Genomic DNA, 223985 nt, shown 5'->3' with positions numbered 1-223985 from the left:
AGTCTGGAACAGATTGCTAACACTCAGGTTTTTGTAAATCACTTTTGGTTGAAATGAATCACCAATTGTTCACCTTATAATTGTGGTGATGGGGATTTTTTTCCCAGTAAATGCCATTGTGGAGGGACCATGCTGAGGAAAGACTCCATTGCCTTTCATATCCATTCTTCATATATCCCAGTCGTGACCTGGGTCTTCAGTCACAGTTCTAGAAACTTCCCTGTGGTCCAGACTTGGGAATTCTTTTAGGAGTCCATGGGCTAACTCCTCCCTGGTCTCACATGTTTCTTCCCACAGGAGGATAAGGAGGAAGCTACACAGAGGGTGCAGGTAAGTGTGGATCAGGGTTGGATCCCTGAGCCCCAGGGGACAGTGTAGAGGAAACTCTAGGGAGAGTCACCCTCATCGTTTCCTATAAGGGTCTCATCTCTGGTCTCTGACCATGTTCTTTTGTGCTTCCTCAGCAGAAACAGTCCCCAGGACTCTGGGATGTCTCTCCTCTCCTGGGACACACCAGAGGGGATCTGTGAGTGGGACATTCTGAGGATGCAGTGGAGTATTGAGAATGTTATCACTTAAGGTGATTCACCTGAATTTCTTCAATATTATTTTCCTTCACTGAGTAAGAGAGCTCTGCCTCGTATAGAACTGAACGTTGTAGAATTTCTCTCACCCCCATTTTGTAACTTCAGGATATCCTGGTTTATTTAATTTTATTTGTTTTCTAGCTGTCAGTGATTGATACAATTTTTTTAATGAAATCTATTCATTGTTAAATTTTGTATAATATTTGATTTCTCTCTCAGGTGTAGTCCTTATAGTTCTGTCACCACCATAGCACCCATGATCCATCACTACAGTCCCTTGTGCTCTTCATCCCCTGTTTGGAACCATCACTCTCCCTTTCCCCTGCCGTTTGCCTCAGATCTATGATCAGGTTGCAAGTTTTGTCTTTATTCTGACCCTGTTTGGTTTCATATATACCACATATAAGGGCAAACATCTGATATTTATTTTTGTCCTTTTGACTTATAAAGCTTAGTATCCCTTCCTACCTCATCCATATTTCCCAAATGGCATAAGTTTATGTTTTTGATCACTGAGTACATTCCACTGTATATATGTACCACACCTTCTTAATCCGTTCATGATCCCCTGATTTAAAACACAGTGACAAACCACTTCATGTCTGTGAGAATGCCCTAGATCAGAAAGACATGATATTAAAAAATGCTGGCAAGAACATGGAGAATAGGTAACAGTCCTAACATTGTTTTTGAGAATGTAGACTGACTTGTTGTTTTTTTTTAAAGTTTTTTTTTTTTTTTAATATACAAGAACTGGGGTATAGGTCAGAGGCATGGGAGGGTGAGAGGATTCACCAGAGACAGAGCAGGGAGCAAAACAGGCAGACAAAATGAAAGCACTACTGAGGGGAGCAGCGGGCAAGACAGAAGAGGTCTGCTGCACCATGTGGAATCTCCCTGGCCGGCTGGGAATTAAGCCCACTCTGCAGAGGATTTGGACAGCTTCACAGCACTGTGCTCAACCCACTGCACTACTGGGGAGGCCCCTGGCTTGGTTTTGATTGAAATGGTATCAAAATTTCTGCAAATAGCGAAAGCTCTCCTAACTAAAAAGGAAAATGGAGGCATCACACTGCCAGATTTCAAACTATACTACAGATCCATAATAATTAAAACAGTATGGTACTGGAACAAAAGCAGACACACAGACCAATGGTATTAAATAGAAGACTCATAAATAAGCCCACATACATATGGACAACTAATCTTTGACAAAGGAACAAAGTATATGCAATGGAACAAGGACAGTTTGTTCAATAAATGAGGCTGGGAAAATGGAACTGCTATATGCAAAAAATGAAGCTAGGCTAATACCTCACACCATGCACAAAAACCAACTCAAAATGGATAAAATAACTCAACATAAGACCTGAAACCATAAAATAGATAGATGAAAATTTAGGCAAAACACTACATGACATATATCTCAGTAACATCTTTAAAGACACATCCCCCTAAGCAAAGAAAGTGAAGGAAAAGATAAACAGCTGGGATTACATCAAGCTAAAACTTTTGTACTGCAAAGGAGACATTAACCAAAACAAAGAGACACCCTTCTGATCAGGAGAAAATTTTTGCACGCAATGAAACTGATAAGAGACTGATCACAACGATATACAAAGAGCTCACATGACTCAACAAAAGTATACAATCCAGGCAAAAAAATGGGCAAAAGAGCAAAAAAGACCACTCCAAAGAGGAAATACAAATGGCCAACAAGTATATGAAAAAATGTTCAACATCACTTAAATCAGGGAAATGTATATCAAAACCACAACGAGATGCCAACTTACACCAGAGAGAATGGCACATATTAAAAAGCACAGGAAACAGCAAATGTTGCCAAGGTTTTGGAGAAAAAGTAACTCTGCTTCTCTGCTTGTGGGTATGCAAACTTGTGCAACCATTATGGAAAACTGTGGAGATGCCTCAAACTACTAAAAATGGATCTACCTTATGATCCAGCAGTTCCATTCCTAGGAATGTACTCAAAAGATACAAAAGCATTAATTCAAAAGGATACCTGCCCCCCTATGTTTATTGCAGCACTATTTATGATAGCTAAGATGTGGAAACAAACCAAATGCTCAAAAATAGATGACTGGATTAAGAGGATGTGGTATATACACAATGGAATTCTATTCAGCAATCAAAAAAGATAATCTCGAAGGCTAAAAGATTATCAAAAAAGATAATCTCATAATCTAGAATGGATTATGTTCAGTGAAATAAGCCAGAGAGATGAAGAAAAATATCGAGTGGTTTCACTTATAGGAGGAATATAGGAGAATCAAATAAGGGATCAGGAAAAAAAAATACCAGCAATAATAAATAAAAAACCAAAATGAGGGCAACTATAAATCAGAGACATTGCAGGGTAGGGAGAGGTAGAAGGAGCAAAGCGGGAGAGATGAGCACAAGGGACCATGGTGATGGTTCATGGGTGAAGTGGTGCTGGGAATTTCATGGGGAATACACCTGAAAGGAGAAAGCATAAAAGCATACATTGTAAAAAATGAACAATGACATTACAGATATAGATATATAAAACAGTTCTGAGGTTTCTTAGAACATTAATAGTGTATCTGCCATAGGGCCCAGCAGTCCCCTCTCCTAGGTATGTACCCACAGAGCACACATACACTACTATGAAGGGTACCTTGCACAGCCATGATCACTGCAGCACTAGTTACAATATCCAAGCTATGGAAACAACCAAAATTCCCGAAAACAGATGAGAAATCAACAAGAAGTGGTATATAGATAATAGAATACTACTTATCAGAAAAACAAATACATGCCATCTAGGGCAATGTGGATGGATCATGCTTATTGAAATAAGTCCAAAGGAGAAAGACAAATATGTCACTTATATATGGTAGAAGAAGTCTAAGAAAGGGCTACATTAAGGCAAACTCAAAAACTAACCCTTGAATTCCCCAGGCTGCGCCTGTTACTGACCAGGGCTTCAGACCAGCCCAGGCTTCCTGGCCCGGCAGTGCTGGATGGTGGACTGACCCTCTCTAGTTTGGCAACAGACTCATTTGATGATGAAGCCTGACTCCAGCTGACTCAGTCCCCCTTTGTGTCTTGTTGCACCTGCACCTCCGCTGGGTCCCCAGCCTCCCCTTTATGCTAGAGCGAAGATGGATCTTGTACTCGATGCTGCAGATAATTATTTTTTATATTATTTCTATATCCAACCACTGGGCCAGAGCATGACATCTTCCAACAAATTGTCATTTTCCTGCTTATAAGAAATCTTGCTGCTTTTATCCTGTATTTATTTCCTCTTTGGAACAATGAGCTATTACTTTGTCTATAGTCATTTCCTAATGAATCACCCATAATATTTATAGAATCAAGTCTACTGAGAATCATGTTTACTGTTAGGTCATTGCCATGGATTAAGTATTCCCACCATTTTACTGCTTCTGTGGAGCTGGGAGGATACAGCCAATTACATGACACCATAAGAGAGTTTCAAACAGCTGGATTCAACTCACTGTTCCTTTATGGACTGTCCTCTTTCTCACCAACATGCTGATCTACTGGATTCACAGAGGCTTTCTTTATAGACTTATAGATAAGGGAATACATGAACCTCCTCTTTAGAAGATCCTTCTTCACCTGCAAGTCATGGCTTTCACCCTGTGGATGGCTTTCTTCAGAGTCTACTCTTTCATCTTTCCATTACACCAGCTGGTTTATTTAGGTTGTACATCTCGGTCAATGTCTGTACAATTTCTATTCATGACAGTGATTTCTGTCTCCTCCAATCTTAAGGCCATTTATCAATGACTCAGCTCATCATACAGACCTTCACCTCTTCTCTAACTACAACTGTGGACAGTATTTTACATTGTGGGGTAGAATTGGAGGCTCATTCAAAAACCCTTCCCCCTTTGAAGGGAAAGTGAGAGAAAAAAGCACAGCAGCCAGCAGGAAGTTGTTGGAAAAGTACGAAATTATTATTTTTTAAGATATATTTTTTTATTTATACAATAGCTGGGGTACAGGCCAGAGGTGTGGGAGGGCGAGAGGATTCACCAGAGACAGAGTGGGGAGCAGAACAGGCAGGCAGACCTCTGAGGGGAGTAGCAGGCGCGACAGGAGAGGTCTGCTGCGCCATCAGGCAATCTCCCTGGCCGGCCAGGAATCGAACCCATACTGCAGAGGCTGCAGACAGCTTCACAGAGCTGTGCTCAATCTTCTGTACCACCGGGGCACCCCCCCCCCAAATAAGAAATTATTCAGTGGAGAGTTTACAAAGACTGAACAGATTATTGCCCAGTGATTAATATTTTTAATGGGGGAAAATAATCTACACCCAGCCAGAAGACATAGCAATGGCAGCATTTGAAACTCCGCATTGAGGGCCCTGCTGAGGGATGGTCATGCCGAGAGACCAAGAGAAAGCAACCTCCTGCGTACCACACCAGGGGTGACCTAAGAGGTGACTGTGTCTTTCCAGCCAGTGAACCTGTAACTTACATAGTCTCATCAATAATTTTTAAAAAGGTGGAGAGAAAGTAAATGATCGAAGGGACCAGGTTATGTCCTTTTGCCTTAACCCACCACATTCATTAAGGAAAACTCATTGTGCTAATAGCACCAAGGCTCAGCACATGACAAGGAACAGGAATACAGTGACAGGTGGTGCCTGGTGTCAGGAGTGAGCTCCGTCTTCCCTGCTTGCCCAGGATGACCACTCGTAGTACTTTGTTCAAGGGGGAGCCGCAAAGTGACAGCAGGTCTGATAGAATCTAGTAGTGATTATGCAAATGACCTTTTCATATTTCATATGTACCCCTATTCTCTGGGGACCTTACCAAATGTTACATTTTACTGATGAATAAATAAACTGGAATTTAAAAAAAATGATATGATTTCTCACATGTGGGATTATTAATTTAACATTTTGATGTTCAATTTTAAAAACCATTATGTAGTAAGTGTAAAATTATGTGAATGTAAATACATGTAGAAAGGGAAATGTGATGCCCAACTAATATATTTGACTATTGTTTTTTAAATAAACCGAGGCACTGCAGTTTTGACATGTTTGGAGTTTATAAATCTGTAACTGTCTATGAAGGGCAACGATGGCCAAGTGTTTCCCTGTCACTGAAGATGAGCTTTGACATTGTCATCTGAGCTTTGACATTGTCATCTTCCCCTCACTTTTCCCTACCTCCACTGCCAAAATGTCTAATAAATATGTTCGTACATGTTCACATAAATGCATTGGGATAACATGGTTTGCAAACTATTAGCTATTTATGTGAAACCAATAAAAGTTGATTATGACTATTAACAACACACGCTCACACACACCCTTGAAGTCTGCATGGAGAGCAGGGGCTGGCAGAGGGGCAGTGGGAAGGGTAAAAATAAGTGGGGAGGGAGCACAGTGGACACTGCTGGAGGACCATGGAGCTCAGGTGTGGGTGTGCTGCAGTGACAACACCTGACGGGGTGATCCTACCCTCTAAAGTATAAGCAGTGATGTAGCCAACACTCCCTCAATAAGAGATCCTCTGGTTTCTCTTGCTGTAAAGGGCGTCCTCATGTGTCTGTTCCTATCAGCATAACGTGAGGAGACTGGCCCAGCCCTGCCCACCAGGCCCCTTCTCACTGACCTGTGTCTCTCCCTGGTGACTTTCCTGTTCTACCCCTGCCTGTACTTTGTGTTTTCCTGAGGAAAACGCCCACTTCCCTACTGAAAATAGACATCCAGAAATGAAACTTTTTTTATTGGATTGTTTTTTCAATGGGTTAATTGAAAAGATTCTTAAAATTTGACAGGATATAGGGAGGAGCCATGAGGACCAGCTCAAATTGCATACATTTGCTGGGCTGAGTCTGTGTAGGAGGGGGCGGGAGAGGCTGTAGGAGCAGAGGGGGATGGGACCTGTGTCCAGTCAGTGCTCAGTGCATCATGGGCTTTGACATGGTCACTCCTCAGGGGTCATCTCTCTGCTCCTTTGTCCTTGTCCTTCAGGAGCGCCTGTCCCAGCAGGGCCTGTGATCACAGGGACTAAGACCCCACCTGGGCCTGTCCTGTCTCTAGGATGTCAATGGAGGCTGCGTGTGGCTGGATCAGGGTTTGTGAAGGTCTTGTTGAGGAATTTTGCATCTGTGTTCATCAGGGATATTGGTCTGTAACTTTCTTTTTGTGCGCGATGTCCTTCTCTGCTTTTGGTATCAAGGGAATGTTGGCCTCAGGAGATGTGATGGCAGCATTCCCTCGTCCTCTATTTTTTTTGAGGACTTGAGGAGTCAGGTGTTAGTTCATCTTTAAAGATTTTGTAGAAGTCACTGAAAATGCCTGGTCCTGGGCTTTGTTTTTTGGCAAACTTTTGATTCGTGTTTCAATGTCTTTGCTTGTAGTTGCTTTGTTCTGAATCTTCCTGACTCGGTCTCAGAAGGTTGTACACTTCTAAGAATTTGTCAGTTTCTTCTAGGTTATTTGAGGTTATTCAATTTATTGACATATAGATAATTAGTAATGTCTTATGATCCTCTCTATTCCTAAAATGTCTGCTGTGACGTCTCCCCTTCGTTTCTTATTCTATTTATTAGATTTTTTTTTCCTTTTTTCCTCCGTGAAAGTATAACAAAAGATTTGTCTATTTTGTTTATTTTTTTTCAAGAACCAGTTTTTGGTTTCATTGATTTTTCAGTCTGCCTTTGATTTCTGTGTCATTTATTTCTGCTTTAATTTTATTTCCTTCTACTGTCTCTTGGTTTCATTTATTCTTTGTAGTTCTTTTAGGCCTAAGGTTAGATTCTTTCCTTGAGCTCTATCTTGACTCTAGGTGTGGTCTATATTGCTCTATATTCCCCTCTGTTGTGTGTGTTGTGTGTGCTGTGTCCACTGATAGGTTGTCATTTGTCTCAAGGTATTTTTAATTTTCTTGTTTGATTTCCTCCTTAACCCAATAGTCATTTGGTTGTGTGCTCAGTCATTATGAATTTATTGACACTTGTTCTGTGACCCAACAAGTGGTTTATTCTGGAGACTGTTCCCTGTACACTTGAGAAGACTGTGGAGTGGAGTGCCCTGTAGATATCTATTTAACCCTTGGGGTGTAATGCCTCACCTAGAGCAACAGTTTCCTTTCTGATTTTCTGTCAGGTGATGTGTCTTTGATGAAAGTGAGGTGTTTAATTCCTTTACCAGTGTTATGTTGCTGCCAATATCTGTTTTCAGATTTGTTAATAGTTACCTTATATATTTTGTTGCTCCTTTGTTTGGTACATGTGTATTGATGAGTGTTATGTCTTCTGATATAGGATTCCTTAATCAGATGATGGTCATCCCTGTCTCCTGTTACCTTTTGTAGCTGGAAGTTTATATTTTATGGCCTCTTGGGGGTGCCCCATTTTCTTGGTTTTTGTTTTCTTTTCCCATGAACATTTTTGATCCTGTCTCCTGGAGACAGCATAAAGTTGGGTTTTGTTTTTTGGTACAACCAGTCACTCTGTATCTTTTTCTTTTTAAGATTATTTATTTATTTATCCAAGCACTGAGAACAGTCAGAAGCATGGGAGGGTGAGAGAATTCACCAGAGCCCGAGTGGGGAACAGAATAGGCAGACTGACAAAATACACTGCTGAGGGGAGCAGCGGGTGCAGCAGGAGAGGTCTATCGCGCGATGTGGGACCCTTGCTGGCAGCCGGGGAACGAACTGGCGCTGCAGAGGCTGCAGGCAGCCTGCAGCCCAGTGCTCAAGTGCTGCGCCACCAGAGGAGGCCTCTGTGTCTTTTTCTTTGGTGAGTTCAATTCATTTACATAAAGGGTGATGACATGATGACTTACTACTGTGCTTTTGTCCGTAGTCAAATCCAACCAAGAAATGTGTGGTATCTGGAGAGGGTGGTGACAGCTCCAGGGTCCTGACCTTATAGGCCCCCTGGTCAGTTTGCAGGATGGTGTTGGACAGGAGGCCCAGACATTAGCCTGGTGACTGGGGTTCAGACCTGGGTACTGCCATAACCCCCCAGTCTCCATATCCTTGTTTCTGAAAGGGTATGAGGGAGGGGTGTCAGGACAGTATCAATTCCCAATTCACAGAGTGCTGGGGAGGGATCTCCAAGGTCATATGGAGAAAGTCACTGCTGAGGTCATGTAGTCGGCCTTTCATTAGCTCCCTGAGTCACTTCTGTTCCTGTGCCCACATCTGGCTTTCAAGGCCCAGCTCCCATGTCCCCTTCCTACTGAGGAAGTAACCTCCCTCGCTCTGCCCTTGGGCCCCTCTGAGGCAGCTACTTCAGCCTTCTCTCCTCACATATGCCAGGCTGCAGGGCCTCCTGGGTGGGGTCATGTGTTTCTCTGTGACCTTAACACCCTGTGGAGCATGTTCCTGGGCACCAGCATGCATTGGGCTGGGGGACCCCAAATGCCTGACTGCAGGTCTGTGTCAGCAGAGTCGCCTGGGATGTGTTTAGAGAGAAGTTCCCCCTGCCATCCCCAGAGGCAGAGTGTGGGCTCCTGGCTGCCCAGGGCTGGGGAGGGGAAAGTGGGGGGTGGTGCCCATGGTCCAGGCTCAGGAAACAAGGTTGTTATGGTGATGGAGATGTTCTCAAGGTAGAGTATGGGAGGGTTGCCCTGCTCTGTACTTACCAAAAGGACATGAGAGTTGAGCCTTCAACAAGTGACTTGATGGTCAAAAGTTATATCTCAATAAATTTGCTTTAAAAACATTAACAAATGGGTCTACAAGTTGGCCTGTGACTGTCCTCCACTGTATCCACATCCAGGGCTCGTGGGGCAGGAAACTGCCTCAGCCCACGAGGAGCTGAGCACAGATGGTTTCACTGCACAGATGCTCTCATGGCGCCTCCTCTCCGTGGTCCTGAGTCATGCGATGAGATGCTGACATCACACTGCTTCTGTGATGGAAGAGACTTTTTAGGGGCCTTGGGTGGGAGGCAACTTATTTTTCATGTAGGCAGAATGGAAATAATGAGTGTCCAGAAGGTCTTCTGTGTTGGTTTTTAATTTTCCACCCATTCTGGGATACACAGGAGGAGAGACAGTTCCCCCTGTGAGTGTGTCTGACTCGCTGGCTCTTCCTCGTGAGGAGAATGAAGCAGAAGGGGCGCGCCACGTAACAGAGTCAGGCTCACAGGGGCTGAGACTTCCCGCCCCGGCTCCCCTCCTGGTCCCTCTCTGGGGTGACTCCCTGCATATGGTGGACATTCAGCTAAGGGGTCGCCACAAGGAACTGAGGGTTTTCTCCAGGAGCCACACGTATGAGCTCTGAGGCAGGTCCTTTCACATTGATCATGGCCGTTCAGATCCGTCAACATCTCGTCCCCATCGCAGCCTCATGGGACCTGGAGCTGGAGCCTCTGAGTGAGGCCCCTCGTGCTGCCTCCCACTCAAAGATTGTGCCAGATGCCAGATCTTTGTGTTAGCTGCAAAGGATGAAGTGATTTGTTACAAACCATTAAAAAAATTAAGGCGATAAAGTGATCGGTGGCTGTTTTCTCACAAGAAACAGTGGAGACCAGAGCAGCTCACATGACAGTCAAGTCTTGATAGCAATGAGATGTCAGACGAGAATTCCACATCCCCTGAAGTGTCCTTCAAAATAAACGTGATTTTAGAAAATTATTTTACTGTTTTCAGATTCCATTTAATTTTGCTGTTCATTTATTTTTCACACTGTCTCCAGAGCAGTATCTTCAGAATCACAGCACAGAGGGGCTGTCAGCAGCCTGGAGCTGTGAGCAGGGCTGACTCTGACCCACCTGCAGGGAGTGGGGCCCTGGAGCCTCAGAATCAGCCCCCAGGACTGGTCCTCCAGGGTGGCACAGGCCTTGCTCTGCCCTCCTCTTGGCTCCCTGAATCTCCCTGACACCCCAGCATTCGGGACCTGAGGAGGGAAGTTCTCGATAAGGACAGGGACTATCCTTAACTATTTATCTCCCTCCTTAACAACTTATCTCTCTGCCTTGATGGCAGAGAGATACAAAACATGTAAGATACAAAACATGTAAGACCTTTAATGGAAAGGAACTTAAATACAATTAGTGTGCAACAAAGAAAAGGAAAGAATAAAGTTTCCAAATCAAGCACCAAAGTCACCATCCCCTCGTCAGTAAATGATCAGCCAAACAGGCTTGGCCCAATCAGAGCCTGAAAGCCTGTCACAGTCTAAAGACCCTCCTGACGGGGACCCATGGAAAAGGGTGGACGGGGCTGACAAGTCTGGAAGGAAAAGAGCAAAATCAAGATAGAAGCTGCCATTGTCACCTCCACATGGATTTCTCACCCACGTCTGTGTCACCCAGTCCAAGGCCAAGAAGCAAGTGCAGCTTCTTCACGTGTCTCTGCCCCATGTGCCTCCCCCAGGTCTCCTTCTGGCTCCATCCTGCTTCCTTCCTCCTCAGCCTCCTCTCCAGCTGCTTCTCCCTGCTCAGCTCCATCCTCCTTGGCTGGGGCAGGGAACCCTGATCCTCCCTTGGGTAGCCTGTTACAGTCCTCTCCATCACCAGCATGTGAGTGTGTGGGGGTGACACCAGCCCTGCATGGACAGGCAAGGCCCCAGATGTGGGTAATTCCCTGGGCAGTTACAGGCCAGCACTGCTGCATCCCCCAGGGGAGACAGACGCTCCAGTCCCCCAGTGAGAGCCCGTGTCACCCACACAGACCTTCCCCTCACAGTGTCCCCCGTGATGCCCCTTCCCTGCCCGGTCCTCTCTGGCTCCCCCTGCACCCCTTTCCACCTCTGTCTCCTAAAGTCCCCATTTCCATCCTCTGCAGAGGAAAAGAGCAGGGCCCTGGGGGTTCTCCTAGGCACCCCCCTAATCAAGGATGGAGAATGTGAGGTGAATCCCAGGAGGAGGGGCTTTCGTCCTTGGAAGCAGAAGCAGAAACAAATTACAGGGACCCTGGGATCTAAGTTTCCATCCCAAGATTCTGAGGGGACCTATATATTTGGGGATTTGCCCAGAACCTAGGAACGAGCTGTCATGTCCACTGGAGACTAAAATTAAGGACACTTAAACTGACCCTGGACTTGGGCGCCCCCTTGTGAGCAGATCCCTGTCCTGCCGCTGGGGGCCCAGGGAGCCTGGGGAGGGCCTGGCTGAGCAGGAGAAAGGGCGGCTCTGGGCTCCTGTGCTCAGCCCTGTGGCCACACGGGGGCGCTGCCGCGCTGCTCCGGATTCTGGTGAAGCCGCCAGGACGGGGCGGGGCTGAGGTGGGCAGAGTTGGGGGTCCTGGAGGGCGGCGTCCTGGGGTGAGATGCTCTGTGAGGAGTCAGAGCAGCAGGGCTCAGAGGAGAGGAGACTCCGGAGCCTGCCCTGTGTGGGATATTTACAGCTTTTCTCCAAGAAGCCCTCTTTCCAGTCCCTTGAATGCAATACCTGGGAAAACGGGAAACTTCATCATTTCCCCTTCTTCAACCTAGAACTTCGTTGAGGGCTATTTTTTAAAATGTTATTTTAAAATTTAATTCTAACAACATTTTAAAAAAATGTTGTTAGATTTACAGAAACATGGCAAAGGTAGTAGAGTTCCTTTAAACCCACATCATTTCCAAATTGTTAGCATCTCACATGACCACAGTGCATTTGAGCAGCTAAGGAAGCAATACTGATGCACTTTCACTAAACTCTGCATTGTATTTGGATGCCATTAATTGTCCTAATGCTCCATTCATGGTCCGGCATCCCTCCCAGGACACCACATGAAGTTCCAAGCACAGTTCCTCTGGCTGACAGTTTCTCAAACTTTCCTCTTCCGATGACACCTGTGAGCAGAGCTGCTCAGGCACACAGGCCTCCATTTGAGGCTGTTCTCCATCAGCACATCAAGTGTACAAATGTTCACTTTTATTTTTCTTTTCTTAAGTTATTGTTGTCTTTGGAAGGAAGTCACTATGGGCAGCTCACACTTAGAAGGGAGTTCTGCTATAAACATTTACTTCCATGCAGGGATTTTTTTTTTTTTTGGTTTGGTTTCTTTGTTGTTTTGCAAATACAAGTTTTCAGATTGGTCGGGTAAATAGCAGGGACAGTGCTCACTGGGCTGTATGGTTGTTCTCTGTTTGGCTTTAAAAGAAGTGTCAGATCCCCCCCTAGCGGCTAGGTCATCCTATCCTGCCAGTGGTGACGAGGGGTCCTGTTGCTGCAGTCAGCACTTGGGGTTGCACATTTTGGGGGACTTTCACCTATATAAGCATGTAGTGGTATCACTATTGTTTCTAGTCTATCTTTTCCTAATAACCTTTGATAATTGAACATCACAGTTATTTGGTATCTGTGTCTCTTCATTGGTGAAGTCTTTTGTCCATTGTTTGCATTGGATCATTTATTTCTTATTGTTGAGATCTAAGATTTCATTTATAATATCAATTCTAGATACAAGTCCTTTATCAGATACATGATCTGATTTGTAATCATTTCTTCCACTCTGTGTCTGACACTCTTGTACTTATACAATAGTATACACTAGTGATTAGATATAGGCATAGATATATTTTTCTGGAAAGAGAAATGGTAACTTGCTAACTGGTTTTGAGCAGGTGACCTGGCTCACTGGAGGGCTCCTGTGGGAAGGAGATTTATTCATTTAGCTATGTAAATTCTTCAGTATAAAATTTTCTTCTGTGCTCAGAAAATAATATTTTCAAAGTTAAATCCTACTAAAAACCCTTCAACTGCATCATGTCCTAGTCACATGCTAAGCCCAGAGCGGCACATCTGTCACATGACGAACCACATGATGAACCCGATCATCATCACCTCTCATGGCTCGTGGCTGCACATTGGGGTCACTCTTGGTGGTGTCTGTGCTGTGGGTTGTAGACAAATACACAATGACATGGACACCATAGTGTGTCCTACACAGTAGACTCACTGCCCTCAGTATCTTCTGTGCTCCAAGGAAACAGAAGCAAAGACAGACCAGTGGATACACATCAAACTGCAAGCTCCTGCCCAGCGAAGGAAACTGTCCTTACATGTAAAGACACCCTGTGGAGTGGGAGAAATAATTTGCATATCATACATCCAAGAGGTACGAATAATACATATAACTCAACAACAGAAAACAATCCAATCAAAAATGGGGAGAGGAGCTAAGTGGACACTTCTCCAAAGAAGATGCAGATGGCCACAGGCACATGGAAAATGCCCCCATCACACGTCATCAGGGGATGCAGATCAGAACCACAATGAGACACCACCTCCCACTGTGAGGGGCTCATATTAAAAAGACCAGAGACAACAAGTGTCGGCAAGGGTGTGGGGGGAAAGGAACCTTCATACACTATTGTGGGAACTGGTCCAGACCCTGCAGAAAACAATATGGAGTCTCCTCAAAATATTAAACATAGATTTGCCAGAGAGCCCAGCATTCACTCCTTGGGATTTATCCAAAGAATGCAAAAGGTCATTTCAAGGGCTATGTGCACTCTTGTGTTCATTGCAACAATATTGACAATCACCAAATTATGGAAACAATCTATGTGCTTAAAATAGATTATGGGCACTCTTGTGGCAAGTGCAGGAAATCTTCAATTTACAACATGAATGGAAATGGGTAAAAGTATTCTAAGTGAAATAAATCAGGAGAACCACAAACACCAGATGACATGACTCATATGTGTAATATACAGAAACCCAGCGAAGAAGCAGAGAAAACCTGACCAAGTCCTTGAGTCTGGCTGCAGAACTAGGCTACCAGAGGGGGTTGAGGTTGGGAAGCAAAAGGAGCAAAAAGGTCCAGAAGAACACAGTGGAGGACTCTGGGTGCATTGGAGGTGGGGGGTGAGGGAACCTGCATCTGAGGAGGTGAGTCTCTGACTTTGAGTCATGTGCAGTGTGTAAACGCGTGCTACCACAAAGAAGACAGTAATAAAAAATCTATTTTTTTAAAATAATAAATTTTATTTTTATATTCCCCATACAATTGCAACCCCCCCATTCTGACCCCAATCCCTCCACTCCCGCCCCCCACCCCCCAAAAAGTGTCTCTGGTTCATAGTTTTTTGTTGATTTTGATTTTCACTTTCTTATAGTTATTCGTTTTCCTGGTCCCTTATTTAAGTTTTCTAGATTCCTGCTATGAGTGAGACCATCCGGTATTTTTCTTTTTCTTTCTGGCTTATTTCGCTGAGCATGATCCCTTCCAGTGCCATCCATGTTGCTGCAAATTGCATATGTTTATCTTTTTTGAATGCTGAGTAATATTCCATGGTATATATGTACCACATCTTCTCCATCCAGTCATCTATTTTTGGGCATTTGGGCTGTTTCCAAAGCTTAGCTATTGTAAACAGTGCTGCTATAAACATAGGGGTGCAGGTGCTCTTTGGAATTGATGTTTCTGTGTCCTTTGGGTAAATACCTAGGAGTGGAATTGCTGGATCATATGGAAGCTCTATGTTTAGTAGGTCCAGAAATCTCCACACAGCTCTCCATAGTGGTTGGATGAGTTTGCACATGTGAAAAAATGTTCAACATCACTTGTAATCAGGGAAATGCAAATCAAAACTACCATGAGATACCATCTTACACCAGTGAGAATGGCACATATTAAAAAAAACCTAGCAACAACAAATGTTGGCGAGGGTGTAAAAAAACTATTTTAAACCAAGAAAAAAAAAATACCTTGTCCTCTTCATCAATCACTGACCTGAGGATTTTGCCTTCACCTCCACACTGTCATGCAGGATGAGGGGCTGGTTTCCCACAAGGGCAGAGGCAGGAGGTGCAGGGACTCCTGGGGCTGCTCAGACCCTGCTGAGTAGAGACACTGCAGAGAGGGCACCTCTGAGGGGACCAGAGACAGAGGGTCAGAGTAACCCCAGTGCTGACTGAGGGTCTGGTTCCCAAGGAGAGGGGAGTGTGTGTGTGCGTGTGTGTGTGTATGCTTGTGTGTGTATGTAAGAGGAGAGACAGGGAGGACAATTGCACATCAAGCTCCAGAATAAATGAATTCAGATCCCACAGTGAAGAATGTCAGGCAACACCCCAATAGTACAGTTCCATGGAGGAGTAGGTTTGGAGCAGGACTTGAGGCAGCAGAGGATCTGGAGACAGGAGGGGTTTGGGACTAGTCTCATGTTAGATTTAAAGAGCCTGGGTGGGAACTGCTGGGCTCAGGGTGGGCAGTCCCCCCCCAACAGCTCCCTCTCTCCTCCTCTAATGCTCACTCCAGCCTCATCTCCTTTGGAGTCAGGGAGCTCCAGCCTGGCAGCATCTCTGTTTCCCAGGAGGTCACTGCTTCCGTGGGCTGCAGCTACTTTCTCTCTAGACCAGAGCTGGAGGGAGTCCCACAGGGGGAGGGAGGAATGTGTGTCCTGCTGGCCTGGCCCAGGGGCAGGATTAGCCCAGGTCACCCCAGTTCCTGAGCTGAGCCTTTGTCCACAGTCCAGGAAGGGAGGGAGAGATGGGACAGGGTCAGCCTCAGCTCCTGGAGGAAGGAAAAATGCTAGAGTGGGTGAAATTATTGTTTTTCATTTCTGGGGTTCTCCCATCTCCCCAGGGTCACCCTCCCTGTGCAGCAGGGAGAGGATCTCAGATAATCCCAGGCTGGTTCCCCCACCTCCCTCCCTCCCTGCCTCACCCTGTGCTCAGGATGACTGTCCTGGTCCTCACTGGAAGAGGAGGCAGAAAAAGAGTGTTGTTACCACAGTAGCCACCAGGATTGGAGGTAAGTGTTTTCATTTTTACTGTAAATGTTCTATTTTTTTTTTTTGTCGTGATAATGATGTGAAATAGAAGATTGAGGGAAAGGGAGAAAATGTTGACCCAAGCAAACCATAAAAGCAGGACAAAAAGGCAAAAATGAAATAAACAAACAAACAAAAAGAAATTTGCCTCAGGTCCCCCTGCTGTGGCAGCTGCAGTGAGGACGGGTCTCCAAGCTGAGGAGGCTGAGGCCTCAGTGTGGTCACATCCACTGGAAACATCCAGAGAGAGGGTTGGGTCCTCTTAGTGACGGGCGCCCACTTCCTGCCCAGGCAGCCATATGTGATTAAGATGAATTTAAAAATTCCTCGTGATGTTGCTCTTGTGATGGAGGGAGACTAGGGGAGAGAGGAGGTGATGACAGAGGCTGGGCCTGAGACTGCTGCAGACATGACCAGGTTCTGACCTCTGTGTGTAAACAGAATAAATATAAATCTTCACATAATAGCGCATGAGATATCTGAAATCTTTGTGTTCTTAAGGAGGATAAATGCCACCCATAGATATTGGTTTCAGTATGTGTTTGATGGAGATGTCCTAACAGTCATGCCAGAAACAAGAGCCCTCCTGAGCTGCTATTTGTGTAACTGTCAATTTCTTAACTCAAATTGTAACAGGGTGGTCCCCAGGAAAGGGGGAGGTTCCAGGTTCCCTGCCCCACCCAAGGGAAGGTGTAGCTGAGCAGGGAGAGAAGAAGCTGCAGAGGAGACTGAGGAAGGAAGGAAGCAGGATGGAGCCAGAAGGAGACCCGGAGGAGGCGCATGGAGCCGAGAGACACATGAAGAAATTGCACTTGCCTTTTGGTCGTGGACTGGGTGACAGAGATGTGGGTGAGAGACCCGTGGGGAGGTGACAATGGCAGCTTTTATCTTGATTTTGATTTTGTTCTTTTCCTTCCGGGCTTGTCTGGTTGTTTGTGACCCTTTTCTGTGGGTCCCCACTGGAAGATGCTTTAGACTTGTGGCAGGCTTTGGGGCCTTGCTCTGGGCCAATCCCATTTGGATGGAGTTTTACCCACGAGGGGACGGATAATTTTGGGTGCTTGATTTAGAAACTAGATTCTTTGCCTTTCCTGTATTGTTTACTAATTGTATTAAAGTTCCTTCCCATTAAAGTCTCATATGTTTTGGTGTTGATGCGGCGGATGGCAGAACCTATTTAGAACATGCAGGTTTGTGGGGTCTGGGCTGCCCCTCTCCCTGCCCTATAACAAAATGACCTATATTTGGGGTGCCATCCGTCAGGCACTGGGGCTCAGAGTGAGCCGTCCCGGGACCCTGTGTGTCTGTAACTCAGAATTCAGCCGGAGACGGGCCCGGGCAGCACATAGCGAGGGGCCCTGACCTGGGAGCTGCTGGGCCTCCCACCTGAGGAGGTGACTGGTGATCTGAGCCCAGGGGAGCAGGAGGTGACAGAGAGGCGAGTCACCCTGAGGAGACAGGGTGAGGGTCCTGGGTGTTGGGCGTGGGGTGTCCGGGCTGGGCACAGACTGGAGCTGGAGCCGCTGCAGTGGGTGCTGAGGGGTGTGGGCCTGGACCTGGACTCCAGCCCATCTCCCCAGCACGCGGATGGGACCTGCACAGGGACTGAACACCAGAGCCTCAGTTTCCTCACCTGTGTGTGGTGAGATTAGGGACGCAGTGAGGGTGGGGAGATGATGCCTGTGAGTCTCAGCTCAGGGCCTGGCACATCGTGGGCGCTCAGCACATGTGCCCTCCTGGCTGCAGGGAAAGTGGGTGGAGGAGAAAGTGGAGGTGATGCCAGGTCCTGTGAGCCCCCCCTGCCTGGTGTGGGCAGCAGAGAAGGCAGGTGAGGGTCCATGTTGAGAAATGCCTGGGGCGCCATGGGGAACAGAGACTGGAGAGGGTGAGAGTATGCGGGGCACAGAGGAGGCTCCTGTGGCCTGACCAGGGCAGGTGTGGTCACCTCCTCCCTGAGCGTCTCCTCTGCCCTCCTTTTGTTCCCCTTCCTCACCTACCTTGCAGGACAGTCATGAACTCGGGGCCACAACTGGACCCTCCTGGCAGAGGGGACCTGCAGCTTCTGCCTGGAGACAGGGGCCCAGGGAGCACCTCCTGTGGCCACAGCTTCTGCCAGGCCTGTCACGGCCGAGTCACTCTCAGACCCACAGCGGGGCCACGTGCTGTCCATGCTGCCAGGAGCACCCAAGAGTGGACAGCAGGCCCAGTGGGTTTGTCCTCTGGGGGCAGATTGTCCTCTGGGGGCAGAATTGGCCAGTGTCATTTTCCAGTAGCTACATAAATTAAGATCCCTGCCACCAGGTGCGAACAGTGGGTATGAATGGCTTTGCTGAGGCCACTTTAGCAGCAAGGTTTGACACAAGCCACGGGGAGAGAGGCGCATGGAGTGCCAGGCCCCAAGCTCAACATGTAGCCTATGGACATCCCTGAGCTCTGGCAGTGCTGACCTGGGCTGTGCTGTGACAGGTGGGAATCTGGCCTGGTAGGCTGTGATTGAGGGATGCCTGGGTGCTCAGGTGAGCATCTGGCCCTGCTGAAGCCCGCTCCTACTGTAATCCCTGATGCTGTGGGAAGAGGGGACCTTACTGTTTGAAGCCTGAGGGCCCATCTGATGGACTCTGAGTGGCAGCAGCCTGCACTGCAGGGTAAGACTACCTGACCTCACGTATCTGACACACTGGCAGGAGTTTCACTTATGATTACAGTGCCAGGACTGTAAACAGACCAATCAAGTTCAAGCTCCCAATAGACCAATGAGATTCAAGCTCTCACAGGTGCCATTCAAGGTTTTTGAGACCATTCAGGGCCATAAATGGACCAATCCGATTGGAGCTTGACTGGTACCACTCAAACAGCTGGGATTATCAAAAGGACCAATTCAACTTAAATGGCTGGGACCCTGAAGAGGATACAAGCCAGTCTGTGTTAGTTGATTAGAGGCTGCAGATCTGATTCATCAGTACTCCTAGAAAGACCTGCTCAGACCTCCACAGACTTTGAGACCTCATATATTGATGCCTTTGAGACCTTTGCTGAGACCTGAACTGCCAGGGACCAGCCTCTGGCAAAATGTCGTGTTAGGGTTTCCTGAAAGGATGAGATGGCCTAGGCGACCTGTAAGGGGCCGAAAGGAAGGGGATAAAGGAGACACTGACACTGGATGGGGTGCAAGTATATTCTTCTGCCGAGAGACTCAGCAGGTCTTCATTTATTCATTTTCAGTAATCAGAAAAATTACATCATCATGTGCAAAGCAGAAACAATTAGTGTATCCTATTCCCATGGACTACTGGCTCCTACGGGTCTCAGCTAGAGGGTAGCCTTCAAGGTTAATAGATAAAAAAACCAAACCTAACACTAAAACTTATTATTTCAGCTAGACAATTACCTAAGACAGTGGATAGCCGCCAGTACACCCATATCAGTTAAAGCCTAAGCATCAAAAGACTCTTCTATTCACATCGTCTTCAGCCGGAGACCAGCTGCTTCTCAGCTATCAGAACTTTTTCCACCTAGAAACGCCTTAACACAGTTAACTTCATTTAAAAACTTTCCTAAGAAATTTCTTAAAAAAAAAAGGAAATTCTGAAAAAGCAAAAGAAGGATTTACTATAATTGTTATGCTGGATTGTTTGTCAGATATATACAATAAATTGTCTCCCACTGTCAAGTGGGCCAAATTGTTTAATAACTAATTTTCTAAACAGATAATTTTCCGTGCCGTTTATTTGCAGTATACTGACACATATAATTTATTGCCTAATGTACTTTCTGATAATTTTTTCTCTTTTTATGACCAAGAGCAAAAAATAAAGGGATGTTAAATCTTCAACCCCACGGTGTGAGGCGCTTTAGCTTCGCTGCTTGCCAGTGTCTTATCTGGCTGGGGCATCAAGGCCCCCCGCAGCACTGAACTTTGCACATGCCTACAGCCCCGCCTTTAACATCGCCTGCAGAGAGCATCATTGGCCTGTCCCTTGTGCTTCTAAAGGAGTTGGCTTATGCCCAACATCTCTAAGGCCATTTGCTGTTGGCACAGTGGCAGCTCTATGAGCTGTGACACTGGCATCTCTTGCACCATTGTCTGCTCACCAGCACTGCTGACCTGTAGCTGGCCACCTTTGAGAGCTGTCCACCACTTCTGATCCTCTGGCACCATCGCTTGGTGCTGTTATATCTGGCACTGTCCAGTCCAGTGTCTGTTGCTGTCCTCCTGGCCTTTGGACTTTGTTGTGGTTGCTGCTGTGTCACCTGAGCAGCCCCACCTGGGATCACCTCCAGCTGCCACTGTGATCACCTCCATCTTGTCCACTGTTTATCTATGAGCTCCATGCTCTCATTGAAGGGCCAGCACCACCAAACCTGAGTAGCATTTGTTTGGACAGCTGGACACTGTAGACACTATCTGAGGTAGGACAGATGGTCATTTATGGCCTTAGACACTCCTTCCTTTTTTGCAGTGTCTCTTTAACAGACCCTGTTGTTGCACCTTGAACCTGACAGCTGTCTTGCAATTGTGAATGCATGAGTGAGGACCAGAAACAGTGACTTGTCCCCCACCTTTGTGCTGTTTTAACATGACCAGAAATTGGAACTGGTGACTGTCCCGCTGCAGGGTGTGATGTCCTGCACCCACCTGACAGCTTCTTTCTCTGCTCAGTCCTGAGAAAGTGACACTAAATACAGAAGTGATGGTATGTAAGTCATGACTTCCAGAAAGTGTTAGGATTTGAGGTAAATAGACCTTCACAGTCATTCTCACTATACCCATGAGCGTGATCAATGAAAAGACCGTCAGGGCCAATGATGGCAGAACCTGGACACATCCGGGACTCTGACTCCCCATCCCTGCTTGTCCCCTGATGTCTGAGGGAGGGCAGAGGCTGAGAGTCCCCAGGGAGGAGCTGGATACTCACCTCCTCCTGCTGGGTGTGAGGGTCCCACTCTGCCAGGGACCCACTGCTGTAGTGACACTGTCATAGGAGGACACTGCAGCTGGGGTGGCTGGAGAGTCATTGAGAATAAAGGGCTGACTCTTCCTCTGCAGGAGGAGGGCATCTGGGCTGTGAGGGTCACCAGAGGACAGGTCTGGACTCTTACACCCCAGAAACCAAACTGATCCTGTATGAAAATCCCCAACAACAGAGGTGACCTTGAATTTCAAAAAGGACAGGTGACATTCACTAGAGCAGGAAGAACAGGCCATTATTTTTCTTTTTCAGGATCTTTCACAGGGAAAACAGCCCCATTCCTTGGCCTCTGTGGACCAGGGCACAGCTGAGCCCATGATGCTGGCAGGGACATGGCTTTCCCACGACCTCTCATGAGAACCTGCTCAGTTAATTAACTACCAGCTCAGGGCTCCTATCATGTTCGTCCCACATTGGATGAGTGTAGGGGCAGGTGTGTCATCCTCCCCTCATCACATCTGTGTGGTTCATGAGGATGGAAGGTCTGTGTCATCTGGTCTCACTGAATCTGCCCACTGATGAAAGTAAGATCCATGGCAGGTGCTCCAGGTCCTAATCCTCATCCATTTCCAAACACAGATCTCACCCAGATTCCGCACCATCTAGAGTGGTTCTGAAGCCTGAGGTTTCAGAAAATTTAGGATGATTGTCATAATGCAGATTCCTGGACCTCCCCAACCAGATGCAGAACCTCTGGACAGAGCTTGAGAATCTTCTCTCTGAGATGAGCTCCAGGTGTCTAGCAGTTACGCAAATAAGAAGCATCTAGTTAAAATGTAAACCCTGGGCCTCCCCGGTGGTTGAGCGCTGGGTTGCGAAGCTGCCTGCAACCTCTGCAGTGACAGTTCAATCCCTGGCCACTGGGTGAGGGTCCCACATGGCACGCAGACCTCTCCTGCTGCCCACTGCTCCCCTCAGCAGTGTACTTCGTTGGTCTGCCTGCTCTGCTCTCCCCTCTGGCTCTGGTGAATTATCTCACCATCTCACCCTCCCACACTTCTGACTGTGCCCAGTACTTGTATAATTAAATAAATAAATCTTTCAAAAAACAATTAAAAAAAATAAATAAAATGTAAACCCTGATCCTGTGCCGGGGACCAGCCTCCGGCAAAATGTCGTGTCAGGGTTTCTGAAAGGATGAGATGGCGTTGGCGAATACGAATGATCTGAAACTTAGGGACTGGGGGGAAGGGAATGAGAAGACACCCACACTTTGTGAGGTGTTAGCATCTTTTGCCGGAAAGGCTCAGCAGGTTCTTTATTTATACATTTTTTGCAAGCAGTAGGATTACATTATCATGTGCATAGAAACAAAGCAGAAACAATTAGTGCATTTCCTTTTCCCTGCTCTCAGCAAGAAGGCAACCTTCAAGGTTAATAAAAAACTAAGTCTTACACTGAAATTCATTGTTTCAGCTAAACAATAGCCCAACACAATTGATAGCCACCAGAACATTCCCATCAGCTAAAGCCTAAGCAAAGAAAGAACTTTTCTTATTCTCTTGGCCTTCACACCAGGGGCCAGCTGCTACTCAGCTATCAGAACTTCCTCTACCTAGAAACTCCTTAACTCAAATAGCTTTATTTTAAAAACTTTCCCAAGAAACTTCAAGAGAAGGCAAAAGAAGGACCCACTGTAATTATTGTATTGCAATGCTTGTCAGGCATGTTCAACAAACCATCTCCCATTGTCAAGTGGGCCAAACTGCCCAACAACTAATTTCTAAACAAACAATTTTTCGTGCTATTTACTTACAGTATGCTGATACATATAATTTATTGCCTAATATACTTTCTGATAAATTTTTCTCTCTCTATGACCAAGAACAAAAAGCAAAGGGATGCCAGATCTTCAGCCCCATGGTGTGAGGCCTTTTCTCTTTGCTGCTTGTCAGTATCCTATCTGGCTGGAGCAACAAGGCCTCCTGCAGCAATCCTGTGATTTGGGGACTGGTCCTGAAATCCATTTTCATGGCATGAAAGTTATATCATAAAGATTAAGTCTTACTCTAGTTCATTTAGCTTTCTTCTTTTTTTTAAAGAATTATTTATGCATAAAAGAGCTGGGGTGTAGGCCAGAGGTGTGGAGAGTGATAGGATTCATCAGAGACAGAGTGGGGAGCAGAACAGGCAGATCTACTGAAATACACTGCTGAGGGGAGCAGCAGGAGAGACAGAAGAAGTCTTCTGCACCATATGGGTCACCTCTCTGGCCGGGGATCAAACTTGTGCTGCAGTGGCCGAGGACTGCTTCATAGTGCTGAGGCTTAACCTTTTGTGCCACCAGGGAGACCCCATTTAACCTTCTTTATAAAGGGGTTCACTTTATAATGTGTCCTTCAAAATCCAGTGTGGAGACTCCAATCTTAGGTGCTAAGATTGGGAAGCCCTGAACAGTTGTTAAGTAGCCAAAAAGATGCTAAAGAAGACAAGGGGTCTCTTAAAATCACCTGTGGGTAATGCCCTGTTTGTTTTGAATAAGGGGGAGGAGCTGAGGAACCGTCCTTGGGGGATGGGTGGGGAACGTGGCTGTGGTGGAGGCCACAGCCAAAGAACTGTGGCCCTGAGAGAGGTTGCATGTGGAGCTTGTATACATGGATCCCCAACCCATGTGCATGTGCAATGGGCGGGCCTTAGTGCAGGGGTCTGCGTATCACTCTGGTGGCTATGAAGGCCAAGTGTTGGAGTGACAGCAGTGAGTACCCCTGGGGATTTGTGGTTACCCACAAAAGAGTATAGATTGTGTCACCAGTGTCAGAATGAGCGCATCCTGGGGATGGGTGTGGTGTGTGGCTTGAGGCTGAGACCACATTCAGAGAAGGTCAGGAAGCTGATGGCTCCTGGAGTATGAAGGCAGATGCTATGAGTGAAGAGTGGTTCCCCCTCACATAAGCAGCATCTTCTGTTGGGAGCCTGCTGACTGAAAGGGAGCCTGAGTATTTGGAGAGCACCTGTTCACTCTGCACACGGAGCTCCAGGACATTAGAAGTGCTGCAAAGAGAACTTCCCATGACTGACTCCGGTTCTCTGAGAACATGCTGGTGCGTATGGATGATCCCCACTAACCAGGAAAGCTTGTTCCAGCAGTAACTTATTCATCTGTATAAGCACAAACACAATTGTGTGCTGGTTTCTTGTTCCTTTGTATCTTTAATAAAAACTTGGGCTGGGAGAGTGAGAGGCAGAGCTGCTCTCGATGGCTCTCCCCAGCTCCCCCCACTGCAAATTCATTTGGACTCTAAGTCTTTGTTAATGGCAGAGAACTTCATCGGCTGTCCTGTCTGCAGCAGTGGCATCTGAACAGGGTCACAAACCCTGAACCTCTAGGAAGGTGCGTGTGGTAAGTGTGTTCTCTAGCTCCTCTATAGTCGTGGGTCGCAACTGACCAAGAGGGGATTATCTAAGGTTGGGTAAAAATGGGGCAGAATTTGGCTCATCATCATGAGATGACACAGGGCAAGCTAGAAATTAGGCAGTTTTAGGGACAGTGCAGGAGGGACCTCTGAAGAATTTAGGGAGGCTTCAGAGATAAGGACAACCAAGGGAAAGTAACCAATTCCACTAGGAAAAACAAACATCCCAGGACCAAGGACAACATTGTTAACGCTGGTCCTGGTTTCCTTCAGGTGGTAAAGGGAGGCGGAGATTGGAGAAATGGAGAGTGGTTTAATTTATGGACAACTTAGAAGGGCAGCTGTTTAACTTCAATGCAGGGATGCCCATCCAGAGGACTGGGCCATAAAGACAGAGATGCAACAAATGGGGAAAGAAAAAGCTGTTAGATAAGGAATGTAAAGATTCCCCACTCAGTAGCAAATTAAGTGAGACAGCAGAGAACTAACCAATCACAAAGAGACTGGTGGAGCTTTAGAATAATGAGGGAAAAAAGGTATATATTCCCTGAGACACGACTCCACTTTGGCTTCCTTGCCCCTCCCAGGCCTGGTTCCCTGGCCTGGGAGTCCCACTTTATTTCTGCTCTTTTTCTCCTCAATAAACTTTTTCTTCTTCTAAACAAAATCTGCCTCTTCTTGCTTGCTTGCCTGAGCGTCTGCGAAGTTCCTGCTGTGGCTTCGTGAGACACCAACCCGTGGTGGTCTAGTGGCTGGGGCTCAGCGCTGCCCTGCAGCCTGGAATCCGTTCCTGGCTGGGAGACTAGGCCTGACAATTCCGGTATCAATCATTATATAATCCTTTTAAAATGCCTATTAGAACAGAGTGGAGCCACTGTCTCCATCGACAGCTTAAATGAGCTGTTAGATTGGGTCCTTCAGACCCCTCCGTGGTTCCCAGGTGAAGGTGTTTTGGATGTAGAACTTGGCAAAGAATTGGTGAAACTTTGAAAAGGCATCATGAACAAGGTATGAAAATCCCTACTGTAGATTTTTCAACATGGGTGTTGGTATGAACAGCTCTGGAACCCTTCTAGGAAACTTTAAAAAAGGAAACTAAACATAAACATGAGGTACCTGATATTTCTCAGCCTTTCACACCTTCAGCACCACTAAATGAAAGGGAAACTTGCTCTGAAAGTAAAATCCCTAGAAATACATGGTCCCACAATCATCCTTTACAGAAGGAATACGTTGTTGGTTCAACTTCCTTAGCCAAAGCAATGAAGGAACAAAAGACAATTTTTGCAGATGGCCCGAAAATGGCTTCTGTATTGATGACTTTTCCAGTATTAAAAAAAAAAAGGGCGAGTTGACCACCAGGCATATCAACAGGTCGCTTTAGCAGCAGGTAGAGATGGACAGAACTTGCCTCAACCCAGAACACCGGATTGGTCTTTCGTGTGTATATTGCAGGAGCCCAGGCAGTTCCCTTGTTAGGCCCAGGCTAAAACTTTAATAATAAAACTCACATGTTCTTGCAAAACCAAAAAAAAAAAAAAGGGGGGGGGGATGTGGTGATCTTGGATCAACTGGGAGGCACTGTGTAAATATACAAACATAGACCCAAAGTCCTCTGAGGGCCAGATTTACTGAAAGATAATTTATCTACAGGCAGCCCCTAATATCAGGAAAAAATAACAAAAAATGGCTGTAGGCCCTCAACAACCATTGGAAAATCTCCTGACTGTTGTCACCCAAGTCTTTCACAGCAGGGATCAGGAGGAGGCACAGAAAAAGACCCAAAAGTCCCGTAGCAAGGTGGAGGCTCCGGTGGCCCCTCTCAGAACTTCAGGGGGGCTTCACGAGCGGGGCAAGAGCTGTCAGTGCGGCTGCTCGGGGCGTGTCCAGAGAGGGCCTGGCCAAGCGGTGGCTTCCGGAGAGCGGGCAGTTGCCTCTCAGACACGCCCGAGTGTCAGGGTCATCACTGGAGAAGACACTGGCCCAGGCTGCTCTGAACGCAGACGGCCCTTGAGGCTCTGATGGCCCCGCCCTCTCGGTTTCCTCCTGCGTGCCCAGGCCCGCCCTGCGGTGGAGACCGTGCAGCAGCCTTTCTGCCGGCTCCTGGGCCACGTCCTCCGCCCTCCAACCTTGTCCCTTGTCATTAACATCTAATGGGGTGACAGTTAAGGAGGTAGCCAAAAAAACTATTACTAGGTGTTTTACCCCTGTGGGGTGCCTCTGGGACTCCTTTTGTTTTCCGCACACCTTCCTAGAGATCCCCAAATGCCCAACCCTGCCTCTGGGACAAAATATCTTGGCCAAGGGGGGTGCTTCACTTTTGTTCACCAGCCAGAACAGCGGGCCGCTCCCTCATGCATCCTTATTTTGCCTGTAAGTGTAGAAATTGACCCATGGGTCTGGTCTGACGGGTCACAGCTGGGGAGAGCAGTTTCCAGCATTCCCGTTAAAATCAAGTTACGCTGCTGTCCCAGGTACCAGGAGATTCAAAGTTCTTCTCAGTCATGGACCTAAAAGATGTATTTTTTTTTTAATTCCCTTACATCCAGAATCATGGTTTCTTTTTGCCTTCTAGGAGCCTCCATAATTCACTCCAAACTTGCTTGGCCCCTTGCCATACTCCTGCCCTCCTTCTCTTCGGTCTGTGCATTCTGAACCTCTTGGTTAGTTTTGTCTCCCACAGGTTAAAAGCTACAAACCTTCAGCTTGCAGGTATCTCCAGTCCACTGACTATGCACGGGCCCCCTGGACAGACCCGCTCTGACCCGGCTGCCCTGCCCTACTCTGCACCTTCCAGGAGGAAGTAGCCAGATAGACTCAACGCCCCCTTCCCTAGGACTGCTCGGTGTCTTGCTCTCTCTGGGGGGACTGAGAAAATCTGAAACCAGGAGAACTTGGGGAACCATAAAGGCTGAAACACGGGCCTATGCAAAAAGAGTCCATCTAAAAGCTGGGTCTGGTACAACCTCCCCTACATGTGTGGGAGGCTTACAGCATCCGGGAAAAGGTCCCAAACTCGTATAAACATGACCTTCCCAACAGAAACTTTTTGATTTCTGCCTGTGTGCTTCATCCATATGTTTTGTTGTCAGGAAAAGTTCATGTTAGTTACAATGCATCCTATTCCAAGTATCATGTTACTTGTAGTGTCTCTTATCTGCAACAATGTATTAACTGGACATATTGGGTAATTATCACATTCTTAATACTCAAATGGCTGGTAGCCACTTGGGTTCCAGTTGAACTCCAGATCTGTTGCAACAGACTACCTTCTATCACATTCATATAAGAGTTGCTGCATCACTTAAAACACCACACCAAAAGATTCATACAAGCTTTACCGAAACTAGTTATGCTTACTCTACTTTAGAAACAAAAAAGAGGATCTGTTTGGAGCCTGCTGCCTTAAAGGGAGCTGGAGTTTTTGGAGAGCACCTGCTTGCTCTGCACACGGAGTTTCAGGACATCAGAAGTGCTGTAAATGGAACTTCCCATGACTGATTCCTTCTCTCCGGAACTGACTCCTGTTCTCTGAGGACGTGCTGGGGTGTGTGCATGTTCCCTGCTAACCAGGGAAACTTGTTTTCAGCAGTACCTTATTGATCTGTATAAGCACAAACACAATTGTGTGCTATTTTCTTGATCCTTTGTTCATATCTTCCATAAAGCTTGGGCTGGAGAGTGAGAGGCAGAGCTGCTCTCGATGGCTCTCCCCCGCCTCCCCTGCTGCAAAATCATTTAGACTCTGAGTCTGCTTTAATGGTAGAGAACTTCATCAGCTGTCCTGTCTGCAGCAATGTTCGGCAGCAGAATTGGTGGATCATCTGCTGACGACAATAATCTTGTCTTGTTGCCCCTTGGTTGGTGCCCTCCCTGGGCTTAGTTGCATTCCTATATTCAGTTGTATTGTTTACTTTTGTGGGTCATGGCTGCAGTGCTCATATTCACCAGAGGGAAACTATTGTGTAGATTGTACGGAGGAAACCCTGAGGGGGTAGATTGTAGGGTGAATGGGAGGGATCAGGTTTTTCCCGCCCTCCTGCCATTAGCATCCGTGATCCACACCTGTGGGCTTACACGCGTGCCTGATGGTGGCACCTGGAATGTGGTGCAGGCATGCATGAGTGCCTGAGCTGAGACTGAGCATATAAAGGCAGCATCACAGAGGACCATGCAGCAGAGGGCAGTAGAGACCAGCCGAGAGACCACAAGAGAATGCCAGAGAGCCCAGAAACAGTAAAGATTCACCAGAGGCTGGGACACCTACCAGCTTTCTGGCCCCCAGGCTCCCCTGCCAGCCCTGCACCTGCACACCTCACTGCAAATGATGTAGAAAGATCAGTAAAAGCCTGAGGAAGCCGCTGAGGGCTCTAGACTCCTCCTCTACCCATCTGTCTGGGTCATAGAGAAACTGCTCTGTGCCTTCCTGGTGCTACAGTATTCATTAGGCTCCTGACCCATGGGATTATGCAGTCACTTCTCAAAATGCCTGTGCTCCTCAGAGGTGGAGGGATCCCTATTCAAGAGGCCCAGCACCCATGAGTAATGGGGCTTCTCACTGTCAGAGCCCACAAGCATCTGTCAGATTGATGAGACACATGTGATTTCATGGTTTGGGGAAGATGAGACAAATGCAGAAACAGTTCAGATGTGAGCTAACCACTTCCAGGGCTCCTTTCAAACTTGACTGTATTTCTGATGACTTAGATAATGCAGGGACATCCTCAGTCTGCAGGTGCTGCCTCCAAACTAGCGAGGCCAGAGGGATTGTCCTCCATTGTCATGCTGGCTGTGCACGGTCAGTGGTTCCTGAGTGGGTTTGGTGCTTCCCAGTCCCTGGTCCAGTCTCATGTCAGTTTGAGAACTTAAGCAGGGATCCTAAGGCCTGGATGCACATTAGTTTCACACAATTAAATCATGGACTGTGACCTTCTCCCCCAAATCCTCTGTCAGGTGGGACTGCTGATGGCAGGGTAGAGAGGTTCAGCAAGTGTGGGAATATAAACTGGTGCAGCCACTATGGAGGCTGTGGGGAGTTTCCTCCAAACACTAAAAATGGATCTGCCATATGATCCAGCAATTCCACTCTTAGGAATTTACACTAATACCCAGGACACACTAATGTAAAAGGAAACCTGCACTCCTATGTTTGTTGCATCACTATTTATAATGGTCAAGATATGGAAACAATCCAAATACCCCAAGCAGAAGAATGGATAAAAAAGGTGTGGTATATATGCACAAGTGAATACTACTCAGCAATCAAAAATGACAAACTCATGTTATTTGAGGCAAAAGGGAAGACACTGGAAGGGATTATGCTAGGCACAATAAGTAGAAAGGACAAAGATAAATGTAGGATGGCTTCACTTACATGTGGCATGTAGAGAAACTGAACAAAACATCAAGAACAAGACAAAAGTTGCAAGCTGACTATAGACCAGAGTCATACAGCAGGGGAGGGTAAGGAGGGCTTCAAAACAGGGGAAGGAAGAGCACACGGCTATGGTGAGCATTCCCAGATGCTGGGGTGGTGGGAGAGCTATGGGGACTACACCTGAGGGAAGAAACTGCACAAAAATGAACAACCTTGTATGAAATACATTTTGAAAATCGATATGTGAAAGTACAAAACAATAGTTTGAGCAAGTCTTTGACAGAAAATAATTACAATTGAACAAAAGTATAAAAATAAATATTTGAAGTAACCAGAAAAATAAACCAACACAGCAGAAATATGGGAAGAAATTTCATCTTGAAGAGCTCCTGCAATGAGTAGAAACAGCAATGTGCAGCCTTCTCACCCCAGGGTGCTCTCCTCTCCCACAGACACTGCAGCCCAGTGTCTCAGGGGCAGAGCAGAGCAGCCAGACATTCCAGGGGAAATACAAACCTGAGAGAGCAGAAGGGTTGAAACCAAATCTGAATACAAACTGTGCACAGGTGTGGGGGCCTCAAGAAAACTGCTAGAAAAGCCACAATACCACAATACCAAGCCACAACACCAAGAGGTATTTTTGCCTTGAAAGAGACAGAGTGATCCTGGTGAAATCGGTGAGTTTCCACCTTTCACTGATGACTTGTCCATTCCCGCAAAGCTCAGGCTGTCAAAAGCAAAAATCCTACTGGATTGAGATATTGAGGGTGGGACTTTATGAAGAGACATTTGGAAATTTGGGGTAAAAGCCAGGAGCAAGGCAACCTCTGAGAGGGAGATCGACACGGTTGGAGTAGAAACTGCCCAAACCTCGGTTGACCTTTCAATCTCACAGATGCGGTTAAATCCTTCAAGCCCAGGATAAAGGCGTAGCATGTGGACCCTGGAGGAGAGAACACAGCAGCTGCGCACACTGCAGGCTTCCCTAGGGTCCAGGCAAGGGTCCATGGGGGGTGGGGTGGAGGGAAATGTACCCCAGGAAAGTAACATAGATTCCAGATGTGCTAAATCTTATCTTCCATGTATTCGGAATTAAAGCTGATTTCTCACGGGGCTCATTGGAGTCAAGCCGAGGCTTGTCCTGAGAGATAGTATGTGGGGGAGCCTGTCTCACCTCTGGGCTCCTTTAGAGAAGGTCTTTTCCTCCTGCACTGGGGTCTTCACAGCCAGAGGCAGCTTATGGTCCATTTGTCCTCCAGTCTGACCTCTGTAGAGAGAGCCTCTTCCAAAGCCCTGTGTGATGGCACAGAAGGCATGGCCCTGGGGAGGTCTCTTTGGACACTTGTGGCTGAAATGTCCTGGTTGCTTCAGGCTCTTTAAGCGGGTGAGGTCCCGAGCACCCTGGGCACACATGGGGTCTGGGGTGTTTAAGGTGGCGGTACTGCCAATGGCTGCCAACATACTGATTCTTTCTTCCTCTCCTTTTTTAGTCTGCCTGGTCTCCCTGTTACTATTGGCCTTGAAGTTTATACCCAAAAGTGTGAGAAAGAGGTTTGAGGCTCTTGATCCAGGGCAAGACTGGCTAATGAAGGGGCTGCTAGAATGGCTTCATTTTTTACAGTCCCTGGGGCCAGATTAGTATATATTTTTTATGGCCTCAGCAAGTCTAGCCTGAAATAATGCAGGATTTTTATCAGGCTCCTGAGTAACCTTGCTCCATTTGTTATTATTGAAGGGCTTAACAATTGTTTTTAAAGTAGCATTTATTATTATTATTATTATTATTATTTTAATCTTATATGTTTTTATATCATTTTTCATTTTTGCACAATGTATGCATTTTCATCTTGGTTATAGTCCCCTTACAATTCCCACCACCCCTTATTTTGATTGTACTCCCTCCTCACCTCCCCCGCTGTAGTGTGTCTCTGGTTTATAGTTGCTCGTTGATTTATGGAAACAACCCAAATGCCCAAAAATAGATGACTGGATCAAGAAGATGTGGTACATATACACAATGGAATATTACTCAGCAATCAGAAAGATAAACTCATGCAATTTGCAGCAACATGGATGGAGCTGGAAAGGGATCATGCTCAGCAAAATAAGCCAGAAAGAAAAAGAAAAATAACAGATGGTCTCACTCATAGCAGGAATTTAGAAAACCTAAATAAGGGACCAGGAAAAAGACTAATTATAATAAAGTAAAAATCAAAATTAACAATTGTTTTGTGTTCCCTGAAGGAGGCAGGTGATCACTTGGTCGCTGCTTTAAGGCCAGTTCTAGGGACCACCCACCAGAAAGTATGAAGTTTTAAGAACTCATAAATTCTAGAATCACTCATATTCGGATATTTTTATGCTGAAAATGTGTAACCATTTTTTTCAAAAATATTTATTTATACAAGAACTTGGGGTATAGGCCAGAGGCATGGGCAGGTGAAAGGAGAGCAGAACAGGCAGACAGACCGAAAACACTGCTGAGGGAAGCAGCGGGTGAGAAAAGAGAGGTCTGCCACGCCATATGGGTATCTCCCTGGCCAGTGGGGAATCGAACTCACACTGGTGAGGCTGCGGCCAGCTTCATAGTGCTGCGCTCAACATGCTGTGCCACTGGGGAGGCCCATGTAACCATTTTTTAAATGGTAATAAATGTTTCTTTACTGGTTTTAATACACTCAAATTGATCCAATTTGTTTTTCACAAGAAAAACTACTTTATCAGATGTCTTAGGTGTCCTTTCAAGACTTTCAAAGAAAATCTTTACTATTTTAGAATATTTGATATTATGGCAGTCTGCATAGGATTAAGAAATGTACAGATTTTTATAACATATTTAATTACCTGGAGTGACAAAGATTTTCCAGAGCAGATCTTATTTTTCTGACAAGGCTTAGCAATGCTGACCAGATTATTAAAAATTAGTAAAGACAGTCCAAGAATACTTTAGTTCTTCTTGCAAATCAGAAATTTAAGTTTGGTATCAATAAGCACACTAGAAATATTAAAGTTTAATTTAATTGCTATTATAGTGAGTTAGAGGACCACATAACATTTTTTTTAGGATGCCTTTAACTTTAAATATTTTCTTTTGCTTTTCTGTTTTATGGGACTTTATTTCAAAGATAATGAGTTTTAATTTGATAGTAAACCCTTTTTTAGCTTTTCAGCCTGAACCGCCATCTCTCAGTAAGTCGCCAAAATGACTAACACAAAGGGAAAGAGAACAGGGACCCACTATATGTTCTCTAGGCCTTTTAGAAAACATGGAGTTGTTCCTCTGGCCCCATACATGCGAATCTGTAAGAAAGATGATAATTGTAGACATCAAGGGGATGGGCACTGTTCAGAAAGGAATGCCCCACAGGTGTTACCATGGCAAAACCGGAAGAGTCTATAATGTTGCCCAGCATGCAGTTGGCATTGTTGTAAACAAGCAAGTAAAGGGCAAGATTCTTGCAAAGAGAATTAATGTTCGTACAGAGCACATTAAGCACTCTAAGAGCCGAGATAGCTTCTTGAAACGGGTGAAAGAAAATGATCAGAAGAAAAAGGAAGCCAAAGAGAAGGGTGCTTGCGCCACCTGGAGAAGCACACTTTGTGAGAACCTGTGGGAAGGAGCCTGAGCTGCTAGAACCTATTCCCTATGAATTCATGGCATGATAGGTGTGCAAAAAGAAATAAAAGAGATCTGGACTATAAAAATGTTTCTCCTAATTGAGCAGAGGTGTGGTGTCCCCTCTCTAAAAAAATATTTAAAGCAGACTTTTAATTATATCGTAATTCATTGGAAAAAAAATAAACCTTTTTTTAAAAACACACATTTTACTTTACCTCTGTTGAAATTTATAACACCCTAGTTTTTTTTTTTTCTAGAATGTAAAATATTGAAGCAATGATTGTACTATCATCCCTTTGCACTGAATGTCTTACACTTAAACACATGGTTTAAGTTTTGTCCTTTCAGTTACATGACATTAAAATTTCAGCTTCTTTAAAATAAGGAGCAAAATGTAAACCTGAAATTTTAGTAATTTTAAATAAAATAATTTTAGATATTTAACAAATTTTTATAACTCAATACAACTTTACGTAATGATAAGTGGATTTGTCTTTTGGAATATAATTTCATAAAGAGAAGTTTTGGTATTAACATCAAAAAGCAAATTTATCTTTGTCGACATAGAGCAGGTTAATCACTTTTTTTTTTTTGCTGAATACCATGAGCTTTTTTTTTTTTTAAGTAATCACATTTAAACACAGAATCAAGTACTAATTCTCAACATCATAACTTTAAGGCAAATATGTTTTTAATTAAACTACTAAATTTTGAATTGTTTTTTATTTGTGGAAGCATGGAGAACTTTTATTAATTTAACTTTAAGCAGTTTTTACTGACTTGAGGATTTTATTTAGGTCTAGGATACGGGACGGCCTCCAAGATGATGAGTGAGATCAGGAGTAGCAGAGCCCTGGGCCTGTGGTTAAGATGGACAGTCAGAGTATAAATAGAAAGTGGTGCAAGAGAGGACAACTTCCCGCCTCAAAAGACTCCAGGAGTTTCTACTCTACAGCACACAGCCTACCCTGAGACTTTGCTGCCTACAGTCACTGTAGTGTTGTTGTTTTTTTTAAAATTTTATTCATGCATACAAGAATTGTGGTGTAGGCCAGAGGTGTGGGGGGTGAGAGGATTCACCCATGGCAGAGTGGGGAGCAGAATAGGCAGATCTACTGAAACACACTGCTTAAGGGGAGCAGCAAGCGAGACAGGAGAAGTCTGCTGTGCCATGTGGGTCAGCTCCCTGACTGGGGATTGAACTCATGCTACAGTGGCTGATAGCTTGATAGTGCTGAGACTTTAACCCTTTTGCCACCAGGGAGGTCCCTACCCCAGTGGTCTTTAAAAAAATTATATATATATATATATATATATATATATATATATATATTACATCATTGTTCATTTTTGTACAATGTTTGCTTTCTTTTCTCAGGTGTGGTCCCAATAAAACTCCCACCAACAATTCACCTATGCACCATCACCATAGTCCCTTCTGCTCTTCACACCCTTGTTTTGATCCCTCGCCCTCCCCTCCCCTGCAGAATGTCTCTGACTTATAGTCGCCTGTTTGTTTGTTTTTTTTTTTTTCATTGTTATCATTTTTTCTCTGATCCCTTATTTGGTTACACTTTATTCTTCCTATAAGTGAAACCATGCGATGTTTTTCTTTTTCCTTCTGATTTATTTCACTGAGCGTAATTCCTTCTAATTTCATCCATGTTGCTGTGAATGGCATGAGTTTATCTTTTTTGGTTGCTGAATAGTATTCCATTGTGTATATATAACACATCTTCTTGATCCAGTCATCTATTTGGGCATTTGGGTTGTTTCCAAACCCAAGCCCCTATTATAAAAAGTGCTGCCATAAACATGGGGGTGAAGATATACTCACCAAATGAAGGAGAACCAACATATATAAGACAATTACTACCAGCTCTGAAAACAGACATTACAGAAAATGCATATATAGAGACTTCAACATCCCTCTCTCATCAATGGACATATTGAAGAGACAAAAAATGAGCAAGGACACTAGAGCCCTAAATAAAGACCTAGACCTTATGGGTTTAACAGATATCTATAGGATTCTGCACCCAAAAAAATATCCAAGCACACATTTTTCTCAAGTGTGCACAGATCATTCTTCAGAATCGATCACATACTGGCTACAAGACAAGCATCAACAGATACATTAAGATAAAAATCATTCCAACTATCTTCTCTGATCATAAAGGTATCAACCAGAAATAAACTATGAAAAGAGGAGCCTCTCCGGTGGTACAGCTGGTTGAGCACAGAGCTGTGAATCTGCCTCAGCCTCTGCAGCGAGGGTCAATTGCCGGCAGGCCAGGGAGATTCCCACATCGTGAGGCAGACCTCTCCTGTCTCTCCTGCTGCTCCCCTCAGCAGTACTTTCAGTCTGTCTGTCTGTTCTGCTCCCCGCTCTGTCTCTGGTGAATCCTCTCACCTTCCTGCGACTTTGGCCTGTACCCCATCTCTTGTAAAAATAAAATAAATCTTTTTTTTTTTTTTTTAAAGAAAGAAACCATGAAAAGAAAGCAAGGAACCTGCCCACTTCATGGAGATTGAAACCCACACTACGGGAAGAAGACCATTGGATTAAAGAGGAGATCAAAGAAGAAATTAAAAAATGCTTTGAGTTGAACGACAATGAGGACAAAACTTTCCAGAGTATACGGGACACCCTAATGGATTTTAACTGGCCCACAGGGCCCTGGTAATCTTAGGATCCTGGTAATTTTCTTTAATAAGAAAACATTTGTTTTAAGGTTGCATTTAAAATAAATTATTGTTTTATGGCTTTAAATTGAGACAAAAGATTTACATTAGTTTCCCAAAGTCCTTGTGTTTCACTTGGTCTCATGAGAACAGAGGCAGCTTCCCCAGCAGCTGCTGTGAGTCTCTCACTTTAGTCTCCAGCATTTTCCCTCCTGACTCAGTTGTGGCGTAAGATTTTAAATTTACACTCTCAACTTCGGCCAGGATTTCTTTGTTCTCTAGTTTATGAGCTGGCCAGGCAGGAGTTCAGAAGAAGATCTGAGGACACAGTCCACGGATGAGCAGGCAGTGGAGGCCTCCTTACACACCTGGATGAGAATGACAGGAAAAGCACCCTCTTTTTGGTCAACTCTGACCTGTAGCCAAAAAGTACCCCCTTTTGGGTCTCAGAATTGTGGGGGGAGGGTGACCTTCACTGACAAGTTGGAGGGGAAAGATCCTCTGGATTAGTCACCCTTTTTCATGCCCAGAGGTCTCGTCCTGTCCCGACTCCTTTCCACTGGTCTGAACACGCAGTTGGGCACCTGCCTGGAGGGCGGGTCTCAGGAGCTGGTGGACACGGAGGGGGAACCTTTCCCAGCTTCCAGGACAATATCTGTGGTGACTGAATAAAGGAGCAGGGAAACCAAGGAGGGGATCTAGGGGCCTGTCCAGGTGGGTCAGAAAATCTGTGAGGGCAGACTCGGCTGGCTAGGACCGGTATAGTTTCCAGGGTTATGTCCCAAGTGGTGTGTGGGAAAAGGTGGGTGGGACTCAGGACTTGGGACAGATTTAAGAGTCACAGATTATTGATGCAAAGCCATGACCGCGAGTCAGGGACATGGACAGAGACCATCCTGTCCAGCATGAAGAGCTGTGGGGTCCTGGACGGGGAGGCTCAGGAAAGCAGGGAGCATCTCCTCAAGGCTGAGAGAAAGAATCTTGAGACAAAGTAAACTCATTTGTTTTTCTAGAAAGTGCAGTAACAAACCACAGGAAATGACATGAAGCAACTGCTCACGCTCAGTCATTGTACAGGGGGTGTTTCGTTTCCATTTGAGGCCTAAAGACCCAGAGCCCCATTTACACCACATTGTCAGTGAGGATCATTTATGGATTTTAATATTGTCCTCTGCTTAGGCTCAAGGAGGCAAATTGCCTAAAAACGAGGTGGATACAATCTGAACACTTTTGATGCTCATTTCAGTGAAAGCCTAGGAAATAGTTTGACTGTCCCACACTTTACAAAGGTATGTCATTTGCATGCTGTTATATGAAATGCTTTTTATTTTTATGTCTTCAAATAACTAAGAAAAGTTGATGGTTGATTTGAAGTTTAAGGTTATAAGGTTTCTGGCTTGTTTGTTTTCTGTTAATAGCTTGTTATGTAATGTTAAAGTATTACACATATAAAGGAATTGCTGTGACTTGGGTGACTGCATACAGACTAATTATAAAATTAAATCATTATTTCCTGCTCTTTTTTAAAAAAAATTATTTATTTTTTTATAGAGGCATGTTTTATTTATTTATTTGTTTGTTTGTTTTTGTTTATACATGCACTGGGTACAGTCAGAAGCACGGGAGGGTGAGAGAATTCACCAGAGCCAGAGCGGGGAGCAGAGCAGGCAGAAGGACCGAAGTACACTGCTGAGGGGAGCAGCGGGCGGCAGGAGAGGTCTGCGTGCATTGCGGGACCCTCCTCCGGTGGCCGGGGAGCAGCCGGGGATCGAACCGGCGCCGCAGAGGTCCTGGGCAGCTTCGCAACCCAGCACTCAACCGCTGCGCCACCGGGGAGGCCCTAAAAGATTTATTTTTATTTATTTATATATACAAGAAATTGGGTGTCGGCCAGAGTTATGTGTGGGGGGAGGGGGTGATGAGATTCACCAGAGACAGAGTGGGGAGCAGAACAGGTGCATCTAGTAATATACACAGCTGAGGGGAGAAGTGGGTGAGACAGGAAAGGTTTGCTGCTTCATGTGAGTCAGCTCTCTGGCTGGGGTCCAATTTGTGCCGCAGTGGCTGGTGATACCTTCACAGTGCTGACACTTTAACCCCTGGCCAGCAGGGAGGCCCTATTTCCTTGTCTTTCATCTAATTTCAAACATTCATTTTTCTAGAAGAAATGACCATCTCTTGAGGTAATGAAATGATGCTTCAGGTATTGCTTGTAAATACAAGTTTGTCTAATAAAACTGATAATAAAATAATATAAATGATAATAAAAATTACCATAGATACATATGGTAATATATGGCTGTAAAGATATGAAAACAGCTAAACTGCTCTTGTGATTGACAAATAGTCTTGTGGATGAAAGGAAAAGGGAGAATTAGATAACTTATTTGTTGAAAGATCAAAATGAATAACATCATATATTGATATATCAATTTATATTGGGTGATAACATATATTTTGGAGTTTTACCTATAAACCCTAAAAAATGTATATATGGTTGAAAAATCAAAGTTATCCAAATAAATAGAATAAGAATAAATAACTATGAAGATGAATCTGGCCTGGGATCTGTTCCAAGGAGAGTGTGTTCACAGGAACGTGCTGAGAATGGAGGGGTCAGGGAGGCTTCAGATTGGACTGTGGTAGTTACTCAAAAGATGGGGGGACCAATAAATTATATTGTTAAGTGTGACACATTATTAAATTATTCGAATGTTCATTGTTTCCAAGAGAAGAACGGAATAATATACATAATGTTCTTGACAAGGGTCAAAATTCCTCTAATAGTATACTTAAGGTTTGTGCCTTTCTCCAAATATTTATCTCAAAGAAAACTCTTAACCCAATTTGAGCTCTAGTTGTTAATTGGAATGCTCAAATGTTGAGAAATGAAAGGTGCTGACATGTGCAACTAACTTTGAAATGCATCAGAGGGCCTCCCCGGTGGCGCAGCGGTTGAGCGCTGGGCTGCGAAGCTGCCCGTGGCCTCTGCAGCGCCGGTTCGATCCCCGGCTTCTCCCCAGCCAATGGAGGAGGGTCCCGCATGGCGCGCAGACCTCTCCTGCCGCCCGCTGCTCCCCTCAGCAGTGTACTTCGGTCCTTCTGCCTGCTCTGCTCCCCGCTCTGGCTCTGGTGAATTCTCTCACCCTCCCGCGCTTCTGACTGTACCCAGTGCTTGTATAAATAAATAAATAATTAATAAATAAATAAAGCTTGCCTCTTCAAAATAAATAAATAAATAAATAGGAATTTGTCTTTAAAAAAAAAAAAAGAAATGCATCAGAGTAATAAGATGGATGAATAGAGAGACAGATCCATGGATAAAGATAAGTGATAAAGCAAATGTGGCAAATGCTAATGCTGGGGTCTAGGCGGTGTGCTCTGCCCTGTTATTTCCGTTTTTCTTTGTGCTTGAAAATATTCATAAGAGATCACAGACTGAGCAGTGAATGTGTGTCTCATTATGATGTGTGGCAGGATGAAAAAGGATTACCTAGAGTCCATGTGCAGAACAATTAGAAGCCTAGAGGGGCCACACCATGAAGGAGCAGCCCAGCTCCAAGGGCAGACTCGTTTTAATTTAGAATCAAACAGAAAATAAAAAATATCAAAGAAGCAAGCAGACAAATGGGGAATGCACAAGTATGTAGGGGGACTAGTAACCAGCTGGCCCAGCCAAGGCTGGGAAATCAGGGAGTCAGTGGTTTGCTTTTCTAAGCACAACATCTATTGCTGTTTTCAGCACATGCTGAGACAGGACTCTCGGGACTTTTGCCCAGAGAGGTTCCTTATCTCAAACTCTCCCTGTTCATATTCTGAGAAGCACAAATTAGTCAAGGCAAAGAATAATCCAAGTTCCCACATGTCCTTTCCTTTTGTTTTATGAGAATCAGGAGAGGAGTCAGGAAGGGATTGATATGGTGATGGCTGTAGAAGGGTCAGCCTGGCCTCAGCTTGTCTGGGGTCTGCCTGAGCAAAGGACAGTGGGCCTTTAGCACTGAAAGAAAACATAATATACCCAGTCCAGTCAGACCCCATATTCTGATATTGAGACCTGAAATCCATTTGTTGGGTTTAGCCAGTGGGCTAGATGATTTAGATGGCTTACGGTGGCATTTTTTGCCTCTTGTTGGAGTTGAGCTATTTGTTGCTGAAGTTTGTTTCTGAGTATCTCGTCCCAGATGATCGTGGACGGCACCGTGAAGGCGCCATTGGACGTCTTCCCAAGAGGAAGTGGTGGTAAAAGGAACAGGAGTAACGCACACTGACTGGTACTGGGCATCACCACTAAGCCTGGTGCGAGTCCTGAGGGCTTGTTGATGTTCTCCAAGCCAGGACGCTGCAGTCTTGAGGGCATCCAGTCACTGTAAGATTTCCTGATCACTGGTGGTTTGAGTCAGGAGTTCCAAAGTAACATTTTGAAAACATTGATTCATTTGCTGTGCAGTGTGAATGGAGTGAGGTGGGCCACTATAGCAGTAGCAGCAGCAGCAGCCATAACAGTGGCAGCAATAACAGCAGCTATGAGGACACCTGAAAGATCATGTTCTAAAGCACTGGTAATTTGTTCAAGAGCAGATTCTCAATCCACTCACGGGTAAGATTAACTGGCAGCCAGACTTCAGCTCTTTGTTTTAGAAGGAACAGATGAGCAATGTTAAGGCTAGTGATGTTATGGTGAGTGAAGAGAGGGGTTAACCATATGGCATCCGCATGAAAGGTGGTGTTAACACCTTTAACCCTTTGCTGGTAGAAGCAGAATAAGTAGTCACCATCATGTTAGGTGTTCTGGAGGTCATAATAAAAATATAGGGTCTAGAAGTACAGATCATGACCTGAGCTGTAGTGTCATTACTGGTCCATACAAGACATCTAGCCTTAATAAGCGCCTCAACATCACTGAGGGAGGGTGGGAAGGTTAAGGTGATGGTCCAAAATGCTTTTTTAAGGGAGACATTTGAGAGTGATATCTGATTCTTAATAAAGGACCAGCTAAACCTGGATTCTAGTGTCCAGAATAGCCATAATAATTAAATGGAAGGGCCCAGTCCCAGGTTGTGTTAGTTTCCTGGACCAATATATTTCAAGATCCCCAGTTTCTAGGGACTGGTTAGCAAACAAAGAATTTACTGTAAGATTAGCTGATGTACAGATGACCCAATTTAGGTCCAGGTCTTCTCCAAGAGGTAGCCAGGAGGAGAACAGATGGGACATTAGGTTTAGGCAAGTTTTCCCCCAATATTGATGTGCCTCCTACTCCTGCTGTTTGAATGAAAATTTGATGTTTCAATAGTTTTCTATGATTTTCACCATCTGTATCTAGATAAATGTGATTCATGTACCACTGAGGTGAAAAGGAATGCATAATGACCAGAGCTGTGGGGAGCAAGGGTGAAAATGGGCAGATCTACTGTGAGGAAAAACCAATCATGAACAAGGAAATGCCATCCACCCTGAAAACCTTCTTGCATATAGCACCATGATTTCTTAGTGGACCCACAGGAGGAAGCCAATTCCCTCCAGTAAAGTAATTAATTCATGCAGAATAGGTGCCTTTACCTCCCTCAAACCTTCAACATGGGAGTAAACTAAACACTTCAACATGGGAGTAAACTAAACACACCTACGTGTTCAACAGGTGATATTTTTACAGGGCAGGGAAAGAGGTACCTTAGACCCCCCCGAATGTGCCTGATCAAAATGTGCCTGCCATCCGCCATATCAACACAAAACATGTAAGACCTTAACGAAATGGAACTTTAATACAATTAGGGAACAATATAGAATATATTGTTATAATATATAATATATAAAGAATATAGTTTCTAAATCAAGCACCCACGGCTACCCATCCCCCTCATGGGTAAAAGTCCAGTCAACAGGATTGGCCCAGAGCAAGGTCTGAAAGCCTGACACAAGTCTAAAGCACTTTCTAGTGGGACCCACAGAAAAGGATCAGAAACAACCAGACAAGTCTGGGAAGAAAAGATCAAAATCAAAATCAAGATAAAAGCTGCCATTGTTAACCTCCCTGCAGGTCTCTCACCCACATCTGTTTCAACCAGTCCATGACCAAAAGGCAAGTGCAGTTTCTTGATATGTCTCTCTGCTCCATGTGCCTCCTCCAGATCTCCTTCTGGCTCCCCATCCTAATTCCTACTTTCTCCAGTCTCTTCTCTAGCCTTTCTTCTCCCTACTCAGTTCTACCCTCCTTCGGGTGGGGCAGGGAACCCGGAACTTCCCTTTTCCTGGGGACCACCCTGTTACAATATTACTTACAATAGAGGGAATGGAACATAATAGTTCTGAGAGCAAGAGCAGCCTGCTACTGAGTCCTAGGGAAAGTTAGGGATAATTAGGCAGCCTCAAGGGCAGTGCAGGAGAGTTAAGGAAGGCTCCAGAGATAAGGGCAACACATTCCAAGGGGATAATCTCACACCAGGGCAACATTCCTGAACAAGGATGATAAAGAAAAAGATAAGGGCTGGGACACAGACACTCAGTTCTGGGCACAGAGACATTCAGGCAGTGAATGAGACCACAGAGAAGTAACCAATCACAAAGAGACAGGTGGAGCTTTAGGGTAATCAGGGAACGAAGGTCTATATTCCCTGAGGACCAACTCCACTTGGGCTTCCTTGCCCCTCCCTGGCCTGGTTCTGTAACAGGGTGGTCACCAGGAAAAGAGGAAGTTCTGGGTTCCCTGCCCCACCCAAAGGAGGGTGATGCTGAGCAGGGAGAAAAAGGAAGCTAGAGAAGAGACTGAGGAAGGAAGGAAGCAGTATGGAACCAGTAGGAGACCTGGAGGAGGCACATGGAGCAGAGAGACACATGAAGAACCTGCACTTGCCTTTTGGTCATGGACTGGTTGAAACAGATGTGGGCAAGAGACCTATGGAGAGGATAACAACAGCAGCTTTTAGCTTGATTTTGATTTTGCTCTTTTCTTCCCAGACTTGTGTGGTAGTTTCTGATCCTTTCCTGTGGATCCCCACTGGAAGATGCCTTTGACTTGTGTCTGGCTTTTGGGCCTTGCTCTGGGCCAATTCCATTTGAGTGGACTTTTACCCACGAGGGGATGGGTAACTGTGAGTGCTTGATTTAGAAACTGTATTTTTTTTTCTTTTCTGTATTGTTTCCTAATGGTATTAAAGTTCCTTTCCATTAAAGATCTTCTATGTTTTGTCTTGATGTGGCAGATGGCAGAACCTATTTAGAGGAGGCAGGTTTGGGGTGCCCATCTCCCTGCCCTGTAACAGAAGGATAAAATGGTGACCACACCACACAAGGGGATTAGCCCATCTGCCAGTTGGAAAAATAAAAGTCTGGTTGTCATCGTTGTCGTATGAGGGACTGCGGTCTGTGAAGAGCTGGGCACATACATCATCTGGAGGCCATGCGGGAGCTGCACAGAAGGGCTGATCTCCCAGCAGCTGGGTCCATCATCCCCCACCCTCAGCAGTGGAGGAGATGCCGAGACCCAGTAGAAGATGGATGATCCAAGTGTGACATTGGGATCATTTCTCACTAAGCACTACACAGGATCCGACACAGAACCCCACTCTAGCTTCAGATCCCCATCAGGATTATTTAAATGGTTCCCCTTATCTTCCCTTACTCCCTTTCTCTCTCTCTCTCTCCTCCCCATTCATCCCTCTCTTCCAGTGTAGCTGATTTATTTCTCTGTTACCCATGGGGTTTCAGACAGGCTGTAGACATTTCACAAACTTTCTGTCCTTTATTTGGCTGCAAAATTAATGGGCTCCTGTCAGCCTGGTAAAAGCCAATCTTAAAGTCTAGGGTGACACGTTGCTCAGTTGACAAGGCTTCCTGATCCCTCACATTCTGAGTGGGAATGTCAGGATTCTCCTGTCACTGATTCCTTGCTTTTCTCTATCATCCATGGACTCTGATGGTGCTCAGGATGACCGAACTATGGCTCCTAGACCCATGGACATCCAGGAGATCCAATGGTACAGACAAGGCATTCTGCTAGGCTGGCACCTGGCGAGAGTCACAGAGGTTGCACAACTGCAACATCACTCATGTTCAGAGAACAATAATAATGGGATTTATTTAACAAACAGGAAAAACAAAGAATCTCTGAGGCCATAAGGGCAGTTTGTCTCACCCCAAGCAGTGTCCAGTGTTTTGAACTCCTAAACAACATGCATCTAATATGGCATCCACCTGCCACTGAAGTTGTTCAAAACTATCCTGAAAAAAGGCATTGCTCCCAAATGGACATCTTCCTGCCACTGATGGCCTGGAGGCTGTGACATCCAGATAATAGGCCAGTATCCAACTCACTAAGGTAGCAGAAGTCACAACACGAGATGGTCAGTGGAGCTGCTGAGAGGGGCCAGCACAACACCAGACAATCAGCATTGAAACCACAGCTGCTGTAGCCAAATGGCCTGACAAACTGCCCACATCGCACACAGCTCAGTGAGATGCCCAGTTCTGGGTCTTCACCTTCCCTTCTAGGCTCTACAGCAAAGCTGGGAACAGGTGAAGAAGCTGTGATTGTTTTTCAGCCTTGGGCTTGTGCCAGAGACTTGGGAGACATGGGAGGAGACACGTGAAACAGATGTGGGTGAGAGACCTGTGGGGAGATTACAATGGCAGCATTTATATTGATTTTGATTTTGCTCTTTTCCTTCCAGACTTGTCTGGCTCTTTCTGTCCCTCTCCATGAGTCCCCATTGGAAGGCACCTTAGACTTTTGACATGTTTTTGGACATTAGTGTCCCTATTTTGGGCCAAACTGTTTGGCTGAGGTGACCCACAAGGGGATGGGTAACTTTGGGTGCTTGATTGGGAAACCATAGTCTCTATTCTTTCCCTTCATTCTCGCTCTTGCACAGTGATTGTATTAAAGTTTGTTTCCATTAAATGTCTTGTTTGTTTTGTTTCGATGCAGCTGATGGCAGAACCCATTTAGCGTGGCAGGTTTGGGGGTCCTGGGTTTCCTTACCCTGCCTGGTAACAGAACCTCCTTTTACTATGGATACCACACTGCTACAGTCCTGCCCCTAAGCATATATATATTTCTCAAAATATCCAAAATACACTTTCTATATGGTCAAGTATTCCATACCTTGGTATTTATCCAAAGGAGGTAAAAACACTAATTCCAAAGGATATGCGCCCCCTGTGCTCACTGCAGCCTGTGCATAATAACCAAGTTATGGAAACACCTCAGTGCCCAGCAACAGATGAGTGGGTTAAGAAGAGGTCCTAGACAGACACAGTGGAATACTGCTCAGCTGTGAAAAAGTTGAATTTGCAACAACATTGACAGATGTGGAGGGGATTATGCTAAATGAAATAAGTTAGAATGAGAAAGTCAAATGCTGAGTGATGTCACTCATTAGTGGAATATAAAGAAACCAAGCAGGGACAGATGAAACTAAACCAAAACATACTCTAGAAATATGAGGCTATGTGGGAGGGGAGGGAGTGGGTGTGATGTAGGAAACAAAGTGAGAAGAGGGCCCGGTGATGGTAGTGAAGACTGTGGGTGCCCTTAGGTGGGTGTGAAGTGGTAACAAACATCTGAGGAGGTGTGACCCTGTGCCTCTAACACATACAGTGTGTAAACTGATGTTTCCTCAATGGAAATAATACAATAATGGGGGCTGGGGAAAGAAACTGTCTTCAGCAAAAGAAAGATAAGTTGTCGCCTCCATCAATCACTGACCTCAGGACTTTGCCTTCACCTCCTCACTGTCATGCAGGTTGAGGGGCTGGTTTCCCACAAGGTCAGAGGCAGGAGGTGCAGGGACATACTGTTGAGTAGAGACACTGCAGAGAGGGTGGCTCTGAGGGGACCAGAGACAGAGGGACAGAGTATCCCCAGTGCTGAGTGAGGGTCTGGTACCCAAGGAGAGGGGTGTGTGTGTGTGTGTGTGTGTGTGAGAGAGAGAGAGAGAGAGAGAGAGAGACAGGAGAGAAGGGACACACAACACAAGAAAATGGGGGAGAATTATACATCAAGTCCCAGCATAAATAAATTCAAGCCTCACAGAGTAGGAGAATGTCAGCACAACACCTCAGTAACTACAGTTCCGTGAAGAAGCTGTCTCTGAGCAGGATGTGAAGAAGCACTGGGTCTCAAGAATAGAGGAAGTTTAGAAATATGTCATGGTTGGACGGAACTGAAGGAGCTGGGTAGGACCCCCTCAAGGTCCCCTGCTAGGATATGGTTGCACCTGACAGCTCCCTCCCCCAGTACCCAATGTTCACTTCAAGCTTTTCTCCTTTGGGGTCATTGTAGAAAACCAACAGGCCTCAGAGTCATGGAGTTCCAGCCTGGAAGCTCCTCTATTTCATTTCCTCTGTGGGCTGCAGCTTCTCTCTAGAGCAGAGCTGGAGGGAGTCCCACACGGGGAGGGAGGAGTGTGTGCCCTGCTGGCCTGGCCCAGGGTCAGGATTGGCCCAGGTCACCCCAGTTACTGAGCTGAGCCTTTGACCACAGTCCAGGAAGGGAGGGCGAGATGGAGCAGGGTCTACCTCAGTTGCTAGAAAATGTAATGTTAGAGTGGGTGAAATTATTGTTTCTTTCTCATTCTGGGGCTCTCCCATCTCCCCAGGGTAACCCTCCGTGTGCAGCAGGGAGAGGCTTTCAGATAAACTCAGGCTGGTTCCCCACCTCCCTCCCCACTATAGTGTCAAGATGAATCTCCTTGTATTCATGGCCACACTGGATGGGAGCACAGACAGATAAGCATTGATACTGTATTTGTTAGCAGGATTGGAGGTAAGATTTTTTTTTTTACTGTAAAGATACTTTCATTTTTATTTTTTAAAATTAATTAATTTACATATATTTTACATAATTTTTCCATTTTTAAAATGGAAAAATTTGCTTTTTTTCCCCCTCAGGTGTAATCCCCATAAAATTTCCTTCACTAATGCACCACAGTCCCCTGTGCTCCTCACTCCCTCCCTTCCTCCCTCTGATCCCTCCCCCACTCCCTCCCCTGCAGGATGTCTCTGGTTTATAATTGTCAGTATGTTTCTCTTTTTTTTGTGTGTGTGTCAGTATGTTTCTCTTTTTTGTGTGTGTGTTTCTCTTTTTTTTGTGTGACTCACACAAAAAAAAAATACAATACTCATTTGTATTGTTATTATTCCCCCCCCCCATGTCTTATTTGGTTCCCCTATATTCCTCCTATAAATGAAACCATCTGGTACTTTTCATTTTCCCTCTGACTTATTTCACTGAGCCTAATTCCTTCTAGCTCTACCACGTTGCTGCGAAGGGCATGAGTTTATCTTTTCTGATTGCTGAACAGTATTCCGTTATGTATCTATAACACATCTTCTTGATTTAGTCATCTATTTTTGGGCATTTGGATGGTTTCCATATCTTACACGTTGCAAATAGTGCTGCAATAAACATAGGTGTACAGGTGTTCTTTTGAATCAATGTTTTTGTGTCCTTTGGGTAGATCCCTAGGAGAGGAATTGCTGGGTCTTATGGTAGCTCCATTTTTAGCAGACGGAGGACCCTCCAGACAGCTTTCCACAGTGGTTGGACCAATCTGCACTCCCACCAGCAGTGTAGGAGAGTTCCTTTTTCACCTCATCCTCTCCAGCATTTGTTGTTAGTTTTTTTGATATGTGCCATTCTTCCTGGTGTAAGGTGGTATCTCATTGTAGCTCTAATTTGCATTTCCCTGATTATATGGGATGTTGTACCTTTTTTCATATGCCTGTTGGCCATTTGCACTTCTTCTTTGGAGAAGTGTCTTTTAAGTTCTTCTGCCCATTTCTTGACTGAATTGTTTACTTTGTTTTTGTTGAGTCCTGTGAGTTCTTTGTGGATCTTTGTGATCACTCCCTTATCAGTTGTATGGAGTGCAAAGATTTTTTTCCCAATCAGTGGGGTGTCTCTTTGTTTTGGTTAATGTCTCTTTTGCTGTACAGAAGCTTTTCAGTTTGATGTAATCCCAGGTGTTTATCTTTTCCTTCACTTTCTTTGCTTTGGATGATGAGGCTTTAAAGGTGTTACTGAGATGGATGCCTTGTTTTACCTATATTCTATATATTTTGTGGTTTCAGGTCTTATGTCCAGATCTTTTATCCATTTTGAACTGACTTTTGTGCACGGTGAGAGGTAGTGGTCTAGCTTCATTCTTTGGCATGTGATGGTCCAGTTTTCCCAGCACCATTTATTGAACAAACTGTCCTTGTTCCATTGCATATTCTTTGCTCCCTTGTCAAAGACTAGTTGTCCATTTATATGTGGCTTTATTTCTGGGCTTTCTATTTGTTCCATCCATGCCCCTGGTTGCTTCCAATTAGCCTTGATTTTGACCTGTCAGTCTGACTGGTGCAGCATGAACTTGTTGGTTTCCTTTTGATGAACCTGGACTTCCTGATGGGTCTGAGGGCAGCAGTGCTGCTGGGTGGGAGACGGCTGGGTGACCCCCAACCCATGAAAGTGCTTCACATCCTCACACCGCAGGCTCTTATGTCACTGGGGCTCCCTGACACTGAGGTCTGTCTGGGGATCATCCTCAAAGGTGAGGAGCCAAGGTCAGGATGAGACTGTGTCTCCACAGACAACACCGTGACTGAGGCACCCGGGGAATTGGGGTCTTTTGTTTGGAAGATCTCATCCAGGAATTTGCCTTCCGGTGAAGCATTCCCAGGGGGTGTCTGTGCACCCTCAACTGTAAAGAGACAAGGGGCTTCCTCAAGAAGATGCTGCCTGGCTGCTGAGGCGGGGGACCATCAGTGCCTCCAGCAACTCAGCTCAGCCCGGAGCCCCGGAAAGCACAAAGCTTTGAAAGCATGTGTTTTTATTTGGAAAATGTAGGAAAAGATTTGGATTACTTTCTGCTGTATCTTAAGAAACTGGAGGTAACATGTCAGGGAAAGGTGGTGGTGTCCATGCAGGCCCTTCCCTCACAGCCCGGCCCAAGGAGAGTCCCCGAGTGTCTCCTCAGGGGCCTCTGCTGCCTCCTCTAGTGAGCAGAGGACTCACGTCATGGGGGAGGGAGACCTGTCCTGCATGTCTTCCCTCCTGGGGATGATGTGCTTAGTGAGCCCCCAAGCACGTGTGCAGACAGCACGGGACCCAGCACAGGGCGTGCTTGAACCTGAGGGCTCCTAGGGCGTTTTTTTGGGAAGGAACTTGAAATAGAATTCAAAAGAAGAGCATAAAACAGTACTCAGCTGCCTCTGCTGAGAGCCCAAGTTCTAACACTCTGGTGACAGCTGAGACTCAGACAGGCTGGCTCACATGCATCTGGTGGCTTCCTTAGCCTGGCCGGGCCCTGGCCTAGTCCTTTCCCTGAGCTCAGGGTTTTCATCTGTTCTTGGGTCTGTGAGAAGGAAGTTCCTTCCTCAGCACAGCATCGTGCACCCAGGTTTTTGTTGGGGGTTCAGGGTGCTCATAGGCCCTTCCCAGAGACCCAGGCTCCTTATGTGAGGACGCCCTGCACGGCCAGGATCTGGGTGGGGAGGGAGGGCTGTGGCTGGAAATGGACAGTGATTAGGACCTGGAGTACCTGCCATGGCTCCTACTGGCGTCAGTGGGTAGATCTGGGGGACCCGCAGGTAACAGAGACCTTCTACCCTCATGACCCACATGATGTGATGCGGGGAGGCTAACACACCTGTCCCTTCACTGATGCCAACATTGGACTAATATGGTAGGACCCCTGATGCCCAATTCTCAGCAGGTTCTAATGAGCGTCTGTGGGGAAGCTGTGTCTCTGGCGGGAGACAAGGTCAGGTCTGCCTGAGTCCTCCAAAACCAAAGATTGGGGCTCTTTTCTCTTTAAAATTTCTTAAAAGAAAAAATATAATAGCCTGTTTTTCTGCACTAGTGATGGTCACCTGTCCGTTTCGAAATCCAAGCTCACCTCTAAATTTGGGATTTTTCTGGGGTGTGAGAGCCCAGAACTGACTCACAGGAAGGTGATCCGCAGGACCCAGATGCCCTCCTCCTGCAGAGAGAGAATTTTCCCTTTCACTCAAGGACTCTCCAGTCACCCCAGGGTGCATAACACAGTGTCGCCATGAGTGGTGTGTGCGAGGAGCAGCCTCTCCCCCAGCACAGGGGCCTGCTGTCCAGGTTCTAGGGTGCAGCATGTAACTCAGTAGAGAGACTCCCATAGTTCCCACCTGTGGGGACCCAGAGCTTCGAGTGAGGTGCATCCCTCCAGGACCTCTTCCCTCGCTAGAGATAAGACTGAGGTCAGTGAGTCACTCATGGAAACAGGAGTCCCAGGCCCTGCCCTTAGGTAGGGGCAGATCATGTTAGCTACCTGTGGCTTAGTTTCTCCTTTTGTTATAATTATTTTTTAAAGATTTATTTTTATTTATTTATGCATACAAGAACTGGGGAGTAGGCCAGAGGTGTGGGGGGTGAGAGGATTCACTAGAGACAGAGTGGGGAGCAGAACAGGCAGATTGACTGAAATATACTGCTGAGGGGAGCAGCAGGCGAGTCAGGAGAGGTCTGCTGTGCCATGAGGGTCAACTCCCTGGCCAGGGATTGAACTCGTGCTGCAGTGGCTGGTGACAGCTTGATAGTGCTGATACTTGAACCCCTGCACTACCAGGGGGGCCCATGCCATTATTATTCACGAGGAGTACTGAAACAATTTATCACCATCTTACAACGCACAGAGCTCCTTTACCTCTTCTTTACCTCTCATGGCCACTCTGGAGGCAAAGGGGAAAGTATGGCTTCTCCTCCCAGGAGAGAAGTGGGTTTCAGGAGGGGGGTCTGTGGGTCACTTGCTCCCTCGGATAGAAGAGCAGCTCTAATGGGGCCCTGGGGTGACCTTACCCCATGTCTGCAGTGTCCACATGGGGAGAGGGGTCTCTAGGCATCTCTGCCCTTAAAGTCCATCCTCACTGTGGTTGCAGAGGCCGTGTCTGCCTGATGTGGACACTGGCTGTGTAGACGACTGATTGGAGGCTGGCTTGGAATGTGGTTATGTGATCTTGCCCCAGGAATGGGACAGGAAGTCAAATCAACCCTCAGTGTATAACATCAGCCTTGCAGTGAGCAGGGAAGGGCACTGTCAAGCAGCCTGGCTTGGGTTGGCATTGATGCCAGTGAAAGGACAGCTGACCAGTAGGTTGGGGTGGAAAATCAGAGCAAGGCTGAACAAGTGGCCCCTGTATCCACCAGGAAGGTCTCTCTCTCTTTGTGATTTATGGGGTCACCGAGGCTTGTCCTTAGAGATAGTACCTGGGGGAGCCTGTCTCACCTCTGGCTCCTTTAGAGAAGGTCTTTTCCTCCTGCACTGGGGTCTTCACAGCCAGAGACGCTTATGGTCCATTTGTCCTGCAGTCTGGCCTATGGTTTGGTCGGCCCCTCCCTCTATAGAGAGTGGGACAGTCCCTCTTCCAGCGCCCTGTGTGATGGCACAGAGGGCATGGCCCTAGGCGGTCTCTTTGGACACTTGAGGCTGAAATGTCCTGGTTGCTTCAGGCCCTTTTAGAGAGACAGAAGATTTACATTAGTTTCCCAAAGTCCTTGTGTTTCACTTGGTCTCATGAGAACAGAGGCAGCTTCCCCAGCAGCTGCTGTAAGTCTCTTACTTTAGTCTCCAGCATTTTCCCTCCTGCCTCAGTCGTGGCGTAAGAATTGAAATTTATACTCCCAACTTCGGCCAGGATTTCTTTGTTCTCTAGTTTTTGAGCTGGCCAGGCAGGAGTTCAGAAGATGTGAGGACACAGTCCAGGGATGAGCAGGCAGTGGAGGTCTCATTACCCACCTGCAAGAGAATGACAGGAAAAGCACTCCTCTTTTTTGTCATCTCTTACCTGTAGCCTAAAGGCACCCCTTTTGTCTCGGAATTGTCAGGCGGGGAGGTGACCTGCACCCACCAGTTGGATGGGACAGAATCCGTGGCTTAGTCACCCTTACCCACGCCCAGCATCTCTCGTCCTGCCCCTACTCCTTTCCAGGGGTCTGAACACGCAGTCGGGCACCTGCCTGGAGGGCGGGTCTCAGGGGCTGGTGAGACTCCAGGACATGGAGGAGGAGCCTTTCCCAGCTTCCAGGACAATATCTGTGGTGACTGAATGGAGGAGCAGGGAAACCAAGAAGGGGATCCAGGGGCCAATCCAGGGGGGTCAGAAAATCTGTGAGGTCAGACTCTGAGGTGGACTGGTACAACGCAGCAGTTTCAACTGTTATGTTCTCAGTTTGTGTGGGGAAATGTCACCACAGACCAACATTTTTTGCAGAGCTGTGGTAACAGTAATTAATTAAAAATGAGATTTTCTGTCCAGTTCATTTCCTCAGTGTTCGTGGGGATATTCTTCCTCTCCCCACCCCGTGGAATGGTTCCTCTTTTCTCTTTGAGTCACAAAAAACCAGACACTCACTACACCACAGTGTCAGTGGGAATCATTCAGGTATTTTAATATTGTCCTCTGCTTAGGCTCAAGAAGGCAAATTGCCCAAAAACAAGCTGAATACAATCTGAGCACTCTTGATGGTCATTTCAGCTAAAACCTGGGAAATAATTTGACTGTCCCACCACTTTACAAAGGTATGGAATTTTCATGCTGTTATATGAAAGATTTTTATTTTTAGGTCTTCAAAAATTAAGAAAAGTTGATGGTTAATTTGATGTTTAAGGCTATAAGTTTCTGGCTTGTGTATTTTCTGTTGAATAACTTGTTATACAATGTTAAGATAGTACTCATATAAAGGAATTGATGTGATTTGGGTGACTGCATATAGGATAATATAAAGTAAAAGCATTATTTTCTTGTCTTTCTTTTTCATGAAAGATTTATTTTTATTTATTTATACATACAAGAACCAGGGAATAGGCCAGAAGTGTAGGGGTGACAAGAGTCACTAGATACAGAGTGGGGGAGCAGTACAGGCAGATCTACTGAAATACACTGCTGAGGGGAGCAGCATGCGAGACAGGAGAGGTCTGCTGTGCCATGTGGACCAGCTCCCTGGTTGGGGATCAAATTCATGCCATTGTGGCTGCTCATAGCTTGATAGTGCTGCGACTTAAAACCCTGTGCTACCAGGGGTGCTCTATTTCCTTGTCTTTCATCTAACTCCAGACATTTGTTTTTCTAGAAGAAACGATCATTTATTGCTCTAATGAAATTATACTTAAGACATTTTCTGTAAATACAAGTTTCTCTAATAAAACTGATAATTAGAATATTTACCATGGATATAAAAGGTAATATATGGCTGTGAAGGTATGAAAACAGCTAAGCTGCTGCTTATGATTGACTTATAGTTTTGCGGATGAAAGGAAAAGGGAGAGTTAGATAAACTTATTTGTTGAAAGGTTAAAGATGAATAACCTTTTATATATATTGATATATCACATTTATATGGGACAATAAGATGTATTTTGGAGTTTTGCACCTGTAGCCCCCCAAAAAATATGAAAAATAACTTTGAAAAATCAAAGTTATCTGAATAAATACAATAAAAAATAAATAACTATGAAAATGACTCAGGCCTGGGCTCTGTTCCAAGGAGCATGTGGCCACAGGAACGTGCTGAGAATGGAGGGGCCAGAGAGGCTTCAGATTGAACTGTGGCAGTTACTCAAAAGGAGGGAGGGCAGATAAATTGTACTGGTAAGTGAGACACATCATTCAATTATTTAAATGTTCTTTGTTTCCAAGAGAAGAAAAGCACAATATACATAGTGTTCTTGACAAAGTACAGTAGTGTACTTAAAGATTTGTGCATTTCTCCAGATAGTTTTATCTCAAAAAAAAAAAGGATGACTCATGACAAAGATCAGATGTTCTATGTTTGCCCTGACATATAGGGAAGTTTCTCGGGTACAAAGCTTATTTCTGGTAATAACCCTAATTTTGGGTAAGACCACCAATTTTCATACTAGGTAGTTCTAGAAGTGGTAACCGTTTCTTAAGATGAACCCCTGATGAACCTCAGATGGAAATAATTCACACACCAAGTGGCCTGTCTTGGGGACACCTTTCTTAACATCTTGGGGAGGCCTGACCTTCAGCGCATAATAAATGAGGGAAGAGCAGATGAGGGGGAGGATGGGGCCAGGACCAGGCTGTAGATTAGGCTACAGGCCTCCTCAGTATGGTTGGTTGCTGGGGCAGGACGTGGAGGGGGGGCTGAGGAAGAGGGGACAGGCTGGTTCTATGAGGCCAGAGTATGTGTGTCAGGGGCAGGAGTAACAGTTATGGGAAGAGATAAAATCTTTTCCTTATGCTTAATTTGTTTTTAACATATATATTTTTTGATACTATTGATAGTAGTGGTCGGGTCCTGTTAGGGCTCCTGCTTCTCTGCTTTCACAATAAACACACTCCTTCCTCCCAGCACAGGGTTCAGGTAGGGTATACACATGTCTTTGTCACCTTTACTCAGTGACCATCTCTCATGACAGTGCAAGCTCCACGTCTCCAGGGTTCTCTCTCTGCTCCCCATTGTATCTGCAGGAGAGGCAGCTTGGGGAGGCAGGAGCCAGCCAGGGAGAGGGATGCTGGGAAGTGAAGAAGAGGCAAAGGCAGAGAACACTTGAGAGATGTTCCCTGGTTCACTGAGAAAAGCATTTCTCAAAGTGTGGTTGTGGAGCCCTTGACGTCACCCAGAATCTTTCATGGGATCCATGAGGTAAAACTAGTTTCAAAACATCACTTAGACACCATTTGTCTTTTCACTATTTGGCATTTGCTGAGGTAAAAATTCATAAGAGTGGAGCTAGAGTCAAAATAAGGGGGGGGATGCAATTGTATGGGGAATATAACCAAAATGAAAATACACACATTGTGCGAAAATGAAAAAAGATGTAAGAATTATATAAAATAAAATACGTAAAATAGAAAAAAAAAAAAAAGAGTGGAGCTTATAGTACCACTGCAGAAGTAGTAATTCTTCACCAGCACTTACCTGCAGGAACAAAAATCAAAGCCAGTTTCACTTGAAAATGTCCTGAAAAAAAGCATTAGAAGTTATCCTCATTATTGCATCTTCCTCAACTCCACATTTGAAATTATCTGGTGTGCTGACCTGGAAGGACACACAGAGCACCTCTGTGGCATCCCAAGCCCTGTGTCTTGAGGAAAATATTTGTTACGAGATGAATTAGACTCTTTTTATTTGTGGGCAACACCAATCTTACCTGAGGGATGAATGACACAAACTAAGGTTATTTAAATTTGGTTAATTAGCAGACACTTTCCTCAAAATGAGTGTCTGTTTCTTGAAGAAAATCAACAATTGACAAATGACAGTAACTTTGCCTGATAAAATATAAGCTCTCAGGGAAAACCAGAATTATGAAAAACTGAGTGCATCACTACTTGACAATTTACAGCACAAATTTTTCTTTTGGGATTTGTGATTAAAAAAATAAAACTTTTTTGATCATTTGATTCCAGTGTAATTAACACTAAAAATCTATGTAACTTAGTGAAACAACATATCACCTTAAAAAATCATACATTAGCACAAGTCCCAACCAATATGCAAGAGAGGCCCATGGACATTTAACAGAATAGGAAATATTCCCTGATATTATTTCAGGTTTTACTTTGCAAATAACCTTTGAGAAACTACCGTGTGTACAGTTTTAATTTAGTATCAATATTCACAATTATTTAAAATACTACTAGTTTTCTTCATTCCTCCAGGCTGCTGCTTCTCCCAGCCCAAATCCACTCCTCCCTAAGGTGAGGAAGAGAATTTGGAGCCTCCCCTTTCTGTGGATGTCACACTGTCACAGCATCATGTCTCCCTCTCACAGGCTCTGTGGGGTGGTGCAGCCTTGATGACCCCACACTCACCCCATTCTCTCTCCCCATTTCCTGGGGGGTGTCCAGGGAAGACAATCAGCATCATCCTGCTCCAGTTACAAAGTCTCCAAGGACCCTCCTGGACTCCTTCTCCCCAGGCCCCTGGATGAGTGTGATGCCCCTCCCCCTCCTGCTGCTGCTCTGGGGGCCCCTGGCCCTGATGGAGACCCGGGCGGGTGAGTGCGTGTCCAGCTGGACACTGTTGCTCCAGGAGGGAGGAGCAAGGAGCCCCCGCAGGTGCAGGACCCCAGGAAAGGCTCATCTCCCCCAGACCTCTTGTACCCCCTGCAGGCCCCTTGTGTTCTGGCCCCTTCTGTCCCTCCCGCCTCCCCTGAGTGCTCTGGTCCCCTGAGTCTGGGCCCTTCTTGGCCCACCGCCCCTTTTCACTCTCACGGCCCCGCCCCTTTCTCCCCTCCAGGCCCATCTCCCTGGGCCCTGGGCCCGCACTGAGAGGAGGGTCAGCCTGGGTCTCCCCTCCCGCCCCCAGGCTCCCACTCCCTGAGGCTTTTCTACACTGTGATGGCCGGGCCGGCCTCGGGGAGCCCCGCTACATCGCCGTGGGCTACGTGGAGGACACACAGTTGGGGGGTTCAACAGCGACTCTCCGGGCCAGAGCGCGGAGCCGCGGGCGCCCTGGGCGGGGCAGGTGGGGCAGGAGGACCTGGACGAGGAGACTCAGAGCCAAAGGGACAACGCGCAGTGGTTCAAAGCGCTCCTGAGGGACCTGCGCGGCCGCTACAACCAGAGCGAGGACGGTGAGCTTCGCGGAGCAGGGCCAGGGTCAGGTCACCCCCATTCCCACCATAAGGCCGGGGTGTCCCGAGTCTCAGGGTCCACTGACCCCTCGAGGCTGGTGGATCTGCCAGGACCCTCCCCCGGGAAGAGCCGGCAGGACTTTCCTGCCTGCCCATTCGTTTTCAGTTTAGGTTTATTCAGGGTAGGGGGTGAGTGATTAGGGAGTGACCTCGGGGCTGACCGCTGGGCGGGGCTCAGGGTCTCACACTCTCAGAAAATGTGTGGCTGTGAAGTGGGGCCCCACGGAAACCTCCTCGGCGGGTATGAAAGGTTCGCCTAGGACGGCGCGGATTTCATCTCCCTGAGCGAGGACCTGCGCTCCTGGACCCCGCGGACTCGGGGGCTCAGATCACCCAGTGCGCGTGGGAGGCGGCGGGCAGGGCCGAGCGCGTCAGGCACAGTGTGCAGAGCAGGTGCTTCCCGAGGCTCTGCAGACTCCTGGAGACGGGGAAGGAGGTGCTGCAGCGCGCAGGTAAGAGGGGCCACGAGGCCTCGGATCTCCCCTCTCCTGGCGCCCCACAGGGAACATGGAATCATGGGCAGAACAGCAGCTGCTTTCTGGGCAGAGAGGGAGAGTCCCCCTGGGTTGCATGTTCTGTGCTAGAGAGACTCGCCCAGAAGACACCGCTTTTCTGGACGGTTAAGGAATCCAGTCTCTCCTGAGGGAGGGGAGGCTGCCACAGACCAGCTCAGCGGTGGCGGGAGATCGAGACAGTCTCAGGGTTGAGTGAGAACGAGCAAAAGGTGGTCGAAGGAATTAGGGCGGGGGACAAGAAAGAATGACACACAGACACACTCAAGGGAGAGTGAAAATCTGAGTGTAATTTGCTCTAATCATTACGCATATTTATACATTTTCAAAAGGCATTAGGTCACACAAAATCTATTTTCCCAGCATAACAATGTTTCTTGTTACCTAGGCATAGAATACAATTTTCTAGCTAATAGTTTACAAGTTGCTAAGCATATGTGGTTACATTTCCTGAAACTGATTTTTACATATATAGAAAAAGTCAGGTAAGAAAATTAATTATGGACAAGTTGCTAAGTTACTACTTATTCAGAAACAATGATTAACTGGTTAATGGTTAAACTGCTTTGTAGGTAATTCCATCAGGCTTGTTTGTAGGCAATGCTCTCAGCAGCCTTGTTTTCAAGCAAAGAAGGGGTTTTTTACTGCAGGCTTATTGCCTAGATTGGGCTTATAGGCTTGTAGGCCTTGTTTGATCTGAACGCCAAAGTTTATTATGATGAAGCCCCTCGGGGACTGCGTCTGTCTTAGGTCGTCAGGAGTCACAGACATGAGGCTGGCCAGTGCCTTCTTTAGTCTGCCCCCAATCTTACCCGTCATTGACTGTCCAGTCCAGCGCACAGGGGAAGAGGGTCTTACGTACTCTATTTGTGAGCATCCACAGTACAGCCACTCTTTATTTCATCCAATTACTGGCGAGCAATGGTGGCAACAGTGGCATTGCCAACCATGGAGGCAGGAGCTGCCACAGGAGGCCATCCTGAAATAACTCTTCCTGGATCCGTTTGACCCAGCAGCCATCCTGGGAACCAAGAGTTTCTCTTTCAAGGCCTTGTTTTTGGTCTGAGGACATTTCTGGATCTGACTCCTGCCTTTCTGTGTCATTCACCCTCCACCCAGGTCAGGAGCAAAAGTCTGTGTTCTCCTTAGAGACCTGAATCCTCCTACCCTGGGCTCCTACCAGATTATCCCAGATTCTTCAGACTAGGCTGGTTTCTGGGCTTTGTGCTTCCTCCCTCCAAACCAATTGTCATGTTCATTCTGAGGATGGTCAGTGAGGCTGCTTCAGTGTCCAGGAAGGAAAAACCTGAAGTGTGAACTTTTTGTCCGTTCTCCTCAGATCCCCCAAAGACACATGTGACTCGCCACCCCACCTCTGAGCATGAGGTCACCCTGAGGTGCTGGGCCCTGGGCTTCTACCCTTCGAACATTACCCTGACCTGGCAGCAAGATGGGGAGGACCTGACCCAGGACACAGAGCTGGTGGAGACCAGGCCTGGTGGGGATGGAAACTTCCAAAAGTGGGCGGCTGTAGTGGTGGCTTCTGGAGAGGAGCCAGAGATACATGTGCCGTGTGCAGCATGAGGGGCTGCTGGAGTCCCGAGTCCTGACTTGGGTTAAGGAGGGAACGTGAGCACAGAGCTTCTCAGGGGCATCAGGAGCCCTTCTGGAGACCTTCAGAGGGTCAGGTTGAGGCCTGGGGCTCAGGGTCTCCCCTTCCCGTCCCTTCCAGTGCCCCTTCCTCAGTCCACTGTCCCTACTGACTCCACCGACTCCACCATGGGCCACATTGTTGGCCTGGTTCTCCTTGGAGCTTTGCTCACTGGAGCTGCGGTGGCTGTAGCTGTGATGTGGAGGAAGAAGCGCTCAGGTAGGGAAGGGAGTGGGGGATCTTGTCCACTGGGGGATTTCATGTCCGGGGAGAACTTGCCCTTCCTGGTTAGTAGGGAGTATGATCCGCACACATGTGTTGCCCAGTCTGGAGCTGATTGCGAACACTCACTCTTTGTAAAGCACTTATGAAAATGCATCACCAATTGTTCACCTTATAACTGTGGTGATGGGGATCTGTTTCCCAGTAAATGTCATAAGGGAAGGATCCTGCTAAGGAAAGACTCCAATTCCCTTTCATATCCATTCTTCATATATCCCAGTCCTGACCTGGGTCTTCAGTCACAGTTCTAGAAAATTCCCTGTGACCCAGACTTGGGGATTCCTTTAGGACTCCATGGGCTGACTCCTCCCTTGTCTCACATGATGTTTCTTCCCACAGGGGGACACGCAGTCAACTACAGTCAGGCTACAGGTATGTGTGGATTTTAAGGGTTGGGTCCTGAGCCCCAGAGGACAGCTTAGAGGGAACTCTCACCCCCTGGGACACACCAGAGGATGGGGCCAGGTTGTGGGGAGCTGTGAGTGGGACAGTCTTAGGATGCACTGGACTACTGAAAATGTTATCACTTAATGTAATTCACCTGAATTTCTTCAATATTATTTTCCCTCAGAGAATGAGAGCTCTGCCTTATGTGGGACTGAATGTTATAGGATTTCTCCCCCCCCCCATTTTGTAACTTCAGAATCCTCTGCTTTATTTAATTTTATTTGTTTTCTAGCTGTCATGATTGATATAAAAGTTTTTATTCAATCTATTTATTTGTTCCCTTACATCACTGTTAATTTTTGTATAATATTTGATTTCTCTCTCAGGACTACAGTCCTTATGGTTCTCTTACCACCATAGCACCCATGATCCATCACTACAGTCCCTTGTGCTCTTCCCTCCCCTATTTGGAACCATCTCTCTCCTTTCCCCTGCTGTAGGCCTCAGATCTAGGATAAGGCTGCAAGTTTTGTCTTTAATCTGACCCTTTGTTTGATTTCTGTATATCCCACATATAAGGGAAACCATGATATTTATTTTTTCCTTCTGACTTATCAAGCTTAGTATCCCTTCCGATCCCAACCATATTTCCCAAATGGCATGAGTTTCTGTTTTTGATCACTGAGTAGTATTCCACCATATATATGGACCACACCTTCTTGATATATTCACGATCCCCTGATTTAAAACACAGTGATAACTAAAGCAGGACATTTCCCAAGCCTGCTGCTTGGGGGAGTCTGATGCTTAGTTTCTGTTGCCTTCCCAAATCTGCTGCTTTGGTTCTGCTGCTTGCTGGAGTGGAGAAGTTGCTGGTGTACTCACTGCTTGCCTGAGGTGGTAGCCATGACACCCTTGAACCTCCTTCCCAAACAATAAAGAACACTTATACCATGAAAGATGGGATAGCAAGTATCTCATACAAACTATATAAAACCTTGCCATTCTTGTTCCTGGGTGCTCAGCTCTTTGGGGAGCCATCCCACTGAGCCCACCGGTGTGACAATTAAATCTCTCTCTCTCTACCTCTCTGAGTGCCCTCTGATTTCTCTGGGAAACTGCCAGAACATTTTTGGTTCCCTGGTTCTAGTTCAGTGCGTCCCAAGGGACTGAAGGAGAGCATGGTCACCTCTCACACCCCCTCGTGGGACCAGGTAGAGTTGTCGGGTGGGTGGAATGCATAGCCAGATGCCAGATCTTTGTTTTAGGTGCAAAGTAGGAAGTGATTTTGTACAAACCATTAATAAATTAAGGCAATAAATTGATAAGTGGCTGTTTTCTCACAATAAACACGTGCGCCAGAGTAACTCCGTGACAGTCAAGGTCCTGATAGCAATGAGCTGTCAGACAAGGATTCCATGTCCCATGAAGTGTCTTTCAAAATAAACAGATTTTAAAAAATTATTTCTACGTTTTTAAGATTCCATTTAATTTTGCTGTTCATTTCTTTTTCTTCACACTATCCCAAGTGGTGTCTGCAGGGTCAAAGCACAGAGGAGTTGTCAGTGGCCTGGAGCTGTGAGTGGGGCTGACTCTGACCCGCCTGCAGGGATTGCGGTCCTGGAGCCCCAGAATCAGCCCCCAGGGCTACTCTTCCAGGGTGGCTCAGGCCTTTCTCTCCTCCTCTTGGCCCCCCTGAATCTCCTTGACACCCCAGCATTGGGGAACTGAGGGGGATGTCCTGGGTAAGGAGGGGTTAAGGACACCCCTTAACCATCTATCTCCCCCATACTCTGCCATCTGCTGCATCAAGACAAAACATGTAAGACCTTTAATGGAAAGGAACTTTAATACAATTAGTGTGCAACAAAGAAAAAGGAAAGAATAAAGTTTCCAAATCAAACATTCAAAGTCACCATCCCCTTGTGGGTAAATGTTCAACCAAACAGGGTTGGCCCAAACAGGGCTTGAATGCCTGCCACCTAAAGCACCTCCTGGCGGGGACCCATTGTAAAGGGGTGGATGGAGCTGACAAGTCTGGAAGGAAAAGAGCAAAATCAAGATAGAATCTAACATTGTAATCTCCCCACGGGTCTCTCCCCACATCTGTGTCACGCAGTCCAAGGTCAAGAAGGAAGTGCAAGTTCTTCACGTGTCTCTCTGCTCCGTGTGCCTCCTCCAGGTCTCCTTCTGGCTCCATCCTGCTTCCTTCCTTCTCCAGTCTCCTCTCCAGCTGCTTCTTCTCCCTGCTCAGCTCAACCCTGCTTAGGTAGGTCAGGGAGCTTGGATATTCCCCTGGGGCCCCCCTGTTACAGTCTCTCCCTCACCAGCATGTGCGTGTGTGTGTGGGTGACACCAGCCCTGCAAGGACGGGCAAGGCCCCGGATGTGCGCAGTTCCCTGGGCAGTTACAGGCCAGCACTGCTGCATCCCCCCAGGGGAGACAGACACTCCAGCCCCGCAGTGAGAGCCCCATGTCACTCACACAGTACTTCCCCTCACAGGGTCCCCTATGCTGCCCCTTCCCTGCCCGGTCCTCTCTGGCTCCCCTACACCCCTTTCCACCTTTGTCCCCTAAAATCCCCATTTCCATCCTCTGCTCTCTTTTCCAGGAGCCTCCCCATCTTCCTAGTAAGTGCCCTGGGGGCTCTCCTAGGCCCCGCCCCTCATCCAAGGATGGAGAATGTCAGGTGATTCCCAGGAGGAGGGGCTTTCATCCTTGGAAGCAGAAGCAGAAACAAATTACAGGGACCCTGGAATCTAAGTTTCCATCCCAAGAGACTGAGGCAGCCTGTCTATTTGGGGATTTGCCTAGAACCTAGGAACCAGTTGTTATGTCCCGGAGACAACTGGAGACTAAAAATAAGGATAAACTGACACAGACTTGGGCGCCCCCTTGTGTGCAGAGCCCTGTTCTGCTGCTGGGAGCCCAGGGAGCCTGGGGAGGGCCTGGCTGAGCAGGAGAAAGGGCAGCTCTGGTCTCCTGTGCTCAGCCACGTGGCCACACGGGGGCGCTGCCGCGCTGATCTGGAGTCTGGAAAAGACCTAATGCACACAAAGAATTCTAAAGAATTCTCAGAGTTGGGTCTCCTGGAGGGCGGCGTCTTGGGGGCTGAGATGCTCTGTGTGCAGCAAGAAAACCAGGGCTCAGAGGAGAGGAGACTCCAGAGCCCTGCCCTGTGTGTGAGGTTTCCATCTTTTCTCCTCAGAAGGCCTAGGAAAATTGGAAATTAGATTTTTCCTTCTACAACCTATAAAATTTGGAGGGCATTAAAAAAAAAATTACATTTAGGGCCTCCCTGGTGGTGCAAGGGGTTAAGATGCAGCCTATGAAGCTATCTGCAGCCACTGCAGCACAAGTTCGATCCCCAGCCAGGAAGCTACCAACATGGCGCAGCAGACCTCTCCTGACCTCCCAGCTGCTCCCCTCAGCAGTGTGTTTCAGTCAGTTTGCCTGTTCTGCTCCCCACTCTGTCTCTGGTGAATCCTGTCACCCCGACACCTCTGGTCTGTACCCCAGTTATTGTATGCATAAATAAATAAATCTTTTAAAAAATAACATTTAAAGAATACTGTGAGACTTACAGAAAAGTTGCAAAGGTAGCACAGTTCTTGTTTATACCACAGCATTTCTATTTTGTTAACATCCTACATGAGTAAAGTTTTTTTTTTTTACAACTAATGAAGCAACATTGACATAATTCCTAAACGCCATACTTTCATTAGTTTTTGCTAATGTCCATTTTATGCTCCATAATCCCATCCAGTGTGCCTGGATGACAGTTTCTCAGACTTTCGTCATTTTTGAAACATTGACTTTGGTGAGGAGTGATGTTTTGGGGAGGTCATGGGTTCATAGATGGAGGTTCTTGGGTCACCTCTGAGAAGAAAAGTTTCATCAAAAACAAAGTCCTCCTTCAGTGGTGTGCGTGTCCACACCCCACACTCTGCCCCCAACCCCCACACACAAAAGGAAGGAAGAAGATGCTTGTGCAGACCCCAACAGGTAGGAAGAGCTGCCCCTGGAGAGGGCGGGTGTGTTAGGAGAAGCCTGCAGGCCCCAGGTGGCAGCCTTGGGAGCAGAGCTGTGTCTTCCCAGGGCAGAAAGGGCACAGAGGTGGTGTTCTAGATGGGAGGGCTCATTCCTTTGCGCAATTGTCATCTGTCTTTACATGAATTACTTCTATGGTGTGACTAGGCTGATTTGTCAGGACCAGTAATTCTCTGCAGTGGCTCCATGTGCGTATCCCAGCTCTGGTCTGTACACGTCCTATTGCATCTGATACTTGCTATAGCAGTTGCCCCTAAGCATTTTTCATTTCTATAGTTGGTTTAGTAACTATGTTAATCACTTCTACCCCCACCCACAGTTTCTGGTCATGTGACCCCTCCACCCTAATTTTTCTACTCTTTTTTTAAAAATATTTATTTATTTATGCATATAAGAATTGGGGCACAGGCTAGAGGTATGGGGGGAGAGATGATTCACCAGAGACAGTGTGGGGTGCAGAACACACAGATTGACTGAAATGCATTGCTGAGGGGAGCAGCGGGGAGTCAGGAGAGGTCTGCTGTGCCATGTGGGTATCTCCCTGGCCAGGGATCGAACTTGTGCTACAGAGGTTAAGTATAGCTTCATAGGTGGAGTCTTAACCCCTGGAGCCACCAAGGAACCTAATTTTTTATTCTTAGCCTCCATCAAGGAGGACTGCTCAGGAACATAGTACCTCAATTTAGGTATTTTTTTGTTTTTGTTTTTTTTCAGTGGGACTGTGGGTTTGGGGACGCAGACCACAGGGGTACAGGTCATTGTCCATTCAACATGTCAGTGCTCATCATGTCCACCTGACTGATCACTGATGGTGTTAACCTTCAACACCAGGCTAAAGCAGTGTTTCCTAGATTTCTTCCTGCCAAACTACTTTTTGTTCCATTTATTTAAATGCTGTTGTCTTTGGAAGGAAGCACTATGTGCAGCTCACACTTACGGGTATTCTGCTATAAACATTTGCATGCATGCAGGGTTCTGTGCAAATATAAGTTAGTTGGTAACCAGCTGGGGCAGTGATCACTGGGCTGTATGTCAGGTTTTCTGGTTTTCAAAGAAACTGTCAAAGATCTTCCACAGTGACCGTGCCATTTTGCACTCTTGCTGGCAACGATGAGGCTCCCATTGTCCACATCCTGGGCAGCACCTGTGCAGGGTTTGCATTTTTCAGCCCCTACCAGGTGTGATGGCGTCACTGTTGTTCTTTTTGTCTTTCCCTAGTGCCCTGTGATGCTGAGCATCTGTTCATGTTCTTCCTTGTCGTCTGTGTCTCTTCTTGGTGACGTGTCTGTTAAAGTCTTTTGTCCATTTTTCAAACGAGGCACCACTCATTTACAACACTGTTTTTGTCCCTTTTAAAATTGTGTTATTTCTCTCTGCTTATTGAGTTTTAAGCGTTATTTTGTAAATTCTAGATACAATCCTTAATCAGATTCATGATATGCAAATGCTTCCCCCACTCTGTCCTGAACTCCTTTACTGACAGGAAAACAAACACTAGTGTCCATACAGAAGCATAGATATACTTTTTATTGGAAAAGTGAAATGATAAATCACTAACTGGTTTTGAGCAGATACTGGCTGCCTGGGGTGTTGGGGGTGGAGGCAATACACATACTTAACTTATGTGTATCCTTGAGTGTGATTTAAATGTTCTGATATGTGCATGAAATATGCTTTCAAAAGTCAATTACACTACACTGCTCAACTTATAACACTCTTCATATGTCACATCCAAATCATATAAGACCAGACCAGTATGTGTGTTACCAGTGATGGACCCACACGTCATAGACGCCAAAGTCATGGTTTCCTTTAGGTTCACTCTGGTGTTGTCTGTTCTGTGGGTGTTGGACAAATGTACAATGACCTATGTCCATCATTAGATTATCATGCAGAGTATTTTCACTGCCCATAATGTCTTCTGTGCTCCAAGGAAACAAAAGCAAAAAGAAACCAATGGATAACATCAAACTAAAAAGCTTCTACATTGTGAAGGAAAAATCATTAAAATGAAAAGACAATATCAATTTGGAGAAAATATTTGCACATCATATATCCAGCAAGGAGTTACTATCTACAAAAAACTCCACAACAATAAAACAAGCAAATCAAAACAGGGGGCAGAGGAGCTAAATAGGTACTTTTCTATAGAAGACACGCATGTGGCCAAAAGGTACATGGATAAAAGTTTATTGTCATGTGCTGTCAGGAAAATGCCAATTAAAACCACAGTGAGTTACCATCTTACACCTGTGAGAATGACCCATTGAAGGGTGTGGAGGAAAAGGAACTCTGGTACACGGTAGGTGGGAATGGAGACTGGTCCTGTTAGCAGGCAGGAGAGGTTCCCTGGACTCCCAAACCTGTACACTCTACATGGTTTCTGTCATCAGCTGCTTAAAGATAAAACGTACTCTAATGCATAAGACCTTCAATAGAAAAGAATTTTAATTTGTGTGCAATAGAGAATAAGTGTGCAATAGCGAAAGAGAAGAGAAAGAACATAGTTAAAATAGTTCCCACATGAATTAATTAAAGTTACCCGTCCCCTCATGGGTAAGGCCCAGCAAAGCAGGCTTGGCCCAAAGCAGGCCCACTGAGGCCCAAAAGCCTGCCACAAGGCTAAGGCACCTACTGGTAGAGACCCATGGGACAGGGACAGGAGGGGCCAGGCAAGTCTGGAAGGACAAGAGCAAAATCAAAATTCGCATCAAGATAACAGCTGCCATTGTCAGCCTCCCCATGGATCCCTCACCCACGTCTTTGTCTCTTTCAAGGGTCTCCATGTCCCCAACTCCCTGACACAAGTCCAAGCCTGAGGAGCAAGCCTGAATTCTTCTTCACATGTCTCTCTGCTCCATGCGCCTCCTCCAGTCTTCTTTCCCCATCTTACTCCATATCTTCCTCCTATTCGTTAGCTTCTCATCCCTGCTCAGCTCCATCTTTCCTGGGGCGGGGTGGGGGGGATTGGGGGTGGGCAGGACTCCTGGAACCTCCCTTTTCTATGGATATCACATGGGTACAGCCCTGCCCTGTGGAGAACAAATGAAGATTCCTTAAAATATTCAAAATAGACCTGTCCCATGGTACCTGTCCATTCCTTGGTATTTATCCAAAGGAAGTAAAACACTAATTCTGAGGAATATGTGCCTCTTATGGTCACTGCAGTGCTGTCTACCATAACCAAGCAATGGAGACAACTTAAGTGCCCAACGACACATGAGGGGATAAAGAACACAAGCTATACACACAATGGAATACTACTCAGCTGTGAAAAAGATGAAATACTGAATTTGCAGCAACATGGATAGATACAGATGGGATTATACGAAGTGAAATAAATTTGAAGGGGGAAGTTAAATATTAGATTTCATTCATATGTGGAATATAAAGAAACAAAGCAGGGATTGATGAAACTAAACCAAAACAAACTAGAAATATGACTGCAGAATTGAAGCTATGGGGTGGGGGTAAGAGCAGGAAACAAGGTAGGAAGAGGGCCCAATAGGCTATGGTGGAGGACTGTGGGGTCCTTATGTTGGGTGTTAAGTGGTAACAAACATCTGAAGAGGTGTGACCCTGTGCCTCTAACACATACAGTGTGTAAACCAGTGTTGCCTCAACTGAATAACACAATGAGGGCAAAAAGGAAAGTTCTTAAGCAAAAAAAAAAAGTAAATTATCTCCTCCATCAGCCACTGACCTCAGGACTTTGCCTTCGCCTCCTCACTGTCATGCAGGCTGAGGGGCTGGTTTCCCACAAGGTCAGAGGCAGGAGGTGCAGGGACAATATCTCTACAATCCAGTTGTTGAAATAAGTGTTAATTAAATTTCCTTGGGCATGTTATATTTTAACAATGTGTCTCAGACCCACACAGACTAACCCATGACAGCCATATGAAGATAATTTCAATACACATTTTCCTTTGAGTCACACAGTATTTCGAGGAGACAGATGCTGAAAACTAAGGACATCATAGGTATGCATTTCCAGTACGGTACCTAGTAGTCATATATAGGGAATTTTTGGTTTAAATAAAATAAAATAAAATAAATAATTCAGGGCCTTCCCAGTGATGCAGCAGGTTGAGTGCAGTGCTGTGAAGCTGTCTGCAGTCTCTAGAGTGTGGGTTCGATTCCCGGCCGTCTAGGGAGCTACCCACATGGTGCAGCAGACCTCTCCTATCTCAACCTCTGCTCCCCGCAGCAGTGTTTTCGGGCATCTGCCTGTTCTGCTCCCTGCTCTGTTTGGTGAATCTTCTCACCCTCCCACGCATCTGGCCTGTACCCCAGCTCTTGTATAAATAAAAACAAATCTTTTAAAAAATAAAAAAATTCAACTTCTCAGCTAAAAAACTCACATTTCAAGTGCTCAATAACCAATGAGCTAGAGGCATCACAGTGTTCCATGCACACATAGAATTATCCCTTGTCTCAGAGTATCTTGTGGGACAGCACAGCTCTTCATGCTCTGTGGCCATCAAGTCAAATGCATTAGACACATGAAAAATAAAAGGGCCAGTAGTATTCCTCTTAAAGAATATGTCAGATCTCTCTCTGAGCTGAGATGCCATATTAAGCTGGTATAAAACAAAACCCAAACAGGCACAAACTTCCCAGTCCCAAAGGGAAGCACCGTCCCTCCATCTCCTGTCTCAGGCAGTGGACACTCTCTGGCATCCCATTTCTGAGGGGTGAGTTGTAGAAGAGTTCAGGGCAAAGATCTAAAACAAGCTTTGGAAGTCAGGGAATCCAACCCAAAGAGAGGGATTTTAGGAAATGAAGAGGAGGCAAAGACATAGAAGAACACTTGGAAAACTCTCCTAGTTGACCAGAAAAGCATTTCTCAAAGTGTGGTCTGTGGAACCCTTGAAGTCCCCAGGAACTTTGCGGGGAATCCATGGGTCAAAACTATTTTCAAAATATTATTCAGACATCATTTGTTTCTTCATTATTTTGCCATTTGCACTTGTTAGAGGACCACAACCCAAAAGAGTGGGTTCTTTGCACTCTAGGGAAAGAATTCACCAGAGAGTGCTAATGGTAGTTGAACCGGGTAAGGATTTATTAGACTCATGTATGAGGGAGCCAGTTTGGGAAAGCAGAATATGACCCAGTTCTCCTAAGGGAGTTAGGAGGAGCTATTTAAAGGGTAAGTTTGGGCTCCCTTTGCAGCACGAATTTGATCAACAAACAAACTAGAAATATGACTGCAGAACTGAAGCTATGGGGTGGGGGTAAGAGCAGGAAACAAGGTAGGAAGAGGGCCCAATGGGCTATGGTGGAGGACCCCCTTTGCAGCACGAGTTTGATCCCGGCCGGCATAAGTTCGATCCCAGTGGCGGGCAAGATTCCCACATGGTGCAGCAGACCTCTCCTGTCTCACCCGCTGCTCCCCTCAGCAGTGTATTTCGTCAGTCTGCCTGTTCTGTTCCCTGCTCTGTCTCTGGTGAATCCTCTTACCCTCTCGCGCATCTGGCCTGTACCCTGGTTTCTGTATGCATGAATAAATAAACCTTTCAAAAAAAAAAAAGGTAAGTTCCAGAGGTAGAGAGGAGGGAGCTACTTCTGGGTTGGGCTCTGCCTGTGCCTGTGCACATGATGATGTTCCTGCTGTGTGTGGTTGCTCAGTTTCCTCCCTCCAGGAAATGAGGAGATAATCATTAGTTGTGTCCTTAGACTGTGTGGTGCAGGAGAAAAAAAATTACTGAGAGTCCATGTGCAGAGCAATGAGAAGCCTAGAAGGACCACACCATGAAGGTGCCAGGATGTAATTTTTATCTCCCAGGGTGCTTCACGTCAGTGTAGCGGGCCCAATTGCTTGGTCAGGACTGGCCAGTCCGTGATTTAGTCCACCTGTTCAAATAGGACTGGGACAACTCATCCTACTGCCCACAATTTCTTTTATCTTGGCTGTCGAACACTGAGGTGAGGCTAGTAAGAATGCAGATTATAGTAACGACTGAGTAGTAGTGAAACGGGTCCACACGGCACAAGCCACAGGACAAAACAGGCTCCCCCCACAGCCTAAGAAGCAGGTGTGTTGCCTGTGCTAGAGCCAGTGTCCCCGCATGTACACCTGTTACACAACAAGGTGAGGGACAGCCTAGAACCCCCAAACCTGCCTGCTCTAAATAGTTTCTGCCATCCACCGCATCAACACAACACATACTCTAGTGCAAAAGACCTCTAATAGAAAGGAACTTTGATATCATTAGTGAGCAATAAAAAGAAGAGGAGGGAAAGAATAGATAATACAGTTTCCAAATCAAGCACCCAAAGTTACCCACCCCTTCATGGGTAAATGCCCAGTCAAGCACGTTGGGCCAAAACAAGGCCAGTGCAGTGAAGCCTGAAACTTGCCACAAGTCTAAGGTACCTTCTGGGGGGGACCCATAGGAAAGGGCAGAAGAAGCCCTGCATGTCTGGGACAGAAGCTGCAAAATCAAAATCAAGATAAAAGCTGCCATTGTTAACCTCCCCATGGTCCTCTCACCCACATCTAGTGTTTTAACCAGAACAAGACCAAGAAGCAAGGCAAGTGCAGCTTCTTCGCATGTCTCTGCTCCATGTGCCTCCTCCAGGCCTCCTTCTGGCTCTCCATCTTCCTTCTTTCTCCCAGTCTCTCTCCAGTTTCTCTTCCTCCCTGCTCAGCTTCACTCTTCCTTGGGTTGGGCAGGGAAACTGGAACCTCCCCTTTCCTGGGGACCACCCTTTTGTGTAGCTTGTGGTCAGCCAGCACAGGCAGCTCTGAAAGCAGCAGCAGAGAAGGGAGTTTCCCTGCCCACTGCCCACGTGTGCTGCCTGTGGGCCAGGGGCCCAGCCACTCACAGCAGAGGCAGCAGTGGCCATGGTTCCCATGTCCTGCTGTCCCAGAGGGCACAGCCCTGGGTCTCTGGTACCAGAGGCAGCCCTGAGCCCTATGGCCTCTGGCCCAGGGGGACTTGGAGGAGCATTGGGCCCCTCTAGGGAAGTTCTGGTGCTGCTGATCCTTGGAGCTGCAGGCAGAGGGACCCACAGAGTGCCAGGTCAACATAGCAGGCTCCCAGCAGAGCCCACTTTGCAGCCATTTCCTCCTCCCTACACCCCCCCAACCCCCATTCCTTCCTGCTGCAGTTAAACTGGCCCATCCAAGGTCCCTGGGTATGGTGCGCCTCCATCCCCACCGTGCCCACTCCAGCCCAAAAGCCTGCCCTGACCTCTGTGCAGGTTCCAGGCTTTTCCCTTTTAAATTTGGCACCAATGTCATAAATGGACTAATCAGGCAACGGACCAATCGAGTTTGAGCTCAGTTTCACTCATGGTGATGATTAATTAAATAAACATCTTCTTGCTGTTGGACCCAAGCCTCAGTGCTTATACAATTGTGCACACAGATGACAACCCATTATTAGTGACCTGTCCCCTCCTTGGCACTGTTTTGCTACTGTTGTTAGTACTGTTGTAGTAGTTATTCTTCACCACCACTTATTTATGGAATAAAAATACCCGAGGACTTCAGTTCAAAATGTCCTGGTTGAAGCAATAAAAATTGCCTTCCTTATTTTATCATTCTGAGAGCCAAATTTTAATAATATCTGATATGATGAGATGAAAGTACACATATGGGGGCTTCTCTGGTGCCCTAGGGGTTATGTCTCAGCACTATCACTGCTGTGGCCTGAATTGGAACCCTGCCAGGGAGCTGACCCACATATGGTGCAGCAGACCTCTCCTGTATAACCTGCTGCTCTCCTCAGCAGTGTATTTCAGTCAATCTGCCTGTTCTGCTCCCCACTCTGTTTCTGGTGAATCCTCTTACCCCTCACACCTCTGGCCTATACCCTAGTTTTTGTATGCATATATAATTAAGTCTTTAAAAAATTGGATTAGTGCCCTTATGAGAAGAAACTTTTCACAGATGATCGCCCTCTGACAGGTGAGGATATAGTGAGAGGGTAGCTAGCTAAAATGCCTCTCACCAATGTGAATTGATCTTGGATGTCCTGGCCTCCAAAATAGTCATAAATAAATACTTGTTGTTTAAGCACCCAGTCTATGGAATTTTGTTATAGCAGCACGAGCTGACTAAAAGAAATCACCACCTAAGCACCAGACAGGACACTAGCAGTGGCAAATAATGGGGGATAGCTTCAACTAGTGCTGCAAAGACTTTGACAGCATAATCCACAGAATACTGGTCTGAACTTGTGTTTATGACTTAACCACACCGATGGCTGACTTAAAAAAAAAAAAAGTCAATATTCTCAATAAAATGTAAACAAGGTACAGAGTCTAATCAAAATAGCCAAGTAATCTAAATAGTCATCCCAAATTACTGGATATGTGAATTGGCAGGATAATTTCAGTTCTCATGGGAGAGACAATCAACAGGCATCAGCTCAGGAGGGCATGATGGTCTAGTGCAAACATGTACAGGGCCGGTTCACTGTGGATTCAGGCAGACGAGTCACAAGAGTCCAGAAGTCCTAGTGGATTTTACAGGTACACAGGCACACCAGGCAGGGAAGCTGGCATGCAAGGAGGCAGGCATGGGCCAGGCAGGGTGTCCCGGGTTGCCTAGAGGCTGACAAGCTTTCCAGCTCCTTGCAAATCTTTGCTCTCTTTCTCTGATCTCTCTCTGGTGTTCTCTGGCATTCTCAGTCTCCTGTAATCTCGTGGTCTCACCTCAAAGTGGTCCCCCAGTCCATGTGGTGCTTGTAGTGTCGCTGCCCTTACAGCCCCGTCAGCACAGGTGCCTGCGGTCACACATGCAAGTCCTGTGCTCCTGGGCCCAGGTGTCCATAATCAAAGGCTTGCGTGCCCCTTCCTCACCCATCAGCCCTGGGCATCCACAGAGGCCAGAGGATATAAAATGGCCTGATTACTTCATTTACCCTACACGTGGAATTTGGAATCATCTGAAAACTTTAAAGCAGCCCTTATGAAAATGCTCAAGCCAGTAACTGCAAACGATTTTAATGAGAGAATAGAAGATATAAAAAAGTTATAAATGAAAATTTTAGAACTGGAAATACAGTAACATTGGTTGGCTGTATGACAGTGTTCCACTCCAGGGCAGGATGTTGAGAGTAGGGAGGGCTGCCATGTTGGTGGGCAGAGTATGTGGAGACACTGTGCTTTCTGTTCACTTTTGTTTTTTTGTTTTTTTGTTTTTTTTTCCTGCGACACAGTTTGCTTTATTCATTTTCTTAAATTTTACAGAATTATTTCTCTTCTTGGGATTGTATTCTTCATTTTACAAAGCTTTAAAATGAGACTCAAATCATATGACAATTTGCCTGTCCCTTTAGGAAAACGTAACTTTTTTTTTTCGCTTAAGTTAAATAGAGTCTGGAGCAAAAATGTCCATTTCAGAATGACCCAAGGGAAAGTACCAGTGGTAAATTATGCTACATTGGGATAAAGAACACAAAAGGCAGACACCAAACACCTCCATTTTCCCAAGATTAAATGATTATTAAAAAAGCACGCCACACTGTATATAAATCAACATTCTCTCCCATAATTCTGTGCATCTGGGACTATAGTAACATCACTGTCCCTGTCCCACATCTTCAAATTAACATTCTCAGGTCACAACAATGTCTTCCCAAAGGGGACTTTCCGGAAAAACAAGCTATTTCCTCGGCTCATATTTCCCTCTTTTTGTAGCATACACCAGCAACCTATCCAAGAATTATATATTGGGGAGTAAGGAGGGCACTGAACAGCAAGCCCACAGTTGTTGAGAGCCATAAGATTAGAGACAAGCACAAAGGGATAGGTCAACATACTGGCAAAAAATCCTGTGACAGCTTGGGAATAACTTTTCATTTCATTCAGGGTGGAAACCCCACTGTCCAGTGCATAGGTATTGACGGGGTAAGCCAGTGAGTTACAGAGTCACAAAGAAATGATGTCACCTAGAAGGCGAGAAATAAGACCTGCAAAAAATCCTAGGATGCCCTCTTCCCGATAGATGGTCGCAATGGAGTCACAAAGTCCACAGTACTTGGATTCTCTGCCAATAAATTGTACCATAGATCTCAGAGTGATCACATGGAAGGGTGTGTGATGAGGGCAGCAGCAGAACGGGCCATCATCTCTCGAAGTTGTCTCCTTGATAACTCCGTCAAAGCAAAATGAAACTTCTTTCTGTGCATTTCCAGGTCCTAACTCCTCATTCTTATCACACTCCTGGTAATGCTGTAAAACTTTACCATGGACCACAGTTCCAAGGACTCCTGAACACAGTCTTGGTGTTAAGCCTGTGAACAACCCATGCTTCCCATCGATGCTCGCAATGTGCTGAGCATAACAAAAGAGCCCAGGAAGCTGACATACTTGCCACCCAAAAATATTTCGGCCTATTGTTGGAGGCAGAGGCTCATATCCCACCTGGATGAGCACCTTCACGTACATGAGCGGCTGGGATAGGATGGTATGAACCTAAAACCGCTATTAAAAAACATAGGATATTTAAATGTACATCAAAAAATGCAATAACTTAAATTAAAATATCATGGAATGGGCTTGATAATAGAAAGCTTATGGTAGATTTATTCACAAGCACCAAAAACTGGAAACAACCCAATATCCTTCGATGTGTAAATGGATGAAAAATATGTACAAACCATCCAATACTACTCAATAGTAAATAGATAAAAACCTACTGATGCACTCAACAACCCAGACAGAGCTTAAGGTGATATGCAGAGGGGAAACAAAGTCTATCTCAAAAGGTTGCCTATTGCATCATTCCATGTGTATGACCTTCTTCCAGACAAAAGGGTAGCAACTGAAAATTGCTCAGTTCTTAAACTTTGCAGTGAAGGAGCGTGTGACAAAAGATTTAACAGAAGGGAATTGTTTGATTGCTCTATAATTTTATTGTATGGTGCGCCCATAAATCTTTACCAGGATGGACAAAGATTATTTTCTTTCCCGACACCTGCATTCCAGCAGCACCACCATTCTGGCTCTCCCTGGGGCCCTCCAGACATGGTCCCTCCCAGGACGCTTGCAATCACTCATCTTCTGTCTGGAACACTCCACGCCCCGAGGTCCACACTCATTGCCCCCTCACTAATTCCCCTTAAAAAAAAAATTGACGTATGCTAACTCAAAATATTATTTTTCACCTATATTTCATTAGTCAAAATAATGTCATGTGTGAGCCTCCCCGGTGGCGCAGCGGTTGAGCGCTGGGCTGCGAAGCTGCCCGTGGCCTCTGCAGCGCCGGTTCGATCCCCGGCTTCTCCCCAGCCAATGGAGGAGGGTCCCGCATGGCGCGCAGACCTCTCCTGCCGCCCGCTGCTCCCCTCAGCAGTGTACTTCGCTCCTTCTGCCTGCTCTGCTCCCCGCTCTGGCTCTGGTGAATTCTCTCACCCTCCCGCGCTTCTGACTGTACCCAGTGCTTGTATAAATAAATAAATAAATCTTTAAAAAAAAAATAATGTCATGTGGTCTGTTATAGGTACAGAGGGAACTGGGAAATGTGACTTTGGAAAAACATGGGCATATTGACTCCAAAGAAAATTAAAATCTTTTCATAAAAAAAAGAGAACGGTGAATGGTTTTTACAATAGGCAAACATTAGGGTCTCCCACTGTCCTCCATGGGAGCAGGCACTGCCTGATTGTTCATTGGTTTCTCGCTAGCACCTATGGCCATACCTGGCACAGAGTATCTTAAAAACTCTAGAATAAATTACTGTCATCTCACTGGTCCTCTATAAAATAATAGCCAAAACCCCTATTTAAACGATCTCATTAAATTTCACATCTTTTTATTATTAATTAAAGTGATAACTTTTTTTTAATATATTTTTTATAGAGGCATGTTTTATTTATTTATTTGTTTGGTTGGTTTTTTTTGTTGTTGTTTATACATGCACTGGGTACAGTCAGAAGCGTGGGAGGGTGAGAGAATTCACCAGAGCCAGAGCGGGGAGCAGAGCAGGCAGAAGGACCGAAGTACACTGCTGAGGGGAGCAGCGGGCGGCAGGAGAGGTCTGCGCGCCATGCGGGACCCTCCTCAGTTGGCCGGGGAGCAGCCGGGGATCGAACCTGCGCCGCAGAGGCCGCGGGCAACTTCACAACCCTGCGCTCAGCCGCTGCGCCACCGGGGAGGCCCTAAAGTTATAACTTTTGATGATAGAGGTTTAGTCAAAGGAGATAAATTTTTACCCCCTAAGGTAAGAGAAATGAGGCTTTCTCCAGATGATGGAGTTGTGTTGGGGCAAAGGAGAATTCCCCCCACCCCATCAGGGTTCTTCTAAGACTCAATGGATGAGCAAATCCACAACAGACAGATTCGTGGGCGAACAGACCAAAATTTAAAAGCATGTGTGTGGGGAATTACATGCTTATGAATTCTAAAGAATAATGGTGTGAACCTGTGATGTTTACTTTGTGTTTAGGGCCCTGAGGCATCTGGAGAGAGGGGGAGAGATGTTCCAGGACGGGCAGATAAGAAGGGGGTGACTCAGCTTCTCTCTGAGAGTAAAGGTGAGATTCTCGGGGGAGCAGACATGGTCACTGTACACGTGACCAGTTTGGTTCCCTCCAAACTACTGAAACATTCTTGTGGGATCTAAAAGGTGGGACCATGATTACGTCTTTTCTCAGGAAAAGGGAAAAGGACAAAAAGCTCCTAAGTCCTCAGGACTCTTAATTTAAAATATTCTGCACTATTGAAGTGACAGTAGCAGCTTCCTTAGGCACAGGGTCTCCACGCTGGTGACATCCCTGGAGGAGACCCTCCCTGGGCGTGTGGAGAGAAGCCCACCCAACCCTTTTGGGGAGACAGGTCGGCAAAGTGGGGCTCCTGTAAGAGTGAAGAAATTGGGAGCAAGATTTAAAAATAGAGGGAAGTTAAGCATGATGGGGACAGACAGGACCTGAGAAGAGAAATGGCCAGTGAGAAGGTCCCTGGGACGGAAAGATGGATGACGATGCCCTAAAACCCGCGTTCCCAGAGAGTTGCTGCTTTTCTTGCTCCATCAGCACCTTATGTTTCTTTAGATGACAGTGTAGGGAGAATGCTGGGCACAGAGGAAGAGTTTAAAACAGGAGCGAAGAAATGTAGTTTCAGAAAAGAGAACTGAGAGGAGACTGAGAACAGGAGAACCATGAGGTTAATGAAAACGACCATTAAACACAGAGCCCCGCCCTGTCCCCAGCATGGGACAGATACAGAAATAGTGGTGGAAAAGAGGGCAGCACTGATGCCCAACTGTACATAGCAGTTTAGCGAAAAATGAAAGGGTAGATGTATTAGAGTTGTCCATACAAATAGTCCTATAGATTGTGTGTGTGTGTGTGTGTAAATGATTTCTTACAAGTATTATAAGGAACTGGCCAACATAATTATGTTGACTTAGTTTGCCTTTAGTCATTTTTCCCTTCAAGTTCTAAGTATACCTTCAGTCCCCAAATCAAATCCCACCCCTTCTCTCTAACCACTTCAGCTTGGATTCATTCCAGTGGCGCCCCAAAAAGGGAAGAAGAGAAAAGTTGCCAGAAGTGAAAGGTGTACTTTTCTTCATGTATTATTCTTCGCTTCTGTTTTCTTTTTCAGTTTGTTTCTGTCTCCTCATCTCATAACTTAAAAAAGAAAATCAGCACACACATCACTCTATATTGTCCTGTTTTATCACTATTGCTTTATAGATTCCCCAGCTACTTTACCAGGTAAAGGAGGGCAAAGAACACATCTTATCTTTTTTTTTCCCTAAATCATTCACAGCATCTGGAAGAGTGCTAAATATTTAACGAACAGTATTTGCTTGAGTTACTTGTTCTTTTTTAAAAGATTCATTTATTTAGGCATATAAGAGCTGGGGTACAGGCCAGAGACGCAGGGGGGAGGGGGGGGCGGGGGCGGTGGTGGTGAGAGGATTAACCAGAGACAGAGTGGGGAACAGAACAGGCAGATTGACCAAAGTACACTGCCGAGGGGAGCAGCAGGCAAGTCAGGAGAGGTCTGCTGTGCCATGTGGGTTGCTCTCTGGCTGGCGGGGACAAACTCATGCTGCAGAGGCTGCAAACTGCTTCGTAGCGCGGTGCTTAACCCCTTGCACCATCAGAGAGGCCCGGGTTACTTCTTTTAATAAATGTTCACAATAGTTTAAGAGTGGGTGTTTTACAGAAGTATAGAGAAATCAATTGTCTAAAATCTAATATATCAATAAACTTGTTTAAAGTTAAAAATATCTCATACAAAGTAGACAGAATTGCCAAATGAATTGAAAAGATAATTTTCTTGGTCATATGAGAGAAAAATTCATATCAGGATATTTTAGAGTTGTGTTAATTTTAGACATATCTTTATGATTTTATTGTCTTTCTGGACATACCGTTCAGCTATATGGACCAATAAAAATTGCACTGGTAATACTAAAATATTTTAACATTGTTAGTGAATATGATTCTTCTTGTAGTCACTGAAAATATGCCATGTAAATTTATGTTTCACCCAACAAAAATTTTGAAAACAGATTGACATTCAAAAATCAACAAATGCTTCCTTCTCAGAGTAATTATTGGCTACATTGGGAACAATAATAGAGCAAATTAAATTTGATTTTATTTCCAAGATTAGAAAGGGACTAGAATTAAGCTCCTTGAAGGAGTCACTGATTATTGAATCTTATGCATTCTGATAAGCTATTTTCTCAAGCCAAGAAAATATGCATACGAATTTGACACTGAGACTTCAGGAAAGCAGATCTCTGACCTGGGTAATTCTATCAGCACCTCAGTATGTGAGCTGGAAACACTAAGTTTATAGCTCACAGGGACCCTTAGGTTGAAGGACAAAATCTCTCCAAGGGCAAAGTCAAAGAATATGCTAAACATGAGGAGGGTTGGTTGCTGATGAGAGAAAATCTCCCACAAGTCATATTCATTTTGTATTATATGGGCCCCTTTAACAGAAACTTGATTTGACATAAAGTAGGTTGGGAGCTGGGTATTGCAATGATTGAGAAGTTTCACAGAGTTTAAAGGCAGGAATGCGCTGGAGTTCTGGAAGGTAGTGAAACCCAACTAAGCTGATAGATTCTAGGAAGGAAGTGCTCTTGGTCCAAATCTGCTTCTCCTTTTTGCATTTCCTCCTGTCTTCTTTCTCCCTGATGTTTGCCTCTTTCTGGTCTTCACTTCACAAAGTGGGCTATAGTGGAAGGCACATGAAGTGGCCCACTTTATTCCTGTACATAATGTTGAAATTCCTGGATGAGACCATAGTTGGTCAGTTAGTTCATATTGCCTGAACTTCAACAGTCAGCAGTGGCCTTGGACCATCATACCTGTCATCCATTTTACTGCCTGGAGACTGCTTCTGTGGTTTTTCTTGTAACAGGATGCTTGAATATAATTTTGAAATGCTCAGTTTTGAAACCTACCCTAAATTTCCTAGTGGTCAGTGTTAAAACAAAGTATACAAAGTACACAAAATATGTGTAACATAACAAAAAAATAAATTTTCTCCACCCTTGCTTCCTTGCTTGCTCAACAGTCAAATTACATTTTTGATAGAGGATTGTGAAATGGGCAATTTCCATAGAAGAGTCATGAGTTTGTTCGATACTCTAGAAATAGATGTTTATTAGATATGCAATTTGGATATAGCTTGCAGTTAAAATTTATTTCTTTGGGAAACAAAATGTCGTAAAAATGACATACAAATGTCATAAGTTGAAATGGAATGGTCACATTACATTCAAACAAAAATAATAAAATTTCAAGAAATCACAAAAAAGAGAAGCACATGCAAAATAGTATTAGGTAAAAAAGGCATTATACAGGGCCTCCCCGGTGGCGCAGCGGTTGAGCGCTGGGTTGAGAAGCTGCCCGTAGCTTCCCGCAGCCTCTGCAGCGCCGGTTCGATCCCCGGCTGCTCCCCGGCCACCAGAGGAGGGTCCCACATGGCGCGCAGACCTCTCCTGCCGCCCTCTGCTCCCCTCAGCAGTGTACTTCGGTTCTTCTGCCTGCTCTGCTCCCCGCTCTGGCTCTGGTGAATTCTCTCGCCCTCCCGCGCTGCTGACTGTACCCAGTGCTTGTATAAATAAATAAATAAATCTTTAAAAAAAAAAAAAAGGCATTATACAAATTTTATGATATCATTTGTAGAAGCTTAAAAACATCATCTCAATTTCAGTGATTCCTGAGTTGTATGATAATGGACAATGCACTTTTTCTTTAATACTGGAACTGTTATTAATGACTACTGCTATTTTAATAATTTAAAAAGTTTTTTTTAATAAAGAGAAGGTGCTATCCCTGTAGGAGGAATAGCACTGGAATAGTGGAAACACTGTCTTGATTGCTGACACGAATCAGTAGTGATACATTACTAATGCATCACTAGAAAAGGGTAACAGAGAGTGTGGTGCTGGATGAGAGCAATGCTGAAGAATATTCAGGTTCCTTTTAAATAAACTTTCCAGTTGAATATCTGATTGTTCCCGTACCTTTCATTGAAAAGGTTTTCCTTGACCCCAATACATTACTTTGCTGTTTGTTAAAAATTAAGTGATTGCCCAAGTGTATCTATTTCCGGACACTCTAATCTATTCTGTTGATGCCTGTCAGGACTTAGGCCAGGATCACACTGTCCTGATTAATGCAGCTTTAGTAAATGTTGAATTCAGGTACTGTAAATTTTGCAATTTGTTCTTTTTTAAAAGGAAAAGGTATATATATCCATTTATTTGTGTTTTCTGCAGCCAACCTCAGAGAGGAAATGTTCGGAGGCTTTGCAAGTAGCTGAGTGACTGAAACTGTTCCCCGTTTTGCTGCTGTCACAGCCTGGCAGGGAAGGCGAGACCTGGACTTGGGAGCCTCTCTAAGATTTCAGTGTGGCCATTTGTCAGGCCTTTCAGCTGCAGCAGCTATTTTGAGTGTCGCTTGTCTGGTGCTGTGCTGGGGCATCTCGGCAGCTCCGTTGAGCATCTCCTGTTGTGTCTTCTGCTGTCTTCGTGAGTTGGATCCCGGCCTATAGTCTGGCGGCCACGTGCTCCAGGCCCTCAGTGGCAGGAAGATGCTACTTGGGAACATTTGTGTTTAGGACTTCAAAACACTGGACACTGCTTCAGGTGAGGTAAACGGCCATTTGTGGTCTCAGGAACTCTATGTTTTTCCCTGGTTTTTAAATAAACCCCATTATTGTTGTCCTCTGAGGCTGAGTGGTCTTGTAATTTTGTGCACGGGGGAGGAACTCAGATTGGTAAACTATTTGGGCAGTGTCCTTGGCCAGCTTTAGTGTCTCTCTTGCCCTGTATCATTTTTATTTTGCTCTTTTCCTTTCAGACTTGCCTGGCCGCTTCTGCCCCTCTCCTCTGGGTCTCCACCAGAAGGTGCCTTAGTCTTGTTGTAAGCTCTCAGGCCTCAGCGGACCTGCTCTGGGCCAACCCTGTTTGGCTGGACATTTACATGCAATGGAATGGTAACTTTGGGTGTTTCATTTAGAAACTACTTTAACTATAGTCTTTCGTTCTCTTTATTAAACACTAAGTGTATTGAAGTCCTCTTCTATTGAAGACCTTATGCATTAGAGTAAATTAATTAATTAATTAATTAACTAAATAAATCCCAGTTCCAGGTCTTCACCTTCCCCCAGGCTCTAACAGCAGCAAAGCTGGGAACAGGTGAAGAAGCTGTGATTGCTTCTCAGCCTTGGACTTGGGGGACATGGGAGGAGACACTGGGAATAGATGTGGGTGAGAGACCTGTGGGGAGATTACAGTGGCAACATTTATCTTGATTTTGATTTTGTGCTTTTCCATCCAGATTTGTCTGGCTCTTTCTGCCCCTTTCCTATAGGTCCCCACAAGAAGGTACCTTAGACTTTTGACAGGTTTTGGGGCCTCAGTGTCCCTGTTTTGGATCAAACTGTTTGGCTGAGGTGACCCACAAGGGGATGGGTAACTTTGGGTGCTTGATTGGGAAACATATTCTCTACTCTCTCCCTTCATTCTCTTTCTTACACAGTGATTGTATTAAAGTCCCTTCCCATTAAATGTCTTATGCACTAGAGTGTGTTTTGTTTTCATGTGGCTGATGGCAGAACCCATTTAGCGTGGGCAGGTTTGGGAGTCCTGGGTCCCTCACCCTGCCTGGTAACAGAACCTCCTTTTACTATGGATATCACACTGTTACAGTCCTGCCCTTAGGCAAAAAAAAAAAAAAAGGAAGGTTTCCCAAAATATCCAAAATACACCTTTCATATGGTCAAGTATTCCATTCCTTGCTATATATCCCAAGGTAAAAGCACTAATTCCAAAGGATATGCGCCTCCTGTGCTCACTGCAGCCTGTGCACAATAACAAACTATGGAAACACCTCAGTGCCCAACGACAGATGAGTGGGTTAAGAAGAGGTGGTAGACAGACACAATGAAATACTACTCAGCTGTGAAAAGTTATATTTGCAGCAACATTGACAGATGTGGAGGGGATTATGCTAAGTGAAATAAGTTAGAATGAGAAAGTCAACTACTGAGTGATGTCACTCATTAGTGGAATATAACGTAACCAAGCAGGGACAGATGAGACTAAACCAAAACATACTCTAGAAATATGAGGTTATGTGGGAGGGGAGGGAGAGGGTGTGATGTAGGAAACAAAGTGGGAAGAGGGCCTAGTGACGGTGGTGAGGACTGTGGGTGCCCTTAGGTGGGTGTGAAGTGGTAACAAACACTTGAAGAGGTGTGACCCTGTGCCTCTGCACACATACAGTATGTAAACCTATGTTACCTCAGTAGAAATAATACAATCATGGCTGGGGGGAGAAACTATCTTGAGCAAAAGAAAAATTGTCTTTTCCATCCATCACTGACCTCAGGACTTTGCCTTCGCCTCCTCACTGTCATGCAGGGTGAGGGCCTGGTTTCCCACAAGGGCAGAGGCAGGAGATGCAGGGACTCCTGGGGCTGCTCAGATCCGGCTGAGTAGAGACACTGCAGAGAGGGCGGCTCCGAGGAGACCAGAGACAGAGAGTCAGAGTAACCCCAGTGCTGAGTGAGGGTCTGGTTCTCTAGGGGAGGCGAGTGTGTATGTGTGTGTGTGTGTGTGTGTGTGTGTGTAACAGGAGACACAGGGCACACAAGATAAGAAAATAGGGGAGAATTATACATCAAGTCCCAGCATAAATAAATTCAAATCTCACAGAGAGGGAGAATGTCAGCACAACACCTCAATAAGTACAGTTCCATGAAGAAGCTGTCTTTGAGCAGGACGTGAAGAAGCACTGGGTCTCAGAATAGAAGGAAGTTTAGAAATATGTTGTGGTTGGACTGAGCTGAAGGAGCTGGGTAGGACACCCTCGAGGACCCTACCAGGATGTGGTTGCACCTGACAGCTCCCTCCCCAACCCCCAATGTTCACTTCAAGCTCTTCTTCTTTGGGGTCACTGTAGAAAATACACAGGCCTCAGAGTCAGGGAGGTCTACCCTGGCACCCCCTGTTTCCCAGGGGTCACTGCCTCCGTGGGCTACAGCTACTTTCTCTCTAGACCAGAGCTGGAGGGAGTCACACAGTGTGTGTGCCCTACTGGCCTGGCCCAGGGACAGGATTAGCCCAGGTCACACCGGTAACTGAGCTGAGCCTTCATGGAAGATGCAGGAAGGGAGGGAGAGATGGGGCAGGGTCCATCAGCTCTTGGAAGATGTAATGTTACCCCAGGGTAACCCTCCATGTGCAGCAGGGAGAGGATCTCAGATAAACCCAGGCTGGTTCCCCACCTCCCTCCCCACTATAGTGACAGGATGAATCTCCTTGTATTCATGGCCACACTGGAGGGGAGCACAGACAGACAAGCATTGTTACTGTGTTTGTTACCAGGATTGGAGGTCAGACTTTTTTTTTAACTGTAAAAGTTCTTTTATTTTTAAAATTAATTTATTTATATATATTTTACATCATTGTTCCTTTTTAAACAATGTTTGTTTGTTTTTTCCTCCTCAGGTATAGACCCCATAGAAGTTCCTCCACCAATGCAGCTGTGCACCATCCCCACAGCTCCCTGTGCTCCTCCCTCCCTCCTTCCCATCCCTCTCCCTCAGGCTCCCCTACAGGATGTCTCTGGTTTATAATTATCTGTTTTTTTTTTGTTTTGTTTTGTTTTGCTTTGTTGTGCTTTGTACTGTTATTATTTTTCCCCTACATCTTATTTGTTTCCCCTATATTCCTCCTATATGTGAAGCCACCTGTTATTTTTCTTTTTCCTTCTGACTTGTTTCACTGAGCTTAATTCCTTCTAGCTCCTTCCACGTTGCTGCAAATTTGATGAGTTTGTCTTCTTTCATCACTTAGTAATATTCTATTGCCTAAATATACCAAAACCTTTTGACTCATTTGTTGATTTGGGGGCATTGGGTTTGTTTCCATATCTTGGCTACTGTAAATATTGCTGAAATAAACATAGCAGTGCAGTTTTCCTTTTGAATTACTGTTTTTGTGTCCTTTGGGTAGATTCCTAGGAATGGAGTTGCTGGATCATTAGATAGATCCATTTATAGTAATTTGAGGGTCCTCCTCACAGCTCTGAATAATGGTAGGACCAGTGTGCATTTCCACCAGCAGTGCAGGAGAGTTCCTTTTTCTCCACATCCTCTCCAGCATTTGTTGTTTCTGGGTTTTTTTGTTTTGTTTTGTTTTGTTTTGTTTTTTCATTTTTAATGTGGGCATTCTCATGGGACTGAAGTGTACCCCATCTTCTTGATCCATTCAAGATCCCTGATTTAAAATACAATGAGAAACTACTTCACACCTGTGAGAAGGGCCCATATCTAAAAGACCAGACCTAACAAGAGCTGGTAGGACATGGAGACAAGGGACGGCCCTGCACTGATTTGGGGAATATAGACTGGTTCATCCCTGATGGAAAAAAGTGTCCAGGTTTCTTAGAAAATTAACTGAGCATCTGCCATAGGACCCAGCAGTCACATTCCAAGGTATCTACCCTGCCTCAGACGGCCCATGAGAAGTTCTCAGCTATGAACTGGATTCGAAGTCTAAATGAATTAGCAGCAGGGGGGAGGCTGGGGAGAGCCCTCTAGAGTGGCTCTGCCTCTCCCCCAGCCTGAGCTCTTATTAAAGATATGAACAAAGGGACAAGGAAACAGCGTGCAATTGTGTTTATGCTTATACACATGAATAAGTTACTGCTGGAACAAGTTTTTCTAATTAGTAGGGATCATGCCACAAGTCAGCATGTCCTCAGGGAACAGGAGTTCATTTGGGGAAGAAGTTCTGTTTGCAGAACTTCTAACCTCCTGGAACCTCCTGTGCAGAGTAAGCAGGTGCTCTCAGGGACTCCAGCTTCCCTTAGGGCGGCAGGTGCCAGCATACCCAGAGGATGTTACATTACTTCAAAGGAAACCTACACCCCCATGATCACTGCAGCACTGTTTATAATTGCCAAGCTGTGGAAGGGGTGGTACACAGATAATAGAATACTGCTCATCAAGGAACATAAACTAATGCCATCTGGGGCAACACGGATGGAGCTAATTGAAATAAGCCTAACGGAGAAAAACAAATGTATCACTTAGATATGGATATAGAGAAATTAGACAAAGGGCTAGATGGGGAGGACATGACCCCAGGAAATGGAGCTGGTGAACACCAGGCTGGGGGTGGGGAGGTGGAAACTACCAGAAATGGGCTGCTGTGGAGGTGCCTTCTGGAGAGGAGAAGAAATACACATGCCATGTGCAGCATGAGGGGCTGATAGCACCCCAAGTCCTGAGATGGGGTAAGGAGTGGGATGTGGGCACACGGCTGACTCAGGGTCATCAGAAGCCCTTCTGGAGACCTTCAGCGGGTCAGATTGAGGCCTCAGGTTCAGGGTCTGGCCTTCTCCTCCCTTCCAGTTCCCTCTCCTCAGTTCTCCATCCTTGCTGTCATCCTCATTTCCGGCTTGGTTCTTTTTGGAGGTGTGCTCATTGGATACAAGGTGGCTTCATGTGTGAGGGGCTAGAAGAAGTGCTCAGGTAGGGAAGGGAGTGGGGGATCTTGTCCACTGGGGGCTTTCATGTCTCAGGGAGAAGTTGCCCTGCCTGGTTAATGGGAAGTACCATCCACACACACGGGTGTTGCCCAGAGGGCATTTGGTCCAGTCCCCCTTCATCTCCTTTCCTCATTTTTCCCAGTCCTGACCTGGGTCTTTAGTCCCAGTTCTGGAAACTTCCCTGTTCTGCAGGATTAGAAGATTCCTTTAGGACTTCTGACCTGACTACTCCCTGGTCTCACCTGATGCTTCTTCCCACAGGAGGACAAGGAGGAAGCTACACTCAGGCTGCAAGTAGGTGTGTTCAAGGGTTGGATCCCTGAGCCCCTGGGAACAGTGTAGATGGAGCCCGTGGGGGAGTCACTCTCATCTGTTCCTCTCATGGTCTTATCTCTGATTTGTTGTGTTCTCCCCCAGGCAGCCACAGTCCCAGTGCTCTGAAATGTATCTCAGCCCCTAAAGGTGAGACCCTCGAAGACTGCTGGGGGGCTGGAATTTGTGGCAGAGAGACTGGGACAAGATTATGGGGATGCTTTCAGGAGGACATCCTGAGAATGCAGTGGACCATTGATATTGTTAACACTGAGGGAATTCACCTGAATTTCTTCATCATTATTTTCTTTCAGGGTATTAGACAGCCTTGTGTGGGCCTGAGTGTTACAGGATTTCTTTTTGCCCACATTGTGTGGCTTTATGATCCCCTGCTTTAAACCTTCACACCTGTGAGAACGGCCCATATCCAAAAGACCAGAAACTCAAGTGCTGGCAAGGATGTGGAAAAAGGGGACAGTCGTGCACAGTTTTTGGATAAAGACTGAGCCAGCCCTTCTGGAAACAGTACTGAGGTTTCTTAAAGAGTAAATGTGGTTCTGCCATTGGACCCAGAAATTCTACACTGAGGATCTCCTCACAGCGGATACTCTCCGGTAAAGGGACCTGCACTCCCGTCACCACTGAAGCACTATTTACAGTAACCAAGCTATGAAAACAACCTAAATGCCCCAGACAGGTGGAAAATTAAGAAGAAGCTGGGATTACACGTATACATATATGTACATATACAGGTGACTCCAAAGGAGATGAACGTTGGGGTTTGGGGGAGGGAGCTGTCAGGGGTGAGGAAGCCACCACATCCTAGCAGGGGCCAGGGTGGGGGGAGGGGTCCTGCCCAGCTCTTTACACCTCAAGCCAACCATGAGATATTTCTAAACCTCCTCCTCTTCTTCAGGTCCAGTGCTTTTTCAGTCCTGCTCAGAAGCTGCTTCTGCATGGAACTGTATTTACTGAGGTGTTGTTCTGACACTCTCTACTCTGTGTGCGATTTGAATTAATTTATTCTGGGGCTTGATGTTAATTGACTTCCCATCATCTTATGTTGTGTATCCTGTCTCTGCTGTCACACACACACACACACACACACACACACACACTCCCCTCTCCTTGGGAACCAGACCCTCACTCAGCACTGGGGTTACTCTGACCCTCTGTCTCTGGTCCCCTCAGAGCCGCCCTCTCTGCAGTGTCTCTACTCAGCGGGGTCTGAGCAGCTCCAGGAGTCCCTGCACCTCCTGCCTCTGATCTTGTGGGAAACCAGCCCCTCAGCCTGCATGACAGTGAGGAGGCGAAGGCAAAGTCCTGAGGTCAGTGACTGATGGAGGAGACAATTTACTTTTTTTTCTTTTTACCTTCATTATATTATTCAACTGAGGTTAGCATTGGTTTACAATACTGCATGTGTTCAGAGGCAAGGGTCACACCTCTTCAGATGTTTGTTACCACATCACACCCACCCTAAGGGCACCCACAGTCTTAACCATAGTCCATTGGGCCCTCTTCCGACTTTGTTTCCTACTCTTACCCCAGCCCATGGCTTCCATTCTGCAGTCATATATATAGAGTATGTTTTGGTTTAGTTTCATCTGTCCCTGCTTTGTTTCTTTATATTCCAATTATGAAATCATCCAGTATTTAACTTTCCCCTTCAAACTTATTTCACTTAGCACAATCCCATACACAACTATCCATGTTGTTGCAAATCCAATATTTCATCTTTTTCACAGGCGAGTAGTATTCCATTGTGTATATAGCTTGTGTTCTTTATCCCCTCATCTGCCATTGGGCACTTAGGTTGTCTTCATCACTTGGTTATACTAGACAGCGTTGCAGTACCAGAGGAGGCGCATATTCCTTGGAATTAGTGTTTTTACCTTCTTTGGATAAATACTACGGAATGGGATGCTTGACCATGTGACAGGTCTATTTTGAGGAATCTTCATTTTAATTTTTTTTTATATATAGGGGCAGGACCAATGTGCTATCCATAGAAAACATAGGTTCCAGGTTACTGCCCCGCCCAAGGAAAGGTGGAGCTAAGCAGGGATGAGAAGCTAAGGAAGAGGAGGAAGACGTGGAGTAAGACAAGGAAAGGAGGCTGGAGGAGGTGCATGGAGCAGAGAGACATGTGAAGAAGAAACCACACTTGCTTCTCACTTGGACTTGTTCCAGGGAGTTGGGGACATGGAAAGAGACAAGTGAAAGAGACAAAAACGTGAATGAGAGACCCATGGGGAGGCTGTCAATGGCTGCTGTTATCTTGATGTGGATTTTGACTTTGCTCTTTTCCTTCCAGACTTGCCTGGCCCCTCCTGCCCCTGTCCCATGGGTCTCTACCAGTGGGTGCCTTAGCCTTGTGGCAGGCTTTTGGGCCCCAGTGCGCCTATTTTGGGCCAAGCCTGTTTCTCTGGGCATTTACCCATGAGGAGACGGGTAACAATGGGTGCTTCACTTGGGAACTATTCTAATTATATTCTTTCTCTTCTCTCGCTCTAATGCACACTGATTCTCTATTTTATACTAATTGCATTAAAGTTCTTTTCTATTGAAGGTCTTATACTTTAGAGTATGTTTTGTTTTTATGCAGCTGATGGCAGATCCCTTGTAGAGTGTACAGTTTTTAGGGTCCAGGGAACCCCTCATTCTGCCCACTAACAGGACCAGACATCATTCCCACCATGTGCCAGAGTTCCTTTTCCTCCACACCCTTCAATGGGTCATTCTCACAGTGTGAGGTGGTAACTCATTATGATTTCAATTGGCATTTTCCTGACAGCACATGGCAAACATTTATCCATCTACCTATTGGCCACATGTGTGTCTTCTTTAGAAAAAGTACCTATTTAGCTCTTCTGCCCCTGTTTTGAGTTGTTTTCTTGTTTTGGAGTTCTTTGTAGATTTTGGAGATTAACTCCTTGTTGGATTGATGATGTGCAAATAGTTTCTCCGATTTGATATTGTCTTATCATTTTAACGATAGTTTCCTTCACTATGTAGAAGCTTTTTAGTCTGATGTGATTCCATTGGTTTCTTTTTGCTTTTGCTTCCTTGGAGCACAGAAGACACTATGGGCAGTGAAAATACTCTGCATGATATTCTCATGGTGGACACAGGTCATTATACATTTGTCCAACACCCCGAGAACGGACAACACCAGAGGGAACCCTGAGAGAAACCATGACTTTGTGACTGTGACATGCAGGTCCATCACATGTAATCCACGTGTCAGTCTGGTCTTAACACATGATTTGGACATGATGTGTGAACAGTTTTATAAATTGAGGAATAAAGTGTAATTTACTTTAGAAAGCATATTTCATACTCATACAAGGACATTTAAATAACACTCAAGGATACGCATAAGTCATTCCCCTCCACCCCCAACACCCCAGTCAGCCAGTGTCTGCTCAAAACCAGTTAGCAATTTATCTTTTCTCATATATATATATATATATATATATATATATATATATATATATATATATATCGCCATGCTCCTGTCTGGGCAATAGTGTTTGTTTTCCCAACAGTAAAGGAGTTCAGGTCACAGAGTGGGGAGAAACATTTGTAAATCACGAATCTGATAAAGGATGGTATCTACAAATAATGCCTAAAACTCAATGATCAGAAAGAAATAACCCAATTTTAATAAGGACAAAATAGTGTAATAAATGAATGGCAACTCATCTGTAAAAATGTACAAAATTTCCTTACAAACAGCAACTTTAGTCATAGAAAAGTAAAAATATGATCAAATGCTCAATATCACAGTTAAGAACAACAGTGACACCATCATCCTTCTGTCCAGGGTGTGCACAAGGAGACTCAACAGGATCATTGTAAAAGATCCTTAGGGGCTGAGAGATACATCAGAGCCCTGGGCACTGCTGCTGCCTGGTTGAGAACAAAACAGAAATGAGACCATAGGAGGGAGTGATGATGGTGACTCTCCCATGGAGTCCATTTACACTGTCCCCAGGTGCGCAGGGATCAAACCACACTTACCTGCAGCCTGAGTGTAGCTTCCTGCTTTTCCTCCTGTGTGAAGAAACATCATGTGAGACTAGGGTGCGGTCAGGTCAGGAGACCTAAAGGAATCTTTTAATCCTGCAGAACAGGGAAGTTTCCAGAACTGTGAGTAAAGACCCAGGTCAGGACTGGGAAAAATGAAGAAAGGAGGTGAGGGGGGACTGGACCAAATGCCCTCTGGGTACCACACATATGTGTGGTTGGTACTTCCCATTAACCAGGTAGGGCAAGTTCTCCCTGGAACTTGAAAGCCCCCAGTCCCTTCCCTACCTGAGTGCTTCTTCCTCCACATCACAGCTGCAGCCACCGCAGTTCCAGTGAGCACAGCTCCAAGGAGAACCAGGCCAGCAAAGATGCCCGTGGTAGGGATGGAGGACTGAGGAGGCACTGGAAGGGAAGGGAAGATTATACCCTGAGCCCCAGACCTTATCCTGGCCCTCTGAAGGTCTCCAGAAGTGCCCTGATGGCCCTGAGAATAGCCTCTGTGCCCACATCCTCCTCCTTACCCCATCTAAGGACTTGGGGCTCCAGCAGGCCTTCATGCTGCACGTGACACGTGTATCTCTGCTCCTCTCCAGAAGGCACCACCACAGCTGCCCACTTCTGGAAGGTTCCATCTCCCCCAGGCCTGGTCTCCACCAGCTCCATCTCCTGGGTCAGGTCCTCCCCATCTCGCTGCCAGGTCAGGGTGATGTCCGCAGGGTAGAAGTCCAGGGCCCAGCACCTCAGGATGACCTCATGGTCACTGGAGGGGTGGTGGGTCATGTGTGTCTTTGGGGGATCTGAGGTGGTAAATCAGAAAACTCACCTTGTGTTTCCTCCATGGACACTGAAGAATCCTCATGAGACCATCCTCACAATGGACAAGACAACTGGTGTGGCAGCAAGAAGCATAAAATGTAAAAAACAGGCTAATCTGGGGGAATCTGTGAGATTCTCCTATTCCTTAGAAAGTTCTAGAATGAGGATGAAAACCCAGGGTAGGATGAAGCAGAGGGAGTGGAACACAGACTTTTTATTCCTGACCTGGGTGGAAGGTGAATGACACAGAAAAGCAGGAATCACATAACTGAAAATGTTCTCAGACCAGAAACAAGACTGAGGGAGAAACTCCTGGTTCCCAAACAGGCCCCTGGTCAAAAGGACCCGGTGACGCGTGATGTCAGGGACTGTCTGTCTGTCTCAGGAGAGACTGGATCCCTTCCCTGTCCTTCAGGAGAAGCCGGAGTCTCTGGGAGTCTCTCTGGTGCAGAACATGAAACCCAGGGGAGCCCCCCTCTCGGGACTAGAGAGAGGACTCATTTCCCGCAGTGACTCCAGGCAGGGGGGGACCGGGAGGCCTCCAGGCCCCTCTTACCTGTGCGCTGCAGAGTCTCCTTCCCGTGCGCCAGGAATCTGAGCAGCCACCTCAGGCACCTGCCCTCCACAAAGTTCCTGATCTTCTCAGCCTCACCCCGGGCCTCCCACTGGCGCCGGGTGATCTGAGCGGCCGTGTCCGCAGGGGTCCAGGAGCGCAGGTCCTCGTTCAGGGCCAGGTAATCCGCGCCTTCGTAGGCGAACTGCACATACCCACTGAGGAGGCGCCCGTCGGGCCCCACGTCGCAGCCAAACATCTCCTGGAGGGTGTGAGACCCTGTCCCTGCCCCGTGTCACCTCTCGTCACCCTGCACGCATCCCCTCCCGCCGGGAATAAACTAAACAGAATGAAAAGGAGTGAAAGCCCCGCGGCTGTTCCCGGGCAGGTTGCAGGGAAGCCTGGAGGGGGAGACCCTGAGCGACCCCCGTCCGTGGGGATGGGGGTGCTGACCCGGCCCGGACCCGCGCCAGCTCACCGGTCTCGCTCTGGTTGTAGAGGCCGCGCAGGGCGTCCAGGTGCGCTCGGGACCACCGTGTGTTGTCCCTTTGGTGCCGCGTCTCCTTGTCCCAGTCCTCTGGCTCCTCCTGCTCCACCTGCCCCGCCCAGGGCGCCCGCGGCTCCGCACTCTGGCCCAGAGAGTCGCTGTCGAACCGCCCGAACTGCGTGTCGTCCACGTAGCCCACGGCGATGTAGCGGGGCTCCCCGAGGCCGGGCCGGGCCAACGTGGTGTAGAAAAGCCTCAGGGAGTGGGGGCCTGGGGGCGGGAGGGGAGACCCGGGCTATTCTTTTCCCCTTCGGGGGCTCGAGTCCCAGGGGGCGCCCACGAGACAGAAAGTGAGAGTGAAAAGCGGCTGCGGGACGAAAATGGCCGGGTCTCGGGGGGCCAGAGGAGGCTGGGGTCTCGGGGGGACGGAAAGGGGCCAGGACGGGGCGGGGCCGAGGTGGGGGGACAACTAGGGCGGCGGCGAGGTCGCGCCTTTCCCACCCTCGCTCACGCCCTCGCTCCCGCCTCTGGGAGCGCCCTGTCCCCTCCCGACCCGCACTCACCCGCCCGGGTCTCCCTCGGGGCCGCGGCCCCCGCGAGCAGGAGCAGGAGGGCTGCGCCCCCCATCCCCCAGGACGCGCCTCCACCCGGGCTGGGGAGGCGGAGTCCCGGCGGGCGGGTGAGGGCTTTGGAACGGGAGCCGCGGGGCTGCTGATTGGCTGCTCTGGAGCCCTCCAGGCAATGGGGAGTGAGCCCTGGGGTGAGTCACCAGTATCCAGGAAGTAGGACCCGCCCAGGCTGTGAGCCCAGAAGTGGAACCAAGGGAAGAGGGCAAACCCCCAGCAGTCACCTTCCAGCCCTGCACACTGCACTGGGGACTGAGACCCTGACAGCCACACCCCGAGACCTGGGACTTTGCCGCCCCCTCCTCTCCTGCTCCGAGACCTTTGCCACACCGTGTCCCTGAGTCCAGGCCCAGGGACTGGGTCCGCAAGTCTCAAACATTTTTCTTTCAGAAACTCTGTACAGTCTCACAAATTATTACGGATCCCATGTATAATTTTTTTTTAGGTGGGTTATAGCTTTAAACATTTACTTTACTAGAATAAAACCTTTTTAAAAGATGTTATTGCTTCTTTACTTTAGAATATAAATAACCTGGGGCCTCCCTGGTGGCGCAAGGGGTTAAGCATCAGCACAATGAAGTGACCTGTAGCTGCAGCAGCACCAGTTCAATCCATGGCCATGGAGCAACCCACATGGCACAGCAGTCCTCCCCTGTCTCACCTGCTGCTCCCCTCAGCAATGTATTTCTGTAGTTCTTCCTGTTCTGCTCCCCACTCTGTCTTTGATGAATCCTCTCACCCGCCACACCTCTGGCCTGTACCCCAGTTCTTGTATGCATAAATAATTTTTTTTAAAAAGAATATTAATAACCTATGGTATGCTAATGATGGAGTTTTTGGAGTCAGTGGGTTTGGAGTGCGGGGTCCTGGGGTTCACTCTGGGAAAGGTTTCACCAGAGTTCCTGTTTCAGCAACACACGAAGAATTCCCCAGGTGAGTTTCTCCACAAGACATTAGTTATATTTAAAGAGCAGATTTATTAGACAAGGGACAGAAGAGTAAAGGACACTTGCATAGACACAAGCGGGCAGGAAGATCTGCCTCCCGAAAGGGGCAGGTTTGCTGAGAGAGGCCTGCATGGTTGCAGGCAGGTGGCCTTGAGGAGAGCTGCCTCCACTGAGGGAGGTCAATGAAGAGAAGTGCAGGCATGATGCAGGTCACAGGCAGGCAGGAGGCTGCTGCCCTGCAGAGAAGAGAGTTGGCGAAAAGATGCACCTGCATAGTCACAGGTGGGCAGAGGGATTGCTGCCCCCAGCCTGTGCAGAGACTGCACTGACATAGTCTTTTTCTGTTTGGGAGGGGTCACTCCTCTTGAGCCTTCTGGTTAGTTGTTGATGTTGGACAACTATGCAGAATCTGAAAGGGACAGGAGAGTCTACAAAGGGCTCAATCTCCATATCTTTATCCTTGGGCCAGTGCTCTAGACAGCAGTCTCATACCTGCTTGGATTTTCTGCTTTGTAATCTAGGCTTTGGAGACTAAGGATCTTGGTTTCTCTATCTGTGTCAATGGCTGTGTTAATCCCTTCTACCCCCTACTCTTTGTGTGAGCCAGGTTTCTGGTCTTGGGCCATCTCCTTTCCAGTCTTTTTCCATTGCTCTCCTCCATCTTTCACTAACTTCACAACTTCCAGTACTACTTTTACTTTTGGGATTTGTGGTGAAAAATTAAGAGAAAAAAATTTTTTTTAAATAATTTGATTCCAGTGTAATGAATACTGAAGATCTTTATAACTTAGTAGAACAATATATTACTTTAAAAAAATCACACATAAGCACAAGACCCAACCAATATGCAAGAGAGTGATGAGAACATATATTATTGAGCAAATGAATATAATAAAGATTCCAGCAGAATTTCCAGTCTTGGTGCAATTGTAACAGGCTGCTGCCCAGGGAAAGGGGAAGTTCCAGGTTCCCTTACCCACTCAAAGGAGGGTGGAGCTAAAGAGAAGACAAGAAGCTGCAGAGGAGACTGAGGAAGGAAGGAAGCAGGATGGAGCCATAAGGAGACCTGGAGGGGGCACATGGAACAGAGAGACACGTGAAGAAACTATGCTTACCTTTTGGTGCTGAAACTGATGTTGGTGAGAGACCCGTGGGAAGGTGACAATGGCAGCTTTTATCTTGATTTTGAATTTGCTCTTTTTCTCCCAAGCTTGTCTGGTTATTTCTGATCCTTTTCTGTGGGTTCCCACTAAAAGATGCTTTAGATTTGTGGCAGGCTTTCGGGCCTTGCTCTGGCCCAAAAGACCATTCGTGTGGTCTTTTACCCACAAGGGGATGGGTAACATGGGTGCTTGATTTAGAAACTATATTCTTTGTCTTTTCTGTATTGTTTACTATTTGTATTCAAGTTCCTTCCCATTACAGTCTTACATGTTTTGTGTTGATGCAGTGGATGGCAGAGCCTATTTAGAGCAGACAGGTTTGCAGGGCCTGGGGTGCTCCTCTCCTTATCCTGTAACACAATGAACACTCCCATGCAGGCATAATTAACAAGTTTGTTTACTCACAGCTCTTTCCCTTTTAAGATGCATGGCCAGGGCCTCAGCACTCTTATCTACAAGGTTGGGCAGTCAGCCAGCTGGCCTGTCTCTTAAAGGGCATCCTCAAATGCCTGCATCTTCACCCCCTTGGAGAGGTATTTGGAGTGGATCCCAAGTCTCCTGGAGATGGGGAAGGAGGCGCTGCAGCTCAGTGGTAAGAGGGGCTTTGGGGCCTTTGATGTCCCTGAGGCTCACACCCCACGGGGAACACTGAATGGTCAGAAAAGCGCCCCTTCTGGTCAGAGAGAGAACTGTCTCTCAAGTTTTCAAGCCCTGTATAGAGACTGGCCCTGAGGGTCCTATTGTTTCTGAAGGACAGTTAAGGAATCCAGTTTCTCCTGAGAAAGAGGGGAGACCATCCCTGAAATCACTCTGCACAGGACCCTTTTCACCAGCAGCCATCTTAGGAACAATGAGTTTCTCTCTTGAGATCTTGTTTTTTGGTCAGAGAGCATTTTTGGAGATCTCACTCCCGCCTGTCTGTGTCATCACCCTCCACCCAAGTCAGCAACAAAATGCTTAGAGACCTGCATCCCACCCTGGGCTCTCACCTGCTATCCCAGACTCTCAGATCAGGCTGGTTTCTGGGGTTTGTGCTTCCTCCCTCCAAGCATGTTTTCCTGTCCATTCTGAGGATGATCATGAGGCTGCTTCAGTGACCATAGAGGAAATAGAAACCATAAAATGACTGATTCTTCCCACTCAGGCCCCCAAAGGGCACATGTGACCCAGCACCCCATCTCTGAGCATGACATCAACCTGAGGTGCTGGGCCCTGGGTTTCTACCATGTGAACACTACCCTGACCTGGCCCAGGACATGAAGCTGGTGGAGACCAGGCTTGAGGGATGGAACCTACTGGAAGTGGGCGGCTGTGGTGGTGCCTTCTGCAGAGGAGCAGAGATACATGTGTCATGTGCAGCATGAGGGGCTGCTGGAGCCCCTTATCTTGAGATAGGGTAACTAGGGGGACTTGGGCACTGAGCCTATTCTCAGGAGAATCAGGAGCCCTCTGAGAACTTCTAAGGGTCAGACTAAAGACTGGGGTCTCCCCATCCCTTCCCTTACAGTGCCCCCTCCTCAGCCCTCCATCCCCACCGCAGGCATCATTGCTGGCCTGGTTCTCCTTGGAGCTGTGCTCACTGGAGCTGTGGTGGCTGCAGCTGTGATGTGGAGGAAGAAGCACTCAGGTAGGGAAGGGAGTGGGGGATCTTGTCCACTGGGGGCTTTCATGTCCCAGGGAGAACTTGCCCTGCCTGGTTAACGGGAAGTACCATCCACACATGTGTGTTGCCCAGAGGGCATTTGGTCCAGTCCCCCCTCACCTCCTTTCTGCATTTTTCCCAGTCCTGACCTGGGTCTTTAGTCACAGTATTCCAGGATTAGAAGATTCCTTTAAGACTGCGTGGGCTGACTCCTCCCTTGTCTCACATGATGATTCTTCCCACAGGAAGACAAGGAGGAAGCTACACTCAGGTTGCAGGTAAGTGTGGATCAAGGGTTGATCCCTGAGGCCCTGGGGATAGTGTTGATGAAGCCATTCAGTTTCCATTCATGGTGGTGATTTTCATGTCTTCAAATCTTAAGGCCACTCATTAATGGCTCAGCTCACCAAGCAGACATTCACCTCTTCTTTGACTTCAACTGTGGACAATAATTTACATTGTGGGGTAGAATTGGAGGGGCATTCTTCCTTTGAAGGAAAGAGATCACAGTTATGTGAAGAAGGTGACAGAAGAAAAGCACAGCAGCGAGCAGGAAATGGTTGTAAAAATGAGAAATTAGGGCATCGCTGGTGGTGCAGGCAGTTGAGAGCAGTGCTGTGAAGCTGTCCGCAGCCTCTGCAGTGGCAAGACAGACCTCTCCTGTCTTGCCCGCTGCTCCCCTCAGCAGTGTGTTTCAGTCAGTCTGCCTGTTCTGTTCCCCACTCTGTCCATGGTGAATCCTCTCACCTTCCCGCACATCTGGCCTGCACCCCGGTTCTTGTATAAATAAATCTTAAAAAAAAAAAAAAGAGAGAGAGAGAGAGAAATTATTCAACGCTGTAAGCAGACCAGGGCCTGGTTCAGCTCCCAGGTGGCTGAAGACTCTAGAATGTGTCTCCAGGTGAGAGAGAGGGGGCTCAGGCCAAGCTGGGGCAGCACAGGTGAGAAGTGGCTCCTTGGAGGTGCAGGGGGCTCCGGAGGACAGCACAGTCCTGTCCTATCTTCCCAGGCCTCATTAGGTGGAGGGCTCTGACTGGGGAGCAGGCTGGGTGAAGCTTTTTCTTCTTTTTTCAATTGAGGTAACATTAATTTACACACTGCATAGATGTGAGGTGTAGAGCTTCTCAGCAGGCAACTGTATATTTCACACATACCCTCTAGCAAAAGTCCAATCACAATCTTTCACCAAGATATTCCCTCCGCCCTCCGTCCCCTCTGGTGATTGCCATTTTGTTGTGGTTGTTGATTGCTTTTTTCCCTTCATATTCCACAAATGAGTCGAATCCTATGGTATCTGTCTTTCTCAATTTGACATAGCATAATTCCCTGAAATTCTATCCACATTGTTGAAAATGGCGAGATTTCTTCTTTTTGCAGTATCTGAGTACCATTCCATTATGTGTTTGTATGATATATGTAAATCACATTTTGTTAATCCATTCATCTGTTCTTTAGAACTTGGGTTGTTCCCTATTTTGGCAATTGTAAATAGCACTGCAATGAAAATAGGGGCCCTGTCTCGTTTTGAATAAGTGTTTTCTTATTCATCAGGTCAATATCCAGAGGTGGAAATACTGGATCATATTGCAATTCTTTTTTATTTTTTTGAGAACCACCATATTGTTCTCCCAAATGGCTGCACCAGTTACATCCAACCAATAGTGCACAAGGGTCCTTTAACCCTTGTTCCTCACAGAATTTATTTCTTGACTTTTGATAATAGACATTTTTACTGGTGTGAGCAGAAATCTAATTGATTTTTTCAAATGTTGACCCATCCTTGTGTTGCTGAGATAAACCCCACTCTGTCATGATGTGTGATCCTTTTTCATGTGTGATTGAATTTGGTTTGCTAAGGTCTTGTTGAGGATGTTTGCATCTATGTTCATCAGGGATTAGTCTATAGCTTTCTTTTTGTGTGATGTCCTTCTCTGCTTTTGGTATCAGGGGAATGTTGGGCTCATGAGATGTGATGGCAGCATTCCCTCTTCCTCTGTTTTTTTGAAGAGTTGAGCAGTCAGGTGTTAGTTCATCTTTAAAGAGTTTGTAGAAGTCACTGAAAATGTCTGCTCCTGGACTTTTATTTTCAGGAAACTTTTGATTCATGTTTTAGTGACTTTGCTTGTAGTTGCTTTGTTCTGAATCTTCCTGACTCAGTCTCAGAAGGTTGTATCCTTGTAAGAATTTGTCACTTTCTTCTAGGTCATTTGAGGTCATTCAATTTATTGACATATAGATATTTGGTATTATGACATATAGATACTTGGTATTATGATCTTTTGTATCCTAATGTGTCTGTTGTAACTTCTCCCCCTTTGTTTTTTATTCTATTAGTTTTTTTTTTCCTTTATTCCTCTTTGAAAGTGTAGTAAAATATTTGCTGTTTTGTTTATTTTTTTCAAAGAACCATATTTTGGTTTCTTTGATTTTTTTTGTCTGTCTTTGATTTCTCCGTCATTTATTTCTGCTTTAATATTTTTTTCCTTCTACTGTCTCTTGGTTTCATTTGTTCTTTCTAGCTGTTTAGATTCTTTACCTGAGCTCTGTCTTGACTCTACGTGTGGCCTGTATTGCTCTATATTCCCCTCTTAGTGCTGCTTGTGCTGTGCCCACTGATAGGTTGTCATTTGTCTCAAGGTATTTTTAAGTTTCTTGGTTGCTTTCCTTCTTAACCCAAGAGTGATTTGGTAGTGTGTCGTTCAATCTTCACATGTTATTTTTCCCCCTGGTTTCTTTTTATGGTTGATTTGAGTTTGATACCATTGTGATCAGAGAGATACTTGTATGATTTCAGTCATCATGAATTTATGACACTTGTTAGATGACCCAACAAGTGATGTATTCTGGAGGCTATTCAAGGTGCACCTGACAAGAATATTATTTAGCTTTTTGGAGTATAGCACCCTATAAATATCTATTCAGCCTGGATGGTCTAATTTCTCACTTAAAGTTATAGTTTCCCGGAGTTCTGTAGGGTGATGTGTCCTTGATGAAAGTGGAGTGTTGAATTTCTTTACCACTGTTGTGTTGCTGCCAATATCTGTTTTCAGATGTGTTAATAGTTGCCTTATGTATTTTGCTGCTCCTTTGTTTGGTGCATGTGTATTGATGAGTGTTATGTCTTCCTGATGTAGGATTCCTTAATCGTATGATGTTCATCTCTGTCTTTTGTTACCTTTTTTTCTGGAAGCTTATTTTATCTTATATGGCAGCCCCTGCAATTTTTGGTGTGCCCCATTTTCTTGTGTTTTTCCCAAGAACTGTTTTGATCCAGTCTCCTGGAGACAGCATAAAGTTGGGTTTTATTTTTTGGTACAACCAGTCACTCTGTGTCTTTCTCTTTGGTGAGTTCAATTCATTTCCATGAAGGGTGATGACATGATGACTTACTACTGCCCTTTTGTCTTTAGTCAAATCCAGCCCAGAAATGTGTGGTATCTGGAGAGGGTGGTGAGGGCTCCAGGGTCACTGCCTCATAGGTCCCCTGGTCAGTTTGCAGGATGGTGTCAGGCGAGAGGCCCAGACATTAGCCAGGCAGCTGGGGTTCAGACCTGGACACTGCCATAACCCCTCAGGCTCCATGTCCTTGTTTCTGAAGGGGAATGTGGGGGAGGGGTGTCAGGATAGTATCAATTCCCAATTCACAGAGTGCTGGGGAGGAATCCCCGAGGTGACACAGAGAAAGTAACTGCTGAGGTATGTAGCCGGCCTTCAGTCAGCTCCCTGAGCCACTTCTGTTCCTGTGCCCACCTCTGGCTTTGAGACCCAGCTCCCATGTCCCCTTCCCTGGCTCTGCGTTGGCCCCCTTTGAGGCAGCTACTGCAGCCCTTCTCTCCTCACACACCCCAGGCTGCAGGACCTCCAGGGCGGGGTCACGTGGTTCTCTGTGACCCCAGCACCCTGTGGAGTATGTTCCTGGGCAACAGCATGCATTGGGCTTGGGGACCCCAAATGCCTGACTGCAAGTCTGTGCCATAAGAGTCACCAGGAGTGTATTTAGAGAGAAGTTCCCAGGCCTGTCCCCAGAGGCAGAGAGTGGGCTCTGGCTGCCCAGGGCTGGGGAGGGGAAGATCCTTCCACGCTGATCACAGCCCTTCAGATCCACCAACATTTCATCCCCATCGCAGCCTTCTGAGACCCAGAGCAGGAGCCTCTGAGCGAGGCCCCTCCTGCTGCCTCCCCCTCAGAGACTGTGTGAGTTGCCAGATCTTTGTTTAAGGTGCAAAGGATGAAGTGATTGGTATAAACTATTAAAAAAAAATTAAGGCAATAAAGTGATCAGTGGTTGTTTTCTTACAAGAAATAGTGGAGACTGAGTAAGTCACGTGACAGTCAAGTTCCTGATAGCAATGAGCTGTCAGACAAGGATTCCACGTCCCCTGAAGTGTCCTTCAAAATAAACCTGCTTTTAAAAAATTATTCCTAGTGTTTTAAGATTCCATGTAATGTTGCTATTCATTTATTTTTCACACTATCCCCAGAGCGGTGTCTGCAGGATCACGGCACAGAGGGACTGTCAGCAGCCTGGGGCTATGAGCAGGGTTGACTCTGACCCACCTGCAGGGAGTGGGGCCCTGGAGCCCCAGAATCAGTCCCAAGGGCTGGTCCTCCAGTGCGGCACAGGCCTTGCTCTGCCCTTCTCTTGGCTCCCTGAATCTCCCAGACACCCCAGCATTGGGGAACTGAATGGGGATGTTCCGGATGAGGAAGGGGACTCCCCTTAACTATTTATCTCCCCCATCTCCTTGCCACCCGCAGCATCAAGACAAAACATGTAAGACCTTTAATGGAAAGGATTTTTAATACAGTTAGTGTGCAACAAAGACAAATGAAAGAATAAAGTTTCCAAATCAAGCACCAAAGTCACCATCCCCTTGTGGGTAAATGTTCAGCCAAACAGGGTTGGCCCAAGCAGGGCCTGAAAGCCTGTCACAGTCTAAAGCACCTCCTGGCGGGACCCATAGAAAAGGGGGGACAGGGCCGACAAGTCTGGAAGGAAAAGAGCAAAATCAAGATAGAAGCTGCCATTGTCACCTCCTCATGGATTTCTCACCCATGTCTGTGTCACCCAGTCCAAGGCCAAGAAGCAAGTGCAGCTTCTTCACGTGTCTCTGTCCCATGTGCCTCCCCCAGGTCTCCTTCTGGTTCCATCCTGCTTCCTCCCTCCTCAGCCTCCTCTCAAGCTTCCTCTCCCTGCTCAGCTTCTTGGGTGGGGCACGAACCCAGATCCTCCCCTGGGGAACCCCTGTTACAGTCCTCTCACCAGCATGTGCATATGTATGGGTGACACCAGCCCTGCAAGGACAGGCAAGGCCCCAGATGTGCGCAGTTCCCTGGGCAGTTACAGGCCAGCACTGCTGCATCCCCCCAGGGGAGACAGACGCTCCAGCTCCCCAGTGAGAGCCTATGTCGCCCACACAGACCTTTCCCCTCAGTGTCCCTGCCCGGTCCTCTCTGGCTCCCCCTGCACCTCTTTCCACCTCTGTCCCCTAAAGTCCCCATTTCCATCCTCTGCTCTATTTTCCAGGAGCCTCCCCATCTTCCTAGCCAGTGCCCTGGGGGATCTCCTAGGCCCTCCCCTCATCCAAAGTATGGAGAATGTCAGGTGATTCCCAGGAGGGGGGGCTTTCATCCTTGGAAGCAGAGGCAGAAACAAATTACAGGGACCCTGGAATCTAAGTTTTCATACCAAGAGACTGAGGCAATCTATATATTTGGGGATTTGCCCAGAACCTAGGAACCAATTATGCCCTGGAGACCACTGCAGACAAAAAATAAGGACACTGAAACTGACGCAGACTTGGGCGCCCCCTGGTGTGCAGATCCCTGTCCTGCCGCTAGGGGCCCAGAGAGCCTGGGGAGGGCCTGGCTGAGCAGGAGAAAGGGCGGCTCTGGGCTCCTGTGCTCAGCCCTGTGGCCACACGGGGGCGCTGCCGCGCTGCTCCGGATTTGGTGGCGCCGCCAGGACAGGGCGGGGGCTGAGGTGGCCAGAGTTGGGGGTCCTGGAGGGCGGCGTCCTGGGGGTGAGATGCTCTGTGAGGAGTCAGAGCAGCAGGGCTCAGAGGAGAGGAGACTCCAGAGCCTGCCCTGTGTGTGAAGTTTCCGTCTTTTCTCCCCAGAACTCCTCTCTCCAGTCCCTGGACGGTGATACCTGGGAGAACTGGAAAAGAGAAAATTTTTTTCTTCTACAGCCTATTCAATATTGAGGGCATTTAAAAAAATAATATTTAGGACCTCCCTGGCGGCTCAAGGAGCTAAGACACAGCACTATGAAGCTCTCCGCAGCCACTACGGCGTGAGTTTGATCCCCAGCCAGGGAGCTGCCCATATGGCACGTCAGACCTCTCCTGTCTCGCCCGCTCCTCCCCTCAGCAGTGCATTTCAGTACATCTGCCTGTTCTGCTCCCCACCCTATCTCTGGTGAATCCTCTCACCTCCACATTTCTGGCCTGCACCCCAGTTCTTGTATGCATAAATAAATCTTTATGAAAAAATAAATTGATCTTTAAAAATGACATTTAAAGAATACTGTTAGATTTATAGAAAAGTTGCAAAGGCAGTACAGGTCTTGTTTATCCCACACCATTTCCATTTTGTTAACATCCTACATGAATACTTTTATTTTTTTACAACTAATGCAGCTATGTTGACATAATTACTAAATGCCATCTTTTGCTACTGTCCATTTGATGCTCCATAATCCTATCCAGTTTGCCTGGATGACAGTTTCTCAGACTTTCCTTGTTTTTATAACATTGACACTGGTGAGGAGTGATGTTTGGGAGAGGTGTTGGGGTCACAGATGAGGGTTCTTGGGTCACCTCTAAGAAAAGCGTCACCAGAGTCCTCCTTTCAGTGGCGTGTGGGCACACACACACACAGAGACACAGACACACACACACACACACACACACAGAAAGAAGAAGACGATGCTTGTGCAGACACCAGCAGGCAGGAGCTGCCCCTGGAGAGGGCGGGTGTGTGAGGAGAAGCCTGCAGGCACCAGGCGGAGCCTTGGGAGCAGAGCTGCGTCTTCCCGGGGCAGAAAGGGCACTGAGGTAGTGTTCTAGTTGGGAGGGCTCCTTCCTTTCTGCAATTGTCATCTGTTGTTAAATTAATTACTTCTATGGTGTGACTGGGCTGATTGGTCAGGAGCAGCGAGTCTCTGCAATGGCTCCATCCCCACATCCCAGCTCTGGTCTGCGCCTCCTTATACTTCCTGTAGCATCTGATACTTGCTATGGCAGTTGGCCCGAAGCGATTTTCATTTCTATAGTTGGTTTAATAACTGTGCTAATAACCACTTCTACCCCCACCTCTAGTTTCTGGTCATGTGACCCCTCCACCCTAAATTTTCTACTCTTAGCCTCCATCAAGGAGCACTGCTCAGGACTATAGTCCCTCAACTTAGGTTTTTTTTTTTTTTTTTTCATTGGGACTCTGGGTTTAGGGAAGCAGACCCCAGGGGTGCAGGACCATCATCAGTGCTCATCATGTCCACCTGACTCATCACTGATGGTGTTAAACTTCAATGCCAGACTAAGGCAGTGTTACCCACGTACCACCTTACACTTGTGAGAATGACCCACTGAAGGGTGTGGAGGAAAAGGAACTCTGGTACATGGTGGGTCAGAATGGAGACTGGTCCTGTTAGCCAGCAGAATGAGGGGTTCCCTGGCCCCTCAAACCTGCGCACTTGACATGAGTTGTGTCATCAGCTGCATAAAGACAAAACATACTCTAATGCATAACACCTTCATTAGAAAAGAAAATTAATACAAATTAGCGTGCAATGGAGAATTAGTGTGCAATAGCAAAAGAGAAGAGAAAGAATATAGTTAGAATAGTTCCCAAGTGAAGCACCCAAAGTTACCCGTCCCCTCATGGGTAAGGCCCAGCCAAACAGGCTTGCCCAAAGCAGGCCCACTGAGGCCCGAAGTCCTGCCACAAGTCTAAGGCACCTACTGGTAGAGACCCATGGGAAGGGTGCAGGAGGGGCCAGGTATGTCTGGAAGGAAAAGAGCAAAGTCAAAATCCACAACAAGATAACAGCGGCCATTGTCAGCCTCCCCTTGAGTCTCTCATGCACGTCTTTGTCTCTTTCACGTGTCTCTTTCCATGTCCCCAACTCCCTGGCACAAGTCCAAGCCTGAGGAGCAAGAGTGGCTTCTTCTTCGAATGTCTCTCTGCTCCATGCGCCTCCTCCAGTCTTCTCTCCCCATCTTGCTCCACGTCTTCCTCCTCTTCCTTAGCTTCTCATCCCTGCTCAGCCCCACCTTTCCTTGGGCGGGGCAGGACACCTGGAACCTCCCTTTTCTATGGATAGCGCATGGGTACAGTCCTGCCCCTGTGGAGAACAAACGAAGGTTCCTCAAAATATTAAAAATAGACCCGTCACCTGGTCAGGGATTCCATTCCTTGGCATTTACCCAAAGAAGGTAAAACACTAATTCCGAGGAATATGCGCCTCCTATGGTCACTGCAGCACTGTCCACCATAACCAAGCAATGGAGACAACCTAAGTGCCCAACGGCAGTGGAGGGGATAAAGAACACGAGCTTTATACCCAGTGGAATACTACCCAGCTGTGAAAAAGAAGAAATATTGAATTTGCAACATGGACAGATGTGGATGGGTTTATGCTACGTGAAAAAGTTTGAAAGAGAAAGTTAAATACTGGATGATTTCATTCATACGTGGAATATAAGGAGACAAAGCAGGCACAGATGAGACTAAACCAAAACAAACTCTTGAAATATGAGTGCAAAACTGAAGCTATGGGGTGGGGGTAAGAGCAGGAAACAAGGTAGGAAGAGGGCCCAATGGACTGTGGTAGAGGACTATGGATGCCCTTAGGTGGGTGGGAAGTGATAATGAACATCTGAAGAGGGTGACCCTGGGCCTCTGCACACATGCAGTGTGTAAACCAGTGTTACCTCAACTCAATAATACAATGAGGGGAAAAAAGAAAAGTTATTAAGCAAAAGAAAAAAAGTAACTTGTCTTCTCTGTCAATCACCGGCCTCAGGACTTTGCCTTCGCCTCCTCACTGTCATGCAGGGTGAGGGGCTGGTTTCCCACAAGGTCAGAGGCAGGAGGTGCAGGGACTCCTGGGGCTGCTCAGACACCGCTGAGTAGAGACACTGCAGAGAGGGCGGCTCTGAGGGGAACCAGAGACAGAGGGTCAGAGTAACTCCAGTGCTGAAAGAGGATCTGGTTCCCAAGCAGAGGGGAGTGAGAGTGTGTGTGTGTGTGTGTAACAGGAATGAGAGGATACACAACATAAGATGATGGGAAGTCAATTAACATCAAGCCCCAGAATAAATTAATTCAAATTACACACAGAGTAAAGAGTGTCAGAACAACAGTAAATACAGTTCCACGGAGAAGCAGCTTTGAGCAGGACTGAAAAAGCATCCTCCTCTGAAGAGGAGGAGGTTTAGAAATACCTCAGGTTGGCTTGAGGTGTAAGGAGCTAGGCAGGACCCTCCTCCAGGCCCCGCCTACAATATGGTGGCACCTTCACCCTGACAGCTCCCTCCCCCAAACCCCAATTTCTTTCTCCTTTGGAGTCACCATGGAAAACCCACTGGCCTCAGAGTCAGGGAGCACCATGGGCTGCAGCTACTTTCTCTCTAGAGCAGAGCAGGAGGGAGCCACACAGGGGGAGGGAGGAGTGTGTGTCCTGCTGGCCTGGTCCAGGGGCAGGATTAGCCCAGGTCACCCCAGTTCCTGAGCTGAGCCTCGTCCACAGTCCAGGAAGGGAGGGAGAGATGGAGCAGGGTCTCCCTCAGCTCCTGGAGGAAGGTGTAACGTTAGGTGGGTGAACTTAGGTTTCTTTCTCATTCTGGGCTCCCCCAACTCCCCAGGTACCCCTCCATGTGCAGCAGGGAGAGGATCTCAGATAAACCCAGGCTGGATCCCGCACCTCCCTCCCCACTATAGTGTTCAGGATGAATCCCCTTGTATTCATGGCCACACTGGAGGAGAGCACAGAAAGGTAAGTATTATTATTGTATTCGCAAGTGATTAGAAGGAAGATTTTTTACTATAAATGCTCTTTTATTTTTGTTGTTGCTGTAACAGTGCTGTGCAATCAGAAAAAAACCTGGGAGAGGGAGAAAGTGTGGAATTGAGTTTTCATGATGCAAACAAAAAAAAAAAAAGGAAAAAAAGCCAAAAATGAAAATAAGACAAACACGGATTATTCAGTTTAACCCATGACACCCTGGAAGTTGCCAGATATCATGATCCCAGAGCAATTCATGACTGTGGGGAGTGAGACTCAACAGCCCAGCCCAGGAAACACAGCGGGGGATGCAGGGCTCTGACCAGGCCAGGGCCCCCCTGCTGTGGCAGCTGCAGTGAGGAAGGGTCTCTGAGCTGAGGAGTCTGGGAACTCAGTGTGGTCACATCCACTGGAAACATCCAGAGTGAGGTTGGGTCATCCTAGTGACAGCTGCCTCACTACCAGCCCAGGCCGTCCTACTATTGATAAGTCAAATTTAAAAAATTCCTCCCTGGAGGGAAAGTGTCAGGGAAAGGTGGTGGTGTCCATGCAGGCCCTTCCCTCACAGCCCGGCCCAAGGAGAGTCCCCGAGTGTCTCCTCAGGGGCCTCTGCTGCCTCCTCTAGTGAGCAGAGGACTCACGTCACGGGGGAGGGAGACCTGCCCTGCCAAGTCTTCCCTCCTGGGGATTATACAGGGAATGAGCCTCCGAGCACATGTGCAGACAGCTTGGGACCCAGCACAGGGAGTGCTTGATCCTGAGGGCTCCTAGGGCCTTTGTGGGAAGGATCTTGAAATATAATTAGGTCTCCCCAGCTTCTCCTGGAGCACCCAGAGGGACAGGGCTGTGCACACAAGGGGGAGCTGCATCCAGAGTGAGGTTCTGTGTCTTAATTGTCTCCCCAAGAGGACATTTCCTGCTCCGTAGAAGCTTCCTGGAGTGCTTGGATATCTAAATAACATTAAAATATTACGAAAATCGAAGCTCCACCATCCGGGTGGCTAGCTCATCCCTAACCTGGCATTTATCCTGAAGACAGGCATCCTAAGACATTCAGGCACCCGAGCACAGAACACCCCACCCACTGCCTTCTCAAAACAGGACCATGTCTTGAGAACAACTTATTGACAAGGTAAAGGAAGGCTAAGGCCTAGGGTAAGGCAAAACTTTATTCTTTGCTCCCTCTAAGGAGCCATGTGGAATGGGGGATGGTGAGAACCTGAGGTTTAAGGAAAACCCGGAGTTTGGGGATGACCTGACAGGTTGACTTATAAGTTATGGTTTCCAATAGAGAATATTGAACTTAAAAGAGTGTTCATAAGTTTATTTAATCGCCACTGGGTGGTAAAAACATCCATCGTGATGTTGAAAAATGAAGCCTCTGGTGTGTTTCAGTCCCTAAACTGATGTTTGCAAGAAGTTTGCCTTTTCTTTCTTCTGGATTGTAGAATCAAGTGCCAGGTATCAACTTTCATTCCTTTTTTTTTTTCCCAGTGGGAAATTTTCTTCAATTCTCAAGTCAGGATTTACTAATATTTGAAGCTGCTGTCACCTGATGATTTTGGAACGGATTTCCCCAACCTTCTTCATTCCAGTACACATTTCAAAATCCTTCATACTTAGAATCTTCACCCTGTAGATTTCCTCTGTGAGGGGTGTGATAACCGACTCTTTGAAATAGAAAGTTGTGGGCCTCCCTGGTGGTGCAGCGGGCGGAGCACTGCACTGTGAAGCTGTCCGCAGCCTCTGCAGTGTGGGTTCCATTCCCGGCCGCCCAGGGAGAAACCCACATGGCACGGCAGACCTCTCCTGCCTCTCCCGCTGCTCCCCTCAGGAGTGTCTTCTGTCTGTCTGCCTGTTCTTCTCCCTGCTCTGTCTCTGGTGATTTCTTTCACCCTCCCAAGCCTCTGACTATACTCCAGTTCTTATATAAATAAATAAATCTTTAAAAAGAAATAGAAAGTAGCCTATATTTTCCAAAATTCAAATCCTAATTCATAAAAGAGCTTCAATCACTTTCCCCACCTCTCAAAAACACTGTCTCAATTCCTTCTCACTGCACGTTCTGGTTAGTAACTGAACCAAACTATATTAAGGACAATTATAAATGAAAGACTTGAAACTGTGGATCAGAGGGCGGGATAGTGACGGAAAGAAAATTCTGAATAAACGGCTTCATTCCTCATAGGGCTCAAATCAGCCTTTGGAACACATCAGCCAATTTAATTCCTCTTGTTATCTCTCATAAGTGAGAATTTTGAGGCAATACCAAATGCCTGAGAGTTTAGGACATTTTTTTTCTTTTTCTCCAAGTGGGAGTTGGAGTTATGTGATTTCAGCAAGGTTGGAGGATGGTGTGTGAGGATAGCAAGAGGTTCCAGTGGAGCTCAGACTGAAGTCCAGCCCTTGCTATGCAACTAGTGGGCTCTGCTCATGCCTTGACACTTCTTTTGACAAGGTAAAACTTCTATTTACTTCTATAGGGAAGGGGTTGCATTTAGCATAAATGACTTTTATGTGTAGATGTCTAAAGTGAGAAATCCCACCTTGTCTCATTATTTGTGCTCACATTTTTACTGTGTTTCTCTAATTATATTATGTAAATATCACACATTCATTGTGAACAACTCAAACCATTTATAAAATATGAAACTTCTGAAATATAAAAATGTAATAAAAAATATCTTGTCATCTTACCATAATAATAAACATTAATATTTTGGTGACATTTTTGCATGCATCTCTTTACATATCTATGTGTTTTTAATAAACAGCATTTAGCATAAATGATAATTTTCCTGTGGATACCTTTCTACACCCATCTCAGCAGCTTAATCCCCATCTCCATTTTCCCCAAGTAACACACATATCTTAGCTAGAACAAAAACTTGAGATTTTGCATGCGAATAGTTTATTTGGGTTCATTACCATGGGAACAGGAAACATAAAGCAGGGAGTGGAAGAAAAGTTGATACCAGGGAGCTTTACTGACCTGGGTACTGCCATGGGCAACTGGGGTTCAATCTCCCTGACAAATAAGGTGCAACTGGACTAAGGTGGTGGAAGTTGATACCTGCATGAAACTGCTTACTATGATACAATAAACTATAGCAGTAAAAAGGTGAACGGAAGGGATAGAAGACATGAGGTCTGAGAAATGTCCAATACAGTCTACTCCTTACACCACTCAGATCTTTTCATGGGCTCTGTGGAGTCCAGTCAGTCACAGGGTCTTTGATGTGGTGGCCAGTGACAAGCTCTACAAAAGATCAGTTAATGGGCCAAGCCTCCACAGATGCATGTGGTCACAACACCATTATTAATGTGCTTTGTCTCTTTCCCACACAGCCATTCCAGATTCCCCTCCCCCTGGAGCAAACCTACATTCTTCATCCCTGCAGAGTGGGAGGCTGAGTCCCTCACCCCCATCAGGACATGGTTGCTGCATGGCCTCTTTGTATTTCTACTTGGCAAGAAGCCCCAGTTCTCCAGAGTTTCTACACGTGCTCATTACTTATTACATTGTGCAGCAGCAACCCTAGCTCCTCATAGTAATCAGGGTCAATTATTCTGAAAACAATAACAATAGAGTTCATTGTGGCTCACTGGCTCAAGGAATATAAATGCTTAGGCAGTAGATGTAACATCAAATCCAGCAGAACCTTGCTGGTACAAATATGGCTCCCAACCTCCCACCTCACGTCCCTGGAGAGCCTCTAGACTAATAGGGTAAAGGTGTGGGGTGAGAAGTATAAATTCCTCCAGTGCATCATTAGGAGTAATGGTGAGAGTGGCTGATCCTTCTTCACCTCTTAGTTGCAGGATCCATGCTTTCTCAATATTGGAACACAGATTATATATTGGCCATTACTTCAATGTGTATAACACATGTTGAAAGCTGCCTTCCACCATCTCAGAGTGTTTTGCCCAAGATAAAATGTTAAAAGTTTTTCATGTCTCTCCTCCTTCAATTATGCTGTCAACTTCCAGGTGACATGCTGTGTGGTAGAATCAGTGATTCCTGCAGACATGCTGCCAATGTCATACTTATTTCACCATAAAATGTGCCCCTTATCAGAGGCAATCTTATATAGGCTCTATGCTGGTGAATCAGGCAATCTGTTGGCTCTTGAAAGGAGATGCTGGCAGTCAGGGAAGGGAATCTTACATCCAGAATGGATGTCAATTCTTGAGAACAAATCACTCTCCATAACAGGGTAAACTGAGTGAAGAAATCCACCTGTTACCATGTAGCTGTCTGGTCTACTTAAGTGATATTATCACTGCAAGAGCTTGACTGTGATTTCTTTGACTGGAAATCTGGGCATTCGTGAGTGACAGTGACTGATGAATCTCCCATGATGAGAAAAAACTCATGCTACTGGACTCAGGTATGATCAAATCGCCCTTGATCTCGATTTCTATGACTTTCAGGGACTGTTGAATAAGCCCTGGGGTGACCAACGAGAGAGGCTGAGTGTTATCCACACAAAGGGGACATGATCTGTGGTAGGTGCTCTCTGAGGTGAGAACTAACATGAGACACAAAGGTCTTAAACCCTGTGTCCACTCCCATGGACAAAAATGCCTCATTTCCTAACTTCCTTTGACGTTCATCTTCTCATCTTGCTCCTTCTCAGCACTGAATCATTCAGAAAGTCACAAACCACTGCCAGGAGTCTATTTTATAGCCGTAACGGAGGGAGGTCAACATTGCCACCATTCAAATTAAGTCATCAGGGCACTGCCTGCAACTCTTGCCACTCCTCACTGTCTCATTGGGTGCTCCTGGGTGAGGCTATTTAATGAAATTGTAGCCCTGGATATCCCATTACATCTCTAATCTTAATATCTTCCTCCTAAAACATATGTTCTTATAAATGGATGTCCTAACATGGACTGATATAGACATTAACAATGATTTCTTGATTATACTTATGTAATGACCTATGGCTGATTTGATAGATATTACTCATTTACAAAACCCTACTGTTTAACTAAAATTCAATATCCCCAATTTTTTTTTTCTTTTGGCATAGGGATAAGAGGATTCAGCAGAGACAGAGTGGGAAGCAGAACAGGTAGATTTACTGAAATACACTGCTAAGGGGAGCATCTGGTGAGATAGGAGAAGTCTGCTGAGCCCTAGGAGGGTCAGATCCCTAAGCTGGGCTAGATTCAGGCCTCAGTGGTGGCAGCGCTGAGACTTCACCCCTGGGACACCAGGGAGGCCCAACAAACCAAATTTGCATTATACCTACCATGTGTGCTACCTCTCTTGTGTACTTGGGAAGATCCCAGGTCACCACTTATTTGATTCCTTCTCTGTAAAACACCCAGGTAGAATTCAGAACAGAGGTGAGAACATGTGAAGGCATGTTCTCAGCAGACATGTGAAGGAATCAGGGCCTGAGGGGCCTGGGCAGTGAGTGGTTTGGCTAAAGGGTTTACACTAGTTGTAGATCTTCTGCAAAGGCCATAGCAAGAAGGAGGCCAGCACTATGACAGAAATGGACGCAAAAGGAGCGAAAAAATTTGGGTGATACAAAACAAACTTTATTAGTATTTCTATAATGAACAAGAAACCCTGGAGGAAATAAAATGAAAAAAACGTGAAATCAATTAGGAAACAAAGATTTTTGAATTACAAGAGGAGGGCCAGGTGTCAGTGGGTGGAGGGATAGTAGAAGTTAAACGAGGACATGTGGCTAGAGAGGTGGGTGAGGAGAGGTTTGGGGTCAGCGGTGCTTAGTCAGCACCAGAGGTGGGCAGGCAGGACAGGGGTCAGGGGATGGGACCCTGGAGGAATGGCATCAGGTGAGCACCCTCTGCATATGTTGTTCCAGACGAACAGGAGAGCCCAGCAGGCCTGCTGGGTCAGACAGACAATGCCCAGGGTACTGTAGCTGTTCCTGGGCACTCTGAGCTCACTAAACCCCTACATAGCCTGAAACTCTCCAGATTCCAGCAGGATGTCCCCAGGCTGCTGAGCTAATACCAGCCCTGCTGGGGAAACCAGTCCAGGACCTGCAACCTGTGGGACAACCTGCTGGGCATAAGCACACACCACCTGTTTGTGGGGAGCCAGGCCCTAGCCAGGCCCCAGCAGGGCATGCTGGCAGTGGTGTGTTTACACCAGCCCCACCGCGGGAGACAGTAGAGGCCAGGATGCTTCAGGAGATGCCCAGTGTGAGCAGTTCACACCCCACCCCTTCTGGGGAAGCCAAGACTGGCGCAGGATCCCAAAGACTTCTTTGAGGATTTTGAGATAAGAGGAGTGCTGCAGGAGGAACCAGACAATGACCAGGATGCTGCACCCCATGGGGACAGTGCTGAGCTCACTCCACCCCTGCTGGGACAGCCAGGCCCTGGCCAGGAGAATGCAGCCTATGCAAGAGCGTCCTGAGCTCGAACCACACCTGTGGGAGGAAGCCACCTCTGGCCAACTTTCTGCAGGTTCAAGTGAGCGTGCGAAGGCAGCAGCAGCCCTGCCTGGGGAACCAGCCCCTGCAGGGATCCTGCAGCACAAGCAGAGACAACCCCTGTGTCTGCTTCTCTCCAATCAGCAACTTGGCTGGGCTCTGGCCTGTCCCATGGGCTGCAGGGGAGCCCGACTGTGCTCCTTGAGAAGCGGCTAGAGATGCGAGAGGACAGGCCATCAGCCACACGCCAGATTGCCACTTGCCTTTTCAAACAGACCACATGCTGGAGCCCTGAGCAGGGACCAGCCTAAAATAGGGGGCCCTTGGGATTCTGTTCCTCAAATGAGGCAGTTGCAGATGCCAGGTCAGACTGCTCGTGGTCCAAATCTAGCCCGTGTGGTCTCCTCCAAGGGCCACCTGACCCTACCCCGCCCAGCCGGGCCCATGCACCAGCCTGGGCCACTCACCCTCGGACGGCTCCTCCAGGGATTTCGGGTACTGCAGCCAGTTCCTTTGGACATGTGCCCCAATCTCAAAGTTGCAGGTGCACTTCAACCTGGGCTCTGTGCTGGGACAGATCCCACACTGGGCTGTGGGAGGACAGTCGGGGAATTGCACTCTCTGGATCTCTTCACCTTCCTGGATACAAAAGACCTCCTGGGAGTAAACAGACACACCTGCTGGGTAGCAACCAGCTGGGGCAAGAGGGAGCAGCCATGATGGTTTGGGTCCCACCACCAGCCAGGCTGGTTCTGGTGTAGACATGAGCAGACACCTGGGTGGGCCAGACCCTCCTTCCTTGAGCAGGCACACACTCACTCTCACCGCACGCACACCTGCACTCACAGGGGGAAGGGAGGGGTGGGGGCATCAGAGCCCTGGCGTGGTCTGACCTGTCCCCAGGGCCCCCCTAGTTACCTCAGGGGCAGTGCTGGTGCTGGTCCGAGGCGTACGCACAGGCTCCTCATGCCTTTCGGCAGAGTGTGACACGAGTTTCGTGGACCTTTTTTGGGTCCACTGCGGGGAGACCTGGGCAAACAGCAAGAAAACGTGGGGCCGGGTCCAGGCCCACCAGGCAAGTGAGCTGGGTCAGGTTTGGTTCAGAACCAACTGCCTGGGGACCAGGGTTCCGAGGTCATGTGTGCCCTGTCATCTCGCGGAGGTGATGTCACTTCCTGGGTCCCCTTCCCTGGACTTCCTGCTCAGACAGATGCCCCCCCCCCCGATCCCCCCCGGCCCGCCACATGGCTACCTGGGCCACTTCCTGTTGGCCCTCCATACCAGGCTCATCTCACAACACTGACAGCAGCACAGCCTCCCAGAGACCTTGGATGGAGCCATGCAGCCAGGGACAACCTGGGGACCCAGGTCTCTGGCTGCTGACCTGGCTCATCCTCCCTGCCAGGGAGCAGGCCTTGCAGCATCGGCAACTCCAGGCTCCTGTCTCCCATGGGCCCAGAGGAGCTCCAGAGTGTGGAGCCTCTCCCTGGGGAGTGGGCCACTCCTCTCTGCTGCCCTTGGAGGGGAGGCTGGTGTCAGGCTCACAGCACTTGGAGGGTCCCACCCAGGGGAGGGCACCTGCACACGCCTCACCCAGGCCTGGCCAGCCCTGCTGGGGGCAGAGACATCTCCCACCCGGGGTGCCTGTCCTCCCACCCAGTGTGCCTGTCAGCCCTGCTCCTCTCTGGCCATGCCCTACAGGGCCTTGCAGGCCCAGTAAAGCTGCCAGGGCCACAGACAGTGCACATGTGCCAGCCACAGACTTCTCAGGGCCACCTCCCGGCTCACATACCTGCCCACCTGCCTGGAGGTTGTATCGACTTGTGACTGGGTTCTGATTGGGACGAGGCCACCCAAGGCAGGGGGTGTCCACTCCAACAGTGACTGATGCCAGCGAGGCCTCTTCTGTCTCCTTCCCTGTCCTCACTGGCTGACTCTCCCTTTCTCTTTCTGTATGTCCCTCTGATGTTCTCTCTCCCCCTCCTGGTCTGTCCTCATCTCACTCTCTGTGTGTGTCCCTGTCATTCTCGGCCTCTCTGTCCCTGCCCCATTCCTCTGTGTCCCTGTCTCAGTCTCTCTCTGATCCCCAGTGTGCAGAGGACCAGAGGGAGGGAGGAGATAGGAGACTGAGATGATGGTGCACGGGTGCCTTGGAGAAGGAAACTCTATGGGGACTACACCTGAGGGGGTGGGGGAAAACAAATAGTCTTTACAAGTGAAAAGTGAAGTTAAAAAATAAAAAAAAAGAAGAATATAAAAAAAAAAATACAATCACGCCTGCAGGATCCTCATCCTGTCTTGGTTTCTGCAGCAGTGGGGGTGTGAACTGTCCACACTGGGCAGTTCCTCAAGCATCCTGGCCTATTCCTGTCTCCCGCAGTGGGGCTGTTTTGATCCAGTCTCCTGGAGACAGCATAAAATTGGGTTTTGTTTTTTGGTACAACCAGTCACTCTGTGTCTTTCTCTTTGGTGAGTTCAATTCATTTCCATGAAGGGTGATGACATGATGACTTACTACTGTGCTTTTGTCTTTAGTCAAATCCAGGCAAGAAATGTGTGGTAGGGCCTCCCCGGTGGCGCAGCGGTTGAGCGCTGGATTGCAAGGCTGCCCGCAGCCTCTGCAGCATCGGTTCGATCTCTGGCTGCTCCCCGGCCACCGGAGGAGTGTCCCACATGGCGTGCAGACCTCTCCAGCCGCCCGCTGCTCCCCTCAGCAGTGTACTTCATCAGTCTGCCTGTTCTGCAATCTGATCTGGCTCTGGTGAATTCTCTCACCCTCCTGCACTTCTCACTGTACCCAGTGCTTGTATAAATAAATAAAGAAAGAAATCTTTTTAAAAAAAGTTATATCTCAATAAATTTGCTTTAAAAACATAACAAATAGGGTCTACAAGTTGCCCTGTGTATGTCCTCCACAGTATCCTCATCAAGGGCTTGTGGGGCAGGGAACTGCCTGAGCCCATGAGGAGCTGAGCACAGACGGTTTCACTGGACAGAAGCTGTCAAGGCGCCTCCTTTGCGTGGTCCTGAGTCACGCGATGAGATGCTGACATCACGCTCCTTCTGTGATGGGAGAGACTTTAGGGGCCTTGGGTGGGAGGCAGCTTATTTTTCATGTGGGCAGAATGGAAATAATGAGTGTCCAGAAGGTCTACTGTGTTGGTTTTCAATTCTCCACCAGTTCTGGGATACACAGGAGGGGAGACAGTGCCCCCCGTGAGTGTGTCTCTTCCAAGTGAGGAGAATGAAGCAGAAGGAACGCACCACGTCACAGAGTCAGGCTCACAGGGGCTGAGACTTCCCGCCCGGGCTCCCCTCCTGGTCCCTCTCTGGGGTGACTCCCTGCACACGGTGGACCCTCAGCTAAGGGGACGCCCACAGGACAAGGACCTGAGGGTTTTCTCCAGGAGCCACATGCATGAGCTCTGAGGCAGGTCCTTCTACGCTGATCACGGCCATTCAGATCCGCCAACATCTCGTCCCCATCGCAGCCTCGTGGGACCCAGAGCTGGAGACTCTGAGGGAGGCCCCTCCTGCCGCCTCCCCCTCAGAGACTGTGGAGACGCCAGATCTTTGTTTTAGGTGCAAAAGAGGAAGAGACTTGGTACAAACCAGTAAAATATTCAGGCGATAAAGTGATCAGTGGCTGTTTTCTCACAAGAAACAGTAGAGGCCAGAGTAGCTCACGTGACTGTCAAGGTCCTGATTGCAATGAGCTGTCAGACAAGGAATCCACGTCCTCTGAAGTGTCCTTCAAAATATGTGATTTTTAAAAATCAGTTCTACTGTTTTCAGATTCCCATTTAATTTTGCTGTTTTGTTTTCTTTATACTATCCCCAGAGCGGTGTCTGCAGGGTCACGGCACAGAGGGGCTGTCAGCAGCCTGGAGCTGTGAGCAGGGCTGACTCTAACCTGCTAGCAGGGAGTGGGGCCTTGGAGCCCCAGAATCATTCCCCATAGATGGCCCTCCAGGGCAGCACAGGCCTTTCTCCTCTTAATTCCCCAATCACCTCCTCTTCATTGCAGGAATCTCCCTGCCACCCCAGCATTGGGGAGTTGGGGAGGATGTTGAGGCTCAGGAAATGGGGGCCTCCTCCTAACCATCTGTCCTCTCCTCCTCTCTCTCCTTCATCAGCCTGAGTGTGCGTGTTTGAGTCACACCAGCCCTGCACTGACAGGAAAGGCCCAGAACCTAAGTGATTCCCTAATCAGTTACAGCTCCAGCCCCTCTGCAGTCCCACCAGGGGAGACAGAGACTCTCCCAGCCCCAGCCAGAGTCGCATCTCCCACACAGACCTTCCCCTCACAGTGTCCCCGATGCTGCCCCTTCCTGGCCCCACCCTTCCTGGTGCCCCTACCACTCCTTTTGGGCCCCATCCCCTAGTCCCCATTTTCATCCTCTGCTCCATTTCCAGGAGCCTCCCTGTCTTCCTAGTCATGCCCTGGGGGCTCTCCTCAACCTCCCCTCATTCACGGATGGAAAATTTTTAAAAGATGTATATTTATTTATTTATTTCCTTACAGCGTGGGTCATCTTTCTATAGTTATTGTTCCTCTTAGGTGCGGCCCTTCCACCAATGATCCACCACACACCACCACCAGCTCCCCGGGTCTCTCCCCGGCTCTGATCACTCCTGCTCCCCCCTGCTGCAAGACGTGGATGGTGGTTGGCCCCGGGTCTTGGTGTTTTCCTGGAAGCTTGTCCTTTTCTTGGGCGAGGCCCTGGGCTCCTGGGTAGAATTGAATGTTAATTCCCTGGAAGCAGAAGCAGAAACAAAGTACAGAGACTCTGGAGTCCAAGGATCCATCCGAGACTGAAGGAACCTCTATATTTGGGGATCAGCCCATAGTCTGGTTATCAGCTGTAATGACCTGGAAACCTGCTTTTGTCCTTTGTCCACAGGACTAAGAAAATTTGGGGACTTCTGACCTGACACAGACTTGGGCGCCCCCTGGTGTGCAGATCCCTGTCCTGCCGCTGGGGGCCCAGGGAGCCTGGGGAGGGCCTGGCTGAGCAGGAGAAAGGGCGGCTCTGGGCTCCTGTGCTCAGCCCTGTGGCCACACGGGGGCGCTGCCGCGCTGCTCCGGATTTGGTGGCACTGCCAGGACGGGGCGGGGGCTGAGGTGGGCACAGCTGGGGATGCTGGAGGGTGGCGACCTGGGGGTGAGATGCTCTGTGAGGAGTCAGAGCAGCAGGGCTCAGAGGAGAGGAGACTCCGGAGCCTGCCCTGTGTGTGAGGTTTCCAGCTTTTCTCCCAGAACCCCTCTCTCCAGTCCCTGGACGGTGATACCTGGGAAAACTGGAAAAGAAAAAAATTTTTCTTTATATAACCTATTAAATATTGAGAGTATTTTAAAAAATAACATTTAAAGAATACTGTTCGATTTACAGAAAAGTTGCAAAGGCAGTACACGTCTTGTTTATCCCACACCATTTCCCTTTTGTTAACATCCTACATGAGTACAGATTTTTTTTTTTTTACCACTAATGCAGCAATGTTGACATAATAACTAAACGCCATACTTTAATTCGTTTTTGCTAATGTCCATTTTATGCCCAATAATCCCATCCAGTTTGCCTGGATGACAGTTTCTCAGACTTTCGTTGTTTCCTTGGGAGAGGTGTTGGGGTCACAGATGGGGGTTCTTGGGTCACCTCTAAGAAAAACTTCACCAGAGTCCTCCTTTCAGTGGGGTGAGGGCACACACACACACACACACACGCACACATATGAAAAGAAAGAAGTCCATGCTTGCACAGACACAAATTGGCAGGAGGACCTGATCCTGGGGGGGGGGGGGGGGTGTTGGGGAAGCCTGTTAGTGGAGGCTCATTAGAACTCTGTTGGTGTGTGTGGTGTGGAATTACACATTTTAATAGGTGTGAAGCTGTACTCCAAAAATTTATACAGTGTTATAAACTAGTGTAACACACGCATATATATATTAATTATTGCTTTTGGGTGTTTTGCTTACATTACTGCTAAAAGCCATGATCCATTACGGAGGTCTTACTATGTGGGCCTCTTAGTTGAATCATAGTCTCTGGTATACTATCAGCTTTCCAATCCTCAGATATGGAGGAAATTTCTAATTCCATTTATACCACATCTAGGTCATGGGTAAGAAAATGTTTGCTCCTCAGTTGATCTATGTAGCCAACATCTGCTTCAGTAATATAGAAAATCCTTGAATTTCCTCAAATTATGTCCTGGAAAATGTTCCTCAAATTATGTCCCCTGCAGTTATTTCATTGTTTTCCTTTCCTTTCCAGTCTGATTTGGCTAATTTTAATGCCATTCCAATAGGGAACAGTGGTAGAGAAAGAAATAGATGAGATAGTAATACATCACTCCTTAATTCTTGTAGCCCTAGGAAAATCAAGTGTTCTCTATGGTGGTGAAAAGAGGAGATTATTTCCTGATGCAGGAGCACTCACAATGTAATGGAAATGCAGGGTTGTATTGCCATGGTTTGATCCATAGCACATTTTGGAATAGTGCCCAAGTCCTGTTTCATAAGCCTAAATAACTAACCTGGACCCGGGTTCCAAGGAGGACCATGAATTTGTGGCTCATGCGTGCACACTCCTCTGCCCCATGGGGGCATATTGTGGCAACACCCTTGTAGAGACTTTGTTTCCTGTGGTTTCCTGAGGGGAGGTTCCCCAAACTGTGTTTGCATGGAATAGCTGTGAGCCATCTACAAAGGGTAGATGGCCACCAGCGAGGGTCTCACATGGCACCACAGAACTCTCCTGTTGTGCCCGCTGCTCCCCTCAGCAGTGTATTTTTTCACTCTGCCTATTCTGTTCTCTGCTCTGGCTCTGGTGAATTCTCTTACCCTCCCGCACTTCTGACTGTACCCAGGGCTTGTATAAATAAATACATAAATCTTTAAAAAAAAAAAAAAGCAAATAGCAATTACATCTACCAAGTTGCTCAAGATAGAAAGTTTGGCAGCATCTTTAATTTCTGTCTTTCCCTCACTTTCTATATCCATCCAAATCAGCCCTATTAGGTAACATCCTAAGCAAAGTACCACTCTGTCCTACTCCTCTCTCTTTGTCTACTGCAAGTTTCTCCGTTTTTTTTCCCTGTTGCATCTTGTTCTCCTACAATCTAGTTTCCCCAATGCAAAGAGATTTTCCTCAAACACAAATTATTCAATTCACTCCACTCGCCAACACCTCTCTCCATTTTCACAATGAGCATGAAGTTCAGGCCATCCCCCTGAATTAGGAAGTTCTGAGTGACTAGTTTCTGTGAATATCTTTGACCTTGTCTCACAATTCCTTCTCCTTTGTCCACATGAAACACTGACCTCCTTTTTCTTACTGCAGGGTGATTCAGTCCTTTCTGCCTCTCTGTGCTCCCCTCTGCAACTGTGCTTTCTCCCAAACTTTGCTGTCTGCATCCTGGTCTGTCAATAGAGTTCATATTGTCATTTATTGAAGTCTTATAATTTCCATGAAAGAATAATGTTTTCCTAGCTTTACAGATACATACATTTTATTAAAAATATACTGATGGGTTTCATATTTTGATGTTATCCTAAATGGCATTGAAAATTCAATTGGTTTGTTTCGATCCTTTGTACAGTTCCTATCACCATTTGTTATTTCTCTGTTGGATATTTTAAAACTTATTTATATTGCTTTTATTCCCTGTCACTGAAAACTCAGTTTTATCACAACAATCTCTCTATATCTTGATCACTAGAACACTATCAATTCTACAAAAGTACAGTGTAGTTTCTCAATAATTAGTCATTGTTTCTTTTGAGTGAATATCATATATAGGTAACCTTGGAAAAAGTAATTAGCCTCTCTAAATCTCCTTCCTCAGATATTAATATATATGTAAGTGCACATATTGATATATGTAAGATACATAGAATAAAAACAATGATACTTATACTTCCTGATATTTATCACTATTAAATCACTTTATTTTGGTTGAAGTGTTAAAAGCAACCTAAAAAACAAAGTATTCTGAATTTCCTAACATTTTTGTTTCGTTTTAAGCACACTGGTACTGTTATGACCTATTGGATTTGTTCCTTCTCAAAGGAACTTTTGTGCATATAGTATTATTATTTAATGTTATTTTTCTACTAAACTGACTGCATGACACAATTACAGCCCCCCAAAAAGAAAGACAGGCTGAAAAAGAATCCTGAAATTACCTCTTGAAAATTTTAGAATTTAAACCTTACTAGTTCATTGCAACAGCAGTAACTGTGCCTTTTTTTTTTTTTAATTTTCTTAAAGATGTATTTTATTTACACAAGCACCGGGGTGCAGGCCAGATGCGCGGGAGGGTGAGAGGATTCCCCAGAGACAGCCTGGAACAGAACAGACAGACTGACTGAAATCCACTGCTGAGGGGAGCAGCGGGCGCTGCAGGAGGGGTCTGCGCGCCACGTGGGCCCTCGCGGGCGCGGCAGAGGCTGTGGACAGCTCCCCAGCGCGCGCCCAACCGCCTGCGCCCCCTGTTTGCTGTTCTCCCCACAGTGTGAGCTCGACAGTAAAGCATCTGCACAAGGCGGGGCCAGGATGGGGACGCCTGGAAAAGCCAAAACCCAGGACGGGATTGTTCAGGACCGATGAAAGGGCCTCCCGGGCATTCCAAGGGTTGTCGTTAAGCGGCAGCTTTTTCGTTAAGGCTGAGAAACCGCTGGCGGTTCCCTCTGCCAATGGCTGTGGCCTGTGGCTCTGACGCCACAAAGAGCCCTTGTGACGGCACCGGCACCGCCTGCATCAGGCCCGCCCGGACTGCGCCTGTGTCCTCAGGAGCCGGGAAGCTCTGGACAGTGACCTGTGCACTCCGGACGACGTGAGAGACAGTGAGAGCCTGTTTTGGTTCTCTTTTGTTTTATTTATTGGTTTATTTATTTAATTATTTGTTTAGGCTATTTATTTTAGTTATTTTATTTTTCTTTCTTTGTTTTTTACCTTATTTTCCTTGTTTTTGTTTTTTTTTTGTATTTGCTTATAGTCAGGGCTGGTGAGGGTGGTCAGCGTAGTCAAGCGCACAGGCGCTATGTCCCAGGGACGGCAAGGGCAAAGCTACCTGGTGCTGCGGGAGCTGGGGCGGGGCTCCCATGCCAAGGTGACGCTGGCGGTGCATGTGCTCACGGGCACGAAGGTGCTCATCAGGGGCGTCCTTAAGTCCGAGCTGCCCGACCTCCACCTCCTGGCCCGCGAGATGGGGTGCATGAAGGCCCTTCACCACCCGAACATCGTGGAGCTCTTCCAGGTGGTGGACACCGGGCCGGAGCTGCAGCTCGTCATGGAGTACGTGCAGGGGGAGGACCTGCAGGCCTTCCTGGACAGGCGTGGCCGCCTGGGCGAGAGCGCGGCCCGGCCGCTCTTTCGGCAGATCCTCGCGGCCCTCAGCCACTGCCATGCCAAAGGCATCGCGCACAGGGATGTGAGGCCCAAGAACATTCTGCTGACCGGAGAGGGAAAAGTCAAGCTGGCGGACTTTGGGCTCAGCGTCCAGGCCTTCAACCGGGCGCTGAGCACGTGCTGCTGTCGCCCAGAATACAGGGCCCCCGAGGTCTACCTTGGCCAGCGCTACAATGGCCCCAAGGTGGACGTGTGGAGCCTGGGCGTCCTTCTCTACAGAATGCTGACCGGCAAACTGCCCTTAAGGGCGCCCCACCTCCCGGCGGTCAGGGTGCGCGTCCTGGGGGCGTACCTCCAGCTGCCCCACTACCTCACGGAGCAGTGCCAGGACCTGCTGGCCAAAATGCTGGAAAAGGACCCCTGGAGGCGCCGCCCCCTGGAGTGCATCCAGCAGCACCCCTGGGTCGCAGAAACGAGCGAGGGACTCCTGCCCTTCAGCGAGCCGTGGCTCAGCCCCCAGGACCCGGCCATAATCAAAGCTATGGAGCGCCTGGGCTATGAGAGGCAGGAAATTCGGGAGGCCATTGACGCTGACAGGTACGACGAGGTCATGGCCACCTACCTGATCCTCCGCTCCAGGAAGCAGGAGGAGGAGGAGGACTATGAGGAGGAGGGGGAGGAGCGGCCCAAGCGCGTCACCTTCCGGGTGCCAAAGCGTGTCACCTTCCGGGAGCCCGGTGACCCCAATTACAAGGACAGCCTCCCACAGCCTGAGGTTTCGGGGAATACCCCAAGGCCGGGTATCCTGCGAAAGCAGGAAGTCCAAAAGAGGGGAAAGGAAGCCACCCCGGGCAAAAGGGTCACCTTTGCAGGAGTCCCTGAGCTGGAGGACGCCCAGAAGCACACCACCGCCGCAGGGCCAGGCTCCCTGTTAGAGGACGCCCCGAAGGGCAGACCCTCTGCGCTAGGCCCGGTGCTGGAGGACGCCTGGGGGGACACCAGCACCTCTGTGGCCAGACCCTAGCAGGAGGACACCAGGGAGCACAGCAGCACCTCGGTGTCAGTCCTCCAGCTGGAGGACGCTGGGGAGCACGGCAGCACCACTGAGACAGGCCCCCAGCTGGAGAGGGACCAGGAAAGCAGGGCCAGCACGATCTGTCCAGCTCCCCAGGCCTCCAGCACCCCCCTAAGACCTCCCCCAAGACGTGGCTGGCCTTCCAGTGCAGTGGCCCCTTCAGCAATCATCAGGGCCAGAGATAGGGTATTAGATATTATCCTAGAATTTTGTTGCTGCTGTGCAACATTCGAATTGCAGAGCAACAAAGACTAAAATAGCACCACACCAGACAAAAGCCTCCCCACCCCCAAAGCACAACCACTCAGTGGCCATGGGGAACAGGAGTACACCAGGGAAGGTTGAGGCTCTGGAGAGGCTCAGGGACTGGGTCCAGTCACAGGAGCCAGGAGGAGCATGAGACCCACGGGACTGCAGCACAGAAATCTGGGCAAAACCGATGTCCCTGGAGCACAGATGTCCCTGGAGCAGAGTAGGTGAAGGGCCAGGAGGGCCACGGAACTGGTGAACCACCTGCAGGGGAGCAGAGCGGGTGAGTGTTGGGGTGTGGAGGGGCTGGGGAGAGCTGAGCAGGTACAGGGTCCCTGGAGGGTTATGAGGCTGTGTGGGTGGCCCCAGGGTCAGAGGCCCCAGGGCCAGAGGCAGGAAACCCTGGACCTCTCTCCCCCATCATAGGCTCAGTTCCCTGAGAACCATACTGCCCCCTTGCTGGGAGAGAACTGCTGCTCTATCTTGGGCACAGGGATGGCATAGAGGATGCAGGAGCTCTTGGAAAGGCTTGGGCCCAGGTGGTAAAACGTGCAGATTGCAAGGAGCAGATAGAGAAGGTCTTTAGCTCCCCTTACGAAAGACTCGGGGACCAGTATATTAGAATCCAAACAGGACTTTTCAAGGTGGGCAGAGTTTATTCACAGACCAGCCCTCCTCCACACGACCTGCTCAGCTGGAAAATCTGCACATCTTCCTACACCAGGAAGCCCTAGGCTATGATCAATCTCAGTCCCGCAGTGAGCATTGTCACCTCAAACTTTTGCAGCTTAGGATTCTTACACAGTGTCAGCCCAGCTGGAATTTCCCCTTTTAAAAATCCTCTCCAGACAGCCCCCTACCCCTCCTCCTCCCTGGATTCAAACCCTGCAGGGTGACCTTAGCCAAATTGGAAACGTTAATATCGCCAAACAGATGCAGGCTTTGGACACCAGTCTCTGCCAATTAAATCACTGGGTCCAGGAACGAAAAGCTACAGGGGCTGTCTACCTTAAATTGGTGTTTTTTCATCATTGTTTAGATGGTGTTCAATTCCCTTCTAAAACTAAGGTTTTGCTAAGTCTGGTAAATGCAAGTGAGGTGAGGTATGTGTGTTTGAAAAAAGAAATGTATGGAAGAGGTATATTCTGAAGGGCCTTAAGATTATGTAAAGCCGGATGGATAAAATGAAATGGCATTAGAATGAAAGCAAGCAAAAGAAAGTGTTGAAGGTCTGAGAGAGAGATTTTGGTGAGAAATCATGTGTACTCAGGTGCCTCCCCCTCCTCCAACACATTCGTGGGCTTGCTCATCTGACCAGCAAAGCCCCCTCTGATCACTACCTCGTCAGCCAAATGTGGGGCCAGGACATCATGGACCCTGCCCCTAGTAGGCCCAGTGATCATGATTATGCTTTTCTTTGTTTCTGCACCCTGATTGCTCTGCTTTATCCAGGCAAAGCTCTCTGACATGAGCCTTCACTCTCCTAGACCGGGAAAGCCATTCCTGTAATTGACAGAGAGCAACAGGGCATTGCTCTAGGGGTTCTGGGCCAACCTACGCCAGTCCAGCGAGCAGTTGCTTATTTCTCTAAACAAATGGATCCCACTGTAAGAGGATGGCAGCCCTGCCTGCGCGCACTTGTGGCAGCTGCTCGTGTCGCTAGACAAGCTTTAAAACCCACACTGGGCCAACCTGTAAATGTTAGTTCTCCACATCGGCTCCAGGACCTACTCATTCACCAGGCTCTCTCCCCTCCATCACCTTCTTGTCTGTTAGATTTCTACTCTCTTTGTCAAAGACCCTCTCATCTCCCTCTCCCAATCCTCGACTCTCCATCCTGCCAGGCTTCACGGGTGTTCCACTCCCTAACGCAGGTAACACCCTCTTCTTACTATGGTGGACACCATCACCAGTCGCACAATGGACCTGCCTTTATCTCAAAGATTACTCCACAGGTCTCCTCCCTGGGCATCACCTGGAAACTACACATTCCCTCCCGACCGCAGTCCTCTGATAAGGGAGAACGGGTAAATGGTCTGACCAGAGACCACCTAACCAAACTCTCCACTGAGCTGCGGAAATCCTGCGTGGAGCTGCTCCCACTGGCTTTAATGCACCTCCGAGCCACCCCTTGTGGCCCCTTGTTCCTGACCCCCTTGAACAATTGTGTGGCAGACCTCCTCTTACTATCCATGAGCTCCCCGTCCAACCTTCGCTGTTTGCTGGATATTTTTCATACTTCTCTTTGCTCAGACAGCTGCTCCAAGAACACGCACACCATTGTCTGTCACAACCTGTGCCTCCGTCCCCTGATGCACCTGTCAACCTGCTGTGTCCTGGAGACCAGGTTCTTCTGAAAGCCATCTCTCCAAAACCACTTCCGCCAAAGTGGATGGGTCCACACACGATCATCCTGACTACACCAATGGCTGTCAAGGTCTTGGGCAACACGTTCTGGCATCAGCTTTGCAGGTTCAAACCAGTCCCTGTGGACAAGCAGTATGTATGCAAGTGCTGGGCCCAACTCGGGTACACATCACTGCACCCCTGGTCCAGGTTCCACTCAGCCTACAGAGCAGAGGCCCTCTGACTCTCCCTCCTCTGTTTCTAATCCAATCACTTCAAGCCACTTCCAGTTCTTCTGTCTATGCCTGGAGATTCCTATCAGCACAGCCTCAGGCAAGGTATTAGCACTCACAGGGCCTCTGATCCTAACCTTATTTTTTCTTTTTGCCCCATGCTTACTGCATTTCATCCAACACGGGATCCAAGATCCGCCCCGTAGCACCTTTAACCAACTCCTCCACCCATGTCCTCGTGTCCCTGCAAAGACCTTCTCATAACCAGGCCTGAGCCCCCACCCCGGTCTTCGCCCCCGTCCAGCAGGAAGTAGCCAAAGAAAGAACCGTCGCCCCTTTTCCTATCAACAAAAGGCTGGTATGAAAGGTCGATGCAGGGGCCAGGAATGGGGAAGCCCACATACAAACAACAAGATGGCCCTGACACCAGTACCCCTGATTCCATCAAACCGAAACTGAAGCCATAAGCAGGAGAAAACAACTCAGCTCCACGAAAAAACAACTTTTTTCCCCCTAAGCCTGTTTCTCCCCCTGCCAACCCAGTTTTCCTGCCTAACCTCTCCTCACCCTATGAAATGACATCTCCCCCCACAACGGGCGTGACTTCAGGGACACCCCACCTTGGGTCAGCAAAGCTCGCCTGGGGGCACAATGAGTTTTCCCTTCCTTTGAGAAAGTTTAGCCTGGCTCCCCTTTTCTTTGCCACGCCAAACCTTTCATCTTGGTGCCCGAAACCTGGAAGGCTGTGTTCCTTGGCGCCGGGGCCGTCTCCCCTTCCCTGGGACTCTCCTCTCCATGGCAGACGCCTCATATCCACCACCGGCCTTGATCCTTGGGGTGAGTCGCCTGTTGACCCTCCTTCCTGGGAGGCCCTCACCCCTGGTTACCCGGCTCCTCTCCTCACCCCCATCCTGGTTACTGTTCCATAAACCGCAGGCCTATGCCAGCCGACCCCCATTGCTCCTGGTTCTGATTTGGGGACGCCCGTCCAGTCCAGGTGTCCCAGTCCAGGGGACAACCGAGCGGTGGGGACGTCACCCTCGCTCGCCTGCCCCCATTCCATAGGCCAGGACCAGGTCGTGTGTTGCTGCGATTCGGGGTCTGGGCCCCCAAAGGTCAGATCAGGTCGTGGGACGCTCTGGTCCTGAGTCTGTACCCCCATTTGTTGGGGAGAGGAGCCGACTTAACCAGGAGTCCACAAATTCCAAGCCGAGCCCGGCCACCCCTCTGGGACGCCTTCTCTCAAACCTCGATCCTCTTGGACTCAGGCCAGATCTGCACCTCAGCGTCTCATCTTCTGCAACACTGCCCGGCCTCAGTGCCCATTGGAGAATGGCTCTCACTGGCCGGGACATGGCACTTTCCATTTCACGGTCCTTACAGACCTAAACAGTCTCTGTCACCGCAATGGAACATGGTCAGATCCCTCATGTCCAGGCTTGCTTTCTCGTGCGCTCCCGTCCCTCCCTCCTGCAAACAAGTTCTACTTCCCAAGTCTCGAGACTCCTCTCACTCCTCACCCTCTCCAGACCCCTCTTCTGCATTCTCTGATCCTCTAGATGTTCAGTCTTCACCTCCTTCAGCTCCCCAGGCCTGCCCCCCCTTCCACCTACCAGCCAGCACACCTGCTCTCACAGTCGTCCTCTTTGTCCCCTTAGGGAGGTTGCGGGGACTGAAGGAGCAGGTGGAGTCCAGGATCCTTTCCCTCTGTCTGATCTCTCCCAGATTGAAAAGCGTCTCGGCTGTTTCACTAGGGACCCCACTACCTACACCAAAGAATTTCGTTATCTTACCCAAGGTTACACCTAAGGTTACACCTATAACCTTCGGTGTCATGACTACACGTTATCCTCTCTTCCACCCTGACCTCTGATCACAGAGAACGTGTTTTCAGTCTGCTCGAGGCCACGCAGATCAGGTCACTTCACTGACACAACCATGCCCCCAGGCCCTGAAGCAGGTCCCCGCCAGGAGCCTGGCTGGGAATCCCAGACTGACACTGACGCGGGTCGCGGGGGCAGGGCTCGCTGAGACGCTTCATCCCCTGCCTCTTAGCCGGACTCCAAGCAGCAGCCGGTCTCCAAGGCAGTTAATTTTGACAAGCTGCGAGAGTTCACCCAGTTCCACCCCGTACAGAGGAGGACGGGGACTACAAACAGCGATGAAGAGCATGTGGCTGCTAGATCCGCTCATAAACCTACCCGGGATGGGTTGGTTGCTTTACAACTGGCGTAGAGGGCAGGACGGTTCAAAGCAGGACGGCTCTACGCAGACGAAACCCTTTGGAACCTGGGGAGGGATTGCCAGGTGGCCGGCCATGAGCAGATGGTGCTCGGTGGCCAACCTCCTCGCCCTGTGGGCACCTCTCCAGGAATGGCCAGAGGTAGATGGATCGGCGGGGCAGTTGGAACAGGCCCTGTATGAAATAGAAGAAACCCTGAGTGCATGCAGTGCCCGCGAGGTGGCAGGAGCCGTGGGATGGGTGTTTCTCACAGCTCTGCTTGAGTCCAGGCAGAAAGAGCAATCTAGAGTCCAGCGAGTATGGGATGAGATGAGGGAAGAGATGCGGAAACTGCAACAATGTTTGAGGATTCTGGAGGAAGAAGTTCAGAGAAACCAACCCACCATTCTGGAGATGCCAGACTCCCGCTCAAAAAGGAAGGAGAGGGAGGCTGGCCCTTTGCCCGAATCGCAGCCGGTAGTGGCAAACCAACCTGCGACTCCAGAGATGCCAGACTCCTCCTCAGGACAGGAGGAGAGGGAGGCTGGCCCTTTGCCCGAGTCACAACCAGCAATGGCAAACCAACCTGCGACCCTGGAGATGCCGGACTCCTCTGGAGAGGAGGTGGAGGCTGGTCCCATGCTCCGGGCCCACCAAGTGGTGACTCAGAAATAAAGCGGCAGCCACCCATGGTCCCAGCGTGGGGGGTGGGGGGGGTCAGGCTGCTGGACCACCACAAATGACAGAATTTACTTCCTATCAAACATACACCCAGGCAGAACTGGTGGACTTGGGCAAACAGTTTCCACCAGAAACCAGGGGAACCCTTGGCAGCCTGGCTGCTACATTTGTGGGGCCTGGGGCTGGATGGGATTATTTGCACAGCACAAGTGATGGAGAGACTGGCCTCCATGGCTTTACACCCATCCTTGCGACAGAGGCTACAGAACAGCCAGCGGTATGGCCAGGGCGACCACACCCTCCGGGAATGGATAATGGCTGCCACACGGACAGTCTGTCTGATGCAGGAGACTTGCCGGACACAGTAAGTGGATGGCAGACGTACGCCGAGCTGGTACAGGTCCTTCGGGAATTGGGGATGCGGCAGGCCATGTTTAATGTGAATTCCCGTGGTCCTGATGATGAGCGTTTCACAGCAGGGATGAGAGACTTGGTATTAAAAAATGTCCCCTCATCCTCATTTGGATCCCTAATGGCAGTTGTAGCACCCCATGTGAGTCGTCAGCTACACGACGTCACAACAGTGATAGCCAGCTTGGGCGAAGTTGAGAGCTGCTGCTCTCAAAGTCAGAAGGGAATATGGGTAGTTGATGAAAAGTCAAAAGGAATGCCAAGGAGGGAAAGGAAGCCTCTGGCATCACAGAACTTATTAAAGTCACCCATAACCAAATGTGGACAGATTTAGTGAGAGCAGGTGTAGATAGCAGTAAAATACATGCACAGCCCAATCTATATTTGTTGGAATTATGGCAGCAGCTGCAAGAAGATCAGAGGTTCATGCCCATGAGAAGGACTGCTGCTCAGGGGGAGCCTGGAAGCTCCAGGTCTCAGGCACACGCCCTGTGCCTGGAACACACTTACTGCCAACCCCATCCTCGGGTGATGGCCTGATCGCTTTCAAATAGGGTGAGGGCCAAGGAACCTGTCCACAGGGGATGGGCGGGGACCAGAGGCCACATGTGGAGCTTGCCATTCACTGGTCCCCAACTAACATGCAAAGGGTTTTAGCTCTGGCAGACACAGGAGCAGAATGTACTCTGCTCTATGGAAATCCAGAAAGATTTCACAGGTCTACTTGTATTGATGGCTCTGGAGGCCAGAGTGTCAAGGTGACATCAGTGAGACTATCTCTGGGGATTGGGCCATTACCCCCCAAAAGAGTATAAAGTATATGTATCACCTGTCCTGGAGTACATCCTGGGGGTGGATGTACTGTGTGGCTTATGGCGAGAGACCAAAGCTGGAGAGTTTCACCTTAGAGTGCGTGTGGTAAAGGCAGTGGTGAGAGGACACGCTAAGCATCTGCCCACACAACTGCCAGTCCCTAGGCGAGTGACTAATACCAAGCAATATCTGTTGCCCAGAGGCTACAAGGAAATTACGGGCACAATATCAGAACTGGAGAAAGCGGGCATTGTGCGTACTGCCCACAGCCCTGACAATTCACCAGTGTGGCCAGTGAAGAAGCCCGATGGCTCTTGGCACATGACAGTAGATTATCTTGAGTTAAATAAGCTAGTTCCCGCCTTGCATGCTGCAGTGCCTTAGGCAGCAGATTTGGTGGATCATCTGCTGGTGCCAATGAATGTCTTTTGCCACTAGGTTGGTACGTCGCCTGGACTAACGTGTGTTCTGTTGTCTTTTGTTATTATAGTGTGATGTGCACTATTCACTTTTGTGCGCCATGGCTGCATTGTTTATGTTTGCTAAGAAACAAAATTGTCTATATGTAGATGGTCTGGCAGAAAACCCTGAGGGGGTGGATTGTAGGGTAAGGTAAAAAGCATCAGGCTTTTCTCTCCTCCCGCCATTAGGAGAGATGACGGATCCCTGGGGGCCTGAACGCAGGCCTGATGGCAGCACCTGGAGTAGGGTGGGGGTGCGGTGTCGAGGGTGGAGGAGGGCAGTGGAGTGTGCGGAGGAGAGTGGCGACTACAAACAAGGGCGAGGAGCATGTGGCTGCTAGAACCGTTCATAAACCCACCTGGAATGGGTTGGTTGCGTTACAGCGGGGTCCTGGGGTTCACTCTGGGAAAGGTGTCAGTGCTCCCCTGTCAGTGGCACGCGGCGAGTTTCCCAGGCGAGTTTCTCCACGAGACAGAGACGGTAGTTATATTTAAAAAACAGGTTTATTGGGAAAAGGGAAAGGGGCAGGTTTTGCTGAGAGAGGCCTGCATGGTTGCTGGCGGGCGGCCTTGACAGGTCACAGGCGGGCAGGAAGCTGCTGCCCTGCAGAGGGAGAGAGTTGGTAAGAAAAGGAACCTACACAGTCCCAGGTGGGCAGAGGGAGTGCTGCCCCGAGCCAGTGCAGAGACTTTACAGACACAGTCCTCTTCTGTTTGGGGGGGGGGGGGGGGTCACTCCTTGTGAGCCGTCAGTTGGCTGCTGATTTTGGATAACCACGCAGAATCCAAGAGGGACCGGAGATACCAGGATGGGGAGTGGAGATTCCAGGATGGGCCCAATCTCTGTATCTTTTCCCTCTGGTCTGTGCTCCACTCCCTAGAGCATCTGATCCTGCTTGGGTCTCATGCCTTGTGATAAGGCCCTGGTGCCTAAGGGTCACGATCTCTACAGCTGGGTTAATGGTCATGCTATTACCCTCTATCCCTACCTCCTTGTGAGTCAGCTATGGTCTTAGGGCACCTCCTTTCCAGTCTTTCTATTCTGTCCACCATCAAGGCCATTACTATTATATTTTGTAAGGAGTGGAAGTTGGGTCCAGAATGCTGGGTGAGTACGGAGTATGCGGCTCTTGTAGCAATCAGAAAATTCATATCTTGCCATTGACATCCAGGATTACCCCAGGCTCAACCACAAAGACCTCGTCACTGGGGAGCTGACGACCTCCTTGGTCCCTGTCACTTGTCTTCCAGGAGGTGGCAGTAGTCAGTCTGTTACAGGGCAGGAGAAGGACACCCCAGAACCCCCAAAGCTGCTTACTCTAAATAGGTTCTGCCATCTGCCGCATCAACACAAAACATGTAAGATTTTAATGGAAAGGAACTTTAACACAATTAGTAAACAATACAGAAAAGACAAAGAATCTGTTAGAGGTCAGGGAGAAGGGCAGCCCAGACACCACAAACCTGCCTGCTCTAAATAGGTTCTGCCATCCGCCGCATCAACAGAAAACATATGAGACTTAAATGAAAAGGAACGTTAATACAATTAGTAAACAATGCAGGAAATGTAAAGAATATAGTTTCTAAATCAAGCATCCAAAGTTACCTGTCCCCTTGTGGGGAAAAGTCCACCCAAACAGGATTGGCCTAGAGCAAGGCCTGAAAGCCTCTCCCAAGTCTAAAGCGCCTTCCAGTGGAGACCCACAGAAAAGGATCAGAAACAACCAGACAAGTGTGGGAGGAAAAGAGCAAAATCAAAATCAAGACAAAAACCACCATTGTCACCTCCCCACCGGTCTCTTGCCCATGCTGTTGTCACCCAGTCCACGACCAAAAGGCAAGTGCAGTTTCTGCACGTGTCTCCCGTCTCCATGTGCCTCCTCCAGGTCTCCTTCTGGCTCCATCCTGCTTCTTTCCTTCTCAGTCTCCACTGCAGCTTCTTCTCTCCTTCTCAGCTCCCTTCTCTCTCTTCCTTTGGGTTGGGCAGGGAACCTGGAACTTCCCCTTTACCTGGGGACCACCCTATTATCTTGGATATCTCATACAGAAACACATATTTTAACTGTCTTAATTTGTTTAGGTGAGATGTCATTAAATTTTAGTTTTCTTATAATAAGAAGCAAAAAAATAAACCTGCAAGCTCAACAATATTTAGAGAAAGTGATATTGTTTAACATTCTCATTCTTAAACTTAATAAGACCTTAGTTTTATATGAAATTTGGCCACCATTTAAATAATGATAAAAGAAAAAATTTAAGGGAGAGATACCAATTGTAGCTGTTAGTTTTTCTTAGGACAGGAATTTTAAATTAATTTCAGAGTTGCAAATTCTAACATCCCAAAAACCAAATTTCTTTCTTAGGCAAGTACTAGATAGATTGATGAAAACCAAGAAAAATAAGAGAGACTTGATATCATATACATTTCCTACATACCTGTGAGGAACACAGTGTTGCTAAGGAACTTGCCCATGAGGCTAGATTTTGCTAGGACAAGGGGAAAGAAAGAAGTCAATCTGGGATTTTTCTGGAAAAGAATTTTATCAAGAGATTTAGGACTAATCATCACAATGCAAACTTATCTTTTTTGATGTAGACTAGGTCAATTACTCTTTTTTTTTTCCTGAATACTGTGTGCTTCCTTTTGAAAATAGAGACATTTCAACATAAAATATTGATACTCAACATGAAAACTGTAAGGCTTGCATGCTACAAATTCAACCATTAAGTTTTGATCTAGTTTTTGATTACCAAAATCTTAAATCCTGATCTCAAAATTGGGAATTTTTTATTAGACTTTATATAGTTGTCATTTATAACTAATACTCCTAAGGCATTAGATAGTGATAGAAACAGATTTTTTGATTTTTTTTTTTAACTTTGGTCATGTGCATTAGTTTTAAAAAGTAGTTATTCTTTTTTTTTAATAATAAATTTTATTTTTATATTCCCCAACAATTGCAACCCCCCCATTCTGACCCCAATCCCTCCCCTCCCGGCCCCCACCCTCCAAAAAGTGTCTCTGGTTCATAGTTTTTTGTTCATTTTGATTTTCACTTTCTTATAGTTATTCTTTTTCCTGGTCCCTTATTTAAGTTTTCTAGATTCCTGCTATGAGTGAGACCATCCGGTAGTTTTCTTTTTCTTTCTGGCTTATTTCGCTGAGCATGATCCCTTCCAGCGCCATCCATGTTGCTTCAAATTGCATGTGTTTATCTTTTATGAATGCTGAGTAATATTCCATGGTGTATACGTACCACATCTTCTTTATCCAGTCATCTATTTTTGGGCATTTGGGCTGTTTCCAAAGCTTAGCTATTGTAAATAGTGCTGCTATAAACCTAGGGGTGCAGGTGTTCTTTGGAATTGATGTTTCTGTGTCCTTTGGGTAAATACCTAGGAGTGGAATTGCTGGATCATATGGAAGCTCTAAGTTTAGTAGCTCCAGAAATCTCCACACAGCTCTCCATAGTGGTTGGACCAGTTTGCACTCCCACCAACAGTGCAGAGAGTTCCTTTTTCTCCACACCCTCGCCAATATTTGTTGTTGCTAGTTTTTTTAATATGTGCCATTCTCACTGGTGTAAGATGGTATCTCATGGTAGTTTTGATTTGCATTTCCCTGATGACAAGTGATGTTGAACATTTTTTCATATGTCTGTTGGCCATTTGCATTTCCTCTTCAGAGAAGTTTCTTTTTAGCTCTTCTGCCCAATTTTTGCCTGGATTATTTTCTTTGTTGTTGTTGAGTCTCATCAGCTCTTTGCAGATTTTTGTGATCAGTTCTTTATCATTAGTGTTGTGTAAAAAAATGTTCTCCCAGTTGGTGGGGTTTCTCTTTGTTTTTGTTATTGTCTCTTTTGCTGTGCAGAAGCTCTTTAATTTGATGTAGTCCCAGCTGTTTATCTTTGCCTTCACTATCACTGCTTTGTGTGATGTGTTTGTAAAGATGTCTTTGACGTGCAAATCATGTAGTGTTTCGCCTATATTTCCTTCTATGTATTTTATGGTTTCAGGTCTTATGTCTAGTTCTTTAATCCATTTTGAGTTGATTTTTGTGTATGGTGTGAGGTAGTGGTCAAGCTTCATTCTTTTCCATGTAGCGACCCAGTTTTCCCAGCACCATTTATTGAACAATCTCTCTTTGCTCCAATGCACAGTCTTTGCTCCTTTGTCAAAGATTAGTTGACCATAAATCTGTGGGTTTATTTCTGGATTTTCTATTCGATTCCATTGGTCTGTGTGTCTGTTCTTGTTCCAATACCATGCAGTTTTGATGATTATGGCTTTGTAGTAGAGTTTGAAGTCTGGGAGTGTGATGCCTCCATTCCCTTCTTTGTTTTTTCAGGAGAGCTTGGCTATTTGGAGTTTTTGTAATTCCATATGAATTTCATCAATAATTGTTCTAGTTCTTTGAAGAATGACATTGAGATTTTGATTGGAATAGCACTGAATCTGTATATTGCTTTTGGTAGGATGGCCATTTAATAATGTTTATTCTACCAATCCATGAGCAGGGGATGTCTTTCCATTTCTTTGTGTCTTCTATTTCTTTTAACAGTGTTTTATAGTTTTCTTTGTATAGGTCCTTTACCTCTTCGGGCTCAGTGTCCAAGGCTTCCCCCAGGCGCTGAGCATGTGCTGCTGTCGCCCAGAATACAGGGCCCCCAAGGTCTACCTTGGCCAGCAGTACAACGGCCCCAAGGTGGACGTGTGGAGCCTGGGCATCATGCCCTACGAAATGGTGACCGGCACATTGCCCTTCAGGGGGCCCGGCCTCAGGGCAATCAGGGAGTGCATTCTGGGTGGGAACGTCCACCAGACCACCTACCTCATGGTCCAGGGCGGGGACCTGCTGGCCAAAATGCTGGCACGGGACCCCTGGAAGCGCAGCACCCTGGAGAGCATCCAGCAGCACGCCTGGGTAGCAGAAACGAGCAGGGGACTCCTGCCCTTCAGCGAGCCGTCGCTCTGCCCCCAGGACCTGGCCATAACCAAAGGTATGGAGCGCCTAGGCTATCAGAGGCAGGAAATTCGGGAGGCCATTGACACTAACAAGTACCGCGAGGTCATGGCCACCTACCTGATCCTCTGCTCCAGGAAGCAGGCGGGGGAGGAGGACTATGAGAAGGAGGGGGAGGAGCGGCCCAGGCTCCTTACCTTCCAGGTGCCGAAGCGCGTCACCTTCCGGGATCCCGGTTACCCTGATTACAAGGACTCCCCACCCACCCCCACCCCGCCGGCACCTGAGGTTTCGGGGAATACCCCAAGGCCGGGTATCCTGGGAAAGCACCCAGTGCAGAAGATTGGAAAAGATACCCACCCCACTCCCTCAGCCTGAGGTTTTGGGGAATGCCCCAAGGCCAGGTATCCTGCGAAAGCAGGAAGTCCAAAAGAGGGGAAAGGATGTCACCCTGGGCAACAGGGTCATCTCCACCAGGTCCCTGAGCTGGAGGATGCGCAGTAGCACACCACTGCTGCAGGTCCAAGCCCCCTGCTAGAGGACACCCCAAAGGGCAGTCCCTCTGCGCTAGGCCCAGAGCGGGAGGATGGCTGGGGGGACACCAGCACCTCTGTGGCTAGACCCCAGCTGGAGAACAATGGGGAGCACGGCAGAACCACTGAGACAGGCCCCCAGCTGGAGAGGGACCAGGAAAGCAGGGCCAACACAATCAGTCCAGCTCCCCAGCCCTCCAGCACCACCCTAAGACGTCCCCCAATATGTGACTGGCCTTCCAGTGCAGTGGCCCCTTCAGGAATCATCAGGGCCAGAGATAGAGTATTAGAAATTATCCTAGAATTTTGTTGCTGCTGTGCAGCATTGGAACTGGAGAGCAACAAAGATTAAAAATAGTGCCATACCCGGCAGAAGACCCCCCACCCCCAAAGAACAAGCACTCAGTGGCCATGGTGAACAGGAGTACACCAGGGAAGGTTGAGGCTCTGGAGAGGCTCCGGGGCTGGGCCCAGTCAGAGGGGCCAAGAGCAGCATGAGACTCACAGGACTGCAGCACAGAAGTCTGGGCAGCACTGATGTCCCTGGAGCAGAGCAGGTGAAGGACCAGGCAGGCAAGGAAACTGGTGAAGCATCTGGAGAGGAGCAGAGCGGGTGAGGGTTGGCGTGCGGAGGGGTTGGGGAGAGTTGAGCAGGTACAGGACCAGGAGAGGGGTGTGGGGCTGTGTGGGCAGAGCCTCCAGAGGTCACAGGGCCACAGGCGAGGAACCCTGGGCCTCTCTCCCCCATCTTAGGTTCTGCCCCCTTGGTGGGAGAGACCTGCTGCTCACCCCTGGGCACACGGATGGTGCAGAGGATGCAGGAGCTCTTGCAAAGGCTTGGGCCTGAGTGGTAAATCGTGCAGATTGCAAGGAGCACATAGATAGGCTCTCTAGCTCCCCTTAAGAAAGACTCTGGGACCAGTATATTAGAATCCAAACGGGACTCTCCAAGGTGGGCAGAGGTTATTCACAGAGCAGCCCTAATCCACCATGACCTGCTCAGCTGGAAAATCCGCACATCTTCCTGCTCCACGAAGCCTAGGCTATGATCAGTCTCAGTCCCGCAGTGAGCACACCTAGGTGTCCAGTGTCCCCAGGGCCAAAGCTGCAGCTCGTCATGGAGTACGTGCAGGAGGGATTTTGCAACTTGGGATTCTTACACAGTGTCAGTCCAGTTGGAATTTCTCCTTTTAAAAATCCTCTCCAGACGGCCACCCACCCTTCCTCCTCCCTGGATTCAAACCCTGCAGGGTGACCTTAGCCAAATTGGAAACATTAATATGCCCAACAGATGCAGGCTTTGGACACCATTCTCTGCCAATTAAATCACTGGGTACAGGAATGAAAAACTACAGGGGCTGTCTACCTTAAATTTGTGTTTTTTCATCATTGGTTAGATGGTGTTCAATTCCCTTCTAAAACTAAGGTTTTGCTAAGTCTGGTAAATGCAAGTGAGTTGAGGTATGTGTGTTTGAAAAAAGAAATGTATGGAAGAGGGATATTCTGAAGGGCCTTAAGATAATGTAAAGCCAGATGGGTAAAATGAAATGGCATTAGAATGAAAGCAAGCAAAAGAAAGTGTTGAGGTCTGAGAGAGAGATTTTGGTGAGAAATCATGTGTACTCAGGTGTCCCCCTCCTCCAACATATTCATGGGCTTGCTCATCTGACCAGCAAAGCCCCCTCTGACTGACCTTTTGTCAGCTGAAGCTGGGACCAGGACATCCAAACTTGGACCAACTCTCCCTTACTGCCATGGATCCTTCCCATAGTAGGCCTGGTGATCATGATCATGCTTTTATTTGTTTCTACACCCCATTTTCTCTGCTTTATCCAGGAAAAGCTCTCTGAGATGAGCCTTCGCACTCCCAGACCCGGGAAAGCCATTCCTGTTATTGACAGATGAGCAACAGGGCGTTGCTCTAGGGGTTCTGGGCCAACCTACGCCAGTCCAGCGAGCAGTTGCTTATTTCTCTAAACAAATGGATCCCACTGTAAGAGGATGGCAGCCCTGCCTGCGTGCACTTGCGGTAGCTGCTCGTCTCGCTAGACCTAAGGCCTTAAAACTCACACTGGGCCAACCTGTAAATGTTAGTTCTCCACATCGGCTCCAGGACCTGCTCACTCATCAGGCTCTCTCCCCTCCATCACCCTCTTGTCTGTTAGATTTCTACTCTCTTTGTCAAAGACCCTCTCATCTCCCTCTCCCAATCCTCGACTCTCCATCCTGCCAGGCTTCACGGGTGTTCCACTCCTTAACGCAGGTAACACCCTCTTCTTACTACGGTGGACACCATCACCAGTCGGACAGTGGACCTGCCTTTATCTCAAAGATTACTCCACAGGTCTCCTCCCTGGGCATCACCTGGGAACTACACATTCACTCCCGACTGCAATCCTCTGGTAAGGGAGAACGGGTAAATGGTCTGACCAGAGACCACCTAGCCAAACTCTCCACAGAGCCCACAAATCCTGGGTGGAGCTGCTCCCACTGGCTTTAGTGCACCTCCGAGCCACTCCCCGTGGCCCCTTGTTCCTGAGCCCCCTTGAACGGATGTATGGCAGACCTCTTCTTACTAACCATGAGCTCCGCGTCCAACCTACACTGTTGGCTGGATATTTTCCATACTTCTCTTTGCTCAGACAGCTGCTCCAAGAACACACAGACCTTTGTCTGCCACAACCTGTGCCTCCGTCCCCTGATGCACCTGTCAACCTGCTGTGCCCTGGAGACCAGGTTCTTCTGAAAGCCATCTCTCCAAAACCACTTCCGCCAAAGTGGATGGGTCCACACACGATCATCCTGACTATACCAATGGCTGTCAAGGCATCAGCTGTCCAGGGTCAAAGAGGTCCCTGTGGACAAGCAGTATGTATACAAGCACATGGGCCCAACTCGGGTTTGCATCAATGCATCCCTGGTCCACATCCCACTCAGCCTATAGAGTAGATGCCCTCTGATTCTCCTTCCTCCGTTTCTTTTTTTTAAAGATTTATTTATGCAAGCACTGGGTACAGTCAGAAACACAGGAGGGTGAGAGAACTCACCAGAGACAAAGCGAAGGGCAGAACAGGCAGACTTGACGAAGCACACTGCTGAGGGGAGCAGTGGGCGGCAGGAGAGGTCTGCCCGCCATGTGGGACCCTCGCCTTGAGGCCAGGGATTGAACCGGTGCTGTAGAGGCTGTGGGCAGCTTCACAACCCAGCGCTCAACTGTCAACCGCTGCGGCACCGGGGAGAACCCTCTCCTTCCTCTGTTTCTAATCCCATCTCTTCAAGCCACTTCCAGTTCTTCTGTCTATGCCCAGCAATTCCAGATCAGCACAGCCTCGGGCAAAGTATTACCACTCATAGGGCTTCTTATCCTAATCTCCTCATTTTTTCTGTTTGCCCCATGCTTACTCCATTTCATCAAACACCGGATCCAAGAACTGTCCCATACCACCTTTAACCAACTCCTTCTCCACCCATATCCTCGCGTCCCTGCAAAGACTGTCTCATAACCAGGCCTGAGCGCCCACCCTGGTCTTCGCCCCCGTCCAGCAGGAAGTAGCCAAAGAGAGAACCATTTCCCCTTTTCAACAAAAGGCTGGTATGAAAGGTCGATGCAGGGGCCAGGAATGGGGAAGCCCACATACAAACAACAAGATGGCCCTGACACCAGTACCCCTGATTCCATCAAACCCAAACTGAAGCCATAAGCAGGAGAAAACAACTCAGCTCCACGAAAAAACAACTTAGTTCCCCCTAAGCCTGTTTCCCCCCTGCCAACCCAGTTTTCCTGCCTAACCTCTCCTCACCCTATGAAATGACATCTCCCTCCACAACGGGCACGATTTCAGGGACACCCATCTAGGGTAAGACGCTTGCCTGGGGGGCGCAATGAATTTTCCCTTCCTTTGAGAAAGTTTAGCTTGGCTCCCCTTTTCTTTACTGCGCCAAACTGTTCAGGGCAGCCCCGGTATAAAAAGGGTTGTCTGACTGTTTCCCGATTCTGGTGGAGTGTTTCGGATTCTGGTGGAGCTGCCCGGACAGGGCCGGTTCTGAGATGGGCAGAGTTGGGGGTCCTGGAGGGCGGTGTCCTGGGGTGAGATGCTCTATGAGGAGTCAGAGAAGCAGGGCTCAGAGGAAAGGAGACTCGGGGGAATGCCCTGGGTGTGAGGTTTCCAGCTTTTCTCCCCAGGACCCCTCTCTCCAGCCTCTGGATAACAAAACCTGGGGAAACAGGAAAGTAGATCATTTTTTCCTTTTACAACCTATTTAGTATTGAGGACTTAAAAAAAAAAAAACATAACATTTAATGAATACTGTTAAATTTACAGAAAAGTTGCAAAGATAGTACAGTTCTTATTCATCCCACACCATTTCCACTTTGTTAACATCTTACATGAATACAGTTGTCTTTTTTTTTTTCACAGCTACTGAAGCAATGTTGACACAGTTACCAAACTCCGTGCTTAATTTCATCAGTTCTTCCTAATGCACATTTTATGTTCCATAATCCAAATTGCCTCACTCAGTTACAGCCAGTTCTCCTCGATGTGCCTCTTGCTGACTGTTTCTCTGACTTTGCTTGTTTTTATAACGTTGACATTGGTGAGGAGTGATATTTTGGAGAGGTGTTGGGTTCACAGCTGGGGTTCTTGGGTCACGTCTGAGAAATTTACACCAGATTCCCCCTTTCACATACACAGTGAGTTTCCCCACAAGACAGAGACTTTTTGTCTCTGCCTAAGAGAAGTTTTATTATTTCTTTTTTCAAAAAAAGGGAAAGAGTCAGAACCCTGCTACCCTCCCCCACCCACTGAGTAGGCTCTCTCCGACCAACGGAAAGGAGGGGAAAAAAAAAAAAACTGCAAGAACGAACTACAGATCAAGTGGGACACTGAGTAGAGAGGAACTATTTCAGGCACCGCACCCCACAAATGGGAACTGTGGAGAACGGTGAAGAAATCACCACAGAGGTGATCGAGCCGCTCCGGGCGCCGTCAGAGGAAGACAAGGATTCCATGGTGACCTACAAATAGTCTAAGGCCAGCCGAGAACCACTGGGAAAAAGCAAAGGTCAGCAAGGACAGGTCTCTGGTGCCACCTCATGACCAGAACAAAATCACCAACTAGCTGATTCCCTGTTGGAATTAAGTAAATACAGAGGGAGGGAACTGTAAGGGACAGTGCCCAGCAACACAGCATCAACACTCTGGTGGAGTGTTGTCCCCAGTGCTAGTCTCAGTCTGGTGAACAGTTTCCGACACCCCTAAAGGAGCACTCCAAAGAGATGGAAGCCACCCTTAGGACAACTTGGATCCTTCTCCTTTGGGGACTTGCTGGTGCGGTGTTGCACAGAGAGGAGGGGGCAGAGCTTGCTGGCTTTCAGGGCTGCTTCAGAACCCAGGGGTTCTCTGAGCCCCTCTGGCTGCCCCCCCCAACAGTAAATGGACTGAACAGTGAAGAGGAGGAGGAAGAGGAGGACAAGGGTCCCCTGACAAAACTAAGCATCCCGGACGATCTAGACAGCTGCGAGGCCATGGTGAGCTTGGCCCTGGGGCCCCTTCCCTGCCCCACCTTCCCCCTCCCACCAGCACACCCTTCTTCTTGGTTCCCCTCCCTTTGATTAAGCTTTCACCCACCTCTGCTGGGAGCTAGTGGGTAGACACCAACGCCATCCTCGAATCTCAGGTGTGCCCACGGAGGCCCGGAGAGGTGTGCCTCCCAACCTCCTGCCGGGCCCACAGGGGCACCCTGCACCTCTGGCCCACAGGTGGCATTTTGTAACTCGGCCTTGGCCAGTGCTGAGGAAGAACAGGCGCGGCTGCACAGGCAGCTAAAGGAGCAAAAGCTGCTCTGCTGGCTCCTGGCTCAGCAGGTAGCCCCATGGGACCAGGAGCCTGAGAAGATGGAGGCCCCAGCCCCCGGGGGGAAGTGTGCCTGGGGAGACCCACCAGGCCCTTCAGGGAGCCATGGAGAAACTTCAGGTGAGTGTGTGTAAGGCAGGAAGGAATGGGCACAGGGCAGGTTTTCTGATCCAGCAGACCAGGTACAGGAGAAGTGAGTCCTGGAAGCCTCCCCTGAATTTTGCAGACTTTATTGGGATTTACCAGATACATGGCAGGTAGGGGTGCTAGGGGGCCAGGAGGCTGACAGGCCTCCCAGCCCCCAGCAAGTCTTCACTCTTTCTGGGCTCTCTGGCGTTCTCTGGTGGTCTCTGCTGCTCTGCTCTCTCGGTTCTGCTTCTGCTTCTCTGCTGCTGCTGGCGTCCCCGTGATGCCACCCTTAAAAGCCCATCTTAGCCCAGGTGAATCCCATCTACCTATGCCCACACCCTACTCCAGGTGCCCGCATCAGGCATGCATTAGGGACCGCAGGGTTCCGTCATCCATCCTATGGGCGGGAGAGCAGAAAAGCCTGATACTTTTACCTTACCCTACAATCCACCCCCTCAGGGTTTTCTGCCAGACAGTCTATACAAGTGATACACACGTTTCTCTTGACGAATATGAACACTGCAGCCATGGCCCACAAAAGCAAATGAAATATATCACAATGAAATATAACAGAACACAAATAAGTCCAGGCAGGGCATCAACCTAGTGCAAAAGACAATTATTGGCACCAGTAGATGATCCACCACTTCCGCTGCCGAAGGCACTGCTCATGCGAGGGAGGGAACCACTAAGGCATCAGCCGTCACACGCCAGGAGCCATCAGGCCTCCGGGCCCCCTCCGGCTGCAGTCTCTGCCACAAGCCACACACTGCATCCACCCCCAGGATGCACTCACTCTTGGGTTGGCGATTCTGTACTCTTTGGGGGTAATCGCCCATCCCTCAGGGTTTTCTATCTGTGGTCGCTCCAACGCTCCAGCATGCAGGTCCCTGCACTCAGGCCAACCCACTGCACAAGCACATGGGTCGGGGATCCGTGGATACAAGTCCACATGCAGCCTCTCTTGGGTCCCCTCTTTGGCTGTGGGCTCCACCACAAGCCACGTTCCCTACCCATCACCCAAAGATGGGCTCCTCAGCTCCTCACCCTCACTCAACTATGAGCAGGGCATCACCCACAGGTGATTTTAAAAGACTCACTGGCCTTTAGCTTACGTAGTGCTTAACAGCCGCTCAGGGCTTCCCGAACTTAGCACAAGCTTTTGCCTTCTCAGTTGGCTTTTCTCCTCTGCTTAGCCGCTGGGCAGTACACCGGCTGCCTTTGGCCACCAAGGCCCACTGACACCCCCAGACTCCCATCTCTGGGGGTGGACAATCCCATCCTTCCTCAGGGTCCCCAAAACATATCAAACTTGCCAAGGTCCTCCCCCTTCTGGCGGGATTGTTAGTCCATTAGTCCAAGTTCATCGCCTTTTCCCTTTGTCCACACTGGGGAGCTCCGAGTCGTGGTCCTTTCTCCCCCGATGATTCTTGCTGCCTAGGCGGGGATTGTTGGCTGGTCCTCTCGGGCATCTCCTCCTCCAGGCGAGGTCTCATCCCGCAGCTCCCGGACTTTGCCCTTCCCCTGTCCCGCCATGACACGTCCAGCGCTGTCACAGGCAAACACTGTCTGCTGCTCCTCAGTCCCTCCCGGTCTTCGCAGGGTTCCATACCAGTGTACATGGATCATCTTGCTGACTTACACCAACTGTAAGAGAGGAAGGAATGGACACGGGGCAGGTTTTCTGATCCAGCAGACTGGGTACAGGAGAAGAGAGTCCTGGAAGCCTCAGTGGCTTTTATTGGGATTTACTGGATACATGGCAGGTAGGGGTGCTAGGGGGTCAGGAGGTTGACAGGCCTCCCAGCCCCCGGCAAGTCTTCACTCTTTCTGGGCTCTCTGGCATTCTCTGGTGGTCTCTGCTGCTCTGCTCTCTCGGTTCTGCTTACATTTCTCTGCTTTTGCTGTGAATGCCACCCTTAAAAGCCCAGTCTTAGCCCAGGTGAATCCCATCTACATATGCCCACACCCTACTCCAGGTGCCTGCATCAGGCTTGCATTCAGACCACAGGGTTCCCTCATCTATCCTAAAGGCGGGAGGGCAGAAAAGCCTGATAGTTTTATCTTACCCTACAGTGTGGTTTTCCGGAGGGCTGGGCGGGCTGGGTGCTGGGCAGGCCGGCACTGCTGAGCCCCTGAGCCCGCTGTCTGGCCGAGGGCCGCTTTACCGAGCTCATGCAGGAGAAAGTGGGCTTACAGGACTGGATGGAGTAGCTGGAGCATCGATGTATCCAGATGTCTGGAGAGACTGACACCATCGGTGAGCGGGGAGGATTGTGCCCTGCAGCTGGGGTGCTATGCAGAGGCTGGGGAGGGACTGAGGAGCAGCAGACAGTGTTTGCCTGTGACAGCGCTGGACGTGTCATGGCGGGACAGGGGAAGGGCAAAGTCCGGGAGCTGCGGGATGAGACCTCGCCTGGAGGAGGAGATGCCCGAGAGGACCAGCCAACAATCCCCGCCTAGGCAGCAAGAATCATCGGGGGAGAAAGGACCACGACTCGGAGCTCCCCAGTGTGGACAAAGGGAAAAGGCGATGAACTTGGACTAATGGACTAACAATCCCGCCAGAAGGGGGAGGACCTTGGCAAGATGAGCTGTCTGCGCGCCCTCCCCCTAGGAGAATACATCGCTCTCTACCAGAACCAGAGAGCAGTGATGAGGGAGGAGAACCAAGAGAAGGAGGAGTCCATAAGCCAGCTGGCCCAGGACAAAGAGGAGATGAAGGTAGTCAGAGCTCTGGCTCCATGGTGGTGCGGCTGGGGGGGCGGGGGGGCTTCTGAGCATCTCTGCTTCCAGGTGAAGCTGTTAGAGCTGCAAGAGTTGGTTTTGCGGCTGGTGGAGTCACGCAACGAATGGCGGGCGAAGCCCTGAGCACCTGCCCAGAACCCTGCTGCTGAGCACACTAGCGCATGCCTAGTCCCCAAGAAGCTTGGCACCGCCAACGTCCAAGGTGAGGAAAGCCCCTAACGGGCGGCTGGTCAGGAAGAGCACACTCCGCCAGGCACACAGCATCCTGTCTCTGTCTCTCTGTAGGGTAAAGAAAATATCAGGCTTTTCTGCCCTCCGCCATCAGGATAGATGATGGATCCTTGTCCTGAATGCATGCCTGATGGCGGGCACCTGGAGTAGGGTGTGGGCATAGGTAGATGGGATTCAGCTGAGCTAAGACTGTGCTTTTAAGGGCGGTGTCACGGGGACGCCAGCAGCAGCAGTAGAAGCTGAAGCCTAAGCCTGAAGAGAAGCCGAGATCACCAGAGAGCCCAGATAAAGTGAAGATTTGCTTCACAGGCCTCCCAGCCCCCCAGCCAGCACCCCTGCCTGCCATATGCCTGGTGAACCCCAATAAAAAACCTGCAAAACCACTGAGGACTCTGACTCCTCCTTTACCCGGTCTGCATGGGATCAGAAAACCTGGGCTGTGCCCTGCTCCTGCCCTTACTCTCTCTAAAGAACCAAGTAAGGTGAGCCTTGTCCATGATGTGCAGCCGACCCAGGGTGAGGCCCAGCTGGGCCTGACTCCCCTCGAGAACGCCTCTGCCCAGCAGGTCGTTCAGCTGCTTCAAGAAATGCAGAACTCCGAGGAAGGCGTCACCATTGGAAACAGCCCATGCCTTCCCTTCTTCTACCAGGCTGACGACAACGAGGTGAAGATAATGGTGGTCTAGGCCGCCGGCATGGGGCCGGAGGCTCTGCCCCCACCTGGCCCTCACCAACCCATCCCTGTTCCCCAGGCTTTCCCCCCCATCCTTTGGCTCTCCTTCCCAGTCGTCCTTTCATCCCTCGTCTTAAAAAAGGGGTACAACAACTCCCCTATCTAATAGGGTGAAATAGGTGCAGACCCTAGCCTCTGAGGTTAGGGCTGTGTCTTCATTTAACTCTGGACTAATCATACTTCCAGAGGCAAGGAGCTAGAAATATCCAGCTAGTTATTTAGGGGGCTCCGTTCTACAATATAGGGGCTCCTTGAATGACCAATTGAATCCTTACCAGGCCTTCTTGCAGAGGGCCTAGGTTATATTAGGCAATTTTGGGCCACGTGCCCCCCCACCTCACCCCAACCATGTCGAGCGGGGCAGCACTTTCAAAGCCCAGCATGGGGGCTAAGTCCAGACAGAGATACCAGCTGGGGCAGATGGGCACCAACACCTGTCTAGAGTGTAGCCACAGAGATAGCAGTGGTTTATTTGAGACCACCCAGATCCACAAAGGGGTGGCCTCCCCTGCTCCTTTTTGAAATTTCCCCATGGGCCTTTGCACCCAATTTTGTTTTTGTTTTGTTTTGTTTTGTTTTTAATTTTTTGTTGGACCCAATAATTGTTTTTATTTTTCTTTATTTTTTTTATTTTTACTTTTTGTTGCACCCAATTATTCTGGAGGTGATCCCTATCTGCAAAGGGGAGGACTCTCCTACTACCTAGCAAAAGTCCCCATGGGCATGTGTGCCCGATTATTTTGTGGGAACCCACCTGTTAAGGGGGGGCTCTGCTCACTACACATGTCTTGCAGCTTGAGGTTACCCTGTCCCACTCACAAAAGTCCCGCGGGCATGAGGCCACCCCAATCTGCAAAGGGGTGGCCTCCCCCATCACCCCTCAAGTCCTGCGGGCATGAGGCTACCCCAATCCACAAAGGGGTGGCTTCTGCTGTCCTCCTCACAAAACTCCGACGGGCATGAGGCCACCCCAATGTGCAAAGGGGTGGCCTCCTCCTTCCCGCCTCACAAAAGGCCCATGGGCATGAGGTCACCCAGTCTGCAGAGGAGTTGCCTCTCCCGTCCCGCACCTCACAAAAGATCCACAGGCATGAAGCCACCCCAGTGCACAAAGGGGTGGTCTCCCCCTTGCCCCCTCACAAAAGTATGAGGCCACCCCAATCCACAAAGGGGAGAACTCCCCCATCCCCCTCCTCACAAAAGTCCTGCAGGCATGAGGCCACCCCAATCCGCAAAGGGGTGGCCTCCCCCGTCGCTCCTCTCCAATGTCCCACAGGTATGAGGCCACCGCAGTCCACAAGGGGGTGGCCTCCACTTGCTGTCTTTGCAAAAGTCCCCGTGGGCCTCTGTGCCTGATTATCTTGGGGCCACCCCGGATTTGCAGAGAGGTGGCCTTCACTGCTTCTTTTACAGAAAGTCCCCATAGAGGGGATGCATGGCTTACTCAGGCAATTTGTGGGTACACACTCCCCCAACCCTGTGGAAATCTGGGCTTGGCCAGAAGCCGGGCCAGGGTGGCTGGTGGAGGCCAGGAGGAAGGCGCGCGGGCGCCCCGCGGTGTACATACTGTGCTGGGACGTGTGTACATGGGGCTGAGACGGCCCCTGTATCACAGCAGAGGCTGCGGTGGCCCCTGGGAGAGGAGGTTTCTATGAATCAGTTGACATCGAGGAAACTTATTTATAGATCGCCCAGGACAGAGGAAGGAGGCAAGGCCAGGGAGTGGTTCCTGGTGTTTCACTTTTGTTTCTGAATAAACTTAACTCACCACGTGGTCGGGCCCTGGGATCTGGGCTCAGGCGCTGAGCTGGGTGTGGGTCCTGCCAGCAGAGGGCAGGCTTCGGGGTGCAAGGTGCGCATTGGCGCTGCCTGTCAGGGCATCCAATCCCCCTCAGCTCTCTGACCTATGGGGCCTGTGGGCTGCGTGCCGCCCGGGGAGGGCCAGAGTACTGGCTTCCAGCCTAGGCATTTCTCTTCTCACCCTGTTCTTCTGGGGCTCCCACCCAAGCCCCATGAGTCCTCCAGGCTGGCACTCTACCCCTGGTGGCCACAGCAGGGTTCAGATGAAGACCAGCTAAGTCCAGGTGCTTTCCCGAGCAGCCTGGGAAAAACTGGGGCCTCCCAGGCACCCCTGCGCCCCCATGCTTAAACCTTCCCTTCCCCTTGAACGCCACAGAACACAGCCAGCACACAACACGTTGCTCCCCATTGTTCAGAAATGGGTTTCATTCTCAGCCAAGAGACAGCAGGACTGGTCGTGGCCAGAAGCACACAGCTGCCGGGACAGCACCCCCATGCTCGGGGAAGGGGCAGGAAGGTGGCTGGGGGGGCTGACTGTGCACAGGCCGGGAATGGCAGGGAGGCTCGTCGGAGGTGGCACGTGTTGGCGGGGGCGGCTGGGGTGACAGCGTTTGCTTGTAGTTGGGCCACAAGACTCAGAAGGACAGCACAGCCGGCGGTTCCCAGCACCAGAGATGCGCGCTTGCACGTGTGTGTGTGCCCGTGTATTTATAGACATGCATAGAGCAGGGCAGGAGCAATACCACCGAGGGGGCACAAGAGTCACCGAGGTCACGCCTGGGGTGTCAGCTCACCACCACAACAGACTAAAGTCACAGATGAAGGGGGAGGCTTGGGGGCCGGGGGCCAAGTCACAGAACAGTCACCCAGGCAGGCCCGGGAAGAGAGGTGTCCCAGGAAGAGGAGGGGTCTGGTTAGAGGCCAAAGGGGGCCCTGGGGCTCTCAGGTTGGATGGACTTGCCTGACCCGATCAGCTGGCAGCTGGAGAGAAGCAGAGAGAAAACGGGGGAGGGCAGAGAAGGGGGAGAGCTGGGAAGGCAGGTGCAGCCTGGGCTGCAGCGCTTGGGGGAGGTGGGGAGGGAAGACTAAGCAGGGGAGGGTGTGGGCAGGGGTTCTGGATGAGAGGAGAGGGGGGGGCAGGGAGGGGGGATGCAGGAGCAGGAGCTGGAGCCTCTCCCTGCTCACTCGCCGGCCTCTCACACACACCAGACAGTGCACCCGTGTGCCAGACATGTGATCGGCCCCCTCCGGCTCCCTCCTCTCTGTTCCCCTGTCTTTCAACCCGCCAGCCCAGGGTCACCCTTAGTGTCAGGGGTAGGCGGCCTCGGGCCCCACGTGACTCCACCATTTCTGATGGAGAAAGACAGGGGAATACCACTGTTGGCCCCGGGAGGGCAGAGCTGAGAGGATGGCTGGAGGGAGCACCGGGGGCCCCCTGGGGTGGGCAGAAAGCACAGTAGTTCCCCATATGGACCCTGGGGAGGCAGGGAGGGCAGGAGGCCAGATGCTAGTGGCCACAGGCTTATAAGTCTAAGAGGGGAGCCTCAGCTGGCTGGGGGACCACAGGTCGTGTAGGTGAGGCTGGGCCCTTCCTGGTGTGGGAAAGCAGAAGAGCAAGCATCAGTGTAGGGGTGCGGGGGCAGGCAGGTCTGTGGGGCAAGTTTTACTGACCAGCTTGGGTAGAACTCAGAGAAGCCGACTTGCCCAGGTCAGCCGACACTGAGGTCCCCTGGCTGAAAAAGGAGAGGTGACACTATGAACAACAGGCCCAGGTCCACGGGCCTGCAGGCAGGCTTCGGTGCTTCACCTGGGGCACAGGGGCTGCCGTGGCCCTGTGCTGGCGGGAACAGCAACAGCAGGCACGGAGGGCAAGGCGCTCTGTGGCCTGCCTGGTTGCAAGGTGGCTGCGGGCCGAGGGTGTGGCTTGGACCCTCAGGCTTTCCAAAGCCATCAGACAACCTGAGCCTTCCTGAAGGGACTCAGTTGCCACAATAAGGAGGAGGGGTCAGACCTCCTCTGCCCTGTGGTGGATCCTGTTCCAAAGCTCCCAAGGTGGCTGCCCTGCCCCAGCAGCACGCTCACATAGGGGGATGGGGGCCGCACCCCCAGCATGAATTTCGAAGGCTCCCTGACGGCCTGCTCCCTGACAGCGGCACAAGCGGCCTATCAGCTCAACACCCTGCGTGACCATCTGCACTGCAGGTCCTCGAGCCTAGAGACTTCCACAGCCAGAGAACATCCACCTAGGTGGAAGGCCCGGGTAAGACAAGTCTCAGTGGCTGTCTTCAGTTGGAGGTACTTTGGGAACCTGGGGTTGGCTTGCCTGTATGAACTTAAGTGTGTGTGTGACCAATATAGGAATCAAATTCTCTCTGAGAGCCAACTTCTGACTGAAGCTTATCTATCACCCTCGCGGCAGATGCCTTCTCTCAAACCTCGGTCCCTTGGAGCTTAGGCCAGATATGTGCCCTAAGCGTCTCATCTTTTACTGCAGCGCTGCGTGGCCTCAATACCAATTGGACAATGGCTCCCACGGGCCGAGCATGGCGCTTTTGACTTCTCCATCCTTACAGACCTAAACAGTTCTGTCACCGCAATGGAAAACGGTCAGAGATCCCTTAGGGCCAGGCTGGCTTTCTCTTGTGCTCCCGTGCCCCCCTCCAGCCCCTCCCTCCTGAAAACTTGCCACACTCTCCAAGTCTTGAGACTCCTCTCACTCTTCCCCTCTCTGGACCCTCTTCAACGTTTTCTGATCCTCTAGATTCTCAGTCTTCACCTCCTCCAGCTCCCCAATCCGGCCTCCCCTCTTTTTTTCACCTCCTAGCCACCACACCCGTTCTGGGTGGTCCTCTTCTGGGTCCCCTCAGGGAAGTGGCGGGGACTGAAGGAGGAATTAGGGTCCATGGTCCTTCCTCTCCGTCTGGTCCCTCCCAGACTGAAAAGCTTCTTGGCTCTTTCACTAACAATCCCACCACCTACACCAAAGAGTTTCCTTATCTTACCCAAGCCTGTGACCTTACTTGTCATGACTACATGTGATCCTCTCTTCCACCCTGACCTCTGACAAAAGGGAGCAGGTTTTTAGGTCTGCCCAAGACCATGCAGATCAGGTCCCTGTGACTGACACAACCATGGCCCCAGGCTCTGCAGCAGTTCCCAGCCCAGAGCTGGGGTGGGGCTACCAGACTGACACAGGCAGGGCCCCCGGGGCAAGACTCACCAAGACCATTTTATTACCTGTCTCCTAGCTGGTCTCCAAGCGGCTGTGCACAAAAGTGTAAATTTTGCTAAGCTCAGAGAGATCACCCAGTCTGCCTCAGAAAACCCTGCTGCCTTCCTTAGCCGCCTGATGGAGGTGCTCCAGCGCCATACCAGGCTTGACCCTGACTCAAATGGAGGCTCAACAGTTCTGGCTACCCATTTTATATCTCAGTCAGCTCCTGACATTAATAGAAGCTTAAGAAGTTTGAGAGGACTCCCCTGATGGCGCAGATGGCAAAGCGCCGCGCTGTGAGTCTCTCCGAGGCCTCTGCAGTGCCGGTTCCATGCCAGCCGGCCAGCGAGGGTCCCACATGGCACAGCAGACCTCTCCTGCCTCGCCTGCTACTCCCCTCAGCAGTGTATTTCGTCAGTCTGCCTGCTCTGTTCCCCACTCTGTCTCTAGTGAATCCTCTCACCCTCCCACGTATCTGGCCTGGACCCCGGTTCTAGTGTAAATGAATAAATAAATCTTTTTTTTTTTTTTTTTAAAGAAGGCTGAGGACTGTCCTCAAACCCCTATCCAGGATCTGCTGAATATGGCCTTGACAGTTTTTAAAAACCGGAAGGAACAGGACAGGGCAGAGAGGGAACTCCGTAGTCTTCAGAAGGCTGGGCTTCAAGCTCAGGCCCTGGTAGGGCCTTGAGACTGCCAGGCCATGTTCCTTCAACCACCGCAGTGCCTGCCGGCCGACAGAGGACGACAACGGGCCCCATGGCCCCCAACCGACCACCGCTGGGAGCCTGCTTCAAATGTGGTCGAGAAGGCCACTGGTCCAGACAATGCCCCAACACCTGCCAGGACCATGCCCCATCTGCAACGTCCAGGGTCACTGGAAAAGTGACTGTCCCTCCATGCCTTGCTGCGGTGGACCAGTCCTTCCAGCCCCTGCAACTCTTGCCAGCGGCAGTCTTCGGTTTGGCAGCTGAGGACTGAAGAGGCCCGGACTCATCGACCCCGATAAACTTCAAGGAGCCCAGGGTAACAGTCAAAGTAGCAGGTAAGTCCACCTCCCCTCTGGGCTCTCCTTTAATATGTTGCTGGCCTCCTCCTCTGCAGACCTTCTCTGCCACAATCTCAGCAACACACTGCACAACTCTCACCTTCCTGGGCTCAAAAGGATACCGTGTCTCCCCGTCCAAAGCCCAACTTTCAGTTCCCACAGCCGTCTATCTGGGTCTTCCACTAACTCCTTCCTCCAAACAGCTGACGGTGGACCACAAACAGGCCATCCGGGACCTTCCCTCCCCTGAATCGGCAGAACAAATCCTTTCCTTCCTAGGTTTGGTCAGATTCTTCCGTCACTGGATCCCTAATTTTGCTTTCCTAGCCAAGCCACTGTACGACACAGCAAAAGCCTCCCTCGAAGGACTTCTCCAATCCCCCGGGGAGGTCTGCAGGGCCTTCCTTTTACTCACACATATCCTCCTTAGGGCACCTGTCCTTGGCCTTCCTGACCCAGAAAAGCCTTTCCTCCTGTGCACAGATGCACGTCGGGGTATGGCGGCAGGTGGCCTTTCCCAGCCTCTGGGCCCAGCCCTGTGTCCTGTCGCTTATCTCTCCAAGCAGATGGATCCCACCGTCAGGGGCTGGCAACACTGCCTTAGAGCCCTGGCGGCGGCAGCTCTACTCACCCGGGAACCCCTCAAACTTACTCTGGGAAGACCTGTCCAAGCACATTCCTCGCACCACCTTCAGGCCCTCCTGTCTCCCCACCTGCTCTCCACTCTCACTCCTGCCCGCTCACAGGACTTCCATGTGCTCTTTATCGAAAACCCTCTGGCGAGTCTCACTCAGTCAACTTCTCTCAACCCAGCCCCTCTTCTGTCTCTGGCCCCCCTTCTGCCGCTCATTCATGCCCTGAAATCCTGGACGAAATGCAAACCTCCAGACTGGGTTTGGCCGACTCCCCTTGTCAGATGCCTACTGGACTCTGTCTGTAGACAGCAGCTCTTGCGAAGGTGCGCGAGGTCAGCGGAGGGCTGCCTAGGCCATGGTTACCCTCGATCAGGTCATCGAGGCAGGAAAGCTGCCCGGAGGAACCACCTCCCGAAAGGCAGAACTGAGAGCACTTACCGGGGCCCTCACCCTCAGCAACCATAAGAAAGTCACCATCTATGCGGATTCAACATATGCCTTCCTTATGGCTCACAGTCCTGCTGCGATTTGGCAGGAAAGGGGGTTCCTCTCCACCCAGGGGTCCCCCATCATGAACGTTAAACTTGCCCTTAAGCTTCTAGCGGCCTTGCAGCTTCCAACTGAAGTCGCCATTATCCACTGTGAAGGACACCACACGGACAATTCTTACGTGACCACAGGGAATAACAAGGCTGATGCAGCAACAAGGGCTCCCACCACTCACTCTGCTGCAGATCCTGGTCCTCTTCTCTCTCTATCTGTCCCCTCCATCACTCCGACTTAGGAACCTAATGAACGCCAAATCCTGAGTCTGCTCTTCCACCCCTCCTTGAATGCAAAAGTCTGGCAGCTGTGTTCCCATCCTCAAACCGGTGCTCGTGGATCACCTCAAGGGGGAGTTCGCCAACCTCCTTCTTCTGCAGCTCACCAGCTGCGTGGACACTTACCCGGACAGGATTGGCAGGTTGATTTTACTCACCTCCCTACTCACAAAAAAGTTAAATATCTGCTCACAATGGTTGATACAATAACAGGTTGGGTCAAGCCCTTCCCCGCAGCTAGAGAAACGGCTCAGGGGGTAACCGAGGCCCTTCTTAACCACATTATCCCATGCGTTGGCCTCCCCACATCTGTCCTATCTGACAATGGTCCAGCTTTTATCTCAAAGATTACTCAGCAGGTCTCCGCAGCTCTGGGTATCACCTGGAAGCTTCACATTCCCCACCACCCGCAATCCTCAGGGAAAGTGGAGCGCGCCAATGAGCTAATCAAGGGTCACCTGACTAAACTCTCCTGAGAGCTCTGCAACTGCTCCAGGAACATGCAGACCTGCACTTACCCAGTCCTGCCCGAATCTCGACCTCCTCAACTGACCTTCCCCAACACTGCATCCAGGAGACCAAGTTCTGCTCAAATCGCTTCAGCCAAAGCCACTGCAGCCTCCATGGACTGGTCCGCACACAGTCATTCTCACCACGCCTATAGTGGTAACACCTCTGGGAGACCCCTCCTGGTACCATCTCTCTCGGGTCAAACGTGCGCCCGAAGACAAACAGTATGCATGTTGTAACCTGGGTCCTACTAGGATGCGCATTTCTTGTCAAAATCTCCCCTAGCTCAGTGTCCTATGTGTAGAAATTCAAAGTTAGGGAGACCTTTGTCTCAGGATCCACGGAGACTACCCACTTGGTGGGTACTGCACAGTGCCCACAGGCCGGATGCACAGCACCCATCACTCTCACCCTAACTCTTTCATCAATTAACAACACCATGAACAAAATGTTTTCTTTCTTTTACCATCAAACCTTAGATCATTGCAAGAATACCTACAAAGAATATGGGGGGTACCCTTGCCCGTCATGTACAGTGCACCTTCCAGACAAAGGCCGAATGTTCTCTCCATCTGTCATAATACGGGTTTCAATACGAATCAAGTTAACTATACTATTTCAGGTCCTTGGGACCTACGCTGGGTACAGGGAGTCCAAGCCACAGGGTACACGGGCTGGCATTCCTACACAGTGGCATCATTTTCCCATCTCAAGGGACTATGTCCCGACACAAAATGCCACAGTCCAAGTCTCCCAGGACATCCTCCATTCAGAGCAAGTCCTACAAAATCAGCTAACATCATCAGAAAAGACTGAGACACCCTCAACCTGGATTCGTAAAATACAAAACGCTATACTATTCCTACATAACTCTTTTGGATCTAATACCTTTCTTGTTTCCTCTGTGCTTCCCTTCAGAGGCCTCTACTGGCGGCAGCTCCAATTCATCTCAATACCACTATGACCAAGATTACAGACGCTGCTTGCCAGACTCCCCAACTCTCAGTCCCCCTATGGGACTCCAATCACAGCTACCCCTGCTATCCAACTGATGCCCTTGTCGGCTTTCATTCCTGCACTTCTAACATTTCGGTTAAAGGTATCTACCCCTCCTTAGAAAAAACCTCTGTGTCTTTAGCATCATCACAAAGACAGCTCCCCCGCCCTGGCACAGGCCATGCTCCAAAACCGGCGGGCTCTGGACCTGTTAACGGCTAACAAGGGGGGCACCTGCCTGTTCCTCAGGGAAGAATGTTGTTATTGTATCAATGAATCAAAGATTGTAGAACAAAATGTAGAAGCCTTCATGAAACTACGCAAAGACATGGAAAGGGAAATTGGGGACTCCAATTCCCCGCTGACATGGTTTCAAAATCCTATAGTGTCATGGCTCCTCCCACTCTTGGGGCCAATACTAATGATGACTTTACTTTTTTTTTTCTTTTTGCTCCTTGCCTCCTGAAATTCACACAGGCTCACATTCAGGAAATGTCTCCTACCACCTTTAACCAACTCCTTCTCCACCCACGTTATCGCATCCCTGCAGAAGACCCTCATAACCAGGCCTGAGCCACCCCCTTGGCTCTCTGCCAGACCAGAGAGCAGTAATGAGGGAGCAGCACCTAGAGAAGGGGTTCTCATAAACGGGCTGGCCCAGGACAAAGAGGAGCGGCGAATGTGCGTGGAGGGGCAAGGGGTGGAATGTATTTCCCTCACAATCCCTAGGAACCATCCTTAGGTCACATCAAGAGCTGGGTGCTTGATTTGTTGCCCCAGCCCCCAGGACTAACCCCCTTTCAGGTTTCTCTTGTGGCTGCAGATTACCAACTTGAAGGGGACCCAAGACCATGGGACCCGATCCTGGGAGAGGGTTCAGGCTCGCTTGCTCTGTACTGTACCCCACCTTTAAACACTGAGCGCCTACAAAGCCTACGCTTCCCTAGTAAACTTGAAACGCTGGCAACTGCTCTGGGAGACACTGGGAAGAACTGTTTAGTTTGGTTTTCTGCGGGGTTTCTACTTCTCCACGGAGACTTTCCAATTTTTGTCTGACTCCTCCATCTCACATTCTAATTCCTTATGACCCTGGGGCCAGAGTGCCCCCCAATCAGTGCTCTTTGGAGTGATCTGTTTACCCTCTGTGGATCAGATCCCAGCAAACTGACCTTCCCAGTTGGGAATCTTCCCCCAGTCGTCTCAACATGGGTTGCTCAGCTCGCCACAGGATAAACAGGCGACTGAAGCATCAATTCTGCTTGAGTCTCCTGAGGAAAAAAAGCCTTCTGTGTTAGTGCACGTATGCAGACATATGTGAGATTGTAACAGATTGCTCTGAAATGGGCCTGGCTGTGCCCCTGGCTGTCCCCTCACTGCCTCCTGCCATGAGCATCCACTGGTGCAGGAGCTTGAGCAGCACTGCCTGCTGGCAGCTACTGAGTCATGGCATCCCAGAAGTTCGAGTCTGAAGACTGAGTGAAAATTCCTAAACATTTTTTCTTTAAACCAAGTTATCAGTCCATTTCTTCTGTCATTGGGAGGATGGGACGGGGGACTACTCACAGCACCTGGTGGAGATGTTGGTGGCATGACGTAGATGGCAAATCTAACTTGTAAAGTGGGGTGTGAGTACAGGGGCTTGCCATTCTCGTGAGCCTCAACTCTCTTTTTCCTCTCCGCAGTTGAGAGACTACCAAAAGATAAACATCTTGGGGTCCCCTGCAAGAGACCACTGGAAGTGGTTGTAAGTCATCTGAAGATGTAAGTCTTGCTCAGCCAGGCTTCCTGGGAGAGGGGTGCTCCAGGGGCAGCTCAGTGAGAGGTGAAGAGCATGAAAGAAGTGGGTAAGAACCCTGGGTCTGAGTGCGGCCTTTCCATAGTACTGCTGGGGATCTGATTTGGGGCAACACTGTTTAAGCTCTTTGCCCACCTGTGAGTCAGGGTGCTACAGCTCTACTTAAATCTAGGCAGCATCCGTGAGAGGATTGTACATTCATCCCTTCATGCGGGGCCTGGTGCGCAGTGAGCCTTCAGTACAGGGCGTCGCTATGGACTTCTTGCTCTGGCAATTTCCCTCATCCCCAGCCTCAAGGGGAAGCCAGTCAGTGAGGACACCCTCTCCCTTTAGGGCGGCAAAGATGAGCCCCAGGTGCTTGGGATTAGGTGACCTCTGAGGTGGGAGTCCGTCTTTGCCACCGGCTTGCTGGGTGATCCCAGGGAAAGTCACGTCCTTCTCAGGCCTCAATTTCCTCAAATGGAAGATGAAGTTGTTGGGCCAGATCAGCGCCTTCCAGACTGATTTGGTAGCTTTGATCATCTCTTGGTTCATGTTGCTCCCTGCCTCAGGCGAGGTGGTGAGTGGCCGTTTGGAAAGAAGGCACAGGCCATGGTATGATCCTTCACCCTTGTCTCCAGCATCCATCGTCCAGAGCTGCTCTCTCTTTCCTTCTCTGACCTTCTTGTCTTCTCTAAGCCGCTTTTCTCTTCCTCCCCTTGCCCTTGTTTTTCTCTTTTTACCTCCTGTAGATTCAGGACATTCTGCAGGTGCTGGTGTCCGACCTTAACCTCTCCAATGGGGTAGCGCTCCCCCCATTGGACAGGAGGAAGGTGAGGCCGTGCCGAGACCCCCTCTCTGGCTTGGCTTCTCCCAGCGTGCATGCCCGAGGCTTGTCTGGTTGAGGTACTTGGCCTCTGGCTGATTGTATGTTGCCATCATTAACCCTCGGTGTGTCCACATCTGCTATTTCACCTGCTTGGTTGATCGTTGTTTTCCTTCCCGCACATCTTTATCATCTTGGAGAAGATACAATACACCGTGAAGGGTGAGAGGTCATTTGGGAAGAGCTTCCAGAGCAGGGGTGTGAGATTTGGGCCTTCCAAGCCTCCAGTGTGAATGCTCAGGGGCCCGTCCTACTAGGAGAGCCTCAAACCACCGCCCCAAACACGGGGCTTGCCCTCTGGGCATGTCCCGCAAAGACCAACAGTCCACACTGCAGTTGATTTTCCAAAGTGATGAATTCATTTTAGCTTAGGAGTGGGAAATGCAGGCTTAGAAGAAAGGGGGCTTTTGTTACAGGTGCAAGGTCTAAGGTGAGTTTTGTAGCAGAACTGCAAGTGCGTGAGGTTCACCAGAGATGAGTGACTGGGACATCCTCCCCCACTGTCTTTTAAAAATCAACTGGACACTTACCCATCTCCCATGGGCCCTTGGCAGCAGACACTTTGCTAGGCGGCAAGGTGGGATGTGGCAACTGAGGGAGCAGTTGGCTCTGAAGGGTCTGGAGGCTGGAGGGGTGGCTTTTGAGACTGATGTGTAGAGGTGGGCAGTGTTCATCCCCGTGGAGAGCGGGTGACGTGGGAGTCCCGGGCAGAGGGTGGGTGCAGGAGATGATCAGATTCGGAGCCCAGAGAGCGCTTGGCAAGAAGGTAAGGTGCCTGGGGTGCCCTGGGCTGGGGGATGACCTCTTCCTGATGTGGGAGGGGACACCGAGCTCTGGGTCTCTGCTGCCTCCTCTAGTGAGCAGAGGACTCACGTCATGGAGGATGGCTTCACTTGTCGGAAGAACATAAGGAAACCATACGAGGGATGGGGGTTTCTTCCTGACAAAACTAGCAGGTAAACTATACATTGGAGACATTCATCTGGGGAGAGGGAGAGAAAGGGATCAAAATGGGAGGGGTGTGGTGATGTTCCCGGGTGTCCTGGTGGAGGTAATTTTATGGGGACAACACCTGAGGGGAGAAATCAACATTCCTCAAAAATGAACAACAATATGAAAATACAACAATAAATAAATTAAAAAAAAAATTAAAGTTGAGGGGGACGTTTTAGGATGAGGGGGCTGTGCTGTCTGTGCTCTATGGTAGTTCCAGGATTCTATTATTTATATTTACCCAACTGTCCATCTAAAATTGGTAAATTTTATTTCATATAAAGATGTTAAGGAAAAAAATGGCAAGAAAGAAGACAAAGTAAATTGCGGCAGGCTGCGCCTCCCATGCTGTCTCTTGACAAAGTTTGGGATTGGGGGAGACTCCTGAGAAGTGGGGAGTTCCTGTGCTCCCCTGAAGAGGGAAAGTTGTACTTCCCAGAAGAAGGAAGTTCTCAAACTTCCCAAAGAAGATCTGAACTAGGGAGTCTCCATGGCAAAGCCTGCTAATGCTCTCCTCTTTGTTCTTGGTTAATGCTGAAGTTAGTTACAAATTGGCCTGTGATAAACCTAATTGGGACCCAGGTAACAATTGGCTTATTGTTCTTACACATGAACTATCACAAAAGAAGTAAAAAAAATTGTTTAAGGTATAGTTAGGAAAGAAATGTTTTGGCCTTGAGAACTATGGAGAACAAGCTACCCTGAACCAGCTTTGCTTGGAAACCATAGGGGGTACCTGTTTGCAGCAACAATACATTTCCTGGTATATGAGGTCAATAATTCGCAGGCTGTGTGGAGGCTAGGAATTTCTAGTTAAGAGTTAGACTTCAGTAGAACTTACTTAGATCTGATGAATTGTTTTAAACCACTTTGAAGTAATAAATAAATTAACCAAGTTAATTGAGTGCTAGGAAATAAATTGATTGTAGTAATTGAATATAGAATAGGAACTTTACACCCACGTTTGTAATTGGGAAAGTTTAAATGTTGCCAAATGTTGTGCTGTTGATCATGCTAGTAAATGAGCTGTACCTAGTAAACTAATTGTTCTTAGGTTACCAAAAAAATGGCCTACAGGTGTAAGGCCAAGGGAGTCTTTACATGATCATGAGAAAATATGTATTGTCTTTGCTCTGCTTCAATGCTCACGCTGATGTAATCCCACTGCTTGCCTTAAGGTATAAATAAAGACCCGCTGAGACCCTCAGTAGGAGATACTTGCACGAACTAAAGTGTTTGTGTCTTCCTCATTCCTACATCGCTCCACTTCCCCTCAGCCCTTTGAGATCTCCTTTCTGAGATCCCTGGCACGACTTCTAGCTGGGGCTGGTCTCCAGCAGTAAATATGCTATAGTAATTAAAAACAAAGAATTCATTGCTAGCAGTTCTGTCCTAAGGAATTTTAAAGGAATTCTTCCAGGTCGAGGGAAATTTATAGCAATAACTAACACATTTATAGCACACATTTACAGCAATAAATAACAACAGACACACACATAATACTGTTTTTCTGTAGACTTGTTTTAATTTATTGAACTGATACGATTGCTTAAATTTTTTGTATTATAAAGTTTTATTTGGCTTAAATGTATTTTGGTTTAATATATATATTACAATAATAACATTAAGGTGGTTAAATAGACCTATATTGCGGGGGGCGGGGTGTGGGCAGCTTCGGCAAACTGTCATGTCAGGGGTGCCTGTGTTCCTGTAAGGATGAGAGGGCGTGGACAAATCTGAGAGATTAGGGAGGGGGAGTGAGGAGATGCAAACACTTGATCAGGGTGGGGACATCATTCTGCTGAGGGTCTCAGCAGCCCTTAATTTATACATTACAAGGTACATAAGCATATGTACTAGAGAAGGAAGAAAACAATGATCACTTCTTCCTCTAGAACCACCAGGGGTTCATTTGCCCTTTAACAGAGGTTGTAACGTTCTTTGAAGAAGGCACAGTTGCTTAAACAAAAGTGTTCTTAGAACAGTCATTTATTTTAAACAACTATTTTATTACTAGTAAAAACTCATGTGACTGAAACTAACATTTCTATGTTTACTATGGTGAAGGATGAACTAAGGGCTGGGGAAACAAAGGACAGGGAGTTACCTGGGGGAAGGGAGACAAAAGGATTTTTTCTAACTAACCTATAAAGTTTAGACTGACATATAACCATGATTAAAGCAAAAAACAGAAGGCTTTTATATAGAAATCATGATCTAATAGTATATGGTTTTAATAATGAATCGGAGGGCAAGTTAGGGAGGATGAGGCAGCCTCAAGGACAGTGCAGGTGGGGACCTCGGAGCATTAGGAAGGCTTCAGAGATAAGGACACCTAGAGGAATGGAAGGAATTCCACGGGGAATAATAAACATCCCAGGGCCAAGGACAACATTGTTAACGCTGGCCTCGGTTTCCCTCAGGTGATAAGGGGAGGTGGAGTTTGGGGAAACGGAGAGTGGTTTAATGTATGGACAAATGAGGAGGGCAGCAGACTCCTGTCTGGTAGACCACCGTCCTGCCCTTTGTCAGAGTGCAGGAGATTTATGCAAGGGGGGGATGGGAAGGGGTCAGCACTGAGACCGGTGCGTGCCAGCCTGTTTTTCTTCAATAGACAAGGAATGTAAAGATCCCCCACCCCCCACCCCGCTCACAAAGAGACTGGTGGAGCTTTAAAATAATGAAGGAAGTAAGGTATATATTCCCTGGGACATGACTCCACTTTGGCTTCTTTGCCCCTCCCTGGCCTGCTTTCATGGCCTGGGAGTCTCATTTTATTTCTGTTCCTTTTCTCCTCAATAAACTTTTTCTTTCTTTAAACAAACCTGCCTCTTCTCCCTTGCTTGCCTGAGTGTCTGTGAAGTTCGGCTGCGGCTTCGTGAGACACCAATCTGTGGTGGTCTACTGGCTGGGACTCAGCGCTGCCCCTGCAGCCTGGGATCTGTTTCTGGCTGGAAGACTAGGCCTGATAATTCCGGTATCAGTAAGATATTAATTCAATATTAGGGAACCAAGAAGGGCCTGGAGGGCATCAATGCCAGACAAGCCATGCTGACTCTTCCCTAGCCCCAAGCTCTCAATTCAGGGAGGAATTCTCCTAATCTAACAGAAGAGTTTTTCTACCTATTACTCCTCTACTTATCTAGTCAGCCTAGTTTCTGTATCTAACTTGAAGATCAAGGGAAAATTCCTTTTTCTGTAAGATTGCTGATTGTTGTTTTAAGGAACTACAAATATTTCATCAGAGGCAGGGCCAGAGATGGTTATAGCATTTGGTTCTCAGAATGGTTAATACGGGACATCTCAGTAGTTGTAACATTGACTATTTCCAAGTGCATTATTTGTACTGCCATGGTTATTAGCTCGACCAGTCACAAAATTGTTGTTGACTTATTCTTGAATGCGAACTCTAACAGCTACCATACCCACTGTCACTGAAAGGGAACTGTTAAGGAAAAAGGAACTGTTAATGAAAAGGAACTGTTAAGGAAAAAGGAACTGCCAAGGAAAAAGGGAATTCTTGATGAAAAGGAACTCTTTCCCTCCTAAAGGACCATAGACATGGACGTGTAAGTAAAAGACAAGTTTGCTTCCTTAGTAAGCATATCTAAACAAGGCCTGGCAGCCTGCTAGGCTGGTTGTTCTCCTGGGCCATTCTCAAAGATCTGCATCCTTCCCCTTTTGGTAGGTTTCCTATGTGAAGAATTTGCATGCTAGCTATCCATGAATCAGTGAATCACACAGTGCCATTTGCTGTCAAATTGGTTATTCAGAAATTGATAGAAACTAGCCATAAACAAATGAGGAGAATCTAGCAGGAGTTAGCTAACGAGATTCCTGGCTTTTCAGGAATCTACCCCATGCCTGGACCCTTGTCAGACAACATGAGTAGCATGGCTCCCAGCACTATATTGCTGTAAATTTCCTATATTTCATGGGATGTAGTTCACTTAAGTAGATATTGAAAAATTAAAGATACAGATTTAAATACCACAATAAAAGGTATTGATACAAATATATCTAAAGACACATGAAGAATTAATCTCACAGAAAAAAATATTTGCTTGAATCAAAGTAAGGTAGAAAAAGATGAAATGGAAAAACAATGTGAGACAATTAAAAAATAAATATCAAAATGATAGATTCAAATCTGGCCATATCAAAAATCATGTTAAAAATAAATTTAACTAAAATTCCTATCAAAAGTCTGAGATTCAAGGGGCCTCCCTGGTGGCACAAGGGGTTAAGATGCAAGCTATGAAGTTTACTGCAGGCACTGCAGCACGAGTTCGATCCCCAGCCAGGGAGCAACCCACATGGTGCAGATCCCTCCTGACTTGCCCGCTGCTCCCCTCAGCAGTGTATTTCAGTCAGTATGCCTGTTCTGTTTCCCACTCTATCTCTGGTGAGTCCTCTCACCGCCCACACCTCTGGCCTGTACCCCTGTTCTTGAATGCATAAATAAATACATCTTTAAAGAAAAAATTAATTTCACAGAAAAAAAATTGCTTGAATCAAAGAAATGTAGAAAAAGATGAAATGGAAAAAGATGTGAGACAATTAAAAAATAAATATCAAAATGGTAAACTCAAATCTGAGTATATAAAAAGTCATGTTAAAAATAAATTAACTAAAATTCCAATCAAAAGCCTGAGATTCTCAGACTGGATAATATCAAGGAGACTGCAGTCTATATATGCTAGAAAGACTTTCTATACAAACAAAAATAGGTTAAAAGCGAACGGGTGAAAGGATATGCCAAGGAAATAGAAGTAGAACCACAGGGCCTCCCCGGTGGCGCAGCGGTTGAGCGCTGGGTTGCGAAGCTGCCCGCAGCCTCTGCGGCGCCGGTTTGCCGGTTTGATCCCCGGCTGCTCCCCGGCCACCGGAGGAGGGTCCCACATGGCGCGCAGACCTCTCCTGCCGCCCGCTGCTCCCCTCAGCAGTGTACTTCGGTCCTTCTGCCTGCTCTGCTCCCCGCTCTGGCTCTGGTGAATTCTCTCACCCTCCCGCGCTTCTGACTGTACCCAGTGCTTGTATGTATGTATGAATCAATCAATCAATCAATAAATCAATAAATCTTTTAAAAAAATGTATTCCTTTAAAAAAAAAAAAAGTAGACCCACAAACCTTTACTTTCATTGCAGGAGGTGGCAGGAACGAGGCCTGAGGGACCCAGACAGCAGGTCCCTGCCTCTCTGTCCAGGAGGGAGAAGAGACAGGACCCCAGGCCTGGGCTCCCAGGGCTAGGGAGGGGGGAAGGGCCACCCTCCAGGCTCCAAAGTTGGGGGTCTCACCCTGGGTAGGAGGGCCCATCTTGGGTATGAGTGTGGACACCTGGCCTGGAGGGTGGGGATGGGGAGACACATTCTGTTCTAGGGAGAAGTTAAATAAAAAACTTCTATTCCTGGCTCATCTCCTGTGGCCACCTCAGACTCCAGGCTCCTCCCACCCCTGCCCTCTGTGCTCCAGGAACATGGAGTCCAAGGCCTGGGCCACTCCTCCTGGTGCAGGGGCTCCTGGTGCCTGAGATGGTGCCCAGGGCCTGAGGGCTGTGAGCTGAGATGACCTCAGACTGGGCTGTGAGGTCCCAGCACAGGTAAGGGCTCTGGGATCCCTGGTCAAGGCTCAAGGCTGCCCCCAGCAGGTGGCACAGGCCTTGTGCTGTCCCTCTCTGGGGTCCTTGATTCTCCCTGTCACCCCAGCATAAGGGGGTCCTGCTCTGGAAGAGGGGAATCCCTTCAATCATCACTCCCCTCTTCCTTTCCTGCCTTCCCCTTGAATGTGAGTCACCCCACACCTGCATTGCGGAGATGCCTTTAACTTCAGTACAGTTTCCCGTCAGCTACAGAGCTGTCAGCACAGAACCAGCAGATCCTGCACCCCCACACTCACTTCCCCTAGGGGGTCACTGCTGGATGATAACACAGACTCTACAGCCAGAGCCCCTGGGCCTCTCCCCACACAGAACACCCCTCCCACCCAGTGTCCCCTAAGCTGACCCTTTCCTGCCCCAATCCTCTCTGGGCCTCCCACTCCACTCCTTCTGGCCTTCCTCCCCTAAAGCTGCTATTTCCTCTCTCTCTCTCTGCACCCCTCCAGGAGCTTCCCTCTTGCCAGCCCATGACCTCTTCCCTCCTCCAGCCCATCCTAGGGGTGAAGAGTTTAGAGTTGATTCCCTGGGGAAGGAGCCTCAACCCTGGAATCAGGAGGGAAACAAGTGACCCTGGGTCAAGGTCTCATTCCAGGAGACTGAGGAGACCAGGTATGTTTGTGGGGCCACCCTGGTCCTTGCATCCAGCTGTTATGGCCTGAGGACCTGCTCTTCCATGAAACAAAGTCTGTGGTTATTAGTGGAGAGGGACCAGCATGTCAGCCTGTGTTTGGGGAAACAGTTCAGACACAGAACCTGATTCTGGATGGAGTCTCCCCGCTTGTGTGCACAGTTCTGTTCCTCTGGGAGCCCCAGGAAGACCTGGGAGACCAGAGGGTACCTGCGCTCTGTCCTCAGCCCGTGGCCACAGGGGGACGCTGCGGCGCTGTCCTAGTCTGGCAGCCAGGGGAGAGGCTGGGTGTGTGTGACTCAGGCTGAGAGGGTGAGCTGGGGCTGAGCATCACTGGGGGGAGGGGGTGAGATGCCCTGTGAGCAGCCCTGGCACCAGGCTGGGGTGGGGTTTGTGGAGGAGAGGAGAGGAGGCTCTGGAGCTGCCTGTGTCTGAGGCGCCATCTTCTCTCCCTACAGGCTCTCTCTGCAGCCCCTTGATGACCACACCCTGGAGACTGCAAAGCAGATGCTTTTCCCTTCCACTCCCTGTGCCTTTCCTGAGGGCTATTTTAATTTTTTTAATTGAAGCAACAGTGATTAGGGGAATAATTTCACATCTCTTCGGATCTGTGTTACCAAAGCAGGTAATTTTCTCTTCCACTCTCTGTCCCTTTGCTGAGGGCTGTTTTTCAAATTGCAGTCACCTTGATTTACAATTCATTTCATGTAGGGAACAGGCTCCCATCTCTTCAGAGGTAGTGACCATGCCACCTCCTCCACCCCAGCACCCAGAGTCCTTCCCCAGACCCATCATATGCCTAATACTCTGCTCTCACCCTCTCTCCCCCTCTAGTAGCCTCCTTTCTGCAATCATATGTCGAGGGTTTGTTTTGGTTTGGGGTTTTTTTCTGAGCTTTTTTGGTTCTTCTATATTCTGCATATGAACAAAGTTGTTGTCTTGGAACAGAGTCTGTTATAGAGCAACCCGGATATTAAACGGGTTCCTGGCTGTGGGTCCTCATCCGCGCGCTTTAAAGGGACTTATGAATACTCTACTACAGACACACGCAAAAGGGTTAATAAAAGGTTTATTTACAAGAGAAAAAGAAATAAGGAAAATGTACAACTCAGGGAGAAAATAGGGAAATAAAGTCTTTAATGTGTCCTACCCGATCCGACGACCTGGAAACCCAAAGTCACTCTCCGAGCTGGCTGGACAAGCTGCAAGCTGGCCGAGAGCCAAAAATGGGGGGGTCCCCAAAGCCCACGTGTCTGCCTTTTGTATCCACCTGGCTGCTTAACCCCACCCTCAGGTCCCAGCCACCTTCCCTTTGGTGGTGTTGGGATTTGGAGTTCCCAGTGTCTTTGGCTTTGACCTGGGGTGGGGGTGGAGTCCACAAAGCCTATATGGAATTTGCTTTGGGACATCCTTTTCCCCCTAACCATTCCCCCCTTTCACTTTTTGCCACCATTTCCATGGTGATGAAGATCGAATATATGGAGGTTGGGATGCAGTCTTAGATGAACATTTTTTCAGGTTCCAGTGTGAAAGAAAACCAGTCTCTCCAGGTATTTGTCCATTGTGGAAAGCAAAAGTTCTCTACTCCAGGAAAAAAAGTTCATCAGTTCAAGCCAAAAAAAAAAATCTTAAATGGTTCAACTGATGTAAAACACAAATTTTCTCAACCTTGATCCCAAACTTTTAACAGCATAGCAAAAGTTTGCAAACTAAATCTACTTTTAAACCATTTTTCCTATTTTTGCATAAAATCACAGGGCAGAAAATAACTAACAGCAATTTTTTTGCTGGCTTTGTTGAAATACTCCACACAGGATCAGAGCGAACCGGTGGCATCCAGTCGATGTAGGCTTCAGGTATAAAGTTGGTCTCATCAGGGCCTCCCTGGTGGCACAGCGGTTGAGCGCTGGGTTGTGAAGCTGCCCCCGGCCTCTGCGGCGCTGGTTCGATCCCCAGCTGCTCCCCGGCCACCTGAGGAGGGTCCCACATGGCGCGCAGACCTCTCCTGCCGCCCGCTGCTCCCCTCAGCAGTGTACTTCGGTCCTTCTGCCTGCTCTGCTCCCCGCTCTGGCTCTGGTGAATTCTCTCACCCTCCCGCGCTTCTGACTGTACCCAGTGCATGTATAAACAAAACAAACAAACAAATAAATAAATAAAACATGCCTCTATTAAAAAAAAAAAAAAAAGTTGGTCTCATCAGACTCCACCTGGGCTTTCCTCTTCTCGAGGGTACCAGGGCACTTTCGTTGGCCGGGGTTGTCCAGTCCTGCCAATGGAGGCAAGCTTCCTCACCTTCTTTGGAGGTCTCTGGAACCCTACAAACAAGGCAAACAGGTTCTCCTCTTATTGGTTCAGCTCCTTTTCAACTTTTTGGAAGAACTCCACACAAAGCCACACAATCAAACTCACGTCCAATTTTTTTGTTAAAACAGACCAAATCCTTATGGAAGTTATGCAAAAACAGACTCTAAGATAAGTAGCCAAAAATTACTACCACTATTTGTATGCCTGTTGGTATCAAGGGGAGAGAAAATGTGACAAATTAGCTTTGCTGGAAAAAAAATTGCAACCTTGCTGCAGATCCTGGTTACTCAAAACAAAACAAAACAAAACAAAACAAAAACTTTGTGGATTAAGGACAGAATGCATAAAAAAATTACCAGTATTATGTCAAAGAAACCTTAGTAAATGTCAGGTGTATTTCCAGGTCTGTTCAGTCCTTTGTAGGAAAGTTTTTTTTCTCTCAACAGTTCCATCAATAGGAATCTGTTGAGACCTTTTCTCCCTATATTCCCAGAAACAATTTCTGTAGATGTGAAACAATTGAATCATACAATATTACAAGGTGACAATATACATACATACCAGATATTGAGAGGTTTTTTGTATACACATTTTAGAAAACTACTGTTAACGTTTTGTACATACCAAAGTTTTACCATTTTCCAAGTGACAATGCTTCCCTTCCAGTTTTACTTCATTAGGTAAAAGCCAAATAGAACAAATTCATCTAATGCCTTCCCAGGAGGAAAGGGAGAAACTTTGTGGTGTGTCTCAGGAGCTCTACTGAGGTTCCACAAAATTTCCTTGCATCAGTCAAATGACAGGCTACCAAATTTGCACTTGAATTTAGATTTCTGGGAAGTTTTGCCATAAATATCAGAAAATTAACAGAAACAACAATATTCAATCTATGAAGGCACCGGCTTAGTTCAGTAGCACAATGTTGACAATCAAACCATAACTTGTTGTTTTTCTCATAACTGGAGACTCTTTTTTTTTTTTTTTTTCTTTCAATGTCTTTGGGCACCATGTGTACCAATTTGTCAACCACTGGAGGTCAAGACAGTTAGACACAAGGACATACAGACAGACAACATATAGACACAAAGAGCTCTTTAGTTATCATTCATCATGCGTGGGATATCCCATGCAACTGCAGTTTCTCTGATAGGCCAAAGTAACAATAAAAAAAAAAAAAAAAGCAGAAAAAAAACTTCAAAGTAAAAAAAAAACAAAAGTTGATAGGAAATAACAAAATCAGGATTAAAACCTTTCTATGTAAAAAAAAATACTGTCAGCATATGCATGATCCTAGATGTTATTTCACATCTCCTAAACTTTTAAAGGAAGAGATTGGTTAGAGCATGTTAGTTTTTTTTTTCTTTTTCTCAGGGTTTCTTCAGGAAAAAAAAAAAAAACGAGTTCTTGGGTATCTTGCAACAATAACTGGAAAAGAAGTCAGTAACATTCAAGTTTTTTTCTGAGGAAAGAAGCAGGATGGAGCCAGGAGACCTTGAGGAGGCGCATGGAGCCTAGAGACACGTGAAGAAACTGCGCTTGCCTATTGGTCGTGGACTGGGTGACACAGATGTGGGTGAGACCCGTGGGGAGGTGACAATGGCAGCTTTTATCTTGATGTTGATTTTGCTCTTTTCCTTCTGGGCTTGTCCGGTTGTTTGTGACCCTTTGCTGTGGGTCCCCACTGGAAGATGCTTTAGACTTGTGGCAGGCCTTGGGGCCTTGCTCTGGGCCGATCCCATTTGGATGGACTTTTACCCACGAGGGGATGGGTAAATTTGGGTGCTTGATTTAGAAACTAGATTCTTTGCCTTACCTGTATTGTTTCCTAGTTTTATTAAAGTTCCTTTTCATTAAAGTCTCCTATGCTTTGTGTTGATGGGGCGGATGGCAGAACCCATTTAGAATAGGCAGGTTTGCGGGGCTTGGGCTGCCCCTCTCCCTGTCCTATAACAAGTCCATGCCTGATTCATCTTGATAGTTATTGGTTTTTATTATATTTATTCAGATAACTTTGATTTTTCAACTCTATCTATCTATCTAGAAATATTGAAAATATTGAAATATATTTCATATATAAAATATTTCTATATATAATGTTGAAAATATTATATATATTTAGGGGTTATAGATACAAAACTCCAAAATATATGTGTGTGTTTAAAAAGAAAGGAATGTATTGAAAATGGATATTCTAGAGGTCCTTAAAATAATTTAAAGATGGTATCTTTGTAATGAAATGGTACTCAAAATTAAGAAAGCAAAAGAAAGTGTTGAAGGTCTGAGAGAGGGATTTTAGTAAAAAAAAATGTGTGCTCAAATGACTTACTATAAAATATTTCAGTTAACTTAAATATCAGTAGTGCACCTATGTAACACCAAGCTTTAGTTCTTTTGTTAGGGGGAAAGGAAGTCCTGAGCTAATCCCATGCAGGCTTTGTGGACTCCACCCCCACTCCAGACCAAAGCCATCAAGACATTGGGAAAGACAAATCCCATCACCACCAAAGGGAAGGTGGCTGGGACCTGAGGGTGGAGTTAAACAGCCAGGGTTGGTATAAAAACCAAACACGTGGGCCTTGGGGGGCTCGCTCTCTGGCTCACCTCCTGGCTTCAGGGCTCCTGGCTCGCGGCCAGCTCTCAGAGTGCCATTTGGGATTCCAGATCGGTGGATCCCGTAGGACACATTTAAAACTTTGTCTCCCACTTTTCTCCCTGAGTTGTACATTTCCTCATTTGCCCTTCCCTTGTAAACAAACCTTTTATTAACCTTTCGCGTGTGCCTGCAGTAGAGTATTGATAAGTCCTTTCAAGCAAGCAGGTGAGGACCCACAGTCAGGCACCCTGTTTTGTATCGGGGCTGCCCTATACCACTTATATATATATATAAATTAAGGTATTCAAAAACTGCTTTGTCTAGTTTCTTGTAACAAATTAAAGACTGTTCAGGTAATCTAAAAATCCTGGTGCTCTTTTACCCTCAGCTTATCTGAACAAAATCCTTATATCACCATTGCTAAGCCATGTCAAAGAAATAGATATACACTTAAAAATCCTTGTTACTCTGAGTAATTGTTTTGTGAAGATTTGTAAGTTTGTTCTATGACAATTTCATTCTGAAATAGTAAAGTTTGTTTCTTCTTTTTTTAAAAAAAAATTATTCATTATTCATGCATACAAGAACTGGGGCACAGGCTAGAGGTTGGGGGGTGAGAGGACTCACCAGAGACGGAGTGGGGAAAAGAACAGCAGATTGACTGTTGTATTGACTAAAGTGTATTGACTAAAATACACTTCTGAGGGGAGCATTGGATGAGTCAGGAGGGGTCTGCTGCACCATGTGGGCAGCTCTCTGCAATAGCCTCCTAGGCTGCGTCCCAACCCCCTGCACCACGAGGGAGGCCCAGTAAATTTTTTCTTGAGAGGACTCATAAGACACCTGATAAAATTGTTTTTCATTTGAAAACACAAACAACTGAGTCAATTTGGGTATACTGATACCTCACAGGAAGTATTCTCATAGGGTTGTTACACCTGTTCAACATAAATGTTAACTAATGAGATTGTTCTAAAATACATAAGACTTAAAACCTAATCAGCCAGTCAATTATAAAAGGGCCGAGAAAAGTTACTCAAAAGCCCCAAAATTCCACATCATTTCAGGCTAAATTTGCTGAGGCTACAAAAAAGTATACTAATCTAGACCCATGCTGGGAGCCATGCTACTCATGTAGTCTGACAAAGGTCCCGGCATGGGGCAGATTCCTGAAAAGTCAGGAATCTCCTTAGGTGACTCCTGCTAGATTCTCCTAATTTGTTTATGGCTGGTTTCTACCATATATGGCAATTGTCAAAATACATATTTAAAAGTAAAACTGCAAATGCTGTTTGATCAATTACTGAATAACCAATTTGAAGGCAAATGGCACTGCGTGATTTATTGATAACATTGGTTAGTTAGCATACAAATTCTTGACACAGGAAAAGGGGAAGGATGCAGATCTTTGAGACTGGCCTAGGAGAACAACCAGTCTAGCAGGCTGCCAGGCCTTGTTTAGATGTGCTTATAAGGAAGCAAACTTGTCTTTTACTTACATTTCCATGTCTATGGCTCTTTTACAGGGAAAGATTCCCTTTTCCTTAACAGTTCCCTTTCAGTGACAGTGGGTATGGTAGCTGTTGGAGTATGCATTCAAGAGTAAGCCAACAACAATTTTGTGACTGGTCAAGCTAATAACCTTGACAGCACAAATAATGCACTTGGGAATAGTCAATGTTACAACTACTGAGATGTCCCGTATTAACCATTCTGAGAACCAAAAGCTATAACCATCTCTGGCCCTGCCTCTGATGAAATATTTGTAGTTCCTTAAAACAACAATCAGCAATCTTACAGAAAAAGGAATTTTCCCTTGATCTTAAAGTTAGATATGAAAACTAGGCTGATTAAATAAGTAGAGGAGTAATAGGTTAGATTCTGTTAGATTAGGAGAATTCCTCCCTGAATTGAGAGCTTGGGTCTAGGGAAGAGTCAGTGTGGCTTGTCTGGCATTGACGCCCTCCAGGCCCTTGGTTCCTTAATACTGAATCAATATCTTATTAAAACAATATACTATTAGATGATGATTTCTATATAAAAGCCTTCTGTTTTTTGCTTTAATCATAGGATTATACGTTAGTCTAAACTTTATCAGTTAGTTAAAAAAAAAAATCCGGTTGTCTCCCTTCTGCCAGGTAACTTCCTGTCCTTTGTTTCCCCAGCCCTTAGTTAATCCTTCACCATGGTAAACATACAAATGTTAGTTTCAGTCACATAAGTTTTTGCTAGTAATAAAATGATTGTTTAAGATAAATGACTATTCTAAGAACACTTTTGTTTAGCAACTGTGCCTTCTTCAAAATAAAGAATGTTACAACCTCTGCTGAAGGGCAAATAAACCTCTGGCTGTTCTAGAGGAAAATGTAGTGATTGTTATCTTCTTGCTCTAAAACATATGCTTATGTACTCTCAAGGTTTGCTTGTAATGTATAAATAAAGGGCTGCTGAGACCCTCAGCAGGATGTCTGCTCCCAGATCAAGTGTTTGCATGTCCTCACTCCCCCTCCCCCTAATCCCTCCGATTCTTCCATGCCCTCTCATCCTTATGGGAACCCCTGACAGGACAGTTTGCCAGAACTGGCTTCTGGCAGATGCAGAAAAAGACAAGCATTTTAGAGGTCTCCTTTCTTAGCCAGCCTTGCTCTGACACCAGGTGCAGACTCAGAGACTAAATCAAGGGCCTAAGATCCTTCTAACGCTTTGGACATGACCTTCAAGGCTACAATGACATGGAGGGGACTTGCTAGACTGAAAAGGAGAGGGAGAAAGACAAGAGAATGGCCCAGTATATGGCAGTTGCCATTGTCAAGGCCCTGTTCCCTCACTCACCCAAGTCCCCATGCGCCTCAGGGCATTCGTGCCTCAACCTCTTAATGGGCTGCCAGTTTGCTTCCACTGCCAGCAACCTGGACAACTCAGGGGCAAGGAAGTTGCCCCCAGGGCCATGCCCTCAATGCCATCACACAGGGCATTGAAAGGAGGGACTGTCCCACTCTCCAGAGAGGGAGGGACCAGCCCAAAACACAGGCCAGGATGGGAGGACAGTCTTGATGGTCAGCTGCCTCTGACTATGGAGAACCTGGTGCAAGAGACCTTCTCTGAAGAAGCCCAGAGGTGAGACAGGACCCCTGTTTAACTTTCTATATGGATAACCCTCGGGTGACCATAGAAGTGGCAGACAAAAATACCATCTTTTTGAAAATAATGGGCCATTTACTCTGCCTTGCTGCAATCTTTGGACTGACCTACTGATCGATTGTTCCCCTCACTAGTACTGATGGCCACCCTGAGCCAGGACACTGTACAGCACTGTTTCCTTGCTCGCTACAAGGCCACATGTTTATGTTTTCATCTTGCTTTCCTAGCTTCCTCTATTAGGACAGGGCATGGTGACTAAATTCCAAACTAACAGCCTCAGCAGCCACGATTGGCTCTCCCAGCTGCTTCTACACAAGGCAGGAATAACACCAAAGCCCTAATTCTCACTGATGCTGCAATCCCTCCAGGTGTTTGGGACACTACAGTGCCAGGCTGAGGTGTCTTCACCACCCCTCTTAGGGTGCAATTAAAGGAACCTCCTCTCTTCCTGATGGAACCACAACACCCCTCAAGCCAAAGCCGAACAATGCTCCTTGAATCCCCTAGTCTCAGTGGTTATGTAACACCATGGAGTGCTGGGCTCACTCATTGGTTGGCCCTCCTTACTCTTAAATCCTTAAAACACAACTCCTGTCCTGGCTGTTTGTGGCAGGCTGCCCTACCCATGCTGTCTCTTGACAAGTTATGGGTATTGGGGGAGACATGCAAGAAGAGGGGAGTTCCTGTGCTCCCCTGAAGAGGGAAGTTGTACTTCCCAGAAGAGGGGAGTTCTTGCACTTCCCAAGAAGATCTGAACTAGGGAGTCTCCATGGCAACGCCTGCCAATGGTCTCCTCTTTGTTCTTGGTTAATGCTAAAGTAAGTTAGTTATTAACTGGCCTGTGAAAACTCTATTCTGACCTAGACATTAATTGATTTATTGTTCTTACACTTGAATCATTATCAAAGAAAGTACAAAATGCTAAAAGTATAGTTAGGAAAGAAATGTTTTGGTCCTGAGAACTATGGAGAACAAGCTGCCCTGAACCAGCTGTGCTTGGAAACCGGAGCCTAACGTGGGGTGTGTGTGTTTGCAGCAACAGTACATCTCCTGGTGTATGTGAAAGGTCAACAGTTTGCAGGTTGTGTGGAGGTTAGGTATTTCTAGTTGGAAAGTAGACTTCTGTAGAATTAAAACAGTATTGTTGAGTTACTTTAGACCATTTTGAAGTAATTGATAAATAGGGTAGATGAATTGAGTGCTAGGGAATGGGTTGATTTTAGTAATAAAGCATAACAATGGACTTTCATGTCCATTCCGAAATTAGGAAAGCTTGACAGGATGATTGATTGTTACTGACATGGTACTGTCTTAGACAATTAATTATGCAAGAAAATGAGTTGTATTAAGGAGAGTGAGACACAGGGCAAGCTAGAAATTAGGCAGTTTTAGGGACAATACAGGAGGGACCTCTGAAGAAGTTAGGGAGGCTTCAGAGAAAAGGACAACTAAGGGAAAGTAACCCATTCCACTAGGAAAAACAAACATCCCAGGACCAAGGACAACATTGTTAATGCTAGTCCTGGTTTCCTTCAGGTGGTAAAGGGAGGCGGAGATTGGAGAAATGGAGAGTGGTTTAATTTATGGACACATTAGAAGGGCAGCTGTTTAACTTCAATGCAGGGATGCCCATCCAGAGGACTGGGCCATAAAGATAAAGATGCAACAAATGGGGAAAGAGAAAGCTGTTAGATAAGGAATGTGAAGATCCCCCACTCAGTAGCAAATTAAGAGAGACAGCCGAGAACTAACCAATCACAAAGAAACTGGTGGAGCTTTAGAATAATGAGGGAAAAAAGGTCTATATTCCCTGAGACAGGACTCCACTTTGGCTTCCTTGCCCCTCCCAGGCCTGGTTCCCTGGCCTGGGAGTCCCACTTTATTTCTGTTCTTTTTCTCTTCAATAAACTTTTTCTTTCTTTAAACAAACCTGCCTCTTCTCACTTGCTTGCCTGAGAGTCTGCGAAGTTCCTGCTGCGGCTTCGAGACACCAACCCGTGGGGGTCTAGCGGCTGGGGCTCAGCGCTGCCCTGCAGCCTGGGATCCGTTTCTGGCTGGGAGAGTAGGCCTGACAATTCTGGTATCAAGAGTAATTGTCCCTGTGGTTTTTCTTAATCATATTAAAGAAGTGTCCTTTTGAGAGATCAAGAGGGTCTCTGCATGTTCATGAGAAAATATGTAATGATTGTCTCTGTTCTGCTTGGATGCTTATGCTTGATGTCATCTCACCGCTGGCCTTAAGGTATAAATAAAGACATGCTGAGCCGCTCAGGAGGAGATACTTGCACCAGAGAGAGTGTCAGTGTCTCCTCACTACCTCCTCTACCTCACTCCACTTCCCCTCAGCCCCCCAAGATTCACGGAAGCCATCCTCTCCTTTCTGAGGCCGGGGACACGCCATGTAGCTGGAGCTGGTCTCCAGCAGCTGTTACCCCTTCTCATTCCCTTACTGAAAGTTTTTTTTTTTTTTTTTCATTTTTCTCTTCACTCGTTCACTTTTTTAGATCAACCCAGGAGGGTCCAGCGGATGCCCCATTGAGCCCGCAAGGTCCTCTTCCTCCTCCCTGGCCCCCCCGGGAGGGGGTGAGGCAAGTATCGGATCTCGGGGCCAGTCAGCGCATCCACGCGGCGGGAGACGCGCTGCGAGAAAGTTCTCCCATGAAACACGAGGGAGACACGGCGGCAGGTCCCTTGAGAACCTGGACTCTAAGATAAACTGGCGACGCGGCAAACTGCCCGGAGAGGAGAGTTGCAGGCACAGAGGCGGAGAGAGGAGAGCAGCAGACCCCGCGCCTCCCCCACCATTAACTCCAGCGCGCCCCGCCCCGCAGAAGGGGAGGAAACCAGAACCGCCGCGGACCCGCAGGACGCGAGCAGAAGGGAGGCGCTTCAGCGGCCACACCTGCGGCCAGGGGCGCTGTGGGGACCCGCCATGGCTGTGAGCCAAGGGCGCTGGGTCATAACAGACTCGGCGCCCCCAGAGCAAGGCGGGGACCCGCGGAGACCCGCCAACAGCCAAGGGCAGCCGGGAGCGCGGGAAGCACCAGCGGGTGCGGCTGCCCAGGTCCCCGCCCGCGCCCTGGGGCTGTGGGGAGACGCGGAGCCGGCGCTGGGGTGAGTCTCCGGAGCGGGGCTCACCCCTGGCGGACCCAACTCCTGGTCAGGGCGCGCAGCCCGTGCCCGCGGGGACAGACAGCAGCGCCCCCATCCCGGGTCAGGGGTGGGACAGGCCCGGCCAGTCTGGTCCTGGCGGCGGGGTCGGTGCCAACCGCAGGTCTCCTCCAGACTCAGCAGGAGTGAGATGCCCGCACAGCTGTTAGGGCGGAGGGGTGGCGATTTAGGAACTTTAAAGTAAATGGAGCTTGATGTATTTGTTCCCGTGGGGGCAACTTGCTGTCTCGATTCCCACTTTTTGTTTAATAAGTTGTGTTTTAAGGAGCCTATTGGCTCTTTTAACTATGAAGAGTTATTAAGTACGTCCTGTAGGGTTACCAGGGACGCCAGGCACATGTTGAATATTCCAAACTAGCAGGAGGAGTTAGAGTTTTTTTCTGTTTGTTTGTTTGTTTTAGTATGTTTACCAGTTTACCCTGTTTGGGCCCAGGCTTGAATTAATGAAGAATAGGTGTCTTTAAAGACGTGAATATAATGTCTATTTGTCAAATATCATTATGGTGGAGACTTGAGGCTTCTGTATTATTTCTGTTAGGGGGAAAGGATGTCCTGAGCTAATTCCATACAGGCTTTGTGGACTCCACCCCCACTCCAGGCCAAAGCCATCAGGACATTGGGAAAGACAAATCCCAGCACCATCAAAGGGAAGGTTGCTGGGACCTGAGGGTGGAGTTGGGCAGCCAGGTTTGGTACAAAAACCAAACACGTGGGCCTTGGGGGGCTCCCTGTTGCTGGCCTCCTGGCTTCAGGGCTCCTGGCTTGCAGCCAGCTCTCAGAGCGCCATTTTGGGATTCCTGATCTGTGGATCGGGTAGGACTCATTTAAAACTTTGTCTCCCACTTTTCTCCCAGAGCTGTACATTTCCTCATTTCCCCTTCCCTTGTAAATAAACCGTATATTAACCTTTCGCGTGTGCCTGCAGTAGAGCATTGATAAGTCCTTTTAAGCGCGCGGGTGAGGACCCACAGTCAGGCACCCCGTTTTGTATCGGGGTTACTCTACAACAAAAACTGCTAGTGTTTTAGTTTTGTTAGGAACAGTGTCGTGAGCATGATCGCTGTGAGGCTAGTCAGTATCTCAGGAAAGTTGGGTGAGCTTTAAAAGTTAGAGTGAGGACCACAGTCCACCTTTCTAAATGTTAAGATTTTACCTGAGAATGATGGATCCAAGGTTTTATATCTCACAATTCTGAGGCAGAACAGGTATTGGAAAGATGGTGTCAGACCCTTTTCAGGCTCCAGGATGAGGACAATTTCCAGTGTTCAGGAGCACCAGTCATGTGAAGGGGAGTCTGCGGGAGACTGTCATCTGTTAGGAGCAAACTTACATAAAACAGTTAGATATTGGGCCTCCCCGGTGGCGCAGCAGTTGAGCACTGGGTTGTGAAGCTGCCCATGGCCTCTGCGGCGCCGGTTCGATCCCCGGCTGCTCCCCGGCCACCGGAGGAGGGTCCCACATGGAGACCTCTCCTGCCGCCCGCTGCTCCCCTCAGCGGTGTGCTTCGGTCCTTCTGCCTGCTCTGCTCCCCGCTCTGGCTCTGGTGAATTCTCTCACCCTCCCACGCTTCTGACTATACCCAGTGCATGTATAAACAAGCAAACAAACAAACAAATAAATAAATTAAAAAAAAAACATGCCTCTATAAAAAAAAATAAATAAAAACCAGATATTAAAAGTGTTAGTGCTATCTGTAGGTTGAATAGGACCAGAAATTAAATTACTCAAACATGTGTTTTACCCTGTTGACGCATGTTTTCCTTGGATGGCAGTAAGCAGATTTAGTGAATTTTGATTTTGTTAGGGCCATTCCTATTATATTTTGTGAGGAGGGGAAGGTGTGTCCAGAATGCTGGGTGAGTACAGAGTAAGTGGCTCCTGTATCAATCAGAAAATTAATATTTTTTTCTCATTTTATATCTTTTTTTATTGATCATGTTTTTTTATTTTTTTATAAATGCCTTTTTTAAGATTTATTTTTTAATTTATTTTTTTATTTTTATATTCCCCATACAATTGCAACCCCCTGATTTTGACCCCAACCCCTCCTTTCCCCACCCCGCCCCCCATAGAGTGTCTCTGGTTCATAGCTGTTTGTTGATTTTGATTTTTCTTTCTTATAGTTCTTTTTCCTGGTCCCTTATTTAGGTTTCCAAGATTCCTGTTATGAGTGAGACCATCTGGTATTAGAAAATTAATATTTTTACCTGCGACATCCAGGGTTACCCCAGGCTCAGCCATGGAGATGGTCAGCTGAGGAGCTGTCAACGTCCTTGGGCCCCATCACTTGTCATCCAGGAGGTGTCACTTGGCCAGGAGGCATCACTCATCATCCAGGAGGCCTAGGCTGGCAGCTGAGGGTCTGGTAGCTCCTCCCTTCAGAGAAGGGGACAATCCCTTTTCCAGTGGCCGTCCTGCTTGCACCTGCGGCACGGCCCAGGTGGAGTTTTGGGTTGTGTGCAATTCCTGTTCCAGTGCCTAGACTTGTTGTACCTGTAGCCTGGGGCCATTGAAGCTCCTCCATTCTTCCAGGCAGGTCAGTCTTAGGTTTTTCTGAGCCTGGGGAAGCCTGGGTCTGCAGGGTGCTGGCAATGGCGGTGCCTATTAATGGAGCTGCCTTTACTCACTCACCACAGCCTTCTTGCCTTTTTAACCTTTTACTTTGGTCTCTATTATTAAAGATTTTAAAAAAACACTTTTAAAAGCTGGCGTGGCTGAGTTTGGGGTCCCATGGCTAGTTTCTGGAATTCTCTGCGTATATCTGATGCAGACTGACTAGTAAAATGAGTCCCCAGAATCACCTCGCCCTGTCTTGTATTCGGATCGAGGTTTGTGAACTCGTGAATGGCTTTTACTAGTTGCCCTTGATTTAGTCTCCGGAGCCTGGACCTGATGTCAGAGCAAGACTGGCTAATGAAGGAGACCGCTGAAATGCTTGTCCTTTTTGGGTCTACATTAATATACCTTTTTACAGCCTCAGTAAATTTAGCCTGAAATGATGTGGGATTTTGGGGCTTTTGAATACTTTTGTCTCAGCCAAAGTGAAGGTTTTTGAGAATGCTGTTATAGCTGAGGGTCATTTTGTCTATAAAGATGTCAGGCTGAACTAAGTAAGGTCTTTTAAGAGAGAACCCAGAATAGAGTCCGCGGAAGTGGAGGGAGCAGACCCCAGCACGTATGAGTGCGGATAGTGCCTGAAAGAGAGCTTGAACCTGTCCCGGACAGAGTACAGTGGGGGCAGCCACAGGAGTACCCCCACGGGGTGGGGAGTAGCCATGGGCATACTCCCCAGGCGAGTAGTCCTATTTTTGTGGGCATCCCCATGTTGAGGAAGAACTCCCCAGGCCTGAGCATCCCAGGCCTTGACTTACTATCTGTCTCTGCCATTGTCTCTTCTCTGGGTGGAAAGATAGGCTATCTCGGGCTCCTTTTTTATTTAGAAATGTTTTAAGAAAGATAGCTGGTACTTGGCCATGTATGGCAGATCTTAATACCAGTTAACAAGGAAACCATTTGGCATCTACTAAGATGATTTACAATGTAGGACCAGAGGCCTGTTCCTGACACTGCAGGATCTAAAATAGCTGACTGGGGTAGTCTTAGTCCCGGACAAGTCTCAAAGTTAAGGAAAATATAACAAGTTTAACTGCCGCGGACCAGCACAGCAGTGAACGATGAGGCCGTCTCAGGGTTGAGAGACTGCGCAAGGTGGTCAGGGATTCGGCTAAAGAAATGACAAACAGACACACTTCAATAGAGAGTGTAAATCTGAGTGCAATTTAATTTGAGTTTGTGACTAGTATATATATGTTTTCTAAAAGCATAGGAACAGTGAACATCAACAAAATCAGCTTGCTCATAGGTTTAGCTTATCTTTGACAGGGCAGTGATCTATGTTCAAAATACATCTGGACCTAGCCGCATTCCTAAGTAGACAGGCTGTTAACTCTGTTTTTAGTTCTATATAATTATATTCTTGTTGTACTAACTATTACTACTACCTACTCATTTTTACTCATAATTAATTGTCATGGGTGAATTTATATTATAATGCAGTTAATATCAAAGGTACTAAAGTCAAGCACATAATAGAAAGATTATTAAACCAACAATTCTATTATAACAGTGTTTAGTAATGTTTCATTTGCATTAGCCTAATTATTAAATTACGTATGTTTTTTAATTAGCAACCAATGACCAGGAAAAGGAAAGATTTTAGAAGGACAGTTGTAGCAGAATAAAGTTTGTGGGCTTTGAGAAAGCGAGATAAGGTTCCAGGTGGTCAGCATTTCTTTTAATCATCTTTGTGGGGGCTTCTGGTGGTCGTTATCTCTTGGCAGGCATTCGGCTTCTCTTTATCTTAGGGAGTTTGCTGTTCTCCCCCTGAGCGCATGGTTCTTTGCCCACCCCGGACCTCAGGGACCATGGCAACAGCCATTAGCCCTGAAGGTCACTGCAGGGGGAGGTGCAGCATTTAACTAAGGAGACTATCAAGTTAGAGTGATGTAGGAAGGCACCTAAAAGACAAGGATTCAAAGAGGGAGAGAGGGCCTCCCCGGTGGCGCAGCGGTTGGGCGCTGGGTTGCGAAGCTGCCCGTGGCCTCTGCAGCGCCGGTTCGATCCCCGGCTGCTCCCCGGCCACCGGAGGAGGGTCCCACATGGCGCGCAGACCTCTCCTGCCGCCCGCTGCTCCCCTCAGCAGTGTGCTTCGGTCCTTCTGCCTGCTCTGCTCCCCGCTCTGGCTCTGGTGAATTCTCTCACCCTCCCGCGCTTCTGACTCTACCCAGTGCTTGTATAAACAAAACAAACAAACAAATAAATAAAAAAAACATGCCTCTATAAAAAAAAAAAAAAAAAAAAAACAAAGAGGGAGAGATCTGAGATAGGGAGCTCAACCTGAGCAAGAAAAAAAGGCTGGATGGGTTGCTGGCTACTTACAGTTTGTTGACTTGCAGTTGATTGCGATGAAAAAGAAGCAGTGAAAGGTTGTAGTTGGTGTTAGGGAAGAGCAGCAGATGAGAGGTTGTAAAAAGCAGGTCCAGGTCTTGTTTGTACAATCCTAAGAGGTGAAGAGCCGCGGGGTGGGACATGTGGGTGCTGATCACTACTGGGAGCCATGCTACCCAGTCCTCAGCTGCCAAACCCAAGACTGCCAGAGGCAAGAGTTGCAGGGGCTGGAAGGACTTGCCCACCACAGCCAGGCGTGGAGGGACAGTCACTTGTGCAGTGACCCTGGTCGTTGTAAATGGGGCACGGTCCTGGTGGAGGGCAGCAGTTGGGGCATTGTCTGGACTAATGGCCTTCTCGGCCACATTTGAAGCAGGCTCCCCGCGGCGGTTGGTTGGGGCCCATTGTAGTCCTCTGTCGGGCGGCAGGTGGTCCTTGGAGGAGCAGGGCCTGGTGGTCTCAAGGCAGCTACTAGGGCCTGAGCTTGAAGCTCAGCCTTCTGGTGACTACAGACAGAGTTCCCTCTCTGCCCTGTCCTGTTCCTCCCGGTTGTTAAATACTTTAAAGGCCATATTTGGCAGATCCTGGATAGGGGTTAAAGACCATCCTCAGCCTTTGTAAGCTTTTTCTAATGTCAGGGGTGGGCGGGTGTGGGGGTGCATGCCGGGTTGGGGGGGCCCTGTCTGTGTCAGTCTGGTATTCCCACCCTGGCTCTGGCGAGGAACTGCTGCAGAGCCTGGGTGCATGGCTGTGTCAGTCAAAAGGGACCCTATCTCCTTGGTCTTGGGCAGACCTAAAACACATTCCCTTTTATTAGAGGTCAGGGTGGAAAAGAAGATAACATGTCAGTCATGACTTGTAAGGTCATAGGCTTGGGTAAGATAACAAAATTTATAGGTATAGTTAGTGGGATCCTTAGTGAAAGAGCCAAGACACTTTTTAATCTGGGAGAGAGCAGACAGAGAGGAAGGAACCTGGACTCCACCTGCTCATTCTGTCCCACCCACTTCCCTCAGGGGAGGAGAAGAGGAGAGTGGGTGTGGCTGCTGGGAGGGGAAAAAAAAGGGGGGGTTGGATTGGGGAGCTGGAGGAGGAAGAGACTGAGAATCTAGAGGATCAGAGAACACAGAAGAGGGGTCGGAGAGAGCGAAGAGTGAGAGGAGTCTCTGAGAGGAGTCTTTGAAAGTATGGCAGGTTTGAGGGAGGGAGGGAAGAGGGAGGAGGGAGGGAGGGGCAGAGCTCAAGAGAAAGCCTGCCTGGCCCTAAGGGATCTCTGACCATTTTCCATTGCGGTGACTGAAATTGTTTAGGTCTGTAAGGACCAAGAAATCAAACCCCAGTTGACATTGAGGCCTTGATTTGTAGGGCTGGGGCAGGGGGGGGGGGTGGGGGGGTGTTGTTCATTGTCTGAATCCTCTAGGCAGCTTCCCCATTCCTGTTCCCAGGTGGCTGCCTGGTGAGTTTTTGCATTCTGGCCTCCTGCATGGACCTTTCAACAATGTTTTTTTTGTTTGTTTGTTTGTTTGTTTTTTTAGATATCTCTCTCAGACCTTCAACACTTTCTTTTGCCTTCCTATTTTTATACCATTTCTTTTTAAATCTGGCCATTTTATTTTGACACTAAAAGTTTCCTAATACCTCAACATATCCATTTCAAATGCATTCCTTAACACAACTCACTTTTTTACACTTAGAGTTATGACATCCTAGTTTTTAATTTTTTTTTTTTTTTATATAGAGGCATGTTTTCTTTCTTTCTTTCTTTCTTTATTTGTTTGTTTTTGTTTATACAAGCACTGGGTACAGTCAGAAGCGCGGGAGGGTGAGAGAATTCACCAGAGCCAGAGCGGAGAACAGAGCAGGCAGAAGGACGGAAGCACACTGCTGAGGGGAGCAGCGGGCCGCAGGAGAGGTCTGCACGCCATGTGGGACCCTCCTCCGGTGGCTGGGGAGCAGCCAGGGATCGAACCGGTGCTGCAGAGGCCGCGGGCAGCTTCGCAACCCAGCGCTCAACCGCTGCGCCACCGGCAAGGCCCATTAGTTTTTAATTTTTGATTGTAAGTCATTGTAAGAGCTGTTATGCTATCATTCCTTTGTACTGGATAACTCATACATAAACACACGTTTTAATTGGTTTAATTTTTTGTTGTTGTTGAGATGATGTTAAATTTTAGCTTTCTTATAATAAGAAGCAAAAAGTAAACTTGAAACTCAGTGATTTTAGAGAAAGTGATTTTAATTATTAACAAATTCTCATTGTTAAACTTAGTAAAACCTTACTTTTACATGAAATTTCGCCACCATTTAAATAATGATAAAAAAACAAATTTAAGAGAGAGATACCAATTGTAGCTGTTAGTTTTTCTTAGTGGCGCAAGCCATGCTACTTGTGTCATCTGACAAAGGTCTGGGCATGGGGCAGATTGCTGAAAAGTCAGGAATCTCATTAGCTGACTCCTGCTAGATTCTTCTTTGTTTATGGCTAATTCTTCTGAATATGGCAATTGTTAATACAAGTATTTGAAAAGTAAAACTGCAAATGTTACATGACCAAATACTAAATAACTAATTTGACAACAATGGCACCGCATGATATAGACAGTACATTTTGAAACACTTAGTATTTTTCTGCTTGGAAGCAGTGATTTAAATTTTGGTCTTTCAAAAACAAGTGATATGTCACACCAGAAAACCTCTGGGAACTAAAGGCTGTAAACATTCCAGGCCATGTCTTTGACATAGATTTGTGGTCTTTTAAGGCAGAGACCATATGGGGAGGTTAGAGATAGCAGTTGGTTGATAGCTAAAGTTAGTATATAGTTGAAGTTACAAAAAAGTTAGTTGACAAGATAAATGAAGAAGCAATAGGTAAAAAATATTGCCTTGAGAAAGTAAAAGGCGTTTCCTTTTAAAGCTTGGGCATAGAAAAAGGTCAGTGCAAGTTATGAGGCACTGAGATTCTTTGGGGTTTTTAATTCCTTTTAATAATTTACTACTTTTTATTAAATTAGAATAGTTGTGGGAATGAAAAGTTTCGATTTTGGCAGTAATTGGATTTGATTACCAATATATAAGGTGATTATGTTTTTTAATGTTTAAGATTTAGGAATTTTATGAATTTTGATTAATTAGTAATTTAGCAGTTATAAAGGAGTTAAGTTTTAGTCATAAGTTTTTTGTTGTTTTGCTGTTTTAAGCATTAACAGAATGATTACTGGGCAGTGGAAAAGAAATGATTGTTAGTGGACATTTTGTGTGGTAATTGTATTTACATTTAGAACAAAAATGAAATGGCTATTATCACCTCAGCAAGGGGTCATAGGTCCCCAGGCTGATTTTGAAAGTGTGTCAAGGTTGTTAGTCTTTTTTACTACTCATAAGCACTGGCTTATGTACTCCCATGGCTTGCTTGAGATGTATAAAAAAAGAGCTGCTGAGACCCTCAGTAGGAGATACTTGCACCCTGATCAAGTGTCTGTGTCTCCTCATTTCCTTTCCTCTCACCCCCCAGATTCGTCCACGCAGTCTCGTCGGTGCAGGAACCCCTGACATAACAGTTTCCTGGAGCTGGCTCCCGGCAAGTATCGCCTGGAACAGGGACCTGTAAGGTAAGCTTCCTTTTAGTCAGGGACGGCTAGGATTTTGCTCGTGGGCTAGCGCTGCCCCTCTGCAGAGAGAAGCAGAGTAAGGGGAGCAATAACCAGAGAACTAGTTTGAGAAGTCATGGGCGACAAGGAATCAAGGGAAAGACGACTCTTTATTGATATTATTAAACATATGCTTGCAAAAAAGGGTATAGCAATTGCTCATGCCCCATTCGTCAAATTTTTAGCTTTTGTGGAAGAGTGTTGCCCTTGGTTTCCAAGAGGCGGCAGTCTCGATATAGAAATATGGAATAAAGTGGGAGAAGAAATGAGGCAATATTATTCTAATTATGGACCTGAAAACATGCCGGTGGAAGCATTTGCATTGTGGGGACTTTTGAGAGACATATTGGATCCTTTACCTGGTCCTCAAGTTCTTGACAAAAAATTAAAAGAAATACATAACGCTACCTCTACCAAGGAGACGTCATTATTACATAAATCAGCCTCTCAGGTTTTAGCAGTAAAACGATCTGATACAGAAGATGAGGAGGAGGCTGAAGGGGACGATAAAAAAAAAGTTGATCAGTTCCCCCCAAAAGATGAAGCAGTCCTTGAGGAAGAGGCCACAAAATATCATAAACATGCTTGGGATTTTCCAGTTAATGCCACAGCCCTGGATTACAATGCATTAGCAATTTGCCTAAGTTGCCTAAGGGGGGGGGGGGGATCTCAGAAGAAAATCTCAGCTTGTAAAAAACCCCCACCTCATTTTCTTAAATCAGGCTTTGCAGGAGCAATGCAGGAGGCTATTCAGGAAGGAGATTTTACTTTTACATGTTCTCCTGTTACATTTGTGGACGATGAGTTCAGTGACCCACAGTGGGAACCTCTCCCATACAAACTTTTAAAAGAATTGAAAACTGCAGTGACTGAGTATGGCCCTATTTCGCCTTACGCTTTACAGCTAGTAGAGGTGATTGGAGGAAGGTGGTTGACCCCTCATGATTGGCATCAAATGGCAAAATCTTGTTTACCAGCTGGAGTGTACTTGTTATGGAAAGCTAATTATGAGGAAGAGGCCAGACAAATGATAAAATGAAATATAAAGAGTGGAGATAAGACAGTTACTATTGAGATGCTCCTGGGTAAGGATGATTGGCTTTTTGGCCAAAATCAACTTAATTTGCCCTCCCGGGCTTTACAGCAGAGTACACAGACAGCCATTAATGCATGGAGACAGTTACCATCTGGAGAAATCAAAACTGCCGGCTTAAGTAATATAAAGCAAGGTCCGGAAGAGCCTTATGAGGATTTTTTGGCAAAACTTATTGATGCTGTCCAAAAGGTTACTGCTAATGAAGAAGCTGCAGACATAATTATTAAACAATTGGCCTTTGAAAATGCTATAATGGCTTGTCAGACCTTAATCCGGCCTATCCGGAAAAACTGGCAATTTAAATGATTTTGTTAAAGCCTGTTCTGAGATTACACGGTCATATTTACAAGGAATAGCAATAGCTGCGGCTCTTCAAGGACAAACCAGTAGTCAATGGTTTGCTAATTTAAAGAGCCCCAAGGGAGATCAAAACAGTGGAAAAAATGTTAATGCCTGCTACTCATGTGGCCAGCCGGGACACTTTAGTCCTAATTGTCCCAATAAAATGAAAAAATCGGCTTCAGGAGGTCGAATTAGCTTTCAATCTCCTAACAATATGGCTCTTCCAAACAGTGTGTGCCCACGCTGTAATAAAGGATTTCATTGGGCTAAAAAGACTGTAGATCTAAATTTCATCAAAATGGTACTTTGTTGCCCCCTATTGGACAAAAAAATAATGATGTCAATCCTAATCTGCCTGCCATTTGGTCACCTGGTTCGGGAAACTGGGTGAGGGGCCCAACCCAGGCCCTTCAAATAATTGGGAACCCCAGCAATCCATTTACCAACGCAGGACAGTATTCGACCACCTCAGGGCCACTCCAGGTAGTGCACTACTGCACTTGTGTTCCACCTCCACAGCAATATTAACCTCAGATCAATCTTTTACTGCAGTGGCTACCTGCATTCATGGGCCTCTCCCTAAAAACACTGTGTGGCTTGTTTTGGGTAGAAGCACTACCTCATTGCAAGGCATTAAAATTATACCTGGTGTTATTGATTCTGACTATACTGGGGAGATTAAAATCATGTTAGACTCCCCTGCTAAAACAATTCAAATTCGTTCAGGACAAAGAATAGCACAGTTAATTCTGCTACCATTAATTTCTCTCGGTAATTCTCCAGTATCTGACCATCCAAGAGATGATTCTGGCTTTGGATCTAGTGATATGGCCTTTTGGGTACAGAAAATAAAAGATTCCAGGCCTACAAAAATTTTAAAAATACAAGGAAAATCGATTGAAGGATTATTAGACACTGGGGCAGATGTAACTTGCATTGCTGGTAAAGACTGGCCAAGTACCTGGCCAACAAAAACCATGCCCTCAACGTTGGTGGGCTTAGGAGCCTCCAACAACATGGCCAAAAGTTCTCAGATTCTGACTTAAGATGATGGAGAGTCATCGGGTACTTTCCATCCTTATGTTATTCCTTCTCTGCCTATAACTTTGTGGGGAAGAGATATTTTGTTATAGATGGGAGTTTTACTTTTTAGCCCAAATGATAATGTTACAAATGCGCTTTCATCCTAATCAAGGCTTAGGAAAAAATTTAAAAGGCAGAACTCCAATTGAACCTGTTCAAAGAAATACCTAAGAAAGTATAGAGTATAATTCAAATTCAGATTTGTACTATGGGCCATTGCTAAGGTTACGGCCAACCCACTTGCCTGGAAAGATGACAACCCGGTGTGGGTAGAGCAATGGCCCCTTACGGAATTAAAAATACAGGCTGTAACGGAACTTGTACAAGAACAACTAGTTAAAGGTCACATAGAACCTACAACTAGTCCATGGAATGCTCCAATTTTTGTTAATGAGAAAAAGTCTGGTAGGGCCTCCCCTGTGGCACAACAGTTGAGCGCTGGGTTGCGAAACTGCCCACAGCCTCTGCAGCGCTGGTTCAATCCCCAGCCGCTGGGCCAGGGTCCCACATGGCGCGCAGACCTCTCCTGCCGCCCACTGCTCCCCTCTGCGTGTACTTTGTCAGTCTGCCTGTTCTGCTCTCCACTCTGGCTCTGATGAAATCTTTCGCCCTCCCGTGCTTCTGACTGTACCCAGTGTTTGTATGAATAAATACATAAATCTTCAAAAAGAAAAGAAAAAGTATGGTTAATGGAGATTGTTACAGGATCTAAAAGCAATAAATGTTACCATGGAAGATATGGGAAGTTTGCAGCCAGGATCGCCATCTCCTATTGCTGTTCCTAAGGGAGACCATGTATAGTTAAAGATTTACAAGATTGTTTTTTTACTATTCCCTTCCGCCCCCATGACTTTAAAAGATTTGCTTTCAGTGTTCCTTCGTCTAATCTTAAACGCCCTTTTCATAGATTTCAATGGACAGTTTTACCTCAAGGGATGAAAAATAGTCCAACTTTATGTCAAAAATGTGTGGACCTGGCCTTAACTAATTTTAGAAAAACATTTCCTCAGGTATATTGTATTCATTATATGGATGATATATTGATGAGTCATTCGCAGTACTTCTTATTGCAGCGGGCCTTGAGTGTTTTCACATCTTCTTTGCAAAATTTTGGTCTTTTAATAGCGCCTGAGAAAATTCAGACAGACCCCCCAGTAAATTATTTAGGATGCATTGTTAACACGCTGTCAGTGTCGCCTCAACATGTACAACTGAGAACTGATTCCTTGTGCACACTGAATGATTTTCAGAAATTGCTTGGCGATATAAATTGGGTCCGACCCTATTTAAAGCTCGCTACTCAAGATCTACGCCCTTTATTTAATGTTCTGCAGGGCAACTGATCCTAAATCACCTAGGCAATTGACCCCAGAGGCTAAGGAAGCTCTCTAAAGTTGAGTCAGCTATTAATAAACAGCAGCTTCAAAAATTGGATTACACACAGCACTGGGAATATATAGTTTTATCTACTCCTCATACCCTGACTGGGGTGCTGTGGCAGGATGGACCTCTTGAATGGATTCATCTGCCTCTCACCATGAAAAAGGTTGTTTGTGCTTACACTTTACTAATAATTAAAGGCAGAATGTGGAGCATTGAGCTTTTAGGGTGTGAATTTCAAATATTAATTATTCCTTATAAAAGGGAGCAGCTTGACACTTTTTTCCAACTTGATGACTGGCAGATAGCTATTCAATCTTTTAAGGGAGATAGTAAGTTTCATTTGCCTTCCAACCCTCTGCTGCATTTCTTAAAGGAGCAGCGATTCTTTTTTCCTCATGGTGTCAGTTCCTCACTGCTGCCTCCTCCGGCAGCTCTTGTATTCACAGATGGCTCTTCTACTGGAAAAGCAGCTTATATTATTAACGATCAAAAGATAGCCATTCAAATCACAGAAACTTCGGCACAAAAAAACTAAGCTTTTTGTTGTAATTGAGGTTTTTAAAATATTGCATGATCAACCTTTTAATCTTTTTACTGATTCCCAGTATGTGGTCCATCCATTTCCTGATATTGAGACTGCTGTCATTGCAGATAATACAACTACCATTGCTCCCTGTTTACAGGAGCTACAAACCCTGATAAGATGTCAATTTTGTAAGGTTTATGTGGGCCACATTTGGGGACATTCTAAATCACCTGGACCTTTGACTGCAGGAAATGATTTGGCTGATGCACTGACTAGAGACACTGTGTTTACGGTGCAAGAAGCTGACTCTCCAATTTCTGCAACTTATCACAGAGACCTTTGTATGCTTAAATTTATTGGGTAGACTAATTATCCACTGTTGTTCATGTTTCTGCCCCATATTCCCCCTCCAAATGCTCCTTTTTATCCCCCTCTGGGAATGATCCCTGGGACAAAAATTGATCACTCCCAGGGATTCCCACCTTGGCACAGGTGTATGATTGCCTCTGCAGGTTTTTGGTTTTTGCCCCAAAATTCCAATGTGACTGTTTATGATTTCTCTGTTCCTGGTGCTGCTCCCAATTCTGGTAAATCCCCTATCGATTCTAGGACTTATTTTCACCACTCAACCCTCTATAATTGGTCTGACAGTCTTGTTCCTCCCCCTGAAATAATTACTCCTGGTATTCAGGAGGTTGGATCACACCCACCTTTGTTAAGACAGTTAATGGCATTTATATGTATACTGAGCTATTCAAATTGCTTGTAGCCACCTGCAAAGTGATTTTAAAAGACCAGAGAGGTATTAATAATGTCTCTCTTGTCACTGCCTATGTGGGCCCTCCCCATGCTCTTCTTTTCAGGGCAAGGTTGTTTTACATATTCAATTTGTTCTGCAATCCTTTCATGTCAATTGTTCTGGCTGTATGTTAACTAATTGCATTGACTCTACCATTGGCCCCATCACCTTCATTATTGTTCATCAGCCTGCTTATGTTGTTCTTCCTGTACATCTGAATGAGACCTGGTATGACGAGTCAGGCATTTATGCCCTGCAATTGGTGGAGCAAGGCTTAAGTCGTCCTAAGAGATTTGTTGCTGCATTGATTTTAGGTATTACTATTCTTATTGCTATTATTGGTTCCTTTGCTGTTTCCACTACTGCTTTATTAGATTAGCAAATTCATACTGCATCTCATGTTAATGATTTATCTCATAATATATCTCATGCCCTCGTTCTTCAAGAATGCATTGATAAAAAATTTGAGGCTTGTTTAAATGTTCTGGAGGAGAGACTTTTATATATTGGTAATCAAATTCAGCGTATTAAAACTCACTTGCCCACTAGATGTCACTCAGACTATAAGGGGATTTGTGTAACTCCACACATTTACAATTCTTCCTCCATTCCTTGGGACAACATAAAAAATCACCTTTTAGTTGTCTGGGATGATAGTAATGTTTCCTTTGATTTAGATTCCCTTCAGTCTTCAATAAAGGTGATTAGTTTAGCTTATGTTCCCTCTTCTACTCCTTCTGAGGTTGCAAACTCATTTTTGGCTGCTTTAGAACATTTTACTACCGAAGCTGCTTGGTTCCCATCTCTTATTAAACTTGGCATATCGATATTGCTTATTCTTTTTTGTTTCTGTTTCCAGTCCTCATCCAATTCCTCAGCAGAGCCATCAAACAGACCCACGTCAAATTAAAGACATTACAACTTCTGGCCAAAAACAAAAAAAGGGGGAGATGATGCGAGCCATGCTACTCATGTCGTCTGACAAAGGTCCGGACATGGGATGGATTCCTGAAAAGTCAGGATTCTCATTAGCTGACTCCTGCTAGATTCTTCTCATTTGTTTATGGCTGATTCTTCTGAATATGGCAATTGTTAATACATGTATTTGAAAAGTAAAACTGCAAATGTTGCATGACCAAATACTAAATAACTAATTTGACAACAATGGCACTGCATGATATAAGCAGTACATTTTGAAACCTGAAAACCTCTGGGAACTAAAGGCTGTAAACATTCCCGGCCATGTCTTTGACATAGATTTGTGGTCTTTTAAGGCAGAGACCATATGGGGAGGTTAGAGATAGTTGAAGTTAATAGATAGTTGAAGTTAGAAATAGCAGTTATTTGACAAAGTAAATGAAGAAGCACTGTATGGAGAGGAGACTTGAAGTTAGAGATAGCAGTTAGTTGACAAGATAAAGAAGCAATAGGTAAAAAATATTCCCTTGAGAAAGTAAAAGGAGTTTCCTATTAAAGCTTGGGCATAGAAAAAGGTCAGTGCAAGTTATGTGGCACTGAGATTCTTTGGGTTTTTAATTCCTTTTAATAATTTACTACTTTTATTAAATTAGAATAGATTAGTTATAGGAATAAAAAGTTTTTTTATTTTAGCAGTAATTGGATTTGATTACCAATATATAAGGTGATTGCAGGGGGCCTTGATGCCCCAGCCATCTAAGACACTGGCAAGCAGCTAAGAAGAAGGGCCTCACACCGTGGGGCCGAAGCTCAAAGAGCCTCACACTGTGGGGCTGAAGATTTAACATCCCTTTGATTTTTGTTCTTGATCATAAAAAGAGAAAAATTTCTCAGAAAGTACATTAGGCAATGAATTATATGTATCAGCATACTATAAGTAAATGGCACGGAAAATTATCTGTTTAGAAATTAGTTATTAAACAATTTGGCCCACTTGACAATGGGAGACAATTTATTGTTCATGCCTGACAAGCAATCCAGCACAACAATTATAGTAAGTCCTTCGTTTGCTTTTTTAAGAAGTTCCCTTTTTTTTTAGAAGTTTCTTGGGAAAGTTTTTAAATGAAGTTATTTGTGTTAAGGAGTTTCTAGATAGAAAAAGTTCTGATAGCTGAGTAGCAACTGGTCTTGGGCTGAAGGCCATGCAAATAAGAAAAGTCTTTATGCTTAGGCTTTGGCTGACAGAGAAAATAAATAAAAAACTCAGAGAATTAAGGCTGCCTGCACCTGGTATTTCTTTATCCTTAGAGGACCTTAAACAGGACTCAGTGGACAGCCCCATATTAACAAAACAATTGCCTTAACAGATAGGTCATTTTTGCCTGGCAGGAGGCAAACCAGAAAGATGCAAAACAAAAAGTAAAAGAAAAACCAGCCAGCAGTACTAGGGAAAGTGATCAGGATTCATCAGATGATGAAATTATTTTTCAAAAATCAATCCCAGAGCCAGTACTGATCTCTTTGCAGAGGCATCAGCTCCCAATTGTGAGATCATTCCAGAATCCAGCCTGGACTTGGCTGAAATTGTTACGAGATAAAAATAAAAACTCAAAAACAAGTAAGAGATAATGTGACATAATCTTACATGGAAGAAAAAAATGCTTCAAGCTTTTCCTGTTAATTATTTGGGGAGGAGGCTAGGTTCCCCCCACAGTTAGAGTTTTGCCATTTGATTCTTTTAAAATAAATAAATAAGGTATTTCTAAAGAATAGTATTCAAAGTTCATTCACAATTGTTAAAGTAATAAAAAATGGTTAAATATGACTATGTGAGACTATGAGACCATGATATGACTAAAAGGTTTTTATTAAAATAAAATAAACCCACTGCAGTGGACAGGAGGGGGCTGCCCTTGGTCTTAACAAGCAGCTGGACTTTTTCTCTGGTGTTGAGATCACTGGTAGGTCTCTACTGCCTTCCGTTGTAGGGGACTGAACTTTTCCATTGTCCACCTTAAAAATCTATTTTGGTTCATTCTAGGAAAAAAGTTCTATTTCCCTGTGTTTTTCTATTTTAAAATCTAAATTATCTGAGGTAAAAACTGCTGAGTTACTTTGGACTTGCTAACAAGCCAAACAGAATGGTTATTGGTGAAATAAAAGCTTTTAAATTTACTTATTGGACCTGTAAAAGGTTAAGTTTCTTGTTAAAACTAATCAACATGGTAAAATATAAAGTGATAGTACAGACATTGTTGAGCTAAATACTAAACCTCAGATTTTAATAAAAGCCTAAAAACAGGCAGACTGTAGAAATTTTCCTCTTCTCCTATTCTCAAGATAACAGTGTTCTTTTATGTTTTAATATATGCTCGTTCTCAGTGAGATAAAGTGTTGACAACCTAAAGCCAAAAAAATCATTTCTTAAAAATATAATCTCAAAAAATATTTTCTTATCAAAAAAAAGTTAGTAAACACTGCCATGACCGTTGTGATATCGAGCCCAAGGTCTTTGGTAATAATTAAGATTAGACACTTATTCTGTGTACAGATTATAGCTGCTAACTCATTAAAAACCTCAGTCTCTTCACACATTGGTAAAATAACTATCTCTTAAAATATATACATATGACCAAAATTTTATATGCATGTCAAGAGATCGCTGTATCTGTTTTTGTCTTTGTGTTTTTGTTTTGTTTTGTTTGTTACCTCCGGAGGACTAATTATAAATGGCACCTATATAAGTTCTCATAAAAACAAATTTTAAGATCATGATCCAAAATTTTTAATATACAAGAACTAGTTCAAATTTTATGATATAATTCCAACCATATATGTCTTAAAGTTATAATGCTAAATATTAATAATCTACTGTTTAAATGTATCCTTAAAGTATTTTTCTTTCCTTGACTAAAAACGTATATATAGCCTTTAAAGATGTGTCTCAACATTTAATGTTTTGCTTTGCTTATGCAGAAAAAGCTAAGGCTATTAAGACAGATAATGCACCTGCTTACACCTCCTCTGCCTTCAAAAAATTTTTTAATTCATTTAACTTGTGGGAGAGGCTATGCTTGTATTTTTCTACAGGATGCAGATTCACCCATCCGGATCCCTGATAGACTAATCCGATGCGTTGGTTTTTCCTCTTCACCGATTGCGACTTGAGGAGTCACTGACCAGCCCTACTTCGTCACCAACTTCTGCCACGCTACACAGCAACATGCCTCCCTCTATTTCCTTGTGTGAAACCTTGCTTGTTGATTTAAATAGTGCTTGGGATAATGTAGACAAATTGTTTTTGTAATTGTTTATCAACCTCCTTATATTATACTGCCTGTAGATCCAAAGAAATATTGGTATAATAATTTTAATATTTATGCTCTTAGATAAAAAATTTTGAGACTTGCTTAAATGTTCTAGAGGAGACACTTTTGTATATTGGAAATCAAATTCAGCATATCAAAACTCACTTGACCACTCCATGTCGCTCTGATTACAAATGGATTTATGTCACTCCACATGTTTATAATTCTTCCTCTGTTTCATGAAATAATGTTAAAAATCATTTGCTAGGAGTTTGAAATAATACAAATATTTCCCTAAATCTTACCAATCTTCAGAATAATATTAAAGCAATTAGTTTAGCTTTTGTATCTTCTTTAACTCTGGCCAAGATTGCTGATTCCTTCTTGGCCTCCTTACAGCACTACACCACTAAAGCTGCCTGATTCCCATCATTCATTGCTATAGGTATTGTTTTGCTTGTCACTATGATTATTTTGTTTCACTTCCCATTGTTTACCAAATTACTTTTCCGTGCTATCAATCAAATGTGTAGAGTTAAAAATTATGCAAATAATGGCCAAAAACAAAAAAAGGGGGAAATGCTGCAGGGGGCCTTGCTGCCCTAGCCAGGTAAGACACTGGCAAGCAGCTAAGAAAAAGGGCCTCACACCGTGGGGCCGAAGCTCAAAGAGCCTCACACGTGGGGCTGAAGAGGGGCTGCAGATTTAACATCCCTTTGATTTTTGTTCTTGGTCATAAAAAGAGAAAAATTTCTCAGAAAGTACATTAGGCAATGAATTATATGTATCAGCATACTATAAGTAAATGGCACGGAAAATTATCTGTTTAGAAATTAGTTATTAAACAATTTGGCCCACTTGACAATGGGAGACAATTTATTGTTCATGCCTGACAAGCAGTCCAGCACAACAATTATAGTAGGTCCTTCTTTTGCTTTTTTTAAGAAGTTCCCTTTTTTTTAGAAGTTTCTTGGGAAAGTTTTTAAATGAAGTTATTTGTGTTAAGGAGTTTCTAGATAGAAAAAGTTCTGATAGCTGAGTAGCAACTGGTCTTGGGCTGAAGGCCACGCGAATAAGAAAAGTCTTTTTATGCTTAGGCTTTAGCTGATAGGGATGTACTATTGGCTATCCACTGTCTTAGGTAATTGTCTAGCTGAAATAATGAGTTGTAGTGTAAGGTTTAGTTTTTTATCTATTAACCTTGAAGGGTACCATCTAGCTGAGACCCGTAGGAGCCAGTAGTCCATGGGAATAGAATACTCTGATTGTCTCTGTTTTATACATGATGATGTAATTTTTCTGCTTGCTAAAAATGAATAAAGACTTGCTGAGTCCCTTAGCAGGAGATACTTGCACCAAACAGAAGAGTGCTTGTCTGCCTCATTCCCTTCCCTTAGGCCGTCTCATCCTTTCAGGAACCCCTGACAGGACATTTTGCCGAGACCATCAGCAGGTGATTATGTTTTTTAATGTTTAAGATATAGGAATTTTATGAATTTTGATTAATTAGTAATTTAGCAGTTATAAAGGAGTTAAGTTTTAGTCATATAAGTTTTTTTGTTGTTTTGCTGTTTTTAGCATTAACAGAATGATTCCTGGGCAGTGGAAAATAAATGATTGTTAGTGGACACTTTGTGTGGTCATTGTATTTACCTTTAGAACAAAGTGAAATGGCTATTATCACCTCAGCAAGGGGTTGTAGGTCCCCAGGCTGGTTTTGAAAGGGTGTCACAGTTGTTAGTCTTTTTCACTACTTGAAAGCACTAGCTAATGTACTCCATGGCTTGCTCAAGATAAATAAAGAACTGCTGAGACCCTGGGCAGGAGATACTTGCACCCTGAGCAAGTGTCTTTGTCTCCTTATTCCCTTTCCCCTCACCCCCTCAGATTCGTCTACACTGTCTCATCCTTGCAGGAACCCCTGACAGGACAGTTTGCTGGAACTGGCTTCCGGCACCACTCAGTGAAGGGCACCCACTAACTGGCCAGGCAGCCCTTTTATTGTTACATCTTATAAAAAAAAAAAACTTCCTCCTGATGTTGCTCTTGTTGTGGAGGGCGATGCGTGGGGAGAAAGGAGAGGTGATGACAGAGGCTGGGCTGCAAAACTTCTGCAGAATGACCAATTTCTGACCTCTCCTCAAACAGAATAAGGACACTTTTTCACATCATAGCTCTTGAAATGTCTGAAACCTCTGTGTGCATAAGCAGGGCAAATCCCAACACAATACATGGTGGTTTGCAGTATGTTGGTTGGTGTGAAAGTCCTAACCTACCATTACCAGAAACAAGAGTCCTCCTGAGCTGCTTTTTGCATAACTGTATTAATTTTTTAACTCACATGACATATATTGGGGTGCCACCATCCAGGCACTGGGGTACAGAGTGAGCAGTCCCAGGACTCTGAGTCTGTAACTCAGGGTCCAGCTGGAGCCGGGCCCAGGAGCACAGAGTGAGGGGCCCTGACCTGGGAGCTGCTGGGCCTCCTCCCTGAGGAGGTGACAGGTGACCTCAGCCCCAGGGGGAGCAGGTGGTGACAGGGAGGTGAGGGTCCTGGGTGTCGGACGTGGGGTGGATTCAGGGCTGGGCACGGGCAGGAGCTGGAGCCGCGGCAGCAGGTGCTGAGGGACATGGGCCTTGCCCTGGGCCTGGACTTCAGCCTGTCCCCCCAGCATGAGGATGGGAACCGCACAGGGACTCCCCCCACCCCCCACAGAGCCTCAGTTTCCTCACCTGTGTGTGGTGAGGTTAGGGACGCAGTGAGGACTGAGCTGATGCTTGTGCGTCTCAGCTCAGGGCCTGGCACATCGTGGATGCTCAGCCCCTGTCTGCTCTCCTGGCTGCAGGGAAAGGAGGTGGGGGAGAAAGTGGAGGTGATGCCTGGCTCTGTGAGCCCTTCCTGCCTGGTGTGGGGAGCAGAGAGGCAGGTGAGGGTGCATGTTGGGAAAGGCCTGGGGCGCCTTGGGGAGCAGAGACTGGAAAGGGTGAGAGTGTGCAGAGCAGGGAGGAGGCTCCTGTGGCCTGACCAGGGCATGTGTGGTCCCCTCCACCCTGAGCATCTCCTCTGCCCTCCATTTGTTCCCCTTCCTCACCCACCTTGTGGGACAGTCATGACCTCGGGGCCACGACTGGACACCCCTGGCAGGGGGGACCTGCAGCGGCTGCCTGGAGACAGGGGCCCGGGGAGCACCTCCTGTGACCACAGCTTCTGCCAGGCCTGTCACAGCTGAGTCACCCTCAGACCCACCGAGGGCCACGTGCTGTCCATGCTGCCAGGAGCCACCCCAGAGGTGACAGCAGCCCCGCTGGGTCCTGGTCAGTCTGTGCTCTGGCCCCAGCACTGGAGCCCAGGGGAGAGAACCCAGACAGGAATGAGGTCTTTGGGCAGCACAGGAAGAGGATATTTTCCATGTCCAGAAGATTAGGAGGGTATGGTTTGCAAAGACCTCAAACACAAGTGTCACCCCGTGCTGCAGAAGGGGAAGGTTCTAGGTCTTTTGTGACTGGTAAACTCTAGGACTATTATTCTGAATTTTATTTATTTATTTATTTATTTATTTTAAAGAAATTTTTTTTTTTAAGATTTATTTATACATACAAGCACTGGGTACAGTCAGAAGCGCGAGAGGGTGAGAGAATTCACCAGAACCAGAGTGGGGAGCAGAGCAGGTAGAAGGACCAAAGTACACTGCTGAGGGGAGCAGTGGGTGGCAGGAAAGGTCTGCGCGCCATTTGGGACCCTCCTCTGGTGGCCAGGGAGCAGCCAGGGATCGAACCGGCGCTACAGAGGCTGCGGGCAGCTTTGCAACCCAGGGCTCAACCGCTGCGCCACCGGGGAGGCCCTATTCTGAATTTTTAAATTTGAAAGTGGGCCTCCCTGGTGGCACAGCGGTTGAGCGCTGGGTTGCGAAGCTGCCTGCAGCCTCTGCAGCGCCGGTTCGATCCCTGGCTGCTCCCCGGAGGAGGGTCCCACATGGCACGCAGACCTGCCGCCCGCTGCTCCCCTCAGCAGTGTACTTCGGCCCTTCTGCCTGCTCTGCTCCCCGCTCTGGCCCTGGTGAATTCTCTCACCCTCTCGCGCTTCTGACTGTGCCCAGTGCTTGTATAAATAAAAAAATTAAATAAATAAATAAATAAACAAACAAACAAATAAATAAATAAATAAAACTTATAAACAAACAAATAAATAAATAAATTTGAAAGTCTTGGTAGCTTGTTCTATTATCTATTACCAGGCACTATCCTAGAGAGATAAACTCCTACATTCTCAAATCACTGCTGCTGGCAACACTAGCATCTCTTTGAATCTAGTTGTATTGTTAAAAATTACTTTTGAACATAAATACCTGCATTATCAAAGGTCCCTCCTAGATGACAGCAGGAGGGTTTCCAGGCTTGAGGACCCCTAACCCCGAGAAGGGGTGAGTAGGAGTCACCGGATGACTGACCTTTCTTTCCCTCAGGTGGAAGGGGGTGCAGTTTCCACTCCCATAGCTGTGTCCTCAAGGACTTATTGCCCCTTATTTAAAACTGAGCCTAGAAAAATTGTATCACTATGCAATAGGGAGCAGAATTAGGATTATCTTGGTGTTTCCTTCGAGATCATCTACTTTGCTGCATCGTGTTCTACAGCTATTTTTTGTTTTTGTTTTTTCAGTTAGTGAATCATTCTTCTTTATTTTTTCACTATGTAGAATTTCTCCCCTCAGTTGGGGTCATACAGTTTTTCCCCCACCAAAGCTCACACAGCCTCCTCCACCAGCCCCCCCATTCCCTACTCTCCCCCTTTCCTCCCCCTTCTGCTCCTGTGTGTCAGGTCTAAGGTCTGATTTCTAGGGTCAGACTTACTGTGTGTCTTTGTCTGATCCTTTGTTTAGTGTCTCTAGATTCCACATATAAGTGACACAATCTGTATTTCCCTTTATCCTTCTGGCTCACTTTTAGAATCATCCTTTCCAGCTCCATCCATGTTGCTGCAAATGGCATGAGTTTATCTTTTTTTTTGATCATTGATAAAATTCCATTGAGTACATCTGCCATGTCTTCTTGATCCACCCATAAGTCCTTAGGAATTTAAGTTGCTTCCATATATTGGAATCCCTGGATCATCTGGGAAGTCCATATTTCATCTTTTGAGAAAAGACTTCCTTCCACAGGGGCTGGACCTGTCTACCGAGAGTGTGATAGGGGTCCTTCCCCTCCACACCCTCACCTGCACTTGTTTGTTGTTTTTTAAATATGAGCCATTCTCACAGGAGTATCTCACTGTGGTTTTGATCTGAATTTCCCGGGTTGATGATGAGCGTATATCACATGTCACGAGCCATCTTCATGTCTTCTCTGGAGAAGTGCCCGTTTAGCTCTTCTGCCCATGTTCTGATTGAGTTGTTTGTTTTCTTCTGGTTGAGCTGTGCAAGTGCTCTGTAGGTCTTCTATGTCAATTCCTTGTCAGATGTGTGCTGTGCCAATATTTTCTCCCATTCAGTGGGGTGCCTCTTTATTTTGGCCACTGTCCCTCTCACTGTACAGAAGCTTTTTGGTTTGATGTAGTCCTGGTTGTTTATTTTCCCCTTTGTTTAATTTGAGGTTTACTTCATGGAGTGTTTTGCTTCGTTTTCTTCTATGTATTTTACGGTTTCAGATCTTACATCCAAGACTTTTATCTATTTTGAGTTGTATGGTGTGAGCAAGTAGTCTAGTTTCATTCTTTTGCATGTGGCAGTCCAATATCCCCAGTATCGATACTGAAGAGGCATTCCTTGTTCCGGTGTTGATGCTTTGCTCCTTTGTCAAAGAGTAATTGTCAGGCCTCCCTGGTGGCGCAAGGGGTTAAGCACAGCACTATGAAGCAAGCCACAGCCTCTGCAGCACAAGTTGGATCCCTGGCCAGCCAGGGATCAAATGCTTATCAAATGCTTTCTCAGCATATACCGATATGACCATGTGGTTTTTCCTTTCCTTTTCTTTTTTTTTTTTTTAAAGATTTATTTGTACAAGAGCTGGAGTACAGGCCAGAGGCACAAGAGGGTGAGAGAATTTACCAGAAACAGAGCACGGAGCAGAACAGGCAGATGGATGGAAAACATTGCTGAGGGGAGCAGCAGAGAGGTCTGCTGCACCATGTGGGTATCTCCCTGGCCAGCCGGGAATTGAACTCATGCTGCAGAGGCTGCAGACAGCATCACAGTGCTGTGCTCAAGCCACTGCACCACCAGGAAGGCCCCTTTCCTTTTTTTTTTTTTTTTTTAAGATTTATTTATTTATGCATACAAGAGCTGGGGTACAGGTCAGAGGTATGGGAGGTGAGAGGATTCACTAGAGACAGAGTGAGAAATAGAACAGGCAGATTGACTGAAATACACTCTTGAGGCGGGCAGTGGGCAAGTCAGGAGAGGTCTCCTGTGCCATGTGGGCAGCTCCCTGGCTGGGAATCAAACTCATGCTGCAGTGGCTGCAGATACCTTGATAGGTTGTGTTTTAACCCCTTGTGCCACCAGGGAGGCCCAGTTTTTTCTTTTCGTTTTGCTGATATGGTGCATTACATTGATTGCTTTTTGGATGTTTGAGCCATCCTTGTGTTTGTGTTATAAATCCCACTTGGTCATGATGTATAATCATTTTAAAGCATTGCCACATTTAGTTTGCTAAGATTTTATTGAAATCTGGGTTCATTAGGGAGATTAGTCTGCAGTTTTCTTCGTTTTGGTGTTAGTATAATGTTGGCTTCATAAAAGTGTGTTTTGAAAAAATTTCTTAACTTTTGGAAAGAATGTGGGCAGGATAGTTATTATTTCATCTTTGGAAGTTTGACAGAACTCATTTGTGAAGCCATCTGGTTCTGGACTTTCATTTTGGAGGAGAGTTTTGTTTACTGTTTCAATTTCCTTGCTTATGATTGGTTTGTTCAGGTTTTCTATTTCTTCCCTATTCACTCTTGGATGATGGTATAATTCAAAGAATCTGTCCACTTCATCTTGGTTGTTGAATTTGTATGCATATAAATCTCTTATTATCCTCTGAATATCTACAGTGTCTTTTGCAAATTTTCTTTCATTTTGGCTCCTTTTTATCTGATTTTTTTAAAAAAAGATTTATTTATTTATTTATTTATTTAGACAAGCACGGATACAGTCAGAAGTGCGGGAGGGTGAGAGAATTCACCACAGCCAGAGCGGGGAACAGAACAAGAAGACCGACGAAATACACCGCTGAGGGGAGCAGCAGGCATGGCAGGAGAGGTCTGTGCACCATGTGGGACCCTAGCCAGTGGTCGGGGATCGAACCGGCACTGCAGAGGCTATGGGCAGCTTCGCAGCCCAGCGCTCAACTGCTGCGCCACCAGGGGAGGCCCTATTTATTTGATTTTTCTTCCTCTTTTTATCAGTGAGTCTAGCTAAAGGTTTGTCTACTATTCATTTTTCAAAGAAAGAACTTTGGATTTTCTTGCTCTTCTGGACTGTCTTTTTATTACTTTTTAAATTTTTAAATTTATATATTTTTACACCATTGTTCATTCTCTTCTCAGGTGTAATCCTCACAAAATTACCACCACCAAGACATCTATGAACCGTCACTGTAATCTTGTCCTCTTCCCTCTCTCTCTCCCTCCCCAGCTGAATATCTGGATTCATAAATGGCCTCCTAGTTTTTTCTCCCCTCTGCCGTCTTTATGTCTTTTTAAAATTTTTAAATTTATTTTTGCATAGAAGAACTGGGGTGTAGGCCAGAGGTGCTGGGAGTGAGTGTGTACCAGACACTTAACAGAACAGGCGGATCTACTGAAATACACTGCTGAGGGGAGTAGCTGATAAGGCAGGAGAGATCTGCTGCACTATGTGGGTAGTTTCCTGGCCGGAAATCAGGCTATAGGGGTGATAGTGCTAAGGTTTAATCCCTAGGCCACCAGGGAGGCCCTGTCTTTTTTATTGTTATTTTATTTTTATGTGCTCTAACTTTTATTTCCTTTCTTCTACTTACCTTGTACTGTGTTATTTCAATAAATATTATTCTGGGGATAAATGGAGACTTCTGTGCTGGTTTATATTTACCAGGTTAATTAAAACAGCAAGATTCCCACTGTAACAGAGCCAGGGGTCGGCTCCATGATGGGCACTTTTGGACAGTTATGACTTTGGTGTAATAAATTATTTTTGTCTAATATTTCTACAATCTAGTTGTTAAAATACATGTTAATTAAATTTCTTTGGGCATGTTATATTTTAATGGTATGTCTCAGGCCCACCTAGACTAATCCATGACAGCCATATAAAGATAATTTCTGGGGCCTCGCCTTGTGGTTCAGCAGTTGAGCGCTGGGCTGCAAAGCTACCCACAGCCTCTGCAGTGCTGGTTTGATTCCCGGCCGCTGGCGAAGGTCCCACTTGGTGCGACAGACCTCTCCTGCCATGCCCTCTGCTCCCCTCAGCAGTGTACTTCGTCAGTCTGCCTGTTCTGTTCCCCGCTCTGGCTCTGGTGAATTCTCTCACCCTCCCGCACTTAGGACTGACTGTACCTAGGCTTGTATAAATAAATAAATAAATCTTTTTTTTTTTTAAATAATAAATTTTATTTTTATATTCCCCATACAATTGCAAATGCCCCATTCTGACCCCAATCCCTCCCCTCCCGGCCCCCACCCCCCAAAAAGTGTCTCTGGTTCATAGTTTTTTGTTGATTTTGATTTTCACTTTCTAATAGTTATTCATTTTCCTGGTCCCTTATTTAAGTTTTCTAGATTCCTGCTATGAGTGAGACCATCCGGTATTTTTCTTTTTCTTTTTGGCTTATTTTGCTGAGCATGATCCCTTCCAGCGCCATCCATGTTGCTGCAAATTGCATGCGTTTATCTTTTTTGAAGGCCGAGTAATATTCCATGGTGTATACATACCACATCTTCTTGATCCAGTCATCTATTTTTGGGCAATAAATAAATCTTTTTTAAAAAAGATAATTTCTATACACATTTACCTTTGAGTCACACAGTATTTTGAGGGGACGGATGCTGAAAACTTAGGACATCATAGATATGCATTTCCAATAGGGTACCTAGTAGTCACATATGGGGATTTTTTGGTTCAAATAAAATAAAATAAAAATTCAGGGCCTCCCTGGTGTCGCAGTGGGTTGAGCACAGTGCTGCGAAACTGTTTGGAGCCTCTACAGTGTGGGTTCAATTCCCGGCCATCCAGGGAGCTACCCATGTGGCGCAGCGACCTCTGTCTCACCCGCTGCTCCCCTCAGCAGTGTCTTCAGTACCTCTGCCTGTTCTGCTCCCTGATCTGTCTCTGGTGAATCCGCTCACGCTCCCACACCTCTGGCCTGTACCTCAGTTCTTGTATAAATAAAAATAAATCTTTTAAAAAATTTTAAAAATTCAACATCTCAGCTAAAAAGCCCACATTTCAAGTGCTCAATAACCAATGAGCTAGAGGCATCACATTGTGCAGTGCACACATAGAATTATCCTTTTTCTCAGAGTATCTTGTATAACAGTGCAGCTCTTTATGCTCTATGGCCATCAACTCAAATGCATTAGACACATGAAAAATAAAAGGGCCTGTAATATTCCTCTTAAGGAATATGTCAGATCTCTCTCTGAGCTGAGACACCATATTAAGCTGGTATAAAACAAAACCAAAACAGGCATAAACTTCCCAGTCCCAAAGGGAAGCACCCGTCCCTCCATCTCCTGTCTCAGGCAGTGGACACTCTCTGGCATCCTGTTTCTGAGGGGTGAGTTGCAGAAGAGTTCAGGGCAAAGATCTAAAACAAGCTTTGGAAGTCAGGGAATTCAACCCAAGGAGAGGGATTCTAGGAAATGAAGAGGAGGCAAAGACATAGAAGAACACTTGGAAAACTCTCCTAGTTGACCAGAAAAGAATTTCTCAAAGTGTGGTCTGTGGAACTCTTGAAGTCCCCAGGAAGTTTTCGTGGAATCCATGGGTCAAAACTATTTTCAAAATTTTATTTAGACATCATTTCTTTCTTCGTTATTTTGCCATTTGCACTTGTTAGAGGTCCACAACCCAAAAGAGTGGGTTCTTTGCACTCTAGGGAAAGAATTCACCAGAGAGTGCTAGTGGTAGTTGAACCAGGCGAGGATTTATTAGACTCATGCATGAGGGAGCCAGTTTGGGAAAGCAGAATATGACCCAGTTCTCCTAAGGGATTTAGGAGGAGCTATTTAAAGGGTAAGTTCAGATCCCTTCTGCAGCATGAGTTCAATCCCGGCCAGCAGGAATTAGATCCGGGCCCGCGGGTGAGATTCCCACATGGCACAGCAGACCTCCTCTGTCGTGCACGCTGCTCCCCTCAGCAGTGTATTTCATCAGTCTGCCTGTTCTGTTCCCCCCTCTGTCTCTGGCGAATCCTGTCACCCTCCCGCGCATCTGGCCTGTACCCTGGTTCCTGTATGCATGAATAAATAAATCTTAAAAAACAAAATAAAGGGTAAGTTCCTGAAGTGGAGAGGAGGGAGCAGCTTCTGGCTTGGGCTCTGCCTAAGCCTGCGCACGTGGTGACAGTCCAGTTGCATGGGCACTCAGTTTCCTTCCTCCAGGAAATGAAGAGATAATCATTAGTGTCTCCTCAGGACGGGTGTTGCAGGATGAAAAAAATTACTGAGAGTCCATATGCAGAGCAATGAGAAGCCTAGAGGGACCACACCACAAATGTGCCAGATCTAATTTTTATCTCCCAAGGTGCTTCACGTCAGTGTAGTGGGCCCAACTGCTTGGCCAGGGCTGGCCAGTCCATGATTTAGTCCACCTCTTCAAATGGGACTGGGACAACTCATCCTACTGCCCCCAATTTCTTTTTTTTTTTTTTAATTTTTTTTTTTTTATAGAGGCATGCTTTATTTGTTTGTTTGCTGGTTTGTTTGTTTGTTTTGTTTATACATGCACTGGGTACAGTCAGAAGCGCGGGAGGGTGAGAGAATTCACCAGAGCCAGAGCGGGGAGCAGAGCAGGCAGAAGGACCGAAGTACACTGCTGAGGGGAGCAGCGGGCGGCAGGAGAGGTCTGCACGCCATGTGGGACCCTCCTCTGGTGGCCGGGGAGCAGCTGGGGATCGAACCGGCGCCGCAGAGGCCGCGCGCAGTTTCGCAACCCAGCGCTCAACCGCTGCGCCAACGGGGAGGCCCTGCCCCCAATTTCTTTTATCTTGGCCGTCTCACACTGAGGTAAGGCTAGTAAGAATGGAGATTATTGTAATAACTGAGTAGTAGTGAAACAGATCCCCATGGCACAAGCCACAGGACATAACAGGCTTCCCCCTATAGCCTAAGCAGCAGGTGTGCTGCTGTGTTAGGGCCTGTGGTCCCAGCATGTACACCTGGTATACAGCAAGATGAGGGGCAGCCCAGAACCCCCAAACCTGCCCACTCTAAATAAGTTCTGCCATCCACTGCATCAAGGCAAAACATACTCTAGTGCTGCACCTTCCCCTGCAGTGACCTTTAGGGCTAACCGGCCCTAGGTCCGGCTGGGCAACCAGGGCGCAGGGGAAGAACAGCAAAACCCTACATACCTGCTGTACCTCCCTCCGCAGTGATCTTTAGGAATGGCTTTCGCCAAGGTCCCTAGATCCGGCTGGGCAACCAGCGCGCGGGCGGGAGAACAGCCTGAAGCAGAGGAAGTTCAGTGGAAGTTCCCTGAATAGGCAGAAGCTTATCAAACAATAACGACCACCAAGAACCACTACAAGAATGCTAAAAATCTTATCCCTCTTCCTAGAACTACAAACTTTAATCCCTTATTTGTCTTTCTAAACTTCCTTCTTTCTTCTATAATGGTCATTGCTTGTTATGTAGATCACCTCCCTGATAGTGATAAACTGAGCCCATGAGCAAGCTAATTTCCTTGATATTCATTCCTGTGCTTTTGGAAAACATATATATACTGGTCACAAACTTAAAGAAAATCACACTCAGATTTTCACTCTTGAAGTGTGTCTGTTTGTCATTTCTTTCGCCGACTCCCTGACCACCCTGCACGCTTCTCTCAACCCTGAGGTGGCCTCATGGTCTACTGCTGTGCTGGTCTGCGGCACTCTAGTGCATAAGACCTCTAATAGAAAGGAACTTTAATACAATTAGTGAGCAATAAAGCGAAGAGAGGGGAAAAATAGATCATATAGTTTCCAAATCAAGCACCCAAAGTTACCCACCCCCTCATGGGTAAATGCCCGTCAAACAAGGTTGGGCCAAAGCAGGACCACTGAGGCCTGAAATCATTTGCCACAAGTTTAAGGCACCTTCTGGTGGGCCCCGTAGGAAAAGGACAGAAGAAGCCCACCACGTCTGGGACAGAAGCTGCAAAATCAAAATCAAGATAAAAACTGCCATTGTTAACTGCTGCAGACCAGCTTTCGGCAAAATGTTGTGTCAGGAGTCCCTGAAAGGAGGAGTCGGCCTAGGTGAAGCAAAGGGGCTAAAGGGAAAGGGATGAGGTAGTGAGGAGACACTGACACTGGATGAGGTGCAAGTATCTTCTGCCGAGAGACTCAGCAGGTCTTTATTCATTTTTAGCAAGCAGAGAAATTACATCATCATGTGCAAAGCAAAAACAATTAGTGTATTTTATTCCCATGGACTACCGGCTCCTACGGGTCTCAGCTACACAGTAGCCTTCAAGGTTAATAGATAAAAAACTAAGCCTTACACGAAAACTTATTATTTCTGTCAAGACAAATACCCAAGACAGTGGATAGCCGCCAGGACACCCCTATCAGCTAAAGTCTAAGCATTAAAAGACTCTTCTATTCACATGGCCTTCAGCTGGAGACCAGCTGCTACTCAGCTATCAGAACTTTTTCTACCTAGAAACTCCTTATCACAATTAACTTCATCTAAAAAACTTTCCTAAGAAACTTCTAAAAAGCAAAAGAAGGACTTACTATAATTGTTGTGCTGGATTGCTTGTCAGGCATGTACAATAAATTGTCTCCCATTGTCAAGTGGACCAAATTGTTTAATAACTAATTTCTAAACAGATCATTTTCCATGCCATTTGCCTGCAGTATACAGATACATATAATTTATTGCCTAATGCACTTTCTGAGAAATTTTTCTCTTCTTATGACCAAGAACAAAAAGCGAAGTGATGTTAAATCTTCAGCCACACAGTGTGAGGCCCTTTATCTTAGCTGCTTGCCAGTGTCTTATCTGGCTGGGGCATCAAGGCCCCCTGCAGCAGTTAACCTCCCCACAGGCCTCTCACCCACATCTGCTTTAACCAGAACAAGATCGAGAAGCAAGTGCAGCTTCTTCACGTGTCTCTCTGCTCCATGTGCCTCCTCCAGGCCTCCTACTGGTCCATCTTCCTTCCTTCTCCCCATCTCTCTCCTGTTCCTCTTCCACACACTCAGCTTCACCCTTCCGTGGGTTGGGCAAGAGAACCTGGAACCTCTCCTTTTCTGGGGACCACCCTTTTATATAGCTTGTGGTCAGCCAGCACAGGCAGCTCTGAAAGCAGCAGCAGAGAAGTGAGTTTCCCTACCCACTGCCCACGTTTGCTGCCTGTGGGCCAGGGGCCCAGCCACTCACAGCAGAGGCAGCAGGTAGCCACAGTTCCCAGGTCCTGCCAACCCAGAATGAACAACGCTGGGTCTCTGGCACCAAAGGCAGCCCTGAGCCCTATGGCCTCTGGCCCAGGGGGACTTGGAGGAGCATTGGGCCCCACTGGGGCACTTCTGGTGCTGCTGATCCTTGGAGCTGCTGGCAGAGGGCCCCACAGAGTGCAGATCAACATGCCAGTCTCCCAGCAGAGCCCACTCTGCAGCCACCTCCTCTGACCCCCCTCATCCCCGCCCCCTCATCCCTTCCTGCTGCAGTTACACTGGTTACACTGGCCCATCCAAGTGCCCTGGGTATGGTGCGCCTCCTTCCCACTGTGCCCACTCCAGCCCAAAAGCCTGCCCTGACCTCTGTGCGGGCTCCAGGCTTTCCCCTTTTAAATCTGGTGTTCTCTGGCATTCTCAGTCTCCTGTTATCTCGTGGCCTCGCCTCAATATGGTCCCCTGGTCCGTCTGGTGGTTGTGTCGCTGCCCTTACAGCCCCGTCAGCACAGGTGCCTGTGCTGACATAAGAGCACCCTGTGCTCCTGGGCCCAGGTGTCCATAACCAAAGGCGTGTGTGCCCTGCCCACACCCATGGGCCCTGGTCATCCATGCAGGCGGGAGGGCATGAAAGGGCCTGGTGACTTCATTTACCCTACAGTGGGATGTGGAATCATCTGAAAACTTTAAAGCAGCCCTTATGAAAATGCTCAAACCAGCAATTGCAAACAATGTCAGGGAGAGAAGAGAAGATAAAAAATGATATAAATGAAAATGTTAGAACTGAAGTACGGTAACCTTGGTTGGCTGTATGACAGTGCCGCTCGAGGGCAGGATGTTGAGAGTAGGGAGGACTGTAAGGTTGGGGGCAGAGTGTATGGAGGCTCTATGCTTTCTCCTCAATTTTGTTATGAACCTAAAACTTGTATAAAATATAAAGGATATTGAAATATATATCAAGAAATGAGAAAACTAAAATTAAAAGATCACTGAATGGGATTGATAATAGAAAGATTATGGTAGGTTTATTCACAAGCACCAAAAACCGGAAACAACCCAACATCCTTCAGTGTGTAAATGGATGAAAAATGCATACACACCATCCAAACACTACTCAATAGTAAATAGATAAAAACCTATTGATGCACTCAGCAACCCAGATGAGGCTTAAAGGTGATATGCAGAGGGGAAAAAAAAGTCTGTCTCAAAAGGTTGCCTATTGCATCATTCCATGTGTGTGACCTTCTTCCAGACAAAAGGGTAGCAACTGAAAATTGCTCAGTTCTTAAACTTTGCAGTGAAGGAGCGTGTGACAAAAGATTTAACAGAAGGGAATTGTTTTGGTTTCTCTGTAATTTTATTGTGTGGAGCATCCGGAAATCTATCCCAGGATGGACAACGAATTGTTTCTTCCCCGACACCTGCCTTCCCGCAGCACCGCCATTCTGGCTCTCCCTGGGACACTCCAGACATGGTCACTCCCAGGACGCTTGCAATCACTCATCTTCTGTCTGGAACACTCCACGCCCAGAGGTCCACACTCGTTGCCCCTCACTCATCCCCCTTAAAGAAATTTGACCAATGCTAACTCAGAATATAAGTTTTTCACCTATATTTCATTATTAAAATAATGTCATGTGGTCTGTTATAGGTACACAGGGAACTGGGAAATGTGACTGAAAAAACATGGCATATTAGCTCCAATAAAATTAGCATCATTTAGTAAAAAAAAAAAGAAGAGTGAATGGTTTTTACAAAAGGCAAACATTAGGGTCTGCCACTGTCCTCCATGGGAGCAGAGACTGCCTGATTGTTCACTGGTTTCTCCCTAGCACCTATGGCCATGCCTGGCACAGCGTATCTTAAAAACTCTGGAATAAATTACTGTCATCTCACTGGTTCTCTGAAAAATAATAGACAAAACCCCTATTCAAAAGAGGACATTAAAATTCACATCTTTGTATTATTAATTAAAATAACTTTTGATGAAAGAGGTTTAGTCAAAAGAGATAAATTCCTTCGCCCACTAAGGTAACAGAAATGAGGGTTTTTCCAGATGAGGGAGTTGTGTTGGGGCGAGGGAGAATTCCCCCCACCCCATCTGGGTTCTTCTAAAACTAAATGGATGAGCAAATTCACAACAGACAGATTTGTGGGCGAACAGACCAAAATTTAATAGCATGTGTGTGGAATATTACATGCTTATGAACTCTGAAGAATAATGGTGTTAGCCTGTGATGTTTACTCTGTGTTTAGGGCCCTGAGGCATCAGGAGAGCGGGGGAGAGACATCCCATGCTGGGCGGATGAGAAGGGGGTGACTCAGCTTCTCTCTGAGAGTAAAGGTGAGATTCTTGGGGGAGCAGACATGGTCACTGTACACGTGACCAGGATGGTTCCCTCCAAACTACTGACACATTCTTGTGGGCTCTAAAAGGGGGAGCCGTGATTACTTCTTTTATCAGGAAAAGGAAAAGGACAAAAAGCTCCTAAGTCCTCATGACTCTTACTTTAAAATATTCTGCACTATTGAAGTGACAGTAGCAGCTTCCTTAGGCACAGGGTCTCCACGCTGGTGACATCCCTGGAGGAGACCCTCCCTGGGCATGTGGGGAGAAGCCCACCCAACCCTTCTGGGGAAAAAGGTCGGCAAAGTGGGGCTCCTGTAAGAGTGAAGAAATTGGGAGCAAGGTGTAAAAATAGAGGGGAGTTAAGCACGATGGTGACAGACAGGGATCGAGAAGAGAAATGGCCAGGGAGAAAGTCCCTGTGACGGGAAGATGGATGACGATGCCCTAAAACCCGTGTTGCCAGTGAGTTGCTGCTTTTCTTGCACCACCAGCACCTTATGTTTCTTTTGATGACAGTGTGGGGAGAATGCTGGGCACAGAGGAAGAGTTTAACACAGGATGAAGAAATGTAGTTTCAGAAAAGAGAACTGAGAGGAAATTGAGTATAGGAGAAACATGAGTTTAATGAAAATGACCATTAAACACAGAGCCCCGCCCTGTCCCTGACATGGGATACAGAAATATTGGTGGAAAAGAAGACTGCACAGATTCCCAACTGTACATAGCAGTTTAGCTAAAAATGAAAGGGTAGATGTATTAGAGTTGTCCAAACAAATAGTCCTGTAGATTGTGTGTGTGTGTGTGTGTGTAAATGATTTTTTTATAAGTATTACAAGGAATTGGCTGACATAATTATGGCAACTGACAACATACTTTGACTTAGGTTGTCCTTTTAGTCATTTCTCCTTCCAAGCTCTATGTTTACCTTCAGTCCCCAAATCAAATCCCACCTCTCTAGGAAGTTCTCTCTAACAGCTTCAGCTTCGATTCATTCCAGTGGCGCCCCAAAAAGGGAACAACAGAAAAGTTGTCAGAAGTGAAAGTGTCCTTTATTTTTTGTTCTTCCTTCTGTTTCCCTTTTTCATTTGTTTCTGTCTCCTCATCTCATAACTTAAGAAAATCAGCACACACTTCACTCTACATTGTCCTGTTTTATCACTATTGCTTTATAGATTCCCCAGCTACTTTGCCAAGTAAAGGAGGGCAAAGAACACAGCTCATCTTTTTTTTCCTACATCACCCACAGCACCTAGAAGAGTGTTGAATATTTAATGAACAGTATTTGCTTGAGTTACTTGTTTTAATAAATGTTCACAATAGTTTAAGAGCGGGTGTTTTACAGAAGCACAGAGAAATCAAGTGTCTAAAACCTAATATATCTATAAACTGGTTTTCTAAGTTAAAATATCTCATACAAAGTAGACAGAATTGCCAAATGCATTGTCAATATAATATTCTTGGTCATGTGAGAGAAAAATTCATATCAGGATATTTTCTAGCTGTGTTAATTTTAGACATCTTTATGATTTTATTGTCTTTCTAGACATACCCTTCAGCTATTTCGATCAATAAAAATTGTATTGGTAATACTAAAATATTTTAACAGGGAACTCCCTGGTGGTGGTGCAAGGGGTTAAGACACAGCCTATGAAGCTGTCTGCAGCCACTGCAGCATGAGTTTGATCCCTGCAGCAGACCTCTCCTGACTCACCCGCTGCTTCCCTCCATAGTTTATTTCCGTCAGTCTTCCCGTTCTGTTCCCCACTCTGTCTCTGGTGCATCATCTCACCCCCCACACCTCTGGCCTGTACCCCAGACCTTGTATGCATCAATAAATAAATCTTTAAAAAAATAAATAAAATAAAATATTTTAACAGTTAGTGAATGTCATTCTCGTTGTAGTCATTGAAAATATACCAGGCAGGGCCTCCCCGGTGGCACAGCGGTTGAGCGCTGGGTTGCGAAGTTGCCCGCAGCCTCTGCGGCGCCGGTTCGATCCCCGGCTGCTCCCCGGCCACCGGAGGAGGGTCCCACATGGCGCGCAGACGTCTCCTGCCGCCCACTGCTCCCCTCAGCAGTGTACTTCGGTCCTTCTGCCTGCTCTGCTCCCCACTCTGGCTCTGGTGAATTCTCTCACCCTCCTGTGCTTCTGACTGTACCCAGTGCATGTATGAACAAGCAAAAACAAACAAAACAAATAAGTAAATAAATAAAACATGCCTCTATAAAAAAAAAAAAAAAAGAAAATATACCAGGCAAATTTATGTTTCACCCAACAAAAAATTTTTGAAAACAGATTGACATTCAAAAATCAACAAATGCTTCCTTCTCAGAGTATTGAAATTATTGACTACATTGGGAACAATAATAGAGCAAATTAAATTTGATTTCATTTCCAAGATTCGAAAGGGACTAGAATTAAACTACTTGAAGGATCACTGATTATTGAATCCTATGCATTCTGACAAGAAATCCTCTCATGCCAGAAAAATATGCATACAAGTTTGACACTGAGGCTTCAAGAGAGCAGAGATGACCTGGGTAATTCTATCAGCATCTCAGTATGTGAGCTGGAAACACTAAGTTTATAGCTCACAGGGACACTTAGGTTGAAGGACTAAATCTCTCCAAGGGCAAAGTCAAAGAATATACTAAACACGAGGAGGGTTGGTTGCTGATGAGAGAAAATCTCCCACAAGTCATATTCTTTTTGTATTATATGGGCCTTTTTAAGAGAAACTTGATTTGACATAAAATTGGGAGCTCGGTATTGCAATGATTGAAAAGTTTCGCAGAGTTCAAAGGCAGGAATGCACTGGAGTTCTGGACGGAAGTGAAACTTGCAACTAAGCTGCCAGATTCTAGGAAATGCTCTTGGTGAAAATCTGCTTCTCCTTTTTGCATTTCCTCCTGTCTTCTTTCTCCCTGAACCTTGCCTCTCTCTGGTCTTCACTTCACAAAGTGGTCTATAGTGGAAGGCCACATGAAGTGGCAAGATTTATTCTTGTACATAATATTGAAATTCCTGGATGAGACCATAGTTGACCAGTTAGTTCATGTTGCCAGAACTTCAACAATTAACAGTGGCCATGGACCATCTTACCTGTCATCCATTTTACTGCCTGAAGACTGCTTCTGTGATTTTTCTTGTAACAGGATGCTTGAATATAATTTTGAAGTGCTCAGTTTTGAAATCTGCCCTAAATTTCCTTGTGGAAAGTGTCATAACTAAGTATACATAGTACACAAAATATGTGTAAAATAACAAAAAAGACAAAAAAGAATTTGTTCCACCCTTACTCCCTTGTCTGCTCAACAGTCAAATTACATTTTTGATAGAGGATTGTAAAATGGGCAATTTCCACAGAAGAGTCATGAGTTTGCTAGATACTCTAGAAGTAGACGTTTATTAGATATACAATTTGGATATAGTTTGCAGTTAAAATTTATTTCTTTGGGAAATGAAATGTCATGAAAATGTCATACAATGTCATGAGAATAAGCTGAAATGAAAGCTAATATGGTCATATTACATTCGACAAAAATATTAAAATTGCAAGGAATCATAAAAAAGACAAACATGTGCTAAACAGTATTAAGTAAAAAGGCATTATACAAATTTTATGATATCATTTGTAGAAGCTTAAAAACATCTCAATTTCAGTGATTCCTGGGTTGTAGGATGATGGACAATTATTGTGCACTTTTTCTTTAATACTGGAACTGTTATTAATGACTACTGCTATTTTAATAATTTAAAAAGTTTTTTTTAATAAAGAGAAGGTGCTATCCCTGTAGTAGGAATAGCACTAGAACAGGGGAACAATATCTTTATTGCTGACACGAATCAATAGTGATACATTACTAATGTGTCACTAGAAAAGGGTAAGAGCAGAGTGTGGTGCTGGATGAGAGCAATGCTGAAGAATATTCAGGTTCCTTTTAAATAAACTTTCCAGTTGAATACCCGATTATTCCCTTACCTTTAATTGAAAAGGTTTTCCTTGACCCCAATGCATTACTTTGCTGTGTTTGTTAAAAAATTAAGTGATTGCCCAAGTGTATCTATTTCCGGACACTCCAATCTGTTCTGTTGATGCCTGTCAGGACTTAGGCCAGGATCACACTGTCCTGATTAATGCAGCTTTAGTAAATTTTGAATTCAGGTACTGTAAATTTTGCAATGTGCATTCATTTGTGTTTTCTGCAGCCAACCTCAGAGAAGAAATGTTCGGAGGCTTTGCAAGTAGCTGAGTGACTGAAACTGTTCCCGGTTTTGCTGCTGTCACAGCCTGGCAGGGAAGACGAAGACCTGGAGCCGGGCGCCTCTCTAAGCTTTGATTGTGGCCGTTCATCAGGTCTTTCGGCAGCTGCAGCAGCTGTTTTGAGTGTTGCTTGTCTGGTGCTGTGCTGGGGCATCTCGGCAGCTCCGTTGAGCATCTCCTGTTGTGTCTTCTGCTGTCTTCGTGAGTTGGATCCCGGCCTATAGTCTGGCAGCCACATGCTCCAGGCCCTCAGTGGCAAGAAGACGCTAATTGGGAACATTTGTGTTTAGGACTTTACAACACTGGACACTGCTTCATGTGAGGTAAACGGCCATTTGTAGTCTCAGGAACTCTTTGTTTTTCCCTGGTTTTTTAAATACACCCCAATATTGTTGTCCTCTGAGACTGAGTGGTCTTGTAATTGTGTGCATGGGGGAAGAATCAGACGGGTAAACTATTTGGGCAGTGTCCTTGGCCAGCTTTAGTGCCTCTTTTGCCCCGTATCATCTTTATTTTGCTCTTTTCCTTTCAGTCTTGCCTGGCCACTTCTGTCCCTCTCCTATGGGTCTCCACCAGAAGGTGCCTTAGTCTTGTTGTAAGCTCTCAGGCCTCAGTGGTCCTGCTCTGGGCCAACCCTGTTTGGCTGGACATTTACACCCAATGGAATGGTAACGTTGGGTGTTTCATTTAGAAACTACTTTAACTATACTCTTTCTATTCTCTTTATTGCACACTAAGTGTACTGAAGTCCTCTTCTATTGAAGACCTTATGCATTAGAGTAAATTAAATAAAGAAATTAATTAATGAATTAATTAAATAAATCCCAGTTCCAGGTCTTCACCTTCCCTTCCAGGCTCTAACAGCAGCAAAGATGGGAACAGGTGAAGAAGCTGTGATTGCTTCTCAACCTTGGACATGTGCCAGAGACTTGGGGGGACATGGAAGGAGACACTGGAAACAGACATGGGTGAGAGACCTGTGGGGAGATTACAGTGGCAACATTTATCTTGATTTTGATTTTGTTCTTTTCCTTCCAGACTTGTCTGGCTCTTTCTGCCCCTTTCCTATGGGTCCCCACCAGAAGGTACCTTACTTTTGACAGGTTTTGGGGCTCAGTGTCCCTGTTTTGGATCAAACTGTTTGGTTGAGGTGACCCATAAGGGGATGGGTAAATTAGGGTGCTTGATTGGGAAACATATTCTCTATTCTGTCCCTTCATTCTCTTTCTTACACAGTGATTGTATTAAAGTTCCTTCCCATTTAATGTCTCATGTACTAGAGTATGTTTTGTTTTCATGTGGCTGATGGCAGAACCCATTTAGCGTGGGCAGGTTTGGGAGTCCTGGGTCCCTCACCCTGCCTGGTAACAGAACCTCCCTTTACTATGGATATCACACTGTTACAGTCCTGCCCGTAGGCAAAAAAAAAAAAAAAAGGAAGGTTTCCCAAAATATCCAAAATACACCTTTCATATGGTCAAGTATTCCATTCCTTGATATATATATCCAAAGGTAAAAGCACTAATTCCAAAGGATATGCGCCTCCTGTGCTCACTGCAGCCTGTGCACAATAGCCAACTATGGAAACACCTCAGTGCCCAATGACAGATGAGTGGGTTAAGAAGAGGTGGTAGACAGACACAATGAAATACTACTCAGCTGTGAAAAGTTGAATTTGCAGCAACATTGACAGATGTGGAGGGGATTATGCTAAGTGAAATAAGTTAGAATGAGAAAGTCAACTACTGAGTGATGTCACTCATTAGTGGAATATAACGTAACCAAGCAGGGACAGATGAGACTAAACCAAAACATACTCTAGAAATATGAGGCTATGTGGGAGGGGAGGGAGAGGGTGTGATGTAGGAAACAAAGTGGGAAGAGGGCCCAGTGACGGTGGTGAGGACTATGGGTGCCCTTAGGTGGGTGTGAAGTGGTAACAAACACTTGAAGAGGTATGACCCTGTGCCTCTGCACACATACAGTATGGAAACCCATGTTACCTCAGTAGAAATAATACAATCATGGCTGGGGGGAGAAACTATCTTGAGCAAAAGAAAAATTGTCTTTTCCATCCATCACTGACCTGAGGACTTTGCCTTCGCCTCCTCACTGTCATGCATGCTGAGGGGCTGGTTTCCCACAAGGGCAGAGGCTGGAGGTGCAGGGACTCCTGGGGCTGCTCAGAGACTGCTGAGTAGAGACACTGCAGAGAGGGCGGCTCTTGAGGGGAACCAGAGACAGAGAGTCAGAGTAACCCCCACTGCTGAATGAGGGTCTGGTTCCCTAGGGGAGGGGAGTATGTGTGTGTGTGTGTGTGTGTGTGTGTGTAACAGGAGAGACAGGGCACACAACACAAGAAAATGGGGGAGAATTATACATCAAGTCCCAGCATAAATAAATTAAAATCTCACAGAGAAGGAGAATGTCAGCAAAACATCTCAATAAGTACAGTTCCATGAAGAAGCTGTCTTTGAGCAGGATGTGAAGAAGCACTGGGTCTCAGAATAGAAGAAAGTTTAGAAATATGTTGTGGTTGGACTGAGCTGAAGGAGCTGGGTAGGACCCCCTTGAGGCCCCTGCTAGGATGTGGTTGCACCTGACAGCTCCCTCCCCCTGACCCCAATGTTCACTTCAAGTTCTTCTTCTTTGGGGTCACTGTAGAAAGCACACAGGCCTCAGAGTCAGGGAGCTCCAGCATGGCACCCCCTCTGTTTTCCAGGGGGGTCACTGCCTCCATGGGCTGCAGCTACTTTCTCTCTAGACCAGAGCTGGAGGGAGTCCCACAGGGGGAGGGAGAAATGTGTGTCCTGCTGGCCTGGCCCAGGGGCAGGATTAGCCCAGGTCACCCCAATTACTGAGCTGAGCCTCTGTCTACAGTACAGGAAGGGAGGGAGAGATGGGGCAGGGTCCATCAGCTCTTGGAAGATGTAATGTTACTCCAGGGTAACACTCCATGTGCAGCAGGGAAAGGATCTCAGATAAACCCAGGCTGGTTTCCCCACCTCCCTTCCCACTATAATGTCAGGATGAATCTCCCTGTATTCATGGCCACAATGGAGGGGAGTACAGACAGACAAGCATTGTTACTGTGTTTGTTACCAGGATTGGAGGTCAGACTTTTTTTTTTTACTGTAAAAGTTCTTTTACTTTTATTTTTTAAATTAATTTATTTATATATATTTTACATCATTGTTCCTTTTTAAACAATGTTTGTTTGTTTTTCCTCCTCAGGTGTAGTCCCCATAGAAGTTCCTCCACCAGTGCAACCGTGCACCATCCCCACAGCTTCCTGTGTGCCTCTATCCCTTAGGCTCCCCTGCAGGATGTCTCTGGTTTATAATTGTTTTGTTTTGTTTTTTGTTTTGCTTTGTTATGTTTTGTACTGTTATTATTTTTCCCCTACGTCTTATTTGTTTCCCCTATATTCCTCCTATATGTGAAGCCATCTGTTCTTTTTCTTTTCCTTCTGACTTATTCACTGAGCATAATTCCTTCTAGCTCCTTCCACGTTGCTGCAAATCGGATGAGTTTGTCTTTTTTCATCACTTAGTAATATTCTATTGTCTAAATATACCAAAACCTTTTGACTCATTTGTTGATTTGGGGGTATTGGGTTTGTTTCCATATCTTGGCTACTGTAAATATTGCTGAAATAAACATAGCAGTACAGTTTTCCTTTTGAATTAGTGTTTTTATGTCCTTTGGGTAGATTCCTAGGAATGGAATTGCTGGGTCATTAGGTAGATCCATTTGTAGTAATTTGAGGGTCCTCCACACAGCTCTGAATAATGGTTGGGCCAGTTTGCATTCCCACCAGCCATGCAGGAGAGTTCCTTTTTCTCCACATCCTCTCCAACATTTGTTGTTTCTGGTTTTTTCATTTTTAATGTGGGCATTCTCATGGGACTGAAGTGTACCCCATCTTCTTGATCCATTCAAGATCCCCTGATTTAAAATACGATGAGAAAATACTTCACACCTGTGAGAATGGCCCATATCAAAAAAAAAACAGACCTAACAAGAGCTGGTAGGACATGGAGACAAGGGACAGTCCTTCACTGATTTGGGGAATATAGACTGGTTCATCCCTGTTGGAAAACAATGTCCAGTTTTCTTAGAAAATTAACTGAGCATCTGCATAGGACCCAGCAGTCCCATTCCAAGTTATCTACCCTGCCTCAGACGCCCATGAGAAGTTCTCAGCTATGAATTGGATTCGAAGTCTAAATGAATTAGCAGCAGGAGGAGGCTGGAGAGAAGCCTCTAGAGCAGCTCTGCCTCTCACTCTCCCAGCCCAAGCTCTTATTAAAGATATGAACAAAGGGATAAGGAAACAGCGCACCATTGTGTTTATACTTATACACATGAATAATTTACTGCTGGAACAAGTTTTTCTAGTTAGTAGGGATCATGCACACAAGTCAGCATGTCCTTAGGGAACAGGAGTTCATTTGGGGAAGAAGTTCTGTTTGCAGAACTTCTAACCTCCTGGAACCTCCTGTGCAGAGTAAGCAGGTGCTCTCAGAGACTCCGGCTCCCTTTAGGGCGGCAGGCACCAGCACACCTTCAGAGGACCTTACACTACTTCACAGGAAAACTGCACCCCCCTGATCACTGCAGCACTATTTACAGTAGCCAAGCTGTGGAAGGGGTTGTACATAGATAATAGAATACTACTCATCAAGAAACATAAACTCATTCCATCTAGGGCAACACGGATGGAGCTAATTGAAATAAGCCTAATGGAGAAAGACAAATGTATCACTTAGATGTGGATATACAGAAATTAAACAAAGGGCTAGATTAAGCCAAACTTAAAAGCTATCCCTTGAGTCTCCCAGGCGGTGCCTGACTGCTGACTGGGCCTGCAGACCAGCCAGGCTTCTTGGCCCACCAGTGCTGGGTGGACTGACCCTCTGTAGTTTGGCATCAAACTCATTTGACGACAAAGCCTGACTCCCGCTGACTAAGTCCCCGATATTGTTTTGTTGCACCTATACCACCACTGGGTCCCCAGCCTCTGCTGTTTGCTGGGTCTGAGATGGATCTTGTACCTGATGCTGCAGGGTATTCTTTTTTTCTGTTTTTTTAAGATTTATTTTTTTTTATTTATTTATGCATATCAGAACAGGGGTGTAGGCCAGAGGTGCAGACGGTGAGAGGATTCACCAGAGACAGTGTGGGGAGCCAAACAGGCCAATTCACTGAAATCCACTGCTGAGGGGAGCAGTGGGTGAGACAGAAGAGGTCTGCTGCGCCATGTGGGTAGCTCCCTGGCAGGGGGTCAAACTCAGTTCCACACAGTGATAACACTGATACTTAACCCTGATGCCATCGGAGAGGCCTTGTTTTTAATTTATTTTTTACATCTTTTGATATTTTTTAAAATAATAGAAGGGGACCAGTTTGTGCTCCTGCTTCTCTGCTTTCATAATATACACACTCCATCCTGCCAGCACGGGGCTCAGGTTGGGTTTACACGTGTGTTTGTCACCTTTGCTCAGTGTCCATCTCTCCTGACAGAGCAAGCTCCACATCTCCAGGGTCCTCTGTCTGCTCTCCATTGTATCTGCAGGGGAGGCAGCTTGGGGAGGCAGGAGACAGCCAGGAAGAGGGATGCTGGGAAGTGATGAGGAGACAAAGGCAGAGAACACTTGGGAGATGCTCCCTGGTTCCCCGAGAAAAGCATTTCTCGAAGTGTGGTTGTGGAATCCTTGAAGTCACCCAGAACTTGTCACAAGGTCCATGAGGTTAAAACTATTTTCAAAATGTCACTTAGACACCATTTGTCTTTTCACTATTCTGACATCTGCTGAGGTAAACTTAGTAAAAATGGAGCTTATATTACTAACTGCAGTAGTAGTTATTCTTCACCACTTCTTACCTCAGAAGCACAATTCCAAGCCAGTTTCATTTCAAAGTGTCTTGGCTGAAACACTGAAAATTATCTTCATTATTTTATAATCCTCAAATCCACACTTTACAGCACCTGATATGATGACATGCAAGTGCACACAGAGTACTTCTGCTGCGTTCCCAACTACCACGTGCCAAGGAACATATTTGCATGAGATGAATTAAACTGTTTTTCTTTTTTCGTAGGCAATACCACCTTCACATGAACAAATGAATGACAAAAACTGTGGCTATTTGATTTGGTTAATGAGCAGACATCGTCCTGAAAATGAGTGTGTGCTCCTTTAAGAAAATCAACTGACAATTGATAACTGAGAGTAACTTCGCCTTGACAAAATGTAAGCGCTCAGAAAAAAACAGAATATGGAAAATTGTGTCCTATCACTAACTTGACAATTTCCAGCACTACTTTTACTTTTGGGATTTGTGGTGAAAAATAAAATGAATTTTTAAAAATAATTTTATTCCAGTGTAATGAACACTGAAGAGCTTTTTAACTTAGTGAAACAATACATTACTTAAAAAATTCACACATTAGGGCCTCCCCTGGTGGTGCATTGGTTGAGCGCTGGGCTGCAGAGCTGCCCACAGCCTCTGCAGTGCCAGTTCAATCCCTGGCCGCCAGGGAGAGTCCCCAATGGTGCACAGACCTCTCTGGCCGCGCCTGCTGCTCCCCTCAGCAGTGTATTTCATCAGTCTGCCAATTCTGTTCCCTGCTCTGGCTCTGGTGAATTCTCTCACCTTCCCACGCTTCTGACTGTACCTAGTGCTTATATAAATAAATAAATAAATCTTTAAAAAAAAATCACACATTAGCACAAGACCCCATTAATATGCAAGAGAGGACTATGGAAATGTAACAGAATAAGAAATATTCAGTGATATTGTTTCAGGTTGGACTTCGCAAGTAACCTTTGAGAAAATACCACCTATATAGTTTTAATTTAGTATCGAAGTGGAATATTCATATTATGTGAATACTACTCCAACATACTTGTGTGAGGGTGTATACATTTTTCATGGACTTCAACCAGAACCACAGACTAAATGCAGAAGGAGGGCCTCCCTGGTGACTCAAGGGGTTAAGACCACGCTGTGAAGCAATCTGCAGCTTCTGCAGCGCAGAGTTCAATCCCAGGCCAGCCATGCAGCAACCAACTTGGTTCAGCAGACCTCTCCTGACTTTCCTGCTGCTCCCCTTGGCAGTATATTTCAGTCAGTCCGCCTGTTCTGTTCCCCACTCTGTCTCTGGTGAATCTTCTCAGGCCCTGCGTCTCTGCCGTGTACCCCAGCTCTTATACAAGAGCATAAATATAAATAAAATCTTAAAAAAAATAAATGCAGAAGGGAACATGAAAATCCTACTGTCTTCTAATGAGACAGACAAGAAAGACAATTGCAAAAATAAAAAATGTAAAATATCCACTCTTCTTATTGCCCTGATTATTTTCAGAAATAAGTTATTTTTCTTAAGAACACTTTCTATAATCATGTATTGGATTATTACTATTATTCTAAATGAAATAGCTACACGATTAAACTCAGCTTTATTCCCAGTATGGTAAATATGGGGAGCAATACCTCTTAAACAAGATTATACTTGGCGTCCTCCCTAATCTGTAAGACTGGACACGGATCCGGGAAGGAAAGTGACTGAGAATCGCAGACCCAGCGCTTGGGTCATGGAGACAGGGTGAGGAAGCTTTGGGTGAGGAGAGGAGGGGCCAGAGCAAAGCCCCAGGGCCCTAGTCTGGTTCTCATAGTTCCAGGCCCCAGGGCTGTGTCCAGGGCAGGAAGGTTACTGTTGGGGATACCCCACTGCCCCCTTAGCCTCCCTTCTGTCTCCACCTCCTGTGCCCTGGACACTTGTGACTCCTCCCCAGTTCTCAGTCCCCAGTGCCTGGAGGTTCCCAGAGAACCAGTCAGCATCACTGCCTGCCCAGGTAAGTCTCCACCCACCAGCCTGGAGTCAGAAGCTCCCCAGACCCCAGCAGTGCTGGTCATGGGGCCCCCAACCCTCCTCCTGCTGCTTCTCTCCAGGGCTCTGGCCCAGACAGACACCTGGGCTGGTGAGTGCAGGGTGGAGGGAAAAGGCTTCTGCAGAGGAAGCTGCTGCCTTAGGCCCCTCTGTCACCCCCGTGGTGCCCCTCAGTCCTGGTCCCTTTCTGTCCCCCCACCTGCCTCCTCCTTTTGTCCCCTGAGTCTTGCCCCTTCTGGACCCGCTGCCCACGTTCAGTCTCTGGAGCTCCCTCCCTCCTGGACATTTTCTCCCCTGCCCCATCTCCCCAGGACTCAGGACCTGCCCCGGGAGGAGGGTCCGCCGGGTTTTCACCCCTCCCGGCCCCCAGGTTCCCCCTCTCTGAGGGTGTTAGAAATGGTGATGTCCCGCCCGGCCTCGGGGAGCCCCGGTACATCGCGGGGGGCTACGTGGACGACACGCAGTTCGGGGGTTCGACGGCGACTCCCCGGGCCAGAGCGCCGAGCCGCGGGCCCCTGGGCGGGCGGGCGGGCGGGCGGGAGGGTCGGGCGAGGAGACGCGGCTCCGCAGACACTCGGCGCGGAGGCTCCAAGCGCTCCTGGAGGCCCCGCGCGGCCGCCGCAGCCAGAGCCGGGCCGGGGAGCAGCGCGGGCCGGGGCGGGTCACCGCTCCCGCCCCACCCCCCGCCCCGAGTCTCGGGACCCCGTGACCCCCGAGGCCGTGGGCCCTGCCAGGCCCCTTGACCAGGGAAGAGCCCGCGGGACTTTCCCCCTTTAGGTTTTATTTAAGTTCAGGATTATTCAGGGCGGGAGATCGGGTGCGGGCGGAGACCACGGGGTGACTGCAGGGCGGGCTCAGGGTCTCCCACGGTCCAGAGGACTCTGGGCTGCGCCGCGGGGCCCGACGGCGCCTCCCCCGCGGGCACGACCAGCTCCCCACGACGGCGCCGGGGACGCGCCCTGGGCGGGGACCTGCGCGCCTGGACCCGGCGGGCCCGCGGCTCAGCTCCCCGGCGCGAGGGGGAGGGGGAAGGTCGGGCAGAGCAGGACGGGAGCAGCCTGGGGGCGGGTGCGTGGAGGGGCCCCCAGACTCCTGGGGATAGGGAAGGAGGCGCCGCAGCTCAGAGATGAGAGGGCTGCGGGGCTTTGATCTCCCTGAGGCGCGCACCCCGCAGGGAAATGGCATCATGGTGAGAAAGCGCCTCCTTCTGGCCAGAGAGGGAGCTGTCGGCCACGTTTTCCAGCTCTGGGATGGAGACTGGCCCAGAGGCTCCTACTTTTTCTGAAGGACAGTTAAGGAATCCAGTTTGTCCTGAGAAAGAGGGGAGACCACCCCTGAAATCACCCTGCACAGGATCCTTTTGACCGGCAGCCATCGTAGGAACAATGAGTTTCTCTCTCGAGATCTTGTTTTTTGCTCAGAGAGCATTTTTGGAGATCTCACTCCTGCCTGTCTGTGTCATCACCCTCCACCCAAGTTGGCAACAAAATGCTTAGAGACCTGCATCCCACCCAGGGCTCTCACCTATCCCCCCTCCCAGACCGGACTGGTTTCTGGGGTTTGTGCCCCTCCCTCCATATACACTGTTCTGTCCACTGCAGGATGGTCACACAAGGCTGCTTCAGTGTCCATGGAGGAAACACAAAGCACGAAATTTCTGATTCTTCCCACTCAGGCCCCCAATCGCCATATGTGACCCATCACCCCATCTCTGGGCATGAGGTCAACCTGAGGTTCTGGGCCCTGGGTTTCTACCCTGCGGACATCACCCTGGCCTGGCAGGGAGATGAAGAGGACATGGCCCCAGGAAATGGAGCTTATGAACACCAGGCCAGGGAGGGGGGATGGAAACTACCAGAAGTGGGCAGC

The 223985-nt window shown here is 47.1% G+C and overlaps 1 protein-coding gene and 2 pseudogenes across 3 annotated transcripts; 1 reads left to right on the top strand and 2 right to left on the bottom strand.

Annotated features, from left to right (window-relative positions):
• The first annotated feature begins 33184 nt into the window (after positions 1 to 33184).
• Positions 33185 to 33798, top strand: LOC311167581 (large ribosomal subunit protein eL21-like; annotated as a pseudogene). The gene has a single exon. The product of its transcript is annotated as a large ribosomal subunit protein eL21-like (transcript).
• A 39545-nt stretch (positions 33799 to 73343) lies between these two features.
• Positions 73344 to 74248, bottom strand: LOC311167574 (mitochondrial carrier homolog 2-like; annotated as a pseudogene). Its single transcript has one exon. The product of its transcript is annotated as a mitochondrial carrier homolog 2-like (transcript).
• Positions 74249 to 83151: 8903 nt separating this feature from the next.
• Positions 83152 to 223491, bottom strand: LOC311167660 (class I histocompatibility antigen, Gogo-A*0401 alpha chain-like; the record flags this gene model as incomplete). The annotated part of the gene is made up of 5 exons (XM_084228722.1): positions 83152 to 83180; positions 90650 to 90925; positions 91501 to 91776; positions 91976 to 92254; positions 223461 to 223491. The coding sequence occupies 5 exons, from the start codon at positions 223489 to 223491 to the stop codon at positions 83152 to 83154; spliced, it is 891 nt and encodes a 296-aa protein (XP_084084848.1).
• Between the last annotated feature and the right edge of the window lie 494 nt (positions 223492 to 223985).

Source organism: Talpa europaea, assembly GCF_964194135.1.
Source record: "Talpa europaea genome assembly, chromosome: 2".
In the NCBI taxonomy this organism is placed as follows: Eukaryota; Metazoa; Chordata; class Mammalia; order Eulipotyphla; family Talpidae; genus Talpa; species Talpa europaea.
This window is presented reverse-complemented; position numbering and strand designations above follow the sequence as displayed.